The sequence below is a fragment of the Acanthochromis polyacanthus genome, chromosome 1, assembly GCF_021347895.1.
Source record: "Acanthochromis polyacanthus isolate Apoly-LR-REF ecotype Palm Island chromosome 1, KAUST_Apoly_ChrSc, whole genome shotgun sequence".
NCBI lineage: Eukaryota > Metazoa > Chordata > Actinopteri > Pomacentridae > Acanthochromis > Acanthochromis polyacanthus.
Genome location: NC_067113.1, coordinates 34949010 through 35230379, shown reverse-complemented (window position 1 = coordinate 35230379; position 281370 = coordinate 34949010). Strand labels below are relative to the sequence as shown.

General features: G+C 42.4%; 21 protein-coding genes, 3 long non-coding RNA genes and 2 other non-coding genes across 38 annotated transcripts in view; 14 read left to right on the top strand and 12 right to left on the bottom strand.

Moving 5' to 3' along the window:
- mgaa (MAX dimerization protein MGA a) overlaps window positions 1–21637 on the bottom strand; it is a 39760-nt gene extending 18123 nt beyond the window's left edge. For 2 of the 6 annotated variants that reach the window (XM_051947419.1, XM_051947435.1), the window contains exons 1-15: window positions 21039–21637; window positions 15415–16536; window positions 11331–13110; window positions 9270–9357; window positions 8997–9116; window positions 8787–8915; window positions 8419–8541; window positions 8114–8176; window positions 5566–6248; window positions 4581–4863; window positions 3017–3156; window positions 2872–2940; window positions 2416–2521; window positions 1330–2339; window positions 729–999 (exon numbers count right to left, since the gene is read on the bottom strand). In XM_051947419.1, coding sequence (XP_051803379.1) covers window positions 729–999; window positions 1330–2339; window positions 2416–2521; window positions 2872–2940; window positions 3017–3156; window positions 4581–4863; window positions 5566–6248; window positions 8114–8176; window positions 8419–8541; window positions 8787–8915; window positions 8997–9116; window positions 9270–9357; window positions 11331–13110; window positions 15415–16484 — 5935 coding nt within the window. In that variant the 5' untranslated portion in view covers window positions 16485–16536; window positions 21039–21637. Of the gene's footprint in view, window positions 1–728; window positions 1000–1329; window positions 2340–2415; window positions 2522–2871; window positions 2941–3016; window positions 3157–4580; window positions 4864–5565; window positions 6249–8113; window positions 8177–8418; window positions 8542–8786; window positions 8916–8996; window positions 9117–9269; window positions 9358–11330; window positions 13111–15414; window positions 16537–20920 lie in introns of all 6 variants that reach the window. The other 4 variants (XM_051947423.1, XM_051947422.1, XM_051947428.1 and 1 more) reach the window with 4 other exon arrangements.
- A 7109-nt stretch (window positions 21638–28746) lies between these two features.
- Window positions 28747–52448, bottom strand: tyro3 (TYRO3 protein tyrosine kinase). The gene is made up of 19 exons (XM_022220859.2): window positions 52079–52448; window positions 49067–49250; window positions 43476–43576; window positions 43182–43352; window positions 39664–39750; window positions 39469–39584; window positions 39002–39182; window positions 35089–35231; window positions 34852–34990; window positions 33870–33993; window positions 33141–33232; window positions 32940–33035; window positions 32255–32335; window positions 32034–32126; window positions 31760–31881; window positions 31567–31676; window positions 30939–31098; window positions 30604–30740; window positions 28747–30384 (listed from the first exon to the last, which is right to left on the bottom strand). Exons 1-19 carry the CDS (start codon window positions 52140–52142, stop codon window positions 29931–29933), a joined length of 2655 nt encoding a protein of 884 aa, XP_022076551.2. The 5' UTR covers window positions 52143–52448; the 3' UTR covers window positions 28747–29930.
- On the bottom strand, window positions 49648–50637 carry LOC127533699 (uncharacterized). Of its 2 annotated transcripts, none has more exons than XR_007941457.1 (3): window positions 50177–50637; window positions 50007–50074; window positions 49648–49972 (listed from the first exon to the last, which is right to left on the bottom strand). It is a non-coding gene; the product is annotated as an uncharacterized LOC127533699 (long non-coding RNA). The 2 variants fall into 2 exon arrangements; XR_007941456.1 differs by having other exon boundaries at window positions 50143–50636.
- A 1421-nt stretch (window positions 52449–53869) lies between the features above and the next one.
- lrrc57 (leucine rich repeat containing 57) lies at window positions 53870–60917 on the bottom strand. The gene is made up of 6 exons (XM_051952780.1): window positions 60743–60917; window positions 59634–59920; window positions 58405–58540; window positions 58066–58334; window positions 57330–57515; window positions 53870–56949 (listed from the first exon to the last, which is right to left on the bottom strand). The coding sequence occupies exons 2-6, from the start codon at window positions 59715–59717 to the stop codon at window positions 56908–56910; spliced, it is 717 nt and encodes a 238-aa protein (XP_051808740.1). The 5' UTR covers window positions 59718–59920; window positions 60743–60917; the 3' UTR covers window positions 53870–56907.
- Window positions 60918–61900: 983 nt separating this feature from the next.
- On the top strand, window positions 61901–65329 carry haus2 (HAUS augmin like complex subunit 2). 2 transcript variants are annotated; one of them, XM_051949197.1, is made up of 7 exons: window positions 61901–62026; window positions 62404–62490; window positions 63173–63271; window positions 63648–63717; window positions 64406–64533; window positions 64867–64975; window positions 65150–65329. In XM_051949197.1, the coding sequence occupies exons 2-7, from the start codon at window positions 62404–62406 to the stop codon at window positions 65176–65178; spliced, it is 522 nt and encodes a 173-aa protein (XP_051805157.1). In that variant the 5' UTR covers window positions 61901–62026; the 3' UTR covers window positions 65179–65329. The 2 variants fall into 2 exon arrangements, with proteins under 2 accessions (XP_051805157.1, XP_022076554.2); XM_022220862.2 differs by having other exon boundaries at window positions 64401–64533.
- A 1506-nt stretch (window positions 65330–66835) lies between these two features.
- srp54 (signal recognition particle 54) lies at window positions 66836–74170 on the top strand. Its single transcript, XM_022220861.2, has 17 exons — window positions 66836–66977; window positions 69089–69174; window positions 69752–69849; window positions 69933–70024; window positions 70117–70201; window positions 70288–70392; window positions 70475–70541; window positions 70717–70774; window positions 71144–71294; window positions 71698–71846; window positions 71926–72026; window positions 72253–72339; window positions 72419–72492; window positions 72581–72689; window positions 72824–72994; window positions 73447–73542; window positions 73634–74170. Exons 3-17 carry the CDS (start codon window positions 69772–69774, stop codon window positions 73723–73725), a joined length of 1515 nt encoding a protein of 504 aa, XP_022076553.1. The 5' UTR covers window positions 66836–66977; window positions 69089–69174; window positions 69752–69771; the 3' UTR covers window positions 73726–74170.
- Window positions 74171–75290: 1120 nt separating this feature from the next.
- sec23a (Sec23 homolog A, coat complex II component) lies at window positions 75291–92485 on the top strand. The gene is made up of 20 exons (XM_051945859.1): window positions 75291–75379; window positions 76445–76710; window positions 76843–76900; window positions 76977–77063; window positions 77153–77389; window positions 77493–77569; window positions 78458–78602; window positions 78683–78841; window positions 78977–79092; window positions 79626–79749; window positions 79835–79915; window positions 80654–80743; window positions 86423–86529; window positions 88498–88651; window positions 88731–88808; window positions 88899–89060; window positions 90108–90194; window positions 90775–90930; window positions 91703–91768; window positions 91851–92485. Exons 2-20 carry the CDS (start codon window positions 76490–76492, stop codon window positions 91938–91940), a joined length of 2295 nt encoding a protein of 764 aa, XP_051801819.1. The 5' UTR covers window positions 75291–75379; window positions 76445–76489; the 3' UTR covers window positions 91941–92485.
- LOC110970563 (histamine H2 receptor) lies at window positions 81988–84892 on the bottom strand. Its single transcript, XM_022220858.2, has 2 exons — window positions 84025–84892; window positions 81988–82392 (listed from the first exon to the last, which is right to left on the bottom strand). Exons 1-2 carry the CDS (start codon window positions 84719–84721, stop codon window positions 82235–82237), a joined length of 855 nt encoding a protein of 284 aa, XP_022076550.1. The 5' UTR covers window positions 84722–84892; the 3' UTR covers window positions 81988–82234.
- A 1043-nt stretch (window positions 92486–93528) lies between the features above and the next one.
- Window positions 93529–101256, bottom strand: LOC127533260 (uncharacterized). The gene is made up of 3 exons (XR_007941040.1): window positions 99984–101256; window positions 97928–98135; window positions 93529–94076 (listed from the first exon to the last, which is right to left on the bottom strand). It is a non-coding gene; the product is annotated as an uncharacterized LOC127533260 (long non-coding RNA).
- A 144-nt stretch (window positions 101257–101400) lies between these two features.
- clec14a (C-type lectin domain containing 14A) lies at window positions 101401–105016 on the top strand. The gene is made up of 2 exons (XM_022210180.2): window positions 101401–101613; window positions 102872–105016. The coding sequence occupies exon 2, from the start codon at window positions 102905–102907 to the stop codon at window positions 104213–104215; it is 1311 nt and encodes a 436-aa protein (XP_022065872.1). The 5' UTR covers window positions 101401–101613; window positions 102872–102904; the 3' UTR covers window positions 104216–105016.
- Window positions 105017–107948: 2932 nt separating this feature from the next.
- Window positions 107949–110055, top strand: sstr1a (somatostatin receptor 1a). Its single transcript, XM_022210162.2, has 2 exons — window positions 107949–109574; window positions 109877–110055. The coding sequence occupies exon 1, from the start codon at window positions 108063–108065 to the stop codon at window positions 109224–109226; it is 1164 nt and encodes a 387-aa protein (XP_022065854.1). The 5' UTR covers window positions 107949–108062; the 3' UTR covers window positions 109227–109574; window positions 109877–110055.
- A 3112-nt stretch (window positions 110056–113167) lies between these two features.
- Window positions 113168–126605, bottom strand: LOC110962248 (uncharacterized). Its single transcript, XR_007942049.1, has 3 exons — window positions 126503–126605; window positions 114842–114906; window positions 113168–113568 (listed from the first exon to the last, which is right to left on the bottom strand). It is a non-coding gene; the product is annotated as an uncharacterized LOC110962248 (long non-coding RNA).
- On the top strand, window positions 116189–129171 carry foxa1 (forkhead box A1). The gene is made up of 2 exons (XM_022210161.2): window positions 116189–119102; window positions 121640–129171. The coding sequence occupies exons 1-2, from the start codon at window positions 119037–119039 to the stop codon at window positions 122786–122788; spliced, it is 1215 nt and encodes a 404-aa protein (XP_022065853.1). The 5' UTR covers window positions 116189–119036; the 3' UTR covers window positions 122789–129171.
- Window positions 129172–142146: 12975 nt separating this feature from the next.
- Window positions 142147–196014, bottom strand: mipol1 (mirror-image polydactyly 1). Of its 2 annotated transcripts, XM_051948424.1 has the most exons (14): window positions 195816–196014; window positions 194615–194706; window positions 184441–184516; window positions 183211–183254; window positions 182718–183114; window positions 179265–179370; window positions 177134–177239; window positions 175675–175801; window positions 170916–170949; window positions 170651–170821; window positions 163370–163403; window positions 159035–159146; window positions 147101–147304; window positions 142147–142907 (listed from the first exon to the last, which is right to left on the bottom strand). In XM_051948424.1, the coding sequence occupies exons 1-14, from the start codon at window positions 195896–195898 to the stop codon at window positions 142841–142843; spliced, it is 1653 nt and encodes a 550-aa protein (XP_051804384.1). In that variant the 5' UTR covers window positions 195899–196014; the 3' UTR covers window positions 142147–142840. The 2 variants fall into 2 exon arrangements, 1 of the variants encoding a protein (XP_051804384.1); XR_007942047.1 differs by lacking the exon at window positions 142147–142907 and having other exon boundaries at window positions 147159–147304; window positions 159035–159129; window positions 163349–163403.
- LOC127534089 (uncharacterized) lies at window positions 150997–158080 on the top strand. The gene is made up of 4 exons (XM_051948432.1): window positions 150997–154002; window positions 154096–154115; window positions 154904–155010; window positions 156176–158080. The coding sequence occupies exons 3-4, from the start codon at window positions 154904–154906 to the stop codon at window positions 157152–157154; spliced, it is 1086 nt and encodes a 361-aa protein (XP_051804392.1). The 5' UTR covers window positions 150997–154002; window positions 154096–154115; the 3' UTR covers window positions 157155–158080.
- Window positions 196015–196148: 134 nt separating the features above from the next.
- c1h5orf63 (chromosome 1 C5orf63 homolog) lies at window positions 196149–199493 on the bottom strand. The gene is made up of 4 exons (XM_022210179.2): window positions 199406–199493; window positions 197317–197417; window positions 196610–196666; window positions 196149–196374 (listed from the first exon to the last, which is right to left on the bottom strand). Exons 1-4 carry the CDS (start codon window positions 199491–199493, stop codon window positions 196204–196206), a joined length of 417 nt encoding a protein of 138 aa, XP_022065871.2. The 3' UTR covers window positions 196149–196203.
- Window positions 199494–200516: 1023 nt separating this feature from the next.
- Window positions 200517–207833, top strand: dkc1 (dyskeratosis congenita 1, dyskerin). 2 transcript variants are annotated; one of them, XM_022210164.2, is made up of 15 exons: window positions 200517–200606; window positions 202332–202384; window positions 202462–202548; window positions 203280–203371; window positions 203451–203635; window positions 204174–204238; window positions 204494–204620; window positions 204841–204971; window positions 205865–206008; window positions 206108–206228; window positions 206414–206532; window positions 206620–206723; window positions 206966–207011; window positions 207146–207315; window positions 207578–207833. In XM_022210164.2, the coding sequence occupies exons 1-15, from the start codon at window positions 200591–200593 to the stop codon at window positions 207582–207584; spliced, it is 1467 nt and encodes a 488-aa protein (XP_022065856.2). In that variant the 5' UTR covers window positions 200517–200590; the 3' UTR covers window positions 207585–207833. The 2 variants fall into 2 exon arrangements, with proteins under 2 accessions (XP_022065856.2, XP_022065857.2); XM_022210165.2 differs by having other exon boundaries at window positions 200525–200606; window positions 202335–202384.
- LOC127537309 (small nucleolar RNA SNORD17) lies at window positions 202603–202798 on the top strand. The gene has a single exon (XR_007946906.1). It is a non-coding gene; the product is annotated as a small nucleolar RNA SNORD17 (small nucleolar RNA).
- LOC127537263 (small nucleolar RNA SNORD83) lies at window positions 206261–206337 on the top strand. The gene has a single exon (XR_007946871.1). It is a non-coding gene; the product is annotated as a small nucleolar RNA SNORD83 (small nucleolar RNA).
- Window positions 207834–208020: 187 nt separating the features above from the next.
- im:7136021 (uncharacterized) lies at window positions 208021–211527 on the bottom strand. 2 transcript variants are annotated; one of them, XM_022210167.2, is made up of 4 exons: window positions 210589–211527; window positions 210064–210255; window positions 208561–208771; window positions 208021–208484 (listed from the first exon to the last, which is right to left on the bottom strand). In XM_022210167.2, exons 1-4 carry the CDS (start codon window positions 211241–211243, stop codon window positions 208250–208252), a joined length of 1293 nt encoding a protein of 430 aa, XP_022065859.1. In that variant the 5' UTR covers window positions 211244–211527; the 3' UTR covers window positions 208021–208249. The 2 variants fall into 2 exon arrangements, with proteins under 2 accessions (XP_022065859.1, XP_022065858.1); XM_022210166.2 differs by having other exon boundaries at window positions 210064–210258; window positions 210589–211526.
- A 1515-nt stretch (window positions 211528–213042) lies between these two features.
- cinp (cyclin-dependent kinase 2 interacting protein) lies at window positions 213043–217676 on the top strand. 2 transcript variants are annotated; one of them, XM_051950833.1, is made up of 5 exons: window positions 213043–213181; window positions 213867–214038; window positions 214915–215044; window positions 215126–215255; window positions 215633–217676. In XM_051950833.1, exons 2-5 carry the CDS (start codon window positions 213971–213973, stop codon window positions 215833–215835), a joined length of 531 nt encoding a protein of 176 aa, XP_051806793.1. In that variant the 5' UTR covers window positions 213043–213181; window positions 213867–213970; the 3' UTR covers window positions 215836–217676. The 2 variants fall into 2 exon arrangements, with proteins under 2 accessions (XP_051806793.1, XP_022065860.1); XM_022210168.2 differs by having other exon boundaries at window positions 213100–213232.
- Window positions 217470–224996, bottom strand: znf839 (zinc finger protein 839). Its single transcript, XM_022210163.2, has 10 exons — window positions 223956–224996; window positions 221516–222589; window positions 221296–221427; window positions 221055–221168; window positions 220881–220973; window positions 220038–220184; window positions 219700–219804; window positions 219469–219556; window positions 219146–219359; window positions 217470–219003 (listed from the first exon to the last, which is right to left on the bottom strand). The coding sequence occupies exons 1-10, from the start codon at window positions 224751–224753 to the stop codon at window positions 218466–218468; spliced, it is 3303 nt and encodes a 1100-aa protein (XP_022065855.2). The 5' UTR covers window positions 224754–224996; the 3' UTR covers window positions 217470–218465.
- Window positions 224997–226328: 1332 nt separating this feature from the next.
- tecpr2 (tectonin beta-propeller repeat containing 2) lies at window positions 226329–241275 on the top strand. Its single transcript, XM_022210169.2, is given in 28 exon segments — window positions 226329–226489; window positions 227539–227638; window positions 228103–228243; window positions 228877–229005; window positions 229083–229214; window positions 229347–229504; window positions 229749–229902; window positions 230029–230181; window positions 230390–230522; window positions 230610–230750; window positions 230753–230841; window positions 230996–231215; window positions 231329–231566; window positions 231643–231895; window positions 232099–232338; window positions 232431–232498; window positions 232573–232688; window positions 232910–233083; window positions 234970–235150; window positions 235363–235504; window positions 235658–235883; window positions 235980–236069; window positions 236153–236250; window positions 236349–236484; window positions 238415–238563; window positions 238648–238789; window positions 238885–239034; window positions 239142–241275. Coding segments are annotated over 27 exon segments (4077 nt in total). The 5' UTR covers window positions 226329–226489; window positions 227539–227566; the 3' UTR covers window positions 239294–241275.
- A 1731-nt stretch (window positions 241276–243006) lies between these two features.
- ankrd9 (ankyrin repeat domain 9) lies at window positions 243007–244288 on the bottom strand. Its single transcript, XM_051950757.1, has one exon. The coding sequence runs from the start codon at window positions 244227–244229 to the stop codon at window positions 243399–243401; it is 831 nt and encodes a 276-aa protein (XP_051806717.1). The 5' UTR covers window positions 244230–244288; the 3' UTR covers window positions 243007–243398.
- A 3654-nt stretch (window positions 244289–247942) lies between these two features.
- On the top strand, window positions 247943–254412 carry rcor1 (REST corepressor 1). Of its 2 annotated transcripts, XM_022210171.2 has the most exons (13): window positions 247943–248550; window positions 248633–248692; window positions 249690–249770; window positions 249847–249899; window positions 250736–250897; window positions 250979–251097; window positions 251939–252017; window positions 252317–252367; window positions 252445–252591; window positions 252695–252772; window positions 252857–252914; window positions 253020–253276; window positions 253897–254412. In XM_022210171.2, exons 1-13 carry the CDS (start codon window positions 248361–248363, stop codon window positions 253939–253941), a joined length of 1380 nt encoding a protein of 459 aa, XP_022065863.1. In that variant the 5' UTR covers window positions 247943–248360; the 3' UTR covers window positions 253942–254412. The 2 variants fall into 2 exon arrangements, with proteins under 2 accessions (XP_022065863.1, XP_051806425.1); XM_051950465.1 differs by having other exon boundaries at window positions 248470–248550; window positions 248633–249770.
- Window positions 254413–256105: 1693 nt separating this feature from the next.
- traf3 (TNF receptor-associated factor 3) lies at window positions 256106–277074 on the top strand. Its single transcript, XM_022210172.2, has 14 exons — window positions 256106–256436; window positions 265224–265386; window positions 265464–265629; window positions 267334–267385; window positions 267488–267592; window positions 267689–267853; window positions 268789–268869; window positions 268962–269036; window positions 269151–269243; window positions 271985–272125; window positions 272700–272877; window positions 273701–274044; window positions 274268–274459; window positions 275068–277074. The coding sequence occupies exons 2-14, from the start codon at window positions 265227–265229 to the stop codon at window positions 275101–275103; spliced, it is 1788 nt and encodes a 595-aa protein (XP_022065864.1). The 5' UTR covers window positions 256106–256436; window positions 265224–265226; the 3' UTR covers window positions 275104–277074.
- The last annotated feature ends 4296 nt before the right edge of the window (window positions 277075–281370 follow it).

Below are 281370 nucleotides of genomic sequence, written 5' to 3'. Positions count from 1 at the left end.
TTTTGTCTCATCGTCGCACACCATGCACCTCGCTTTTCCAGCTACATCTAACTTTCGATAATGCTCTCCAATCGTTGTTTCCAACTCGTGCTTTTGCCAGCGCACTGTTGACAACTACGTGCGATCCAACCCTATACCCCTTACACCCTATATTTTTTTTCTCATCGAATTTGGGCGATTCACGCTGGGTCTCAAAAATGATACCTCGATAGGCGAATTTTCGCGGATCCGCGACCAAATAACATGCCTGTAACATAAATGTGATTTATTTATACATTTATTTATAGAAACATGCTATAATTAAATCTCTATTTACAGAAAACATGGTTTAATTACACAATTTCAGAAATATGGTGTATTTATACATTTATTCTAGAAACATGATGGAATTATGCGTAGAAACAGATTTTATTCATAAAATTACTAATAGAAACTATCTACAGCTTTATTTGCAGAAAATTGATTTATTTGTAGATGTAATTAATAGAATTAAAATATTTATGAAAACAATTTATGGGCACAAATAGATATTATCTATAAATTTAGTTACAGAAAAAAATTCATAAATACATTTATACGTAGAAAAATGGCTTATTTGTTGACTGATTTATCGAAATGTGGTTCATTGAAAAATTATGTTAGCGAAGATACTATTTTTTTATAGCTTAAATAACAGAAAACAAAAATAGAAAATAACTGAATAATAATTGAGGAAGTCGTATTCTCACCTGTGGAGGAGACTGGGATGATGAGCGGTGGCTTAAATGTGGACGGTGTGGAGCTGGAGAAGGAGGAGGTGGTGGAGGAGACAGTGGAGGAGCTGGAAGTTGCTGCTGCTGAGCTCTGAGGAGGTCTACTGGAGGACAAACATGGAGAAGCTGGCTGCTGTCTGCTGGACCTGACCCGACCCGTCAGGTAGGCGGCCAGACGATTTGCCGGGTGCAGCGCTCCCATCTTCCCCAGCTGGATCTTGGCCAGAGGATAGAGCTTCCCGTTGACCTGTGGAAGAGAAGAGGGCGGAGCTTAACAGGTGAGTTAACAGGAAACACCTGAAACTCTGAGTGTTGGAAGATATGAAAGGAAATGAAGCTGCAGTATTTCTCTGGTTCACTCTTCATCATCAGGAGTACCTGAGTCTGACTGAAAGCAGCTGAAGCGTCTGAATGAAATGCTTGAGTGAATTCTGTCTGAGTTCTGGATCAGCAGGTGTTGGTTCAGTTGTCATGGGAACCATTATTCTTTATAAAACTCCAGCCGTTGAATTTAAATTATTCAGTCATCCTGAATCTCTAGACAACCAGCTGTCAGCTCCATATACGGTGTTCTTACCTGAACCAGGTGGTCTGTTCCTCCCGGCTGCTTCTTATTGGCTGAGAGGAAGCCGGCGGGTGAGATTCCTGTCAGGAAAGGTAGAGCCATGCTAGCTGCCTTCCTCATCTTCATCTCCGAACTCCTCTTCTTCTCATCGTCCACCTGCTCAAAGGTCTCCACCTCCTCCTCTACGTCACCGTCCTCCACCTCCCGCTGCCAGTCCTCTAGAGGCTCCGCCTCCTCCGTTACTTCCTGCTGCCAGTCCTCCAGAGGCTCCGGCTCCTCCTTTACTTCCTGCTGCCAGTCCTCCAGAGGCTCCGCCTCCTCCTTTACTTCCTGCTGCCAGTCCTCCAGAGGCTCCGTCTCCTCCGTTACTTCCTGCTGCCAGTCCTCTAGAGGCTCCCTCTCCGTGCTCTGTTTGTTTTGTGCTGCTTTCATTTTCCTCTGGCTCTTTGGTCCTGCTGGTCGTCCTGGTCTTCCTGGTCCTGCTGGTCGTCCCGGTCTTCCTGGTCCTGCTGGTCGTCCCGGTCTTCCTGGTCCTGCTGGTCGTCCCGGTCTTCCTGGTCCTGCTGGTCGTCCCGGTCCTGCTGGTCCTGCTGGTCGTCCCGGTCCTGCTGGTCCTGCTGGTCGTCCCGGTCTTCCCGGTCCTGCTGGTCGTCCCGGTCCTGCTGGTCGTCCCGGTCCTGCCGGTCTTCCCAGTCCTGCCGGTCTTCCCAGTCCTGCTGGTCTTCCCAGTCCTGCTGATTTCTCCTGCTCTGGTTTGGTTCTGGAGATCTGGACCTTGTACTGGACGCAGCAGTCGGCCCCTTCACCCTCCACGGTCTGGCTGATGGGGCTGATGAGGTACTTCTGGATCTTGAACGGTCGGTCCAGCTGGTCCCGAGCCATTGCCTCGCAGAGCCGCTGCAGCACCTGGCTCTGATCCACGCTGCTCTCCCACTGACAGTCGGCCACGATGAACAGACGCTTCGACGGCTTGGGGGTTGAATCCTCTGGAGGACTCTGAGGAGGCATCTCCACGGCTTCACCTGACAAAGAGACACCAGCATCAGCAACAAGACAAGGAGGACATTTTGACGGAGGAGGAGCTGGACGTTAACCCACCTGGAGAAGGACAGAAGTTTCTGGTCTTCGTCTCCTTCAGGGTCAAGTTCCTCTGTTTCAGGGACATCAGCCGAGCAGGTTTAGAGTTCACTTTTTTGGGCGACTCCTGATGGACAAACAAGAGACTGCTGGTCAACTGTGGAGTTCCACAAGGACTGGGACTGGGACAACATCAGATCTTAGTCTAAGCAAGTTGGTTTTAACAATTCTGTGCTTCACGTCATGATGCTGCCTCCACTGTGCTTCACGTCATGATGCTGCCTCCACCATGCATCACATCATGATGCTGCCACCACCATGCTTCACGTCATGTGGTCACGTATACACTGTTCAGATGTCTGTTCTTTGTACATTTAGTTTCTGTAGAAATTCTTTCCTCTCTTTTTGCTTGACATATTCAGACAGACTAAACTGAACTAATGTATATCAGTTTTTTCTGTTTTTAGCGCCTCCCACCTTCTGTTTGTGAGTCTTTCTTCTGAAGGCTCGGACTCTGGCGCAGCTGCTTCGGTTCTCTCTGACCTCCTGAAAACACCAGAATCAACACTTCAACTGATATTCACACAGAGCAGCCATTTAAAGTCCTGCTATCTGTACTCACCCGAGTCTTTACGGTGGAGGAGGACTGAGGGGCGGCTTTAGGGACGTGGACCGGCTCTGGATCTGAGTCTTCATGGTCCTTCCTCCACAGAGTATGGACTCGCTGGGCAGGCTGGGAAACGCTGTCTGCCTCCTTCAGGACTACACGTTCAATACAGTGATAAGGAGAGAATTAGTGTTTTAATTCAGATCATTCTATTAACATATATAAGACAATTTATTTATATTTTCAACCATTTTACTGACACTTTTGAGACATTTTATTGAAATTTTATAAACTTTTTTTTTATTTTTCAGGCATTTCATTGATATTTTATTTAGATTTTTTTTAGATATTCTTTTTGGCACTTATATGTTTTTAGACATTTATACGACTTTATATCAATAACTTCCATATTTTTCTTCTATATTTTGTGGGGATATTTTGATGATTGTTTCAGGCACCTTCAACATTATTTATTGATATTTCCAGACTTTGTTTTACTTAAATTTTTCTGGCATTTCATTGATATTTTGTGGACATCTTATTTATATTATGTGTATTAATAATTTCTTGATTTTGCAAAAATTTTTTGGAGATATTTTTCTGGGATTTTACAGATATTTTTAAACATTAAAAAATATTTTTAAACATTTTATTGATCCCTTATTTATATTTTTAGAAACTTCTACAATATTACATTAATAATTTTCTTTTTTCAGATTTCTTTCAGATATTTTGCTGATATTTTCCAGGCATTTTATTTATATTTTCCAGACTTAAAAAAAACAAAAACAATTTTACTTCGGTTTTTCAGGGATTTTATTGATATTTTTCAGACATTTGAATAACATTTTATTTTATTTCATGGATACTTTTCAGAAAATTTACTTTTTAGACATTTTACTGATATTTTTTCAGGCATTTCATTCCTATTTCATTGATCCTTTATTCATATTTTTAGACATTTATACAATACTTTATTATTAATTCTCCATTTTTTATTCAGATTTCTTTTTAAAATTTTGCTGATATTCTTCAGGCAGTTTACTGATGTTTTCCAGATTAAAAAAAAAAAAAAAAATTACTTAGCTTGTTCAGGGATTTTATTGATTTTTTTAGGTAATTTAAAAATATTTGAGATGTTTTATAGATATTTTTCAGATATTTTTATATTATTGTGTTGATATTTGTATTTTTATTTTGTAAATACTTTTCAGAAGATTTACTATGACAATTTTTAGACCTGGTATAGATTTCTTGGGACATTTTATTAATGTATTTCTTATATTTTATTTATTCTGATATTATTACTTTTCAGACATTTTAATGATTTTCACATTTATTATTACCTACCAGATACTTCATTAATTGTTCAATATTTTATTATTTATTTATCTTCAGATATTCTATTATTATTTATCATTTTTAATTATTTGCATATTTTCCATCTTCACTGGTATTTTGTGGTCATTTTACTACTAATTGTATTGCTAGTTTGTTTAGTCTGTTAGTGACATAGCAGCTGATCTCAGATCTGTAATTTTTTGCCCTCGTTGACCCCTGCTGAGGCCCTCAGACTTACTGTAGGCCATCTTCATCCTCCTCCTCCTCTTCTTCCTCTTGCTGTGGAGCTGCTGGGAGGGGGAGCTGCAGTCGGACCCGTCCAGGTTCTTGAGGAGGACGACTTTCTGTTTGAGGCAGCTGCAGCCGAACATGCAGGAGAGGCGGCCGCAGTGGCTGATCCTGGAGCAGTGGGACAGACTGGAGCAGATGCAGCCCAACCTGCAGAACTCATTTAGGCAGACGGGGGGCGCTCTCCTCCGGAGCAGCTCGATGGGCGCCGTCGGGTTCTCGCTGACGAAGCCCTGAGGAGAGAAGGAGGACATCAGTTACATGTGCCGGTTCTGCTGCAGGTTGACTCGCTTTAAAATGTCAGAAAAAATGCGTAAAAAAAGATGGCGACACCTTTAACCATGGCGACTGTTGGCTGAAGCCTCAAAACGCACCAAGTTTTTTGTTTCTTTCTGGTGGCTTTGTGTCTTTTTGTGGTCGTGTTGTGTGTCTGTGGTGACTGTGTGTCATTTCTTTGGGAATTTTGAGTCTTTCTGGTGGTTTTGCGTCTTTTTGTTTCTTTGTGGTTGTTTTGTGTCTCTTTGTGGTGATTTTGCATCATTTTATGGTCATTTTGTGTATTTCTGGCTGTTTGTGTCTTTTTGTAATGGATTTGTGTCTCTTTGTGGTGGTTTTGTGTTATTTTCTGGTCATTTTGTGGCTTTTTGTGGTTGTCTGTGTCTCTTTGTGGTTGTTTTTGTCCCTTTCTGTCCATTTTTTTGGTGGTTTTGTGTCTGTGGAAATTTGTTATTTTATGGTAATTTTGCATCTTTTTCCCGTCATTTTGTGACTCTGTGGTAGTTTTGTGTCATTTTATGGTTATTTTGTGACTATTTATGGTGATTTTATGTCTCTTGGTGGTGGTTTTGTGTCTCTTTGTTGTGATTTTGTGTCTTTCCAGACAATAATTCACAGATTATTCGTGTGAAAACGCTCGTTAGTTCAGTTCTGCTCACCGTCAGCGTGAAGAGGGACGTCAGGGCGATGGTGGCCCTCTCCTCGGTGATGCCGGTTCTGGGTCGACCCTCCCACATCACGCTGTCCTCCAGGTCCTTCTGCCTCAGCAGGGACCGGGTCATCAGGGGCCGCCGGTCCTTCCTGGGGTCCTTGGTCGGACCGAGCTCAGAGTCTGACTCCAGCGGAGCAAAGTCCTCCAACAGGGTCCGAGAGGAAGTCTTCGGTTTGAGCTTCCTCCTCTTCCTCAGGGTTGGTTCGGACATGTTGTCCAATAGGTGGGCCGCGTGGATCTGAGAGTGTTCTGCTGAGGCCGGTTCAGAACCCGGACCAGCTGCAAGTTCCATTCTGGGTTTGTTTGGTTTGGGACTTCGCTGCTTCCTCTCCAACCTCCGGCCAACTTTAGCCTTGGTGAGTCGGGGTCTTTTTGAGGGGGGGATGAACGTCGATATGAGGTCCGAGGCGGGGGTGCTGGTGTCCTGCTTCTTCAGGATGTGGTCCAGGGTCCGGACGTAGCTGGTGCTCTTGGTGGGCAGCTCGTAGACCAGCGGCTCCACCGGCGGCTGGGAGAAGCTGGCGGCTCGCTCGTCGATCAGCTTCCCTTCGTTCTCCAGATACTCGTCCAGCATGTCGCTGCAGAACGCCGACAGGTTCTTCTTTGGCGGCTCTGAACTGGGACCAGCTGCTGGACAATGGGGGACCAGTTTAAACCTCAAAAACCCAGCAGGGAGTTAAAAAGGCAAGCTATCTTTAAAAATAATAAAAATAATCTTCAAAATCTAAAAACTAATGAGCTAGAAACTGTAAAGCTTGAAAATAATCTATACGTTTTCATTACATCCCGATGATACAGTTTAAGTCTAAACTGTGGTATTTACTCAAAACTACTTTATTCTACGTCTCACCATGAATTAAAATGTTTGCATCAGATTCTGTAAATAGCAATAAATAAGAGCTCCTCTGCACATCTGTAGAAAAATCTGAATTATGAGATAAAAATCAAAGTGAGAACTTTCTCGTTTGACTTTTGTCTCATAATTCAGATTTTTCTTCTCGTATTTTTAACTATCACTTTTATAAGTGTGACGTTTTTTCTCAGAAATGTAACAATTTATCAAAATTTTTGAAACCATATTTCATAACTTTACTTTTTCATCTCATATTTGAAAATCTTTATCTTATAATTCTTTATTTCACAATTCAGAGGCGCCAAGGAAGCGGAGCTTAATGTGACGATCGGCGTACGTTTGTCTGTTTGCAACATCACTCAAAAACAGACAAACGGATTTGGTTGAAATTTTCTGGGAAGGTCAGAAATGACACAAGGACCAAGTGATTTGTGTCATGCTGAACAAATTTTCGTCATTTTAGATCATTTCTGGAATATGCTCTGTAATTCCACATCATTTTGGGCACATTTTGAATCATTTTGGATCATTTTTGGAGTATCTTGGACAATAACGGTTCGGAAGCAGAGTGGTCTGACCCACTTTATGTAGTTTAGTGTTTTCCAGAATGGTCTAACGTTCCACTGTAATGCTATATGTACTCTGACACTAAAGTCTAGACCATAAAATATTACAGAAGGTTGATGCTAGAGGTACGGACCCGTACCCGTAGCATCTGTACTAGAGGTACGGACCCGTTAAGGTCAGTGAAGAGCTGGCGCCGGTTAACTACTATTTGCTGCACATTACAGGCAGTTTATATGAATGACTTTGACGGCGAACATTGTATAATTTAACCAAAAATACACCGTCTCCTCTCACACTTTACGTAGACATTGCAGTTTTTACGCTTTTAGACGCAGTGTCTAAATTGTTTGAAGTCCAGTTCCTATTAATTAGTTTACCGCGTTCAGTGGTGGAAGCGGCTGACGAACTCCATTGCAAATGTTCCCATTTAATTTCGGACGCTAATTTACAAGATAAAGTTAAGGATGTCGACTATGAAACAAACACTTGTGAATGGTGAGGAGCAGCTCTTTAATTCGGCATGAATTTTTAAAAAAAACACAAACTCGATTTACTGTGATATTGTGAGATTTGTTTGTCGTTATGTAACTTAGCCATTCGTAAGAGTCCGCTAACATTAAAGTGACTGACGTGCAGTGTCTGTGTTGACAGACGCAGAAAATACGTCAGGGTTTTGTTTAGGTTGTTAATATGTAATAGTCTGTCGCTACTTTTGAAGGTAAAAAAAATACTTATAGTTTGCTGGCTGTTAGTTCCGCCATTCATTCCGCAGATTCACCTCGAATCACGGAAGCGCCTTCATCAGCGTCGCCGGCTCATTAATATTTATGTCCGTCGGATTACCAGCCAATCACAAAGCGCGTTCGTCAGCCGGCTCATTAATATTTATGTCCGGCTCGTTAATATTTATGTTAAGGGAAAGTGCCGTATCCGTAGGCCACAGGCTACGGGTACGGGTCCGTATCTGTAGACACTACCATTACAGAAACTATATAAAACTCTATTGATTTTTGTCAGATGTCCTCAATTACATTAAACTGTCACAAAATTATAAAAACAACAAAAAAAAACCCACTTCTGGACTCCTCGACACAACTGGTTCTCCATGACTTACTCAGCTGTGGGTTTTCAGGTTGAACTGCAGGCAGTGTTTCCACAGAGAGACAGAGGAAAATCAAACCTACTGGATCAATAAGATGAACGTAGCACGGCAAAGAAATAATAAAAATGTAAACATGTAAATATCTTTAGTGGGTGGAGCCACCATTTTTTTAGGCACTTGGTGAATGTTGGATGCTCCATTTTTATGTGAGCTTCGCTGTGAGATGAAACATTAAACTAAACCAAAGCAGAGGGAAGAAGGAAAAAAGGAAACCTCACCTTCAGGTTTGGAGGAAGCAGGCATGGACGGAGTCTCTGATGGACTGAATTTATCCCTCCAGCCTTTAATCTGAGTCACGTCTGTAGTTTTTCCTGTTCTGGACACAAATGCAGCTGAAACGCCTGAAAATAAAAGAAAACATAAGAGTTGTGTTGTGGTGAATTTACTGTTAGGATCCATGTTTCTAACTGTTTAAGTGGACAGAGTCTGACTGGTTTTGGGAGCAGGTTTAAAACTCTAAATGTTTAGGAAGGTCATACTCAACACCTAAATTCTGCTTCATTTTTTTTTTACAGATTGATTCACTGAACCTGCAAGCTGCTCTTCAGATGTTTCTGACAGATCCATCAGAACATGAGGACCTCACCTTGACTGGACTGCAGCTCCTGGGTCAGCGGCTCCAGACTGACTCCTGCAGGCGGGATGGGCAGACGGACCCCCAGGTACTGCAGGTCGATGGCCAGAGTCGGGTCCAGCAGCGTCATCTTCAGGCCAACTGAACAAGAAATACAAGCAGGGAGGGTTAGCTCGGACTGAACGGCTACAGTCCAGCCAGCTTCTAGTGGGTGATACGTACCTTCCTGAAGCACCGGGTGGATCACCTGCCTGTGCCTCATCAGCTTCAGGTCATTCAACAGATTCTTCTCGAAGGCGTCGATCGTATTGTCCAGACCCTCTGAAGGTTCAAACGTCAGAGCTGAAAGCAGAGTTTGGCCAATAACGCATTAAAAACTGATAAACTGACGTCAGAAAAAAATAAACATTTACAACCACTCGAGACTAGCTTCTAGTCTGGCTCATGTACAGTAAATGGATGGGAGACTTTAACAACACGTAATAAAGTCATTACCTTTCTCGGGTTCGTCGGCGGCTTGTTGAACTTCAGGTGTCGTCTGAGACCCGTCAGATGAATCCGTGATGTGGAGTTTGAGAGCCTCCTGAAACACGAGTTTTGTTGTTTGTCAGATAAAATCACACCTGTACGCGTTACTGAGGCTACAACACCTGTGGTGCCCCAAATAGTGGCCCGTGGACTAAACGTGGCCCTCCAACACAAACCACACCTTCACTATAAATCTAATTTAGCACTAGGTCTGTCTGGTGTTACACTCTGCCTTCTTTATACTCACATTACAGCTTTCTGTGAGGACATGAAGTCAGTCTGTCAGCAGACTATAAACCCTCGTACCTCCCTTGTCTTTCTGTGTTTGTGAAGGGATGTTACACCTAAATAAAGCTGAAGTTTAGCCTTTTGCTTCTAGCTAGAGGTAGCAATAGGCAGCTTTACACTGCAGGAACTCAAAGTGGCCCAGAGGTGCCGTTTACGGGGATGTTATCAATTCTAACTGGACCTTTCAGCCTTTTTATTTCAATTAGTGTAAGACCCAATAGCTCGGACTGTGACAGTACTTTAGATTAAATTAGTAGTTATTAGCTGTAACTCCAATTCTATGAAGAAAATAAAGGTTTGTTATGCTAGAATATGTGGCTAATGTTAAACTGTTCATGGTGATGTAAGAAGGGAGAAGACTGCTGCTGGACAAGAACATTAAGAGGACTTAACAAAATAGTGCTATCCTCTCCTGCCCCAGTGTAGGTACTAGTTTTTTCTTCTGAAAATGGCCTTTAAAAAGGTTCTTCAGGGCAGTTCCTGCAGTCAGGACCTACCAAAGGTTAATGGTTGCCCCAAAACAACTTGCAAGTTCCTGAACTGGAGGGCAGCTTATTGAAAAATACAAACACCCGGCAAGTTTTAGCCATTTCCCATGTCAAGAACTTTGACCGGGGAACAGGAACCTTGTGAGGACCTCAGCTCTTCTAGCGCTGCATCTAAATATCGCCCACTTGGGCGCTGTGTTACTTGCGGGGCACTAGGTGGTCACATGACAGTGCTTTAGCTTCAGTCCAGTAGAAGCACCGGACCAACATGGCGGCTCGGTCGCAAACTTACTCTTTTATTACAAAAATAGTTCTGTGAAAAGTATTCTTAAAAGCATTTGAGGGGAGAAACAAGCTGTTCAGTTGCTGAATCTGTCCTCGTTTGAGTTCAGCGACTGCTAGTTTAGATTTTTAACAAAAGTGTCACAAGGTGTCGGACCTCGCAGAGGAACCAAAACTTGTTAAGAGGGAATCTAAGAAAGATTCAGGGCAGAGCCTCCAGCGCCAAATTTCTCTGACTGCTTCAGCGGTGCTTTCTGCAGGGTTGACATTTCTAAAAACCGACGATCGCAAACAGATTGAGGTGCTTGTGGTTTGTAGTAACAAGTCAACTTCACACTGCAGAAACTCGGGACAGACATGAGGTGGTTTTTATGGAGATGGCCTACTATTTAGCCTTTTCAGTCTTCCTATTTCTCTTGTGGTGTCGGATCCAACAGCTTTGACTGCGACATTCATGGTACGTGCCTACAGGGGCGTTTTTTTCTCGTGTGGAAATGTGTCGCATCTGAATATTGCCCACTTGGAGGACATGTTACTTGGGGGACAGTTGGTGGTCATGTGACAGGACTTTCGCTTCAGTCCGGTAGAAGCGTCTGACATAGCGGTTCGGTCGCAAACTTTCTCTTTTATTACGAAAACAGTTCAGCGAAAAATATTTTGGGGTAAGAAACAAGCTGCTGAATCGGTTCTCAATTTAGTTCAACGATGGCTAGTTAAGACGTTTAACGAAACTTTCGCAAGGCATCAGACCTACACTCCCTGCGCCTCATTGTGTAAAGTAGAAATCAAATTATTTCATGCAAATAAGTTGCTGAGGGAATCTAAGTGGGTTGATCTTCATAGTTTAATGCACCTAACACAAATACAGGGGGGTCACATGTTTGTATGAATTATGACATTATCATCAAGCTTTATTTAAAAACAAAGATAATGACGTGTATGAATCCTTGCAGAATAAACTTTGTTTTACCTTTGATGTGAATGAGACAAACAACTGTTCCTCCACCTCCTCCAGGTTAGGTCGCATACTCCTGTAGGCGGTGTCATCTGTCATCTGATTCAGATTGATTCTGGGCTGCTTTCGCCGCCGGTACTTCTTGCACTTGTAGGGTTTGTTGACCGGAACCGGCTGCACCTGTGGTGAAGGCTCCTGTGCTTCTACTGCAGGTGGAGGCAAGCAGGGAACAGCCACTGCATCTGTATTTGGAAACTCAACCCCCATCCCGAGGTCATCATCGGTGGAGAAAAAGTGCACAAGGTCAGTGATGGAAGGCGTGGGTGACAGTCCTCCTCCGTCTAATGAAGAGAAGGTCGGAGACAATGGCAACTGAAGGGCAAGCGGGGACAGCTCTGCAGGAAAAGGCAGCGATTGTTCATTCTCTTGAAATGATGGAGGGCGATCCGGCGGAGGTGTGGATGTGTTCAGACTCTGTGGTTCAGGGTGCGAGGGAGTTTCTGAAGGCAACAAAGGTGGCGTAACATGCTCTAAAGGAATAGTCTCTGATGTGGGCTGAAATGTTGTGAAGGGAGCATCTAAATATGGTTCAGGCATAGGTAACACTGTATGCCATTTAAACACAGATGAGCCTTTGCTTGGTGGTGAGTCTTCTGGATGTTCTGCTGTACAAGCTGCTTCAGAAGCTGTTGCATTGAGTTCTAAAGCTATCGAGTCCGGCAGGGGAGGTAAAGGTTCTGGAGAACTCGCAAGGGACAAAGGCTCAAAGCCAAAAGATGAACACTCTGGGTCAGGAAGAAAAGACTCCGACTTCAAGGTGGGGGAGTCTGAAGGTAGTGTTGAAGACTCAGGTGGTGTTTGTGGTGAGTTTGAGACAGATAACACTGTGTCCAGGGGCGGAGACAAAAAGGGAAGTGCAGATGAGGTAGCAAGTGTTGAGGGGAGGGTGAATGTCGATTCCCCGAGGGTAGAAAATGGCTGTCCTGAGCTGGGTAACACTGTACCATTGGGGACTGTCAGCTCTGGGCCTGGACTTTCAGAAAACGAAGTTGATTGATCATCAGTTCTTGGTCCCACTGGACCTGAAGCAGCAGCATCTGGAGATGACAGACTGGAAGGCTGATAAACATTCAAAACCACTTTATCTGGATGAAACTCTCCACTAGAGGCTTGGACACTGGGTTTAGTGATATCGCCGCCGAGATCCTTCAAGGGGTCGATTGCATTTGTGGTGTGTTTATCAGGCAGCCTTGAAGAGTCTGCAGCAGAACTCGGTGATTCTGACAAAGGTTCAGAGGGGGGTGCTGGGGGAGAAGAGTCCGGTTTACTCATAGTCTTTTTAGATTTTGTTGAATGCTGCTTCAAAAACAGAGCGAGTGCTGGCAGAGGCAACCGAGCTGGCCGTTTGTCCGGCTTTGCAGTCTGCTCTGATGGAGTGTCTGGAATACTTTGGCGGTCTTTGGAGGACCCTTCTGAAGCATCGGCAACAGAACAGTCTGTCCGGGCATTGTCCTTACAACTTACTGAATTCAAATGATGTGTTTTCTCAGTAACATTCCTCTTTCTTACAATGGTTTCACTTTTCCCTGTTGGTTCTTTGACTGAAATATCACCCCTTTGAGGAACCTTCTGTCCTTTGCCTTTCATGGTAATGTTCTTAGTGTCGGTTTGCCCTACTTTAAGAGAGCCGCTGTGATTGATGCCCAGCTGTTCCAGGTTGCACCTCTGCAGGGAAACGTGGGCCTCACGAATCAGTTCAGAGATTAGCTTCTGATTCGGACGCGAGCCACTGCTGCTGGGGGAAACCAAACAATAGGACACAACAGAGTGTTAATGATCGTGCCATTTATATACTGCGAGTCAAAACTGTGATATGTTAACTTCCTACCCACAGTAGTCAATCACAGCAAAGCAGAGATGCAAATTTTAAAACAGTTTTCAATAATCGATTGTTACAAAGTGCAGCACTCGTATGAAGAAATGCTGCTCTGGCTAAAGGCTATCAACCAACCAGAAGTATTGGTCATGGTGGCCTATGGTGACCGATACCCCCATATTGTTCTGTGCTGGCCAACATAAAATGACAGTAGCGGAAGCGACCACCGTTTTCCAGCATTTTACAACAGCCATTTGTCAAAACCTGCAGTGGCAAACAAGTTTATTTAGTTTTTGATCCTTGAGCTTTCGGACCATCAAGTCCAAAAAAACTGTCAGTCTCTAACACAGATAAGTCTTGATTTCCTTGATGGTGGATACTTGTAGACATCCATGGTTGCGTACTTGTTGCTATTTTACAACTTTTGCAGTCTTCTTGGAGGATTCTGTTGCAAACGTCTAGTGGGTTGAATCTATATATTCCATACATGCATTCTACTGATGAGCATGTGCACTCCTGAAGAGACATGTGCAGAGGAATCTTCATGAACTTACCTGGACTTCATGAGGTGACAATATTAAAATCATGCTTACTCTTGTGTCTCACATAAACTGACAATCTTTTCAGGACTTTACAGTAGTAGAAACCATACGACAAAGGGTAGAGGGAATCTTTTATTTCCTTGTAGATTCCCAGATATTCATTCCTGGAAGTGAAGGTTCTGGGGATTTTTGGTGGTAATTAGGGTTGGAATATTTTACCCAGTTCATTATAAGGGCCCATGGTCTGCTCTGATTGGTCTGATGGGGCAGAAAACCTGCAGAAGCAGCTTTAGGGGCCGTTTACACGAGGACGCTTGCAGGTAAAAACGTCAAAATATTTCAACAAAACACCCTATCATTTATACGAGGACGGCGTTTTGGGGGTATAAAAACGCAAAAATTTGAAACCGGCCTCCAGAGTGGAAAAGTTGAAAACTCTACACCGTTACGTTTCCGTCTAAACAGCAAAACGCAAAACTTTGCCGAGATCGGACCACGTCGCGTACGCGATTACGTCACATACGTGCTCCGGTGCTTTGGTTTGCTGGCCGGTACAAGGCAGTAAACAAAGATGTGCGATTATTTCCATCCTTCGTACCTTCAAGCAACTCTTGGCAGCTCTGTGTACACTACAGGAGTCGTACCAACAAACGTACAGAATCTGTACAGATTCCATTCATGAACATTTACCGTGGCGGAGATCCAAAAAGGGAGATAGTACGCATGCGCGTAGACATGGCGGAGTTTTATCACAGCGCCACCCAGCTGCCTGGCATGCACATCCAATCGAATTCCACACACTATAGAGTCACCGTATATACGCAGATTTCCTTCAAAACCGCTCGTCTAAACGTGAAATGACAAGACGCCACTTTTGCGTTTTCTGTTAAGATGGTCCTCGTATAAACGTAGCCTTAGAGAGGAAATGCTATCAGATTGCAAGGCAGCTCCTTCTTTGCTGAAGAGCCCAAGTAGCTGCTAGGCAGATGCCGAACATGTCTTCTAAATATGCTTGTGGACATTCTTCAGAAGATTGGTCTTTGTTCTTGAACAACCTTTCAACTGCAGGAACTTTTGCCAGGGAGTAAGAATAACTTTTGGATCTGTGGTTCCACCAGGAACCAGATTCTCAGTAAAAGCCCAAGAAAAGTCTATCCCCAGAAATTCCTTGCTCAGGGATACTGAACTTCCTGAAGGTTCAGGAACTTTCAGGGCAGGGCTTGTACTCTGAATGGGTACCTTTTCACTTCAAGAACTCAATGCAGGTGAAATGAGGCATTAACAGACACAGGACCCTAGTTGGTCTTCTCAGACTTTTTGTTTCCACTACTGTGTCGGATCAATAACTTTAACTGTGACACTAACTGTGAGCGCTCTAAAACAGGGACAAATACTAGATACTTGATGTAACAGTGACAAAGAGAAACACAATGACCAAAAAAAGACAACATACCCATTCACCACCCCAAAGCAACCAATCAAGAAGAAATTCTGTACTTATGTGGTGGAAACACAGATACCAAACTGAGGGACCCTTTAGTTCTTTACACTGTTCCCAACATCAGTCCTTAGAGTTGAACATTTTGGAGACACTGGAAGAAACGTGGCTGTGTACTCTTTTCAAACCTGACATTTAATACAAACTGACGACGCCTTTTTCACTGTAAAGTAGACTTCTTACCAAGAGGTTTCCCCAGGGGCTTTGGCAGCTGACAAATCTTTGCTTGTAGTAGAGTTTTTCTGAACATCTGAAGGTTTTGAGACTGCTGTATTTGAGCTTCTGGGTTTGTGGTTTGCCAGCAACGACTTCAAGCTCTTCTTCACAGGATGCTGCTGAATGGTTGGAGTGCCTTCCTCTTTTTCTTTGCCAGAGTTTGCTTTCAGCTTCAGGCTCTGTGAACTGCACCCATCCTCCTTCAGGCCTTTAGCAAACGGGTTGTAGTCGACTTTAAGCTGAGTAAAGCGAGTGTTCTGGTAGGCAGTGACTGCCATGAACTCAGTCTGGGAGAAAGTAAAGGTGAGAACACTAGGACCGTTCAGTTTTACGTCTTTAGCAGCTCTGTCCGTCTGCACCACGTGCAGCCGCGGTAAGTAGCGGTGCATCGGATGCAGGATAGTGTTCCCCTCCTGGTCCAAGCTATTGTTGGTGAGTTTCAGTCTGTAAAAGGACACCGGACTTTGCATCCAGTGTTCACCCACCGCCGGGGACTCTGGATGAGCAAACGGTTGGCTCTTTATATGACTCTCGGCTTTTCCAGCAACCTGCCAGCTGTTACCTGTCCACTTGTAACAGCTGTTGTCCAACGGCTGGATGTCCATTATCAGAGTGTACTTTTTACTCGGCTGCAGCCCGGATATACGAAAGCGGCAGTAGGGGAACATCCTGCTGCCTTGTTTAGTCAGAATCATCTCTGTCCTGCATCTGTAGAACTCGTTCCACATGCTGTTGTTGTCCAACGTCACTCGGACACCTCTACACATGCTGTCAGGCGCCAGGTTCTCTGACTGAGGAGGTTTCAGTCCGCCTGTCCTCCTGACAGCCTCCCTGGATGGCGACATGTTGCGTTTACCCCTGAAATCTGCCTCCTCGCTGGTCACGTGGCTGTTTTGATCCACTCGGCCTTCACTCGCCTTCCCCGGTCTCGGAGCAGCAGAGCGTGCAGGTGGACGTTCAGCTGCAGGGGCCAGAGCAGGTCTGGATGCCCCTTCCTGATGGGACACCATGACTTTATTCTGCTTCTTAGGAGCCATGAACAGGTTCCTGGAGGATCCTGCTGTTTGTACATCTGCTCAAGACAGCGTCCTGAAAAACAAGAACATCAAGTGTCACTAACCGCTACGAGGTGCACATGCTGTCCAAACAGATTCTGCTAGTGTCATGCAAGTTGTAAATCTGCATTAAATGGTTTCTGTCACTGTTGTCCAATATAGAACCACAGGAAGCTCCAGATAACAGAGCCATTCTACAGAGATGTGAAATGTGAGGAGCTGTCTTGTTCCTAAAAATAATCCAAAAGAACTACTCAGCAGACTCATGCTAATGACCACCATTAGCACGCGAGGGGTCAGTGACATCTATGCATTTCAACGACCCCCACCGATACTCAACAATGGTCGTTGAGTAGTCAGATGAGTTTTGGTATTGGTCGTTGGAATAATAGCCCTGGACACACCTCACAGAGGTTTAAAAGCTGAGGCAACACCAACCACCACCAGAACTGAAGAAGCCTCTTGGATGAGAGGTGAAACGTCTTCAAGGAACGTTCTTAAAGTCCAGTGGATTGATATAAACTACTATGGATAACCATAACCTGGATGAATGAGAACCTACACAGACAACTTCCTAAAAATAACTATGACATCCTTACACCACAGGAACTTGGCATGAGGTCAGGGTTCTCGCCAGGGCATTTCAGCGTAATGGGTCGTTACGCTGTCGTAACAGGCTGTTACGCTGTCAGTTTAAAAGATTACGCTGTGATTTGGGCCGCTACGCTGTTATTTTGACAGATAACGGCATGTGCGTTTGTTTTTATCGACTGGGTGCCTATCTAGGTTAATTTATGTCTCCCCCCCTCAGCCGTACTTTCCTGTCAATTGACCCGTTCCTGTCTAAAATTAAGAGTCGCTCCCAATCTCGGGGTTACAATTAGTATGTCTCGGTTGTTTCCGTGATGCCATGTATGGTGAATAGTGACCTAAATCACGAGTATTTGGAGCATCTGCGTGACGCTCATTGGCTGACATCTGGGCCGGCCGCTCGCAAGATTTAATGAAGGCTATTGCGTGTGCGCGTACGGGAGGACCTGCCGTTACACTGTAAAAAAATCCTGATGAGAACCCTGGAAGTGTCTTGAACATTGACTAGAACAGCCCCTGAGCGGTCCTCTTAGCCTTTCTGTTTCTATTTCAGTGTAAGATTTCACCGCGTTGACCACAACCCGAACTTTGAAGGTGCCCAAACTAGAGACGCAAATTTTAAACCATTTTCTTAGACGATAGTCAGCAGGATTACTAATTAATAGTCGGTTAATCTATAACACCACAGGCACATAACCTTGATACTGTTACACTCTCAGCTACTAGGACATTGTCAGAGCAGACAGAGCTCTCTTGACTGAAGTCTTTGTCATGGTGCCTGCTGCTAGCTAAACCCAGAGAATCCAGTCTCCTTGCCAAAAGAACCACCTGTAGTCTAAGTGTTGCTAGTCGTGCTTTCAGAGTTTAGCCAAGCAGCGTTGAGCCCACACTCCAGATCGCATCATGGTGGCTCAGTAGAGCTATCTTGGAGGCTTATTCCGTCCTGAAAGAGGACCTACAAGAACGGTTCCTGCAGTTGGAACACGAACTTGCCCATCTAAAAAAAGACCTGCAGGTTCCTAAATTGGAAAAAGTTGAAGTCATTAACAGTACATAACTTGGATCAAGCAAAACTCTCTGGTTCAAGTATTAGTCCAAACGTTTGACAGCAAGGTACCTGGTTTTATGATAGCAAGCTGATTGTGTACGTTAAATATTTAACGTAGACATTTACGACTCCTAACCCTGCGACAGACTGGTGACCTGTCCAGGGTGTCCCCTGCCTTCGCCCGAGTCAGCTGGGATAGGCTCCAGCACCCCCGCGACCCTACTGAGGATTAAGCGGTGTATAGAGAATGGATGAATGGATTTACAACTCCAAAAACATTTAGTCACTGAGCATAAAATTTCAGGGTATCTGATAAGGGTGATGAGAGTTGGAAACCCTAAAAACAACTGGCGGCTTAGATCAGTTTTTCAGTATAAACTGTAGCGTTTGGTTACAACTTCTCCACTGGAGCAAAGGTTCATGGGTAATGTAGTATTCTTGCAGGTGATTCGGAGGTAGAAATGCAACTACACCTTGCAGCAACATGGACCGCGACAGCTGTAACGGGTCCATTTGACCTGATTTGTGCAAACATAACGCTTCTGTGACAAAAATTGTGGTATGTAAAAGGCTGTAACTATATCTGACTTGTTCGTAATGCAAACCCCAGCGCCAGTTTGCATTGTAAAATTGGTTTCCTTGTTTTTGTAGCTCTACAAAGCCACATACAAACTGGTTCCAACAGCTTCTTTCTTTACGGCTCACACTCCATCATTACTGGTCCAATATGGAAAGCAGAAATACACTGACATGACCGATGTGTTGTTTTGTAACTCCGGTATTTCTGTGACGTACATATTAGTGCCTGCTTTGCTTCTGTGATCATTCATTTCATTGTTCTATGTCACAAATATTAACACAAAAACTTGATGAATGACTGGTTAATACGAAGTTGATGTTCACTCACTTAATAAAATAATATATTGTACAGATGTGCTGCCTCTTTCAAAGCTTTCACTCTTAAACTGAGCACAGGAAATCATATCTTTTGGGATGCATTATTGTAGTTTTTGTCTCGCTGTGCTCAGTTTGTGTCTATTTCTGGTCTAGGACACTTGGCATCTGCTAAATTTAGTAAAATCATGTGTCTTTGCTACTGTTTTGTGTCCATCTGCTCTTGTTTTCTATCGGTTTTAGATTTCATCTCTTTCTGTTCATTTTTTGCTCATTTTGCATCTAGGTGTTCTTTTGTGCGTCTAAGAAGTAGTTGTAATTCTGTTTGCATTAAATTAGCGTCACTTTCATTCGACTGTGTTCATTTTGCATCTCTGTGTATTTAGTTTTGTCTCTCTTTCTGGTTATTTTGTGTGTTTTAATAGTTGTCTGTCTCTTTCTGTTGCTGCTTTTTGTCTATTGGCATTAGTTTGAGTGATTTTGAGCCTCAGGTTTGGAGTAAACATTCATGAAACGTCAAATAAATCCATCTTCATGTTGGACCAGTTCAAACTTGTGAAAACGTGGAGGTGTTCACAGATCATCTGTTCCTGCTGCTGACAAAAATAGTGGATTAATCCTGCTGATGTTTCTTAGAGGCTGATGAGAGCAGATCGACCAAAGAATCCACCAGAACACAGAACTACTGAACTCTAAAAGCTGACCAGGTCTCTGCAGGTTCAGGACAGTTACGTTTAAGACTTTTTAAGACCAATCTGGTGATATTTAGGAGTTCACTTCAAAAAGATGTAAAACTGTGTTTTACTCAGCATCATCTGTGAATTCATCTAAACCTATTCCAAAGGCTTCATGTTATCACAAACATTGTTCTGTTAAAAAAAACAGGCTATTAACATTCTGGTGAGAAAAAAAAAAGAAAGTAAACAGACCAGAAGTGTTGAGACACAGTTGTGGGTTTTGAGTCTCAACATGAGATTAGCTTCTTAATAAAAACACTGAATAACATCACATTTACTGAACATTTACATCAGTTTCAGGGCAGAAAGCTGAACTTTAAGAAGCTAAAGTCACAACTTGCCTGCTGCTACTTTAACAGTTTAACATCTGCTAACTACCAACATCTTTTGTTAATCAACTGTTGGGGGTGAAGGACCAGTTAACAACCAGATCACCATAACTAACCAAACCATCCAGAGTTCGTCCATTCAGTCAGAATGGTACTCATTTAACGTTCCATAGTAATAATAATGGTAAGCCGCTAACCAGCAGCTACTGATCTGACCTGGTCAAACTGCAGCTAGTTAACTCAGTAAATGAACCTTAACTTGTCAGTAGTGTGTCTGCCCTTTGTTCTCTCACTGAGCTGAATCACATTTCAGTTGTTTTCAGTAGTAATGGTGCTAACCTGCTAATCAGCGGCTTTTAATCAGAAGTGGTGATACTGGGTTCTCAAACCCAGGTATTGAACCAGTAAATGAAGTTTTCCTGCTTGGTAGAATGTCTGCCCTTTGGTCTGTCATTGATCTGAATCCACAGTAACATAATTAAACTACATTACTGTTGTTTTCAGTAGTAATGATGCTAACCTGCTAACCAGCGGCTTTAAAACACGACCTTGTGAAACTCAGGTATTTAACTAGTGAACGAACCTTATCTAGTCAGTTTGTGTCTGCCCTTTGTTCTGTCGAGAGCTTAATCCAAGGTAACATAATTAAAGCACATTTCTGCTGTTTTCAGTAGCAGTGAAGCTAACATTCTAACTAGCGGCTGTTCACCCTGACCTGGTTAAATTACAGCTAGCTAACTATGTGCATTAACCTTCAATGGTCCTCAGTGTTTGTTCATTTTGCCCTCAAATAACCGGACTGTGGGTAAATAGTCTTACTGTGGTTCTGCCTGAGCAGCAGCTAGCTAGCAGCAGGCCTGACCCAGAGCCGGGATGGCTGCCATCAACACTTCGACCCTCCGAACCAAACCTCCGCCGCGCTGCAGTACCGGATTACCTTCTGGCCGCTCCGAATCATCGACTGTTCGGGCGGAGCGACGTGAATCCGTCGGTGTTTCCGTTGGTTTTTCCCCGTTCAAACGATGGCTGTGTAATAACGGTGGAAGCAGCAGCACGCGGAGCCTCCACAGTCACGTCACCGCCCTCCTCCTCGCGCCGCACTGCGCAGCCTCCGCCGCCATCTTACCACCGCCACCTGGTTCAAACCCGGAGACACCGGAGGACACACCAGGGGACACACCGGACGATCCTCTGCATCCCATCGGCTGCTGCTGCTCCGCATGTTCGCTTTCATGTGCTGGAAGTCAACCGGAGCCACCTGCATGAATCAGACGACCCGGTTCCGGACACCGAACAGGCTGCTGGATCGGTTCTACCTCCGAGGCTGAAATTCAACCGTCAAACCCGACAGAAATGCGGAAGCACTCAAAGCGGGGACTCGGGCTGATAATAGCGATTACGTTAAACGTCGGTACCGGGGAATTTAAACCAAACACGGTCCGTATTTATCGGCCGGTTTTAGGTGAAACGTTCGGCCGGCGCCATGTTGTTTCTGCCGGACCGAAGGGCGATGATGTCGGAGCCGCTACGGGGAAGGAAGGAGGGGAAACAGGCTCCGCCGCTGTTTGGTAGTGGGGTTACTTTATAGGGAATTCATTTATTGACCCAGCAGTCGGTCCGAACTGGAACCGGGCCGACAGGGCGGATAAACAGCCGTTAAATGTCACAGTAAACATCTGGACCCACTGAGGTCAACACGATGCTGCGGTTTATTAACGCTTTGTTTGAATCCAGCCGGCGCGCTCATGAGCGTTTCACGGGGGCGAGGATTGATGCGCATGCGTTGTAGACGATGCGGCACTTCAGTGTGTGTGAGTGTGTGTGTGTGTGTGTGAGGGTCGACCGATGTGTTTTTTCAAGGCCGATACCAATATCGATTATTAGTAATCAAAAAAATTAATAGTTGATGTTTAGAACTGATGTATATTTGCAGTAAAAATCTAAATATTAGTGTTGAAGTTCAGAAAAAGGCAAACGGCAACACGTCAGGACTTAAAATGATTAGTTTCACTGCTCAGGTGGAATTTTTTTAAACACTTTACATGTTTAACTTCAAGAGAACTGATCAATATTTATCCTTGGGTGTTGATTGGCTGTTAGTCCTGGCATGTTGCCAGTCCACCAATCGGATCGTGCTGTGTGCGGGACTTAACTCGTAGCCAAAGTAGTGCATTTTAAGCTTATTTTATAGGAAGTGTGTGTGTGATCATGTGCCACGCTGTCAGTCCGTCTTCTGCAGGTAAACACACCTGAAGTGTCTCCATCAGGTCAGATATAACACAAGCCTCCGTAGTGTGTGTGTTTACTGTCACACATCCACCAGTCGATCAATAGTTATTGATTAGATCCAGCAGATGGTGGCTGATGGACAATTTACTCCTGATTGAACCACCTGAGTGTCTGTTCACCTGTCAGTCATAGTTCAGGGTGAAAATAGGATCGATTTTAGAAAATTAAAGTGTTCAGCTCTGATGATCAATACATTTATTGATCGTGACAGTTCACTGACAATTTGCTTCGTTTCTTCCTTTTCAGAATCAGAATCACTTTATTTTCTACACATTGCATTAGATCTGATTATTAAATGTTAATAAAATGTAATTAATCTGAAGCCCATTTCTGACAATTAGAGATTAAAACATAAATTAAGTAAAAAATCTGTGTTAAATCATGCAGTTAAAATATTTTTAAAGCATTTTGACTATTTTATTTTTTTGTGTTTTTTGTATTTTTAAAACCAGTCTTAGTAAGATTCAATAATTATTGTGTTTAACTGATCTAATGTGGTTTTTAAAAGTAATATTCAGAAGCTTTTCTTCTTTTTTTGCTGTCACCATTTGAAATTAGCTTCTAAACTATCAATAAATCCTCTCGGGGGGATTTTCTTGCACACTTTGAGTTTTTTTTTAGTTTTTTTTTTTACAGATTTTTACATGTAGAACAAACTGATACTTGTTACAGAGCAGCACAGCAGAAAATTATCTTACAATTTAGACTTTTGAACAGTCATTTATGCTTTATTTTTATTATTTTTAGGATTCAGTGCCTCATTGAAATGATGAGTATTACAGTAATAAGTGTAAAATTCAGACCTGCAGTTTTGTGATTATAGTAAAATGTCTGATGATGCAGTTGGGGTTCTGGTGTACAGAAATTTGCAGCAAAAATGACAGAATTTTTTTCAGTTTTTCAAAAAAATAATGGGACAGAAAATTCTTGAAAACAAGTATAATCTTCCAATAAAATGTGACTCATCGGTCAAACTATTAACAATATGGTTTATTTTTGTTTGCCTTATTATTTTTATGCTTCTCAAAAAAATCTGCATTTTTTATGTAATTTCATAATAATGATTTCTATATTAACACACGACTTCATAATTTTAATCTGTTTATTTAAATCGTTTTAAATGTCTTAGTTTTATTTTGCTGTGGGATTCTGCGTAATAAATGTTTCAGCTGATCAATAAATCCACTTGTGGGGGGGGGGGGGGTTACTGCAGAGTACTTCTACTGTTTACAATTGAAGTACATTCAGTATTTTTTACTGCAGTACAGAGAACAAAGAGCAGAAGAGGTGACTGTTGTGGACCAGGAAGTAGCAAAGATTAGTAAGGATGAAGTGAGGAGGCATTGAAGAGGATGAAGAGTGGAAAGGCACTTGGTCCTGATGATATACCTGTGGAGGTATGGAAGTGTCTCGGAGAGGTAGCAGTAGAGTTTCTGACTGGGTTGTTCAACAGGATCTTAAGATAGTGAGAAGATGCCCGAGGAATGGAGGAGAAGTGTGCTGGTGCCCATCTTTAAGAACAAGGGAGATGTGCAGAGATGTGGCAACTACAGAGGAATAAAGCTGATGAGCCACACGATGAAGCTATGGGAAAGAGTAGTTGAAGCTAGACTAAGGGCAGAGGTGAACATCTGTGAGCAGCAGTATGGTTTCATGCCAAGAAAGAGTACAACAGATGCAATATTTGCTTTGAGGATGTTGATAGAGAAGTACAGAGAAGGTCAGAAGGAGCTGCATTGTGTCTTTGTAGATCTGGAGAAAGCTTCTGACAGGGTGCCCAGAGAGGAACTGTGGTTTTGTTTGAGGAAGTCTGGAGTGGCAGAGAAGTATGTTAGAGTGGTGCAGGACATGTATGAGGGCTGTAAGACAGTGGTGAGGTGTGCTGTAGGAGTAACAGAGGAGTTCAAGGTGGAGGTGGGAGTACATCAGGGATCAGCTCTGAGCCCCTTCTTGTTTGCTATGGTGATGGACAGGATGACAGACGAGGTTAGACAGGAGTCTCCATGGACTGTGATGTTTGCAGATGACATTGTGATCTGTAGTGAGAGCAGGGAACAGGTGGAGGAGAAGCTAGAGGAGTGGAGGTTTGCCCTGGAAAGGAGAGGAATGAAGGTTAGCCGCAGCAAGACGGAGTATCTGTGTGTGAATGAGAGGGACCCAAGTGGAAGAGTGAGGTTACAGGGAGAAGAGATCAAGAAGGTGGAGGATTTTAAGTACTTAGGGTCAACAGTCCAGAGCAATGGAGAGTGTGGAAAAGAGGTGAAGAAGCGTGTACAGGCAGGCTGGAACGGCTGGAGAAAAGTGTCAGGTGTGATGTGTGATAGAAGAGTTTCAGCTAAATGAAAGGAAAGGTTTACAAAACTGTGGTGAGACCAGCCATGTTGTTTGGTCTGGAGACAGTGTCCCTGAGGAAAAGACAGGAGGCAGAGCTGGAGGTAGCAGAACTGAAGATGCTGAGGTTCTCTTTGGGAGTGACCAGGATGGATAGGATCAGGAGTGAGTCCATCAGAGGGACAGCACATGTTAGAGGCTTTGGAGATAAAGTCAGAGAGGCCAGACTGAGATGGTTCAGACATGTCCAGAGGAGAGAGAGTGAATATATTGGTAGAAGGATGCTGAGTTTCCCACTGCCAGGCAGGAGGCCTAGAGGAAGACCAAAGAGGAGGTTTATGGATGTGGTTAAAGAGGACATGAAGGTAGTTGGTGTGAGAGAAGAGGATGCAGCAGACAGGGTTAGATGGAGGCAATTGATTCACTGTGGCGACCCCTGAAGGGAAAAGCTGAAAGGAAAAGAAGAAATTATCCAGTGTGGTTTTAATTCTGTTTAACTGATGCAGCAAACCAATAATTTAATTACTGATTATTGTCGACTACTCAGAGCTTTGTAGGTGTTCTACAGGTAAAAGAACAGAGCAGCAGCTTTAGAAGTAAAGTTTAAAGCTGCATAAGTAAAAAGATTGTAGGGTTCTAACTTAACATTTGAATTTGTTGGGTATATTTATGTATCTGACAGTATTGCAGGGTTGTAACATTAATATTTAAATGAAGTAATTCGTGACTGTTGGATCTGAACGTTAATATTTGAATTAGTCCAGTGATTTGGGTGACAATGTGGGGTCCTAACCTCAGTGTTTAAATTAGTCAAATAAATGGATAGAATTAAACAGATTGTAGGGTCCTCAACTCACTATTTAAATAATCAAGCACATTTATACAATATTGTAGGGTTTCTACCATATTATTTAAGTTACTCTGGTTAATTAGTGTTTTCTGTAGTATTGTAGGGCCCCAATATTTACATTATTCAAACAAAATGTATGTCGTGAATAAAATTGTCATATTTATTCATGTTTTATGTAATATTGTAGGGTCTTAACATGAATATTTAAATTGTGTAGCTAATTTGCATATCTTAAGATGTAGGAGCTACAGTTATTATTTAAATTAGTAATTTGTATGATATATATTCAAACATGTTAATTTACCTAATTAATAATTGTCTATTGTCTCAAATATTTAAATTAGTCAGATTGTATTGAGAGGTTCTAACATTAATATGTAAATTAATTTACATATTAATGTTTTAATTAGTCAGATAAATTTATATAACTAATGATTTAATTAGATACATTTATGTAATTAATACCGTTTGGTCTGAAACATTAATATAATGTTAGATTGTTTTAATATTTAAATGAAGTAAATTTGTATTTGTTTCAATAATACTTTGTGTTTTAATCTTAATATTCAAACTTATAACTTTAATTTGTAGCTTTTTTTATTTTATTAACGCTGTTTGGGGTTTTAATTATTGATGAATTGATCATTGATTAGTCGATAACAGCTGATCTTTAGGTGTGACGTCGTGGTGATCGATCGTGTTTCAGGATTGTGACCTCAGATCTTCAGACTCTTTACTTCCTGTCTCCAGGTGTGATGTCACTCAGACTCCACAGGTAAGACGACAGGTGTGACGTTGACCCGACGGGCGGATCAATACGATGTTCCACGGTCATCGAACGCATCATCGATCAATAAAAAGCTTTGATTAGTTCAGGATCTCAGCAGCGTCCAATCTGTAAACATGTATAAACACATGATCACGCTACATATTGATCCATCAGCTGATTTAATGATCAATAATCAGATGTCTGATCACCAGCCTAATCAATAACTCAGGAACCGATTAGCAGCTGATCGATGGAGTACAGAGGAACTATTCTGATATTGATCAGTCATTTTATATTCGACACATTTTTACTGCTGAGCAACAACGGGTTTCAAACACTGATCAATCGATTATTAAAGATAAATCACATATATTGATCAGGATCAATACAACGCCAGAGAAAGAAAAAACAACCAAAGAACCAACAGAACCAGCAGACGGTATAAAGAAGTTCTGGGTTCTAATGTGGAACCAGAACTAAGCGTTTCTATCGACTGATCTGCAGATTGAACAGCTGATCAATCACTTTGATCAGCAATCGATCAGCTGATTTAATTCTGATCAGTTGATGGTTGCTACTGCAAAACTCTTGAATCTCTCAATAAACTAAAACTATAAATGTGGAGTTTACAGTGAGAGCTCAGATGATTTATTGATCATCAGATTAATTGATCTGTTGATCGATTGAACGTTTCTTCATTAAAACGCCCTAAAATTAAACTATCCAGATGATTTTGTGTGTCTGAGTGAAGTCACTGTTCAGGTCACTGTGATGCAGCTGAAAGTGAAGCTGCTGTCAGTTTAAAAATCAATCAATCAATAAACTATTTCTGCTGTAAATCACATCAAACAAAAGTTCAGTGATCAGTTTCAACCAATCAGCTCCATGAAGCTGATGACATCACACTGCAGACAGTTCACTATCAATCAGTTTATTGATTAGTTTGTTGATCGATCAGTTTTACTGCCAATAATCTGTGAAACACGATGAGCTCAGATGTTTAGTGTTCGAACCCCAAAATGTGAAGTTTACTGTCAGAAAAACACTCAAATCCATCTAATGAAGCGGAAACCAGCTGGAATCAGTCATTGATTCTGAAGATCAATTTATCTATTGATCAGTGTAGCTGATTATTGGTTCTATCAGATCAGAAAGTTGAGTCTGATTCTGTTCTCAGCTGCCAATAAATGAATATTTCGATAAAAAATAAAAACACCACAACAAAGAGATCAATAACTGTGATCTCCGAGGAGCTTTTCTATATCAATCGATCAATAAATAATCAATTACTGTCAGAAACAGATCAGCTGAAGATTTCACAGTCTAAATTCAGCTCATAGAAAAACAGAAATTTATTAGAAAATATATGTAAAAAATGTCAGATGAGATGAATCGATTCTCAGGATTTTTTTTTCTGATCAGCTTATTGATTAACTGATTGATCACTGCAGCTCAAAAATCAGCTTCAGGTCAAACTGCAGTGACTAAAATCAATGAATCTAGAGGTAATTAGAGCTGCAACCAATAATCAGTTATTAATTTCCAACTGTTTTGATAAGAATTGATCACTTTTGTTGATTTTGTCATAAAACAGTTTAAATTCTGTGATTTCAGCTTCTTTAATGTGAATATTTTCTGGTTTCTTTCCTCCTCTGTGACACAAAACTGAAGATCTTTGGCCGAAACATTTGACATTTTTCACCGTTTTCTGACATTTTTTAAACCAAACAACTGAAGGATTATTCTTAAAGTGAATCTGAAGGCGTCTTTCTGGGATATCTGGACTGAAAATGGGAATTTTTACACTTTTTACTCACTGAAAGAAAGAAAACAGAGAAAATACGCAATATAAAACAAAAGCGAAAGTAAATGTTAGTCAAGTTTTGATTCACCGATGAACCATTTTCCCTATAAAGAACCAGAAAACATCAAATGTAAAACGACGTCCTCAGATGTCTTTAGTGCAGAGCTGCAACCGTTTATCAATTAATCAGCAAATATTACCAGTTTTGATAAGAAATTAATGTGCTTTTTAATATTAAAATAGTCTAAATTCAGATTTCATCTTCTTAAATGTGAATATTTTATGTTTTGTCAACAGTAAACTGAATATTTTTGGACAAAACAAGACATTTGAGGAAACTGATCCACATTTTTCACTATTTTTTGACATTTTAGAGACAAATCCAGAAAATATGAATTAGATCAGTTTCTGCTGCTACAGCGTTAATGAATAAATTCACTGTTAAATTGAAGCATCAGAGCTGCAGCTTCATGTTTTCATCCTGAAACGTTTCCACAGAGGTTCAGAGGTTACAGCAGAAAATAAGTTTTAAAATACGCTAAAGTTCAAATGTTCAGAATCCCAGCATCACCATGAAGCACAAACCGGCTATAAACATCCCAAACAGCGAAACAACAACTTTATTGGAAATATAAACAAACAACAGCCAGGATTTCACCTTCCACCCACTTTAAAACTCTCTCCCTGTTTCCACGGCAACCGACAGGTAAGTCAGGAAGAAGACACACCTAAAACCCCCCAAAACTCACCTTTATTATCTGTTTATTACAGCAGGAAAGACTCAGTTTAGTAACAGCTGCAGTTCACCTGTCGGCCAGGTGAGGCGCTGTTTCCTCACCTGCTCAGGCAGAGACACAGTGGGTCTGTTCATAGAGGGCGGAGCCTCTTCAAGCAGCCAACAGGTGTCGTCCATTTCAAACACATGACTGAAACCACATTGAGGATTTTTAAAGTAAATATTAATGAGGTGCAGCGATCAGTCGATTAATCGATTAACAGATAATTAACTGGAAACCATTAGAAGAATCACATTTCAGTGGTTTTAAAAATGAGAAGTGTAAAAATAAAAGTGTTTTGTTGCTTTTCTTGGCTAAAATGTCTCCAAAACGACAAACAGTGAAGTCCTAATAAAATAAAACAATAGTTTCCTGCAGTTTTAACGGCTTGTTGATGTAAAAACAGGAAAGTCTGAAGAGAAAAACAAAAACAAAACATTTAAACTTGAGGTGTTTTTGCGTCATCACGGCGCCCCCTACTGTTAGCTTCAATCTGCTGATCTGTTTCATCATTAATCATCTTTAGTGTAACAAAGACCCAAAGTTACGTCTTGAAGGGACGACCTGAACCCTAACCCTTAAAGATGTCACTTTGAGCTGACCCTAAAGCCCAAAGTGATGTCTTTCAGGGTTAGGGTTGACCTTTAAAGGAGTCACTTTGGGTCTCAGGGTTAGGGTTAACCCTGAGACCCAAAGTGACGTCTTTAAACCGCTCCGTTCTTCAGTCCAGAGGATTACTGATTAATCTGTGGTTATTTCCTGATTGTTTAAACGAGGTTAGAGGCGCCAGAAAGTTTATTTCATCCATTAAAAACTTTAAAACTCTGACGTCTAAAACCAGGAAATGCAGTTTCTGATCGGTCAGCTGATTGATCGATCGGCTGGTGGCGCTGAGGAGACAGCAGGTGGAAGTTCTGGTCCTGATTGGCTGGAGGTTCGTCTAGACCCGCCTTCTGCCTGAGCTCTGGTCCAATGAGGTTTGAGGGGAGCAGGAGGAGCGCCATGATTGGTCAGACGTTGATGACGGCGTCGTCCTCGTCGTCTCTGACCTCGTCCTCTAACGTGTCCATCGACTCCCTCCTCCTCCCCCTGCTGCCCTCCCCCTCCTCCCCCTCCTCAGAGGGTCCCGCTGGGCTGATGATGTAACGGTAATCTCCACCAATAGCGAGCGCCGCCCCCGACCCCACCATCAGCCAGTCCGTCTCCTCGTCCTCTGGCCGCCGCTGCCAGGGGACGCTCCAGCTGGACGGCGCCTCCTCCGGCCCCAAGGCCCGGGTTCCCATAGCCCCACCCCCTCTCCCAGACTCCCCCTCCTCCCCCTCCAGGTTGACGTACAGGAGAGGCTCCTTGGACGGCGGGGCAGGAGACAAACTGAGCCACAGCGCCTCCAACTGGTCGACCAGGTGCTGGAAACTGGGACGACATTTAGGGACCGGACTCCAGCAGCTGTGCATGATCTCATATCTGAAACCACAGAAGAAGAAGAATGAGGCGAGATTCTCCTCTGTGACCAGCAGGAGGCGTCAAACACATGATCTGAAATTTGAAAACGGCAAAAGAGAAAGGTGAGATTCTCCGTTTAGCCAGGACTGCCACAGTGGATGCATAGTCCTGACAGTGAAGAACAGAGGTGGGGGTGTGGTGTTGTTTATTGTTGTTGTTGTTTATGTGTTGTTGACTCACATGTCGTCTCTACAGTCTGCTGGTTTCTTCAGTCGTTCTCCTTTAATCAGGAACTCGTAGATCTCTGAGTTTTCCACTCCAGGATACGGAGTCTGACCTCGAGTCATGATCTCCCACATGGTCACGCCAAACGCCCACTAAACACACACACGATCACAAAACACACAAATACAATCTATATCTGAGTAACAATACTTAGGTTGGTGCTGACTGACCTGGAGCCACTTGTAGAACAATATCCTTGTATTTGGACAGTGACAGTAGAGGTGTTAAAGTGCTGATAGCAGGTGTGTGTCTGTGTGGATGTGTCTGTGTGATTGTGTACGTTTGTTTACCACGTCACTCTGAGTTGTGTAGACGTTGTCGGCCAGACTCTCCAAAGCGATCCATTTAACGGGCAGCTTGGAGACGGAGCCCTGACGGTAATAATCTCCGCTGTAGATCTTCTTGGACAAACCGAAGTCGGCAACACACACCGTCATGTTCTCATTCAGCCTGGAACACAAACACACAGCTCTTCACCACTAAAACACACACACATCTCATTACAACTATAAAGAATCACTGAAATCTAGAAAGTATTTTGTGTATTTCACAAAGAAAAATCAAAGACTTGGAACACATGAAAGCTGAGTGGACCAGGTGTAAACCACATGGGCACAAATGACCTGAGTCTGATGCTAAGCTAACACAATACTACTCTACTGCTTTGTTCCTGCTAGGGTAATGCTAGGTTAATATTAGCCAAATGCTACCCTGATGTTTGGTTAATGCTAGGCTGATGTTTGGCTAATACTCGGCTAATATTAGAGTAAGCCTACAGTGATGCTAGGCTAATGCTAGGCTGATATCAAGCTAAACAGAATAAAACAAAAAGCTGCTGGGAGTAATATATGTGATGTCATGTCAGTGTTGTGCGAGCTGATTGGACGACAGCTTGATATCTCTGATTGGTGGACTGACATGCAGTTTCTGGCGGCCAGGTCTCTGTGGATGATGTTCCTGCTGCTCAGGTACTCCATCCCCCTGGAGATGTCCAGCATGAACTGGACCAGAGTCTGCAGAGACAGGTCCTGGAGGAGACACGGCAACAGGTCAGGTATTGATCAGACGGCAGCGGCTGATCAGCTTTCGATCGGTTAGCACTCTGACTTACAAATGGCTGATCTCCCAGCCTGGACAGCAGCAGGAAGGTGTGGAGATCTCCATGCTTCATGAACGGCAGGACCACCATCGGGATCGGCAGCCGCTGGCTCGGACGACGGTGGAGACTCACTCCTATTGGATGTTACAGCTGTCAATCAAAACGTCTGGCCTTGGTGTGTGTGTGTGTGTGTGTGTGTGTGTGTGTGTGTGTGTGTGTGTGTGTGTGTGTGTGTGTGTGTGTGTGTGTGTGTGTGTGTGTGTGTGTGTGTGTGTGTGTGTGTTACCGATGAGCTGGATGACGTTGGGATGGTGGAAGTCCTTCATGTAGGCCGCCTCCTTCAGACACTGTTCAATGTCACCTGACGAGGTGATGTCAGCTGGAGGACCAATGAGATGTTAGTAGAAGAAGAAGGAGGAGGAGAAAAACACAAAAAAGAAGAAGAAGGAGAAGAAGAAGAGGAAGAAGGAGAAGAAAAAGAAGAAGAAGAAGAGGAGTTGGACTCACATTTCAGAACTTTTACCGCCACCTTCTGGACAGACGAGTCTTCACTCTTCAGAAAAGCTTCACGCACCGAACCAAACTCACCTGCAGTAAACAACCAATCAGATTTTAGTTATCGCTGTTTGGACATTTTAGCCATAAATTGAAATTTCTTTGGAATCATTTTCAAATATTTTATCAATACTTTTACATTTATCAAGATGTATTATTAACATATTATGGACAGTTTCAATTTGTCATATTTTTCCAGCAAATATTCACACTGGGATTCTTTAGAAATCACTCGTATTTTTCCACTTATTTTCTAGTCACATTTTGTTTTTCATAGTTTTCAAATATTTTAGCAATGGTTTATAATGTATATTTATGAATATTTCTAATCTTAATCTTTTAATTAACTTTTTTTTACTTTCAGCTCATATTTTTCTGAGAAATCTTACTTTTTCACATTCTGTAATATTTTTTGACATCCAATACATTACAGATATTTGATCAACTATGTCTATTAAGAATCTTCAGATAGTTTATGTGTAATTTAAATTTTATCAATTTTAATTTTATTAGTATTTTATTTCTTTTATGGACAATTTCTTAATTTTTAAATCTTAATATCAGTTGTTACCTTTTCCTAGCATATGTTGTATTGTATTGTAGTACTTGTTTAGTAGTTGTGTATCCGTTGTGTCACCTTTTCCCAGCATGTGTCCCAGCGTCAGCAGCCTCTCTGGAATCAGGACGTCCTGCAGTTTGTTCTTCAGCTCATCGTTGATTCCCAAACTGTCCACTGGGGGGAGACACACACACAATAAACACAGGCAGACACACACACTCAACACACAAACATCCAGGTGTAACAACAACACTCAGGTGTGTTGATCAGGTGACCTACAGGTGTTCTCCTGATCAGCGGCACTCCGGCTGAAGGATCGAGCTGCAGTGAAGGAAACCGAACTCTCAGGACCCGGAGTCTTAAAGACCGACCTGGAGACACACAACACGCATGTTACAATAAACACACCACATGTTACACACTGAACATTTTACACTAAACACGCAACATGTTAGACAGTGAACGTGCATCATCATCTGTTGCTAGGCTAATACTTGTATAATGTCAGACTAACGCTAGGCTAATACTACAATAATATTAGGCTAATACTAGCATAATTTTAGAATAATATTGGAATAACAGACTGACACTAGGCTGGTGCAAGGCTAATGCTAGAATATCAGGCTGACGAGGACAAATACAAGGCTAATATTGGTTGATGCTAGGCTAATATGACGCTAATGCTATACTAGTGTTAGGGTTATTCTAGGAAAATACTATGTTCTTTGGTTGATGCTAGGCTAATGCTTGACTAGGCTAACACTCCTCCACTGTTTGGCAGATGTCAGGCCAATACTAATCTATTGTTTGGGTACTGTTAGGATGATGCTCGGCTAATGCTAGACTGATACTTGAATAATATTAGACCTATGCTAGACTGAAGCTGGGCTAATGCTAAAATAACATTAGACTGATGCTAGGTAATGCACAGCTCAAGTTGAAGTTAGGCTAACAGAATGAATTAACACCCTGAGCTATGCGGGTCTGAACAAACATTCGTCTTCGTACCCGAACTGCGTTTCCTTCCCTCGACGCTGAGCGACAACAGTCAGCAGCAGACCGACGATGGTCGCCACCAGGAGGCCGAGCAGAAGACCGACCCACATGTGGCTCCTCTGGACCTGGAGCTGCACTGAGGGACCAGCAGGAGGCAGCGATCAGACCCATCAATCAATGTTGATCAGTAAATATCAGTATTCATGTGGTAAAAAGTCATTTAAAATGTTGTGATCTACGATTGCAGTTTCTTAAATGTAATTTCTGGAAATTTTAGTGACAAAACAACTAATCAATGAATCCAGAAAATCATTAACAGATAACGGTTGTAGTTGTCAGGTGTGTCTTTGTGCCCTTTTTAGGGTCCTTCTGCATCTCTTTGTGCTTGTTTTTTTTCATCTTGTAGGTTGTTTTGTATCTATGTTTTGTGTGTTTGTGTTGTTCTTTTTTTCATCGTTTTGCATTTCTTAGAGGTGGTTTGTGTCTTCTGTGGTTGTTTGATTCTCTTTGAGGTTGCTTTGCGTCTCTTTGTGATTGTTTTGTGTCTCTGAGGTTGTTTTGTGTCTCTTTGAGGTTGTTTTTTGTCTCTATTGTTCATTTGTGACATTTTTTCATCATTTTGTGTTTCTTTGAAGTGGTTTTGCCTGTTCCATCGGTTGTTTTGTGTCTCTTTGAAGTTGCTTTGTGTCTCTGAGGTTGTTTTGTGTCTCTACATTGTTCTTTTGTGACATTTTTTCATCATTTTGTGTTTCTTTGAAGTGGCTTTGCCTGTTCAATCAGTTGTTTTGTGTCTCTGAGGTTGTTTTGTGTGTTTTTGAGGTTGTTTTGTGTCTCTACATTGTTCTTTTGTGACATTTTTTCATCATTTTGTGTGTCTTTGAAGTGGCTTTGCCTGTCCAATCAGTTGTTTTGTGTCATGTCTGGCCTATTTGTGACGTTTTGTGGTTGTTTTAAGTCTATTTATAGCATATTTTTGCATTGACCGTGGCTCTACCTGAGGCGGGCAGCACCAGAACCGGGGCGCTCCATGGACCACAGCCCACCGCTGTGCAGGCCGACACCTGGAAGGAGGCGTTGAAGAACCGTCCTCCTCCTGAGAGCTGCGCCGAGTTCTCCTTAAACAGCAGCGGCTCCTGCAGACACGTCAGTTAAATAAACGTTTCAGCTCTAATTCGTTTACGCAGATATTTACTCTAATGTTTGTCACGTTGCTGTCAGGACTTCCTCTGACCTGAGCTTCTCCTCCCAGAGTCCACTGCACCTTGTAGGCCAGCAGCTTTCCCTGCAGCTCGTCGTCCTGCAGCTTGGCCCAGTTCAGAGCCAGCTGCTGCTCCGACAGGTCAAACGTCAGGTTCCTGGGGGCCGCCGAGGGAACTGCAGGACAAATCATACAGCCAGGGTTAGTTATAGTGGAGCAATGATCGGCAGCAGCGCCCCCTGCTGGGTGGAGGCCGGCACCTGCAGTTTGTTCCCATATAAAGCAGAGTATCGTCAACGAAAGCGTTAATTCAGAAAACATGTTGCTGCACCGGCTCTGACTCTGTTCAGAATTTACTTATTGTTCTCTGTAATCTAGAACTAGAATATTTTAGATGAATTTTGAGAATCTGTTGTCATATCTGGAAATTTTTGTGCTTCATCCTGAAAAAAATGTCATTTTCAAAGTTCAATCTGTCAAGAAATAAAAGTCATGAAATCTGATGACGACTCAGAATAGTTTTCGGCTGATTTACTGCTCAAATGGCTGAAGCAGGAGAGATATTTTAAAATTATAGGTCCTTAAAAATGGGGGAAAACGTGCAAAATTTCTAAACAATGGTGGTATTGTGTCTCCATAAAGTTCCTAACTAAAAATACAGTGTTTGGTCGACATCTTACCAACTTCTGAGGCTCTAAAATCAGTAGAATTTGATGTGTGGCAAGAATTTTAAGACAAAAATTGAGTTTTTTTTAAAATATTCTAACTTGAAATTTGTCCAACATTAGTGAGAATTTGTCTAAAAATCAAACAACAAAATTCATAATAAATGACAAAATATGTTTAAAGTGACAATAATGAATAATTTTTCGCCCTTGAAAATGCAAAAAAAAGTGCTACATTTCCAATTGTGGCTGGTATTGTGGCCCCAGAAGTTCCTCTAAGTGTATAAATATGGATGGATTCAGATTTCCTTCTATGCCTCAATGGCAACATTATACCACCCTTTACTGAAAATGTTGCACTTGTATCGATTTTTAAAGGCCAGTAAGTCAAAACTTCTACTCTGAAAGAGCTATTTTATGATTTGAATCTACTGCAAACTATTCTGTCTGAGTCTTCATCTACTTTCATGGCTGTAGGAGTTCTATTTCTGGAGATATTGGACCTTAAAAATGGCTTTACAGGTCAGATGTTTCTAGGGTGTAAATACAGAACTTCCACATCTAAAAACACATAAATTTGTCAAAATTCTGCTAAAATATTTCAGCTTTAGGTTAAAAACAACAAATAAGTTAACTCTGAACACAATTTTGAGATGGTACTACCTGAAATGACAAAAGCAGATCTCAGGATAATTCGCAGCTTATAAAAGGTACAAATCTGTGAAATTAGGAGTTTAGAAGAGCTGATGTTTTGTAATTAATGAAAGTGTCCTCTTCTGTTTTTATTACAGCTAAAAGCAGCGATATTTTCTTTGTTTTTGTCCGGAAGTGTTTAATTCTGCTTCAGTTGTGATAAATAATGTGGATTATTAGAGTTTAATCCATTTCTGATCTTTCTGATGTTTAACTACTTTCCATTTTTCTGCTTTTGCTTCAGAACCAAGACGCGTTTCTGTTTTCGCGTTTTCCCTCTAAAAGCTGCAGGTTCACTTCAGTTCTCTGTGAATGTTTGCGAGTGTGATCTGCATGTGAAGACGCCTCCAGCCGCTCACAGCTCACAGCTCCAGCAGGCGGCGCTGCAGAGGCGGCTGCCCAGTCCTTTCATGTGGATTTAGGCCACAAACAAAAGCTGATTGTACGGAGAGGACTGGAATCTACTGGAGCAGATCCAGCCGGACCGACACACATACACAAAACACACACACACACTTTAACACACACGCTGAACAAACACAAACAAACAGCCTCAGAGTTCAGCTGTGAAGCAGGAAACCAGCAGCTCTTCTGTTTACTGATGAAACAGTGAAAAACGTCCAGTAAAAACTCTGAAACCAGCAGAACCAGATGAGGGTCTGAACTGTTCTAAAATCCACGAAGACGGAGGAGAAATGAAAGCAACGGTCTGAATAGATGAGTGGAGGATGCAGGTGTTTCCTCTACACTGTAAAAAAAATCTGGCAGTAAAGATGCGAGAAGAAAAACTGAGTGAAATAGTAAAAAACTGCAATGTTCAAAATTAAAACTAGAGAGCAGTCCTCCTCCAAGGCTGCTCATTCCACCGTATGGCACTGTTAGAAATGCAGCATTTTTATTTTACTAGTTATTAATGATAATAAATGACAGCAACGTAAGATGTGGCCATTTAGTTTTCAGTCATTTTTTAAGTAATTTGGGTCAATTTTTGAGTCGTTTTAAGAAGATTTTTGTCATTTCTGACAACTTTTGTGTAATTCTGGACAAATTTACTGTAAATCTGGATTTTCAAGTCATTTTGGATGACTTTTACAGCATCTTGGACAAATTTTGTGTCCTTCCGCAAATTTTAAGTCACTCTGGATCATTTTTAATCATTTAAAAGAAATAACTGATTTTGGATTGATCATTTTAGATGATTTTCATGTCATTCTGAGCAAATTTTCATAATTTTAGATAATTTCTGGAAACTCGTCTAATTCTGGATTATTTTTAAAGTATCTTGGACAACGAGAAAAACAGTCAGAGAGCACAGCGCTCATCCTTTCTGTCAAAAACTGACAGAAAAAGTGACAAAAACAAATCAAATGTAAAAATTTTTATAAATCCATTAATCATCACAGACGTCTTTGTCATGGTGCCCATCGTTAGCTAAATTCCCACAATGCTCTCTGCTAACCAACAGCATTAAACAGAAATAAACTGCACTTTTCCAAAACAGAAGAGAGCTCCACCTGGTGGTAGAACCAGATACTACAGCTGGTCTACAACACATTTACTGAAATTTCTCTGAATATATTTGTAATCAGATCTAATATAAGCTGTGATTATCTGGTTCAAGTTCATCGTGAACATCCCTGCTGTGATATAAACTAAACAACAGCAGTAGTTCTTCCTCAGAGAGTCTCTGCAGGACGTGATCAGACTGAAAACCGTCTACAGTTACACTCAAAGACGCTAGAACTGCAGCGAATAAACTCATTACCAACATGGACCAACACTAAAGCTCAGCAGAAGAAAAATAACTCAAATCTGAACACTGGTGAGATCTGCAGAGGTGTTTTAAAAGCAAGGAAGAATCATTGCAGATCGGTGTAAACCATTTCCGTCCCGATGGGAGTCGTCTCTTTGTGTGGTTGTTTGATGGCCTTTGGAGTCGTTTTGCGTCTCTTTGTCATCATTTTATGTCTATTTCTGGTTGTTTGGCGTATCTCCATAGTTCTTTTACATCATTCGGGGTTGTTTTGTGCCTCTTTCCAGTGGTTTCGCATCTTTTTGTGGTAATTTTGCACCTCTTTGTGGTTGTTTTTGGTTGTTGTTTTGTGCCTGTGGTTGTTTTGCGTCTCTGTGGTTGTTTTGTGTCCATTTGTGGTTGTTTTGCGTCTCTTTGTGGTCGTTTTGTGTCTCTTTGTGGTTGTTTTGAGTCTATTCTAGGTTGTTTTTGCATCTATTTTAGGTTTTGTGCTTCCCTTTTAAGTTGTTTGCGTCCCTTTTAGGTGTTTTGCGTCTCTTTTAGGTCATTTTCTGTCTCTTTGTGGTTGTTTTGTGTCTCTTTGTGGTTGTTTTGTGTCTCTTTTGTCAGATCAGTAAAAATGTGTTCTCAGCGATCCCTTTTATCCTCTGCTAAAACCGTTCTTCCACCCATAATGCAGGATGTGAATTATCTCCACTCCACAATCGGCAGTTGGGATTCTCAGCCCAGATGAACACCTGAGACAGGTTCTGCAGACAGACAGGTTCTGCAGACAGACAGGTGTTCCAGTAAACCTACAGCTGCTCTACACGCCCCTCATCCTCAGCCGTCTCACCTGACTCAGGTGTGAGGAAGTGCATCCACGGAGAGAACGGAGACGCCCCGACTTCATTCACACAGGAAACTCTGACGCTGTAGTTGGAGTGACTCCTCAGACCTGACAGAACATGGAGGTGAGGAGGAACCTGGACCTCCTGCGGGGGGAGATCCCACCTCCGAGATGAACGCCTCGACACCTGAGGAGGAGGAGGAGGAGGTTAAATCACAGATGGACTCAGTTTGTTGCATTAAGCTTCTACCTTGAGGCTGAATTCTCAATAAAGTCTTTCTGAAGTTTTGTTTTTAATTGTTCATCAGACGAAATACTAAACTGGTCAACTCAGAAGTAATCTGATTACTGTCTGGGGATAAATTCTATAATAATTACCTATTTTTTTTAACATTTTGATATGTAAATTTGACATTTTAGTGATATTGGACATGGTTGTTCTCACGGCTGTTGCTTACAGGTGAGTTCGTTACCTGGACGACGCAGGTGGTCAGCTCAGAGTGACCCGTGAACCCCGGTTGCCATGACAGTGTGACATTGTTGTCCAGCATCCCGAGGACCTGCAGGCCGACTGGAGCCGCCGGCAGCACTGAGACGGACAGACAGACGGACAGTTTTAAACAAGCCCCGCCCACACAGAGCCCTCCTCCAATCACAGCTCAGCTCACCTTTGATGTGGACCGTCCCGGTTCTGGACACGGAGATTCCTCTGGCGTTCTTCGCTTCGCAGTAAAACTTCACGCTGCTGTTCACACCTGCACACAGTTTATTGATCAGCTATCGGTCTGTGGAGACACTTTGTTTTCCAGGTGTGTTTCTCTGTCATGTGTCTGTGCACGAGTCAGGAGGCCCAGGTGCATTGTGGGGGATGTAGGCTCTGGTGCAGGTGAACCAGAATGTGGATCAATAAGTGAGATCAGTTTAATTGATTTACAGCCGAAAGAAACAAAACAACATCCTGAAAGACGACACGACTCGCTGTGTGTGTTTCCAGTATCTGTCTGATGTGTACCAGGATCCTCCAATCAGCAGCAGCGGCTCCTCTGATGTCATCCCGTGGATCAATACTGCTGACTGTGCAGTAAATCTGTGTGCTGAGGACTGATCCTGGACCGGATTCAAGGACATTCATGAGTTCATTCAGGCTGCAGCTCGACTCTGAGGTTCAAGGTTCACACAGACCGAGTTTATCTGTCGATTCTTTGTAGTTCTGCAGCTTAATGATTGTTTTCTGGGATTATTCCATCCAACCGTCGCTCATCGGGAATCCAAAGACGACTCTGGATTGTTGGGTTCTCTGTTCCTCGTTTAAAATTCATGTCTACCTGACTCTGAAGTATTGCTGGATGATATATGCTGTGAATTGCGCTACGTAGATAAAAGTGAATTAAAATATAATTAGGAGTCACATGGAAGAAGCTGCAATCTGCCACCACAAGACGACACAAAATTACACCAAAATGGCACAAACCAACCACAAAGAGACAGAAAACAATCATAAAAAGATGCAAAATTACCACCAACAGACACAAAATGACAGCAAGGAAACAAAAATAACTATTCAAAGACAAAGCAGCCACAAAAATACATAACGCAACCAAAAAACAAACACGAAACACGAACAGATACAAAACAGAAAACAACACACAACTACATAACAATGCAAAACAACCAGAGACACAAAACAAACACAAAAAATGCAAAACAACCCTAAAGAGATGCAAAATAAACACCAAAATACGCTACACAATTACAAAAAGTCACAAAATGATGCAAAGAAACACAAAAGAAAACATAAAACCTACTAAAGAACTACAAAGGTGATCGGTTTGTTATTTTCCTGATAAACCGATCGACTGTTTGCCCTCTAAAATGACAGAAAATTAGACAAAACTGTCATAGAGGAGGAAAGAAACCTAAAACAATCCCACTGAAGAAGCTGCAATCACAGAATTTTTTAAAAAAAGATTCCAACTGATTAACCAATAATCAAAACAGTCGATCAATCGTTGCAGTACTGGTGTTCAGATAAGGAATAAAATGTGTTTAAATCACTGCATTAGTACGTAGATCTGAACTTTACTGCCTCTGTATCCCACCTTCTGACAGACATTGGGGTTTTATTTATTTATTTATTTGTGCTATAAGTGAAGCTGATTGTACACAAACATAAACATAACACTTCAGAGTTAGTTTATTTTAGGCTACTTTGGTGATGTGACCTGATTACCGTCGGCCAACGCTGACCTTTGTGTTAAATCCGTCGCTCACATGTGTGTGAGTCACGGCTGCAGAATGTGTGTTAAACGTGACGACAACACAAAGAGGTGATGAAGCAACAACACAGCCCGAGTCACTGTGACTCAGCTACTGATCAGAGGCCAACAAACAGCAGCCGTGATAATCAATAAACAGGTTACTCTGTTATAAATCAATCAGACCGGAATCAGAATCAGCCGATTATTGATCAGAGTTCTACCTTCATACTGTGAATATTTTTACAGTTACAGGTCCTTTAGGTACAGAGATGTGGGTCCAGATTTATCACTTTTTACAGAATAAAGCCATGACTTTTAATTGATACTGGTATAAAATGTTGGTAAAAATGATCCTTTCATTCTCTATAATTGCTCTGATCAACCACCTATCAACATGATGATATGAGCCTTGAAAATTTACCCAGAATGCTGTGGTGAATTATCAGGGGAAAAAAAAGATTCTTCGGTCTAATTAGACCAAATTTGAGCTTTTTGTGTGTTGGTCTAGACACAATGTTGGACAGACATTATCACAAACAAACCATCTCACTGTGAAGCACGGTGGTGGCAGCATCATGATGTGAAGCACGGTGGTGGCAGCATTATGATGTGAAACACGGTGGAGGCAGCATCATGATGTGAAGCACGGTGGTGGCAGCATCATGATGTGAAGCACGGTGGTGGCAGCATCATGATGTGAAGCACGGTGGAGGCAGCATCATGATGTGAAGCACGGTGGAGGCAGCATCATGATGTGAAACACGGTGGTGGCAGCATCATGATGTGAAGCACGGTGGAGGCAGCATCATGATGTGAAGCACGGTGGAGGCAGCATCATGATGTGAAGCACGGTGGTGGCAGCATCATGATGTGAAGCACGGTGGAGGCAGCATCATGATGTGAAGCACGGTGGTGGCAGCATCATGATGTGAAGCACGGTGGTGGCAGCATCATGATGTGAAACACGGTGGAGGCAGCATCATGATGTGAAGCACGGTGGTGGCAGCATCATGATGTGAAGCACGGTGGTGGCAGCATCATGATGTGAAGCACGGTGGTGGCAGCATCATGATGTGAAGCACGGTGGTGGCAGCATCATGATGTGAAGCACGGTGGTGGCAGCATCATGATGTGAAGCACGGTGGAGGCAGCATCATGATGTGAAGCACGGTGGTGGCAGCATCATGATGTGAAGCACGGTGGAGGCGGCATCATGATGTGAAGCACGGTGGAGGCGGCATCATGATGTGAAGCACGGTGGTGGCGGCATCATGATGTGAAGCACGGTGGTGGCGGCATCATGATGTGAAGCACGGTGGTGGCGGCATCATGATGTGAAACACGGTGGAGGCAGCATCATGATGTGAAGCACGGTGGTGGCAGCATCATGATGTGAAGCACGGTGGTGGCAGCATCATGATGTGAAGCACGGTGGTGGCAGCATCATGATGTGAAACACGGTGGTGGCAGCATCATGATGTGAAGCACGGTGGAGGCAGCATCATGATGTGAAGCACGGTGGTGGCAGCATCATGATGTGAAGCACGGTGGAGGCAGCATTATGATGTGAAACACGGTGGAGGCAGTATCATGATGTGAAGCACGGTGGTGGCAGCATCATGATGTGAAACACGGTGGAGGCAGTATCATGATGTGAAGCACGGTGGTGGCAGCATTATGATGTGAAACACGGTGGAGGCAGTATCATGATGTGAAGCACGGTGGTGGCAGCATCATGATGTGAAGCACGGTGGTGGCAGCATTATGATGTGAAACACGGTGGTGGCAGCATCATGATGTGAAGCATGGTGGTGGCAGCATCATTTAGATCTAGATTTAGCTGATTTTATGTAAACTGATTACCAATTAATCCTACATTTCCCATGATTCCCAGTTCTAGTGTTTGGTTCCAGGTGTGTTCTCTCTACCTGAGACGTGGAGGACGGAGGGTGACGGTCGTGGTTCTCCCTCCTGGACTCCTCCCAGCCACCACAGAACCTCCACCGGTTCTGGAGGTCCGACGGCTGCACAGGTGAGGTTGAAGGCGGCGTTGGGGAACGTCGCTACGTCCTGAGGTTCCTGGATGAAGTGAGGAACACCTGCAGGAGAGAGAGGTGCATGATGGGAGGAAGAGTTCTCTGGCAGAATGAACAGGAATCAGCGGCGATGCGTTCAGGGTCTCATCAGGAAAACACAAACTAGTGCTGCGTTCAGGGACTCACCTTCCACTGTGATCCAGGCTCGTTCAGAGGAGAACGTCAGGCCGTGGAACTCCACCTCACACCAGTACTGACCCGCATCATGCTGCTGGACCGACCTCACACTGGAACCACAACATAGAACATGAGAACGTAAACCAGAATTACAACACAAAAGATCCAAACAAGAACCAGAACCACAACACAGAACATCAGGAGGTCAGAACTGAAACAAAAACATCAGAACACAGAACATTAGAACAGTAGAGCAGGAACCAGAACACAGAATCTGGACTGAAACCAGAACACAGAACATCCGAACTTCAGAAATGGAAAACAGAACATGGAAAAACGAAGCCAGATCCACAACACAGAACATCAGAACTTGGGGTGGAAACAGAAACTCAGACCTTAACTAAAACAACAACATAGAAAATTAGACCTGGAGCCAAAACACAGAACCTCAACTGGACCCAGAGCACAGAACATTAGGACAGCAGATTTGGAATCAGAAAGAAGAACATCAGACCAGGATCAAGAACACAAAACATCTAACCCTAACCCTAACCAAAACAGAGAACCTCAATTGGAAACAGAACATCACAACATCTGAATAGAACACAGAACACAGAACAGCAGAACTGGAACCGGAACATGTGGGATTATAACCTGAGGTGGAACCAAAAACAACCACAGCTAGAACCTGAACTAGTACCAGAAACATGTTGGGTTACTACCTTAACCAAAACCAGAGCATGTTGAATTACTATCTTAACTTGAACCAGAATATGATGAATTACAACCTGAACTGGAACGAGAACATGTTCAATTACTACTTGAACCAGAACAAGACAAGTTGGATTTCTACCTAAAGTGGGACAAAAACACCCAGAGTTAGAACCTGAACTGGAACCAGAACCTGAGCAGAACCAGAACCCTTACAGATTAAAGTCTATCCTCTGAATGAGCGTGGACATGTCCTTGGAGGAGTGAGGAAGATGAAGTCGGTCAGGGACGAAGAGCAGTCGGTCGGTGTTCAAAGCAGACTTCAGCTTGGCCTGTATTTACACCTGATCTGCTGTTTAACCATCAAACAGCAGAAACAGCAACAGAAACAAACCTGCAGACGTTCTGACAGTAAGGAACTCCAGACTTCATGCTATTTAAAACCATTTTAACATCGTCAGAACTCAGACTCTGTTACAGGAAACATCTCAGTCACCTTTTAACACTGATCCTGTGGCTGACTTCAGTGTTTTATAAGGTCAGACGCTGAGAATAAGGGTTACTGCATTCACGAGCATAAAAGCAACGTAAATAACAGCATCATCTGCATACAGTTAATCCTGCAGATCAGGACCAACACAAATCAATCAATCAATCAATCAATCTTTATTTGTATAGCACTTTTCATCCGATGAAATCGCACCACAAAGTGGTTCACAACATTAAAACAAAGAATTATTCAAACGTAAATCAAATGGAAAAATAGTTGCCGGTTAATTAATTAGTCGAACAACTAATCGATTAAATGTTGCAGCTCTTGATGAAACAGGACTTCTGAAGACGTAAATTTAGTTTGCAGGAGATGGAACCAGTAAATATTTCATTTCAGGGTTTTAAAAAATGACTACAATGATTATTTAATCAATAAAATAGTTACAGACAGATGCTGTGTCATGGCAGCGTTTTTAAGCCAGGACTACAACTAAACACCATCGTAATTTTTGATTATTTTCAGGATTAATTGATCAGTTGTTTGTTCTCTAAAATGTCTATAAAAAAAGGTTGCTCAGCATTTTCCAAAATGACAAATGTTTTGTTTGTCCACAACTCCTCTGGGTCTTGGCCTTGATGTGGCGAGGGGGCTTGTGCGTCCCAGTGATCCTGGAGAGCGATACCGTCTGGAGCTCGCTCCTGGCAGGGTCACCCTTGGCGGGACGGTCTCCAGGTAGGTTCCAGACAAAGACCCCAGTGTGTCGGTACGCTATGAGGTGGCAGCCCCACCAACCGACTATCCTGCGGAGCGCTAACAACCCACCCAGGAGAAAGCCCCCTTTTGTTATGAAACTGATCAGAAAAAGCAGTCGGATTGCCCAACACGGTAACAGACCCCAGCCTGCCCCTGACCAACGAGTACAGATCAACCTTCGCCTCAGGACCCGTATCGCCACCTGGGACGTCCAGACCCTCCTTCACCCAGGAGCAGCCATCCTGCTATCCCGAGAGCTGTGCCATTATAGCATCACACTGGCAGGGCTCTGTGAAGTTAGATGGCAGGGAAGTGGTGAAATAACAGCTGGCAACCACAGTTACATCTACAGCGGCCCGGAGAAGCGGACGGGCCTCTACAGCGTGGCTCTTGCCATCTCAAATGCCCTCCGTAAATCCCTCATCAGCTGGACACCCGTGAGCGACAGATTGCTATCTGCTCGCTTCCTCCACCGACATGGCAAGATGACGGTCATTGTCGCCTATGCCCCCACGGATGTCGCTGATGAGGATGAGAAGGATGTGTTTTATGACCAATTGTACCAGGCTGCCAGCCTCACACCACTGCACGACATCACCATCGTACTGACGGATGCCAATGCCACTCTTTCCAGCAGCAACCGGTCGCCTGGCTCACCTGCTGGCACCATTTTTGCCGACAGAGCCACAAACGACAATGGAAACCACCTTCTCCTGTTCTGCCACCATAACAACCTCTGTGTTGCTGATACCTGGTTTCCCCGGAAACTAATCCACCAGTGGACATGGTACAGCCCAGACGGCAGAACCAGGAAAGCACTGGACCACATCCTAATCTCTCGACGCTGGAAGTCGTTTGTCACCAACTGCCGGGTGTACCGTGGAGCTGAGCTTGGCAACACAGACCACCGTCTCCTGGTGGCTCAGCTTAGGCTAAAGCTCTGAGCCAACCAGCACACCAAGACTCAGCCACGCCTCGATTCCTCACTCCTCAGAGACCCCAACATTGCCACAGACTTCAGCAATTCCATCCACTGTACCTTCGATGCCCTGGCTCTGGACCAAATGAGTGATTGGCAGACCTTCAAGGAAAGTGTTCTCCAGTCAGCTCAGAAGGTACTCAGGGGTTCACGACCATCACCCAAAAAGCCATGGATTTCGGAGAAGACACTCAACATCATTGAACAGCGGCGTGAGGCACGACTCCGAGGCGATCTGACCGAGTATCACCGACTGAACGGTGTGCGAAATTTGGCTATAGCTGAGGACAGGGAGCGGTTTTGGCAAGCCGAGGCCATACACCTAGAGTCCGCAGCCAACAATAACGACATGAGCTGTGCATACAATTTATTCCGCCAAGCTCGCAATGGCCCTTGCATCAAGTCAGCCCTGGTGAAAGACTCTGACGGCAATCTCATAACAACAGAGACAAACTGCCTACAATGCTGGAAAGAGCACTTCAGCCTCTTACTGCAGCACAACACCACCCTGGCTCCCTCCATCGTCCCAGCTACTGCAGATACAGCCCCCAACCACGCCTGTAACACGGACCCCATAACACCCGAGGAGGTCAGAGCCGCTCTGAAAAAACGGAACAACAGGAAAGCCCCCAGCATTTGCTCCATAAGCACCGAGATGTTAAAGTCCGGCGGGGATGCCACTGTCGAGTGGCTGACCCACGTCTTTAACAAGGCATGGGAAACGGAGCGGCTCCCTAGCGACTGGACCAGAGGGGTCATCTTGCCCTTCTGGAAGCGCAAAGGTGACAGGCTCGTCTGTGGGAACCACAGAGGCATCACACTATTTTCCATCCCCGGCAAGCTATTCACCAAGATCTTGCTGACCCATGCTCTCCCAGCCCTCAGAAGTAGCCACCGTCCTCAGCAGGCTGGCTTCATGCCCAACCGCTTCACATCAGATCACATCTCCGCCGTTCGTCTTCTCATAGAGAAGGTCTATGAATTCCGGAGAGACCACCATCTATACGTTGGATTCTTAGACCTCAAGGCTGCATTCGATACAGTCCACCACTCATCACTGTGGAGTATCCTACAAGGCCTCGGCGCACCTCCGAAGATCACCACCCTCTTCAAGCTTCTCTATAGCAACGCACAGAGTTGTGTACGTGTTAACAGCTGAGACTCCGACTGGTTTTCCATCTCCAGTGGTGTTCGCCAGGGCTGTGTAGTCGCTCCAGACCTGTTCAACTGCATCATCGACCATCTGATGCGCAAGGTCTGTGAGCGAGTACCCGGAGTGTCCTTTGGCAACTACCAACTGAATGATCTGGAGTACGCCGATGATACCATCCTGCTCAGCACCTCCTACAGTCGGCTGAGGGACTCCCTGAGTGTATACAGTGAAGAGGCAGAAAAGCTTGGTCTCCATGTGAGCTGGACTAAGACCAAGTTCATGCATGTTGGTGAGGGACTAGACCCACCTCCTATCCTGTTTGGTAACGACACCGTAGAGCCTGTGAAGAACTTTGTGTATCTGGGATCCACAGTGACAGATAACGGGGATCTTAAACCAGAGATTCTCCACCGGAGAGCTCTGGGAGCCTCTGCCCTGCAGTCTCTCTGGAAACCACTCTGGCGGCACCAAGTCATCTCACACAAGACGAAGCTCCAAATCTACAATGCCACCGTACTCTTCATTCTGCTATATGGCTCTGAAACATGGCCCTTAAATAAGACCCTGGCCGCAAGAATAGATGGCTTTGATAGCAGGGCTCTCAGAACCACCGAGAACATCAGGTGGCCACAGCAAATATCCAATGAAGCGCTCAGAGCCCGCACAAACCAGCCCAAAGCCTCCTGCCTGGCTGCACAACGTCGCATCCGCTGGTTTGGCCATGTTCTCTGTCTTCCCCCTGACCACCCGACAAGAGCCATTTTGAAGTTTGACCCAAAGGCCGCAGGCTGGAGATGGCCACGAGGCAAGCCCCGCACCCGATGGCTCGACATCATTGCGGATGACCTCCGACTACACGGAGTTACCATGAAGGATGCAGACCTGCTAGCACAAGATCACCTGTACTGGAAAAACCTGGTCCTTCTGGTCGGCTCTACGCAACGGGATGGGACACCAGCCCCAACGCAGGAGCAAGACTGACTGACAACCCAAAGATCTTCAGTTTACTGCCAAAGAAACCAGAATATGTTCCTATTTAAGAAGCTGAAATAAGCCAACACAAAGAGACACAAAACTACCACAAAAAGATGCCAAATGACCACAAACACATAAAAAACTACCAAAAAGTGATTCAAAATCAAACACAAACAAAATTATCACAAAGACACAGAAAACCACACCAATCAATCACAGATTCTTAAAATGTAAGTCGAGATCCAAAATAACTAAAAGACACAAAACAACTACAAAGAGACTAAAACTAACCCTAATCCTGAGGAAGAGAATAAATGGAAAGGATGTATTGCTTTATTATCATCAACCTTTACCTGCTGCATTCTGTCTTTAAATATGATTCTATTGGTTAAAGGAAGGCTGCTGGAATTATTCAATTAAAAGGAGAAGCAAGGAGTGGTCGCTGTGAGCTTTATTCAGATTGAATGGGAAGCCGTAGAGTTCTTCTCTGAGCTGTAATTGAATGATTGACTGATTGATTGTGGGCGGAGCTGCACCTGTGCGAGGTCTCCCAGTGCTGCTCTCCCAGCGTGAGGAACACCTGGTCAGTGCTGTAGAGCTTCTCCCCGTCCTTCATCCACATGATGTCGGGCTCCGTGACGCCCTCCACAGCACAGCCCAGCCTCACCTCGTTCCCCTGAGACACCGTCTGGTTGGACGGGTGCTTGGTGAACACCACACCTGTAGGAGGAGGGGGAGGAGTCAGCATTACCTGGGCGACCATAAAGAACTCTGTCGTCATTTATCTTCACTCAGACACTCAACACTGTAAGGCCTTGACCTGAACACAGGAAAATCCCTGATAGACCTCTGTGCAACATCACATCTTCTACATTGTATCACCTCAAAAAGTAATCAGATTATTTGCTCTGATGTCAAATAAAAATCTAACTCATCTGGTCAGACAGTATTCTGGTTTATCTTCAGACCTTCATGCTGCATCTAGAAATGTCTTCAACACCTTCTGACCTCATGTAGCTTCATATCATCTCACTCCCACCTCCGTTCTTCACTGTCAGGACCAGGCAGCCACTGTGGTAGTCCTGGTCAGGTTCTCACCAAACATCTGGACTCCATCTGAACTCATTTATCTCCATCTGACCAAAGAATGTTCTCCAACATCCATTGGGCTTCTTCTCATGTTCCTCAGCAAACTTTCATCTGGAAGTTTAGCTCTGAGCAGCAGCCAGCTTTAGTTCTGATCCTCCGTCCATAGAGGTTGATGTTCTGAAAGTTCCTTCACACTGTCTGAGCTTCACACTAACTCTGGTTTCCATGGAGAACCCCTGAGCCAAGTCTGAAGCAGCTGATGTCTGTTTTTACAGCTGGATGGAGGAAGTAGTTCACCGTCTGTGGAGTCATTTTAGGAGCTCTGATTAGTGGAACTATGACTCCTTCTAGACCTCCTGATTAGTGGAACTATGACTCCTTCTGTACCTCCTGATTAGTGGAACTATGACTCCTTCTAGACCTCCTGATTAGTGGAACTATGACTCCTTCTAGACCTCCTGATTAGTTGAACTATGACTCCTTCTAGACCTCCTGATTAGTGGTACTATGACTCCTTCGAGACCTCCTGATTAGTGGAACTATGACTCCTTCTAGACCTCCTGATTAGTGGTACTATGACTCCTTCTAGACCTCCTGATTAGTGGTACTATGACTCCTTCTAGACCTCCTGATTAGTGGAACTATGACTCCTTCTAGACCTCCTGATTAGTGGTACTATGACTCCTTCTAGACCTCCTGATTAGTGGTACTATGACTCCTTCTAGACCTCCTGATTAGTGGTACTATGACTCCTTCTAGACCTCCTGATTAGTGGAACTATGACTCCTTCTAGACCTCCTGATTACTGCTGACTGTGCTTTTTGGTTTTTCGTTGATATTCTTGGATTTTTTTTCCACCTTTGTCGAGTCTTTCTGTCAGATTCTTCTCTTCCTCTGTTCAGTTCTTTTCCATGTGGAGCCATGATGCAGACATAGATAGACTCACTCCATAGGTCCAGAACTGATAAACTTCTGCTGTTCTCAGCTCATTTTAGAACCATGTTTATACAGATAGACTGACGGGAAATCACAGGCTTTGTTGCTTTAAGTTTCTACTTGTGAAGCATTCAGTATTGATCGTTTATCACAGGAAACTCTTTGCTGTTGAACTGAGAAATAATGAGGTGATTGAGAGCTGATACTGTTTAGAATCACGTGATATTTAGGAGATATTGCACAGAGCTGTACTGTACTGCTTGTGTTTACTACATCTGCATATCAGCTGCACTTTAAACACGTCAATAAAACTAGAAACAGTTCAGAAATGGCCTGAGAATCTGCAGACGGAGGACTTTAATGACACTGAACATTATAAAACTGCAATAAAACAACCAATCAGTGGAGGAGCAGCTGACATCACTCTCCTCCACTGATGACATCACGATGCAGCGAGCTCTTTTGCAGGTCATCAGTTTGTATCCAGAAATGAAGTGAGGGAGGCGATGGATCACAAACTACATTACCCAGAATGCACCTACAGCTTCTACACAAACACATTGTTTACTCACTTTTTTTGTTGTTTACTCACTTTACAGAAAAGAGTCAATTTAATTTAAGAACAAACACGTTTAAATGGAGTCTCTGGTTAGCTGCTGACCACCTGATTGATCAGCTTCAATCTTAGAAAACAACTTTAATCAAAATTTATTGAATAGATTCTAATGTTGTAGAAGCTTGTTGACATTTTTAGGTTATTTTCTGTCCTGTTTTTGTTATAAATCTGCTACGAGCTCCTCTTCCAGTCAGGTGCAGTTCCTTGTGGTCCTTCAGAAACTGGTTTTGTTCCTGTATTTGTCCTGTAACACCCGAGGTTGGATTTCACTGCAGGTTTTCACAGCTTTTACTCGTCCTATATTGATTTTCTGCACAGTTTCTGCTCTGCTTACTGCATCTGCTTTGATTTTCCCTCTCCATGCTGATGTGCCCATACTCCTACGATGATAGTTTTTCAAAATAGAAGCTTTCAGCGGCTCACATTCCCTCAGTATCAGCCGGGAACCTGCACTTTGCCCACTGAGCCTTCGTTTATGAGCCAAACCCCATTTGAAAATGGCACAATTTGAGGTTTATTAGTTTACAAGCCATTATTTGGTGTCAAACTACATACTTAACTCGTATTTAGTTTGACACAATTCTTTTGGTTAATTCTGGGTAAATAAAACAAACCACGCAGCAACGATTAAATCCGACGTTGAAGTGATTCAGGTCGCTGACAAATAATTCACTTCAGTGTGTTTAAAGCGATATAAAAGTTAAAATCTGCTTTAAAAACTTGCTGATTTTGGTTCTGTTTTTATGCCGAATTAACGAGAATCTCTCTGGGGTTTATTTAATATCTACAGGGGGCTTCATTCAGGTGTGGATATTTAGCAGAAAATAGAATATTCTTAAAACGCCTATTTTCCAGGTGGAGTTCGGCGCGTAGCCGCATTAGCTGCTAGCGGCTCATCGTCACTCACCGGTCCCGCAGCTTCCCGCCGGACTCCGCAGCAGAAAGACCAGAATCCACAGCAGCGGCTTCATCTTCTCATCTTCCCCGTCGGCGGGGCTTCCAGACTGGTTCTCACGGGGACCGGGTCCGTTCGGCTCGATACGGCTCCGTTCCGGTGTCCCCCCTGCGCTACTGGGGCTTCATCTCCCGGCGGAGGGACCGGAGGCTGGAGGCGATAAATGAACCGGAGGAGGACTCACGGAGGGAGGCTCATCTCAGTAAACAAACAAACAACAACAACAACAACACGACGTGAGAAGAGGCGAAACACCGAGAGTTCTCTCGGTCTGAGAAAGTTCTGAGTTTGTATTTACACCGAAAAACCGCAAATTTACACATGGAACACCAGACACGCCTTCAAAATAAAAGTCCCGTTAGGCAAGATTTTTTTTCCCCCCCATAGTAATTTCTTTAACCAAATTTGTAAATAAACTATCTCTGTAAATGAAACACATTTCTATAAATCAGTCAACAAATAAACCATATTTTTACATATAAATCTTTTCCTGTAATTTAATCTATATACACTGTATGCATATATTGCACACATTATTGTTATTATTATTATTATTAGTAGTAGTAGTATTTCACTAAATTTCAGGTTTACTGATTTTATCCGTTTTATTGAATTAATTATTGTATTTTTATATTTCTTCTAATCTTTGTTATGAAAATCCGCTACTTACATAAATATACTTTTATAGTTTAAAAATAATAATATGTTGAATTATTACTTCTGACTTTTCCACCAGCTGCCATGAAAGCCTTGCATTTTTTATTGCCAGATATTTGCTTTTAATTCCTACAAAACTAAAGGAAAAGCTTGCTTTTATTAAATTTAATCTTGTGTTTAATAAAAAATAAATATTTTTATTGGGATTTTTCTCTTTTTCTCTTCAATTAAATCTAGCATATAATTAATTTTTATTTAATTTTTTTTCGTTAATATAATATTTTTTTATCATTTTCTACTTCTACTTATATTCATATCCCAATCTTCTTTTTATTTAAATGTATTTTACTTGGTTTTATTTTACTTACTCCGTTTTTTCTGTTTGTTTGTAGACATTATTGAAGACAAAAACATTTTTAATGTACTTTTTTAAAATCTATACTTAACATAATAATACTTAAAGTAAAACATAATAAAAATATTAGCTTTTCCTTTACTTATTATTATTATTGTTGTTATTATTATTTTGACTATTATTAAACATTTTATTAAATTGTAGTTTTTCTCTTATTTTGTGATGTATTTGTAAATATTAAAACTATTTATTTTGTTGTATTTTTAACTTTAATATTATTCTATTTTGCTTTTATCACAATGTATTATATATTGTTTTTCACTTAATTAGTTGTATTGAACATCAGTCACCACTTAATTACTATATTTTATTAATTTGCTGTTCTTATAACATTTTTGAATCAGTTTAGCTAATTTTATTGGGATTTTTTAAGATTTACTATATTTAATAAAAAAAATGTTTTTAATGTCTTTGGAGGTGGTTAAACTTCAGCCGTTAGATTAAAGCCTGAAACCGGAAGTGCAGCTCTCATTTTTTCGAGCTTCACAACAACAATCCTCTGAATCCCAGTGGAATGTGGAGAAAGTGTGAGCGGAGTCACTGCGCATGACAGCCACCTGCTGGTGACATCAGAGCTCAGGTGGAGCCTCCCCGCTATTCCAGAAGGACTCGAATACTTTACTGCAGTAGAAAGTATTAAAACTTCACGCAGCCACACAGAAATACACGAGTTTGGTGTTTATTTCATTTTATTATTTAATTTTTATTTATTTTAATAAAACGTGGATCTGACAGCGTCCGTTTCAGGTTACTGGGATGAAAAATGTGCAGTTTATTGTAAATATTTACATTTTTAGTCACAACTTCATAAAAAGCTCATCAGCAGAATATTAAAGTTCTTTTAAAGAGAATTAAATAAAGGCGAAGCTCCACATCTGAACATTTCAACATGCAGAGTTAGTGTTTAATAATAATAACGGGGAAAAAAATACTGAAGTTCTGATCCTTCGTCTGCAAACTGAACTCTGTGCAACATTTACAGCGATTAAAGTGACTGAAGAAGAAGAAAAGCAGAAAAACTGTTGTGAAACTTCAGTTCAAAACAGGAAAAATAAGCAGCAGGAAGGAAACTGTGTTAAAAAATTAATGTCAATAACTCATGAAGTCACCATTTAAGGACGAATACAGAAGATTTCAGATGAGTTTCCATCAATCTGACGTTCCTTCAGTCCACAGAAGATCCATTTTTACAGAACAGTCGCTCAGTTTGTCAAGAAAAGAAAGAAATACTGAGGAAATAACCTTCAAACAAACTGCAGGAAAATGTCTCAACATCAGTGAACAGTGCTATGTTAGCACTCAGGCTGCTGAGGCTAGCTGTTAGCTTAGCTACAGCTAATTTTGCCACTTTGTCCTGAAGAGTTTATTCACATAAATTAGAATCTGAAATCAGAGCAGAATAAAACACAGCAGCAGACAAATCTAGCTGCTAAATGCTAACTAGCCTAGCTTAGCAGAGCCGCCGTTGTATTTAACACTTAGATTGTATTTAGTTTGATTTCTGTCAGATTTTTGTGGTATTTTGAGAGTTTCATTAAATTTCTGTGGTATTTTGAATCATTCTGTAATATGTCTGAAGTATTTTTTTAAATATTTGATTACATTGTAGTTGAAGTCACCATTTTAAAAAGAATAAAGTAGATTTCAGATGAGTTTCCTTTAACCTGAGGTTCCTTCAGTCCACCAGACTTCATTAACAAAAGATCAGTTTTTACAGAACAGTCAGGAACAGGAAGAAAGAAAGAAATGCTGAGGAAAACTGAAAAAAACCCCTTCAAGTAAACAAACAAACTGCAGGAAAATGTCTCAACAGCAGTGAACAGTGCTACATAACACACAGGCTAGCTGAGGCTAGCTGTTAGCTTAGCACCGCTAATATGGCCACTTTGTCTTGAAGAGTTTATTTACATATATAAGAATATGAAATTGGAGCAGATTAAAACACAGCAGCAGACCAAGCTAGCTCCTCAATGCTAATTAGTTTAGCTTAGCAGAGCCACCGTCGTATTTAAACACTGTTACGTGAACATTTATGAATAAATTCATTTTTAATTATGTTACTTTCCTGCATCCAGCAGATTAAAATCGTTCAGGTTCAACAGATTACATTGTAATTTCTATTTTGTTTGATTTCTCTCTGATGTGTGTGGTATTTTAAAGCATTCTGTAATATTTTGAAGTAATTTTTAAAATTTGATGAGTTTCCATCAACCTGAGGTTCTCTTCAGTCCACCAGACTTCATTCACTAAAGATCCGTTTTTACAGAACAGTCGCTCAGTTAGTCAGGAACAGGAAGAAAGAAATACTGAGGAAAACAAAAAAAACCTTCAAGTAAACAAACAAACTGCAGCAAATCATCTCAACAGCAGTGAACAGTGCTACGTCGCACCCAGGCTAGCTGTGGCTAGCTGTTAGCTTAGCTACCGGTAATTTAGTCACTTTGTCCTGAAGAATGTATTCACATAAAATAGAAAGAATCTGAAATTGGAGCAGATTAAAAGACAGTAACAGACAAAGCTAGCTGCTAAATGCTAACTAGCCTAGCTTAGCAGAGCCGTCGTCGTATTTAAACAGATGAACGTTGTCTGACAGTTAATAACAATCAAAGATCAATAATTAGCCTGGAGAAGCAGAGGATGAATCTACAGCTCTCATGCAGCTTTAAAAACGATAAATAACATCAAAATATTTATTAAAAGACGCGTTAACGGAATATTCTACCGGAGAGTTCAATAAAAGCTCAGACAGGGGCTGGAAGACATAACCACAGAATCAAGAATCAACAGATTAATCTAAAGTCAATCAGAATCATCTTTAAAACAAGTCCTCTAATCAGATTTCTACCCTTGTGTTAAATATTTTAACAGATTTCTGAAGTATTTTGCAATATTTTACTTAACTTTTGTTGTATTTAGTTCGATTTTTGGGAGCATTTCATTTGATTTTCGGCACATTTTTGTGGAATTTTGAAGATTTTTATTATATTTCTGTGGCATTTTGAAGCATTCTTTGCAGCATTCTGTAAGTATTTGAAATGTTTGACATAATTTTTGTTGTATTTATTTGATTTTTGTAGTATTTTGCAGCATGCTGCTTGATTTCTGTGGATTTTGCATTATGGAAGTACATTCTTTAATTTCTACAGTATTTAGCAGTTTTCTATTTTATATCTGTGCATTTTTGTTTTATGTTTTAAGTATTTTTGCAGCATTATCTGTGAAAGGTCAGACCTGTTTAATTTGTGTGGTACTTGGCAAAATGGTGTTTTATTTCCGTTGTTGTATTTCATTACTATTTTTTGTAATATTTTGTGTATTTTCTGAAGTAGTTTTGCAGTATTTCTGTGACTTCTTAAGTATTTTGCCGTATTTCTGTGTATGAACAGTCCGGTCCGACGTCGTTTCTGCTGGATGGAAGCTGCTGTGAGAGCTGAATGTTTCCGTCCACCGTGGAGTGAACGATAAAGTTTTAGTGAAGCCTCCTTCTTCTTCTGTGGTGCTGAACTTGTCGGAGTCTCTGCCTGTCTCCATGTGGACCCACGTGGTCTCTGCAGGTCCAGGTCTTTGTGGAGGACTGTCCTGGCGGTCTGGAGTCTGGTTTTAGCAGCAGAAGAAGAAGCAGCTGTGAGTGGTGCGGGGAGGAGGCGGGGCTTGACGTGACTCCGCCTCCAACTGGACTTGTAGGTCTGGACTCATCATGGGGGGGTCTTCAAGCAAACTTCTTCTTGGTGGCTGTGAATCGCTCCATGTACTGAAGAGGGACAACAGAGACCATTAGGGACAACTAGAGAATAATAGAGACCTTACAGACTGACACAGACCATTAGAGACCATTAGAGACCAACACAGACCATTAGAGACAATTAGAGACCAACACAGACCATTAGATACCAACACAGACCATTAGAGACCATTAGATACCAACACAGACCATTAGAGACCATTAGAGACCAACACAGACCATTAGATACCAACACAGACCATTAGAGACCATTAGAGACCAACACAGACCATTAGATACCAACACAGACCATGAGAGAATGTTTGTTCAAAACCAGCAGTGACCAACAGAAACCATTAGGGACACCAGACTCCGGCTCAGAACATGGCGGTACAGAAGCTGGTTCTCACCTTGTCGTATCCGTCCAGGTCTCGGAGGTTCTTGACCTCGAACAGGTTTCCCTCCAGGGAGAACAGAGACACCTGGGACTCGGTCAGGATGGACTTGGGGATGGAGGACAGTTCCAGACAGTTCTCCTCCAGACGGAGAACCTTCAGACGGGGACACCGGGAGATCTCCGCCGACAGCACCGAGATCTGGACCAGAGGAGGAAACCGGGTCACTACAACATCTGGATCACTGCCTTCCTCTGACTGACCTGGTTCTGGTTCTATGGTGCCGGTTTTTCTTACTGAGGACTGAGATACCTGGTTTTGATTTTATAGTAGCCGTCTTTGGTAATTAGGACTATAATAAGTGGTTCTGTAGTTCCTGTCTTTGTTTGCAAGGATTCAAAGATCTAGTTCTGGTGTTCATGGTTCTGGTTCTACAGTCTACCTAGCTACCTGATTCTGGTGCTATAGTCCTTGTCTGTGAGAACTCATTTTAGAGTACCTGGCTGCCTGGTTTTGGTTCTGCCCGTCTTTGGTAATAAGGACGGTAAGGATTGGTTCTAGGGTACCTGGATACCTGGTTCTGGTTCTACCACACTTGTCTTCATGAGTTAAAACTGTAAGACCTGGTTCTGGTTCTACAGTACCTGACTCTATCAGTAAGAATTCAAAGACCTATTTTTGGTGTACATGGTTCTGGTTCTACAGTCCCTTTGTTTGTTCATTAGGACTGTGAGACCTGGTTCTGGGTTACCTGGTTCTGGTTGAGGTTGATCTCGATGGCCTGCAGCTCAGACACCTCTGCAGGGATGATGTGGATCTGGTTTCGGGACAGGTCCAACAGGTCCAGTTGCCTCAGGTTTCCCAGTCCGGAGGGGAACTCTGAGATCTGGTTCCCGGCCAGGCTGAGGGTCCGCAGGGCTTTGAGCTGGCCCAGAGTGGGGGGGAGCTGCTGGATCCGGTTCCCGTTCAGACTCAGGGTCTCCAGCTTCTTCAGCTTCCCGATCTCGGCGGGGATCGCAGCTGAGGACAGAACCGCAGCGTTACGGGTCTGAAGGTTCTGGACTGATTGAGAACATGGTCAAACACTCACTCAGCTTGTTGGAGTTCATCGTCAGACTCTTCAGCTGCAGGAAGTTCCCGACGGCGGCGGGAAGAACCTCGATCTTGTTCCCGGACAGATCGACCGTCCTCAGGTTGGCCGTGAGTCTCTGGAGCTCCTCTGGAAACTGAAACAGAAACGAACTCAGCTGCAGAATGTTCTGATATTAAAACAGAACCAGAGACATTAAACCGGGTGTTTGTCCATCCTGGTTCTGAAACTATGACTTCTGCTTCACATTTCTCTTTATTTCCAACTCGAGCATCAAGAATTAGTCGATTAATTCTTCAGATGATCAACAGAAAACAAGAACGTTACTGTTTGAGCAGTGATCAAATCCAGAAAGATGTTTCTAAAGATGGTCTGTTTTTCTTCCTGCATCAGTGAAATCTGATAGTTTAATGCTTTCATCCTGATGACTAATATGGATACTAATGGGGTGGACAAAATACTAGGGACACTTTACAGTATAACCCACTCACCACCACTTAAACAGCAGCATCATGTTTCTGAATAATGTACCGCAGAAACTTCTCAAATGAGTGTAGAGCTGCTCAGTGTGACTCTAAAGGTGTTCATAATAACCTTTAATGATCATTTAGCTACAGAACAGTAAAATGTGTTTTTATTGGGAGAAAAGTAAACAGAGCTGATTCATAAAAACAAACGCTGTGAGTAACTTTCAATCACTTTAAATGTTTTTACAGCGCCAATCAAAAATTTCACCCCTTTGAAGTTTTCCCTTTTTATTGCTTTACAACACTGTGTTCAGACCAATTTAATTTGGCTGTTTCACAGGAAATTACATAAATCATGATGCTGCCACCGCCGTGCTTCATGGTGGGGATGATGTGTTTGTGATGATGTTCAGAGTTTGGTTTGTATCAAACACAGCGTCTAGTCTGATGGACAAAAATCTCCAGTTTGGTTTCACCAGACCACAGAAGGTTGAATACTTTTTATTGACTCTGTATATCTGAACAAAAACCCTTCCATTAATCACCAACTATTTACTAAGTGATGAGTCAACATTTGAGGATCACACCTTATATCCATTTAACAGTTTTTATTCATCTCTGACCGTGTCACTAAGCGCAGACTGATTTTATCCTTTTGAAACTGAACCTACAATAAATATAACGTGCAGAGCTGCAGTTGTGAACAGACTGTGTGTCTGTTTGTGTCTCCTCAGTGTTGAACAGTAAACACAGTGATCTCACCTCCGGCAGGCCTTTTCCCATCAGCTGAAACACTCCCGTCTTCTGGGAGGTTTCCAGGTGAGACTTCAGTGCGCTGTTTCCCATCTGGAACTGATTCCTGTCTGTCCTCCTGTCTGTCCTCCTGTCTGTCCTCCTGTCTGTCCTCCTGTCTGTCCTCCTGTCTGTCCTCAGTCTACAGCAGTAGGGCAGAGTTCATGTCCAACTGACTGGTGATGGTGAATCAGCTTTACCAGCTCTTCCTCCTCCTCTTCTTCTGTGGTTGTTAATGAGATCAGACGGTGAAATCCCTGCAGGACAAAAAGACCCTCGTCTGAGTCCCTGAAGCAGAACACCATCATCCACTCACTGATATAAATACACCGGACACGTCTGAGGAGGCGACCCTAATGAGGATTAAATGGTGTGTAGATAATGAATGGATGTCACATCTACAAAGCAGCAATCTGGGAGATTTCACTTTTCAAAATTTAAATCTACTCAAACTGGTCAATGGATTCTAAAAAATAGCTGGTGATCAGTTTAATAGTTGACAGCTAATTGATCAATCACTGCAGCTGTTGTCACAACTTTGCACTGACATGCACCAACTACTTAATAGCAAACCTGACAAGTAAAATTACAGAGTAAACAGTGATGAAGAACACACAACGTGGATTGCTTAAAACACTTATTAAGTCAACAGAAACTGTAAACACAGGAGTTCAACAAACCAACCAGCTAACCTGGAACCACCTGGATAGAAAAATTAACTGCTGACAACTTGTAAAACTGGTTAAATAACTCATATTTAGTTGAGCAGATGAAATGATTTTCTGTTCTGATGGTGAGAAAGTCTTTGATGTTTGTGTGTTTGTTGTGTGTTTATGAAGCAAACAGTTCGGCTTCTGTGTGTTTAATAAAAACTAGATCAGCTGACTGAACGGGATCATCAGCGGATAATAACCTGAAGCCGTTAGTTCTCCTGAGATTAGCACCTGAGACATGTTGAGGCACAAACAGCAGCGTTAGCACCACCGTTAGCGTCCATGTAATCCCAACGGACAAACTAGCTGGGAGCCGTTAGCCTGCTAGCAACTGCTACAACCAGCTAACAGCTTGGTTTGACTTACCGATTCGGAGCGGAAACAACGTGCAGCTTCTCGTTCTGGTCGGTTAAATGTCGTCTGAAGAAACGTCTCCTGATAAAAAATTAGTGAATTTAAGTTAAAGTGAGGAAGAGCAGCAGAAAGTAGCCACCCTGCTTCCCTACAGACAGGCTCTGTGACGTCACCTCGATAGGCCAATGGGAACACAGCACTCCTCTGGGCATGCGCCACTGGAGAAGCAATAATAATCTTACACAAAATAATGCATTTTTTATGTATCTTGATTAAAATATATACAAGTATTTATCATATATTTAATTTATATGTGCATAAATACAACTGCAACATCTATAACATGAAAGTAACATAATATTTACACTTTTTTAATATTATGTTTTTTTATTTTCTAATACTGTTTTTATAAAACTGTTTGTTATACTGTTGTTTTATAAAAAATGCCAGCAATGTTTAGTTGTAGAAATGGAATGACAATAAAGAACCTTGATCCTTGATTAATTTTTTTTTATTCTATTTCTCTGGATTTTAGTTTATTTTTTCCAAATATTCTTAAAGAAAGCATTTGAACTTTTACAGATATATATGTAATCATTTGAGATACTTTTATGATTTTTTTGGAAGAATTTTTTTCATTTTTTGAAAATATTTACAATTTATATTTATTTTACTTTTATATTTTTATTTCTTGCCAGATTTGAGGATTTTTTTTTAAATAAAACTTTTAAGGGAAACTTTTAAGGAATTTTTGGAATTTTTTTCCTGAATTTTTAGATTTTTTCAGACAAGGAAACAATATTTTTTGGTGCCTGTATATGAAGAAAACAGGAGGGTTGAAAAATGCAACAAAACAGAAAAGCACATCCCCTACTTTTGCGTCATTCATACAGAATAAGAAAGTATTAAAAAGTTATAAACTGTACATTAAACCGATTATCTGATTTATTTGATAAAGGCATCTAAGTCTAAGTTACAGATGTTTCAGGGGTTTTCAACATAAAATATGTAAGACCGCGACCCTAGTGAGGATAAAACGGTGTATAGAGGATGGGTGGATGGATAGAGGATGGATGGATGGATGGACCATAGATATACATATCTATGGGATGGACGGTGCTGTTGGCTAAGGTTCAGTTCTCCTGGTGTCCTGAGAGGCGCTGCTGCAGCCGGCAGTGTTGGAGCTGCTGGATATTTCAGTAGAAGAAGAGCGGAGGCTAAACAAACCGAAGGGCGGGTTTAGCTGAAGTCTGGTCGGTCCGTTCGGTGTCCGGTGGAGATTTTACGGTTTAAACGGTAAGAAAAACACTGAATTAACTAAACGGACGGATTTTTAACTGACAGTAGGTTTAATGGAGGCGATGTTTGACTAGAAGTTGAGTAATTTTGAGAAAGATTTCACTGTTCTTTCTGTTAGCTTGTCGCTGAACCGCGTTTAAAAATGACCCAAATTCAAGTTCACTCGAGCTCTGTTTTAATAATTAGACTTACCAGAAGAAAATCCAACTAGATTCAGGTTCTTCCGGACCTCCTCTTCACTTCGGCATATGTTACAGAGCGACAAGTTGTAATTTTATGTACTCTTATTCTACTCCACTGACCTGTTGATTCTGCTGTTAAAGAAGTGAATGGAAATGAAACGTGATTTATTCCAGTTTGTTTGTGTGATTCAGATGCATCGGTGGGACATGTCTCCGTTCTCAGTGACTCCAGCTGCCAGCCTGCTGTCCAGGTGTGTCTCTGTAGGAGCTGTGTCTCAGGTGAGGACATCATGTTGGGTTAATGGAGGTCACACTTCTACCTGGTTTCCTCTCTCTTTATCATATTTTTGTATTTGATCTTTTGTAACCCCTGTAGAGCATTTTAGAAATGTATATTTCCTGTTTTGATTCAGTGTTTATACTCGACTCCAAGAATGACCTGCCCAAGAATTCCAGTGTGTCGAGACCAGAAGTGTCAAACTCAACTTAGTTCAGGACCACATTCAGCCCAGTTTGATCTGCAGTGGAGACCAGTTGAACTAATTTAATTGGCCTCTGGAGGCCGGTTTTGGCTTTTGTTTGACACCCCTGATCTAAACTGTCTGTTTGCACACAAATACAAAGTCTTAAATCTGTAGAACTTTATTTTGTTAAAAAAAAAAAGAAACATATGAATGTCAGACTAAAGGTTCCACAGATCTGAAGCTGTGATTTAGTCAGACTTTAAACTCTTCCTGTTCCTTCAGTCCACATCTGGGAGTCCAGATGTTTGGTTTCATCCACACCTGCTTGAAGCTTAAAGTTCTGGATAAAGACTTCATGAATACCTGCTTAAACATTCTAGTTAATTATAAAAACATAGTTGTGATATCATTAACGTCCTGTAATCGGTGCTGTTCTGCAACATTCTGGTTGAAGTGTCTCACCTGGACGTCTCTCTTCTGTCTCTACCTTTCCTCAGGAGGAAATAGACTCTGCCTCCTCCAACCGAAGCCCCGCCTTTTCCCCTCAGGTGCAGGAGGCTGAGCAGCGAATCATGAAGCAGAAACAGCTGGACGAGGTGAGTTTCAGTCTGATGTCACTTTATGTGTTTCTATGAACTTCAAATAATCAGTATTCAGTATTTCCTGAATGAAAATAAAAACAGATGTAATATTCTTCTATTGCATCAGAAGCAGAACTAACATCTCCGTTTAAATGTCCACTATCTCTGACATCAACTTGCTGAAGTTTCTGGATTCTTTTCCTGTAAAATTCTTCCATTTGTCGACGTCTGAGGTTTTTCTCTCATGTTTCAAACTGACCTGTAACATCTCAGTGTGACTCAGACGTTTGGTTTGATGAATCTGAGTCTGTTTTTACTTTTGCCTCAGACTGTACTTGTGTTGAAACGTCCTGTGAACATTTATTCTGGTTAAATCTGATGTTTGTTTCAGCTGCAGCTGCAGTTGGAGCTGCTGAGAGTCGACCATCAGAGTGCCGACGTCGCTCACAGCTTCCACCTCGGTCAGTTTCTGTCGCCTCCAGCTTTTGGACGTCTTTAATTTAGTTATTATCAGGAGGTTAGAGAGAGTCTAGTGCGTTTATTTTGACAAATAAAACTGAAGGAACACACAATTTATAGTTGATAGATGACTGTGGTGTTCCACAGGGCGCTGTCTTAGATCCTCTTCCGTTTTCAAACACTTCATGCAGTTTATGCTAAGCTGACACCTGAACAGTCCGATATGTCCTTCAGAATTCATAGAATCATAACCCCAGATTTATCATTTCTGCATTTAAAATATTCTTTTACAGATTTATAAATTGTATACTTATAATTTACTAATTATTTTACGTCTACAGATGTAAAATTTGCTTTAGAATTACAAATTTACAATGAAAATTTTAAAATCTACTGATATATAAATTACAGATTTAACATTTACAGAATTATCACTTACAGATTTATATTTGGAAATTTTTATTTCACACTTTTATAAATGTATTATAAAGATTCATAATTGTGCTTTTATGATTTACACATTTATAAATTACATATTTGTAATTACTAATTTACAGTAATACAGATTTCTAATTTACACATTTATAAAAATGTGTACATTAGAAATGTAGATTTATTTGGGTCTCAGTCTTCAGTCTACACCTTTTATTTTGAAAAGTCTGATGCAGGTGTGCTTGTCCTGCAGCCCAGAGGTTCCGGCTGCTCCAGATGTTGTCCTCTCACCTGCAGGACGTCCTGAAGGAGCAGAAGAGTCTCAGACAGAGACTGATGAAGCCGCTGGCTCAGACCAACCTGCCGCTTCCTGCTCACCTGCACAGGTAACAGCCGTCACCATGGCAACGCCGCCTCCAGCAGCAGAGACCAGGCTGAGACCAGATCTAAATGAGCCAAAATCCTGACCAGATCCACAATCAGCATAATCCCGTTTGAATGTCTGTAGTGGTCCTTACTGGTCTGTTTTGGTCCTTACTGGTGTGTAGTCTTCTTTACTGGTCTGTGCTGGTCTTTATTAGTCTGTACAGTTTTTTTTTCTAGTCTGTGTTGGTTTTTCTAGTCCTTACTGGTCTACACTGGTCCTTATTGATCTGTACTGGTCTGTTCTGGTCCTTTCTGGTCTGCTCTGGTCCTTACTGATCTGTTCTGTGTTCCAGGTCTGCGGTGGACTCGGTGAAGCTGATGATGGACTTCATAGAGACTCTGGAGGAGAAGTTAAGCTCCGCCCACAGCTGGACCTCCACCAGGGAACACCTCAGTCAGCTGGTCAGTCACATGACCTCACAGGAAACCAGTAATGTTTCATCTCTGGACCAGCTGGACCAGTGTCTGATCCAGTATGTGAACCAGTCTGTGCTGGTTTCTAGTCTCACCCGTTCATCTCTCTCTCTCTCTCTCTCTCTCTCTCTCTCTCTCTCTCTCTCTCTCTCTCTCTCTCAGGACTCCTCAATCACCCTGCTGCTGGCTGAAGCTGCTGAAATAGAAACTCTGTCCAATCAGATCCTCCGATGGAAGATGTTGGGCAGCAGCCAGCTCAGTGACCCTTCATCATCATCATCCTCATAGACTGTATTTTAATAGATGTTTGTAATAAATGTGAATAAATCTACTAAATATTAATCTCTGGCTGATTATTGATCGACTCCTAATTATTAAAATCCAGCCGTCATCATTAAATCAGTTCAGTTTCTGTCTGGAGTTTCAAAATAAGAGCTGAAATATTTCCTCCTTCAGAGCTGTGCTGTCCGAAGGGTTCAGTTTGAGACGAGGAAAGTTAGAGTGGAATAAAATAATCATTAAACTGATGGAATCGTTGTTTCTTCCCATCAGCTAAATAAATCAATTAACTATTTAAATACAACATTAAACATTACTGTGATTAGAGGGATTGACAATGTGTTTTTCATCAACTTAGTCTTCTGTCTCATTTAAATTTCTTAAAATTAATTAAAAATTGTGAAGGAAAAGCTAATTCCCTTTAATCATTGTAGTTTGTTGGTTACACATAATTTTGTAACATGGAAAGATTTATGTAAATTGGTGCTCAATTATTTATCTATTTATTTATTGTCCAGCCCAAAATTGTACCAAATGCAGATAGTCATTTTTTGTCTCGTTTTTGTCTTTCCTTCATTTTTTGGTCATTACCTCAGCCAAGGAGGTTATGTGACACCCAGCGTTTGTGTGTCCGTCTGTCTGTTAGCAAGATAACTCAAAAACGCCTGGGCAGATTCACATGAAATTTTGAGGGGATGTAGACTATGGTAAGAGGAAGAGCTGATTTAATTTTGGTGGCAATCCGAAAAGGATCCTGGATTCTGGATGACTTTGAATTTTTTAGTGTGTTTTAGTGTGTGGTCCAAAATATGACAAAAACATCATAGGTTAGTATGTCGTCCAACAAATTGGAACAAGGTGTCCAGATAGATCAACTGGTTAAGAAGGTGATTCGTAAACAGAACTGTGTCAGAGACACAGGTTTGATTCCAGCTCATGATCCTTTACTGCATGGATTTCCTGTTTTCCTCTCTATCCTTGGTGGAGGTCTGCACTCTCTGAGTGCTTTTTCTAGTTTTGTAACTTTTTTGTCTAGTTTTTTTCTCTTTTTTGTTTTGTTTTATGTCATTTGTCTATTTTGTTGTCATTTTGTTTCTCGTTTTTGTTGTTTTGCATTTCTTTTTGTCTCATTTCTGTTTTTGTCTTATTTTTGTCATTTTGTGTTTTTTGTCTCATTTGTCTATTTTTATGTTGTTATCTTTCTGCATGGAGTTTGCATGTTCTCCCTGTGCATGCGCGGGTTTTCTCCGGGTACTCCGGCTTCCTCCCACAGTCCAAAAACATGCTGAGGTTAATTGGTTACTCTAAATTGTCCGTAGGTGTGAATGTGAGTGTGATTGTGTGTCTGTATATGTAGCCCTGTGACAGACTGGTGACCTGTCCAGGGTGTCCCCTGCCTTCACCCGAGTCAGCTGGGATAGACTCCAGCCCCCCCACCTCCGACCCATGACCCTAGTGAGGATAAAGCGGTGTAGAGAGAATGGATGGATGTTTTGTTTCGTGCCGTTTGTCTCAACGAAACAGGGGGTGGCGGTCTGACTTCGTCCGGTGCTTTACTAACCGCCACTAAAGAAGAAAAAGCCATAGCAGCAGCAGTATAAGCAGTAGTAGAAGAAGAAGAAGAGCTTCCGGTTCAGTTTAGATTTGATGACGTCTCTCTCACGGGTTTGGGTTGTTGCTGCTCCGGTTTGATCAAACTCACCGACTCTCGGTAAGACTCTGACGTTTCTCTCCGATTCTGTGTAGCCGGCTCCGCTAGTGTCCCTTTCTGTCCTCTGAACCGGGAGTCAGTCTGTCGGTGTCCGCGGGGACACACCGAGACAACGGCCACAGCGCGGCTAGTGAGCTAACGGCTAATCCCCGTTCTTTGTCAACGGGAGTCGCTAGCTGCTAGCCGCTAACTGTTAGCACCGAGGAACGCTGTAAACAGCTGATATGTTTTTCGAAACATTTAGCCTCATAAACCGATGAAAACCGAATCAATCGATGTGATTGTCGATGATGTAATCAGATAGCGTCAGACTGAGGACGGAACTATGCTAATGTGGGCATTAATTTAGTTATTTCTGGGTTAAAATCTTCATAAATCCGTTTAACTGCGCCGAAACTAAACATATATTTATAATTAGTGCCATAAATCATTCTGTAAAATATCATTTAACTTCAATCTCTGTCCTTCACCTTAATATAAAACAACATGTTAATCCTTTAACACTGACTATATTATGTGTTTATTATCATGTGTTTCTATAATATATGATAATAAAGTGATGTTTTTATCAGGACAAAAGCATTTTATATTTAAAATTAGTCTAAATGATGGTGGCTGAAATGTGCCTTCTGTAAATATTAAGTTTAATGTGACTCTGATGTGTAAATTCCATCTGTGGCTAAACTTTGTTAGTTGAACAGCTTCTGTACACATCAACAGAAACAAACTGAAACCAGAAACGGAAGAAGAAACAAAACCACAGAAAAATGAGGTTTTAAAGTTGTACTTAACTAAAGGTGCAAAGTGTTCACGTCAAAATATACATGAAGTACCAGAAGATAAAGTACTCATAATGCAGAATAATGTATATTAGTGGAATCTAATTATTGATGAATTAATGTGTTCATTGTTTTAATTTTGTATCTGATCAATGTGGTTCAACTAGTTTTTATCTGTTGTTTTTGAATTTTCTGTTGGGAATCAATAAAGATTGATCTTAATCTAATAATATGTCATCATTTATCATCATTTGTTGGTTCTATTTTCTGCAGCGTACATAAAGCTGTTGGATAAATGTAGCTGAAAAGAAGTAAAAACAGAAATCCTCAAAATACAAGTTATTAGAAAATGAATTTAAGCACCATACTTGAGTAAATGTACTTAGTTACTTCCCACCACTGACAAACTGGCTTATTCCATCCCAAAACACCAAATATTCAGGAAGGTGGTTGCAGCACCATCTTCCATTTTACTGTGGGTGCTGGTGGTGGAAGATCGTGATTTAAAAAAAAAAGAGCTTTGTGTGCAGAATTACAGGCTTATACTCCCAATAATTTTTGAGTTATGACATTTTCAAATTTTTATAATTTAGGCCAAAATGCCCTCCCCCCCAATCCTTTTAGGTTTTAAAATGCTTATATCTCTTCTTCTGGACATCACAGAGACTTGAATTTTTTTCTCCAAACACACTCAGGAGAAGTCTCTACAGAGCAGGGGGGCTTGCCCAAAATGTATAAATTATTTGTAAAAACCACTCGCGAGTAGGGTTAAGGGTGTGAAAATACCAGAAATCTTACAGATTAATGTCTTAGCACCATTTAGTATTGCTCTAGACCAGACTGGCTTATAATTTATACAGGGGGAGCCCTCTAGGCACATTGTTTAGAGAGATATGGACTGCTGAACATTGGCCCCCATGAAAAATACCTAATTTTCAAGGACCCTGAAGTCAATGTAGCACAGGTGGTAGAGATCTGCAAATTTGCACAGAACTCATCTATCCTCTTACTGTAGCCATGCAGTCCCAACTTCTAGCCATCACTGCATCATGCTCAATTCTACCCTCAAACTAGACCATTTTTGGTAGTTACCAATCTGAACATTACCTGGTATGCATATATAGTGTGCACATTTATGCTGGTGTGTACAACTGGAGTTGGAAAAATAACTTCTCCATTTTTTAGATAACTTGCAAGGGCTGAATTGTGCCCACTGAACTTCTGAATTTAATAGAATAAACATACAGGTATGTTTATGCGTCTCTTCTCATCCAGGATCTGTGGTTCTGTGTAGTTCTGATTTCTCCCCCTGATCGTTCTTCTCTCCTGCAGGAGGTGTTCGGCTGCCACCTCCACCTGTCAGCTGACTCACTGAGCGCGCTCAGTAGGGGGGTCTCCCTCCACTACATTCACACACAGTAAGTGGAACGTTTTGTTTCCGTCTGATGAACAGATGATGAAATGTCATTCAGACTTTTCGATCAGAGCAGCAGCAGCAGGAGGAGGGACGTTATGGAGAAACTGAGATGTTAAATATGCACCATAGATGAGCAGAAAAACATCGTCAGAGTTTATATTTATGTGAATTTATTACAAACCTGTAGTCTAAATTTTCTGACTGCAGCGTCTTTAATTTCACTTTTTCTGGTTTCTTTCGTTCTTTATGACCATAAACTGAACATTTCTGGACAAAAAAACATTTGTCATTTTGGATTTTTCTGATCAATATTTTCCACCAAACAGCTGATCAATTAATTAATTAATCAGTTAATTCCGAAAAACTCAACAGTGAGTCATCAATAGTTAACGTGTGACCCAAGAGAAGGAAAACGTCAGAAAGGATCTGTGGTTCTTAAGGGGAGCATATGTTTTCCAGCCTTAAAACTACAGAACTAGTGAGAGTCAAACTCGATTTTAAGAGCTTATCTTCAATATGATTGATTAATAATGGATCATGTGTTTATCAGCTGTTGTCTCTCTGTTTCCGTCTTCCAGGACTAACTCGGACCGCCATCATGGTGTTGGCCGACCTGGGCAGGAAGATCACCTCGGCGCTGAGGTCCCTCAGCAACGCCACCATCATCAATGAAGAGGTGATTGATCCGGAGGAACCGACCGATCGGAGGCGATCAGTTTGATTGATGGATGAATACTGAGAGGTTGTTGTTGTTCTCAGGTGCTGAACGCGATGCTGAAGGAGGTTTGTGCCGCTCTGCTGGAGGCCGACGTCAACATCAAGCTGGTCAAACAGCTCAGGGAGAACGTCAAGTGAGTCTCAGCGGTCCTGGTTCTAGTACTGGTTCTGGTCCTGGTACTGGTTCTGGTCCTGGTCCATCATTCTGTGGTTTGTGTCCCTGCAGGTCGGCCATAGACCTGGAGGAGATGGCTTCAGGGCTGAACAAGAGGAGGATGATCCAACACGCCGTCTTTAAGGAGCTGGTCAAGGTCAGACTTCTTTCAGAACACGTATGTAGAAGGAAACGCACACATAAAAGCTGGTGTTCACGTGTGTCATGTATGAACTGTCACAGCTTGTGGACCCCGGCGTGAAGGCCTGGACCCCCACCAAAGGAAAGAACAACGTCATCATGTTTGTCGGTCTGCAGGGCAGCGGCAAAACCACCACCTGCTCCAAGGTGAGTCATAGCCACGCCCCCACTGTAGACAGACCCCACCCCTGTCCGTCTGTCCTCTCTCTGACTGCTGTGTCTTCTCCAGCTGGCGTACTACTACCAGAGGAAAGGCTGGAAGACCTGCCTGATCTGTGCCGACACCTTCAGAGCAGGTAAACGTCTCACCTGTGGCAAGGCATCACTTCCTCTAAATCACCTGTAGGAGCGCATCACTTCCTCTAAATCACCTGTAGGAGCGCATCACTTCCTCTAAATCACCTGTAGGAGCGCATTACTTCCTCTAAATGTCACAGGTGAGTCCTGATCACCGTCTCTTCTCTCTCCCAGGTGCCTTCGATCAGCTGAAGCAAAACGCCACCAAAGCCAGAATCCCATTTTACGGCAGGTGAGTCAGTCCTCACCTGGCAGACAATTGCGTCTGTGTTGTGTTCAGGGACTCCTCTGACTGTGTGTTGTGTTCAGGGACTCCTCTGACTGTGTGCTGTGTTCAGGGACTCCCCCTGACTGTGTGTTGTGTTCAGGGACTCCTCTGACTGTGTGCTGTGTTCAGGGACTCCCCCTGACTGTGTGCTGTGTTCAGGGACTCCCCCTGACTGTGTGCTGTGTTCAGGTGCCCCCCTGACTGTGTGCTGTGTTCAGGTGCCCCCCTGACTGTGTGCTGTGTTCAGGGACTCCCCCTGACTGTGTGCTGTGTTCAGGCGCCCCCCTGACTGTGCTGTGTTCAGGTGCCCCCCTGACTGTGTGCTGTTTTCAGTTACACAGAGATGGATCCGGTGGTGATCGCCGCTGAGGGTGTGGAGAAATTCAAAGGTGAGAACTTTGAGATCATCATCGTGGACACGAGTGGACGACACAAACAGGAGGACTCGCTGTTCGAGGAGATGCTGCAGGTCTCCAACGCTGTGGTGAGTACCTGAACACATCACCACAGGTCTGTGGTTTGTCCATGAAAGCATGAGCACCAGTCTCTAGGTAGTACCTGAATGCACCATCATCAAAGAGCTGTACTTTGTACCTGAATGCATCACCAAAGCTTCATGGTTGAAACCTGAACGCACCACCACATGTGTGTAGTTAGTACCTGAATGCACCACCATGTCTATAGTTGGTCACTGAAGGCACCACCACATGTCTGTAGTTGGTACCTGAACGCACCACCACTTGTCTTTTTTTTGGAACCTAACTGACTGAAGTTACACGATTTTTTGTTTTATTGCGTGAGATGAGTAATGTTGTGTTTGGAACCTGCAGCGGTGCGTTCAAATACACGTTTCTAGACTGAGATGTGTCTCTTTCCTGTTTCCATAGCAACCAGACAACATCGTGTACGTGATGGACGCCTCCATCGGTCAGGCCTGTGAGTCTCAGGCTAAAGCGTTCAAAGACAAAGTGGACGTAGCGTCGGTGATCGTCACCAAGCTGGACGGACACGCCAAAGGAGGCGGAGCTCTGAGCGCGTAAGACCATGATCCTCTGCTGCGTCATGATGATGTCACAGGGCGGTTGTTTACGTCCTTCTTCTGTGGTTTCCTGCAGCGTGGCGGCCACCAGGAGTCCCATCATCTTCATCGGAACGGGAGAACACATCGACGACTTCGAACCGTTCAAGACTCAACCGTTCATCAGCAAACTGCTCGGTAAAGAAATAAATTTAGAAACTGATCATTTGTAGCTAGATTGATTATCGATTAATTAGTTTTGTTATTTATCTGCATTTTTGTGGGTCAAAATGTTTAAAATGTCTCATGTTTTATCGTCCATCTAAAAATGATAGCACTTTTACCTGTTTTCTGAGAACTCACAAACAACATGTTGACCTCAGCGTGTCCATGGTAACCCACTAACTCCGCCTCTTCCCGTCAGGAATGGGCGACATCGAGGGTCTGATCGACAGAGTGAATGAGCTGAAGCTGGACGACAACGAGGAGCTGATCGACAAACTGAAACACGGTGAGAAAAAAACGACAACAAACAAACAGCTGCAGTGCATTGTGGGTAAGGTGGCTGACCTCTGACCTCTCACCTCCAGGACAGTTCACCCTCAGAGACATGTACGAACAGTTCCAGAACATCATGAAGATGGGACCCTTTGGACAGATTATGGTAAATTGAACGCTCACCTGCAGCATCGGAACACCTGAGACACCTGCAGGTCGCTGTACTGACTGTGTGTGTCTGTGTGTGTGTTCAGGGGATGATTCCAGGTTTCGGTACAGACTTCATGAGTAAAGGAAACGAACAGGAATCGATGGCCAGACTGAAGAAACTGATGACCATCATGGACAGCATGAACGACCAGGGTAACACACACACTCTGTAACACACACACACACACACACACACACACACACACACACACACACACACACATCAGGCTACATTTAGGTGATCACAGGTTTGTTTGTGTCTGACTGGTTTCTGGTTGGTTCTCCAGAGTTGGACAGTAAAGATGGAGCTAAGCTGTTCAGTAAGCAGCCCAACAGGATCCAGAGGGTGGCCCGCGGGTCGGGGGTCGCCACCAGAGACGTCCAGGAGCTGCTCACCCAGTACACCAAGTTCGCCCAGATGGTCAAGAAGATGGGCGGCATCAAGGGACTCTTCAAAGGTAACACCAGAAACACAGATGTGCTGGGAGACATAAGAGAGGAGTGATTGTGACGTGTTTATGGCGTGGTAAAAGCCCGTTTTTGGTCTGTTTCCGACCTGGGACACGCTTTTGCCGCGTTTTGGGTGTGTTCGTGACATGTTTAAGCCGTGTTTTTGGAATGTGTCTTCGGTGTGTTTGTGGCACGTTTATTGTGCATTTGCGACCTTGTTGCGTGTTTGTGACATGTTTTTGATATATTCTTGGCATGTTCATGGTGTGTTCTTGGCGTGTTTATGGTGTGTTTGTGACATGTTCTTGGCGTGTTTATGGTGTGTTCTTGGTGTGTTTGTGGCATATTTGTGAAGCGTTTGTGGCACCTTTTGTAAAGTGTTCATGACGTGTTTGGAGCATGTCTCTGATGTATTTGTGGTGCATGTATAGCGTGTTCATGGTGTGTTGTGTGTTTTCAGGAGGAGACATGTCCAAGAACGTGAACCCGTCTCAGATGGCCAAACTGAACCAGCAGATGGCCAAAATGATGGATCCCAGAGTCCTGCACCACATGGGTAAGACTCTCACCTGGACATCTCACCTGCTTCTTCACACACCTGCAGGAGTTCATGAGCTGGCGTGTTCATAACGTGTGTTTGTTTTCAGGCGGCATGGCGGGTCTTCAGTCGATGATGCGTCAGTTCCAGCAGGGAGCCGCCGGCAACATGAAAGGCATGATGGGATTCAACAACATGTGACCACTGACCAACCGGCTGCCTTAACAGAAACACTTAAAGCTCCGCCTCCCAACAGGTGGAGGGGCGGGGCTTAGAGCAACCTGTCCTCTGCTGCTTTTCACCGAGAAACGAAAACAGATTTCTGCTTTTAGAAAAACACCAGAAGAAGAAGATTTAAAGGAGCAGTCTGAGTATTTAGAGGCGCTGTTTTTGTCAGCGTGGAAATGTCGGACTGCTCCTTTAAACGAGGAGGAGGAAGATGAGGAAGACGAGCTGGTTGTTTTTGGGCCTCGTTAATTTAACTGTGTAAAAGATGTTTGTGTGTAAAATGTAAATGAAGCAGAGTCAGTCCTGATTGGACGAGCTGAAGCCACATCATGATGATGATGATGATGGTGATGATGATACATTAGTTAGTGACAGTATTTTTGTCATATAATAAACATTTGTATTGCACCATTTTAAACCCGCCGCGTGTTCTTTTCACTGCCTGAAGGCGGACATTTTACGAATAAAGGAAAATAAAATGGGAAATAAAGTATTTTGAGACAATAAAATTGTGATGTTTCATTTAGAGACGAAAAGCATCATGAGATGAGACGAATATGACATAATAGCATTTAGTTTTAATGAAATAAGGAATCATAATGTGACTATATGGTCATAAGATATAAAAGTAAAGTAAGAGTAGTTGTAATTGTTTTGACTAGTTGGGAGTCCGGTATTTATTTAGAACCAGGAGTCAACAAAGGGAACTCAGGACTGCATTCTAAGTACCTGTTAAGTGCTATTATGTTTGGGGGGAAAAAATAGGAAATTCTAGGTATTAACAACCCAAGATGCCACAAGGAAACTGCCTGGGGAGGGACCCTCAAGACCGTATTAAAAGTACCTGTCAAGTGGAGTTGTGTTTATGTAAATGTGTTTGTTTTGTTACGTAAATGTTTGTGCTCCAAACCAAAAATGGTCGTGAGCCTGAAATTAATAAATGAAATGAAACAAAAAATTGGATGTGCAGATATTTAGTTAGCTTAATTTTATCTAACCGCCACGAGCAAACTGCCCGGAGACCTCGAGGCTGCAATTTAGGACTGCATTATAAGTACCATAAAAATGGTGGTGTGTTTGAACAAAAATAGAGATTATCTGGTAATTAAAGACCTAACGTTTGACAAGGAAACTGCCTGGGGAGGGTTTTGACAAAAAATCAGGTATTTAACTTAAGATCCAACATGTCACAATGATCTGCCTGAGTCTTGTCTTGAAAAATTCCTGTGCTGTGCTTGTGGAGTGATACAGTAAATGGTCCCCATAACACCTTTTGACCTTGAGTAGGTTCTACAAAGCCTTTCTTCAGTTTAAATTAGTGTCTATTACCCAGTAACAGCTGATGTTGTTGCCTACAAAAATATAAAATTTATTCTATAAAGCAGATATTGTTCTTCAGACTTCTTTTAAACACAGAAAAGAAACTGTGATTCTTGATTTTCGCTTAGAGTGAGATCTTTCGTGTTGTTGTACTCTCTGTATGTCGGTCAGGAATGTGGTTCGTGATTTTCTGTCAGAGTGAGCCCTCTTCTCTTTTGGCCTCTCTGTGTCTTGACGTGGCGCCGGTCCGCCGCCATATTGTTTTGCTTCGTTGTCAGCGGAGAGGAGCGGCGGCTCGTGAGCGGCGGTGAGTCCCGATTTTCCTTTAAACACGGACTCACCTGAACCTGACGGACCCCCGGTATCACCGGGACTCCGTCAGCTCACCGGTGTGTGTGTCCCGCCCGTGTACCTGTGTGACGTCAGTGTATCTGTCCGGTTAGCCGCTGTTAGCTCGGAGGATATCTGAGCTCATCGGGCTGAAGTTTGACGGTAAAGAGGCGGTTTAATTCGGTTCGTGTTTGAGTCCAAACCTGCAATTTCAGGTGTTCTGAACCTGGAGGCGTCACACAGGTAGCTGCTGAGGTGGGTCGTTTATTTTCATCCTGTAGATTAAAACTAATGGACCTAAAATACCAAGAAATGAGCCCAGAGTTGTGCAGCAGGGAGCGGCTGGAGTTTAAACTCAGCGGGTCAACAAACAGAGATGATGTGTTTAGAGTTCAGATAATTAAAACAAACATGTAGAGACACGAGGAAGAACCCAATCAATAAGCAGTAGAACCCCGTAGAACCACAGAGAACCAGGCCTCCAACAGAACACTACAGTCGGTCTGTTTTACTGGTTTTCAGAAGCAGCTTCTGATTAATGGATCCAGTAAATGTTCTCTGAGGTTCTGCTGAAGAACCTTTAATCTTCTGGGTCCATTTTATTCACGTTAAAGTTGGTTCCGATTTCAGAAGAATTTCAGTTTGCTGAAGGAAATTCAAACAAGTTTTGTTAAAAATGTAAATTAAAGAAGAAATGCAGTATTTGGTCATTAGTACAGTCTATCCTTAGTATTACAGTGTCGTTTAGTACTACAGTACAGTCAGTAGTACTGCAGTGTATAGTCATTAATATAAAGTATAATCAGTACTACCGTACAGGTGGTAATACTACAGTTTTTAGATGGTACCAAAGTACTTTCTTCACTTGAAGAAAGTGTGCAATGGCCCCGACCAAGTCCACGTCTGATCAATACACCCAACTGTAACGCCATGCCAAGGTGCGCCTGAGGCACCAAAGCAGACCAGAGAACTCAGAACTGGACCTAAATGAGTAACAATATCTGCATCTGTGAGGATTGACTCCGCCCCCTTCCTCCTCCAGCTTTTACCTGACAGTGTAACCCCCCCCCTGCCTCCCTGCGTTGCCATGGCAACCTTCCCAGAGTACATCGCTCAGAACGAGGAGCGCGACGGCGTCAGGTTCAGCTGGAACGTCTGGCCGTCCAGCCGGCTGGAGGCGACCCGGATGGTGGTTCCGGTGGCGGCGCTGTTCAGCCCGCTGAGGGAGAGGACCGACCTGCCGCCCATCCAGTACGAACCGGTTCTCTGCAGCCGAGCCACCTGCAGGGCCGTCCTCAACCCGCTGTGGTACGCATCAGCACTCACCTGTCTCACCTGTCTGACTCACCTTTTACCTGTCTAACTGTCATCTGTCTGACTGATTTGTCTGTCTTTCACACACTCACCTGTCTCTCTCTCACCTGTCTGTCCGTCTTCCAGTCAGGTGGACTACAGAGCCAAGCTGTGGGCGTGTAACTTCTGCTACCAGAGGAACCAGGTGAGTTCATTGAGGGATACACCTGTCTTACAGGTGGACCAGGTGGACGATGCTGACTTTATGTCTTCTGTCTCAGTTTCCTCCATCCTATGCTGGAATCTCTGAGGTGAACCAACCGGCCGAGCTGCTGCCTCAGTTCTCCACCATCGAGTATGTTGTCCAGGTGAGAGCGACAGACAGGTGCAGCGGTGAGACAGGTAAGACACACCTCCAGTCGTCACCTATGTGATCCGGTCTGGTCTCTGTCCTCAGCGGGGCCCTCAGATGCCGCTGGTGTTCCTGTACGTGGTGGACACCTGCATGGAGGACGAGGACCTTCAGGCCCTGAAGGAGTCCCTCCAGATGTCTCTGTCCCTGCTGCCTCCGACGGCGCTGGTCGGACTCATCACCTTCGGACGGATGGTTCAGGTGCATGAGCTGGGCTGTGAGGGCATCTCCAAGAGCTACGTCTTCAGGGGGACCAAGGACCTGAACGCCAAGCAGCTGCAGGTATATCCTGTCAACTTCACTGCTCATACCTGAGAGTCTCTGTAAACCTCCAGGTGAGGGTTTGAGTCCTGCAGGTAGCTGACAGCACTCATGTTTGTTACAGGAGATGCTTGGTTTGACCAAACCAGCCGCCGCTCAGGGACGAGGACCTCAGACAGCTCCACAGCCGCTGTCCAACAGGTAAATCCATAATTGTTTTCTGAGCAGGTTTCTATTTTACACTACCATTACTTTCTTAAAAAAGTTTTATGTTTGTAAAACTTTCGATCATTGGAGACACAGAACCGAGTTGGAAACAACTGCAGCTGACCAATTACTGAAGCCAAAAAAGGATCAACGTCATGGCACAACAGTACAAAGTGATACCGAAGTTGACATTTAGTAGCGTTACTTGCGTTAAACATTCGTTGATGCCTTGACAGTGTTGTCGACACATTTTCAGTCTCACAAATGTAACCACGTAAAATTTCAACTTGCAAACATTCAAAAAATTATCAGAGAATCATTGGCGCCCCCTGTGGTTAGTCATGTGATGTCACAGGATCATTAGCGCCGCCTGTGGTTAGTCATGTGATGTCACAGTATCCTTAGCGCCGCCTGTGGTTAGTCATGTGATGTCACAGTATCCTTAGCGCCCCCTGTGGTTAGTCATGTGATGTCACAGTATCATTAGCGCCCCCTGTGGTTAGTCATGTGATGTCACAGTATCCTTAGCGCCCCCTGTGGTCGGTCATGTGATGTCACAGGATCATTTTTGCAACCACTGTAGTTGGTTTGTGTAATGACAGCAGGATCATTAGCTCACTTGTAATTGTAGCCAAAAACCACACAACATGATGCATCAGTTACATGGTGATAATTAAAATAAACAGTTGTTAAAATGAATAGAATTTTAAAAAAAAATGCTGTTATCGCATTTTCAGCATCACCGTCATCGATTTAGGCGCCAAGTCACAGCAGCTCAAGTAGCTTCCTGTGCTAATCTTACAGTAAGACACCTTTACAGCTTAAAAATCATCATTAAGTTTTTACTGATATGCATCTATTTTGCTCACTCTTTCCCTCCAGGTTCTTGCAGCCGGTGCAGAAGATCGACATGAACCTAACTGACCTGCTGGGGGAGCTGCAGCGCGACCCCTGGCCCGTCACCCAGGGCAAGAGGCCGCTGCGCTCGCTGGGCGTCGCCATGTCCATCGCCGTGGGTCTGTTGGAGGTGAGGGGGTGGGGCTTCAGACGCCTCGTTCAGCATGGTGTGGACATTATTCAGAGTCTGATCGATGTTTTTACCCACAGTGCACCTTCCCTAACACCGGCGCCCGCATCATGACGTTCATCGGCGGTCCGGCGACGCAGGGACCAGGCATGGTGGTGGGAGACGAGCTGAAGACGCCCATCAGGTCCTGGCACGACATCGAGAAGGACAACGCCAAGTTCATGAAGAAAGCCACCAAAGTGAGCGAGAGCTGACAGTGTTACTATGATTGTAGTTTTTTTATTACTCTTTGGAATAATGTTAATTTTAAGTGGTTGGAGGTCACATGATGAACCCATGTCAGGTGTTACCTCATCACTGTGTTTGTGTTGCAGCACTACGAGTCTCTGGCCACCAGAGCGTCCACCAACGGTCACATCATCGACATCTACGCCTGCGCTCTCGACCAGACCGGCCTGCTGGAGATGAAATGCTGCTCCAACCACACCGGGTGCGTTTGTAGTTCTGTGCTCCAGGATCATTAGCGCGCCCTGGAGTTGAGAATTCGATGTTACAGGATCATTAGTCCCCTGTGTTTAGTTATGTGATGTTTCAGGGTAATTAGCGCCCCCTATGGTGGGTGGGGTGATGTTACAGGATCATTAGCGCCCGTCTATAGTTGGTGGTTTGATGTTTCAGGGTAATTAGCGCCCCCTATAGTTGGTGGTTTGATGTTAAAGGATCATTAGTGCCCTCTGTAGTTGGTGGGAGGTGTTACAGGATCATTAGCGCCCCCTAGGGTTGGTTATGTGGTGTTTCAGGATAATTACGCCCCCTTTGTTAAGTGGTGTGATCTTACAGGATCATTAGCGCCCTCTGTAGTTGGTAGGGTAATGTTACAGGACAATTAGCTCCCGTTGTGGTTTGGTGGTGCTGTGTTCCAGTGTGATTAGCACCCCTTGCGGCCGATCATGTGATCTTACAGGATCATTAGCGCCCCCTGTGGTTGCAGATGTAACCTAACGGCGTCTCTTTATCCTGCAGCGGTTACATGGTGATGGCTGACTCCTTCAACACGTCTCTGTTCAAACAAACCTTCCAGAGAGTTTTCACCAAAGACGTCCAGGGATCCTTCAAGATGGCGTTCGCCGCCACTCTGGAGGTCAAGGTAAGAACCAATAACACAGAGAGGCCCCGCCCTCAACTCACCTGTGTCGCAGGTTAACGATCCCTGCTGTGTTTTTTACCTGCAGACGTCCAGGGAGATCAAAGTATCCGGAGCGATCGGTCCCTGTGTGTCTCTGAGCGCCAAAGGACCCTGCGTCTCCGAAAACGTATGTCCTACAGTTTGCTGCACTACACTGCCCCCTACAGGCAAATACACAAACTACACGAATACTACCCCCTGCAAACAGAGACACAAGCTGCACAAATATTACTTCCTACAGATTCACAGATTAGCAGGCCAAAGGGCAGCGACGTTAAATCATAATAAAATAGCAACAGAGTACAAAATTACAGTTTTCAGCAAAAACCTGAAAGAACTTCAAAGAATTAATAACTTTTAGTTTGTTAATCTGCTAATATGAGTCCAGTTCAATCATGACTATATAATGATGTGTGTAATAAGCACTGAAGAAAAGATAAGATAGCAAATAAATGCCGGTTTTATCAGCCCTGCTGGGGTTTCATAATACCTTCGTGTACAGTTGGACATTAGATAATTTCAGTATCAACACTTCAATATGTGTGATAATTACACTGCTGGAAGTGTGATGTGAAGTAGGACAGAATAAAACAAACCACTTTTCTGTATCAGTACAAAGTCTGAACTGACTCATCCAAAGCTAAAAATGATCTCCGATGTCTTTGCCAGAGTTACATCATAAGAGAAATGTTCCTAGCAGCTTTTTAATACTAGTTTAAAAGCCGGTTCCACTACTAGAATGTTTTCTGTGTAATCAAACGGGAGCCAGAAAATCAGATCCAGGTTACATGTCAGTTGGAACATATGTGTAGATCCTGTGTTTTACCTGTAGGGGGCAGAAAAACTTAATAAAACTGTGTTTTAGGAAATCGGGACCGGAGGAACCTGTCAGTGGAAGATCTGTGGTCTGGATCCGGCCACCACGCTGGCTCTTTACTTCGAGGTCGTCAACCAGGTAGGAACACCTGAAGGAACTCAGCTGAGATCAGAGTGGTTGATTGGTTGATGTCCACCAATCAGAACAAAGCTGAGTTTATATGTTTTACATTTACCAAAGATCCGGAACAGCTGGACTGATATCACATGATGTCACTACGAGTTTGGCTCAGGTCAACAAAATAAAGCTTTAAATGAAGCCAGGAAGTATAAGCTCTGCCAAAAGATGGGACTCGTGCTAACAAAATAAAAGCACCAGTAGAAATTCTAGCACATTGTAACAAAATAAAAGCTCCACAAAAAAGCTCTGGCTCAGGTCAACAAAATAAAAGCTCCAATCAAGAGTCTAGCTCAGGTCAACAAAATAAAAGCACCACCAAAGATTTTAGCAAATTGCAACAAAATAAAAGCTCCACTTAAAAAGTCCTGCTCAGGTCAACAAAACTCAGCTGACAGGCGAGTTTTAGAAATAAAGCAAAAAGTTTGACTGACTGAGGGGCAAAGAGATGATGGAAAGTCTTTCAAACTAAAATATAAACATAAGTTGAGTGTGCATTGATTGGTTTAATTTATTATCATCATACATTTACTTGTTATTTCTGCAATGAAACACTGCTGAGTTCAATCAAGATTTTTGAGAATGATCAGCAGGGAACAGAATCATGTAGCGCCTGATTCATCTCAGTCTTTACCGCTGCTTAGAGAATGATGTTTAGAATTCACTCTGTCAGGGAGTCCTTGTGATCCTTGTTGCAAAGCAGAAACTAACTGAAAGTTTGTCAACATTTGTCATTTCTCGTCCGTTTTTGAGTCTTCACCCAGTTTGTCCATTATTCCTCCACATGGGGTAGTCCAGGAGGAACAGCATGTCAGGTTAGATCAGTCCATCAGTAGACCAGTCTGAGGACAAGTTGGGAGTCCTGATGTTAGTTTTGAGGTGTCTTAAACCTGTGTAGATGTCTGAACAAAACTTAATGACAATCCATTCAGCCGTTTATGAGATATTTTAGGCAGACAGTTCAGTCCAAACGGTCCAAATATCCAACTAAAGGTCTGTCAGATCGGGTCAGAGACGTTTATGTCTGTCAGAACCAGTTCATAACATGTGGAAGGGCGAACTGCATTTCCCAGAGTGCACTGCTCCAGTCACAGATCAGATGACGAAGCTGCAGTTGACCGGATCATGGTGCTGTTGGTGTTTTTGGTGAAGATGGCGGCCGTGTTGTGAGTGTAGAGTTTGTTGTTGCTGTTGGTGGTGGTGGTGGTGGTGGTGGTGTTGTGCTGATGCGATTGGTCACATCCATGTGGAGGGCGGGGCTCTGGGGGCGGGACTCCAGAAACGTCTCTGAACATGGAAACCTCTGAATGAACCTGCGGAAGCTTCGCCGCATTGCTGCCCTGTACCTGCTGGACTCAGAGAGGCAGGAGGCGGAAGTGACGTCATTAAGGCGTCATAGTGATGTGATGCTGTTGCTCCACGAGCTCTACGGTTGTCTTTGTGTGGTCGTACTTACGTCTGCGTCATGCAGGTGATCCAGGGGTTGAGGGCAGCGCTGGTCAGAACCAGCCAGGCGGAGAAGGCCGAGGCCACCGGCGGACTCTGGTTACCGCTGAACGTCTCGTACAGACACACTGAGATGTAGGGCAGCCAGCAGACCAGCAGACACACTGCAGAAGGAAGGAAGACAGTCACATGACCACAGCAGGACCAATCAAAAGGAAGACAGTCACATGACCACAGCAGGACCAATCAAAAGGAAGACAGTCACATGACCACAGCAGAACTAGCTTGATAATGGTAGTAGTAGAGGTTGCAGAAGTTATAGACTACTTACAGAGATCTGGGGACTACTTACGGAGCTCTAGGATTAGTGACAGTGATCCTGATACTCGCTGCAAATCTTTAGGAGTGGTAGCAGAAGCCTGGAGACTGTTTCAGAAGTCTGATGACAAACTACAGAGCTGCAGGACTAGTTTCAGAGCTGTGGGACTAGTTAGAGGTCAGTCTTCTAGTCTTAGAGCAACAGATCTGCTGTTATCTGCTTTCGTGACTTTTGCACTCCTTTGTTTTTTGTTTCTAAGAGCCCTGTAACACTAAATTTCTCCTTTGTGAGATGAATAAAGTCCATCTTATCTTATCTTATTATGAGCTTCATAACAACAGCAGCAGAGGCTCATGGGTATTGTAGTTTTAAGAGCCGACAGAAATAGAGGAACAGTTGAGGTCATTCAGATCGGTGGTCAGAACTTAAACCTGCAGGACGGTTCACCTGTCTGCAGGTCGCCATGGTGACCTGTGACCTCCCTATTATGACATCACTGACAGTGAGTCATGCTGCTAAACGTGGACACTCAGACAGTCACTGTGACTCTCTGGTTTCTGCTGTCGTCATGGTGACACGGCCGCATGGTTCTGCTGTTTGTGTTGAGTTTTATGGGTTTATGTCGTGTTTAAGACGACGTTTTATTCTTTACAATCGTTCAGAAAGATAAACTCAAAAATCTCTTAAATTACACAGTCTGTCCTCTTTATAGTCTAAATAAGTGTCCTCAAGTCGTCTAGTCTTTACATGAGGGAAGTTCTTAAATAAATGATTAATTATGTTCTCAAACACATGAAGGAAGAAACACTGTGGGCTGTGAGGTGGATTTAAATGAACACAATAAACAGCCACAATTTAATTACTGCTGTGACTGAACATAAACAATTTATAAAAGTCATAAAAAATTAACTTAAAACAAGAGAAAAAGGATTATTCATTTTGCAAAAATGTCAATCCTTAAGTCAACATGTCAGATGTTTCAGATTATTTTTGTTTTTTTACAGGATCTTTTGCAAACACCTTATTTTTGTAGAATTATTTAAAGGAGAGGTGTAGAATAAAGTGATTTGGATGAATAATCACAATTTTAAGCAAAGTGACACGTTCAAGGACTGTCAGAAAGTTGAAACTCTGATTTTTTCAGTTTTTTGGCTGGTAAATGTTATTTAGATCTTGTTTTAAGACCACATGGCTTTCAAACATGCTGGTGGGTTTTGGGATTTAGCTTAATTTTCCCTGCTTCTGTTATTTTAAGGTCAAACTTAAACGAGGAAATTTGGTTTAAGAAACTCTTCAATTTCCTACATAGAGATCATGCCGGTGTTTCTGAGCAGCTTTCTGTTTCCTAAAATACCATTTTAGTGGAGAAACCTGGTTAGAAAATGTTTTATAAAATAAAAAAAAGGGACTGTTGACCAGCTGTGAGTTTGTGAGGACAGGCCAGGCAGGTGTCACTGACCAATCAGCATGAACTCACCTGAGGTGGACACCATGACGATGGAGCTCCTCAGGTAGTTGTTGGCGGGAACGTAGAAGCAATGCTGGTCGTTGCACATGAACGTCCCCCTCCTGGCCTGCTTCCTCGCCACGTAGACGATGTACCCGTACAGCGAGCACATGGTGAGGATCGGCGCCACGATGCCGGCCGCCATCCACAGCACCACGAAGTACCTGTGGTCCCGGTCGAAGCTCGGGCAGCACAGGAACCGAGACTCGCTGTAGGCGTAGCTGCCGAAGCCCAGCAGCGGCAGGGCGGCGCTCACCAGGCAGAAGAGCCAGACCAGAACCAGCACCGCCCGGCTCCGACCCGCCGTCCAGATGCTGCAGTAGCTCAGGGCGAAGCAGATCTCCGTGAACTTGTCGACGGTGGCCCAGCTCAGCGAGTGGATGGAGGAGGTCTGCAGCAGCAGGAACAGGAAGCCGCTGCCCTGGCACAGAGTTCCCTCGCTGGGGTATCCGTCCGACTGGAAGAGGCTGTTGTGAGCTCCAAAGGGGATGGTGGAGAGTCCGAGGGCCAGATCACTGAGGCTGAAGCTCAGGGTGAGACCCAGAGTGTCCGAGTGGAGATCTTTGTTCAGGAGGAGGACCAGCAGCAGGAGGAGGTTCCCACAGACCGACGCCACGCTGGACAGAACCATCAGGACGGCGTACAGCGTCCTCACAGCGTCCGCCATCTTTAGACCAGATGATGTCACTGATTACATCACTGATCAGCTGCAGGGTCACATGATCATCAGCCTCAGAGGATTTAGGTTCCTGAATAAACGCAGCAGATCGTCTCCTCTGAGGAGCTGCTTCAAATAATCAGAGTTCTGTTTGATAAACGGACCTCAGAACCCTGATCCAGACCTCCTGACAGCGTCCATGATGTCGTCCAGTCAGTGAGAGTCTCCGTTAGAACGAGGCTCTGATCCTCCGGCTCCTCTCAGGTGTGTCAGCAGGTTACCTGATGAGTCACAGCCTGACCTGATGTCCAAAGAAACCCGCTCAGTCACCTCCAGGAACCAGAACAGAACCTCCCTCTGACCCGGGAACCCTCAGATCAATAACTCTGCACCAGCTGTCATTATTGATGAATCGATCGGTTTCAGCTCCTCCTGGATCTGTTTGGTCCCCGACGGTCCAATCAGAGGTCAGACTGATCGATCGCTGGGATCCGCTGACGGAGCGATCGATCGTCTGATCGGAGTCGCTGTGAGCGGCTGACTGCAGGAGGCGTGGCCTGTCAGCAGGTGTCTCCCCAGGCAGCGTTACCATGGCGCAGCTGTCCGTCACCTGCTGAGACGATGATGAGGCCGACACACACACACACACACAGTGACAGGATATTGGCTGTTCAGTGTGTTGACTCTGTGCTGTCACATGTCCTGACTCAGGTAATTACAGGTGTGCAGGTGTGTAATCATCCTCAGCCTGCAGAACCTCAGACCACCGAGGAGCTCAGGTCAGGTTCAGGTGTGAAGCAGCCAATCAGAGCGCGGCGTCGGCTGGCTGCTGTGTTATTGGTGTTATTGTTCTCCACGTGATCAGACGACTTCAGAACATGTGTGGCTCTGAAAACACGGATTTAAATACAGATAAAAGCCAGAAACGTACATTTAACTGTGAGGAAAAGGTTTCATGAGGCATCTCAGAGGCATTTATTGTTGTAGAAACTAAAACTACATCCACTGTAAAACTGAGACTTTTGGGAAACGCTGCTGACCACATTTTAGTTAACTCTCCTCTTGTCTTCATTTACAGGCACCAAAAAATATTGTTCCCTTGTCTGAAAAAAAATCCAAAAACAACAAAAAATTCCCAAAATTTATAAAAATTAGCAAAATCTTCCAGAAGAAAAGTTTGTTTATTTTAAATAAAATCCCAAAACTTTGCAAGAAATAAAATTTCAAAAACTTACATTTTAAAAACGTAAATATTTTCAAAAAATCGAATTTCACTGGATTTTGGTTGATTTTTTTGTGAATGTTCTTAAAGAAAATATTAGAAGTTTTTCTGATATATATGGAATCACTTTAGATATTTTTAGGATTTTTTTTGAAAGATTTTTGCAAATTTTAAAAAATATTTACAAGAATTTTCTTGTCAAAGAAAAAAAATTAGGGGATTTTTTTGTACAATAAAACTTTTAGGGAACTACTGGAATTTTCTCCCTGAAAGTTTTGCAAATTTTCAGAAATTTGGGTAATTTTTTTCTGAAATGTTTTTTCAGACAAGGAAACAATATTTTTTGGTGCCAGTAAATGAGAACAACATGAGGGTTAAATAAATGACAGATGTGATTGATGTGATGCTCTGAATGAAAAGACTTGTGTGTCTGATCAGATCAATAACAGCTGCTCATTGATCTCCCTGGTTTCTGTTTCCTCCTGCAGCACAACGCTCCGATCCCTCAGGGCGGCCGAGGGGCGATCCAGTTCGTCACCCAGTACCAGCATTCGTCAGGACAGAGACGCATCCGAGTCACCACCACCGCCAGGAAGTAGGAAGCGTCAGAACACAGGGTCAACAGGGCTGCTTCTGCACAGCTTCAGATAGATTTAATGAGAATGTTTTAGTAACCCGACACAGTCTGTGTGGATGAGCGGTTAGTTAATGTTGTAGTAAACGATGATGATACGCACCGTTTCACAGGATAGAATAAGTATATTAGTGCAGAAATAGTGCATAATGTTGTTGTAGTATGTTGTTAAACACTAGTGTAGAATGTTGTAAAAAATATCAATTTATATATTTCAAACACACCTTAGTATATTATAATAGTTATTTTTATAATATATAATAATATATATATAGAAAAAAACGTAGGATGTCAAAAAAGTGTCGTAGAATGTCAAACAAAACATGATTGTATGGGTTAGTATGTTGATTAAAACGTCATAATGTAGTATGTCCAAAAAATGCTAGTCGAAAAAAATAGTAGTATGACAGAAAAACACATCATAGCATGTGGAAAAAGTCTCATAGATTAGTGTCGGAAAAAAACACCTTAGTAGTATGTTCAGAAAACGTCAGTATAATTTGTCGATAAAAGTCATAATTTCTAGGGCTGGACCCGAATATCCGAATATTCGTTCACTACAGCGGTATCCGGATATTAATTTTGGTATCCAAATGTTCGCCCCCCCGTCGGACATTACCGGGTGGAACGAATATGCGGTGTTACTGTCTTCCCTCCGCCTTCGCCCACATCGGCTCATCCCATCCTGTGATCACATAAACATGTACACACATGTCTATGTGATCACCCCCTCCTCCCCCAGACGAAAATATTCGGAGCTCGTCTCTTCCCTCCGCCTTCGCCCACATCGGCTCATATCGGCTCATCCCGCCGTGTTCGGCTCATCTCGGCTCCTCCATTCCTGTTTCTTACCTCCACCCAAATGGCCGGGTTGCTGCCGACTCTGACGTCACGCTTCACTTCGTTGCATAAACACAAGACAAGATGCTGAAGACCTCCGCTGTTTGGGAGGCTTGCCAAAATTTGGACCTGGGAGACCAGACAAACGGATCCGAATATTCGGGCCGTCTCCGCCACAAGCCCCCCACCCCCCCACCCCCCGTTGGACGTTACGGGGCAGAACGAATATTCGGATATTCGTCTTTAATAGGGCCCGACTATCCGGAGGCCAGAAACCACTATTTGGACCAGCCCTAATAATTTAGTATGTCGGAAAAAAATGTTATGGTGTATTATGTTGACAAAAATATAGTATGTAGAAAAAAAGTCAAAGTATAGTGTCATAAAAAATGTCAGTATGTTTAAAAAAACAAACAGCATAATTTGTCCAAAAAACAGGTCATAGTATGTCGCAAAAAAGCATCATGTGTGGGGAAAAAAGACAGGAGTATGCTGAAAAAAGTCATAGTTTAATGTCATAATAAATGTCATAGTATGTTAAAAAAAAAACTCATATTTTACTATATTTCAAAACACCACAGTAGTGCATCAAAAAACTTTGCGGCATTGTATGTTAAAAAAAATGTCTCGTAAGTCATAAAATCCAAATAATGTCACAAAAAACCTAAAAAAGGTGTTAAAACCATCTGAGTGTAGTATGTGGTATAAAATGTCCTCGTGTTAAATGATATAGAAAAACATCAAAGTATAGTAAAAACATGCTGCACATAATGTAGTATTTTACCGTCTATTGTTAAAAATGTCAGTATATTAGTGAGTATAGTATGATGCAAAATACATCATCATTTATGTCATAAGTATAGTATGTTGCAATGAACGTCATCTAGTGTGATGCAAACATTACCATAGAGTAGCTTAGCATGACATAACAGGACAGGTATGTTGTAAAAACACTTCAGTATGTTGTATGAAGCAGCAGTATTTTGTCGGTCCGCATTAATCGGCTGCAGGTTTTGCTTTTGTTGAAATACTATGAGTATCCACTCGGGGGCGCTGTCTCAGGCCTGTTGTTTATATTTTCCCCTCCAGCTGGGCTGACGCTCAGACTCAGATTCAGAGCATCGCGGCGTCCTTCGATCAGGAGGCGGCGGCCATCTTGATGGCCCGGTTGGCGGTGTACCGGGCCGAGTCGGAGGAGGGTCCAGACGTCCTCAGATGGCTGGACAGACAGCTGATCAGACTGGTATGAAGGATAAAACCATGCACTGCTGTGGATTATTGATTACTGATGGGGACGCTAACATTTGTGTGTTTGTGTTTAGTGTCAGAAGTTTGGAGATTACCACAAAGACGACCCCAACTCCTTCAGGTTCTCAGAGACCTTCTCCCTCTATCCTCAGGTGACCATCCACACACCTGAGTAGCTCTGTCACCTGACCCTCTGTAGCACCTGGAAGCTCTGCTAAAACCTGTGATCGTTCTGTTTGCAGTTCATGTTCCACCTGCGGCGCTCTCCATTCCTGCAGGTGTTCAACAACAGTCCAGATGAGAGTTCCTATTACAGACATCAGTTCAACAGACAGGACCTGACACAGGCGCTCATCATGATCCAACCGGTGCTGTACGCCTACTCCTTTAACGGACCGCCTGAGGTACGTACACACCCGGATGGAAGCACCTCTATGTGTGCACCCATAGAAACAGACACCTGTACTATGTCAAAAAATGTAGTAGTATGTTATGTTGTTAGAAACATCAAACTGGTATGTCCCAAAAACGTCTTGTTAAAGGGGAACTTCGTTTTTTTTTTCAACCTGGGGTCTGTTTTCATGTAATTTCATACATGTGAGTGATGGAGAAATGAATTTTCGACATAGCTCCAGTATTTAGCCAGGCAGGCAGCTTAGCAGCTCAGCTAGCAAAAAGTATGGGGCAACTTGCCCCCCTGCGTCAAAGTCCGCCCTAACATGCTTTTTCCCCACACTGACCGGCTCAGATAGTCTCAATGAGTGTCCCACAACATACTAGAGATGAGAAGTGAACGAAAACCTCCACATTACTTGGCGATCGCTCTTTGTTTTGGCGCGAGCTATCGCACGATTGCGGAACAAGATTTGCTTTCTTGTGTCCTGAGCTTTGGATACAGACCACAACAAAGAGCGATCGCCAGGTAATGTGGAGGTTTTTGTTCACTTCTCATCTCTAGTATGTTGTGGGACACTCATTCAGACTATCTGAGCCGGTCAGTGTGGGGGAAAAACACGTTAGGGCGGACTTTGACGCGGGGGGGCAAGTTGACTCATACTTTTCGCTAGCCGAGCTGCTAGCCGAGCTGCTAGCCGAGCTGCTCATTTCTGCATCACTCATATGTATGAAATGACATGAAAACAGACCCCAGGTTGAAAAAAACCGAAGTTCCCCTTTAAGTATGTTGTAAAAAATATCATAAACGCGTTTGTCGAAAAAAAAACGTCAAAAAAATTCATGGTACTTTGTAAAAAACTTCTTGTCGTCTCGGTATAGTTTGTTGGAACAAAAACTAACTTTCTGTCAAAAAAACCTTTTCTGGTGTAGTTTGTTTTCAAACGTGTAGAGTAAAGAGCATCAGGATGCTCATCATCAGGCAGCACGTGAACGAATGCTGACAGGCAGACGATCAAAGTGATTGATCGGTGCATTGATCAGAGTGTGTGTTTCAGCCGGTCCTGTTGGACAGCAGCAGCATCCTGCCCGATCGAATCCTGCTGATGGACACCTTCTTCCAGATCCTCATCTACCACGGAGAGGTGAGGAACCAAACAGAGCTTCATCTGTTCATGAAGCAGTTTCATCTAAAAGAAAACGCGTCTGACCTGATTTATTGTTTACGGTGTTTTTAATAGCACATTTTTGGTTATTTTTAATTAAAACCAGCAGCTGTGTCTTCATGTTTCCACCTGATTTCACCTCCAGCACACAAATAAAAGCTGTAATCAGCTGTTTGCACATCAATATTTCATCAGCCTGGCTGCTGTATATTTATAGCAGCCGCTAATCCATCAGCTGCACTGACATCTCTTCATTATTAACCATCATAAAAAGTCATCAATGATCAACCTTTATCACCGCCACGTATACAGACAGCCTTAATGAGTTCACGGTTACATAAAAACAGTCACATGCTGTGTGCTCAGTAAATTCATAAAGTTTAGTTTATTGTGCACTTTAATCTGCATTTTACAGGAAAGAATCCAGTAAATCAGCCTCAGATGATGTAAAAACACCAATTTTTTTCACACTGTTTAAAGACACACAGAAAAAGAGGACGACACGGTTCTAAATGGTAACACGTATGTATCTGTGTGTGAACCCGTCGTTTCCTGTCAGACCGTGGCTCAGTGGAGGAAGGCCGGCTACCAGGACATGGCCGAGTACGAGAACTTCAGACATCTCCTTCAGGCTCCGGTGGACGACGCCCAGGAGCTGCTGCACACTCGCTTCCCGATGCCGAGATACATCGACACGGAGCACGGAGGCAGCCAGGTGGGGGCGCTAACACTCACATGTGCTCTGATGTCATACATGTACCGTATGTCAGGGTTCACGCAGAAACAGAAACACTCATGGAATAAACAAACACAAAAGCGTCATAGTTTTATGTTAAAAAGTCATGTCGACTAAAACGTGATAAATAAATGATACAACATCGTATGTCGGTAGAAAGGCAGAGTTTAGTATGTCGTCCAAAATGTCACAGAAACCTCATTTAGTATGTCGTCTGAAAATGTTAAAAAAAATCATAGTTTAGTATGTCAGAAGAAAAGCTATATACGCCCCCTGTCAGAAGTTTTAGGACGCTTTCTCATTCATTTGAATGAGAAAGCGTCCTAAAACTTTTGACAGGGGGTGTATGTATCAAAATGTAATACACACACACAAATGTAAATCTATATGTCTCTATCATATCAATATGTTTACATATGGTTCATATTTATGTACAGTGCATATGTTGTTTTTAGCAGGTAACATGTATAGACTGTATAGTATATCTGTTGATGTATAGCTACTATAATAATACACCAATAGAAATATAGAAATATACACCCCCTGTCTAAAGTTTTAGGACACTTTCTCATTCAAATAAATTAGAATCTGTCCTAAAACTTTTGACAGGGGGTGTACGTACAATACAAGTCTGCACCACACAAACACTTACTGTATACAAATATATGTACAACACATTAATACTATAGTAGTACAAGTACACACATTAAATATTTGTCTCCTGCTAAACTCTTGACTCTGGTGTTTCCAGGCTCGCTTCCTTCTGTCCAAAGTGAACCCGTCTCAGACCCACAACAACATGTACGCCTGGGGACAGGTAAGACCTCACCTGTGACCTCACACACACCTTCACGCACCGACCAATCAGACGCTGTACTGACTGAGTCTCACCTGTGCAGGAGTCTGGAGCTCCGATCCTGACCGATGACGTCAGTCTGCAGGTGTTCATGGACCACCTGAAGAAACTGGCTGTTTCCAGCGCCGCCTAGAACCCGCCTCAAACCCGCCTCTCTTGTCCTGCCTCTCCGTATTATATGCGTCTAATTTGCATTTGCTGCCTGAGTTACCATGACAACAAGCAAACCAACAAACCAATGCAGTCTGCCTCGTAGTCTCGGCCAATCAGCAGCAGCTTTAGAACAGTAACAACCAACAGTCTGTTGTCTTTTATCTATGAAGCGTTTGGCCTGTTTGTGATTCTACAGCAGCACTGACTGTTATCACCGTAGAAGTCTCAACTTACACATGGAAACAAAAAAAGAATCTGAGTCATGTGAACATTTCAAGCTGACTGCAGTCAGAAAACCAACAGCAGAGATCAACTGATGGAGAAGCGTTGAGACCATGAATCCTCCTGTTGATTTTCTGACCAGTCTCTGCTTCTTTAGCAGACGTTTGTAGATTTACATCTTCTGCTGTTTCTTCTGCTTGTTGTTGAGTTTTTCCATGAAGCCATCGAACACTAAAAGTCCTGCAACAAGCTCCTGTTTCCATTCAGCTCTTTGTTTTCTAATAAAACTGTGCTGTGAACAACTTCACCGTGTTTGTTTGTGCAACATCAAGCTGTGATAGAAAAGTCCAGACAAATAACATGTAAAAACCAGGTGAGTGTTACATCCATCAGCATATGTACTAATGTAGTATAGTATGTTTAAAAAAGCAACAATATAGTATCATAAAAACGTCATAGAATAGTATAAGAAACGTGGTAGTTTAGTATGTCATCCAAAATTTCATGTTTTGATCATTATCCAGTGAGAAACCTCAATCCAGACTCCTCATAAAGACGTTTGAGATTCATGCTGCTGTTATTTGTTTAGTCCAGACTAAATGACAGAAATCCACAACTGTAATTTTATTTCAGGACTCTGTTATTAAATGTCAAAACAATCCCTGTGACTCTGAAAACAGCTTGACAAACTCTAAGATTAAACTCCACAAGGATCCAACAGAAGTTGGACTTCTACATGAGAGCTTTAATTATTCTTCATCTACTTCCTGAAGTTTGGTCAATAAATAAGACAAAAACTATCTTCAGCTGAACTAAAGACAGACTTTGTGATTTTTCTGCTCACATGTTGTGTTGTTGTAAACTTACTCTTTCAACCACCTGGAAACCAGCGTTTGTCCTGTTTTTGTGTCGCTCCTAAACAGCCGGCTGTAATGTTTTTTGAGTAACACACCATAATATGACGTTTTTACAGTGAAGGTTCTACTGTGGAACCAGTTTGACATGTTCAGGTGTTCTTTGTGTCAAAACTCAGAGATTTCAGGGATCAGAAGGTGGTTTTCAACTTTCTTTAACTTTCTGCTTCAACTTTAAACTAAATTTCCTTCACTAAGCCAGCCCTCTGGACTTCCAGTAAGCTGTGTTCCTATTGGCTGTCCAGGTGGCTGATTGGTGTAATCAGGAACACCTGAGCAGCTCAGTGTCTTCCTGCTTTATGTCTGCAGTCAAACATTTCCTCTGCTTCTCTTTGCTGAACCTGGTTTTCCTCCATTGCTTTAGTTTGTTCTTTAGGCGTTGGCTTGCAGCTTCCAGCAGTAAAATCCTCTTTAATATGTTTCTTGGTGTGTTTTAGGGCTTTGTACTGGATAGTTGTCTTGGTAAATGTGGTTCTTTAGCCACAGTTAGCACATGGTGCTAATGTGTGCAGTGATTAGTGGATTTGGTGCAGCTGAGTTGTGTCTTTATCTTGGCTGTAGTGAGTCTTTGGTTTTTGGTTGTTTGTGGACCAACGTTGGTTGTCCAGAAGGTAAGAGTTCCTGTCCTGATTCTCTGTTTAAAGAGCTTCTCTGGTAGGCTGCAGGAGACTTTAGCGTTTGGGTTGTGCTAGTTTGGTTTTTGTACGGTTTCATTTGGACGACTGTCTTGAGGCCCCTCCATGTGGTTTAGTGAGGTTTTCTGGAACAGTTCTACAAAGCAACCTGCAGCAGAAGAGACTTTGAGAGTTTTTAGGAAGTTCTGGAGACCAGACTTTAGAGCAGCACAAACATTTGTCAGCAGTTTGAGCAGGAGAAGGTGAGCTTCAGAGTAGAAATGAGAAGGAAACCTTGTTGACCCGTGTGGTGAGGTCCTGTACCAAGAGTTTGAGCAGGTTGTGAAGAGTCTGTAGTTCTTTGGTCTGAAAGCAGCAGAAGAGTCGACTCATTAAAGGAGAAAACAGGAGATATTGTTGGTTCTTCTGTCGCTCTGCAGTTTCCTTAGACTGAATATCAAGTTTCTGTTTTAAATGATTTACCGTGTGAGCCCAAGAAGACTTCAATAAACTCCCTCCATCCCCTGAACACAACACACTTTATTACCATGTTTAATGTTTTTTTTAAATGTTTTTGAGTTTTAATCAGAGTTTTAGCAGTTTTTTCTCTTTGCTTGTGTAGTTTTGTCATCTGTGTGAAAGGTTCTAAACAAATAAAGTTGAATTGATAAACTGAATAAGTGACTAACTCATGATTGTGACAACAGAAGTATTTTTGTGATTTAAGGGTTTGTTTCATTTTAAGGTTGGGGTTAAAATCTTGACAGAAAAAAAGATTAAATAAACTACATTAAAAAGCAGTTAAATCAAAGGATAAAACACTTAAAACAATAAAACCTCTATAAAGAAAATTAAACATTAAATAGAATTAAATTGTTAAACAGACACAATATTTAATTAGATAATTAAGCAGAAGATAAAAAACATGTAATTGTGAAATCAAACATTTTTTAAACAAAAACATTAAACATGAAATATTTTAGATTTTTAAACATTTTAAAAAGATACAAAACATTTAATAAAATTAAATGTTTAATTAGAAAATTAAATCTAAAAGACAAAACTTTAAATAGGAATTAAACAGAAAATACAATGAAGCATTTAAAAGGAAAATTAAACATTAAAAGGTGATAAAACATTTAAAAAGAAAAACCTTAAAGATTTCATTTAAAAATTAAACATTGGGAAAGAAAAGGAAACGACGATAAAACATTTGAAAAACCAACAATTAAACATTAAAAAGACAAAACATTTAGAAATCAAATCAGACAGAAAAGAATAAAATGTGAGAAAAGAGCAAAACTAAAGATTTAATAAGAATCAAACTAAAGACAAAACATTGTAAAAGACACCAGTTAGACTTTAGAAGATCAAATTAAACAGAAGAGACGATAAAACGATCAAAAAGAGCAAAAACAGATAAAGGTCTTAAAGTGTTTTCTAGTCTGAAATGAAAACATCAAGTTGTTTCTTCAAACATTTCCACTTTCTGTGTTCTTGGTTTGACTGTGGACAGATTTACTAAGAACTCATTTCAGAAAACTGCTTTCCAGATAAAGTCTACTAGTAGTTGAAGGCATCGATCAAACTAATGTTACCTTCTGATCTCCACAAACTTTACTGTTCAGTGAAGACAATCAAAGTTTGTTCAGGATTTCTGAAGAACCCACAGAAGGTCTGAGAAGAACTCAGATGGATGGTCTAAATGTGAAATCAAGACTCATGGTCACAAGTTTTAAGGCTTCTGTTAACCACAAAGTTCAAACTAACACAGAAGTACTGAGGAACTTTTAGAACTTCAGTCCTCAGACTGTCGGAAGGTTCAAATTAACAGAGATCTACTGTGGGACTTAGAAAATTTCATCCCTCAGACTGTGTGAAAGCTCAGGTCCTGAGGACTCGGGAGGTGTGGAGGCTTTGGAAAGTCTTGGAACTGAGGGTTCAACCCTCCAGCACAAAGGCTGAAGTCCAACCTCCTTCGAGACGAGACAAAAGTTAAAAAAAAAACAAACTCAAAAATGGCAAAAAAAATCTATGATAAATGCACAAAGAAAAGATGAACTAGTATCTGAGCAAGTAGCTCAGGGGAATAAGAGGAGAGACTACCAAGTGGAAGGTAACAGGATCAAGACCCACCACTGGTAGTTTTCTTTCTTTGTCTCAGTTTTTCAGAAAATTTAAGAAGGGTCCAGTCTTGAACCAGCAACCCACAGCTCCACAGGCAAACCTTTATCTCACTGAGCTACAGATCAGACAAAAAACACATAAATTCGTCGTCCCTTTGACATCGTAGTTTCCAAGTGACCACATGGGTGGAGCGAAGGTGGAGTCAGGGCGGAGAGTGGGAGGAGTAGAGGGGGGTTGCCACCCACCTCCCCGCCTACTCTCCGCCTACTTAGACATGATGAAAGAATGTCTAAGTATAATATGTCAAAAAAAATCCAAGTATTTTATGTTAAAAAAAAAACAGTTTTGTACCTCAACAAAAATGTCATAGTACGGTATGTTGAAGAAACGTCATAAAAAAATCTTAGTTTTGTATGTCAAAAAGACACCATAGTACAGTATGTCAAAAAATGTTATAGTATAGCATCATAAAAAAACGTCATCATTTAGTACGTGGAAAAAACGTCATAATATAGTATGTAGAAAAACATCATACTGTGGTATGCTGAAAAAAATGTCACAGTATAGGATCATAGAAAATGCATCGACTGTATATAAAGATGGACGTAGCATCTGGCTCCAAAAATGAAGCCCACCCGGAAGTGTCAAAAACTTGCAATATCACGCCGTCCACTGGGGTTGGCTCCAAAAATCTTTTGCTCCATAGACCCCAATTCATTTTTGGAAAAAATAAAATTTGATAGACTGATGTTCTACAGCTCAGGATTTTTTCCGTTAGTTTTCATGGTCAAAATGAGAGATCAGGTGGCCGATCTCAAAATAAATCAATACTGAATTTTAAATAAATTGTTAAAGTTGGTGGAGCCAGGGGGCGTGGCTATACTTAATTGACAGTCCCATAGACTGGTCCTGCCCCTAGTTGCTCTCCGGTCCAGTCTGTTTGATGACGCTTTTTACGTCACTGGCTCCAAAAAATCCAAAATGGCGACCATGAAGTAGCAAAATCTGGGCTTCATTTTCTCGGCGTTGAAACCAATGGGTGACGTCACGGTTAGTTCACGCCTGAGAAAATGTCATAGTATAGTACATCAAAACGACAGTATAGTTTCTAGGGCTGGACCCGAATATCCATTCGTGACGGTGGTATCCGGATATTAATTTTGACATCCGAATATTCGCCCCCGCCTCCTCCCCCTCGGACGATGTCGCGTGAACAGTATTCCTCACACCGACGTGTCCTCCCTTCGGCCGTTACTATAGAAACCATTCCTAATATCCCCTCACCCACCCCCCCACCCGGACGTTAAGAACTGAGCCGAATGTTCAGGTCTGTCCTCTGTTTACTTACGGCTGACGTTACGAATTGTAGCGAATGTTCTTTCCCCCGTCCGTCACCACCCGCCGCCCCCCCGTCGGACGTTATGGAGCGGACCGGACCGAATATTCGTCATTAATAGGGGCCGAATATCTGGAGCCCAGAAACTGCTATTCAGGCCAGCCCTAATAGTTTCATTAAAAAAGTTATGGCATAGTACGTCGATAAAATATCTTTGTATCGTATGTTGAACAAACGTTGTAGTATAGTATCATTAATTTAAAAAAAACGTCATAATATGGTATTTTGAAAAAATGCCGTACTATAGTGTCATAAAAAAGTCATAGTATAGCATGTTGATAAAAATGTTGTGGTGTAGTATCCTGTCAACATGTTCTAGACTTCAGTATGTTCTAGATGTCAAAATGTGTGCTGGACTTGATCATAAATTCTACACATCAACATATGTTCTGGACGTCAGCGTGTTCTAAACATCAACATGTTCTAAATGTCAACATGTGTGCTAGACAACATATGTTCTAGAAGTCAACATATGTTCTAAGAGTCAACATATGTTCTAAGAGTCGACATGTTCCAGCTGGATTAAACATCAACATTCAAACAGCTTCAGTTTGACTCTTTAACGCAATGACAACTAATCGTGAATCTAACTCAATAATTTACATCAAGTTTCACTGTAAAACTACATTAACAAGAACTTTGCTGCTTCTTTTCTTTAAAACAATTTTTATATGACAACTTCAGCACATTTTACCTCATCAGGCGGTTCTTTCTTCTCTGGCTGTTACCGTGGCAACAGCCCTTCTCCCTGACTCTGTTGCTGCGGCGACTCTCCCATCCCTCCATCAGCTAAACAAACAGAAATAATAGCAGAGGGAGCAGCTTCCAGGTCTGTTGCCACGGAGACGACCGCCGAAACGTGAGCGGAGGAGAGGAACCCCATGTGACCGTCAGCCGGCCTCCTGATTGGACGAGACAGAAACACAGTTTTTATTCAAGGTCTTTAGGATCAGTGTTGTTCAGAGTGAAGCTTTTATTTGTGTTCAATCAGCTGAAATGATGATATAAATACCTTCAGACTGAGTTTATATCATGATCAGGAAGTTCTTGTGATTCTAAGGAAGCCCAGAACCGACAAACTAAAGTCTACAGAAGGACTTCATGTTTTAGAGAACACTTTAGGTTCTCTTTTACACCAGGAACAGCTGAGAGAGACTAAGTTCTATTCAGCTGGTTGTAATCTGCAGCTTCACCACCAGATGTCACTAAAGTCGCTGAGCAGCATCATCAATAATCAATAATCTATGACAGCCACTTCAGTCCTTATTACCCGTAGTTAAATACATCAAAAAGAACATTTCAGATCGCCACATCGTCATTAATACTTTTACCGTTCATGTGATGTAGAAATCTGCAGATGATTCAGTCCAGGTTCAGATTTCTACAGCTTCATTCTCACAAGTGATGATTATAGAACGATGTGTTTAGTTCCCGTCAGTTCAACGTGTTTATATTGTCCTGGATAGATATTTAACTAACGTTGACAAGATCAGGACACAGTTCTAGCCAAGTTCAGTCACACAAGGAGATGGCAGAAATACACAATAACCACAAAGAGACGCAAAACCACTGCAGAGAGACATAACACAAACACAAAGACACACAAAAACGCTACAAAGAATCACAGACAACCACAGAGACAAAATCAACCAAAAACAGACACAAAATCACCACAAAGAGATGGAAAATTACCACAAACATGCAAAACAACCAAATGCAGACACACAACTACCACAAAAAGACACAAAACAACCAGAAGCAGACACAAAACAACCGCAAAAAGACACACAAAGAGACAAAAATCAACCACAAAGGGACACAAAACAACTGCAAAGAGATAAAAATCACCACAAACTGACACAAACAACCACAAAGACACACAAAAGGCTATAAACTCCTGTCAGTGAGCTTCTTCTGTTTCATTTTCTAAGCATCTTCTCTACAATAACCACCATTACTTCTACTAGCAAGTCCACTGGACCAACAGCCAATCAGAAGCCTTGATGACCAGCATGTGGTTTAACTAGTCACGGTGTAAGTACGACTGTTTATCTGTACTTTAAATTAAGATAACTCATAATCAGATTTTACCTGAAGCCTCCGATCAGCTGTTCTGCGGTCAGATGTGATGACATCATCCTAAAAGCTTTTTAGGATGATGACATCACAACTGACACCACAGAGTAATTAAACACATTCATCATCGGCATAGTATCATACTTGTACTGTGACATTACTGTGTTAAAGCTACCAGTAGGGCCAGTCTCCATCTTATTGGTAAAGAAGGCATGCCAAAAGTATGTGGACACTTTTACAATTACGAGAATCATGCAACTGTCCACATATTTTTGACAAGTTATCAGTATTATGAGTCTCTTCAGTACCAAAAGTATGTGGACACTATTTGTCCAGTTCTGTGTAAATCAGACAGAACAAGAACATTCAGACGTCCACATATTTTTGCTCCAGTACTTCCTGGTCCCACATGCACATTCTGCAGCATCACCATGACAACAGCACGGCCATTGGTCATGGCTCCGGCTTTGTGACCTCCGGCTTCCTGTCATTCTTCGCGCACTTCCTCCAGGAAACAGGAAGCATCTGAGTCATTGTGACAACAATCAGCTCTCCAGAGTGTGTGTGTGTGTGTGTGTGTGTGTGTGTGTGTGTGTGTGTGTGTGTGTGTGTGTGTGTGTGTGTGTGTGTGTGCATGTGTGTGTGTGTTTCCACTGTTTAAACACAATACATACATGAACACAGAGAATCCTGCTCTCTGATTGGCTGTTGAGCAGGTCGTAGTCATCCTTGAGGATGTTCCTGGGGTCCTTGAGGAGGTTTGGGGCTCCTCCAGGTGCTTACACTGGACCTTCAAATGCATTCAAACGTTGTTGAGAAAATTCCTTGTCTCCTTACAGAGACTAGGAGATCCTGGAAGAGATCCCAAGGGTCCTGGAGAGGGGTCAGATGGTCATTGAGGTGTTCCAGATGTCCTTGAAGAGTTGTCTGAAGGCTGTCAGTGGTCCTTGAGAACAACTTGTTGCTTCAGAAAACTGGCTGATCTCCTCAGAGACTTGTATGTTCTCAAGGACCTAGAAGTCCCTCAAAGACTTCTGCTACATTCTCAAGGATTCTCCAGGAATCATGAAGAACTCCTGAAACTTTCCAAGTACTATCAAAAGCAACTCTATTGATCATGTTAGAGATTTAAATATTTATTAATAAAGGATTTTGTTTTTTAAATAAAGTTTTACAGGTTTTAATGTGGGCTCACAAGAAACAACACTAATTTGCCAAAAGTATGTGGACAGCTAACTATGACAATCACATATGATTGTCATAGTTAGCTGTCCACATACTTTTGTAAGAATCAAAGAAAGAAATATGCGACTCTTTCCAGTTCAAAAAGCATGTGGACACTTTGGGATCAATTTTCTATATAGATGTTCACATACTTTGGCCATGTTGTGCATTTATCGCAGTCAGATATCTTTCAAAAAAATCTGCACATTTTCATACATGACCAAAATATTTGGACGTCCTTTGAATGAGCATCATAATAATCACAAGCTGTCCACATACTTTTGAACACATTAACTGGTTTATACAAGAAGAACTGTGGACACCTTGAGGTCAGTTCCACATTAAACATTAATATCCAGGTGTCCACATATTTTTTATTGTTAGTGACACAGCATGTGGCCATAAGTATTTAGACACACTTTGCCGTGAGTGTCCTATCAACTGTCCACATACTTTCAACACTGAAACAGTCACTGTGAATTTACAGCCTGCTTATAAATTCAATCAGAGGGTTTAGGAAAGTAGAAGTTCCAAAAGTATGTGGACACGTTGGGGCCAATCTTATGTTAATCATTAAAAAACAAACATTCAGCTGTCCACATACTTTTGGTCAGGTATTGTTGCAGAGAAATCAGCACTTTTCTGGATAAAATCTGTTTGGACGTCCTTTTTTATTTTTATTTACTTTGTGTAAAATGCTTCTGATAACAAATGTGTGTCTGTGATGTGAAAACCTGCTGAGTGACGGACCGAGGTTTGGTCCACACACCTCCAAGGTCTCAGAATCTGGAGGAAATGGAGTAACCGTATCAAGATGCTGCACACTTCCTGTTCTGGAGGAGGAGAGGGGAGGAGGGTGAGGAGAGGGGAGGAGGGTGAGGCCGGCGGTCAGTCGGTCCGACAGCAGAGAGAAATCTGTAGAGAACAAGTGGAGAGAAAGAAGAAAGAAAAGGAGGAAACTGTGGAGACGAAGAGACAGACAGAAGCAGAAAACCGCAGGACAAAACAGGAGAGGATCCAAAAGGATAAAAGAGAAAGAGGAGGAAGAAGAGTGGATAAAACAGGACGAGTTAAAAAGTGGTAAGAACATGAACACCTGAGGTTTAACCGATTACTGATGGAAAAGTAGTTAAAAGTATGTTTTTTGTATGAAACTTCCTCTGCTTGGCTTAATAACTGTCATCAGCTTCATTTCACATATTTGCACCCTGAACAGAAGAAGTGTTTTATGCTAGTTTACCAACTCCATACAAAATATAATCCAAAATGTAAAACAATTTTTTTTAAATCAATGTCATGTAAAACTACTGTTTTATATGTGGGTCTTTACAATGTACATTTAAAAGGGTTTTAATGAAAATTTGTGAATTATCCTCATTTAACATGATCTGTGTTTGGGGTTCCTCCAGATGTTTATGCTGAGCGCTGACATGCCTTGAAAGGTTGTTGAGAAAATTCTATGCCTCCTTAGAGACTAGGAGGTCCTGGAAGAGATCCTAGACGTCCTTGAGATTGGTCAGATGGTCATTGAGGTGTTACAGGTTTCCGTGAGGAAGACCCAGGGGTGCTTTAGAGGGGTTCAGTGGTCACTAAGGTCCTTGAGGAGGTCCCAGAGATTGTCACTGAAGTGCTCCAGATGTCCTTGAAGAAGTGTCTGGGGGCTTTCAATGGTCCTTGAGAACAATTTGTTGCTTCAGAAAACTAGCTGACCTCTTCAGATTATGATTGAGGTGCTCAAGGGGTCCTTGAAGAGAACCTAGGGTTCCTTGAGATTGGTCAGATGGTCATTGAGGTGTTACAGATTTTCTTGGGTACTTGAGAGAGGTTCAATGTTGATTAAGGTCCTTGAGGAGATACCAGGAGTCTATTAAAATTATCAGAATGGCGGCTGGTATTTATGGACAAATTACTGAAGAACAACCGGCTTCAGAGTCCAGAACCACAAAATGAAGATGCAAAGACAAGCTTAGTGTTTCTTTCATTGCAGAGTTGAGGGTCTTCCATGTCTGTACAGGTATCTGGGGTCATCTGGGGCGGCATGGCTCAGTGGGTAGAGTGGCCGTCTTGCAACCGAAGGGTTGCCTGTTCGATCCTCGCCCCGTTGTGTTTGAGGTGTCCCTGAGCAAGACACCTAACCCCGAATTGCTCCTGATGGGGTCGTGGTTAGCGCCTTGCATGGCAGCTTCCGCCATCAGTGTGTGAATGTGTGTGTGTGAATGTGATGTATCATGTAAAGCGCTTTGGGTACCTTGCAGGTATAGTAAAAAAGCACTATATAAATACAGACCATTTACCATTGACGGCTTCAGGATCAAACTGTTTGTGTTTGTTTTGATAGACGTCATCATCTGAGGGGGCGGAGCTTCAGGAAATGGCAGGTTGGTTGTTCTGCTGCTGGACTCCTCTTTGGATCGTCCTTTTCCTGCTCAGTAACGTCTCTGCTGACCCGTCCTCATCGTCAAAATACACCCTTCACCAAACCAGAGCCAATTTTGAGGACGCCATGCAGCGCTGTTCGCCCGGCGTCCTCACCACCATCGCCACACAGCAGGAAGTCGACGACATCCTCAAGCTCATCATCGACTCGGTGCCGCTTCAGGAGAATTTCACCTTCTGGGTCGGGCTGAAGAAGGCCAAGAACCAGTGTGTGGTTCTGTCGCAGCCGCTCAAAGGATTCAGATGGACGGAGAACAGCAGCGAAGAGTCGCAGGTGAGCCGCTGGGCCCAGCAGCCGGCTGAGACCTGCACCGGGGTCTTATGTGCAGCGCTGATGGGGAAGTTTGACGGGTCGACGGTGAGTTGGGGTCTGATCCCGGTCACGTGTAAGAGCTCGTACCACTTCATCTGCAAGCTGAAGAACAGACCGACAGGTGGGTCTCCTCAGGGTGAACAGGCCACTGTAAATCCACAACCAGAACCCGACCCTGAACCAGCAACACCTGAACGTAAACCAGCTACAACAGCACCACCCAAACCAACTACACCCAAACCCAGACCTGCAACAGCAGAACCTGAGCCGGCTACACTAAAACCTGAACTCACTACGGAGGGACCAGAACCTGAATTGGGTCCTGATTCTGTTCCAGATGTGATGTCAGATGTATGTCAGCATCCCAGCATCCCTGAGACCCGCTTCCTTACTCTGGACTCTGACAACAGCAGCTTGGTCCAGGTGGAGTGCTGGTCTACCGTCAGGCTGAACCTGCTCTGTTCGGGTCGACCTGCCATGTGGCGAACGCTGGACGGGTTACCGGTCAACTTCAGCACCGCCTGCCTGAAGTGTTCAAATGGCTTCCAGAAAGATGCCTTCGGAAGCTGTGTGGACGTGGACGAGTGCGCCAACCCAGACGGCTCCCCCTGCAGGCGTTCCTGCGTGAACACCGAGGGCTCCTACAGGTGCGTCTGCTCTGACGCCGACGGGGAACAGCACGACGAAGATTCTCCGCCTTGCCAGGACCAGGTGACGGTCGAGGACAGCGGCGCATTGTCGGGCATCCTGATCCCGGTTCTGATCGCTGTGGCGGCGCTGGTGGTTCTGGTGGTGGTCGTCGCGGTGACGGTAAAATGCTGCTTGATGAGAAGGTCTAAGAAACGCGCCATAAAGGCGGCAGAGAAGATGGCGATGAAAAGCAAACAGGAAAAGGACTCCTTCCAAACGGCCAACGAGAAGACAGCAACATGAGGCAGCAGCGCCGTGATTGGCCGTGTTCAATGACATCATCAGTGTGCGTTTACTGTTGTATGAGAATATAAAAGTGCATTAGAGATTTTAAACTTAAACCTCATCAAACGTCTGACTCGTTAAAGCAGATTTTCCAAAAACTATTGAAAATGTTTGTTTTCTGTATTTTTTCCTAAAGTAAATTAATTCTGCAGTTCAAATACAACAACCAGACTCACCTGGTTTTTACCTGTTTACTTAAAGGCACCCACTTGGTAAAATAATCCCTGAACATTGTCTGACAGGCAGACTGCTCCTTCAGTATTTGTGTTGATATTCTGGAGCTTCTTTGGTTCACTGTAATTGAATACTAATTGGATTCATTAAGAATCTACCACTATATAAATAATAATTAGTTGTAATTAACCCAATCAGCTGACTGGTTCCTGACTGGAAATAACAGATTAAACATTAAATGCATTTAAATTCATTTTTTAAACTAAAAGTTATATATTTTAAATATTTTAAATATTGTTCGTTATTTAAAGACAAATTACTCATTAGGACATATGATAAAAAAGTGGCATTCATATTTTTTAAAATCTTAATTTTTATATAAATGTACTTAATATGTTTTCAGTGGCACATTAATAATCTTCTTGAACTTGAATGTTTTTTTCAGCTGTTTCTGTTTTCGTATTTTCCCAGTTGAAAAAAAAAACTGCTGGAAACTAATTAAAATGTTCCATTAGTCCAGTTTTATCAGCCGATGGATCTGATGTGTTTCTGTTTGAGTTTTAAATTAAACTTTTTTAAATATAATGATGCTGGAGTTTAAACTGTTTATTTAGATTTTTGCTGTTTTCAGCATCAGAAACCTGTGAACCTTTAAAAATGTTGATGTGTCTCAGTGTTAACTTTAACATGGCCAAAAGTATGTGGACACCCTTCTCCGTGTCGCCAAAAGTAGTTTTGTATTAATGAAAAGTTTAGCTGTCCATATACTTTTGGTAACAGAGTTTATTCAGTTATTGTAGATGGTTTCGACTAGAATAACGGTCTCTGTGTAAATACTATGTGGACACACAGCCGCATATTGTTTCACATTTAGCTGTCCACATACTTTTGGCCAGGTTGTCTCTTCATTCCAGACAAATCAGCACTTTTCCGTTTGTATTTCGGTATCTGCTTACACAATGCGTTGCCATAATTACTCGCACATCCTTTGAAGCCACCGTAATAACAATCAGATGAAGCTGCAGCGTTCTGTGTCCACATACTTTTGGTCACTTCCTTAAAGTGCTTCTACCGGACAGGAAGCGGTCACTGTGTGTTTACAAACTCCGCTTGGCAGTTTGTTTCCTGAAGAGCAGCAATGTTCAGACAGGAAATAACTCCTCACAGCACCCCTCTGCCGCTGACTGGGGAGATGAGATGGTGCCCCCCCCCCACCAAACCCCCCAGAGGTTCACTTCCAACCGCCTCCGTCCACCTAAAGATGATTTACTGTTGGAATTTATCACCAGCATCCAAACTGTTCGGTCCATTTTAAACTGATTTTAGTTTGTTTTAACTCTTTAACAGACGGAAAACCGGGAAAAAAAGTTGATTTATTCCATCAGAATTAACATTTCTGTCATTTTAACGGTTTATCAGTCAGTTCATATAATTCTGGCACTGATTAACACAAACTAAATAATTAGGCTGACTGCAGTGGTGGAGGGTTAACTCTAACCCTACTGACTCAAATACTGTGTTTGAGTATAATTCTGAGCTATTTTACTTCAGTATTTCCATGTTGTGCTACTTTCTCCTTCCACTACATTTATCTGACAGCTTTTCTTACAATGAAGATTTGACATAATGGAAAATCTACAAAAAACGTTTTAGAGAAAAAGTCAATGACATTTGGTGATTGTCCGACTGTTTCTTGCTCAACACTGATGTTGAAATCTGAAAGAAATCTCTTTACACAACTCCAACTACGTCGTTCTGTCGCAGCTTCTGCAGAAATCTGAGCAGGACTTTATTCTGACGGGACGTTTTTACAGTTCCTGTCAGAGAACGTCAGATCTTCATCTGATGATCCGGTCTGAGCTCATTTCTGCTGCTTTTTAACTGACCTTTAATTAAAACAAGAACACAAACACACTCAGTGAAATAAAGGTTCTCTAAGGGTTCCTCTGGTTCCTCAGACTTTTGAAGGTTCCTCATTTTTTCTACAGTTATATGGTGACGTGACATTACGGTAGGACTATTCATTTAAACATTAATTAATCTAATTTAGGCTGTTTTCATGACACTTTTTTTGTAATTTTATATCTTTTGGTGGTCGTTCTGCAGCACACTGTGTGTTTTTGGTGGACAATAAAGTTTAGTTTTGATCAGCTTTAGTCACAGTAAGGTTTAGTTGGTCGTTTCACGGTCGCTACACACATTGTTTTTCAGTTTGCGTTACATTTTGGTCATTTTCCATCTTTTTGTGATCATTTTGCATCAAAGTTTGGTTGTTTTACACCTTTTGTGGGTTTTTTGCATCTTTTTCTGGTTGTTTTGCAGAAAATTGTAGTCGTTTTGTCTTTTTGTTTTCATTTACATTTAATTTTGGTTGTTTTTTTGACCAATTTTTATTATATTATGTCTTTTTGTGGTCATTTTGTATCAAAGTTTGGTCGTTTTATGCCCGTTTGTCGTCATTTGCATTTCATCTACAGTGTTTCGGGTCAAATTTTGAGCATTTTGCAACAAATTTTTGTTGTTTTATGCGTTTTTGTGGTCGTTTGGCAGCAAACCGTGTCTTTTTGGTAGTCAGTTACATTTAATTTTGATTAGTTTTCATCAAAGTGAGTATCTAGTATCTAGTTTTATGGTCGCCTACATCAATGTTTTTTTTTCAGTTTGTGTTACAATGTGGTCATTTTCCATCTTTCTGTGGTTGTTTTGCATCAAAGTTTGTGGGTTTTTTTTGCATCTTTTGTGGCTATTTGCATTTCATTTAGATTATTTTTGGTCAAATTTTGGGAATGTTACTTCCCTCTGGTCCTTTTAAGTCTTTTGTATTTGTTTACATTAAATTTAGGTTGTTTATTTCCACATTTTGTAGTTTTATGTCTTTTTGTGGTTGTTTTGCATGTTTTTTGTTCCTTTTGCATCTTTTTGTGTTTATTTTACATAATTTTGTCATTAATTTAATGTAATTTTGCATGAATTTTTAAAATAATTTTTTGTGTTTTCTTTGCATCACACTGTGTCTTTCTGTTGGTCAGTTTATGTCACAATAAGGTTTTATTAGACGTTGAATGGTTCTCCTGTGTCACCGCTGTGCAGAACCTCCTCCTGGTTCCATCAGAACCTTCATTGTTCTCTGAGGCTCCCGCTGCTCTTATTGATCCACTTCCTGCATTTTAATCATTTATCTTTTCTGTTGTTCTGACTGCAGATTCATGATGTCATTTAATATTTAAACACAATAAATCCTCAGAGTGGCTTTTTTCTGGAATACCTTCAAAAATAGAAAAACTTAAAGACAAAAATTAAAATAAATAACTGATAATCAATTAAACAGAGCAGAAGAACAAGTGGTGATCCATTGGCTCCTGGATTCCTGCCTGTTCTCTTACACTGTTTAACTTCAGAGGTTTGTCTGTTTTATGGGGTGATCGTGTTTATTGATTAACTGATTGACTTATTGATCAGCTGATCCTGTTGTCAGCAGCAGAAGGAGGAGGTTTGTTTCCATAACGTGATGAGATGATGATGACCCCCCTCCTCTCCTCCTCCCCCCTCCTCTCTGTACCGGAGCTTCTCTCCGGTTGAACCGGATCATTCGGAGGCTCAGTTTTTGGATGAATCTTCATCCTCCGCCGTGATGCAGCTCGACACCTTCAACACCTCCTCTACTCCTCTCCCGGTGTCCCTGGACGACGGCTCCTTCTCGTTCCCGGTGAACGGCTCCGGTAACGGCTCGGAGGCGGGCGGCGGGGCTCCGTCCGCGGGCAGCGCGGCTCTGATCTCGTCCATCTACTCGGTGGTGTGCCTGGTGGGTCTGGGCGGGAACTCCATGGTGATCTACGTGATCTTCCGGTACGCCAAGATGAAGACGGCCACCAACCTGTACCTGCTCAACCTGGCGGTGGCGGACGAGCTGCTGATGCTCAGCGTCCCGTTCGTCGTCACCGCCGCGCTGCTCCGCCGGTGGCCGTTCGGCGCCGCGCTGTGCCGCGTCGTGCTCAGCGTGGACGCCATCAACATGTTCACGAGCATCTACTGCCTCACGGTGCTCAGCGTGGACCGCTACATCGCCGTGGTGCACCCGCTGCGCGCCTCCCGGTACCGGCGGCCCACCGTGGCCAAGCTGGTGAACGCGTGCGTGTGGCTGTTCTCGCTGCTCGTCATCCTCCCCATCATCCTCTTCTCCTCCACCGCCCCCAACTCCGACGGCTCGGTGGCCTGCAACATGCAGATGCCGGAACCGGAGCGGCGCTGGATGGCGGCGTTCGCGGTCTACGCCTTCCTGATGGGCTTCCTGCTGCCCGTGCTCGCCATCTGTCTGTGTTACGCGCTCATCCTCAGCCAGCTGCGCGCCGTGGCGCTGCGGGCCGGATGGCAGCAGCGGCGGCGCTCGGAGCGGAAGATCACGGTGATGGTGACGGTGGTGGTGTCCGTGTTCGTGCTCTGCTGGATGCCCTTCCACGTGGTGCAGCTCGTGGGCGTGTTCCTGCAGAGACACGACCCCACGCTGAGCCAGCTGGCCGTGGTGCTCGGGTACGCCAACAGCTGCGCGAACCCGCTGCTCTACGGCTTCCTGTCCGACAACTTCCGGCGCTCCTTCCAGAGGATCCTGTGTCTGCGCTGGATGGACGGACCCGAGGAGCCGCTGGACTACCTGGACTACTACAGCACGGCCCTGAAGAGCCGCAGACTCAGCGTGGACCTGGACCTGGAGCCGGAGCCGGACCAGGACCCGGATCAGGACCGGGTCCAGCAGGAGGACCGGACCAGGACCATCCAGCAGCTCCAGGACGTAGACTGATCCCAGCAGAGGTTCTAAAGCAGGGACCTTCAGACTCTCAGGCTACTTTAAAAACAGCTCAGTGCTGATTATTGATCATCCATCAATACTGAAGTGTTGTGACCTCACCTGTGACCTCACCTGAGCAGCTGATAGAGACACGTGACAGCACCGAGGGCTCCTATTGGCTGAAGGTGACTCAGCCATCCAAAGACCAACAGTGAACCTCAGAACTTCCGGTGTCCTTAAACGCACTGCAGACTGATTTTCCCTGATTTTAGTGAAACACCGGAAGTGAACCTGTGACGTTTTCCCGCCATCAGCAGGTGAATGTGATGATGTCACACTGAGGCTCCGGAGCTTCTTCAGGTACAACAACAGACACACAAACCAGCTGGAACAACAATATATACAGATTCTAAAGAGTTGCTGTTGAAGTTTCTGCTTCATGTTGTTCAATCAGTCAATCAATCAATCAATCAATAATCCAGCAGCATGAAGTGTGAATGTCGAAGTCTTCAGTTTGTTTCTGTGTGGATCCTCAACCGTCTAAAGTCTGTAAAAACAGAAGCAGCTTCTAAACTATAAATATGTGAAATAAAGCGTGTCTCTGAGCTGCTGTTTTCTAGTTTAATAAATTCTATCTTAAAGTATCTTCTATTTTATTACAGCATCATGTGGACGTTAGAATACTGGAGTCTGGTTCGCTGATGGAAAACAAGAGAATCTGTAAATAAAGAGTTTTATGATTCACTGTAAAGCTAAAGGAAACGTTTATTTTTTTCAGAGGAAACTGTGTTTGATGTTCTACGTTTTCTGCAGATCAATAAAGAAGTGATTCTAACTTTAATGAGTGTCTTCTGTCGTGTTGAGTAGAAAAAATAGAAAAATGAGCTGCTGCAGAGATTTGATTTTGGTTGTCTGGCATCACATTTTGTTTGTTTCACACCTTTTTGTGGTTGTTTTTCATCACTTTTTGTTTATTGTGCTGCTTATTGTAGTCATTTGCATTCAGTTTAGTTTATTTTCGGTCAAATTTTGCAACTTTTTTGCCATTCTATGTCATTCTGTTGTGGTTTTGCAGCATGCGGTGTCTTTTTAGTGCTCAATAACATTTAATTTATGTCGCATTGTGGTCGCATGCATACATTTTTTTCAGTTTTTGCTACATTTTACATTTTTTGTGGTTGTTTTGCATCACCTTTTGTTCATTTTGCACCTTTCTGTGGACATTTACATTTAATTTAGTTTATTTTGCATTACATTTTGGTAATTTATTCTCTCTCTGGGGTCATTTTGCAGCAAATTTTAGTCGTTTTATGTCTTTTTGTGGTCAATTTGCATCAAAGTTTGGTCGTTTTCCATCTTTTTGTTGTTGTTTTGCATCACTTTTTGTTCATTTTGCATCTTTTTGTATTTAATTTAGGTTATTTTGCATAACACTTCTGTATTTTTTACTTCTCCCTGAGTTTGTTTTGCAACAGATTTTTTGCCGTTTTTATGTCTTTATGTGGTTGTTTTGCTGCACGCTGTCTTTTTGGTGGTCAGTTGCATTTAATTTTGGTCATTTTCCATCTTTTTGTGGTTGTTTTGGTTCACTCTGTCATCTTTTGTAGTGCTAAAGAGTTAAATTGAGGAATTTAAAATCTGTTGCAGCAATCCTTATATCACAAACCTTCAGTGTAGTTTAAGATGTGTGTCTGACAGAGTTTAGACTCTTAGTGGTTTCATAAATGCTCGTCGTTCTTGTTGTCTGACAGTAACAAGCTGAAATAATCCAAATGCTTTATAGAAAACAAGACTTCAGGCCTGAAATTACAGCCAGAGAGGAAGACAGAGGCTGTCTGTTCCCAGAATGCACTGCACCTTCATTTCTTTATATAAATACAGACGGCATCCTTCTGAGTTTCCATGGTTACAGAGCTGATCCAATCAGACTGAGCGATGGACTCACGGGGAACTGTTGTAAATCTGATGATGAAGATGGAAAAGATGAAGTGCTCCGTAATCTGCAGCGACCTGAATCAGTCACTGGGATCAATAAAGTTGATGAGAAAAGCTTTTCTCTGGATTAAGGCTCCATCTCATCATCTGCTGTCGGCTCGCTGAAGGTCACAACTCATGATGTCAGTGGCGTTTCACAACTCGCAGTGTCATAAACACTTCAGCTATAATCAATAGTGCCCTCACAACGCACATGTAGACACAGACAACACTAATCAATGAATAAGTAATTGATAAGGTTCTCACAATGAACATGACGTAGGAGAGGTAACAATAATCAATATATCAGTAATCAATAATGTCCTTACAATTAAGGACAGAATATTAACATAGATAATCAAGAATGTGCTCAAAATGCACACATGTGAGACACTTCCAATAATATTCACAATATCAATAATCAATACTGTCGTCTCCCTGTGAAAACGTCACGCATGACCCAAACAACAACCAATAATGTCCTCACGATGCACATCACGTCAGACACAGACAATATGAATCAATATATAGGTAATCAATAAGGTTCTACAGTACAAGTCATGTAAGACACCGTCAATAAAAATGTATGAATCAATAATCAATAATGTCCTCAATGCACAAATGCCTTGTCAAACAGACAATAATCAATATGTCAGTAATCAATAATGTCCTCACAATGCAAAACGTTACGTGAGACACAACAGTAATCAATATATCAATAATAATGTCCTCTCAATGCACAAGATGTGTGAGGGAGACAAAAATAATCAATGTATCAATAATTAACGATGTCCTCACAATGCACGGATCATGTGAGACAATCACGATCAATATATCGGTAATCAATGTCCTCAAAATGCAAAAATGTCATGTTAGACAGACAACATTAATCAATAATCAATAACTTCCTCAGTGTGTGACACACACAGACCTGTTTTGACCCCCTACAGGGGACCGGCTTTTAACCCAGGACTGAACCCTGACTCTGGTTTAGGTGACAATGTGGGGACACCGACACCCACAGACCGGCTCAGTGGGAGGACTGCTTTAAGTGTGACACCACAGGAAGCAGCATGCCCGGTTACCACGGAGACGTACCCACACAGTCACGTCTCCATCGGTTCAGATGAGCCACGGCATTAAACCCAGCCGTCTCTCCTTCTCTGATTGGTCGAGGCCTCCACAAACCTGTGAAGGTGTTTTGTGGTTTCAGGCGCCGACACATTGGCAACAGATCGCTAAAGTGTTGGAAGTTATAAAGCGGATCAGATTTGTTTCTCCATATTTCCTAAAGACACTCAGTCGGACTAAGATCTGGAGAAACTGGAGGCCGAGTAGACACCTTTACCTCTTGGTCATACTCCTCAAATGTTTACTTAACAACCATAAAAGAGAACATCGAACTGTGAAGCTCAATTGGAAGCAAATTTCTGAAACATTGAGAAGAAAACTAAACACTAAAACGTAGATTAGTCTTGTTTCCGTCAGCTGATTCAGAGGAAATAAATTGTGTAGAGTCGTCAGAAGGTGGCGCCATGTTTGAAAACCAGAAAAAAATTTAAAAAGTGGTCGCTTTGTGAAATTTTGTTCATTTAACATCCTTTTTTTAGTTGTTTTGTTACACAATTTATGTCTTTTTGTACTTGTTTTGTATCATATTTTTGTTGTTTTACAGGTTTTTGTGGTTTTGTGTTAAATCTTGTGGTCATTTTGAGTCATATTTTAGTCATTTCACATCTTTTTGTGATCGTTGTGAATGACATTTAGGACATTATATAAGTTCTTGTGGTCGTTTTGTGTCAGGTTTTGGTCGATTTACACATTGTTTTGTCAGATTGCATTTATTTTAGGTTGTCTTGCATCACATTGTGGTCATTTAACATCCATTTTGTGCTTGTTTTGTTTCATATTTTAGAATTTTAGATAATTTTCATATTAATGTAGCTGTTTTGCATCACATATTGGTCGCTTTCGGAATATTTGTGGCTGTTTGTGCGTTTAATTTTGGTCGTTTTGCATTTGACATTTGGTGTCACATTTGTGTCAATTTTGATATCTTTGTACTTGTTTATTGTCACATTTTTGGTCATTTTACACTTTTTGCAGTTGTTTTACATCATATCTTGAATCGTTTTACATTCTTTTGTGGTCGTTACATTTAAATTGAGTAGTTTTTTTCATCACACATCTGATCTGGAATCTGTCCTGGACTCGTTTCCGGACCAGTTTCTGTCCCTCTGAATGAATCTCCAAGCCTTCATCCTCACAGGTTCCCTCCTCCTCTGGTTCTGTTGGATCTGACGCCATCTGGTGGTGAGAACAGAGCCTCACACCTGAGCTGCCTGCTGGATTGTGGGTAAAGCAGTTCTCTGATGACCTGCTGAACACAGACAGACTGGGATTTGAGAAAGCTTCATCTGAGCTGCTGCCAGGAGAGGAAACAGCTTCTAATCAATCACACATTTAATGTATTAATCAATGTATTGATTGATCTGACAGGACAAACACTCAGAAACCAACACAGCAAAGAAAGTGAGGCAGAGTTTGACGGGTTTATCTTCGTCTGGGGCCACTATGAACAGATGCTACACTGAATACTGAAACAGATTTTAAACAGTTCTTCATTAATCAAGCCTGGAGACTACTTAGAGATTAAAAAAACGCATTCATCTGTTGTTTTTGTTCATCGTTTTTATAGAAATCACAGAGGATTTGTCTGAAATTTTCAACAAGTGTTATAAAAACTATAGATACATCATTACTAACGGTATAACACTGACAACAATGTCCTTTATATATAAAAAATAGATTCATATATTAACAGAAAATCTTTGCTTTTTATTCACTGGACACATTTGTCAGGACATTTTCTGTGTTTTTAAAGGATTTATTTAATATTCACAGTTTTTAAACTGCAGATTTGCCATCAGATAACAGAAAATGTTCTATTTTCACTATAGATACACCATTTTATTATAGCTAAGGTCATTTTTTATTTAAAGATTTACAACAGAACAGAAATATTACTGTATTTATTCATGTAAAGAAAATATTACAGAATATTATGGAAGATTTATAATGTATACATGGCTCTAGTTTTGTTTTCCGCTCTGGGTTCTGGTTCTTTGAGTTTATTTTTCATATTTTAAGGGAAAAAATGTAGTTTGGTGAACAGAGCTGCTGGTGTCAGAGGTCACATGATGCTCCGGCTGCCTCAACATCGGCTGTTTGACCTGCAGGTGACCTCACTCACCTGTCGTCTGCAGCTCCATGACTGACAGCAGAGGATGCTGGGAGATATTTACAGCGGTGTGTGTGCTATTGTGTGTGTGTGTGTGTGCTATTGTGTGTGCTGCAGCCTGTTATTAAAGTCATGTTTGATAGCTTTGTTTCTCCACTGAACTCTTCAACTCAGGTTTGTCGGTTCAACACACACACACACACACACACACACACACACACACACACACACACACACACACACACACACACACACACACACACACACACACACACACACACACACACACACACACACACACACACACACACACACACACACACACACACACACAGTCCAGTTTCATCATTTCAGGAAACATTAAATTGATTTACAGTCATCTCCTAAAGGCCTAAACTAAACATAACCTTACCTGAACGTTACCTGAAGAGAGGAGCACAAAGTCCAGGTCCAGGTCCAGGTCCTTTCACTAACAATCTGTCAATAAATAAAGTCAGTGTTCAGGTGATCTGTCAGTCTAAGAGGATGTGATGAAGAGGTGAGGGGGTTGAGGACAGGTGAGGAGAACATGGACAGGTAAGGTCATGGACAGGTAAGGTCATGGACAGGTAAGGTCATGGACAGGTAAGGTCATGGACAGGTAAGGTCATGGACAGGTGAGGAGGTTGTGGACCAGTTCCAGGTGAGTCAGTCTGAGCAGGAACAGGATAATTACCACTGAGGAGCTTTTAGTGTGACGGCTTCAGGATTTACAGCTGAGTGAGTCACAGTGAAACCCTGAAACTTCCTCGATAAGATCTGATCCTGAAACCGCCTCAGTGACGCTAAAAACAGTTCAGATCTTTAAACTGTCCTTTTGTTCCAGGTCCAAACAGTCCAAACGGTCCAGGACTTTGGAGAAGTTCTCCAGGTCGAAGACTTTCCCAGAATCCTGTGGTTTTAGTTCAGGTCTTTCTGGTCCAGGTGGTCTTCTGGTGGCTTCCTACTGACCTGATAACGTGCACTTTTGTGGCCTTTTGGGGCTCGTTTTTTGCATTTTATTGTGTGGACAGTTTGAACTTGTACATTGTAAAAGAAAAAAGTATTTTTAGGATTTGATTTTTAGTTAGTTTTTTAAGTTGGACTAATTTTCAAACACAATCACTGCAGTTTAGTTTTGAAATTAGTTGAGTTTAGTTTCATTTTGGTTCGTGTTTGAAAAGGGGAAGTTTTGTGCAGCTTTCAAACAGCTTTGGTTAAATGTAGTTTTCAAACTGGCTCAGTTTAGTTGAATTCGTTAACATGTTAATTTTGGTTTCAGGTTTATTCTGGTTCATTTTGTTTCGAGGCTCTTCGGTGTTTTTATCATTTCTCTGTTTATAAAATGATCAAACATCTTGTTTTCCTTCTTTCTTCTCATGATGATCAGATCATTAACTGTTCTTCTGGGAACCTCTGAACAGATGAAGCCGTTTGAAGTCGCTCCTCCTCCTCCTCCTCTTTTGTCTCGTCTCGGTGTTTTGGTGTAAGTGTCCTTTAATCCGGCAGCTCATCCAGTTAATCCAGTCTGATAATCGGTTGTTCTGCTCTTTAACAGCTTTAAACCGCCGGACTGGAAGCAGTCGGCTGGAAGGAACCAGAGAAAGCAGTAAACTGCTGTCTGTGTGGGGACACTGGTTCTGACTGGACCTGGCACTGGTTTAACTGGTTTATGCAGAGCTGGGTCCAGTTAGAACCAGGATCACTGCAGACATCAGTTAGAGTCCAGAATAATAATAATAGAAACAACAACTTTCATTATTATTAGAATCAATTATGAATAAATCAAAGAATTCTGGTGTTTAGGCGCCACAAAATGTGAAAAACATCCAAAGAAAATCCAACTGAACACGACTCAAGCACCAAAAAATGCAGAGAAGTTGAGAAAACGTGTTTAAATTAAAGAGCCGTCATTAACGGACAGAAAAGTCAGCATCATTAGGATCACTTATGAATGTGTTTTAGGCACCAAAAAATGTGAAAAATGTCCAATAACATTAAAAAAAACATGCAGAGAAGTTGAGGAAACATGTTCAAAATAAAGAATTTTAGGTCTCGGGTGTGAAAAACTGTGAAAAATGTGTAATAAAAGTAAGAAAACAACAGAAAAGTTGAGGAAACATGTTGGAATGAAAGAATTTTGATGCTTAGGTGTGAAAAATGTGTCAAACAAAAATCCAACAAAAATCCAAAAAATGCAGAAAAGTTGGGGAATCGTTTTCAAATTACAGTATTTGGGGTTTTTAGGCATCAAACAATGTGAAAAACATCCAACCAAATTAAGAAAAAAACGCATAAATGTTGAGGAAACGTGTTCAAATTTAGGAGAATAATGTAGAAATATTTATTTAATGCACCTTTTAAAGACCGATGATCACAATATTGACGATATTTCACAGTTAGATCAGAAATTATCTGTAAAATTGTGTCTTTTCTGACACTCTGATGATTCATTTCTACATTTATTCTGAAATCTATCCAGGGTTTATGGGATTATTTCACAGCTTAAAATGGTTTCAGTGGTGAAAACCTTTAAATACACTAAAAATATTCCTTATTTTTAACGGAAATTCTGCTTTTGGATCCTTCCTGTTCTTTGTATTTCCAGCTTCTCTGATCAATTTAATTCCAAATAAATGTGATTAAAAGTCATAAATACCTTCAGAATTTCATTTATTTTGTGTCTTTAGGTGGTTTTCTGCAACTGTGAGCTGAAAAAGTCCTTAAAATTCTGTCTTTTTTAATGTATTAAAGGCTTACAGGTGGAATCTGATGTGGTTTTAAATGGTGTTGAATGTTAATGGTAGCTCAATTATTGTGTTTTTTTAATTGAATTTGGTTTAAGTGGTGAAGCAGACCAAACACAATAAAAGATGAATTCATTTTTCCTGTTCATGGATGCTTTCTTTCATTTGGATGTTCAGCTCTTTTGTTCACTTTGTTTTCAAATAAATGTGATAAAATGTCACAAATCTCCCCAAAACGTCCTTTAAGTCGCATTTAACAACCAAAATCTGATCAATTTCTGAGATTATTGTTCTTATTCTGTGCATTTTCATCTCCTCTGATGATTTTAATTTCATAATAATTATAGAAGATTAATGCCTGAATGTGATTAAATGTCATAAATATCCTCTGAATGGAGTTTCGTCTGTTTCTAGGTGGATTTTTTGAGCTGAAACATGAAGGAATTCTAAAATTCTGCCTTTTTTAATGAGAGTTTTGTTTGAAGAGCTGAGAGGTGGAGTCAAGAATGTTCAAAAATCTGGTCATTTCAGCTCACTTTAATTTTACATAAATCCAATTTAAAGCCAGATATATTCTCAGAATGTGCTTTAATTTGTGTTTTCTGGAACTATGAGCTGAAAAACTGAAGAAAAACATGTTTTTTACGGGAGTCACACACAAAAAAAAAACACAAAAATGTGCTCGTTTCAGCTCCTTTAATAACAAATAAATGATTTAAAGCCAGAAACACACTCAGAATGTGTCTTAATTCATGATTCTGGAGCTGTAAGCAGAAGAAAATTCACTAAAACTGAATATTTTGTCATTAGAGTTTGGTATAAAGAGCAGCAGGTGAACTCACATTTAACAGGAATAAAAACACCTGCTCACTCTGGCTTCTAATTATGGTTTTTAATGCACTAAATTAGCAAATAAATGTTAAATTTAGAATTAATTGTAGATATGAAACTGCTTTCATTTATTCCAATAAACCTTTCACCACTTTAATTTCAAATAAATGTGATTTAAAGTCAGAAATATGCTGAAAATGTTCTTTAATTTTCTGCAGCCGTGAGATGAAAAAATGACTAAAATTAAGATTAAAATCTGCTCATTTCAGCTTCTTTGACCATTTTAATTAGAAACAAATGAGATTTAAAGCCAAAATAAGCTCAGGATGCAGTTCAATTTATGTTTCTACACCTGTGAGATGAAAAATGGACAAAAAATGAGTATTTTAATGGGAATAACATCCAACAAGCCATAAAAATGTGTTCATTTCAGCTCCTCTGACGTTTTAATTTCAAATAAATGTAATTTAAAGCCAAAAATAAGCTCAAAATGTGTTTTAATTTGTTTTTCTAGAACGGTGAGACAAAAAAATGGATGAAAAATCGTATTTTAAAGAGCTGCAGGTTCAAGATTTGTCTTTTAATTCTGTTTTTAATGCAGTAAATTAACCAAATAGAGTGAAAACTGATCGAATTTTCTGCTTTAAATGTTAAATTCTGAGTGATTTATGGAGATGAAACTCCTCCTAATCGATCAGTTATCAGCTCTGATCGGCTGGGATCGATCAGGTGGAGGATCTGACTCCACCTGGGTGGAGGTGCGGCCTGCCGGAGTGACGGAGGTCCGGAGGGTTGGACCTGCCGGGGGGAGGAGGACCAGCAGCCGCAGGTCACCGCCGCCTCCTCCTCCTCTCCGGCACTCTCCGCTCGGCTCGGCTCGGCTCGGCGCCTCCACCCGACCAGGACGCACAGGACCGGGACAGGACCGGGACAGGACCGGGACAGGACCGGGAGACCAGGAGACCCGGAGTGGGACCTGCAGGATCCGCGTTCCGGCCGCGGACTCCCGCCATGCTGGGGACGGTGAAGATGGAAGGACACGAAGCTCCGGACTGGAGCGGATACTACAGCGAGGAGGTCGGTGTCTGTGTCCGCCTCACGGGGGCCGGAGCCCGTGTAGGGGCCGGGGATGGGACCCGGTCCGGAACACACTAAAAACTATTTTTCTAATGAAGTTCAGACCGGGATGAGATTTTAATAAAAGTTTAAGAGTTTAAAGTTTCTCTTGGAATAAATTAATTTCTAGAATAAAATCTTAAGATTATTCTAATAAATCAGAGTTTAAGGAGCTGAAAAACCCACAAAAAAGACAAATTAAATCTCTATGTTTATTCTAACCATTAAGCTTAATAATACAAATTGTTTTTAGTTCGTTGTTTAATTAGACTCTGTGTGAAAATGCTCTAAAAATGAAAGTAAAACGTCGCTTTAACGGGATTCATCAGGTTTAATGTCAAACTGCGGGGTTTTTTAAAGCCGGATTTTCTGTCAAACTGAAAGAAACCAGAGAAAATAAACCAGTTTTGTATAATAAAGTACTAACACTCTTTAGTTTTCATCATTCTGGTGCCGTTTTTAATTAGAATCGCGTATTTCTTTCCTGTGAAACCCGCTCAGATCAGGTGTTAAAATGTCGATATAAAATAAAACGAACGGATTCATTCTGACACTAAAATGATGTTTTATTAATATTATTTGTATTATTATAATAGAATAAAAATTAGGCGGATTTAAACGGTCTTTTATTAACTTCTTAAAAACAGAAATAACGGAGGAAATCACATTAATTCCTCATAATATCCGTTAATTCAAACGTTTTCTTCATTAAATCTGACTCTGCTGCTGCTAAAAATCGGATTATTTTAACGATTATTTGTTTAAATTATTGTTTGAGGAGAAAAACGGGCGACGAGCTGCGGGTCTGATGGGAGTTCAGTTCATTCAAATGAATAATTCTGTCAAATATAAACGAAAATATGAAAATACTTCAGAGATTAAAGCTGATTTTCGACATTTAGATTCAGAAGAAAACGAAAGAAAAAAGCAGAATAAAGTTAAGAAGCAAAAATTAGATTTTTCTCCTTAAAAATCAGGATTCTACTTAAATTAATCGTGTTTATTTATTTAGATAAATTGAGTTTTAAGAGGCGAATTTAAGCTTAAATGTTGAATTATTCTAAATATTTATAATAATCCAGAAGCTGTTGTTACATTTAAGCTTTAACAGGCTGCTTTTATTATTATTATTATTGTTAGTAATAGTAATAATAATAAACCCTCTGACTTTACGTCGTATTACTCTCTTCAAAGTTCTGTTTAATTTGATATTTTTCCACTTTCAGAACACAAACTGAAGCTAAATTTAAATTACTGACGTTTTTAAATGATCTATTGCTGCGTTAGGTTGACTTAAAAAAGATTATTCACTTTTCTTAACCTTAAATTCATAAAATATAATTATTGTATGAATTAAATTAAAATAAAAGCCTCGTTTTGCTTTAATTCTGCTGGTTTTGTTGCTTATTTGCTCAGCAGCAGCGTATTTAATGCAGCAGCTTCACCTGCAGGACCGCTGTCATTTAGGAATATTCACTGTTTTATTATTACTACATGAAATAAATAATGTGCTGAAAATGTGGCTTATAAGGGTCAAATTAAATCATTAAAACGGGTTTTTGTCACATATTCAGATTAAAAACAGTTTTTCTTGCTGCTCTGATATTAAATCAGTTCGTTGGTGAAAGAAAAATGTTTGAAATGTTTTTAAACGTTTTAATTTTAACGTTTTAAAATTCTCACAGCTGAAATAAAAACACCAGATGTTTATATTAATAACAAAACAGCAGCAGCTCCGATTAATTCCAGTGATTTGTTTCTCAGAAGCTGCATTTATGTGACGCAGGGAATCAGTTTTAACATTAAGATGCTGGTTTACATGTAAACCACCAGCAGGGGGCAATAAAACAAATATCTGATCAATAACTCACTGATCAGGTGTTGGGGGGAACTGATGAGGAGTTTGTGGTTTTTCTCTGCTCTGATCCGGTTCTACTGGTTCTGACTGTTTTTAATCTGGATTTAATGGTTCCAGATGTTCCAGAACCTCTTAGATCAGATCAGACAAATTGAATCTGTAGCTGGTTCTAAACCGGTTCTAACTGGTTCTGTGGTCTGATCAAACCACTTCCTGTCTGTTTAAACCGGTTCTGTCGGGTCTACTGAGCACTGATCTCCAACCATGTCGGAGCTGTAAACCTGGTTCTGATCTAATCTAAAAAGGTCTGCTTCCTCTCTGACTGATTCTGCTCCTGAAGCTAACTGGTTCTAACTGGTTCTAACTGGTTCTGTTCTCTCTGCAGATGTGCTCTCCAATGGACTGCATCTGGGATGGGTTGTGGTCTAGCTGGTTCTGACTGGTTCTGGTTCTAATAGGTTCTTGTCTAACTGTTTCTGATCTCTTGCTAGGCGTCCTTTCCAGTGGGACGGTGGTGTGACAGGTTCAGGTTGAGGTTCTAACTGGTTCTGGTCTCGTTGCAGGTGCACTCCTTAACGGTTGGCAGCAGAGTGGGTTCTGGTTCTGGTTCCAGTCCTAACCGGTTTTGGTCTCTCCTCAGGTGTACTCTCCAATGACGGGCAGTGGAATGGGTTCTGGTCTTGGGATGGGATCCATGTCTGGTTACATGTCGAGCAGCGGGACCACGTCCGGTTCTTTCAACATGTCGTACAGCGGTACCGGTCTAAGTCCGGCTCCAGTCGGAGGGATGGGTGGCTCGGCACCGTCGGCCATGTCGGGCCTGGGCGGGGGTGTGGCCTCCATGGGTGGGGCCCTGAGCCCGTCCAGCATGAGCTCAGTATCGGCCCAGCAGGCCTCCATGGGCCTGAACCCGTATGGGGGCATGAGTCCCACCATGAGCCCCGGCATGGCGTACGGCGGCAGCGGGTTGAACCGAGCCCGAGACAACAAGGCATTCAGACGGAGCTACCCGCACGCCAAGCCGCCCTACTCCTACATCTCGCTCATCACCATGGCGATCCAGCAGGCGCCCAGTAAGATGCTGACGCTGAGCGAGATCTACCAGTGGATCATGGACCTGTTCCCGTACTACCGGCAGAACCAGCAGCGCTGGCAGAACTCCATCCGGCACTCGCTGTCCTTCAACGACTGCTTTGTGAAGGTGTCGCGCTCGCCGGACAAACCGGGGAAGGGCTCGTACTGGACCCTGCACCCGGACTCTGGGAACATGTTTGAGAACGGCTGCTACCTGCGTCGTCAGAAGAGGTTCAAGTGCGAGAAGAAGATGACGACCAAGTCTGACGGCAGGAAGGAGCAGGGGGGTGGCGGAGCGTCTCCTGCAGCGGACGCCATCAAAGCTCCGGGACTCCTGGACTCTTCCCTGCCGTCCTCCAGCCAGGCGTCCTCGCCCCCGGGCCTGGACCTGCGGGGCGGTGTGGGGTCGGACCTGAAGGTGTCCGGCTCCCAGCTGCTGTCCTCGCTGTCGCTGCCCCCCCACTCCATGGCCCACGAGTCCCAGCTACACATCAAAGGCGACCCGCACTATTCCTTCAACCACCCGTTCTCCATCAACAACCTCATGTCGTCCTCAGAGCAGCAGCACAAACTGGACCTGAAGGCCTACGAGGCGCTGCAGTACTCCTCCTACAACGCCGGCGGGGCGTCCGGCCTCGGAGGCAGGACCATGGAGCCGCTGGAGGCCTCCTACTACCAGGGCATGTATCCCAGACCGCTGCTCAACACCTCGTAGCTGCCGCTGCACCTCCTGCCTGGACTCTCTGCATGCAGCTGTCCTGGACTTCCTGAGTGACTGTGATGAACCGGAGACTCTGGACTGAACTCCTGCACTGTGACCGAACCGGGACGCTAACAGACACCTGAACTCTCAGCCGGTTTACGTGCTCCCAGGTCTGTGGTCTCCTTTTACACACCGAGTCACAAACAGTCTGAAGGTATGAAAACATCGACGCAGGATCCCACAGGTCACCAGGTCAGACCAGAACCGGCGGCTCAGGATCGGTAGGAACCTGCTGATTCATGTCCTGAACCCAAGTATTGATGTCCCCGTTCTGTCTTCAGCTTCCTGGATAGTTACATTCAATCACTTTAAAGAACCCCAGAACGATTGACCTGCTGGTTCCTGGACACCTGAGAGTCCTGGTTCTGGTTCTGATCCTGGGTTTGAGGTTTACATGAAAGCTTGTAGCCTGTTTACTCAACGTTACATCTCTCCAAACTCCATTCAAAGTCCTGCTAATTTAAGAGACGCTGCATGTAGGTGAATATTTGCTTCAATCAGAGCAGCGACACCAAACTCCAATCATAAATCAGACGATTTCACACACGTTTCTCAGAAAATCAGCGTAAATCAGAGAGCACTGCTGGTTAAACCGCATGGTTTCAATGATTCACCGTGAAGAACATGAGAACAAACGACCTCCTGGTCCTGATTCCACCAAACTCCATCTAGATTCCTGCTGATCTAATATCTGCTGAATGTAGGTGAAAACTGATGAGGAGTTTTTACAAACATGAAACCAAAGTCCAATCAAACATCGGTCGGTTTTGACGCTAATCTCAATATAAACCAGTTAGACGACATTTTACTGGATAGTTTCAACGATTCGTGTTGAAAAAGACCAAATGGTTCCTGAACACCTGAGAGTCCTGGTTCTGGTTCTGATCCAGGGTTTGAGTTTATCCTGAAAACTGCCGTCCTGTAACCTTTTTTTGTGCCTCTCTTTTAATATTCACTACTGTTTAAAAGTTTGGGGTCATCCAGACAACTCCATGTTTTCCATTAAACTCACACTTTTATCCATGTGCTAACATAACTGCAGAAGGGTTTTCTAATCATCAATGAGCCTTTCTACACCATTAGCTAACACAATGTAGCATTAGAACACAGGAGTGATGGTTGCTGGAAATGTTCCTCTGTACCCCTATGGAGATATTCTATTAAAAATCAGCCGTTTACAGCTAGAATAGTCATTTACCACATTAACTATGTCTACACTGGATTTATCATTCATTTAATGTCATCTTCATTGGAAGAAAATTGCCTTTCTTTTAACAATGAGGACATTTCTAAGAGACCCCAAACTTTTGAACAGTCGTGTTCGTTTCATTCAAATGAAAGTTTGTTAATTTGCTTAAATCCGAGCGGCTAATATGAAACGACCCCAAACTCATTTAAATATCCTTCGATTTTAGTCACATTTCTCAGATAATCAGTGATTGTTGCTGGTTGAAGCTGCATTAAAACACCAAACAGTTAATCACCATTGAAACCATTAAAGCGGCAGACTGAGCGTATCACGTGAACAGAGATCTGACGCTTACATGCAGGTTCAGGTTTCTGGAAACAAGATAAGACCTGATCCTGGTCTCTGGAATCCACATGTGACGTTTATCTACACGACCAGTCTAAAGTTTGGACACATCTGCATTCAGTGGCTTTTATTTCATTATTTTACACATTAAAAACTGTAAAAGAACACAGATGGAATTATGCTGTAAACAACAAAGTCTTCATCTTCAGTATTAATGCAGGAAATAAACCAAATAAATTAAAAGCATTGAATGAGAAGGTGTGTAGAATCTTTAGACTGGTCGTGTTTGAGCAAACTGGATGTTTTAAAAAGCGGATCAGACTCTAGAGACGAAATCTGCTGATCTGAAGCCGTCGGTGTTCATTTAAACCCTGAACCTGTTCCATCTGATCTGACTTTAGGTTTCAGTTTAATTTAAATTATCTGCAGTTTCACCACAAATGATCTTCTTTTGTTTTTAAAGACGCTTTAATGTTTCATTAAAAAATAGCACTTTAAAGTTCCTGTGGACCCTGGGAGGGCCGCGGGTTGAACAGTTTGTTTAGCTAAAGGTCAGAGGTCACCCGGCGGCCTGTCGTCATGGCGACGCCAGAGATGTTTACAGATTAATGACGGGAATTAATTTTTCCGTCGAGAGTTTATTTCTCCCACGACCTCGCCTGCTGCCGCCCTGACCCCTGGAGGGGTCGCGACCCGCGGCCCGAGAACCCGACGCATTAGAGGCTTTTAATTTGAAGGGTCAGTTCACCAGAAAACAGCCTGATTCCTGATCAGCCTCCGTCTGAAGTTCAATCAGTTCAGATCTCTGATGGATCAATAATTATTGATAAACAGGAAGTTTTTAATCCATTTCTCTATGAAGTAAAAATATTTAATCGTGAAAAAAGTTCTTTATCCAATTTAAAATCCTCAAACTATGAATTATTATTGCAGATTTATTCTGATCAATCAGATGATCGATTGATTTGGTTACAGGAAAAGATTCCTAATAAATTAAAGTTTAATTTAATCGAAAAGAAAAAAAATCTTCTTTTTAAAAACAATAAAACAATCAGCAGTTGATTCATGAGTTCAGCCGCCTGGTTTTCCTACAAAATAACATCTTGAAGTTCAATTCTAATAAATGATGTTCAGCAAAAAACATTCAGTTCCATGAACGAGATTTTAATCTTTCATCAAAAGTAGTTTTAATTACTCGGTATTTTTAAGCTGATTATTTTAAAAATGACATCATTCTAACTAGTAAGAGACTTTTTACTGTTTTATGAACATTTTTACGAACACGAGTTTTTAATCTGGAAAAAATGTAAAAATTAAGTTTTCCAAATAGATTTTCTTTTCTTCAGTTTGTTCATTCTAATAAAAATACAGATTAAAATAAACCTTTAAAATTGTTTTTGACATAATTTTAATGATAATTACACCAACTTAACACTGTGCAGAATTTAAAGCTTTAAAACTAAATTCAAGTTGTAGTAAATGAATTAAACTGAGCAGTTTTTTCTCTACTTTGAGTTCAGGATTTCAAATCCATAAAAACATAAAAACTAATGTTTATACCAACGATAAGTAATTTATGATTTAAAGCATATTTAATTATAGAGGAAGGAACTCAGTCTGGTTTGTTGGTTGAGCATCATTTCCTTAGAAGATGTTTAAATTAAAAATATTTCATTTTAACTGCTGTTGTGGATTTTAACACAATATTTAAACCCTAAACTCAAAAAAGACAAACTTAATCAGCCCAAAATTATAAAAACAAAATTATTAATTGAAGAATAAATCCTTTATTATTATAATTTTCCCCAAAGTGGAGGGAATTTCATTTCATAGTTTCTGATATTTAAATGTGGAACCAAAACCAGATCTGCACCTAAACGTATTGTTTCTTCCTTTCACTGTGTTCCATGTCTTCACTTAGTTTCATAAAAATCCGTGCTCTAGTGTTCATGTAATCCTGCAGACGGACAAATAAATGCAATAAAAACATCCTTTCCTCTGCAGAGGCCTCAGATTTAACAGCTTTCTTTAGTTTTCTTTGCAGAAATCCTCATTTTTAACGTCATCAGATGAACACAGAGCTGAAGAAACGAGTAGGATAAAAATCAGAAAGAGAAATAAAATGAAAATACCTGAAATCTAAAAGTGGAGAGTCTAATCGGATGGTTTAGCTCTAGACGCCTGACGAGATGAAGTTCACGGAGAAAAAAGGTTCTGACACGGAACAGCTAAAGACAGAAAAAACATTCATCAGTTCAGGTGAAAAAGTTAAAATAAATACAGTTTAAAATTTAATTTAAAGATCTGAAAATCAAATCTGACAAATCCCAAATCTATGTCCCATTAATTTAAACATCTGGAGTTTGAACAAAAGAGAAAAAAAGAGAAAAGAGAAAAAAAATCTGACTTAAGGAACATTAAAGCTGCTGAGAACAAACCGGACATAAATTATTCAATAAACCTCAGATTTACTGGTGAGAAACTCCCAAAGGTCCAACTGCTGTGGAGAAAAATTGAACATCTGGATCGTTTTTTTTTTTTTTTCACTTGAAATACAAACAAACCAGAAGGAAGCAGAAGCGGATGTTTCTGAAGGTTCTGACCCAACAGAACCTCTGTAATCTGGTCAACATGGAGGCAGGTTCTGGTTTACTGACAGTCAAACTGTACAGAGTCAGTTTAAAGGACCCTGAAGGGGCCACGATGCATTTACAGACCAGTAAAAGTAATTCAGCTCCAAAGAATGTTCTTGGACTTTGGTTTCCAGACTTTAGTTCTTGGACTTCAGCTAAAAGGACCGTTCCTGGGTTTTGGTTCTTTGATTTTAGTTCCTAGACCTTGGTTCTTGTAATTCTTCTCTAGAGAACGTTAATAAACTTTAGTTATTGAACTTTTGCTCCAAAGATCAGTAAAAGTCGTAATCTGAGTTTATTTTTCATCAGCGGCGGTTTGACCTTCAGAAAAAACATCTAACAGTCAATTATCTGACAGATTTTTCTCTTTAAATTGAGACGAACAAATTCAAGTCAAGCTCAGATCAATGTTCTCTGTAATATGCTCAAAAACTAAAGGTTCTAGCTGGAACCAAACATGGTTCTTCACATTAATCTCATACAGACAAAAACAATGTTTCCTCATTAGAGTTTCATCAGTAACAACCACAGGAATCTTTACTGAGGAACCGTTCTTCACCTGCTTTATGTGGTTCTTTTAAGGGTTCTATTTATTGGAGCTCTTTGGTTTAGTCAGAGAAAAGAACATAGAACTGCAATTAATGAATACTGTCATGATTAATAAATCATTTAGTCAATGAAACATCAGAAAACAGAGAGAAACGTCCATCTTGTTGTTCTGTAGGACCAAGAACCCAAAATATTAAATATGTTCTATTGGAAGGAACCCAGACATGCTGTAAATGCTTTTTTTAAACTTAGAAGTGACTTAAAGAATCATCAAGTCCTCTTTAAGAACCTATTTTTAGGTTCTTTGGAGTGCCACTGATGGTGCCTAATGGAACCTTCTGCTGATGGTTCTATGAGGGTTCTTCAAAGAACTGAAGTAATGTGGCCATAAAGGTGATGTGTGGGACTGAAAATGGTTCTTCTGTGGCATCACTTAGAGGAACTATTTTGGATTCCAGGTGGAATCTTTATTTATTTTAGTTATATGAAAACGTCCTGGTAAGATGTTCTTGAAAGAAACATTTCGGTTGATCAGCTGAGTCTTTGGCGCCATGGAAACACAAATCAGACTGTTCTGCAGAAACTTCGGTTCTTGGGAACGTTCCCAGTGATTAAAGTTTCTGCACTTTAGTTTGTCGAATTCAGTTCTTGAACTTTGATCCCAGACTTTGGCTCTTGGAATCCAGTTATTAGACTTTGGTCTTTCAGACTTTAGTTCTTGGACTTAAGTTGCTGGACTTCAGTTCCAAACTATGTTCTTGGACTTTGCTTTTCCAGACTTCAGTTCTTGGACTTTAGCTAAAAGAAACATTCCTGGACTTGAGTTCCTGGACTTTAGCTTTAAAGCTATCTTTCATGGAGTTTGGTTCTTGGAATCTTGTTCTTAACCTTTAGTTCTTGGACTTTGGTTTTTCAGACTTTAGTTCTTGAACTTTAGCTAATAGCAGCATTCTTGGACTTTGGTTTCTTAATCTACTTCTTGAACTTTAGTTGTTGGACTTTTTCTTTTCGAGACTTCGGTTCTTGGATGTTAAAGTTCTTCGGTTCCTCGCTGTCGTCTTGTTTTGATCGCTGCCTGCAGACGGAACTCGGGGCTAAAATAAAGTCAGTTTGGTTGCTATAAATTCCCGTTCCAGTCACCGATCAATAAATCATCCAGGTTCAGGTTTACAGTCTGATCGATTGATTATTGACTGATCGATTGATTACTGACTGATCGGTTCTTCGTCGACGTTTCTGAGGATCTTTGTTTGGTGACTCTCACTCTGTGTGTAAAAGCAGAACCACTTCCTGTCTGTTGAAGCGTCTGTATTTAAACTCAGCTCTCCTGTCCATCACTGATTATTGATTATTGATTATTACCATGTGCATGAATGAAGTGGGAGGTCTTCTTCTTCTTCTTCTCCTTGTTTTCTGGAAGTAATGGGCCGTTTAACGGAATGCTCAGAGCCTCCTCTTCCTCCTCATCCTCGTCTTCCTCCTGAAGGAGGTGAAGGAGGATCGATGTCCAGAAGCTCCTCGTCCTCGTCGTGTTTGTTCTTCGTTGGTTTTCGACTCTGATGCATGTTCTTAACTTATTCTGTCATTTTCAAATAAAACAAAGAAACACTGGAAACCTACTGATTGATTGATTGATTGTTTGATTATTGATTGATCAGCAGCTTTTAGTTCTTTTTGTGAATTTCTTCACTTTATTTAGTTTGATTCAAACTTTTCTCAAACATTTATTGATCAATAATTTATCAGAAAACGACAAAGAGAGAATTCATTCTGATTGATTTCACTCAGATTAAAATTGATCAGTTTATTGATCGGTTTGGTGTTTTCATTTGAACATTATGAGAATTTTTTTTTTATCAAACGGTTGATCGATTATTTATTTATGTGAAAAATCTCTTTGGTGTAAAAACCAGAAGGTTAAATATGAATAAATATCTGCTGCTGTTCTGTAAAAAACACGTATGTTGCTCAGATAACAGTTTAATTAATGAAGAGGGAAAACTTGTATCTCAATCGATCACTAAAGCTGATCAATAAAGAATCATTTCTAAACAATATTGATCATTTTGTGAGAAGAGTTTGAATCCGTTGTGCTAATTACGTAATTAGTTGATGAAGTTTTTCACATTTTTAGAAAAATGAATGAAACAAACAAAAAAAGACTGATTGAATTATTTTTCTTTCAGCTGCAACATTTTTATTCATTTTTTTTTTAAAATTTGACTTAACAATTCAGATTCTGTCAAAAATAAAATTAACACGGAGCTACAGAAAAACCTCTTTCACTTTGTTAAATACAGAATAATAATAATAATAATGAATACCTGCTGATTATTTATTCTTAATAACATTCTAATCAAACCTCCATCTCTGCTGTCTGGTGTTTTTCATTTTTAAGGTGGATCTCCGTCGCTGCTGCTCCGTCTGTCGGCTTCACGTTTATGTTTGTTTATTTTGTTTGTTTTGAATAATTTACGGACGAAATCAAACATGAGCATCATAAAATAAATATTAAAAAACAGCGCAGAGACACGAGGTTTATTTATTCAGACAGAGAAAAAGAAAATGAATTGATTTTGTCCTTTTAAAGCTTGTTCATATTTCAGCTGCTCCTTATTTTTAATTGTTTTATTTTCTTGCTGTTTCCAGTTGCGTTTTTTTTTTTTTAATTTTCACTGTTTATTTATTGTTTTTAATTTGGTTGTATTTCTAAATGCTATTTGACATATTTGTTATTTTCACCTCCTCGTCTCCGTTTTCTTTTCTACTTTATTCAGTTTTACTTTCTCTCTGTTCCCCCCTCTCTCCTCCCTCCTCTCCTCCCTCCGGCGGCCCCGGCTCTCCCCGCCGCTGAAGCCGAACACGGAGCACCTCCTGCGGCCTCAAAGCGCCTCAAAGCGCCGCCGTGTCGCCGGATTTCGCGGCCTTTGTGCGGTGTAACCTCCGCCGCGGCTCCGTGAACCTGAACACATCCCGACAGATTTCACTTTGATCTGAAGCTTTTTCACGCGTTTTGGCCGCAGAGCCGCGAAATGTCTCTAATGATCCCGTAATTATCCGCTAATTATCCGCGGACATGATCCCCCGAAGCAGCGACGCTCGGAGCGGCCCGGAGCCGAGCCGAGCGGAGCCGAGAGGAGCCGAGCGGAGCCGCGGCGCGAATCTGGATTACTAACGTTAAAAATCACCTGAAACACTAATAAAATACAGATTTAAACCTGCAGCTTTAAACACTAATCATTCTACATAAAAAATAAATTAGTTCTATATTTTTATTTACAACCTGTTTGCTGGTTTGTAAACAAAATAATTGCTTTCAGTGTTTGTTTGCTTTCAAGGTAAAAACAAACAATAATCTCACTTATTAATTACTGAAAAACAAAAGAAACACATTTAAATCTGCAATTTTAAACACTAGTCATTCTACATAAAAATAAATTAGTTCTATATTTTTATTTACAACCTGTTTGCGGGTTTGTAAACAAAACAGTTGCTTTCAGTGTTTGTTTTTTACACATAGGCCTAAACAAACAACAGTCTCACTTATTAACAAATGAGAACCAAAATAAAACACTTGTAAATCTACAGCTTTAAACACAAATTATTCTCTATAATAAAGGAAATGTTTTTATTCAAATAAGGGTTTATTGCCACCCTGTTTGCTTGTTTGTAAACAAATCAGTTGCTTTTGTTTGCTTCAAACGTCACAAATAAATAACAATCTGAATTATTAACGTTTTAAATAATCTTAAACACAAATAAAAATATTGTAAATCTGCAGTTTTAAACACAAATCATAAGCAAATCTTTTTTTGTTGTTAAATTAAGGTTTTATTTTTCATCCTAAATAGTTGCTTTTGTTTACTTCATTGTGTTTGTTTGCTTTTACACATAAACAAACAACAATCTGAATTATTAACAACACAAAAAACTAAAGAAAACATTTAAATCTGTAGCTTTAAACACAAATTATTCTCTATAATAAAGGAAACGTTTTTATTCAAATAAAGGTTTTATTTCCAACCTGTTTGGTTGTTTGTAAACAAAACAGTTGCTTTTATTTACTTGGCAATGTTTGTTTGCTTTTAACATAATAAAAACACTGAAATGGAACCACCTGGAAAACAGAAGAAAACATTTAAATCTGTGGCTTTATTTTGTAAAATAAGGAAAATTTTATTATCTCTTAAATATAGGTTTCATTTCCAACCTGTTAGTTTGTTTGTAAACAAAATAGATGCTTTTATTTACTTAACAGTGTTTGATTTTTAACCTCACAAACAAACTGCTGAATAAAAATCTGAATATATTTGAGTATTTTTGCAGTGACTTTATACATTTTTTACTGTTTGTTTTCTTTCACAAACCCAAACTAATGTAGACATAAAATAAGATATCATCATTTTATTATTATTGTTTAAAATAATGTTCATAAATTCACTGTGAATGTTCAGATTTTATTCTGCTGGATCGATTATTGGCTGGTTATTGAATCGATCAGAATAAAACTGGCAGCTTTACTTGATTCGCTGGTTTCTCCGGTAATAAATAGTCGTGAGCTGCAGCAGCAGACGGGAAACGTTCTCCGCAGTGGGATGACATTTGATTTGTCTGATGCTTATTGTCGTTTTACCGACTCTGACCTTCACGCTTTAACAGAGAGGCTTTTATTGTGGAGGGTCACAGCTGTAAGGCCTCCATCATCACATTCCACATGTTCAATAAAAAGGATCGATGTGTTGAACACGGCGGTCCGATAGTCAGTAAATAATCATGTATGTTTATGCAAAAACACACCTTATGAAGTGTTTACCGCCGCAGGGAAACCTCATATCTGCACCCGACAGGATGCTGCCGTCACATCTGGACCTGCTGCAACACACAAGGAAATACTGGAGTTTATTTAAGAAAATAACAACATAGAAATATTATGTGAAATTACAAATACTGCATAAATATGAGAATGACTCGCGTGACCACAATAATATTCTGCACAAACACAAAACTGTTAGAAGTCAGTTTTACTCAAATAAGAGCTGGAAATAGAGAAAAAGAAAATAATTTATGTCTCACAAACAACATAATGTTATGCAACAACTTATAAATATACTATAAATAATGTAATATAGAAGACAAACAAGCTAACATATATGAACAAGAAGAAATTAGATATGATGTGTAAAGAAAATATTATGTAAGAAAAAGATTATAATGTATGCTAACAAGATAACGTGTATGAAAAAGATAACGTACACAAAGAAGCTAACATTTACAAACAAGATAGTAACACTTACGAATAAGATAATAACGTCTATAAAGAAAATATCAGCATGTACAAAAAGATAATGTATAGAAACAAGCTAACATATATGAACAAGAACAAATAAGATATAACGTGCAAAGAAAAATAAAATGTAAGGAAAAGATAGCATGTATGAAGAAGATAATTATGCTAACAAGAACATGTACAAATAAGCTAATAACGTCTACGAACAAAATAATGTGTACGAAAAAGATAACGTACGCCAACAAGCCAACACGTACGAACAAGATAACACATATGAATAAGATGATGTCTACAAATAGGATAATAACGTCTATGAAAATATAATAATGTACACAAAGAAGCTAACATTTATAGACAAGAAAATATGTATGAATATGATAAAGATGTCTATAAACAAAATAATAACGTGTACGAAAAAGATAAAGTAAGTGACAAGAATATAACATGTGCGAACAAGCTAATAATGTAAGCGAACAAGAACATAACCTGTATGAACAAGCTAATAATGTAGCGAACAAGAATATTACAGGTATGAACAAACTTGTAATGTATGTCAGCAAAACTACGTGTAAGAACTAGCTAATAAAGTAAGCGAACAAGAATATAACCTGTACAAACAAGAATGTAATGGGTACAAAGATAATAACATGTACGAACAAGCTAATAACGTAAATGAACAAGATAAAAACATATGCTAACAAGAGTTAGCTAATAGTGTGTGCTAATGTGTACAAACAGAATCTAATGTGTGTGAATGGGATAACTTATGCTAACAACACAACACACATTAGCAAGACAACAACACAGGCTAGCAAGATACTGCATGCTAGTAAGATAATGCATGCTAGCAAGACAATAATGTGCACTAACAAGATAAAGCGTACTAAGAAGGTAACACATGCTATCAAGATAATAACACATGCTAACAAGATATTATACACTGAAACTGATGTTTGAAAACTGAACCGTTGAAAACTGATTTTAAAAAAGTTTAACACAAACCAGTTTGAACCTGAAGCTCAGTGAGAAAATAATAAAAGCCATCAAGAAACACATCAAAGATTTTCACGATATTAATATTAATGATTGTGTTTCTCTTGATTCATCGTCTTAATAATGTCTTTAATGTCAGATATGTGTGAATTATTATTAAAATGGACTTTATTTAATGAGAGAAACTGATCACTGCTGTAATGATGGTAAAATCTATAATAATGAAAATACCTTTTTAAAGGAGGAGACTGTAAAAACACGTGTAGGAGCATTTAGACAATAATACAACTTTAGAGTGAAAACTGAATGCAACATGTTTTTTAAATCTACAAAACAAACATTTATTTAATAGTTCAGTTGATAGAAATGATTCTGACCGTGTGGTTTTCAGCTCTGGTTTTTTATACCTGAAAAAACTGTTGTCTGATTTCTTTTAGTTTCGGTTCATTTCAGTCGTGATGAATCAGAGGAGAAGTAAAGATCATTTCAGTTCAGTCGCTGCTGCAGATGAACTGAGGCTCCGTCACATTTTATGAACACATTAATCTCAGTCTGACAGAATAATAATAATAATTTTATTAATCAGTTATCAGGTGATTCTGCTCACGTGGGTCAGGATTTAGTCTTTTCTAGCAGTCAAGAGGCCCTGTTCGGTATTCAATGGGTTTAATTCAAGTCTTTTGTTGATTTGTTCTGCAGAAATGATTTAAATGTATTTTCAGTTTCACTAATTAATTCATCAATTTATCAAGCAAACTGAAACTTAACACTGAATATATGTGATTTTATAGATACTAAATTAACACATAATTAAAACATGTGCAGCTAAATTCACCCTACAGTTTTTTACTGATGATGAAAATAAATGTGACGATTCTATTTCATATCTATTATTGAGCTGCATTATATTTAGAAGTGTTCCTAACATTACGTCCACTCCAGAGTATCAGGAACATGAAGCCGTTTAATTCACCACCAGAATATAAAAACTCCGTAGTTCATGTCGGAGCTTTTATTTTGGATTCTGTCAGATCTCACAGGTGTTCCTAATAAAGCGGTCTGTTGGTGTGTTATTTTCTCTCAACTAAAATAGTATTAAATATGTATTTTAATTGTTAATATTATTCTCAAACAGGTTGTAGAATAACTAAATTTTACTGATTGATTTTGCTTGTGAATAAATGAGAATATTTTCCTACATAAACCAGAATAGATGCTGATTAATTTCCTAGATATCTATACAATAAGGTTATTTCTAGAACCAGGACTTCTGCAATAATGTTATTTCTAGAACTAGCACTTGTGTATATTTTGGTTTAATAATATTTTCTATACTATATTCCTTAATAAGGGCTTATCCACTATTATTAAGATTCTACACGAAAAACCTTTGAGAAACTATATATATAACTAAATTCACAACTAAAACTGTGAAATACTACATGAGTATAAACAACTGCGTATTATGACAGCATTTGCACTTTTACTGTTAATATTTTTAGCACATTTTGATGATTATATTGATGGTTTTACTGCAATAAAATAGCCAGAAATCAAATTCACAAAGAGGCTTTTTTTCATTCTTAAAGCTTAAATTATAATAATGAAACCAGCTGTTAAAGGTTTGGATTGAAACGTTTCAAAAGTCCAGCTTGTTTCTGATGATTGCAAGAATAAAATAATTAAATCAAAGATGATCAATAAATCCAGATTGAATGGCTGCAAAATTCACACAGATTCAAAATATACTGAATGTGACTAATTTTCACACGACTTTCGTGGTTGTGACAAAATGCATCACATACTGTTATATAAAAGTAGTAAATCATTCATTACTTTGAGATAAAGGACAAAATATGAGACACATTTAAGAATATTATCCTTCGAAAGCATCAATTTCAACAGAGGAGTTTTCTTTTTATAATCTTGTGTCTTCCATTGGGCCTGAAGTGGGATCAGTTTAACATTTGCATCTTCAGATTCTTTCGAAAACGTCCACTATCCTTAAGACTGAACCTAGAATAATGATAATTTGCAGTAAATACTGGTGGCTTTACTGCAGTAAAAGTTCTGAATTGTCCTCCTAAAGTCAACCAGCTGCACTGATGTGAAGAAGAATCTGCAGAGTTTGTGTCTCTGGTTGGACGGCGGATGAGAACGTGTCGTGTTAAAGGTAGGACTCTAACGGATCCTCTGCCACCCAGTCTGCTGCTGTAATACGAGCCATATGTTCCCGGCGGGGAGGATCGGGCCGGTCGGGGCCCTCCGGCGGCGGCGGTGGCGGCGGCCTCGGGGCCCCCGGCATCATTTCACTAAAGCCCTCGGCCCCTTTTCTCTCCACTCGCGCCTTATGGAGGAAAATGTCGGCCACAATGCGACGGCCCTCGGCCCCTTTCTTCGCCTCGCCTTTCATTCCCCCACTAGAAAGCCACGAACAGGGGCCCCGGGGCCACTAATGCCTTTTGATGGGGATTGGAATTAATTATCTCCAATAACACAATTGTGCTCGGCCAACGAAAAGAGCAAAGAAATCCCCTCCAGAATCAGAGAGAGGCGAGGAAGAAAAGAGGAGAGGGCGATCAAAGCGGGGCGAGAGACACCCGGACTGACTGGGGGAGAGAGAGAGCAGCTGCTTTTCCATTAAAAATGATACGGAGGAAGTTTATTAGAGCTTTGTGAGGCGCTAATATGGCTGAGCCCGGAGGTTGGTGGTCCTCGTGGAGGGAGGGGGCTTCATTACTGAGCCGGAGGGGGGAGGGGGGTAATTGGCAGAGATTTAATGGTTGTTCTGGTCAGACTGGTGCAGCTCAGAGAAGTTTATTTCACCAAACTATCAGTTATTGATCCATCAGCTCACTCTTCATCCAGACTGGAGGATTTATTACACATTAAACTGATCACACAGAAGAAGACCCGACCTCCGGATGGAGATAGTCCGTTATTATTAGATCACAGTTATAATCTGGATCTTAATACAAAATAAAGCCAATAACTATGATTAAAGGGTCCATTAATTATCTGCACTTAACAGCAGCCAGTTGAATATCACTGAAATGTCAGATTATTAGGAAATACATCAACCTCCATAAACAGAAGTTGAACAGGCGAGTGTTTCTTCTGATTGAAATTTCAAAACAAATCTTTTATAAAGAATTTACTGAAATTTCAAAGTAGAAACTCAAAGCGACAAAAGTGAAGCTAAACTGAGTCCAGCTGTGATTTCCAGTCAGTCTACCTGCATCAACGAGGTTCTAAAATGAGCTGAGAACAGCAGAACCTTCTCAGTCATGGACCTATGGAGTGGGTCTATCTATGTCTGCATCATGGCTCCACATGGAGAAGAATTAAGCTGAAATATCTGACTGAGAGGTTTGACAAAGATGGAAAAAGATCCAAGATCAACTAAAAACCAGGGAAGCAGAGTCAGCACTAATCAGGAGGTCTAGAAGGAATCATAGTTGCACTAATCAGAGCTCCTAAAATGACTCCACAGACAGTGAACTACTTCCTCCATCCAGCTGTAAAAACAGACATCAGCTGCTTCAGACTTGGTTCAGGGGTTCTCCAAGGAAACCAGAGTTAGTGTGAAGCTCAGACAGTGTGAAGGAACCTTCAGAACATCAACCTCTATGGACGGAGGACCAGAACTAAAGCTGGCTGCTGCTCAGAACTAAACTTCCAGATGAAAGCTTGCTGGAGAACATGAGAAGAAGCCTGATGGATGTTGGAGAACATTCTTTGGTCAGATGGAGATAAATGAGTTCTGATGGAGTCCAGATGTTTGGTGAGAACCTGACCAGGACTACCACAGTGGATGTATGGTCCTGACAGTGAAGAACGGAGGTGGGAGTGAAATGATATGAAGCGACATGAGGTCAGAAGGTGTTGAAGACATTTCTAGATGCAGCATGAAGGTGTCTGAGAATGAACCAGAATACTGTCTGACCAGATGAAGATGAATATTCCAACAGAGAATATCCAGAGAAAAACATCACACAAGAGGTTTGAGACTAGAACAAGCATAAATTTAAAATTTGTTCAAAATGACTCGAAATGTGTCCAAAGCAAGCTTAATAAAATGTCCACAATTTGTCTTAAATGAGTTAAAATTAGGCTAAAACAACCCAAAACAAGTAAAGACATTTTCCAGAATGACTTGCAATTTGTCAATAATGACAATAATGAAAAACTGGACCAAAAGTAGGCAGAAATGGTCCAAATCAATTCAGAATGAGTCAAAACCCGCCTTAAAATGACTGAGAATTGGTCCAAAACAGCTTAGAAAAGGTTCAAATTGACCTGAAAATGGGTGAAAACTTGTTGCAAAATTACTGAAAATTGGTCCAAAATGGGTCAAAATGGTCCAAATTGACACAAAATTAGTGAAGAATGAGTTGAAACTTGTTCTGCATGACTCATAATTGTCCAGATGAGATCCTACAGAAGAACTTTGTTTCCAGATGAAGGTTGAGCAGTGACAACCCAACAGTTAACAGGAAGTTAACGTTTTAAAAACACGGATGTTAAGTTTCTACTGTAGAGTCCGAAGTTTTATTACAGTAAACGTCAGATGTTTGTTATTAATTTGACATCAGAGAAAATACTCCCAGAACCCAGAAGTAATCTGATTACTCTACAGGGATAGAGTTTGGAATCTTACTATGAGCCACAAACAGGAAGAGCTCAGGGGACCGACAGCCAATCAGAGTGCAGGATTCCCCACGGCGGTAGAGTTCAGTTTCTCATGTAGAGAGAGAAAGTGAAGCTGGAGTTAAGAAGAGATCACACACACACACACACACACACACACACACAGACACACACACACACACACACACACACACACACACACACACACACACACACACACACACACACACACACACACACACACACACACACACACACACACACACACACACACACACACACACACACACACACACACACACACACACACACTCCCAGGTGGCGTCAGAAGTTGGAGCTCCAACAAACTGAGTCTTTCTTCAGAACAAGCAGATTAACGGCTGCAGGATTAAAACCAGGACACCCAAGACGACCACGAGTGGTCTGCCGTCGCCATGGAGACCAGCCGTGTCTGTCTGTGTGTGTGTGTGTGTGTGTGTGTGTGTGTGTGTGTGTGTGTGTGTGTGTGTGTGTGTGTGTGTGTGTGTGTGTTGTGAAGGGAACCACACACACATCATCCTACATGTCAGGAGGAAACCAGCATCTCCACAAACATCTAAATTAAACTCAGTTCCTCTGATTTATTGAAGGTATTTAGTTTTAGATGAACTCTTTGTGACGGATTTTTATTATTTTATTTTTACTGATTTGAAGCCAGAAAACTAGTTAAACCAAAACCTGCTTGTTTTTCTCTTTTTCTTAAAGCGCTTCAAGCCAAAAACAGGTCAAACTATCTAAATATTTTATTGTTTTACTGCAAAAAAAGAAGCAAAAAATCTATATTTTAAAATAAGACAAAAAAAATCACAATTTCAACAGAACACGCTCACAGTGAACATTTAGTTTAGTAATTTTAGTGTAAATTTATTGTAATTTATCAATTAATGTCATGTTTTCTTCACGCGTGTTATCTTTTATGTGTTTATATTTGAATAAATAATTTAAAATCAGCCAAATTAATTCTACATTTTACTTAAAAAATAAAACAAAACAATAAATTCCACTTGTGTAATATAAAATACGACCACGGCTTCTTTTTCTTCTTTTCCTTCACTTCAGCTCCGATTTATTTCTTCACCACATTAAACTCACTGATTAAAAATTTCCCTTTTATCTGTTTTTTGTTGGTTTATTTAAAATTCTAAGGATTTTTAATTGATTCTTTTCAGAGACTTTTTAAAATGAAGAAAAACACAGAGAGCTGGTTTCAGGTTTTATGCCCTCAGGTTCGTCTGACAGGTTCATCCTCGGATAATTAAAGCCTTAATTTATTAATTTATCTTTCATATAAAGCTAATATTTGTATTTCTGTTGTGTATTTTCTTTGTTTTTTTGACCATTTCTACGTCTGACATCAGTTTTTCTGTATTTCTGATCATTAATCTGCTCGTCGTCCGGCCAAAGTTCATGAGGAAAACTGAAAGTGATCTTAAAATAATGAGAACAAAAAGCAGGAAAGTAAACGGATTCATTAATTACTAATAAACATTTTTTTTTCCTGAAGTGAAACGCTGATAAATTAAACCTGTGGGTGTTAAATTTATGGATATTTGTGAGGACCGGTGGGAGTTTTTAGGTACTAGTGAGGACAGAATGTGTGCAGGGTTCATATCAGAGTGTGTGTGTGTGTGTGTGTGTGTGTGTTCTTGTACTTGCTACATGGTGAGTACCATTTTCTGCATTTAACTATCAAAGTGAGGACATTTTTACAAAGTGAGGACATTTTGGCTGGTCCTCACTTTGAAACAGCCATGTTTGAGGGTGAAGACTTGTTTTTAGAGAACAGGTATGAATTGAGGTTTGGTTAGGGTTAGGGTAAGGATTAGGGTTAGGCAATCAGTTGTGATGGTTAAGGTTAGGGTAAGGCTCTAGGAAATGCATTACGCCTATGGATGTCCTCACTAAGATAGAAGTACAAACGTGTGTGTGTGTGTGTGTGTGTGTGTGTGTGTGTGTGTGTGTGTGTGTGTGTGTGTGTGTGTGTGTGTGTGTGTGTGTGTGTGTGTGTGTGTGTGTGTGTGTGTGTACTGCAGCAGAGGTCGACCAATCAGGTTGGTCGTGGTCCTGTTTGGACAGCGTTAGTATGCAGAGCAGAGAGTGTGTGTTTTACTTTCTGTTTGAGTGTGTGTTTGTTGTGTGTGTTTAGTATTTGTGTGTGTGTCTAGTGTGTGTGCGTTTGAATATAAAGTGGCGTTTTGTGTAAAAAAAAAAAAACAGTAAAAAGCTTCTTCAGCAGTTTTTTCAGTCAAACTAACAGCAGGATGTTTACTGTAGTACATTCTGAAGTATTTCTGCTTCACTGCAGTACTTCTACTGCAGTTACTGGTTGTTCTGAACAGAGAGCATGCAAAACACGTTTTTCATCTTGTTTTGGTGATTCTACATGAATTTGTGGTTGGTTTACATTATATATAGGTAATTGTTTACTTAGTTGTGGTTGTTTTGCATCACATTTCGGTAATTTTATCTGAATTTGCAGTTGTTTTACATTCTATTACATCATATTTTAGTCATTTTACGTGTTTTTGTTTCCGTTTTCATCACATTTTGGTAATTTCAATGTTTTAGAAGTTGCTTTGCATCATATTTTAGGCCAGTTTACATGCTTTTGTGGTTCTTCTGAACCATTTTTAGGCCAGTGTACATGTTGTGGTTGCTTTGCATTGCGTTTTGGTCTTTATACATGAATTTGTGTCTCTTTGTGGCATTTTGCATGTTTTTTTGCAGTTGATTTGAATCACACTTTAGTAATTTTATGTGACTTTGTAAATGTTTGCATTATATTTTGGTCATTTTATGTGTTTTTGTATCACATTTTGGTCATTTTACATCATTTTGTCATTGTTTGCATTTAATCCGAGTTGTTCTGTGTCACATTTTGATCATTTTTATGAACGTAAAAACGTCTAACTTCTATTCTCAGTCCAGTCTCAGTACTTCTACAGCATTTTCCGTCCTAAACTCCACATGTTGAGGCTCCTGCTTCCGTAGATTTAGTTTCTGAACTTCGTTTAGTTTCAGTGTCGAGTTAAAGTTTCGGTGAAAACTCTTTCTAATGTGTGACTGAGAGCAGATTAAAGACGGAGCTCAGTTTCTTTATCATCGGCGGTCTGACCGACATGTTCAAAGTTGTCAAAGTTAAATTTTAATTTCAAGTTTTTGGGGAGCATAAAGTCAGAGCGGCTTCCTCGCATTTGTCACAGCGATCCTCAGAAATTAAAGCGAGCAGCGACTGCGTTTGAAACAGGAGAGTTTAAGAGACGTACCTTAAATCAACAGAAGAACTAAAGGGAAGGCTGATCTTCAATTAGAGCCGCCGACGAGAAGGAGGAGGAGGAGGAGGAGGAGGAAGGGTCCCTCAGAAACCAGACGAACACTGGACCCAGAAAAAAATCAGAAAGTTCAACAGACAGCAGAATCTGCTCATTAAACTGAATGATGAGCTTACCACAGATCAAACCACATTTTACTGCTTCAGGATCGATTTTCTAACCTTAACGTCTCCTAGAAACAATAAAAAACAGTCATTAAACCAAATCAAACACCAGCTTCAGCCACAAAACTCTGAATCGCACTGACAAAATAAAACACAGTAACAATGGAAGTACATAGAGGAATGAAAAAGAACATTATCATCAATTTATTTCATGTTTACACCAAAAATAAGTAAAAAGAAATACAGCCGGTCGTATTTAGTGCAGACAAAATCAGATAAAAGTGTCAAAAAGTAAAAGCAACAGCGCAAACAAAATCAGCTGATTGTCTCGTTCAGACATCGATTCATGTTCAGAACACAGTCATGACTGAAAACACCGGAAAATAAAACAGAAAACTTTCAAACTTCTGAGGCGTTTCAGGGGTTTAAGGTTCAAGATCCTAAAAATATTCAAAGAAGAGGAAATAAAAACAAAAATACTTGTAGGTTCAAAATACCAGAATAAAATATAATAATAACCATGACAGAAGAAAACAAAAACAAACAAACAAACAAATATCAGAATAAAATAAAATAACAATGACAGAAGAAAACAAAAACAAACAAACAAATATCAGAATAAAATAAAAATAATAACAATGCCAGAAAAAACAAAAACAAACAAATATCAGAATAAAATAATAACAATGACAGAAGAAAACAAAAACAAACAAATATCAGAATAAAATAATAACAATGACAGAAGAAAACAAAAACAAACAAACAAATACCAAAATAAAATAATAACCATGACAGAAGAAAACAAAACAAAACCAAAAAGATAAAACCTTCATTGATCAGTTCAGTGACGTACAATCAATACGTCTGATTATCGATGAGGCGATCAGATGACCGATCGAAGGCTTCCGGCTCCGACTTTCTTCCTCAACACTTCGACCAAACGCTCCAACCTGAGGATGGAGAAAACAGGAAGTTAGAAGAAGAACCGCATGAATCCTGAAGACCAGAGAAGGAGAAGAAGAAGAAGAAGAAGAAGAAGAAGGAGGAGAAGGTTCCAGATGACCCTCCTGTCAGGACAATCATCAATGGACCTGGACTGGTCTCACCTGGTCTCTGTTAGTCTGAGCTGTCCTTATTTAGTCTGAGCTGGTCTTGTTTAGTCTCAGCTGGTCCTGTTTAGTCTCAGCTGGTCTTGTTTAGTCTCAGCTGGTCTTGTTCAGTCTCAGCTGGTCTTGTTCAGTCTCAGCTGGTACTGTTTAGTCTCAGCTGGTCTTATTTAGTCTCAGCTGGTCCTGTTCAGTCTCAGCTGGTCCTGTTCAGTCTCAGCTGGTCATGTTTAGTCTCAGCTGGTCTTGTTTAGTCTCAGCTGGTCTTGTTTAGTCTCAGCTGGTCCTGTTCAGTCTCAACTGGTCTTCTTTAGTCTCAGCTGGTCTTGTTTAGTCTCAGCTGGTCCTGTTCAGTCTCAGTTAGTCTTGTTTAGTCTCAGCTGGTCCTGTTCAGTCTCAACTGGTCTTCTTTAGTCTCAGCTGGTCTTCTTTAGTCTCAGCTGGTCCTGTTCAGTCTCAGTTAGTCTTGTTTAGTCTCAGCTGGTCTTGTTTAGTCTCAGCTGGTCCTGTTCAGTCTCAGTTAGTCTTGTTCAGTCTCAGCTGGTCTTGTTCAGTCTCAGCTGGTCCTGTTTAGTCTCAGTTAGTCTTGTTTAGTCTCAGCTGGTCCTGTTCAGTCTCAGCTGGTCTTGTTCAGTCTCTGCTGGTCCTGTTTAGTCTCAGTTAGTCTTGTTTAGTCTCAGCTGGTCCTGTTTAGTCTCAGCTGGTCTTGTTCAGTCTCAGCTGGTCTTGTTCAGTCTCAGCTGGTCCTGTTCAGTCTCAGCTGGTCTTGTTCAGTCTCAGCTGGTCCTGTTTGGTCTCAGCTGGTCCTGTTCAGTCTCAGCTGGTCTTGTTTAGTCTCAGTTAGTCTTGTTTAGTCTCAGCTGGTCCTGTTCAGTCTCAGCTGGTCTTGTTCAGACTCTGCTGGTCCTGTTTAGTCTCAGTTAGTCTTGTTTAGTCTCAGCTGGTCCTGTTTAGTCTCAGCTGGTCTTGTTCAGTCTCAGCTGGTCTTGTTTAGTCTCAGCTGGTCCTGTTTAGTCTCAGCTGGTCCTGTTCAGTCTCAGCTGGTCTTGTTCAGTCTCAGCTGGTCCTGTTTGGTCTCAGCTGGTCCTGTTCAGTCTCAGCTGGTCTTGTTCAGTCTCAGCTGGTCTTGTTCAGTCTCAGCTGGTCTCATTTAGTCTCAGCTGGTCTTGTTCAGTCTCAGCTGGTCCTGTTTAGTCTCAGCTGGTCTTGTTTAGTCTCAGCTGGTCCTGTTCAGTCTCAGCTGGTCCTGTTCAGTCTCAGCTGGTCTTGTTCAGTCTCAGCTGGTCTCGTTTAGTCTCAGCTGGTCCTGTTTAGTCTCAGCTGGTCTCATTTAGTCTCAGCTGGTCCTGTTTAGTCTCAGCTGGTCTTGTTTAGTCTCAGCTGGTCCTGTTCAGTCTCAGCTGGTCCTGTTCAGTCTCAGCTGGTCTTGTTCAGTCTCAGCTGGTCCTGTTTGGTCTCAGCTTGTCCTGTTCAGTCTCAGCTGGTCTTGTTCAGTCTCAGCTGGTCTTGTTCAGTCTCAGCTGGTCTTGTTCAGTCTCAGCTGGTCTCATTTAGTCTCAGCTGGTCTTGTTCAGTCTCAGCTGGTCCTGTTTAGTCTCAGCTGGTCCTGTTTAGTCTCAGCTGGTCTTGTTTAGTCTCAGCTGGTCCTGTTCAGTCTCAGCTGGTCTTGTTCAGTCTCTGCTGGTCCTGTTTAGTCTCAGTTAGTCTTGTTTAGTCTCAGCTGGTCCTGTTTAGTCTCAGCTGGTCTTGTTCAGTCTCAGCTGGTCTTGTTTAGTCTCAGCTGGTCCTGTTTAGTCTCAGCTGGTCCTGTTCAGTCTCAGCTGGTCTTGTTCAGTCTCAGCTGGTCCTGTTTGGTCTCAGCTGGTCCTGTTCAGACTCAGCTGGTCTTGTTCAGTCTCAGCTGGTCTTGTTCAGTCTCAGCTGGTCTCATTTAGTCTCAGCTGGTCTTGTTCAGTCTCAGCTGGTCCTGTTTAGTCTCAGCTGGTCTTGTTTAGTCTCAGCTGGTCCTGTTCAGTCTCAGCTGGTCCTGTTCAGTCTCAGCTGGTCTTGTTCAGTCTCAGCTGGTCTCGTTTAGTCTCAGCTGGTCCTGTTTAGTCTCAGCTGGTCTCATTTAGTCTCAGCTGGTCCTGTTTAGTCTCAGCTGGTCTTGTTTAGTCTCAGCTGGTCCTGTTCAGTCTCAGCTGGTCTCATTTAGTCTCAGCTGGTCCTGTTTAGTCTCAGCTGGTCTCATTTAGTCTCAGCTGGTCTTGTTTAGTCTCAGCTGGTCTCAGTTAGTCTCCTTTTACAACACCCAGGTTTTCTATGATGACTTCTTGTTGCCATTTTACCTGTTTTGACTTTACTTACAAGCTTTAGACCAGACTTAAGGTTCTGAATCACGTGTTTTCTAGCTGCAGAGTGAACTTTGCAGACGTAGAGTCGTGTTTCCAGCTGCAGTGACGTGTTTTCGTTGCAGTATTTTCCTGCGGTCTCCAGCTTTTGACAGACGTTTCTTCATCACTGTGAGCCGGTTGGAAATGGTTTTCTGACTCTCGGGAGAAAATGATCAGGCCAAGTGCCGACGGAGAAAAAGTAAAGTGAGAGGAAGCTGAAATGAGCGAGGAGTTGGAAAACTGACCCTGGATGACTTTCTGACGCTCGGTGAGGCTCTCTCTGCCTCTTCGCCTCTCTCTCCAAATCAAATTAAACTTCCCGTCTCTAATAACCAGCAGATTTTTATCACCGCCTCCCCTCGGAGAGCAAATATTCCTCTCTCCACTGTTCAGAAACTTGGGAGGCTCTTCAGAGTCGGCCGCCCCCCCACTGGCAGCCAAATTAGAGCAGAAAGCCGCGGGTTTGAGCCCAGGAGGACGGCGCGGGACGCAGACGGACGACTTAAGCTGTTTTCATCATGAATCTCATCCCTTCATCTTCAGGCTGATGAGACGAGGAGCAGCAGAAGAAGAAGTCACGTTATTCAGCATCAGACCATCATCCTGCGTGAGGCGAGATCTGAAGGATTAATTCTTCCTGATCAACTCGCCGGCGGAGACACTCACTCCGATGCCCGCTGAATATGAATCATCGCCACCAAATCTTCTTAGTCCCACGCGCTTAACCGGCCTTTGAACGCCTCGCCGAGAGTCTGACGGCTGCCGTTCCACTCGGCAACATGTTTCCTATGGCGGGAAAACGCTTGTTGAACCGCACAGTGACGTTTCCCTCTGGAAGCATTTAACTCAGGGGTGTCCAATATGCGGCCTGGGGGTCTAAAGCGGTCCTCCAGAGGGTCCAATCAGGCCCTCAGAGTGTAAAAGTTAAAGAGAAGACATTAACTGCAGATTGTAAATTAGTAAAAGCATAAATTTAAAATTATTTCTAGTTGCTTTGATCATGAAGTAAAATACTAGACTGTTCATTGTTTGTTTGTCATTTTGCATCTCGTTTTTGTTATTTTTTGTCTTTTTTTGTCTGACTGACGTTTGTCTCATATTTTTGTCGTTCTGTTTCTCGATTTTGTCATTTTTTTGGTCACTTTGTAGCTTTTTTGTAAAATTCTTTGCCTCTTTTTATTTTCTTTTGTGTAATTTATCTCATTTCTTGTCATTTTGTTTCTCGCTTTTGTCCTTTTGTGTTTTGTGTTTTGTTTTTGTGATATTTTGTGCTGTTTTTTTGGCGTTTTACTTTCAAAGTAATTTTGAGACTTTCAGCAAGTGAATTGAAGATTTAATGCAAGTGATCTTTTAGAAACTGAATTTGAGACTCATTGAAACTGAGTTTAGGTCTAAAAAAAAACCTCAATTTCAAGATTTTAGAAACTGAACTTACAACTCTCTGAAACTGAACTGAAAGTCTGGGAAGGTCCCGGACTACTTCTATGTTGGGAGAACATCTCTGAGTCTCTCTGAGGAACCTCAAACAAACGTTCTCTGATGTAGAAACACGTTTATGCACTAAGCTCAGTAGAAGCTGCAGCCAATCAGCTGATCTGGCGACGCTCTGATTGGCCGTCAGGTGCATGATGACGTCATAGAGTAAAAATGTGACATCACACTCACCTGCGGACTCTCTCGCTGGCCTCTCGCTCTGCCTCCTGGCAGCGCTGAAGCTCCGCCTCCACGCTCTGCTTCTCTTGAGACATTCGCTGCAGCTGGACCAGCAGGGCCTGAGGGGGCGGGGCCTGCTGCGGCTCCACCTGTGGAGGGGGCGGGGCTCCGTCACCTGGCGATGAGGGCTGGGAGGGCAGGGCGAGGTCCTGAGAGCTGAGAGAAGAAGAGGGAGAAGTTAGTTTATCTTTTCATTGAGGAGTTTGAATTTAAAGTCTTTTTACTTTAAACTAGAATCAGAAGAGCCTGGCGTGTCCCAATGCATGATGGGAAGTCTGACGGAGCATCTATGGCAGACAGATGACTCACTCTGACATAAAACAAGAAGTATTTCCATTTTTCTGCTTTCAAGCATGAAAAAAAGTGTTTCTTCCTGGTGGTTGTGGAAAATAAATAAATGAATGAATGAAAACTGAAACAAATTCATTAAAAAGTGAGAAACAAAAAGCCAATAAACAAGCAAAATAAACTTTAAATACTGATTTTAAGAGTTTTTAAGATGTTGAGACTTTCACAACGTAATTAAAAACTTTCCAAAGTTTTACAAGACTTCTAGAAACTGAATTTTAAGACTATTTGAAACTGAATTCTGTCCAGACTTTTAGAAACTGAATTTAAAAGTGTTAAAAGCTGAAGTAAAGACTTTTAAAAACTGAATTGTATCCAGGAGAAGCAGAAACCCTGTGTGGATGGAAACAGATCAGAAAGCTGAGATCTGATCCTGTCTTAGAAGCAGCTGATAGATAATCGATCAGCTGTGCTATTGATAGGCGCTGAGGGGGATTCAGGCTAATTAAAGGCAAACAGAGCAGACGGATGTTAACGTTTCTTTCCATGCAACCTCAGAAATCTTCCTCTTTAGTAAGCTACTGCCCTGTTTTAATTTGTGTTTTAAAAATCACAGAAAACTGTCATAAGAGTGAAAATGAAAACAGAAGCAGCGAGAACTGGAGTGTGGAGAGAAGAAGAACCTGCCGTGGTCGTCGTTCTACCTGATTCTGGTCAGATTTAACCAGAATCACCGATAAGAAACCGATCAGTGACAAACACAAACAGACGAGTGTTTATCCTGAACAGAGGTCAGAGGTCAGAGGTCGGCCCGATCTGACCTCCTTCACTCTAAAACACATGTTGGACAGAAGAACCACCTGATCCACATCTGTCAACCTGCTGAGGCCAACTGATCCTCCAGCAAACACAAAGACTTCTGGGAGCAGAGACCAAACCAGATGAAGGAGACCTGGACCAGAACTACAAACCCGGACCAGAACTACAAACCCAGACCAAGAAAAGACCCACAAAAACAGACCAGGACGGGAGAAGTAGACCAGGACCAGGAAGCAGGATCAGAACTACAAACCCAGACCAAGAAAAGACCCACAAAAACAGACCAGGACGGGAGAAGTAGACCAGGACCAGGAAGCAGGATCAGAACTACAAACCCAGACCAGACCCAGAGAAACAAACCAGAACTACAAACCCAGACAAGACCCAGACCCAGACCCAGAGAAACAAACCAGAACTACAAACCCAGACCAGACCCAGACCCAGAGAAACAGACCAGAACTACAAACCCAGACCAGACCCAGACCCAGAGAAACAGACCAGAACTACAAACTCAGAACGAGAAAAGACCCACAAAAACAGACCAGGAAGCAGGATCAGAACAAGAAACCCAGACCAGAACCAGAGACCCAGACAAGACCCATGAACCAAGAAAAGAACCTTAGACGCCAACCAGAACAAGAGAAAAGAGAAAGCTCTGTAGTTTTTAACTGTCTGATCCTGATCTCATTGAAATATTTGCCTCTGACAGATTCTATCAGCTGATTAGTGATGCGTTCACTGACCCAATTCTCCTTCTAACCCTGACCGTGACCCGGTTCTAACCTGAAGACAAAACGACTTTGGTCCTCACACAGACATAAATAAAGCTGTGAACACACAGAGAAAAGCGTGTGACGGAGCGAAATCGAACAAATCTCTGAGCAACAAGCAGAAAAACAGCAGACGGGAGTTTTTGTTTCCTCCAAAAAACACTGAAATCAAACCAAAATCCGGCCTCCCCCCCTCGCCATCCCCCGTCTCCCCCGGCATCTCCGCAGGCGTCCGGCATCAATCCTGATGATTTATGGAGACTCACAGTTTGGTCAGCGTGGACTCTGTTCATCTTTATTCTGCTGCAGCTGCTGAACGCTGAGCTGGACTCAGAACACCAGAACCTGCTCAGAACCTCTCTGATGCTTTAATCTGCCTCTTTATCTTCCCTTTATTTACATGTTGTTTGCTGTGCTGCAGGTTATTAACATTCCTCTCTGGTCACATGGACGTTAAAGACCTCGATGGATCGGACTGATTCCTCCTGATCGCTTCACGGGCTTTCTCTGTTTTTGTTTTCCCGTTCTTTCGTCGCCTCCTGGATTTTTATCTTGATGAGAAGCTCCCTGAACAAAATAAAGATTATTTCAGTTATTTCTCAAAGAAAAGCTTCATAAAGAACCCAGAAAAGAGCCTTAATAGAAGTTAGAGGAGGACATGAGCAGGTCCGCTGTTTATCCACCACATTCTTCACAGTAACAGCAGGTGGCGCCGATTCTCCTCGCAGTGCCGTTAAATTGGTGTAGAAGAAGAGACGACGACATTTAAAGTTTGTTTGTTTTAATATAGCTATTTTCCTTCAAATTCCTAAAGATTTTGGGGGGTTTGTTTTTAAAAAATGTGAATTTTAAAAAGTTTTCAACTCGTTTAGCGCAACAGCTTTATGAGTCATTTCATATATAATCAATCAAATCTGAAAAGAAAAAGTTTTCATCTGACCATCCCAGAATCAGCAGATTTTTTGTGTCCAATAACTTTAGTTTATCTAATGGAAAAAAGTTATATCTTCGCACTATGAATATTTCCAGAGTTCAAGTCCTTGAAGTACAACTGTCCATTGTTGTGTTTGTGTTTAAGTACAGGCTTAAAAAACAGATATCGGTACAGTTGTTGGTAGGTCTACTGCTTTACTTTATAGGCGGAAAGTTCTCCTTTCTTGCTTCCCATCTTTCAGTTTAGTCTCATTTAGAACATCTGGCACTGGAGAGTTACAGGAAGTCCACAGAGGTAGTTTAAGATTTATCACCTTTTAATGGACTTCATGATGCTGTCACCTCATTAGCATTCTGCTATAGAAGTCATTTCATATAAGATCAACCAAATCTGAGAAAAGTTCCTTCTGACCTCCTCAGAAACAGCTGATTCTTGATATCCTTTAACTTTAAAGAGTCCATGCAAAGCTTAACTTTCACACTATGACTATTTCCAGAGTTTCATGTCCTTCAGGTCCATAGAGGTGGGTTCAGATTTGTCACTTTTTAATGGACTTCTTCCATCATTTCTGAGCCTCAGAACTTCACCAGTACATCAGATAGACACTTTACATTGTCTAAGTGTTGATGGAAACCACTATTTAACTCTGTTAACATCCACAAAATGCATCAAAAAATCCCAGAATTGAAGCTCCACGAATGAATCCCTGATTTTAACTGTTTTGGAAAGAAGTCTCAGCTGTTTTCTAACAGAATTTTGACTTCATTTAGGCTTCTTTAAAGGTTATTTAAGGTCTGAATTGCCACAAACCCAATCGAGTTCTGATAAAAACTGCAAACAGATCAGTTCTACACACGTGGACAAAATTGTTGGTACCCCTCAGTTAAAGAACGAAAAACCCACAATTCTCACTGAAATCACTTGAAACTCACAAAAGTAACAATAAATAAAAATGTATTGAAAATTAAATAATCAAAATCAGCCATCACTTTTGAATTGTTGATTAACATAATTATTTAAAAAAACAAACTAATGAAATAGGGCTGGACAAAAATGATGGTACCCATAACTTAATATTTTGTTGCACAACCTTTTGAGGCAATCACTGCAATTAAACGATTTCTGTATTTGTCAATGAGCGTTCTGCAGCTGTCAACAGGTATTTTGGCCCACTCCTCATGAGCAAACAGCTCCAGTTGTCTCAGGTTTGATGGGTGTCTTCTCCAAATGGCATGTTTCAGCTCCTTCCACATATGTTCAATGGGATTCAGATCTGGGCTCATAGAAGGCCACTTTAGAATAGTCCAACGCTTTTCTCTCAGCCATTCTTGGGTGTTTTTGGCTGTGTGTTTTGGATCGTTGTCCTGTTGGAAGACCCATGACCTGCGACTGAGACCAAGCTTTCTGACACTAGGCAGCACATTTCTCTCCAGAATGCCTTGATAGTCTTCGGATTTCATCGTACCTTGCACACTTTCAAGACACCCTGTGCCAGATGCAGCAAAGCAGCCCCAAAACATTACTGAGCCTCCTCCATGTTTCACCGTAGGGACAGTGTTCTTTTCTTCGTATGCTTGGTTTTTGAGTCTATGAACATAGAGTTGATGTGCCTTACCAAAAAGCTCCAGTTTGGTCTCATCTGTCCAAAGGACATTCTCCCAGAAGCTTTGTGGCTTGTCAACATGCATTTTTGCAAATTCCAGTCTGGCTTTTTTATGAGTTTTTTCAGCAGTGGTGTCCTCCTTGGTCGTCTCCCATGAAGTCCACTTTGGCTCAAACAACGACGAATGGTGCGATCTGACACTGATGTACCTTGGCCTTGGAGTTCACCTTTAATTTCTTTGGAGGTTGCTCTGGGCTCTTTGGATACAATTCCAACGATCCGTCTCTTCAATTTGTCATCAATTTTCCTCTTGCGGCCACGTCCAGGGAGGTTGGCTACTGTCCCGTGGGTCTTGAACTTCTGAATAATATGAGCCACTGTTGTCACAGGAACTTCAAGCTGTTTAGAGATGGTCTTATAGCCTTTACCTTTAAGATGTTTGTCTATAATTTTTTTTCGGATGTCCTGGGACAATTCTCTCCTTCGCTTTCTGTTGTCCATGTTCAGTGTGGTACACACCTTTTCACCAAACAGCAGGGTGACTACTTGTCTCCCTTTAAATAGGCAGACTGACTGATTATGAGTTTGGAAACACCTGTGATGTCAATTAAATGACACACCTGAGTTAATCATGTCACTCTGGTCAAATAGTTTTCAATCTTTTATAGAGGTACCATCATTTTTGTCCAGGCCTGTTTCATTAGTTTGTTTTTTTAAATAATTATGTTAATCAACAATTCAAAAGTAATGGCTGTTTTTGATTATTTAATTTTCAATAAATTTTTATTTATTGTTACTTTTGTGAGTTTCAAGTGATTTCAGTGAGAATTGTGGGTTTTTCCTTCTTTAACTGAGGGGTACCAACAATTTTGTCCACGTGTGTACATCCATCCAGGTGTCACAGTCGGAACACTGAAACTGGTTTCCAACAGTTCATAGAAACAATCGATGGTACCCTGAACGTGTTTCTGTTTTCTGATAATTCACCAGAGAAAACTTCAAAAAGGGCATTCTGGGTAAACTTTCAAGGCTCATATCAACATGTGTGATAAGTTGTTGGTCAGAACAAGCTCTGGATAATGAAAGCAGCATTTTACTTACATTTGATACCAGAATCATTGTATAAACAACTATTAAAGCTTCACCCAAAGGATCTCTGAGTGATGGTGGTTCAGACATCATTTTTTAATGTGTCATCGATGCAGTAGAAGTCTGAATCTTATCTCAGTACCACAGTGAGGAAGTCCAACATTTCAATACAGTTTGTTGTTGGCATCATCGCTGACCGGCAAGATCTTAAATAACCTTTAAAGAAACCTTTATTAACCCTTATTTTCTCCAATGAATCCAGTCAGAAACAGTGGAATTCAAGGATTCATTCATGGAATTCATTTAAAAGGTGTTCTTGATGCATTTTGTGAAAGTTTACAGAGTTAATAATGGCTTCCATCCACACTGAGACATTTAGAGGCACCAGATTATTTCTAAATCAAGGTCTGACTTCAGTTTTTGGAGATTCTAACCTATGTTTGCAGAACCTAATGATGAATCTAGTTTTAAGTGTTCAGATTTGAGTTTTCTACCCAGTTTTCAGGATTAAACCAGCTCCAGGGTACAAAGTCAAGCTTTCAAACCAGTTTGCAAGTTTAAGACTTGAGTTTTCAAACCAGTTAATTGGATTAAACCATTTCCCGATTACACAACCAAGTTTTTAAAACAGTTTCCATTATTCAGACTCAAGTTTTCAAACCAGTTTACAGGAACTGGAGTCAAGTTCTTAAATCAGTTTACAGGGTTACACCAGTTCCAAGGTACACAATCAATCTTTTAAACCAGTTTAAAAGATTCAAAATTGAGTTTTTAAACCGGTTTAAGAGATTTAGAGTCCAGTTTTCGATCCGTTTCTTCTCACAGCTTTTTTCGGATTGACAATCCAGGTTCTGGAACAAGTTTACCTGATTCAGAAGTGAGTTTTTAACCAAATAACAGCATGAAAAATCTCATGTTGAGCAATTTCATAGCAATCAGAGTTGAGTTTTAAAACCAGCTTACAGGTTTACTGTTGGGATTTAGTCTTCAGATTAGTTTAAATCCGCTCTACTCGATATTTAACTAGTTTTACATGATTCTGGACCAAGTTGTTCAACATTATCTCCATACTGTGTTATTTCCATCTGTAAAGAAACAGTTCAAGTAAAAAGAGTTGCTGAAGGTGATGCAACATGGAGATGAGCTGAAGCTCCAGATGTACGATGACTCTGCAGCGGTGATAAGGTCTTTGCTGTTCTTCTCTTTTCTTTCTTCCTGATTTTTAAAGTTCTGAGTAATGATGTGTCACTCTGCCTCCCTCGACTCTTTTAATAACCTCCTGGTTTACAGACAGAAGTGAAGACGACTCCACTTCTACCTGAAGAGGAGAAACCTTCCTCCACCATAGCAGGTAAATAACCCACCAGCAGCACTTTGTTCAGAGCTGAATCTGTTTCTGCTTTGCTTTTTAAAAATGTTGATTTTCTGCTTCTTTCTGTTGCAGGTTTGGAAACAACTGCAAAGGTAAGAAACCCTAAGAGATATTTTCAGTTGAGCTGTCGCAGATGTATCTTTACAATATCGCTCTTCACGGAAAGGTTCACAAAATGGGTTCATAAACACGGATCATTCCAAGAAAAACCAACCATATCTGAAAAGAATTCATATCTGACCCTACATTAATACTTTTAAGGAAGCCATGTAAAGTTTTACCTTCATACTGTAAATATTTCCAGAGTTCAAAGCCCTTGAAGCCCAAAGAGGTGGGCACAGCTTTATCAGTTTTTAATGGACTTTTCCATCATTTCTGAGCCTCAGAACTTCATCAGTCCAGCAGATAGAACCATGACATTTAGGAGGAGAAACATCTGAGTTCTGGTTAAAAAAAATGACACCAGATCACTTTTACATCCATCCAGATGTCACAGTCTAAATGCTGTATCTGGTTCTTGTTTATTTTTCTAAAACCAACTTTAAGTTCGGAGGCTCAGAAATTAAGGAAAAAGTCCATTAAAAAGTGATAAATCTGGACCCACCTCCAAGGACTTCCTCTAAATCGCCAGTTCTGAATGTTCTAAGTGAGACTAAACTTAAAGAATGCAAGAAAGAAAGAAGGATGCTCCCTGTACAAAGTAAAGGAGTATACCTACCAACAACTGTACAGATGTGTTAATATCTTGTCAAACATCCATAGTATGAAGGTAAAACTTTGCATTGCTTTGTTAAATACACAAGAGTTATCATAAATCAAAGTGTAAATGAAGGCTGATTTTTTCATGGAATAACCAACATATTGAACTGTTTCGATGCAGATGTACCTGCTGCCCCGCATGATGCTGCTGCTGCTGCTGTCAGCTGGAACCAGTCTGGCTGTGGATGCTAACTGGTTAGCTCGTATTGTAAATGCCCTCCGGAGAGAGTGAGTGGACTTTTTAAACTAGACGAGCCCTCAGTAGAGGGCAGAACCACACCCATGCATGATACTCTGTATCAATTTTGATCATCCTACGTATCTCCCTTCCTACTTGATCTGCTGACTTCTAACTCCACAACTGAGCAGGGGACCTTAGACTGATCTTCAGTGCCAAGTTTGATTATCCTGACTTCAGCACTTACAGAGATATCTGACCGGACATACCCACACACATACATGCATACTTACCCAGCCAGTCACATACCGAAGCGAATGCAGTAACCCCGCTGACGTACACGTCAGGCGTGGTTAATTACCAGGGCTGCAGTTAACAACAATTTCCTGATTGATTAATTTAATTGGTTTATCTAAATAATGCATTTTTTCTCCCCCAAAAAAAACAAAATCACTATTTTATTTGCACTACTGTTCAAAGGTTTGGGGTCACCCAGACAATTTCCTGCTTTCCACGAAAACTCACATTTTCATTCATTTGCTAACATAACTGTACAAGTTTTTTCTAATCATCAATGAGCCTTTCTACACCATTAATCCTCATTACATGTAAAAACTACAGTTTGCTACCGGTCAAACTGATGGACTTTTGTGTTAATAATGGATATATGTTTTAATATTTATGACAGCTTTAACTGCAATTTTTGCTAAACATACATTGATTTAATGTGAAACACACAAACTGTTGTGCTTATAATGGATTAAATGCTGTAATATTTATAAGTCGTCACACAAACTTTATTTTGTACGGTATTTTCATTTACATTTTTAAAAGTTAAAGCTTCTTTTACAGTAAAATATGGAATGAAGCACGTTTTTTAACCCTAAAATTGATAATATCAATATGTTTCTTCACTGTAAATGTAAAAAAAAAGTTAGATCATAATTTCACAGCAGTGTTCTGGCGACCACAGCTGCCGGAATTTTACCGTAAAAACACCTTCTTCGTTTTTTTTTTTTACAGTGTAGCGTAGGTGCATTTTAGAGTGACGAGAATGTTGGTCTCTCTATAACGCATAACAGTATGACTTCTGTTTGACATTAGCCATCGAAAATGGAAAATGTGCGAGTTTTTGTTTTGAATCAAGCAGCTGTAGAATGACGTGTTTTTCCATTTGTCACGTTGCAGCTTCGTGCTTCTGTTTGTTGTTGACAGGTACCGAGTGTCGGGTCAGTTCTGTTTGGCTGCAAACATCCCAAGAGGTCAGGACCCAAACACCCTGAACCAAGTCCTTCAGAACGACGGCTACAGGGCAAAGGTTGAGCCAACGCTTAACGATGGTGAAGTGTACGTGGGAAACGCGGTGGTTCTAGCCAAACCCGCAGGTCCGGTACACGCAGAACCTCAAGTTCTGGAAAACTTGGATCCACTGATGGAGAACAGCCAAGGACACGTCCTGGTCATCTACTCCTACCTCTCCCCATGCAGCAAGTGTACAAGCCATAAAAAGTTCAGGATCACTGACATGATCAGAAGCAATGTCGTGAACCAGTGGACTGACTATGCCTTCGTGTTTACAACTCTCTTCACCAAGCCGAGGTTTTCAGTGGCAGGTCAGTCTGGTTCACGAGGTTCAAATGACTTAACACAATCCCTCACCGATCTGGCCGACTCTGGGCTCCGCCTCAGAAACATCTTCCGCTGTTACAAACCACAGATGGAGTTTGAGTGCTACAGCTGCTCGTCACACGGACAGGTCGCGGATGTTTGCGTTGATGACAATGCTCAGCCTCAACAGGGAGGAAGTAGAAGCAGCGATAGAAGTGGAAGCAGCGAAAGAAGTGGAAGCAGAAGTAGTAGCAGCAGTAGTGAAGTCAGCAGAAAGAGACCCAGATACGGCACTCAGGGTGAAAGCAGCAGCAGCAATCGAGGTAGGAGATGGGACAGGAGCAACAGGAGGAGTAGCAGCAGTGAAAGAAGCGGTAGAAAGCAAAAGAAGCAGCAGCAGAAGAAGAAGCAGCAGGGAGAAGAAAGCACCAGCAGGAGAAGAAGCACCAGCAGGAGAAGAAGCACCAGCAGGAGAAGAAGCACCAGCAGGAGAAGAAGCACCAGAGAGAAGAAGCACCAGCAGGAGAAGAAGCACCAGCAGGAGAAAAAGCACCAGCAGGAGAAGAGCAGAAGAAGAAGGGGTTAAAGCAGAGGTTAAAAGACTTCAGGGTCTGATGCGATTCAGGTCGATCAAACTTGCATCGTCCCTGAACTCAACCTAAATGAGAGAAAAACCTCCTTTACGCTTAAAAAAAAACCCGCAGTGTTTTTCCCTTGCTGAGCAGAGCTAGAAGCGTTTGGTTGACGCCACGAAAGTGTAGAATATTTAGTATGAAGGTCAAACTTCCTAGTAGGTTATCTTGGAGCTCAACCACCAAAATGACACCGTTTGTCTGTCAGAATCTGTAGAAACAGAAGGAAATGTCGGGTTTTCTGCAGTCATTGAAAGCATCATGCGTGCTGCTGTAGTGCAAAGTCTAGAAACGTGATGTTTCCATCAGAGTCACCTTATTTCTACACATCTTTTTCCAATTCCCCCCCCCCCCAAAAAAAAATAAACCTTTTGAACCAGATTCTGTGAGAAACAATAAAGTTCCGAGCTCCTCCAGTGAACTGCAGGCAGTGTTTCCACAGAGCGGAGAAGAGATGGCAAGGAACTCAAAATGATCCGAAATGGCTCAAAAATGATCATTTTGATCAAGTTTAAAGTGACTTTGAACAGTTTGCGTTATTTTAGACAATTCTTGAGTTGATTTAACTAAGTTCTGAGTATTTTTTGTTACTTTGGACACATCTTGAGACATTTTGGACAATTTTACGATTCAAATCTTTCTAAACGCTTTCATGGCTCAGACAGAGCAGAGAAGTTGTTGGAGATATATTCAGCATGGTCGGCAGCAGCAGGACTCAACTAATGTCATTTTGAGCCAATTAAGAAATAATTTTAAACACAATTTCAGTAATTTTCAACAGTTTTTAGTCATTTTTGACATTTCTTTGTTGCTTTGGACCAATTTTGAGTCAATTTGGTCAATTTTATGCTACTTTCAGCAGGTTTCAAGTTAATTTAGATGAAAAAACAGTGACAGAATAAATGAAGGTCTCAGAAACAGTGCAGAGAGGAGCAAGTTTTTGCACATCCATTAAGCATGGTGAAACATCTTTCTACTGAGATGAAAAGGTTGTAATAAACTGTGGCATTCTCAGACTGAAGAATTTTCTCTGCTTCTTTATTGTTGTTCTGTTTCCATAGAGGTGCAAGATTTTATAAAAATGTGACAAGAATGAAATCCTAAACAACCAGAACTTGCTGTTTGGAGTTCAGAGAATTAAAGTGATTTTGTAAAGACAAGAAGTCATGCTGTGTTTGTCTGGATGAACCTTTAACTGCTTTGTTTTTCTGAATAAACTCAGCTTCCGCATCAGACCTGCTGTCGTTTTCTTTGGTTCCCGATGGACCAAATGCAACAGCCGGCGCATTTGGTTCTACATTTGAGTCACAGCAGCGTTCAGTGCAGATAAGATCACATGTAGACGCCTGCATTGATGGACTTGGTTGCAGTGATGCACAAACACATTTATATTAGCCATAATTATGACCAACCAAAGGAGTTGTCTGTACAAATCTACCAAATCTACAGAAACTTCCACTCTGACCTCCTCAGAAACAGCTGATTCTTGATCTACACTAACTGCAGCATTTTTTACAAAGTTCTACCGTCATGCTGTGAATATTTCCAGAGTTCCAGGTCCTTCAAATCCATAGAAATCTGGAATATTTATTATTGTTTATATAATATTATGTAATGTTATAATATTATCTAATATTATAACAGTATATTATGTTTATTATTATTATGTTATGAGTTAATGCAGCAGCAAAAATGTAAAGAATCTACGAGGATGAGGACAAGCATGTCTCACAGGAAGACCTCAGGCCACAGGTTTCACCCAATCCTTTTGTGAACTTAACTACCATGTAAAGGATGCTTAAAGCTGCAGAGACCTGCTGCTCAGTAACCTGACCTGTGATTGGCTCGTAGTGCCTGAATCTCCGCCTCAAGCCGGCGTCTGTCCTCCACAGCTCGGTCACGCTCCCTCTCCAGCCTCAGCAGCTCGTCCTGATTGGATGAAGCATATGTCAGTCAAAGTTATCTTCAAGCAGAAGTCTGTTACAGAAGAACAAATGATGGTTTAAAGTTTCAACTGCACCATCCTGTTCAGAGTCTGAAAACTCCCCTACTATTGGCTGTCAACTCTGTCCACCATGCTTCATGATGCTGCCACCACCATGCTTCACATCATGACGCTGTCACCACCGTGCTTCACATCATGATGCTGCCACCACCGTGCTTCAACATCATGATGCTGCCTCCACCGTGCTTCACATCATGATGCTGCCACCACCGTGCTTCACATCATGATGCTGCCACCACCGTGCTTCACATCATGATGCTGCCACCACCGTGCTTCACATCATGATGCTGCCACCACCCGTGCTTCACATCATGATGCTGCCTCCACCATGCACAGTGGGAATGGTGTGTTTGTGATACTGTTTTGTGTCTGTCAACAAAAGCATCAAGTCTAATGGACAAGAAGTTCCATTTTGGTGTCATCAGACCAAAGAACCAGATCAGTTTTACATCCACTCCAAGTGGCACGATGTAAATGCTAAATCTTTTGTTCCTTTTCTCCAAAACCAACTTTGAGCATCCCTATTATGGGATGTACCATAGTTTTCAACAGCAAAACTGCAGCATTTTTACATCTACACCTGGAATTTTAGCACGAAAAAATTATGTGCCTCGTCCCTGAAAGAAAGTAACTTTTCTGACAGTAAAACTTGTGTCATTGTTGGCTGTTTGGACAGGAAATGAACTTTAGCTGAGGTTTAGGTCAATAAAAGCAACATGACGTGGCACATTTGTGGTTGCCTCTGATCGCTGAAGCTTGTTTGGGTGTGAAGCTACAGGAGGAGTCAGTGTTTGACCTGGTGGTTACAGCCAGAGCTAACCTGCATAGCAGATGTGGCACCCAGGCTGCCAAGCGAAACAGTAGATCAAGCATCTGGATCTCCCTGTTTAAATAAAGGATAAATAACTAATTGACTAATTAACTAACACGCAGTGTCAACACGACTTTCATAATGGGATTTGCATTTTTTTATTAGCTTGTGTTTAGCTGCTTGCTTTATTAAGGCGCACATCATTACAGTAAAACTCCAGGTGCATTATGGGAATAAGAGAGTTTATGAGGAGGGATTTCTGTGTTTGTCAAGGTTGTAAATTAATGATAATGATATAGATTATCAAGTTTCTGAAAGAAGCAGCAGGTGGAGAGACTACAGGAGCGATGCTGACCGTCTCAGATTTTGTTTCAGAGTTCACTGTCTATATTGGGATCCAACACTAAGTTCTGTAAAATATTTTGGCCTCATTTGAAGAGTTTATGCTGTCAGGCCTGAAAAACAGCTATTTTATTTGGTGAGGAACAGACAGAAATGTAAATTTTGCAGATGTTGAGGCTTCAAAAGTTGGTAACAGTCAGACCAAAAACTGAATTTTTTGTAGGAATTATGGATATATCCATATGATATATACAACATAGCCTTAAAAAGAACTTTCTGGGCCACAACATCATGTATGTTTAAAAAAATAATCCACTTTTTTTCATTTTCAAAGGCCAATAGTTTAAAAAAGGGCTGCACAATCGATGGCCAAATCAAATCAAGTGGTTTTTGAACTTTACATTGGCACCATGTCTTTTTATATGTTCTGCGGGGTACCTCAGGGTCGATGTTCGGCCCAGTTCTATTTTCTGTCTACATGCTAACTCTGAGATGTCTTTCAGAGTTGTAAATCCAACTTTTATGCAGACGGACAGCTGGATCTATATTAAACTATCCTAATGAGATCCCTGCAGACATCCAAAATGGGTGAACCCAATTAAACCCACAAAAAAAAAAAACAGATCCTTTTAATTTCTGCTATGTTACTAAATAGAAATCCGAGAGAAACTCAGTTCCTGGTGCAGAATTATTTTCTGTTGAATAAACTGCTAATAATGCAGTGCCCAATCCTGACCCTCCTCCTCCTCTATGCTAATTAAAGCCTTCAAGGTCTGAGAGATTTAAAGTGAGACATCAAAAGAGAAACCAAAACCCAGAGAGTCATATGTGTCTTCTCCAGCCGGGCCGGAGGGGAACTGCTTCAAAAAGCCGCACCGACTTATTAATCAGAATATTTCCAAATGATGGTGATCAGCAGGCAGGCGACGCCGGACGCCGTGACTTTAACATTGAGGAGTTAAGGTCAACGAAAGAGGGGGAGGACGAAGGGGGAGGTATAAACTACCCTGCCTGTTACCTTTAACATGATAGGAGTCAGTCAATGACACGGGGAGGACAAATCAGATGGGGGCTCTTTAATTACCATAGAGGAGGTGGACATGGGGGTGAGACAGGCAGACGGGGAGGAAGATGAGGGAGTAAATGAAAGAAAGGTACTTTGAACTTTAACATGAGGAGGTAAGGTCAACCGAAAAAAGGAGATGAGGAGAGGAGGTGCTTCAGGATGTGGAGGTGAGGAGAGAACCAGAGGAACCTTTAATTATAGAGGGAGGACAGGATGGTGGGGGAGAAAAAGGGGGAGGACAGGGGAGGAGGAAATGAAGAAACCTTGTCGTGAAGAGTGAAGGTCAACGAAGGAGGAGTCAAAAGGGGAGTGGAGGTGAGGGAGGCAGAGGGTGAGGATGAGAGGTGAGGGTGGGGGAGGCAGGAGTTCAAGATTCAGCCCCTCATTACAGTGTGGTGCTTCAGGAGTAACAGTACTAAATGTAACTAAGTAACTAGGTTATGTAGTTACCATTTAAAGGTTCTTTTACTTATTTTCTGCTTTAAAGTTTTGGTTTAAAGTTTTAGTTTGAAATTTTTATTTAAAGGTCTGGCTTTAAAGGTTTGGCTTAAAGGTATGGTTAAAGTTCCGGTTTCTGGTTTGGTTTAGAGTTCTGGTTTCATTTCTGATTTAAAGTTCAAGTCGAAAGGTTTGGTTTAAAGTTCTAGCTCCTGGGTAAGGTTGGTGGTGCTATTAAAGGTCTCATTTATAGTTCTAGTCCAAAGTTCTTGTCAAAAGGTCCGGTTTAAGTTTTGTTTTTTTTAATTCTGGTCTAAAGGTCTGATTCTAGGACTGGTTTCTCGCTAAAGTTGTGATTTGTGGTCACCTTTGAGGTAATTTTTTAAGGTTTAGTTTATAGTTCTGGTCTAAAGTTACGGTCAAAATATCTTGCCTAAAGTTCTGGGTTTAACGGTTTGCTTAAGGTTTGGCTTAAAGGTGAGTTCCTGTATGGTTAAAGTTCTGGGGTCTGGTTTGGTTCCTGATGTTGAATCTGGCTTAAAGATTTTGTTTAAAGTTCTGGTCAAAGTTGTGGTTTGAAGGTCTGATTTAACGGTCTGATTTAACGGTCTGGTTTGAAGTTCGGGTCTCACGGCCTAGTTTACTGTTTCTGATCTATAGTTCTTTTTTTAAAGGTCTGGTACAAAGTTCTGGTTTGGGTTTCAGTTCTGGGTTTCCCGTCGCCTCTTTGCCTTGTCTGGCGTTGATTTCCAGCAGCTGCTGGTGTTTTCTGTGTGAAATTAAAAAGCTCTCCAGGCTCTAATCCCCCGGAGCCCTCCAACCTAATAACAGGATGTCAGAAAGGAAAAACGCAGCAGCGCTACATTAATAACAAAATTTAATTATTTCAGCAGCAGAAAACAGACGGAGCTGCAGATTCTACTGCAGTTTTACTGATTCAACTGGCAGTCTGACGCCAGGCTGAAACTGTGTTCATTAGTGACACAGAGCAACAAAAAAACTGAAGAACTTTGTCACTGATGCAACGAGAAAAGAAAAAAACTAATCCCTCAGTAAATAAATCAGTAACGGACAGATGAAACAAAATAAGCTAAAAAAAAACACACAACCGAACCAAATGTAATTGTGCAATGTAAAAAGTAAAAACCGAAAGTTATTAAGTTCAGTGTTTGTCTTTGCGCTGTCACTTATCATCAGTTAATGAGTATTGAGCATTGTTTCGATTGATTGCTTCTTGGTCAGTACTTATCAAAAAATGCTGCTTGTCCGCCACAGTTAGAAAAGTCATGACAGTGTACAAACGTTCCTATCTATGACTACTATCTTAAACACGTCCTTGCAAAACATGCAAACACACACGCTGTCAGAACAACACCTTGTCAACAAACGCCGCCGCCACGTTCCACGATGACGTCCAACATCCCATCACCGCCACTCATCACAGACATGGCAGTTAACATGTCATAAGGACAGAGAGTGCGTTTACCTCGCTTGGTCGGCTGCTCTCTCTCCTGAAGCAGGTCCTGTTCCAGACGTTTACACTGCAGACAGAGACGATCGGCTGTTATTGACCCGATTGTTTGATCAGCAGAGACTCACAGCGCAATATATTTGTGTTAATGGTGTGTGTGTGTGTGTGTGTGGGCCACTATTTCAGGATTTATTAACATGTCAGTTTTAAACTCCAGCAACTAGACCGATCCTCTGTTTCAACCACTAATAATGTGTCACACCTTCAGACTCCAGAGATTAGATTAATCCACTGTTTCAGTTGTCACAACACACTCCAGCTTCAAACTTCAGCATTTAGACCGATGCACCATTACAGCCCAGAGTAACATGTCATACCATACACGTCCAGCAGTGAAACCAGTTCACTGCTTCCACCATCACTGCCTCAAACTGGAGCAATTAACCAATGCATAACTGTGTCACAGCTTCAGATTCCAGAGATTAGACCGAGCCACTGTATCAGCTGGTAGAAATATGTCACGGCCTCAAACTCCAGCAATTAGATGATGACACAACATTCCACCTGACTTTCACTGCAGATTTATTCATTTATTTACAGCTCAGATGTGTCTGTCATGATGAATGTGGCGTTAAAATTGACAGAATGTGGAAAATAACAACTTTAAGTCATCAGTTTGTGTTTTTGTTGCTGTTTGAGTATCATTGGCGACAGATGACTCTCCCTAAATGAGCTCAGGTGACTAAAACAGTGAGATGCTCCTTTAAAGAGCCTCCCGGCTGCAGGAATCAAACTGACAACCTTCCATCGGAGCGTGCGGTGGCTGCAGGGAGCTTTAATAACGTGTAATAACCTGTAATTACCTGATATTAACTCAATAAGAAGCAGCAGCTGCCGGCCGGAGAGAGAGAATGGTTGAGACAGGGAGGCAGGGACTGAGCGCGCTCAGGGACGGCCCTCCCCCTCTTTTCTAATATTTCCCCAGAAGCCCCGCTGCAGGGTGAGATAATCCCTGAGAGATGAGGAGAGGGAGCGAGGGAATCGGTGAGCGGCGGGGGGAGGAGAGGAATCCTCCAGCGTGGAGTGCTCGCTCTCTTCTTCGTTCCCTCCGAGGATTACGGCGGCATTTGAACATATTTCAGCGCGGCGCAGCGGAGGAGCTGGGCGGGATTAAGTGTTACCGTGGAGGGTGGTGTTAACGCAGAGGGGCGGGGTGTTAAAAGACGGGGAAGCGGCGATATTGGCGGGGTTAGCGGCGGAGGGCCGGGTGACGCTGCAGGGACGGAGGTACGACGGTAAGTTTTACGAGGTAATGGAGCCTGAGGGGGCGACGACGACGGGAGTCGGAGGGGGAGGTAAGGTGTGAGGCCAGTGGGGGCGGAGCTACGAGAAAGGTGAAGGTGTGAACAGTGTAAAGATTTCTACAATTACAGCTGCATCCCTATGCCTGGAGTGTTCGACTGTATAAGAAGGTGTTTGAACGTCCGTGATGTCATCGCAGGGTGGCTTTGAAGCTCCGCCCCCCTCACCATCTCCACAGTGTCCGATTTCCTGGATGATCCAAAAATGAACAAGACAGTCCCAAACCAAGGCCAAAACTAGTCTAAAACGAAGTCAAAAATCAAATTGTAACTATAACACAAGCCTAAATTAGCCCAAAACCCTGTACACATTAATGTCCAAACTCAGTGCCCTCAACTAGTCCAAATCCAGCCTAAAACACAACAAAACCAAGTTCAAACTGAATGCAAAGCCAAGTACAAAATCAGGCCAAACCCAAGTCTAAAGCCAGTTAAAACAAAGTAAAACCAGTCTTAATCGAACCTCCCACTAAGTTTAAAATAAGTCCAAAACCAGTCTAAAAACCAGAATAAAGCTAGGTCGAAACTAAAAGTACAAAGTAAACTAAAAGTACAAAACCAGTCTCAATTTAGCATAAAGCAAAGTTTAAAATCACTCCACAACTATACCTGTGCTCACTACAAACTCAAATAAAAAAAATCAGTCTTAATCTAGCCAAAAACTAAGTCCAAACCAAGTCCAAAACAAGCTGCACACTAGACCAAGACCAAATCCAAAACTAGTCTAAAATCAAGTCAAAAATCAATCTGTACGTATAGAACAAGTATAAATCCAGCCTAAAATTAAGTCCAAAGCCATGTCCAAACTCAGCACAAGGCCAAGTACAAAACAAGTCGAAAACTCAGTCCTCAACTGGACCAAAACGAGAACCAAACCATGTCCAAAGTCCGTCAAAAATTAAGTTCTAAACCAGTCATAATTTTGCATAAAATTAAGTTTGAAACCAGGCCAAACCATATCTAAGCTCAAGACTACCCCAAATACAAAATCAATCTTAATCTTGCCCAAAATTAAGTCCAAACCAAGTCCAACTAGTCCAAAATCAAGGTCAAAACTAGACTAAAACTAAGTCAAAACCAATCCGTAAGTATAACATGAACATAAATCAAGCCTAAAATGAAGTCCCAAACCAGAACAAACCCAAGTCCAAAACCAGTTTCAGACTAGACCAAAACCAAGAAGAAAACTAGACTAAAATCCACCTAAAACCAGGCATAAAGCCAGTCTCAAGCCAGGTCCAAAAACAGATGAAAGACTGTTCAAAACCTGTCCAAAGAAAGCACGAAACAAGAGCCATGCAGATTTATTCTGTTGATATAGTTGGTTTGATTTTCCTCTCAGTCTGTCTGTGGAAACACTGCCTGCAGTTCAACCTGATTAAACGCTGGTCACACCTGAACCTGTTGTACTGAGGAGTGAAGAACTGTTAGTGCTTTACAAAATCTGGCTAAAAGGAACGTTTCTTTTGGCGAATTTTTAAAATGAGACGTAGAAAAAAGTTATTTTGATGAAATATCAGGAAGTGGAGTTTCAGTTTCGCTATTTTCTCCAGGTTCTGGTTGATGGAGACGTCATGTTGGATCACGTGACTTTGAACCTGCCGGCGGGTTTTGGGGTCCGCCTGTTTCAGCTTTGTTCCCATTGGCTGCTGAGTGTCCAGTACAAAAGTAGTACATGAAATACACAAATACACAAAGTTCAAAGTAGACTACTACAGAGTACAGGTGTCTGCGGTCGCTGCTTCATCCAACAAAGTTTCAGCTGTTGTACTTTTGAAGAACCACCTCATCACTCCCTCCTCCGCTCCCCTGACGACTGTTGCCGTGGATACCGGTGTTCAGCCGTGCTGCTGCAGGTCCGTCACCATGGCGACAGCGGTCCGTCAGTCACAGCGAGGGAACAGATGAAGGTTTCTGATCTGCGAGACGTGTGAGGGGGGGAGGCGGAGCTTCTGAGCCCGCCACCCGCCGCACGGCATGCTGGGAGCTCCACCCCCCATCTCACCCCTCGATCGCCCCGCTCCCTCTCTCTCTGTCATCCCCCCATCAGTCAGACTTCTCATCTTTTCTCATTTCTGCTCGTCTCCCTCTCTCCCCCCCGATCCTCCCACAGAGAGTGGTATATGAATCCAGATGAATTGTGGGTAATAAATCCCGCACTCTGCAGGTTTTGGTAATAAACTCTGTGAACTGCACTTCGATAATAATCAGCCTCCAGAGGGGAGACGGGGAAAGACGGAAATCTGGATTTTCTTCTTCAAACTTTAAACTTTTTAATCAGCCGGTGAATCAGCCACACTTATTGATTATTTACTGACATTTATACTGATTCTGAGCAAAGATTAAAGCCTGAAGAAAACACTTTGAGCAGCTCCATACATCAGGTCTGACTGTAAACTATCAGAGAAGAAAAGCTATAAATATTTAAAGGTCAGGAGTGAAGCTTAAACTTGGAAACATATATTACAGTTTAGTAGCGCCCAAATTAAAGCAGCTGCTACAGAAATGTTGACACAGTTAATAAACTACATAAAACTGTGGAAATTATCAGTATAAATAAACTTATTTCATGTTTATTTAGTTTGGTAATGTCATCATTTGGGTAGTTTTTAGGTAGTTGCTGGTTCTTAGATAATTTCCAGTATTGTCCTGTCTAATATTTGGATTGTTTGTTTCATAACATTTGATATTCAATCAAAACATTTTCATTGATCATTATCTGTAGCACAACACCCACCCAGTCTTAAACCAAGTCTTAACCAGTCCTGAACAATCCTAAATGGATCCTTTACCACTCCATAACCAGTAATTAACCTTCCATAAACCAATCCTAAACCAGTCTTTAACCAGTCCTAAATAAATCCATAACTAGTCAGAAATTAATCCCTAGAAGTCCCATGTTTAACAAGCATGTAACCTATCCCAAAATGATCCTAAACCAGTCCAAAACCACCCCTTAAACAGTCAGAAATCAGTCCTTGAACAGTCCAGTGTATGACTAGTCCTTAACCAGTCACAAAGCAATTCCTAGCCTCTCCCTGCCTAACCAGTCCTTAACCTCTAATAAAGTATTCCTTAAAACCTGAAACCTGTCCATAACCAGTCATAAATCAGATCTTCACTTGGCCTAAACCAATCTATAATCACAGCTTAAACTGTTCCTAAATGAGTCCTGAACCACCCCTGAACCAGTTATTAACCTCTCTGAAACCAACACTTACCCAGTCCTACAACATTCCTGATTCAGTCTTCAGCCAGTCTTTAACCAGGCCTTAACGAGCTGTTAAACAGGCAGAACTAGTACTATATAAAGCTGTGTTCTTCACCAGTTCATAACCTGTCCTAAACCAGTCATTAACCGCTCCTTACCTACTCCTGAACCAATCCTAAACCAGTTTCTATCCCCTCCTAAATGAATCTTTAACCAGTCTCTATCCATTTCTTAAATCTATATCCTGTCATAAACTAAACCTGAATATGCCGTAAACTGGTCCTAGTTCCAGGCCTTCACCACTCAATAACCAGTCCTAAACAAATCCTACACAAGCCCTTAGTTAACTAGATTTAAATAAATCCTTAACCAGTCCTTAATGACTCCTTAACTAGTCTTAAGCCAGTTCATAACTTGTCCAAAACGAGTCCTTAACAAGCCTCAAACCAGTTCTTTAGTTCTATCCCTATCCGGTTTTAACTAAATCCTTGACAATTCCTTAACTAGTCCTTAAATAATCATAAACCAATTAACCAGTCATACGCAATCTCTAACCATCCTAAACCAATCCTTGAACTTAACCAGGAATAAACAAGTTCTAAACTAGTCCTTAACCTGTCTTTAACCAGGTCTCAACATCACCCAGTACGAAATCAGTCTCTGACCAGCCAGGAGCCCAGTTTGAGTCCAGCTCTGTTCCTGACGTCTCGCTTCTTTACAGCTGTTAAAACCATCAACTCATTCACCAACAGAACAAATCTAATCGATCATAAGGCGATGCTTCTGTCACACCTCCGTGATGATGTCATCCAGGTGAACTGAGGAAGCTGCTCTGCAGACAGGAAACACCTGCAGCAGCTTCACCTGAGAGAGAGTCCATCAGCACAGCGTCTCCATAAGCAGAGAGATTACATTCAAATACCACGCAGACACACACACACACACACACACACACACACATGCATACGCACACACACACACACACACACACACGCACACGCGCGCGCACACACGCGGCGCAGACAAACAGGTGAGTAAACAGCAGGTGTTCTGCAAACATCATGTCAGCTCGTCAGGTCGACTCAATCTGGGCGTCAATATTTGTCTCCGCACCGCTTTGTTTTCACACCATTCAAAATATTCATGTTCAGATTCAAACCGCAAATATTTGAGGTTGGGGCTGCCGGAGCCGCCGTAACCCGGCCGACGCTCCACGCCACGCCAACGCCGCGCTGCGCCGCACCAGCCGGGTTAAACAGACCACTTAGAGACGACGGCGACGTGGAGAAAAAACATTCAAACATCACATCTGAATTCAGCCTCAGCAGCTCAGACTGAGGAGAGTCAATGACGAGAAACATGTCTGCAGTCACCACCACTGGCTTTATAATAAAATGTATACTCACTCTCTGCATCTTACACTAAAATAATTCTTATTTTTGCCTGTAAATTGATAAGTACATGAACTGATCTGTGATAATAATAAATAATATAGAAATTCACACCACAGTCACAGGTTGGACAACACGCAAAAAAACATGAGTCACAACTTTAGCAGAAATGGTAACTTTCACAAATTTTTGATTAATAATATAATGGAATAATGATGTGATTTTGATTTCATGTTCCCTTATATGATTAGTAGGCCAGGATTCTAAATTTTTTTTAACAACAGCTTCTGTGATCTGTATACCCGGCTGCAACAACACGGTCTCACGGGGATTCGTGAAACTGTCACGTCAGTTTTTGTTTCGGTTTCGTGCGCACCAACACGATGTCGTCATGTTTTTCGTGCCGCTCACCACGAGCGAAACCCGCTGTGGTAATCACATCTGAAAGTGGTTTATACCGGCGGATTCATGACGATTTAAGCTGTCCATCGGCGTTTGTGGCCGCCGCCGCAGCCGCTGCTGCGGCCGGATGTCTGGCGGCCGCGACGGCGGCCGCAAACGCCGATGGACAGCTTAAATCGTCATGAATCCGCCGAATTTGCATAGGAATTTAAATAATGTCCGGCGGCTGCAGTGGCGGCCGCAAACGCCGATGGACAACTTAGATCGTCATGAATCCGCCGGTATAAACCACTTTCAGATGTGATTACCACAGCGGGTTTCGCTTGTGGTGAGCGGCACGAAAAACATGACGACATCGTGTTGGTGCGCACGAAACCGAAACAAAAACTGACGTGACAGTTTCACGAATCCCCGTGAGACCGGGCTGGTATACCGCACTTGGACACGTTTGATTTAGATTTAGTCGTTTAAAGGTTTGTAACCAACAGTCTACAAGAATAAAACTCCAGGTTCTGACTGCAGCAGCATAAGAAATAAAAAGCATCAGAATGTGGCTCTAATCAGAACAGATGAAATGGTCAGCTGATCAATGAAACTTGTTTAAAAGTGCAATGGAATAAAGAAAACTGTGACACGGTCATAAGAATAAAAACAATAAAAACCTTCCAGGATCAGTGCGTTATGTTTGGTGGAACATCTGTGTTTTCGACTCCGCAGCAACTAATCTGAAAGAAGTCTTTGGTGTTTCTGCATTTTGTTCAAAAAGTGGAGTTCAAACTTCACAAACAGCAGCTTGAGTATAACAGGTCAACAACCAGCAGCTAACTGGTGTGCGTTTTATTCCTTGATAGTTCTTGTGCTCCATCACCAGCTGATCGTATGAATGAGAAGCTGCTCCTGGTCTGTTCTCATCAGTAGCGTAGGAAATAACCACTGACTACACCAGACTCACCTTGATGACAGATCTGTCTCTCTCCTCCATCACTGCCTTCATCTCCTGGGCTGTGATGTCGTTCCGTCGTTGCCGTGCCAGCCGCAGGCGCTCAACCAGAACTGAACCGAACTGGTGGACGTCCTGGCCGGAGTCGGCGTCATGGACCTGCTGAATGAGCTCATCAATGTCCTGATGATCAGAAACACACAGAGCTGATCAGATCATTGATCAGATCATTGATCAGAGATTAATCCATCAACATTAACATGGTGAGTGTTTTTACCAGGTCAGTGTCCTCCAGGTTAAAGCTGTCTGACCTGAAAACAACACAAGGACACACAGTCAGCATCTCTGCATGTGTCCCTGTATTAGACTGAGTCTCTGTGAATAAACAGTTCATAAACATCAGTAGATCTGATCTCTGATTACTAAAACTACCAACAACCTGACCACTAATGACCTACAACCTGACTGCTAACCACCTGTAAAGTCACTGTCGATGACCTAAAGCCTCACAGGTAACTATCTATGAACAGACCTCTAACTAACTACAACCTGACTGATAACTCATTACAACCTGACCAGTGACTACCTACACCCAGTTTACTACCAACAAACTGACCAATAATCCACTTCAAATTGAATTATAACTACGTTCAACCTACCTGGTAACTACTTCTAACCCAACTACTAACAACCTGACCTGTACCTACCTAAAACCTGATCACTAACAGCCTAACCCATAATTGCCAACTATCTATGACTTGACATCTAACCACCTCCAACTAGACTGATTACTACCTCTAACATGATGGCTAACTACCTACAGTCTGACCAACATTTACCAACCGCATGATCACAAACAACCTACAACTTGACTACAAACTATCTCAGATCTGACTGCTAACTACCTCCATCTGATCTGTCCCTACCTCCCCTCTGACTGGTAACTACCAGCAGCCTGACTGAAGACTGCTTAAAACCTGATAACTACCTACTCCTTTACAGGAAACTATATACAGCCTGATCAGTAACTACCTACAACATGACAGGTAACTATCTCTAACCCAACTGCTAAGCACTAACAACCTGGACTGATAACTAGCTACAACCCACTAGTAACCTAACCCTTAACTGACTTGACCTGTAACTATCTACAACTAGAGTTCTTGCTACCTATAATTCGACCTCTAACCACCTACAACTTGACCAATAATTACCAACTGCATAATCACAAACAGCCTGTAACCTGACTGCTAACTACCTCCATCTGGACTTATTACCACCTACAATCTGAAGACTAACCACCTACAATCTGACCAATAATTACCTATTACCTGATCATAAACAAGCTGCAATTTGACTGTTAACTATCTCTGACTTGACTCCTAACTACCTACAACCTGGCTGGTAACTACGAGCAACCTGGTAACTACCTACACCTTGCCAGAAAACTTCATACCACCCGACCAGTAACTACCTACAATGTCATCTGTACCTGACTGCAGCTTTACAGGTAACTACTTACAGGCCTTCAGATTTCTGCTGTGTTTAACCAGTAGGGTTTAACCGGCAGCGTTTAACACTCACAGATTAACATTCATTCATCATCAGAGTCTAAATGTAGTTTTATCTGCGGTCAGCTCTAAGGAGCAGCTCAGTGTTCAACCACAACAAACTCCATGTTTGTGTTTCTGTAGGTTGATTAGTTTCCTGCTGCTCTGTACTTTACTCTATTAAAGCTGCCTCTGCTCTCAGTTTCAGTTGCTGCTGTGTTTATTTCTATATTCTTAAATAAAGTGTAAGTTGAGGAACGGGTGAGGCGATGAATCGGGGCCCTGCAGCAGCTTCGGGCCCCCCGTGTTCCTGCCTCCGACCAAATTAAAGCTGGACCTCTGCAGCAGCCGTTAGATGACCTGAGCGCCGCGGCTGCAGCAGCTGTGCAGTAATTTCGTCCTGCGCTCCCCGAAGTCCACCCGAAACTCTCCGACATTTTAATTCATGGCAGAGCTGCGAGGGCGTCTGCCGTTCAGGAGCTCCGTCCTCCCAGTGACAGCCGTCAGGAAGGTGGACGTGCAGCTGGTAACGGGCTGATCTGCTGCCTCTCCTCCTGGGAGGCTCTTTTCATTTAGCCTGCTGCTGTTTTGCTGTAATAAACTGTAATAAGGTGGCCGAGGCGGCTGCGCTCTGCAGGGAACAGCAGGTAATGAAAGACCGGCCGCCTCCAATAAAGCTCCTCTAACACCCTGCTTACAGCCCATCCAGCCCGGCTCAGCCCGGCTCGGCTCGGCTCGCAGCGCCGCCGTCATTAACACTCCCACACACCTCCACAGAAACACGCCGCCGCCCGCCATTAGGAGGATCAGATGATCCGAGCCAGAATAACAGCATTCATCACTTCACAAGTTTCACATGTCAGACGGAACACTTCAGACCGGCAGCGTGGAAAACAACCAACATTCAGAGACACGAGGGATGTTCTCAGGTCCTCAGAATCAAGATCCTTCTGGTTCAAACTACGGTTTCACTTCATCCATGTCAAAACTAAAAGGAACAAAATGAGAACATCACAATCTACAACGACACTGAACTGCAGCAGAACAAAAACCTGACCAATAAATAAACAACAGGAGAACGGCAAAGTATGTAAAGAGAAAGATTCAGTTCACATTTCCATCATGCTAAAGGTTCTACTGGATCTTTTATCTGTGTTAGGATCATGTTAGCGGTTCTGCAAGTTGTTCTGTTTGTATTTCAGTCATGTTAAAAGTTCTACAAGATCTCATTTCAGTATTTTCATCATGTCAAAGGTCAGACGTGATCTCCTGTCGGTCTTCCTTGACTCGACATGTTCCACAGGATCTCTTGTTTGGCTTTCCATCAAATTAAAGGTTCTGCATGATCTTCTGTTTCCACCATGTTGAAGGTTCTATGGTGTCTTCTGTTTGAGCTTCCGTAAAGTCAAAGGTTCTACAGGTTTTTTTGTCTGTGTTTCCATTACGCCAAAAGCTCTATGTGATCTATTGTTTGCGTTTCTATCATTGTTAAGGTTCTACTGGATCTTTTATTGGACTTCCATGATTCTAAAGGTTCTTCTGGATCTCCCGTTTGCATCTCCGTCGACTTAAAGGTTCTGAATGATTCTAAGTCTGTTTCCATCACGTTAAAGGTTCCATATAATTTCCTGTTTGCGTTCCCATCATGCTGAAGGTTCTACTGGATCTCCTGTTCGTGTTTCTATCTTTGTTTAGGTACTACAGGTTCTTCTGTCTGTTTCCATCACATTAAAGGTTCTATATGATCTGTTGTTTGTGTTTCTATCACTGCAAAGGTTCTACAGGATCTTTTTATCCATGTTAGGATCATGTTTACGGTTCTACACAATCTGCTGTTTGTGTTTCAGTCATGTTAAAGGTTCTACAAGATCTCATTTCATCATGACCTCCTGTCCTTTTTCCAAGATTCTAAAGGTTCCACTGGATCTCCATCAAATTATAGGTTCTGCATGATCTCTAGTCTGTTTCAAACATGTTAAAGGTTCTACTGGATCTCCTGTTTGTGTTTAAATCATTTTAAAGGTTCTATTGGATCTCCTGTTTGTGTTTCTATAATGCTAAAGGTTCCACATAATCTTCTGTCCTGTTCTCATCATATTTACGGTTCTAAAGGATCTCTTGTTTGTGTTTCCATCCTGTTTAAGGTTATACTGGATCTTCTGTTTGTGTCACAGAAAGAGTTGTAAACTTTAACTCTAGAACCGCATCACTTATTGATCATTCTGCAGATATTCTGATAATCCATCACGCAGTTCCTCACAGGAAACTGAGGATCTCGGAACACTTTAATAAGTCAAACAATCAGCTGATTAATCCAGAACTAATCAGAAGTGATTGATTAGGAAGATCAGTGCAGCTGATTGTGTGTTTGACGAATAAAACGTGAATAAAGAGAAAAACAAACATATTATTCATACACACACACACTTCAGAGATGGAGGAGGCTCCATCAGGAAAACACACACATTAACACATAGCAGCGACACACACTCTGAGTCCTGACAGATGGAACATGTTCCTCCATATTCCGTCCCTCATAAAAAGGATTGTGGCCTCCAATATCAATTACCCTCTCATCCTGGGGGGAGGCCGGGGGGCGGCAGGGAGGGGGTATTATCTCTAATTAGATTTTCTGCTCTATTTGGCTCCTCCAAGAGAACGAGAGCTCATTTCACAGCCCTTAACAAGGCCGAGAAGGAAGAGGAGGAGAACAGGGGAGCTGGAGAACAGGAGGATGTTGGGTTCCTCTCTCGGTGGACAGTAGAACGCAGAACAACAGTACGGTGTTTCCTCACTACATGCTCAGCAAAACAGACGAGCAACAAACCAGAGGAACGCAGTACGCTACGTTCCTCTCTCAGTGGATGGAGGAACAGTAGAACAGCAAAATGTGGTGCCCCTGCCTCCACAGACAGTAGAACAGCAAAAGAGTAGAACCACAACTTGCTGTGTTCCAAGTAGAACTGTAGAATGTTATGTTCCTTTCCTAGTAGAACGGCACAGTGGTCGGGTGTTTTGTTCCTCCGCCGCAGACAGCAGAACAGTAGAACGTTGTGTTCCTTCCTCAGCAGACAGTAAACATGTTTCACATGTAAATAAATGAATAAACAGATTCCCCTCAGAGGAAACAACACTGGGTCTGTTTACAAACAAACAAACAAACAAACAAACATAGTGTCTCGGCTGCTCCACACCAACCTGCTGCTCTCAGTAACAGCTGTCTGATGGCGGTTATTGATCAGTCGTTGCTGTTATTGATGGAGAACAGAGACTGACAACTCATCATGTTGGGTTCTATCAGTCGGTTCCTATAGTTAAAACAGGTTCCGTAGGAATAACAACTGAAATGTCACCAGCTGATACACCGTCAGGGTTCTGCAGGGTTCTACCTGTGGTTCTTGACCGTTTCAGTTACCTGTTACCTGTTAATCTGTTAACTTGTTACCCGTTAACGAGTCTCAACAACAGAAAATGATGAATTCGTACTCAGCCGCCTGCTGCAGTCGTCGAGCTCGAAGCAAAGCCTCGTCTCTCTCCTCATTGGCCAGCAGGAGTCGTGACATCAGAGCCTGATCTCTGTCCTTCTGAGCCGCCAGCACCTCCTCCAACACCGCTGAGGAGACGAGAAGAGGAGAGGGAGGAGACAAGGAGACGAGGAGTCAGAGTGAGGATGAAACCAGTAGAAACTCAACATCAGTGAATTCTGGGTTCCACTCAGACTGATGGACCAATCAGAGCACAGATCATTATGACCGCTGTGTGTGTGTGTTTCAGGTGTGATGACAGAAATGACCACAGCTCAGGTGCAGAAGAAACAAAACTAGTTATTAAATCACTGCGGTTCTCTGTGAGGTTCTGACAGGTTCTACACCACGAACCGACAAAAACACAGAAACTCCAGAAATCCAGATTCAAAATGGAGATAATACTGACTCAATGGAAACACAAATAAAACCATCTCGTAGACACACTAGGTAACCAAAAAAAGACTAAAACTGTCTAAAAAATATACAAAAACAAGCAAATACATGCAAGATGAAGCTGCCACCATGAATGACACACAAACATTTTCTCTTTTTCACTTTGACATAGACACACAAAGTGACTAGAAAAAGGTAAAGAGTGACGAAAAAGATCTAAAATTCATGCAAAATGACTCAAAACGAACACCACGACCCACAAAAAAGCAACAAAGACACTCAAAGTGACTAGAAAAAGATAGAAAACTAACGCAAACAAAGACAAAACAACCACGGAAAGTCATGTAAATCTAGAAACTTCTAATAAAACTACTGAAGACAAGCTTCCAAAGCACCAAAACATGAATCTGTCGCCGTTTCGCTGTTTGAATCCAGAGCTTGAACCGTTCCAACATGTTATTTCACTGTATCTGAACAGCGTCTGTGTGTTTTTATGCCTCCAACATTGACAAACTTCAGATTTTCTAACTTTTCCGCCTCAGACGGGGAAAGAATATGATTCATTTTGAGACTTCTGTCGGTTATTTCTCTTCAGGATTTTTTATAGAAACACAACTGAAGCGAAGATAAAGTAAATGTGTTGCGAGGAGACTTTCTGTTTCCGTGATAATCCTGCTGGATTAAACTCACAGAAACAAACACACACATTAACACACACTCGCAGTAACGCACACACACACACACACACACACACACACACACACACACACAGCTCAGTTAAATCAACATCACATCCAAGTGTGATTGCTGGTTAAACACACACAAACACACACTGTTCTGTTAAACTAACAGCTGCCTCGTTAACTGTCACCTCGTTACCACTGCTGTTGTTTTAATTACTGTGTGTGTGTGTGTGTGTTGGTATTAAACAGTGTGCATGGAAAATATTCAAATATTTAAGAAGTCGAGGTCGGATCAGATCTGATTAAGAGGAGAGTAAACCGTCGCCTCCCCCCCCTCCTCACCTGCAGGCCTCCCCCAGTGCTGCGCCTCCCTCTGCTCCTCCCTCAGCTCTTCCTCCACCTCCCTCCTCTGCAGCTCCTTCTCCTTCTGGACCAGCTGATCCTGCAGCTGAAGCACAACAGCGCGTCAAACATCTCAACATCTGCTTCATATAAAGTTGGGTCTGAAACCTGCAGAAAGAAGTTAACTGAAGATCATCAACCGAATCTAAGAGAAAGTTCCACCGAGATTGTTTATCCACAGTAACTTTATTTAAAGATCAAAGTTCTACCTTCATACTAAGAATATTTCCACAGTTCCAGGTCCTTGAAGTCCACAGAGGTGGGTCCAGATTTATCACTTTTAAATGGATTTTTAAAATAATGTCTGGAATCATTCTGGACCAGCTTCCAGTATTTTAGAAATTTTTTCTTAATTGTGGACAAATTTCATTGATTAAAGCAGTTTGCAGCATTCAGAGCTTGTTTGTTTGCACGTCTTTCAGATTCTCCTCCAAGTTCCTTCAAAGACATGAAGCACGGTGGAGGCAGCATCATGATGTGAAGCATGATGGAGGGAGCATCATGATGTGAAGCATGGTGGAGGGAGCATCATGATGTTAAGCATGGTCGAGGGAGCATCATGATGTGAAGCATGGTGGAGGGAGCATCATGATGTGAAGCATGGTGGAGGGAGCATCATGATGTTAAGCATGGTCGAGGGAGCATCATGATGTTAAGCATGGTCGAGGGAGCATCATGATGTGAAGCATGGTGGAGGGAGCATCATGATGTGAAGCATGGTGGAGGCAGCATCATGATGTGAAGCATGGTGGAGGCAGCATCATGATGTGAAGCACGGTGGAGGGAGCATCATGATGTGAAGCATGGTGGAGGGAGCATCATGATGTTAAGCATGGTCGAGGGAGCATCATGATGTGAAGCATGGTGGAGGGAGCATCATGATGTGAAGCATGGTGGAGGCAGCATCATGATGTGAAGCATGGTGGAGGCAGCATCATGATGTGAAGCACGGTGGAGGGAGCATCATGATGTGAAGCATGGTGGAGGGAGCATCATGATGTGAAGCATGGTGGAGGCAGCATCATGATGTGAAGCATGGTGGAGGGAGCATCATGATGTGAAGCACGGTGGAGGGAGCATCATGATGTGAAGCACGGTGGAGGGAGCATCATGATGTGAAGCATGGTGGAGGGAGCATCATGATGTGAAGCACGGTGGAGGGAGCATCATGATGTGAAGCACGGTGGAGGGAGCATCATGATGTGAAGCACGGTGGAGGGAGCATCATGATGTGAAGCATGGTGGAGGCAGCATCATGATGTGAAGCACGGTGGAGGGAGCATCATGATGTGAAGCACGGTGGAGGGAGCATCATGATGTGAAGCATGGTGGAGGGAGCATCATGATGTGAAGCATGGTGGAGGGAGCATCATGATGTGAAGCACGGTGGAGGGAGCATCATGATGTGAAGCACGGTGGAGGGAGCATCATGATGTGAAGCACGGTGGAGGGAGCATCATGATGTGAAGCATGGTGGAGGCAGCATCATGATGTTAAGCACGGTGGAGGGAGCATCATGATGTGAAGCACGGTGGAGGGAGCATCATGATGTGAAGCACGGTGGAGGGAGCATCATGATGTGAAGCACGGTGGAGGGAGCATCATGATGTTAAGCACGGTGGAGGGAGCATCATGATGTGAAGCACGGTGGAGGGAGCATCATGATGTGAAGCACGGTGGAGGGAGCATCATGATGTTAAGCATGGTGGAGGCAGCATCATGATAGGAAACATGGTGGAGGCAGCATCATCTAACAGACAATACTCTCTGTGGTAAAACTATGTTCTAATTTTGGCATATTTTAACACTTGTAAAATGCAAAAATTGAGATTTTATTTTCTGAGGGAACTAAACCCCGGATCGTTTCTGCAGCATCATTTTCAGCTCCGTAGAAAAGACAAGTGGTGATTTTAGATTACACATCATCACTGTTCTACACAGTGTGAGGATGGACACAGAACAAACTGACAGAACCAGAACTGAAAGGACCAGACTAGAACCTGAATGACTCTGAAACAAGCTCTGAATTTGTGACAACATAGAAAGAATCACTGTGTTTGTGTTCATTCACCTTGTTGTTGATCTCTCTCATGGCGTCGAGCTCCTTCAGGAGAAACGAGACGTTTTTGTCTCGATCAAAACTCTGAAGTCGACTGGCTGCAGAGAGCTGATGAGGACTGGAGAAGACAAACGGGTTTAGAGTTTAGTCCAGACACAATCACACAATTTATCAGCCAGAAACGATAAAAACAGAAGATTTTTAAAGTTCTAATAGTCACTGAAACGCATCATCTGTCAAGAAACATCACCAAATTTAAGTTTAAAGATGGGAAAATTTATTAGAATCATTTTAAATTTTCTTTTACGTCTTATTTAAAGATTCACCAAAAATGAACCATTTCCTCCAGATTCTGTAAAAATAAAATAAATGCAGCATGGCTCAGAATCTGAACAGAGCAGCGGGTTGTTGGAGATCCATTCAGCATGGTGAAGCATCTTTCTACACATGATGAGCAGAGTAGAGATAAAATCTGTCGAGGCTGGAAACACTGAGATAGTTTAATATCTATAATATGTGAAGACAGCATTTTTCCAGTTTTGGTGACTGTGGGCACCTACACTTAAAATTGGACTCAAAATTATTCAAAGTAACTCAAATTCTGCTCAACCTAAGTCAAAATTAGTCCAAAATGACAACATTTTAGCAAGAAAAAAACTCAAAAATGCAACCACGACTCCCCAAATTTGTCATTTTGAAAACATTTTGAGTAACGCTGGAGTCATTTCTAGTTAGTTTGGACAATTTTATGTTATTTTAGAGAGATTTCAAATTGTATTTGGAAGCATTTTGAGTATTTTTTTTTAAATTTAATGTTACTTTGGACAAGTTTCTAAACATTTTTGGACTATTTTAGAGGAGAGACAACAATTCAGGCCTACTGGAAAAATAAAATAAATCTGATAAAATGCATGGCTCAAAAACAGTTAAATATCTATAGCATATGGAGCCACTATTTTTCCAGTGAAAAACGCGTTTCTTTCAAAAATAAGGACATTTCTAAGTGAACCCAAACTTTGAACAGTAGTATATATGAATTAAAGTTGCTTTATTCTAGTTAAAGTTGCTCTAAAATGAGTTAAAGTTGCTCTATATTAATTAAAGTTGCTCTAAAATTCGCTAAAGTTGCTCCTTATCAGTTTAAGTTGCTCTATAAAACTGCTTTTCTTTCAAATTCATTTCTGAGTCCAAACTTCCTAATGGTCATGAACATTCCTTTGGATGAGTTATAAATAACTCTGGACTATTTTTTTCTTCATTCATGATTCTCTCTCCTCCTTCGTTCTGTTTCCACGGAGCTGCAGGACTTCAGATTGCAGTGAAAAATGAGCCACAATGTAGAAAACTGAGTTAAAATCAGCACATGTTTAATGCCTGGTGACCTAAAAATCAAACTGGGGATTATTAAGGAGTCTAAATCCTCCAAATTCACAGTTAAATCTGCAGTTTGCTGTAAAGCTAACCTGCTTTCGATCATAATAAGAGCAGACGTCTGTGATCCTTCAGACTGCCGGCTGGTCAGCAGCGCTCTGATTGGTCAGTGCTCCCGTGACATCACCTCAGAGTGTGTTTCATTAGTGTGTCACCTGTGTGTGATCAGGTCAGGTGTTTTAACGCGAGGCCGCGGCCTCACATTATCCGACGAGAGGCTGGGAGCTGCAGCAGCAGGTTTAATAAGCAGCGACTGATGTTCGCCTGTAATTCTCTCATATTACCTTAAAGGTCAGGCGGCTTCGTGGCGTAATAAAGCGGGTAAATAAGACACTGAAATGTGGCTGACACTGTCTTCTGTAATTGACTGTTTCTGACTTTATAATATCAGCTGCTTCTAATCAACTTTCTCTTACTATCCTTCTATTCCCGTCTCCCCTCCAACACCTCGGCTAATCACATCTAAATTTAATCGCTCACATTTCACACAGTGATGCAACTCAAACGGCTCCTCAAATTTAGCTGAAAATGCATCAAAAGAGACAAAAAAAACCATGAATGAGAGAATCTAAAGAAAGCTGGAAGTTTAATGAAAAGCAATAAACTTTTTAATAAAGCTCAGCGTGTCGAGGCTCCAAACATATCACACTAATCCTGTCAAAAAGCACCACAATATCACATCACAGCATCCAATATCCACAACACCATGCTTTAAATGTCTGATCATCTATAGCTCCCATGCATGGTAAAGTCAGCAACACTTCAGAGAACTTCACAGCTGAGACGCCGAGTTCTTTCTGCAGATCTGAGACTTTTTAGTTCAGTTTAGAAAAGCGTTGCTGAATCTGCTGGTCAGCGTGAAAACCACAATCTGAAAGGTTTTCATCCAACAGCAGCCTTTACCTGCAGCCATTATTTCACCTGCATTTTGCCAGTATTTCGCTTGGAATTCACCTGTACTTTGTTCCACGTTTCACCTTTTTTCTAACCTGTATTTTGCATTTATTTCACCAACATTTCACAATTATTTCGTCTGTATTTCACCTGCAATTCACCTGCATTTAATTTGCTTTTCACGTCTCTTTTCACTTGCATTTCACATTTATTTTGTCTGTATTTCACCTTGATTTCATCTGCACGCTTCCAGTATTTCTCTTGCAATTTACCTGCAATTCCATTACATTTTGCCAGTATTCAACTGCATTTCTCCTGCAATTAACATGCATTTAATTTCCTGCATGTCACATTTATTTTGTCTGTATTTCACCTCTGTTTCATCTCCATGTTTCCAGTATGTCACCTGCATTTCTCCCATATTTTACCTGCATTTTGCCAGCATTTCTCATGCAGTTCACCAGCAGTTTATCTGCGTTTCACCTCTTCTTTAACCTGCATTTCACCTGCATTTCAGAATTATTTCGTCTGTATTTCACCTCTATTTCTTCTGCATGTTTCCAGTATTTCACTTGGAATCTGCCTGAAGTTTACATGCAGTTTACATGCAGTTTGTGCATTTCTCCTGCAATTTTCATCCTTTATTCATAGCTTTCATTTCACCTGCATTTTTCATTTATTTCACCTCTATTTTAACTACGTTTCCAGTATCTGACTTGCAATTCACCTGTAGTATGCCTGCATATTACCTATTTTCTGATCTGCATTTTGCCAGTATTTCACCTGCACCTTTAGTCGTCCTTTTCGTCTGTATTTAACCTGCATTTCACCTCTTCTTTCCCTGCTTTTCACATTTACATCACCTTTAATTCACCTCTATATGGCCTGTATTTCACCAGTATTTCGTCTGTAATTGTTCCTCAGGCGGCTCATCAACTACTTTAATCTGAACTGACACTTCCGCTGATTTCAATACTTTTATTCAGAAATTAAACTTCCATTTCAACTCCTCACAGCATTTATACTTTAGCCGTCGTTCCACCATCTTCTACTGCTCACAGATTATTCCAATTCCTTCAACTTCTTCCACTTTGTTTGCTTTCACTTCTGATTACTCATTAATAACAGACATCATCTCACCTGTCGGCAGGAGGGACCAGGTGTCTTCTGAGGGCCGGACTTCCAGGACCTCTGGACGTTGCTCCATCATCTGGGGCGTCTCCGCTGCTCTCTACCCGAGGAGAGGGGCCTCTGCTGTGGGAAAGGTCCACCTCCATGTCCCCTGGAACTGTTGGAAGCCTGGAGGACAACGGAGATACAGATCTCCTGTAGGATGGAGGTGAGACGGGGGAGACGGAGCTCCTCTGGAAGACGGGGGAGACGGGGGAGACGGAGCTCCTCTGGAAGACGGGGGAGACGGACCTCCTCTGGAAGACGGGGGAGACGGACCTCCTCTGGAAGACGGGGGAGACGGACCTCCTGTGGGACAGAGGGGAGATGGAGCAGGAGGTTGGAAGCTCCTGGAGATACTGAGGAGCTGAGAGACAGACAAAGAGACAGATGATGGATGGATGGATGATGGATGTATGGTTGGATGAGGACGGATGATGAATGGGTGATGCTTGAATGTTACCCTGAGGCCAGTCGGTGATCTCTGGGTTCAGGCTGCTCCCTGGTCTGTAAATAAGAATCAGCATGAAGTTAGTCCTGAAGCTGGAACTGTGCATCATGTTTACTCTACAACGGATTTATACAAATTTCAAAATATAAAATTTAAAGTAAATGATTGCATAAATATTCACCTCCTTTATAGAGACGCAACTAATTGAACACAGGTGCATCCAAATGGTGCTAGAAGTCACAAAGTTCGTAAAACAAAGATCATCTGAGGTCAGTGACTTTAGATTAAAGACTCCTGTATCTAGAAGATCCAGTCATTGGGGGATCATAATTCTAGGATATAAATACGCCATGAAGACTGAAGAACACTCCAAGAAACTCGAAGAAAAGGTAATTGAAAAGCATCAATCAGGACGATACAAGAACATTTAAAGTTCCTGAATATCTCGAGGAGTCCAGTTAAATTCATCAATAAGAAATGGAAGGAAGATGGAACATGAATAAATGTGATTAGAGCAGGACGTCCTTAAGACCTGAGAGAACAAGTAAGAAAGAGACTAGAGGGAGGCCACCAAGACTCCTATGACTCCTCTGAAGGAGTTCCAGCTTCAGCAGCTGAGATGTTAGAGACTGTTTATCTAACAACTGTTGACTGTTCTTCACCAGTCAAAGCTTTATGGAGACAAAGAGAAAGACTCTGTTGGGAAAAGCTCAAATTAAATCTGGACAAGAGTTCACCAGAAGACATGTGGAGACTCTGAAGACACCTGAAGAAGGTTCTTTGTTCTTCTGAGCAGACCAGGATGGGAGCCTTTGGGCCATGAGACCAGATGTTATGCTTGACAAATACCAAACACTGCACATCATCACAAACACATCATCCCCACTATGAAGCACGGTGGTGGCAGCATCATAATAAGTAGAGGATAAATTAAAGCAGCAAAGTCCAGAGAAATCCTGGAGGATGACGTGATGCAGTCTGAAGAGAACGACTTGGAGAAGATCAGTTTTCCATTCAAATTTCTACATTTGAATCCAGAATCTACGTTTTATATTTTGAATGAACTGACAAAGCATTGTGGAAGTCTGTTTTAACATGAAAAGTCGATTGTTAGTCATTTCCTGTCCCAAAATCCAATTTAAACTGACCATGATTCAATGTTTAAAAGCAATAAAAGGGGAACACTATGAAGGAGGTGAATACTTTGTGTAGATGTGTCAGAGCTGCAGGTGATGAACTCACCTGTCGGGGCTGCTGAGGTGGTGTCTTTCAGGTGAGGGCAGACGCTGTCGCAGCTCCACGTTCACTTTAGGATTAGCTGGAAGAAAAAAAAACAACACCACAAACCAACAGGTGAGTCAGAGCGTTACACAACACCTGTCTGTCTGCAAACTGTAACTCCTCGAGGTTCGTCAGCAGAACAAACATCTTTAAGGCCTCGTTAATGGCGGCTAACGACTCACATTAGGGGAGCACCAATCAGAACGCAGCTCCGCAGGTGTAATTAAAATGGTGGCAGAGCTCTAGTTAAACACTCGTTAATGCATAAGTAAGCAACTAAACACACACACACTGTCGTATCTAAACGAGTGTGTTAGCAGGAAATAAAGAGACCGACTGCACTGACGGTCTACACCTGAGCTGATGGTGTTGACATGACGACGTCAGTATATTGATGAACCCGAGGAGATGATTGATTGTTGATCAGGTCTTATTGTTTTTAACTCCACTTTCTCTAAAAGGTGAACGTGATCCGAGCCACTGTGACGTCTGAAACAAGAAGAAAAAATGATTCTGAGCAGAGAACAGCAGATTTTAAAACCAGCTGGGAGCGTAGAAAAGAGGCCGACACATAGAGCCCGGTTCAGTTCTGCTCTGCCATGGTCCTGCTCTGGTTCTGGTTCCATTTCTGTTTTGTCCTGCTCTATTTCTGTCCTGTTCTTTCCTGGTTCTGGTTCTGTCCTGTCCCGTGTGTCCTTTTTGCATATGTATTGTTCTGTCTTTTTATTTCCCGGTCCCGTTCTGTCTTGGTCTAGTTCTGTCCCATCCTTTTCTGTCCTGCTACTTACTGTATCTGGGTTATTCTGGTTCTGCTCTGTCATGGTTCTGATTTTGTTTTGGTTCTGTCCCGTTCTGCCCAATTCTGTCCTGTTCATTTTCTGTTGTGGTCCTTGTGTTCTTTCCAGTCCTGTTGTTAGTATTTTCTATTCTGTTCTGGTCCTGGTTCTGTTCTGTCCCCATTTGGTTTATGTTCTGTCCAGAACCTTGTTCTGGTTCTTTTACAATCCTGGTCCTCAATCTATCATCAATATCCATTTTTTCCTGGTCGTGTTCTGTTCTTTCCCTTTTCCATTCTGTTCTGGTCCTGGTTCTGTCCTGTTTTTTTGTTCCGTCTTGTTCTGGTTCTGTTTTTCTATATCCTGGTTCTTTCTCTGTCCTTTAATATCCAGGCTTTTTTCCTGGTTCTGTCCTGGTTTGATTTTTGGTCCTGGTCCTTGATCTATCTTTTAAAATCCATTTTTCCATTCCATTCTGTTCTGTCTTGTACTGATTCTTTTTTTCTTTTTCATCCTGATCCACAATCTATTATGAATATCCATTTCCCCCCCTTGGTTCTGTCCTGTTCTTTCCTTTTTCTGTTCTGCTCTGTTCTGGTCCTGTTCCGTCTTGTTCTGGTTCTGGTTTTCCATGTCCTGGTTCTTGATCCCTCCTTTAACATCCATTTTTGTCCTTTTCTATTCTGTCCTGTTCTGCCCTGTTTTTTTTTTTACTGGTTCTGGTTCTGGTTATCCATCCTGGCCCTCAATCTTTCCCTTAATAGCCTTTTTTCCCCTGGTTCTATCCCGTTCTTTCCTGGTTCTGTTCTGGTCGTGAAGCAGCTAAGTTACAGTTGGAATAATTTCCTCTGTGAGCGTCTTCACTTTGAAACTTTTCTCATTTCTCGCCGTCCTCTGCGTCCCCCCTGCGTCCCCCCGTCTCTGATCTTCTTGTGGACTCAGAGCTAATTGAGCGCGGCGGCTCTCCTTATTATTCATGTACAATTACAGATGTGATAATGTGCTTAAATCCTTCTAAATGACCGTTCATGCCTCGCGCTCGCTTTGAAGTCTCGTCAAAGATGGAAAAATGAGCAGAAAAAAGGGAAAACACAAAGGCCAATCAGAGGACCAATCTACATTAACCAATGGGGAGAGGAGGGGGGAGGCGGCGGGAGGAGCGTCCCCCCTTCTTCTTCATGTAATATAAACTGAAGTCCATTAATTTTTTAAGCTGTATTTAATACATTTTGTGCAGAAAGTTTGGAGCGGTGAGTGCCGGGTGTTCCAGCTGACTGCATGAATATTAATGACGGTGTTATGATGATTAAAGAGGCTTCAGCTCAAATCCAACACAATCCGCCTGTGATCCGCCCCGCCGACACCACGCCGCCGCCACGCCGCACATGAATTTAGATACGGACATTAAGCCGGGGAGAGGCACGACATACAGAGGACGCTCAACACGCGTGTCCGTACGGGCACGGAGAACATACAGTAAACATGATGCAGAACATACATGTTCACACAAACATCCCGCTCAGCCGACCGGCAGGAAGCAGCCGGCTGCTCCGTCAATCAAACATCAATCAGAGTCATTTAAAAAAGACTAAAAGAAAAGAGAAAATGCGATTCTGCTGCTTTTCTTCGTCATCTCTGATCAATAAAAACGTTACAGCGGATTCAAACAAACATTAATTAGCATCACTGTTCTGACAATCACAAAGTGACCCGAACAGGCTCCAGATCTGCAGTTTTTCTCCACTAAACCGAATATTTAGGGCTTTGAAACGTGACTAGAACACCTGATTTGATAAACAGGTGGCATCTTACATTATTTGATGAAGAAAACATTTCTGCTACAGACATTTCAATTGTTTTGTTCTTGTTTTCTTGAGTCATTTTATGCTTAGTATCTGCACACACCGAGGCCCAATCTGATGCAGATTTCCCAGATAAGACACGCCTCAAGTACACTGAAGTTATTAAAATCAGAATACAGGAGGTCCTCGGTTAATGACTTCCTCAACCTAACGGCGTTTTGTTACGTCAGAACGGGTTATGTGGAACTAGTTGGTGAGCGGAGTGGATGAATACGTTGTCGCGCTATAAGACGGCTTTGTTCACATACTCCAGTTGTACGCCACCTTGGATTGTGCTACATTTGCTAACTTTTTGCCCTTCATCACGGTCCCAAGTAGCTGTAAAGTCTAGAAAATGTGTTGTGGTACTCTTACTTTTCATACAGTAGCGACCTCTTCATGTTAAAGCAGAGAGCATTGTGGGAGTTCAACCAGCAAAGGGCACCATGACAAAGACTAATGTGGAGGTTAATGACCTCAAGTCATATCTATGTTTTAAGTGAAGCTATATTAGTGCATGGAATAAAGTCCACTGTACTAAATCATGTTATTGATTAGTTGATCATCGAAATAAAAGACCTAACAATGAATATTAAACAGTTTATCACACACCTGTTTTCAGGTAGATTTACTTCATAAACAGGGAATGTAAACATGGAGGCCTTTGAGGAAACCAACAGCTCATTGTTGACAGCTGCTCCCTCCAAGAAGCATTTTTAACACAGATCAGACAGATAAATTATCTACCAATAAAGAAAAGTACAATAAGTAAAATTAAGTTATATATCAGGGCTGCAAAGTTTAATCGCATAATCAACTAACTGAGCAAGTTTACATCCCCACAAAGAAGACATGTTGTCACAATGTAGGCGTGTCCTCATAAAATGGACATGTCCTTATAAAGCAAGCATGTCCTCATCGTTCAAATGTGTCCTCAAAAGTAAGTCATGTCCTCACAATGCAGATGTGTCCTCACAGTGTAGACATGTCCTCACAGTTCAAACGTGTCCTCAAGAGTCAGATATGTCCCCATAAATAAGTCATGTCCTCACAGTGTGTATCTGTCCCAACAACGAAATTTTGTTTGGACACATTCACTTTGTGGGGACATGTGTGCATTGTAAGGACACATCTGTCTTATGAGGACATGTCAGCTTTTGAGGACATGACTGCCTTCACATTTATTTTTATAAGGGCATCTCCTATTTGTCAGGACATGTCTACATGGTGAGGACATTGTTTGTTTTATGAGGACATTACCTATTGATGAGGACATCACAGCTTTGTTTACGACATGTTTGCTTTATGGGAACATCTATTTACGAGGACACTTCTGGATTGTGCGTACATGTCTACAGCGCGAGGACATGTCCTCTCTGGTTAGAGACTAAAACGTGTCCCCACACACACACACACACACACACACACACACACACACACACACACACACATTCCTGCACAGATAACAGCAGCTACTTCAGTCTGTTCAAACAAACCAGAGTCTGCAGCCCACCCTCATCCAACAATACACTGTGTGCGTGTGTGTGTGTGTGTGTGTGTGTGTGTGTGTGTGTGTGTGTGTGTGTGTGTGTGTGTGTGTGTGTGTGTGGACCACCCACTCTGCAGATTAAACACTGTTCACACGACTGCCTCCTCCCTCTCTCCTTATTCACTTTCAGCCTTTTGTCTTCTTCTTCTGTCATTAAATTAATCTACTCACAGCAGTGTGTGTGTGTGTGTGTGTGTGTGTGTGTGTGTGTGTGTGTGTGTGTGATCTGATCTGATCTTTGACATTTGATCAATTGAGATTATTCCTGTTTAAAGGAGTGTTTTATTCCGGTTCTGTTTACCGTGGTGGTCCGGTGTGTGGAGTAACACTTTGTACCTGCAGGTGGCGCCACACGCTACAAACTCCCAGACACACTCAGGTCAGCCCAGAATGAAGCAGGAAAAACGGCATTTCAGAGCTCAGACCTCCGTCACACTAAACAACAACAGCGCCGTTTTCCCGGGAAAATCCCACCAATCAGAGCAGCTTCCGACACAAACGAAGGTCAACGAGCTGCAGACACAAACTGAACTCTGACTGCTGCAAACACACCGAAACGGGGTGATATGAAACGAGTGACGCAGCTGCAGAAACGCCAAAAAGATGAACAAGATAACAGCACAGGAAACACACAAGAAAACAGAGAGAAATATGACACATAAATATCATAAAATATCCTTAATATGGAGTAAAACTGGACTAAAAAAGGTTTAAAGTGGTAAAATGTGAATAAAAGTCACATTTCAGTCAATGTTCTTTCTAAATTCTAGAGCTGCCTCAAATAATTAATCAAATCTCAACTATTAACTCAATCAGCAACTACTTTGACAATGAATTAATTAATCTAAGTATTTTTTTATATATATAAGAGTCGAAATTCTGCAATTGTGGCTTCTTAAATGTGAATATTTTCTGGTTTCTTTCCTCCTTCATGACAGTAAATTGAACAATTTTGTTTTCTTGGGAACATTTTTCACCTTTTCCTGACCGAATTACTAAAAAAACTAATCCAGATAATGAAATTCAGAAAGCTTGCATCAACAGGAAATGCATTTTGATCATGAGATAGTCATCTTAGTCGCTTTTAAAAGCACAGATATCAGATATTTACTGGTTTCAGCTTCTTGAAAGTAAATCACATGTGATAATAATTTGAATCTGAAGACGTCACCTTGGGATAAATGGAATTACAAACAGCGTTACTCACAATATTTACTAGTTGGAGAGGAGAAAATGGACAAAATGCTCACTGTATGAAACAATAATGAAAGTAATTTAGCCCCATTCTAGTCAGGCTTCAATTAGGTGATGAAATGTTTTGAGAATTACAAAAAAAAATCCATAAAAACCCCCCCCAAAAAGTCGAGTTTTGTTGTCAACTATTAAATATAATCAGCGACACTTTGGTAATCTGTTAATATCTTTGGAAAAAAAGTCCAAATTCTCTGATTTCAGCTTCTTAAATGTGAATATTGTCTGTTTTCTTTCCTCTTCTATGATGGAAATAATAATAAATACTTTTATCCAAAGCGCTTTACATGATACGTCACATTCACACACTGATGGTGGAAACTGCCATGCAAGGCGCTAACCACGACCCACCAGGAGCAATTAGGGGTTCAGTGTCTTGCTCAGGGACACCTCAACATGAGCCTCACGGGCCGAGGATTGAACCGGCAACCTTCCAGTTACAAGACGGCCACTCTACCCACTGAGCCATGCCGCCCCATAATATCTTTGGCTTGTGGACAAAACAAGACATTTTAGGGCTTTTGGAAATTTTAAACTTTCACCCTAAACTGCAGCTTTTGTGATTCACTCTTTGTGTTATTTGTAATAAATTAAACAGACGTGTTTCATGTCTGAGCTCATGTGTAACAGGAACCAAACTGCGTTTAAAAACCTCATGCATTTTCATTTTATTTCAGACGTTTTCCTTCTATTATTTGTGAATTTCTCCACTCTGCTTCCTGCATAAATCGATCACAATCAGTCCACGTGTTGTGTTTCTGCAGAAAAATCAGAGGTTCAGGTGTAAAACGTCCACCTGCCTTCATCTGATCAGTTCACTGCTGCCACCTGCTGGTCCTTCACGGTACTACAGGTGAATTATTTCTACATTCTGGCACCCTGTCAGTGTTCTATTTTAATCGTTTATTACCTTTATAATACCTTGGATTTGCTACTCTTTTCTTCTTCTTCTTTTTAATCTTTCATCCGTCTTAAAAATGTTTTTATCTCATCTGTGTTTAACGTTAAGCACCAAAACATCAAGTCACATTCGTCATCACTTAGCCTCCTGTACTAAATCAGAGAAATTAATGTTGTCTTTAAGGGGAAATAGAGGCTCATTCTAATAATTTAATTACATCTGCTGGTCTCCATTTAGTTGTCAGGTTTCATTTCTGTTCTGTTGTGTTTTTTTTTCTTTTCTTTAAAGTGTCTTCATTCATTTTTTTCTGCTTTGAATTTTAAAACAACTACAATAAAACCATGATTTTTAGTGTTTAATGATCCCCAACTGGAAGCCTTCAAATGAGCGCTGATGGAACATTTGGTTCAACACTGACGGATTTAAAACGTGACGAACAATTACCACATGAAGCACCATCTAAATAATCTAATGATGAGCTATAAACTGCCTCCGACGTACATTTATCACATTTCTGACATGATACGGGATTTAGAACAAGTATCACAAAAGCAGCAACTGTGATGAGTTAAATAAATAAAAATAAAGCAATTCAATAATAAAATCATTTGTGTAAACAGTTAATTTGATTCAAAGGTTATTTCATGGTCAGGTGTGGGCAGTTCCTTCGTTATACCATTACCAGATAAACACATAAAAGGTCCGACATGTCCTCACAAGACAGATGTGTCCTCACAATGCAGACATGTCCAAAGCAAACCACATCATCTGTAAGGCATGGCGGAGGCGGTATGATGGATCACTGGTGTTTACTGATGATGTGACACAGGACAGAACCAGCCGGATAAAGAATTCTGACGTGTTCAGAGACAAACTGATCGGTTTCATGGACAACGACCCAAAACATTCAGCCAAAGCAACCCAGGACTTTATTAACCCTTTGATGCACAACATGGGTCAATAGATGCTCATTTTTCATTGAATATCACTTCTGACCCATGTTGTGCATCAAAAGGTCAAAGAGAAGAAATAGAACGTTCTAGAATGGCTCAGTCAGTCACCTGACCTCAACCCAACTGAGCGTTTCACCTGTTAAAGACTAAACTTCAGAATAAAAGAGCCAAAAACAAACAGCAACTGAAAACCACCTGGCAGAGCATTAAAAGAGGAGGAAACGGGCATCTGGTGACATCCATGAGTTAAAGACTTCAGGCAGTCAAAGGGTTTTTACCAAGTATTAGGAATAAATGTTTGATTTTCAGTTATTTAACAACTGACACAAAATGGCAAAAACAAAACGACAAAAATGACACAAAACAACAAAAACAAGAGACAAAACAACAAAAACAAGACAAAAATGGCAAAAACAAGACACAAAGCAACACAAACAAGACACAAAGCAACACAAACAAGACACAAAGCAACAAAAACAAGACACAAAACAACAAAAACAAGAGACAAAACAACAAAAACAAGACAAAAATGGCAAAAACAAGACACAAAGCAACAAAAACAAGACACAAAATGAAAACAAGACACAAAACAACAAAAACAAGACAAAAATGGCAAAAACAAGACACAAAGCAACACAAACAAGATACAAAACAACAAAAACAAGACACAAAACAACTAAAACAAGACACACAACAACAAAAACAAGACACAAAGCAACAAAAACAAAACACAAAACAACAAAAATGAGAAAATAAAAACAAGACACAAAACGTCAAAAACGTCATCAACGGGGTTATGCTAACATGTTGTGGGACACACACTCCTTGCATCACACTTATTATTTAAAATGTATTGATAAAAAAATAGACACAAAAACATAAATGATACACAAAATGACAAAAAAGAGAAACAAAACTACAAAAGTCACACAAAAAAGACAAAAAACAATAAACACAAGATAAAATACGACAAAAATGAGACACAAAACCACAATGAACAATCTAGTATTTTACGTTATGATCAGAACAACTTGTCATGGTCTAGAAATTACTTTAAATTTATACTTTCACCAACTCCTAAACTTTCACATATCCTAAACTGCAGCTTTTGTGATTAAATCTGAAATATTTTCATTAATTTAAACAGACGTGTTTCATGTTTGAGCTCAGATCCAAACTGTGTTCAAAAACCTCATTCAATCTTTTTTATTTTATTTCAGACTAACATTATATTTCAGTTAATCAATTTGTCCGATTACTTTAAAGCAACCGAAATGAAGGGACTGTGTTTAAAAAAGGCTTCCGTTCCTCATATTTTTATGCAATCTTTCTGTTCAACCCACTGAATTAAAGCTGAAAGTCTGAACTTCTGAATGGTTTCGTTTAAAATTCATTGTGATGCAGAACCAAAATTAGAAAAACTTTGTGCAAATACTCATGGATCTAACTGTATCTGTTGCTCTATTTTGAGTGAGAAGTGAATTCTGAGTGGTGATAATCCACAGAGCTGCACTAAAAAGCAACCGGAGTTAGAGAAATGCTTCAACAGCTGCTCCCACTGCAGTACCAGTGTCGCAGTACTGCAGTATCTCGTAGTACCGGCAGTATCTGAGGTACGGCGGGCCGAACGGCGGCACCACAGAAGAAGAACTGAGCAAACAAAGACACATATGGGAGCGATGTGAGTCTGGCTGCCGTCTGCACAACTGAATACTGTGTTTCCTCCACAACTGTTTCATATGGTGTGTTTGATCTGGGCGAGAGACACCGACAGACGACGGATTATCGCCCCGGCTCGGCCCGGGGGGAGGAGGACGGGGGAGGAGGGGAGGATAAATTCATTAAATAAACTGTTGCTGCAGTTTCTGCCTCGTCTTCTGTCAGTTTCTGCAGAATCTCAGGTGGAGAAAAAAAAAGAAACTATCTGTACATTTATAGATTTTTTTAAAGAAAATATTGTGACATGAAAGACACAAAATGATAAAAATGAGACACAGAATGACAAAAACATGAGACAAACAACAAAGGTCAGAAAAAAAGAGACAACAAACAACAAAAGACAAAATATGTCAAAAACAAGAAATAAAATGACAAAAAATGAGGCAAACAGCATGAAATGAAACAAAAAAGAGACAAAATACTAGACAAAGAAGTTACAAAACGACAAATTAGACAAAAAAAATTACACAAATGAGACAAAAAATGACTAAAAAGAAACAAAACGCCAAAAGCATGAGACAAACGGACTGATCTCATGTTAGATGTAGTTCGTCAACCTCTAAAAAAAGGAAATAAATTAAAACTCTCAACTAAAATAAGATTAAACACAGCAGCATTTAGACTGAGAGGTTCCTTCAAAATAAAAGCTCCAACACGCTCCTGACCAGATAAACACGAGCTCCTCGGTTTCCCATCAGTGGTGGAGAGAAACCTCCCGTTTCCATGGTAACCGAGGTCGTCCCTGATCTCCAGCAGGTTTCATCCTCCAAGTTAACATCGAGACTCTCAGAAGCACAAAGTCAAAATCCAAATATGCCGTCGTCCTCGAGGCGCATTTACTCAGAAGATTACCGTGGGAGGAGGACAGGAACACGGTTTAAGACGAAGAACCAACGGCCGCACCGTCAGAAGCTTTAATCTGGATTCTTCTAGCCTGGCATCACGCTTAAATTTCAAACTTTGTTCTGAAGGTTCTGCTGACGAAAACCAACCTTCAGCTTTTAGTTTCAGTTTGTTTAAACCTCTGAACCCCAAAACCTGCTGTTGGGTCTGAAAAGTCTTTCATTAAAAATCTCCAAATGACACCATCCATCAAGAAGAAGTGTCAGATTTTAAACTTTTAACCTACAACATGAGTGCTTTACCTCTGTACATGTCCACCAGAGAGTCCCTTAGTTCCTTGCTGGGAGTCCATATGGACAGACTGGTCTCCTCTGGACCCTCTGAACTGGTTTCTCTGGAAAATAAAAGAAACATTCACATCAGGATTAAATCAAACAAAAACATGTGACTTTAAATCGAAATATGAAGCAAATCCCAAAGGTTCAGGACACACATTATGCTTTGTGTGAATTCAAACTGTTTCAGTTTTATAAATTCATATCATCCTCTACTGAGACGGTTTGATGGAAAAAAAATAACGGCAAATTAAAGTTGTAGTATCTGTCAGAACAATCAGTCATTATAGATCAATCTTTCAGCACTGATCAGGATCTCTGTGATATTTACCTGCTAGTAAACACACCTGTCAGAATGTCTTTACCAAAAACAACACAAACAGATCTTATGACACACTTTTATCATATGGAAAAAATACAGATGTTTGGTCAGTTTCTGTCTCTTTGTGGTTGTTTCATTTGTGCGTCTCTGTGATGGTTTTGTGGTTATTTTGAGTTTCTTCAAACCCAGTCAGATCCAGAAAGGTCCAGTTATAACCTACAGTTGTTCATTCAGTCTCTGCTGCACATTAAAAACATCTTTCTAACCAACAAACTCACCTGCAGTCTGTCTGTGGCCTCAAAGAAACTCACTCATACTGGTTAAACTGGTTCATCTTCTAGGCATCCAGGTAAACTGAGACTCACCCACTGCAGACCAGAACATCCAGAACATCCAGAACGTTCAGAGGAAACAGCCCAACTGAGCTGCTCTCCAGTCTATACATGTGGTCACATGACCTGAGGTCACATGGTTCCTGCAGCTTAACGAGTCTTTAATCTGTTCCACACTGTGACCCCAACTCAGACCAGAATGTTACTCCGGTCTCTACCAGAACCAGCTAGAACCGACCAGAACCTGCACCTGAATAACCAGAACCTGTACCTGACCAACAAGAACCAGTTCCTGCATCAGTGGAACCAACCAAAACCAACAAGAGTTTGTACCTGACCAACTAGAACCAGTAAGGATCTCAAACTGGCCAAAAAGAGCCAACAAGAACATCTACCTGACCGACCAGAACCTGTACCTGACCAACCAGAACCTCTAACCGACCAACCAGAACCTGTACCTGACAGTGACGTAAACCTTCAGAACAGATCATTGATTAATGATCGTTTCTCTTACTTGAGCTGTTGCTGCAGATCACAGATCTTCTTCTTGGCTCTCTGCAGAGCAAACTGAACGTCCAGGGCTCTGCTGGACGCCATGAACACACCTCCACCTCCCTGAAAGCACACCTGACGTCTCCATGGCGACCGGCACACTCTACACCGCCTCACGCTACATCCAGATCACACAGGTGGAGCTGAGTCGTGATTGGCCGACAGCCAGACGACCATCAGCATGTGAAATATTGATGAGCTCACAGGTGTCAGTTTCTGCTGCTGTGACATCACACTGAGGGGCTGCTCTGATTGGTTGGTGTGAGGCTTAAAGCAGACACAGTGACGACAGATGTATTGATCAGATGTTTATTGATTATTGGATAAATTAGATGACACACAGCCAGTAATCACGTCTTCTGCGTCTCGATGTCCTGCAGCAGCTTGTCCAGCAGCGTCATGTCCACGCGGTGCTTCATCGCAAACCGTCCGTCCAGGTGGAACACGGGAATGTCCCACTTGTACTTGTCCCACCACAGCTTGTTCTGTGGGAGGCTGATGTCCACCTGCTGCAGGACGAACTGAGGACACAGAGACACCAGGTACTGGGTCACATGACTGCTAAAATCTGAGTCATGATGGAAACAAAGCACACATCAACACGAAAAGTGCAGGTAGACATGATGATGTGAAGCTCCATAATTAGTATCTCCACCATGGTTTACAGTAGAAGTATTTTCTTATTGTCACAGAGGTAATAAAGGTACTAATACACGAGTATTTGTTAACTTTATACTGCAGTTCTCAGAGTCTCACCCGGTGTTTGAACGGCTGCAGCACTTCTTTAGCTTCATCACACAGAGGACACGGATCCTGCAGATAGATACACCAGCTGTTACTCTGATTACATACAGACATGTAATCTGATTACTCAAGGAGCTAAGATCTGAATACACAGAGTTATAATCTGACTAAATGGAGACAATAATCTGAATATAGACAAGATGTAATTCCGATTATACACAGTAATCTGATTCTACACTGGCTGTAATCTGATTACTCATGGAGTTGTAATCTCATTATAGACAGAGCTGTAATCTGATTACACGCAGGGCTGTAATCAAATTAGATACAAAGCTGTAACCTACTTACTCATGGAGCTGTAATCTGATGACATATGTAGCTGTAATCTGATTACAAGCAGCCTGTATTCTGAAAACATACAGGAGGTAACTGATTACACGCAGGCTGTGAGCCAATCATTCGCAAAGTAATCTGATTACACGCAGGGTGCAATCCAATTACATGGGGCTGTAATCAGATTACAACGTAAAGATAAAAAGCCGTTCAGACGATCAGTTCTCTCCAGAATTAAAACTTTCTGGACACCAAACTTCTGACTGGTCGTGTATCAACTGCAGTGTGAATAAAACCTCGTCTGTCTGTCAGTCGGTAAGAGGAAACAGAAACTTGAAGTGGCTCTAAAGTGTTTTAGCGATATGATTCTGTGAGGAAGACGGTACCTTAGTGAACAGAGTGAGAGTAGGAAGAGTTTTGGTAGAAAACGGTCGCAGAAGCTGCAGAGCTGCAGGTCGACACAAAGTCTTCAGAGCAAACATTTCATCTGAGAACACAAAGATGAAAAAAAATGTTACTGACCTGCAGCAGCCGGCCAATCACAGAGCAGGACACGACAGACAGCCGGCCAATCACAGAGCAGGACACGACAGTTGGCAGGCCAATCACAGAGCAGGACACGACAGTTGGCAGGCCAATCACAGAGCAGGACACGTCAGACAGCCGGCCAATCACAGAGCAGGACATGTCAGACGGCCGGCCAATCACAGAGCAGGACACGTCAGACAGCCGGCCAATCACAGAGCAGGACACGTCAGACGGCCGGCCAATCACAGAGCAGGAAACGTCAGACAGCCGGCCAATCACAGCGCAGGACACGACGTTCTCACAGACAACCAACCAATCAGAAACGAGAGACGGAAATGTTTCCTCAGTCGTCTTCTTGATTCTTTAACTTTCCGATGTTGCGACAGGACGCAAAAAAACAATCCGACTTTACGGAGATGAAGTGACAACGATTAAACAATAACGACTGATTATCTATTGATTATGCCATTTACTGATTGGCTGATTATTCCAAATAATTAATTTCCCTCCAAAAAGCAGAATCATTCATTTGAGTTCATTTTTTGAGACAAAACTGCAAAAACTACACAGTTACCAAGAAAATCCAACATGAAAACAATACATTTATAAGAACAGGCCTAATTATTATTTAAACAAGAAATCCAAGCTTCTCTTAAAGCCCAAACCACAATGAAAAAGTTCAATCTGTATATTAAAGTACAGACTGAACACTATGGAAATTTTACAGCAGTTAAAGCAACTTCAATTCTCTGTAAATACAACTGAAAGAATTCACGGCTGTTGATTTCAAAAATGACCATAAATAAAAATCTGAATCTTGAAGCCGGTTAACGTGTTGTCTCAATAAGTTTTAGTCCGTTTCATCCTCGTTCTGCCATCTGACGCTAAAAACTGCAAAACAGAGCAGCTTTATTGTGAATTCCTTTTATTAAAATACAGTTTGTGAGCACAGAGAGCAGGAGAGAAGCCAACAGATGGAAAGTTTTGTTTTGTGATCGTCTGAAAAATGCCAAATTTTAGAAGACACTTTATACTGAACTAAGTCGGACTCCCATTTTCTAAATCTGTAGCAGCGCTGATGTAGAAGAAAATAATTTGTTATGTTTATGATTAATCAAACTGAACAAATTAAAAATAAAGCACCCAGTGCAGCAGAGAACAACCATCTGACTTCATCTCTTATCGTCCTGCAACCTTTAATTTTAATAAGTTTATTGACTTTTACTCAGATTTGTCTTTTAATCACTGAGTTTATTTGTGTTTTATTTCACTAGTGCAGCACTTTGTCTGTTTTAAAATGTGCTTTATCAATAAATCTGACTTTGAATCAATTGGGAGGTTATTTTTGCTATTTGTTAATTAATAATTGCCAAATTGTTTAAGCTGTAATTGAATTTACTGTGAATAATGAGAAACAAAAACATTACATTTTCATGCATTTGAGAGCTAAAACAATAAATATTTGATTTTGTGCTTCAAAAATGATTAAAATAAATAATCACTTGTTATCAGAACAGCTGCTGATCAGTTTTCTATCAATTAAATAATCAATAAATCAGCTATATTTTCTGTCATACATGAAAACTGATGTGATTTTAAAGTTTTAATATATTTGAATTAGCTGAAATATTTAAAAAAATCAGAAAAAAGCTTCAGACAATAAACTATGCACCAATAAATTATTTATTATTGTTGTTGTTATTATTATTATTATTATATTTAATGTTGTTGTTGTTGTTCCACAGCACTCACTGACTATTAGCTGTTAGCCTGTTAGCTCAGCCTCAGCACCACAGAACCGACCCCGGTTCCACAGACCAGAACCCGCCGTTATAACTCACCGGTTCTGTTCCGGTTCTTTCCCGCCTCGGTGTTCTGTGTCTGACTCTGTGAGTTTGAAGAAGTTTGAAGAAGTTTAGAGCCGAAAGAGAAGCTACATAAACTTACAGATTCCTTCTTCTTCTCCTCCTCCTTCTGCGGCTGCGCCAGCTCTTCTTCTTCTACGGTTCAAATGACCGCTGCTGCCGGTGACCATCTTCCGGACCAGAAATGACGTCAGTGAAAGACAAAAACAAATTATTATTATTTTATATTTTTACAGATTCTAATTATTAATTGGTTGCAGTTAATTTAATATTGAAATAAAACACATTAATGATATATATTGGCATTATATAATATATTATTATTAAACTATTCAGAAAGGCTTTTATTCAAATACATTTTTAAACAGCAACATAAACAGGTGGAAGCATTTTTTTAAAAAGATCTGACATTGTAGCTGAAAATATTAGGACAGTTAAATTAAGGAATTCCAGAAATGTATTTCTGAGTCAGTTTGGGGATTTCTTTGCCTACAAATTAACAGATAAACAAAAAAAGTTATCATAGTTCAAATTAATAAGAAGCTGAATGTGTTGCACTTTATTTGAAAAAACAGAAGATGATCCTGGTACCAAGTGTTGATAAAAATGCTCCTTTCATTGTCTAGAACTTGTTCTGACCAACCACCTATCAAAATGCTGATGTGTCTTGAAAGTTTACCCAGAATGCACTTTTTAAAGTTTTCTCTGGTGAATTATCACAAACCAGAAATAAGGTTCTTTGAGCTGATGAGACCAAAATGGAGCTTTTTGTCCATCAGACTAGATGTTTGACATAAAATACCGTCATTAATACAACATCCCCACTATGAAGCATTATGCATTGCATCATGAAATTGCACTTGACTTTCACAATTTATAGAACTAACAGACAGACATAAACATATCTATACAAACAAGGACAGTATATCCAAAATATAGGTAATACTCTCTATATAGATAAACACATATTTATACACAAATGGATACACATAACTACAACTTAGCAAAGCAAAACAGCCCCAGAATGTAAGCAGAATAATATAATACAACGTGGTTAAAATTAAATTAAATCTGATTTCTGTGGGGTTTTTATTAAAATATTTAATTAAAGATCAATTTAAAATATATTTGATGTTTTCTGACGTTCCCTCATGTGGGAGCCGTTGTGCGCATGTCAGAGTTTTTTCCTCCGGAAGCAGCCGAAGAAGAAGAAGCAAGAGGAGGAAGAAGAAGAAGGTCGCGGTGTGCGCGCTTAGTCTCAGATAAGATGGCGGACGGTGAGGGTGAGTCTGCTGCACGTTTCCATCAGACTTTAATCAGCTGCGACTTTTAGCTTAGATTCAACTGAGTTTTACCAGATTAACATTTAATGAACCTGTTTGATGAAGCTACTTCAGTCTGTGACGAAACAAACCTGGAGATCAGCTGAACTCTGTGGGTTTCTGCCTCTGACTCCAAATTGCATTGAGAAAAACGTGAATTTAAGGAGTTTCAGATCACAGATCCGGTGTGTGGCGTTTAGTTTGACTTGTGGTTGTTGTTTTATTGTGCTGACAGCCCGGTTGTCGGTCCGGCGTGGGTTTCATGCTTCAGCCTACGGCAGAGTTGGAGGGGTCTGGGGTTTGTGCAGCTGCAGGGCCCCAATCAGCAGCCACGTGTGGAAGCTCTGAATGACTCCGAGTTCCGTGGAGGTTCTGAATGAAGCAACGTGCCGTGTAGTTGTTTTCGTGTTTTAGCAGTCAGGTTGTTGGTTCGGCGTGTGCTCCATGGTCCATTCTGCTGCAGAGTTGGAGGGATCTGGGGTTTGTGCAGCTGCAGGGCCCAGATCTGGAGCTTCAGAATGAGGGAAAGTTTCAGGCAGATTCTGAACGAAGCTGATCGACACAGGCTCGGCTTCTTCTGCCGAGCCACGTGGTTTAAACCCGGCAGTCTGAGCTCATTTGTTGTTATTATTGTTGAATACCTGATCAGTTCCATGCATTGATCTCAACACGTGTTAAATACTGCGTTTTGATCAGTTCCGGAGGCCTGTTAGCTCCGGGGTTAGCCGCCTCATGGTAACAACCACGTGTTGCAGTGGAGACCACGTGGGCGGTGGCTTTTTCCCTGAACACGTGGACAATCAAGTTTTAAATCATTTTGTGGTGGAACTGAAGCTTCTGATCAACATTCATCACTGTTATTTTTGTATTATTTATTTAATATGTAGCCTTTGAGCTGAAGGAGAGACTGTAGATAAACAGCTATGGGAAATTTGAGCTTACAAATTCATGAAAGCCTTATGCATTTCATTAAATCAAATTTTCCTGCACTTTCTCAATATGGACCACATCACTCCAGCTTCAGATTAAAACCGCTTTATTTGGATCAGGACTAGAGGCTGAAGATTCCCTAAACATTCTCTATATTGTATTTGTGAAATTGTAGATTATGTATGAAATGACGTGGATCTAGCCACATGTCATCCAGTTGTGGAAAAGAACAAAAAAGTTAATATTCTCATGATTGCTTTGGTAAACATCCGACTCCACCCTCGTGTTTACTAAAACTTTTAGTCTGTTTATGAAGATGTGAAGTGTTTTGGTCGACGTCTTGAGGTCAAACCAGAGCTTCTGTTTTGAGAAAGTTTCATTTTAATGATGCAAATGTAAACTTTATTTCTAGTGGGTTTTGCTCATGTGTTTCTTAAAGAGCCAAGCTCGTTTTGTTGTTCATCTACTGTCTTAATGAGCTGAAAGGTAGATTTTGCAGCAGTTTTTCTAAACATCATGGTGTGTCCAAAATAAGTGACAATATCAAAATTTTTGTTGTTTTATCAGTAGATTAAAGGTTTGAGGAATGTTGAAATTGGTTTTAGACTTTAACTATAATGTCTAACAAGATTTATGAAAAACATAATCCAGTTTCCTTTAACTTTCCTCTGAACACATCTGGACCAAATTTTACTGAAGTCAGGTTTTGTCACTGAGCAGTTTTGTGAATAAAGTTTTATTGTGTGTGTGTTTCAGCAGCGTCGGCTAAGAAGAAGAAGAAGGCGAAGAGAGTCAGTGAAGATGTCGGGGTAAGTCCAGCTATGGGTCGATGGATTGGTCACAGATGTTTGATTGGTTGAGTCTGATCGGTGTGTTTGTGTTTCAGGATGTCCAGCAGAGCGAAGATTTCTTCATCAAGCCAGAATCTAAAGTTCCGTCTTTGGACACGTCTCAGTGGCCGCTGCTGCTGAAGGTCAGACACCTGAGCTCACCTTTGGGGTCACGTGATCCGCCCGGTCGAGGTCATGTGACATGATGAATCGGTTTATCCATTCTCTGAGTGCTGCTGTCTGGTCGCCGTCTCCGCCTCCGCTCCCGTTCTGGGGGCGGGGCCTCTCCGCCGTGGCGCCGGCGTCGTCTCGGCGTTCTGCCCAGCGACCCGAAACCTGGCAGAGAGAAGACTCGACCGGACCGCGGCCAAGACGATCTTATGTTCTGATCACATGACCGACACCAAAGGGATTTAGTGATAAAGGAGGGACATGATGTTTCTTTGAAGTTTGTAATTAAACTTTACTAATAAAACAGGGATGTGGGCGATGATTCAACTCTCATGGTAAAGTTCTAGTAATCCAGCTTTATCAATATAGATGGTAATATTCAAACTTTATTGATAAAAATTGTGATGATCAAAGGGGTAATGATAAACTTTATTTTCAGAACTCCTCAGTAACGGTGAAATATGAAACCGAAAGTAAACCAATGTTGGAATATCAACCAAATTAATTCAATTTCCTGAAATTAAAGTAAAGCAACTAAAATAGACCCAAAGCATATAAACTTTGTACCTGCATACAACTGAATTACTCACAGTCACCCTGTAAGTTCTAAGTCTTAGAATTTACGTCTGTTTGGTAAAACTGAAATGTTAGCGTTCTGTCTGAATAATCTTAAAACCAACTCTGGTGTTTTGTTTTGATGCAGAACTTTGATAAACTGAACATCCGGACGGCTCACTACACCCCCCTACCGAACGGCAGCAACCCTCTGAAGAGGAACATCCACGACTATGTCAGGTAAAGCCCGTTCATGCTAAGCTAACGTGATAAAGTCCCTCCGAACATGCCGATGACGGTACTTCCTGCTTCCTGACAGGTCGGGTTTCATCAACCTGGACAAGCCGGCGAACCCGTCGTCCCACGAGGTCGTGGCGTGGATTCGGAGGATCCTTCGGGTCGAGAAGACGGGTCACAGCGGGACGCTCGATCCCAAAGTCACTGGTTGTCTGATCGTGTGCGTCGATCGAGCCACGCGATTGGTCAAATCCCAGCAGAGCGCGGGTACGTGGTGACCAGTTAGTGGTTTACAGTTAAATGGGATCGTTGGAGATGATCAGGTGGGACAGATTCAGGGTCGCCAATAATTTTTGCAGATAAAGAGACTGAATTTCTGCAGTGCATGATGGGAAACGCCATGCCATCAGCTGAGATGTTAGTGGTTTTCATTGACGGATCTTAATTTTCTGTCGGAAGGTTTTTTGAGTCATTAGAAGATTCTGACTCGCGACAGTGATTACGGCTTTGATTTCTGACTTTGAAGAAATGCTGTTGGAAAATCAAGACTTAAAAAACATGATCTAAAACTAAACCGACTAAATTCAAAAGTTTCAACTAAACTTGATGCCGTAGAGTCGACATGTTTCCCATCATGTCGTCCTCTAAGTCGGAGCGAGTTGAACAGAAATGTGGTTATCGGTTCTGATCAGGTCTGATTGATCTCCATCGATCCTCTTCCATTCTGTTATCTCCACCCGGCTGACAGGCGCGTCAGCTCAGTAAAGCCCAGCGGCCTCCTCACTACTCTCTGTGTGTGTTGCAGGTAAAGAGTATGTGGGAATCGTTCGGCTGCACAATGCATTAGAGAGTGAACACACTCTGGCCCGGGTAAGTCTGCCGCAGCTAATCGATCCTCAATGCTAAGTTATTGATTGGACACAGTTCCGTTGGAATTTAAAGCATGAACCAGGAAAAGTTCTGAGGGTTGTGTTTGGTTTGACACGCCTGCAGGTTGATTAGAAGAGTTAAACTTGGTGCTGGATGTTTTCCTGTGACGGTTTCAGCCTGTGTTGGCTGTGATTGGCCGGCTGTGTGTCATGTGATCAGTCATGTGACCCTCGCTCACCCTGTTCATCTCTGCAGGCGTTGGAGACGTTGACCGGAGCTTTGTTCCAGCGGCCGCCGCTCATTGCCGCCGTGAAGCGTCAGCTGAGAGTCCGAACGATCTACGAGAGCAAACTGATCGAGTACGACCCTGAGAGGAGGCTAGGTACGGAACCAATAAATCAATCAATACACCTATTGATCAACCTGATTACCTCAAGTCTACCAGTCCAGTCAAATTCACATGTGAATTCTAATATATTTGAATCATCCACGCTGACTTTTAAGTTGAATTTAGGCTTATTTTGGAGGTTTTAATGTAGTATGAATTATGACGCGGTTGTGATGATGTCATGCTGATGTCAGAGGTCACCTGCCACCCGCAGGTATCTTCTGGGTGAGCTGTGAGGCAGGAACCTACATCCGGACCCTGTGCGTCCACTTGGGGCTGCTGCTGGGGGTCGGAGGCCAGATGCAGGAGCTGAGGAGGGTCCGGTCCGGCGTCCTGGGAGAGAAGGTCAGTGTCACTTCCTGTCTGTCTGCTGTGAGGTCAGAGGTCAAAGTGTTGAGTCCGGTCCTGCTGCTCAGTGCAGGTTCGGTAATTAGACTTTGAAACAAAAGAAAGCGGCAGAGATGCAGCCGGCGCCGTCCGTCGATGTTGCAGAACCTCAACGTCGCTGACATCTGAGTTAACGACTGATTATGAGTTTATAGCAGATTACCAACATGCTGATGAGAGCCTTGAAAGTTTACCCAGAATGCACTTTTGAATTATCAGATAACAGTATCAGGTTCTTTGGGCTGATGAGTCCAACATAGAGCTTCTGTTCATTAGACGAGACGTGATGTTACCACAAACACACCATCCCCACTGTGAAGCATGGTGGTGGCAGCATCATATTATCCAGGGATGGATTAGCGCATTAGCTAGGTCTGCTCACTGAAGTTGTAACAAACACCACAATCTTACACCATCACGTCACATGAAAAATACCAGAATAATTCACTGGTTGCAGCCAGAACTTTGAGGTTAGCCTGCAGCTAACGCTATCTGTAGCATCATAGCATCTTTATCGAGTCAGATTATTTTAACACTCTGTTCTGATTCGTCTCTGTGCCGGGAGACAAGAAGCTAATGTATAGATTTGATCAGTGCAGAGAGACACAACAAGCACAATCACTGCATAAATCTGGACATTAGCCAAGTGGCTAATGGTATGCTAACGGCTGTCAGCTAAGCTAGCAGGCAGCCACAGATTAAATTTACGCACTAAAGCTTAAGATCTGGACTTTAAGTGGGTAATAAAAGTGATAAAATAAGGAATAGAGACAAGCCGACTATCAGTTGATTTCTAGCTATGACATCATGTTTGCTCTCGCTGACATCATCACCCATGACTCTGGTTTCAGGACAACATGGTGACGATGCACGACGTCCTGGACGCCCAGTGGCAGTTTGATCACAACAAAGACGAGACGTACCTGCGGAGAGTCATTTTCCCGCTGGAGAAGCTGCTGGTGTCGCACAAACGGCTGGTGATGAAGGACAGCGCGGTGAGTCTTCCTCAGGCACACCTGGGCACACCTGGACCTATAGCGTCTGTTTCTGTTATTCAGTTCAACACCAACTAAAATTCTCCCGTGTGTCTGTAGGTCAACGCCATCTGTTATGGGGCCAAGATCATGCTGCCGGGTGTGCTCAGGTACGAGGACGGCATCGAGATGAACCAGGACATTGTTGTCATGACGACGAAGGGCGAGGCCATCTGCACAGGTGAGTCAGAGCGCCCCACAGGTGCGTTTGAAGCCACATGATGAGTTGAATAGATGCAGCAGCTCTCGGGCCGTGATGACTTGCTATCTATCACCCTTCTCTGATGGCTTAAAACATCAATAAATGTATTGATCGACTGATCGGGTTGAGGTCGGATTATTGACGAGTGTTTGGTTGTCGTGCAGCCGTCGCTCTGATGACCACTGCCGTCATCTCCACCTGTGATCACGGCGTCGTGGCGAAGATCAAGAGGGTGATCATGGAGAGAGACACGTATCCTCGGAAGTGGGGTCTGGGTCCAAAGGTACGCCTGAACTTATGTATCGCTGTGGCTCTGCAGGTAACTCGCACCCGATCGGTTTTAATAATTATTGATTTGTTGGTCTTTCAGGCGAGTCAGAAGAAGATGATGATCCAGAAAGGACTTCTCGACAAACACGGCAAGCCAAACGGCAGCACGCCGCAAGACTGGAAGGAACAATACGTCGACTACAGGTATGCTGGAGTGGGCGGGGCTAATGCACAGGTGCCTTCAGGTGCAGACAGTTATCCCTCTCTGAGCTGATGTGCTCTCTGAGGGAGTCAGTCTGCTACAGAAACCTTCAGACTGAGCTTCTCTACTCTGCTGAAAGCTAAAGTGCAGCTCACCTGAGAACAGTTTCGTCAAACTCACCTGAGAGCTGTGATGTCATAGTTTCAGCAGCGACATCACATTAAAATTTTTATTTGTTTGACAGCGTCTCTAAAAAGACGACGGAGGAGCCAACGGAGACTCCAGCCAAGGTAAATTCACCTTTTACTAAACAGCCAATCAGCTGTAAGAACGGTCTCACTGTTCAGAGTGGATCTGATCAGCTGTCAGTTTCTGATCGATGTGATTGATCACAGAGGCGACGTTGTTGATCTTTACCTTGCAGAGGAAACGGGAGGCAGCGGAGAGCGACAGCGAGGTGACACAGCCCGACACGCCATCTGCAGAGGAGGCGAAGAAAGAAAAGAAGAAGAAAAGAAAGAGAAGAGAGCCAAGATGGAGGAGGCAGAGGTGGGGGCGGAGCCAGACGAGACGGGGGCGGAGCCAGACACAGAGGTCAGTTTGAGTTTAATTTACTGATGCAGCTTTTGGAGCTACGAGGTTTTAAGTCGACATGAATCAACAACCAATCATCTGAGGTCAATTTTAGTCTAGGTCATGTGACCTGACTGCAGCAGAACATGATGCTGATTGGATTCACTGTTCTGAAAAATAACTTTAAACCTTCAGATTTAGTTTGATCGATTGGGCAGCTGATGAAGAACAGCAAAAAGTTTTACTTTCAGTTCAGAATTAATGTTTCCTTGTTGCCCTTCAGGTGGTAGAAAGTGCCAAGAAGAAGAAAAAGAAGAAGAAACAGAAGGAAAGCGACGCATCGGAGTGACAACAGATCTACAGGTCAACAGGAGACTCCGCCCACATCACACCTGTGTGAGCGCAAAGCATTCTGGGAGTTTAATAATGGACTGCATGAGAGCAGAAAGAAGAGCGGTTTTGTATAAATCTTTAGGTTTTTTTTAATCTGTAAATACCTGTTTTGTTTTTTAAATTTGAAAATAAAAGTATTTCCTTCATTTGTGTCGTCTGTAAAAACATGAACTCAGCAGCTCGTTATGTCGACCAATCAGAACTTTAAAATGGCTTATTTTAGTGAATCTCGCCAGGAAAACTGAAAAACACTGAACATCACAAACGCACCATCTCGACTGAAGCACGGTGGTGGCAGCATCATGATAAAATTAAAACATAACTTCTCATGAGAATTTTAGTTCACAAAAACAGTTTTTTGTTTTACATTTTATTTGATTTCAAAGCGACAAAGTCCACATTCAGAATGTCATTAATAAGATAATTTACTGTGATATCTTAGTTATTCCCAGTGTTTAAGGACACTTCTGCTATAAATTACTCATCTTGCAGCTGTGATGGTAGCTGGCAAAACAAAAACAAACTGCTGGAAACGTGTTCAAGTGATCAGGCTGCTGACTGGTCAGACACAGTCGCAGGTGAGCGGGTCTCTGTGTGAGCTGGTGACGACTCGGACTCTGTGATTGGTGCGTCGCTGAAGGTCGGCGCTCAGCTGCAGCAGACGAGGAGGCGGCTGGTAGACGACCCAGCTGGGGTCCGTGGGGTCGGGTCTGTAGTACGAGTCCAGAACCTCCAGAGTGTGAAGCTGCTGCAGCTGCTGCAGACACAGGAAGTCCTCGTCCGACACGTGTTGGTGTCTGAAACACAAACAGGAAGAGGATCTCAGCTGTGGAAACATTCAGGTGATGAACAGCCCAGGTGTGAGCAGCTCACCTGATCCGCAGCGTCCTCAGGTGAGGGAACAGCTGTGGGAGGAGTCTGACTAGGTTGGAGGAGGAGCTCCAGGGCTCCAGGTGCAGGTGTTCCAGCTGAGGTGCTCTGATGGAGACCAGCTGCAGGTCTTCAGGCTGCAGGTCCACACAGAGGGTCAGACTGAGGAGGGAGGACGGCAGGCAGTCTGCGTACATGGCCAGGGGGTGGCCTCCTATTGGACAGAGGGTCACATGACATCACTGAACCTCATGGGTCTGAGCAGCAGAGCAGGAAGCACTAAGTAAACATTAAAGCCAGTAAAAACAGGAGAGTCACAGTAGAAACAGTACATCATGTCCCAAATGTTTGTTCTCCCCAGAAAAAACAAACTCAAAGTATTCCAGGCAGGGAATGTAGGAGGTTCTGGAGTGTGGATGGTTTTGTGTTCCAACACCAGAGCTGAGCCGTTTCATGGTGGTCGGTCCTGGACTGGTGAAGATGTTCAGGATTCCCTAACAGTTCTCAGTTGGGTTGAGGTTTGGGTTCTATTCCCCCTTAAAGCCAGGTAGATGCTCAGAACACCATGACTGAGTCATGCAGGTTCCATTTAATTCCAGTTCCAAACGTCTGTTAAACATTTTCCTGCTTTTATTTCCTCCTGACCTAAACAGGAAGTAGAACCTTCTCTAGAATGCTGTTGGTCTGATATTGTGCATCTACAGTGGTACTTTGAGGTACAATGTGCAGCTCTGATAGTCCCCCAAACCTTACTATGGACACTGAACTTCACCATCAGAAGATGCTACTTTATCACCATCATCGTATGGATACAGTCGCTTTGGATGTTAGGTGTCGGAAATAAACGACCGTTCAACAGTTTGGGGTCACCCAGACAGTTTCATGTTTTCCATGAAAATTCCAACTTTTAATCACAGGGGTTGTCTTTTTTTTTTTTTTGCTTTATTTGATAGGTACAGTTGGAAAGGCAGACAGAAAAGTAGGGAGAAGAGTGTGTGTGTGTGTGTGGGGGGGGGGCATAGAGCAAAGGTCTGGGAGCAGGAATTGAACCCAGGCCACTGCATCAGGGAAGCCCCTGTACCTGATGGTGTCAGTGGACGTTTCTTCTTCACCTGCACATCACTGATATCTGAGAAACTACTAAAGGGCTGTCATGTGACCACCTAGTGGTGGTCAAGTGACCGGCACCAAGTGGGCGACTTTTAGATGCGATGCATTTACATGTAGGAAAAACAAATCCTGTCGACACATAGCATTACTCCTGGCCATGGTAACAACACTTCCAAAATCTGGTTGTGAGTTTAATTATATTTTGGTCAAGCATGAAATGCATCTACAGGGAACTGACAGTGTGACCTGAAAAACAACCAAACAGTACCTGGCTGACCAGGTGGAACCCATTTTAGTGACCAACAATCAAACATGTTGTCAAGTGGGGAGAACTGGCTTTTGGGACCCGCTGTAGAATCACAGTAGAACCAGAACAGAACGGGTTCTGTAACTGACCGTGGACACTGAGGCTGCACAGCTGCTGCAGTGACGTCAGCCACGTTCTCAGGTGACAGGTGGGTCCAGGTACGGAATACAGGTGGAAGATTGACAGGCTGCGGAGGCGGGACAAAGGCTGCAGTGTTTCCTCCGTTACCATGGCGTCGTAATTCAACAGCTGTAGGTCTGAGAGCTGCAGGACAGCGCCACCTGCTGGAGGACAGACGCAGCACACCTGAGCTTCACCTCACACCTGCTACATTTGGGTCGATATAAAAGTATGTTCAGCACTCAGATGGAACATCTGCTGGTTCTGTTGGATAGGAACCTTTACTCAAGGATGTATCAATCGATCACAAATATCAACATGATCAATAATGTAACAGAAAAGCCCCCACAGGGTGTATTCATCGATCACAGATAACTTTATGATCAATAAGCGATCGATGTTCAGTAACTTTAGCGCTGAGGTTGTCCAGTACCTGATGCTATCTCTGAATCATCCAGGTGAGTTTACCTGTGTGTGAGTTGACATGTGTTTACCTCGGTGGTGGGCGAGGCTAAAGAAATCATGTGACAGTGTTTTGTAGGTGATCATGGTCCAGGACAGGTGTCTGAGCTCGGTCAGGTGACTCAGGACGCCGCTGAGCGTCGGGAACCTCAGGCTGCCGTCGTGATGCAGCTGCAGGGAGGTGAGGCGGGTCAGCTGACTGACGGCGACCAACAGGTGAGGGGCGGGACAGGTGAGCTGGACGTTACAGAGGCTGAGCTGGGTCAGCTGGTGGCGCAAAGACAACAGGAAGTCTGGATTCTTCAGCGGCGTCGAACAGGAAGTGACGGAGAGATGCTGCAGCTGATGGAACTGCTTCAGCTCGTCAACGCCCTCTTCCCTCCAGTTGTCCAATCGCAGCGCCTCCAGAGCAGGCAGCCAGGTGGACAGCTGCTTCAGGTCCTTCTTCTTACCTGAGCGCAGAGACACGCTGCCCACGTGCCGCTGAGCCAGGCTGCGCCAAAACAGACGGTTGTAGCGGGAAAAGTGTTGCAGCACCACGCTGAAGCCGCGCCACAGGGGGCGGGACTTATCCACCAGGTGTCTGAAGTGCGAACAGGTGCAGCGCATGCTCAGTTTGTCTCTCCAGGACAGGAAGCTGAACACCTGCAGCCACAGCTCAGCGGGCAGCTGCAGCGCCGCCGCCATCCCAACTCACAACCTATCGATTATTGATTATCTGTGAGCTCTGATCACCTTTGTTGAGCAGGCTGTCCTCACTAAAGTCCCACAGCATCAAGTATAGATTATCAATGAAATCCAATCACCTACTGCAGTGAAGTCATCACAGTAACAAACTGATCAGCTGTTTGCATCGATTATTGATGAGCTCTCTCGTGTTGTTGACGATCTCTGGACTTGTGAGTTTCGTCTTCTTCTTCTGCTGCTGCTGCTGCTGCTTCTTCTGCGTCAGTAATCAGAGAGTGTGTAAAGAGAAAAGGTCTCACTCTGACGGTTTCTGCTGTGCTCAGGGCTCATGTTGAACACATAAATGTTTGATTATCATTATCGATTAGTAAGTTCAGATTGAAAGCATAACACAATCAAACACAAACATATGAATGTTGTGGAAACTCCAGTCAAACATCTGTTATTATTACACAGAATATAAAGGATTTAAGTGTTTTTATGGTTCAAAATTTATAGTTATTTACTTTTTTAGTTAAAATCTGCCAAAGATTTGAACTCAGATGTTTTCATTGGTGGTTTAAATAAGGAAATGTAAATTTGTAATTATGTAAATAATCATATGTGGAGAGGGACAAGATTTTAGCGCCACGAGCTTCCTGGTTTCAGTTTGTAGTCTGATGTTGTTGACAGTTTCTCTCTTTATTGTCTTTTTTAAACTGATCTGCTTCATTTGTGTGTCTCAGCTGGAACATGTTTGGACCTGGAACAGGAAGTATTGGTCTGAATATCATTTATATAGATATTTGTCGAGTGCATGTGTGTATATATATAATGTGTGTATTTGTACTGCATTATGTCCTGATATTAATCAGATCAGAGCTGACAGTGGAGTGACGTCTCACTCTGATCTGTTTCTGCTCTCTAACGTCACACAGAGTGAGACCTCTTCGTCATAGAACATCCTGGCAGTGCGCTGACGTCACTGCCAGCAAATTACGTAACGCCTCTCTCCTGTCAAACAATTAAAAGGGCGGTAACCACTGAATAATACTACAAGGTGAAAGGTCCACAGTAAGAGTGTACGTGTCACCGTTTAGTAGAAGTAAAACTAATGCAGTTACTGCATTTAGTGCAGCCCGAGTACACAAGTAAAAGCACTACAGCTGCACAGTAACAGCCACAACTCCAGCAGTTACTACCGTTACAACACACACTTACTGTTGTTACCATAGTTACTGCAGTGCAGGTACACCACTCATCATATGCTTCAAGTAAAAGTACTGCAGTTTTTACAGTTACTATGGATACTGCACTTAATGACAGTTATGAGGGTTACTATGGTTACCACAGTTACAACTGATACAGTTACTTTAGTTACTATTGTTACTGTATTATTACAGGAACTGCAGCTATTCTGTTATTATTACTATTAGTTGTTATAGTTACTTCAGTTACTCTGTTCCCACAGTAACTATTACTATCGCAGTTACTATAGTATAGTTGTTACATTGACTATAGTTACTGTATTATTAGAGGTAAACAGGTGTTATATTACTACGGTTACTTCTTAATTACAGTTGCTATCGTTACAACAGTGGCACCCTGTCATCTATTTGTTTGTTGTTGACTGTAAACAAACCTGACTGATGGTTGTTTACACTTTGTGAAATAAACAACATCAAAGCAGCAAAAACAAACAAACAACAAAGAGAATCTGAAAATCTGTTTACATTTCAGGATCAACAAAGTTTGAATGAAATCAGCAACAAACAGATCAATAAGAATCACTTTAATCTGATGGAGATATCGATCAGTGATCATCAATCAACAGGTGAAGCAGGTTTTCTGTAAACAGATGCAGATATCGATCAGCAGGAGGCGCCGCCGAGCAGGAGGACACCATCGAAGAAGAAGAACCGGAAGAGAGGGAAGGAGAAGAAAAAGAAGAAAAAGAAGGTGCGTGAAGCTGATATGCAGCGCGAGCGGTGATTATTGATCAGATGGAAGGTGGGTTAACACTGATCAAATGATCGATAATCGTCCCTGTCACCAATCAGCTGACTTTACTGATACGGAGATAAAAACCTGCACGAGGCTCCGCGTGGTAAACAGCCGATCAGCTGCATATCAATCCGAGCTCTGACTGGCTAAAGTCTGTCCGTTATTGATTATAGCAACATCGATTCTGATCAGCTATCAGCGATCACTTACAGTTTTATTGATCATTTCGATATCAAAAGATCAAACAGTTTGACAGACAGGTGGAACAGCTGCACTAACTAGTAACCATGGTAACCATGAAAGCTGTGTTAATTAATACCTGCAGTACTTTGTAACTGCAGTTTCCATGGTAACTACAGTAACTGTTGTTTCAGACACACGAGTACTTGTGTACTTGTACTGCAATAACTAAAGTAACTATAGTCACTCTCGTACTTTCACCTCAGTCACAGAGCTCGTGTGTTTGTACTGTAATAAATGTAATACTTTTACTTCAGTCACATTATGACCTGTGTACTGGTCCTGCATCCGATGCAGTAAATGTACTTTTACTGCAGTGTCTGTAATAACTCTTGTACCTGTAGTACTTTTACCTTGTACTTTATTCCAGTAAACATAAATCAGGTGACTCTGTTCTCAGGTGAGTCTGGTGACATCACGGTGACATCATCAAACAGGAAGTGCTCTGCAGTGACAGGAAGTGGCAGAAAGACCAAAGACAACGCGGCCGACTGGCACAACCTGATGCTGCGATGGGAGCGGCTGAACGACGACGGATTCAAGGCCGCAACCAACATCGTAAACCTGAGACGGTGAGTTCAGGGTCCTCAGGCACCGTCTGTACCTTCCACTATCCTGTCCTGAAGTACTACAGTTAGTACTAGTACTGCAGTACAAGTACACAAGTCATCATGGGACTGAGATCAAAGTAGAACTGTTACTAAAGTACAAATACAAAAGTTATCTGAAGTAAAAGTACTACAGTTACTGCTTACAAGTACACAAGTTATCATGTTTCTGAGGTAGAAGTATTACAGTTACGAGAATTATTACAGACACTGCAGTAAAAGTACATTTGCAACAGTTACTGTAGTACAAGTACACATGTCATTATGTGTCTAAGGTAATAGTACTACAGTTACTGCATACAAGCACACAAGTCATGATGTGACTGAAATAAAAGTACTATAGTTAGTACAGGTACTGCAGTACAAATACACAAGTCATCACATTACTAAGGTAAAAGTACTACATTTGCTATCGTTAATGTAGTACAAGTATATGAAATGCCATGTGTCTGAGGTGAAAATACTACAGTTATTACAGACACTGCAGTACCATTAGACAAGTCATAAGTGATTGGAGTAAAAGTACTACAGCTGTTTCAGCTGCTGCAGTATCAGTAGGCAAGTCTTAATGTGGCTGAAGTAGTACTGCAGTACTAGTACATGTTTGTGGAGTCAGACTGACAGCTGGATTATTTTGTGGTTTTGAGTTCTGAATTTTCAGCATAATGTTTCTAAAATCTTTGTTATTGATCGTCTATGGGAGGAAATACTTTACTGTTGACCGTAGAAGTACTCTGATTACTGTGAAGTATTACAGTACTGTACTCGCTGTGTACTGTGTATCTGTCTGATGTAGCATTATTAAATATTTGCACTGAAACAGATGTTTTTCTCCTTCAGCTCTCAGAGTGATCGACTGCTGGTGGACGAGTCTTCATCATCATCATCATCCTCAGCGTCGCAGCAGACGGCTGCAGCTGCAGAGCTGCAGGACGAATGCATCAAACTGCAGGAGGTCGTCGACAAAATGGTGACGCTTCATTTAATGTCATTCATGTGTCAAAGAGGGGTGAGGAGACAGGTGGTCACGATGTCGTCTTCTTCCTGTCAGGTTGCAGTGGTGACGAAGATGGAGCGTCTGGTGACATCACAACGAGGCATTCGGGACCTGGAGGAGTTTCAGTTTGGACCCGAAGGCAGGAAGATTCCTCTGTTCCACAGCTGGAGCTCCAAACAGCTGGGTGAGTCCACCTGCAGCACACCTGGCTGATGTCAGCAGCAGCACTGAATCCTGTTATCTGAACTCGATCAAAGCCCTGATCAGTGGAGCTCCGATAACAGGATTCAGTGGAGTTAGAATGAATGTAGAAGAAAACAACAACAGAGAGACACAAAACAACCAAAAGATGACACAAAACTACCAGAAAGACACAGCATACCAGACCTCAGATGTGTTTCTCCTCGTAAATCTATCTGCTGGACTGATGAAGTTCTGAGGCTCAGAAATGATGCAAAAAGTCCATAAAAAGTGATAAATCTGGTCCTAACTCTATGGACTTCAAGGCCTGGAAGTATTCCCAGTATGAAGGTACAACTTTGCTTCTCCGTGTCGTTTCAGAGGAGTCGTGTCACTTCCTGTTTGCTGCCTACAGTCAGGAGCTGCAGCTCAAACGGACCATCCTACAGGAAGTAGCCCACACCGCGACCTCTGACCTCTGCCTCGTCTACCTGTCCTGCTGGCTCCACCAGCCCTTCATCCCCCCCCACAGCCGGCTGACACTGGAGGCTCTGCTGCTGGAGACCGGACACCGGCCGCTTTGACGTCTGCTCACCTGTGTGACATCAGCCCATCTGGTTCACTGATTGGCTGCAGGAAACTCACCATGCGTTTACAGACGACTGTTTCATTGTGTGTTCCGGACTTTGTTGTTGTTGTTGTAATATTCACCTTAAATACAAATACTGCAGTAAAAGTATGTTTCCACGTCTGTCACAAACTACAGACTGAGGTTTGAACCAAAGTTTATCAAAGGAGAATGAATTATTTTATTAAGACCTGTTTACTGAAGAAGCTGCAGGTCAAAATGAAACCAGCTGAGTTCCAGATCAGAGCCGGAAAACCGAAAGACATCAGAGGACAGTTGGAGTGTGGACGGACTGAAGTGAAAGATAGACATCTTGTTGTGGACAGTTTTAATGTGAATCTGGAGGCATTTAAAGGACATCTTAGTGTGGAAACCATGAGCTAGAGGACAGAAAGACATCAGTAAACAAACTAAATGCGGGCAAAAAGACCTTAAAGGACGGTTTCAGTGTGGATGGACTGAGCTGGAAGACAAAAAGACCTCAGAGGACAGAATAAATGTGGACAGAAGGACGTTAAAGGACAGTATTAGTGTGGACAGAGATGTGAGAAAATAACTTGGTTGAGATGGAAAACATGTCAGAGGACAATCTTGGTATGGACCGAAAGACATCAGAAGACAGTTTGAATTTAGACACACTGAGCTGGAAGACACAATGACGTCTAAGGACAGAACGAGGACAAAAAAGATGTTGCAGGACAGTGTGAATGCATGGAGCTGGAGGACAGAAAGACCTTGGAGGATAGTCAGAGGACAGTTTGGCTTGATAAAATGAGCTGGAGGACAGAAAGACATCGCAACAGTTTGAGTTTGGACAAAATGACGAAATAGGACAGTGTTGGTGTAGAAGAAAGACGTCAAAGGACAGTCTTAGTGTGACAGGAGTGAGCTGGAGGACAGAAAATGTTAGTTCCAGTTTGGACAGACCGAGCTAGAAGATAGGAAGATGTCTAAGGACAGAAAAAATGTAGAAGAAAAGACAGACAGTTTCAGTTTGGACAGACGTTAAAGGACAGTTTAAGTTTAGACAGACTGAATTGGAAGACAGAAAGACATCCTAGGACAGGTTTGGTGTGGACAAAGCAAACTGAAACACTAAACGACAGGATGAATGTGGACAAGTAGACATCAGAAGACAGTTTCAGTGTTGAGAGAAAGACATCAGAATGGGCTGATAAAGTGAGCTGGAGGACAGAAAGATGCCAGAGGACAGTTTTAATTTGGACAAGAGCTGGAGGACAGAAAATGTTAGTTTCGGTTTGGACAGACCGAGCTGGAAGACAGGAAGATGTCTAAGGACAGAACAAATGTGAACAAAAACATGTTATGGGACAGTTTCAGTTTGGACGGGAAGACTTTAGAGGACAGTTTGAGTGTGACTGAAAAGACAAAGACAAGAGGACAGAACAAATGTGGACGAAAAGACCAAACAAGAAAATTGAGACAGACTGAGTTGGAAGACAGAAAGACATCTTAGGACCAAAGCAAAGCTGAAAGACCAAAAGACAGAAGGAATGTGGACAAGTAGACATCAGAAGACAGTTTTAGTTTGGACAGAAAGAAGTTTGAGGACAGAACGAGCAGCCGGACTCAGTTTATCACATCAGTTTATTGGAGGAACAATGAAACGTGTTTAATTCCTTCTGCACTCGAACATCAACACGACAAATCAATGAGTCTGGTTCCCTCCAAAGTGTCCTCAGTCCGTCCTCACGCCGGTCCTCCAAACGTTCCGTCCACGTCTGGAAAACGTGTCGAGTTTTATAAAAAGTAATAAAATAGTGCAACTTTTTTAAACTTTGTTTTTCGTACTTATCTACATATAAACATTCAACTAATCAGCTTCTGGTTTCCAAATGAACAAACACTGAAAAAAAAACAAAAAACAAGTTTACACATTTACAACCAGATTCCTTAAAACCAGCAGGAAGATCAGCCGCCAGTGACGTCATCACAGGTGAGAGCCGAACGGACCAATCAGACGAGCCGACAAGGACCGACAAGATGGCGGCTGTCCAGCCCAGAGAGGACAAGTCACACAATGATTGCCAGCTTGTCTCAAGAACAAATCAGTTTCCACCTCCACATATTGATCAGGTTATCGATGGTGTCGCTGCTGATCGGGAGTGGGTCTCAGGTAACAGTCTGTTAAATGTGAGCAGTAGAAATCAAAGGAGCTGAGAACTGAAGAGATGAACGGCCTCTCTGGCTTCTGAACGCAGCTCTGATGAAAAAACTAGCTTCAAACAAGAACTTCAGTCCGAACAAACAGCGACTCGCTTCTGGTTCAGATTTAGAGGAACAATCTGCCCTGAACATCTTCAACCATTTCAGCGCCCCCTGCAGGCTGCGGGGCTAACTACAGCCAGGGGTGTAACACCGGCGCTGACCTGAGGGGGGCGCTGCAGCAAAAACCACCAAACACAACCTCCTGATTCTGACTGGACAGCCTGGCAGGTGCTTCCTCCAGGTGTCTCTAAGATAGGTTCAAGTGTTGGTGGTCTGGTGACACCTTAAAAATACCACCTTAAAAGTGCCAGGTACTGGTTCTGCTTAGTCCAGATCTGTCTGGATGGCGCTGAAGGTTTACTGGGGAGCCTTGGCCCCGTCCGAAGCCTCGATGCCCAGCAGGGCCTGGACCGCCTCCAGGGGGACGCCCTCCGGGGTCTGGATGTGCATGGTGGTGCCGTCCGGTCCGTTCACGATGACGATCCCGTCCGACCCGGGTTCTGCCAGCTGCACCGTCAGCCCCTCGGTCTGGATGTAGATCTCCTGACCCTCCTGTAGCTCTTTGGACTCGCAGGGATCTGTGGTGCCAAACTCGGGCTGGGAGGAGTCCTGCTGTTGGGGCTGAGAGGGGGGCAGGGTTTGGACCGAGCCAGACTCGGGTGTTTGGACGGGTCCGGACTCGAGTGTCTTAGTGTCGGCGGTTCTTTCAGGGCTGGAACCCAGAGCTTTCTCCAGCTCGGACACCTGAGCTGCGATGTCGTTGGAGCTCAACACCTGGTCCTGCTGCAGCGGCAGAAGCCCCTCCTCCTGGTCCTCACCTGGGCTCACCTCCATGGGCGTGGCAGCAGCTGGAACGTGGGCGGAGTTTATTGTCGCAGGGGCAGAGCCAGAGGAGCTGAGGACATCACAAACACAGATCAGATCTGAACATCTGCTCCAGGTGTGACACCAACACACTACAGAGGAACAGCAGCTTCACAGCTGTGTGGTCACCTGTTCTACCTGAGCTCAGAGGACAGGGGGTGGGGTCAGCTCACCTGGAGGCGGAGTCAGCAGAGGTGGGCGGCGGCTTGGATTCACCTGGAACCACCAGAGGAGATACAGAGACCGAGCAGGAGTTCAGAGAGGAGTTCACCGGGATAACAGAGGTCACAGGGGTCACAGAGGTCACCGGGGTCACAGAAGTCACAGGGGTCACAGTGGTCACAGGGGTCACAGGGGTAATAGAGGGAATAGCGTTCACTGTACCACCTTAAAAGGAGAAGTTGGAAAACAGGAAAAAAGCGGTTCAGTTCAACATGCAGGAACGATAACCAATCATTGTAGTACAGATGCAGTACAGTGTAGTACAGTGTAGTACCTGTTGTGGGCGTCTCGATGCCGTTGTGGTGAACCGGAATACTGTTCTCCATCTTGAACCTCTTTGACGGCGGCAGCATCTTGGAGTTCTGAGAAAAAGTTTCAGAGTATATTTGACTGAACCTGGATCAGAACCGGTCCCTTATACCATAGGACACCAGATCCAGGTTCTGATATCAGGTCTGATATGTCTCTATGCACCTAAAACCAGCCTGGCTGACAGTGAGTTTACCTCCATGTATCGGACGTTCTTATTGGTCAGACTGGAGCTGAGTGATGCTCCAGGAAGCACCTTCATCCTGTTGACCTCGTCCAGGATCCCCAGACACCTGGCGACCTGAGACACAGAATAAAGACCTGGATACCTGGGTCTACCTTGGTCTACCTGTCTGACCTGCAGCAGAATGTTTCTGAGAAAACCTGGGCTATAAAATGAAGTTTTGATAGTTTTACCTGAACACATCAAATGCAAACTGCAGCAATTTCACACATTAAAAATGGAACATATCGGAATATTACAATTAAAGATGACATTTTTTGGTTCCACCTCTGTTGTCTCTTCTGACCCACCTCGATGTTCCGGACCTCCAGAGGTGAGGCTCCACCCAGCGGGCTGCTGATGTACTCCTGGGCAGCTTGTCTCACCTGAGTCTGCAGCGACTCAAACTCACGGTAAATGTCTGGAAAACGAGTCCGAACCGGACCACCGCGCTCCACCTGCAACAGGAAGAGGACAGAGAACAAATTCTCAGAAACACCTGTGAAAGTTCTGCAGAACTTTAAGACTCTACATAGAAGGAGGTGTTTGGTGAAGCAGCACCAGTATAATAAGTAGTGATGTCCTGATCTAAACCCAAACATCAGGATCAGGGTTGATAAAGGCATTTCTTAACTGGTATCAGCCTGAACCTTTGTTTACATCCATGAGAAAGTCTTGTGGAGCCTCAGTACATCCTACTCTCTAACATACATTTCAAACAGTGGAGTTTTCAAAAAGGTTTCTGACCACCTATAGAGCATTTAGGAACTATTTGTATTCAGAAATGCAATGATTTTCCTAACTGCAGAACTGTTCAGTTATCTAGCTCACAGATAAATGATTTTAGTAATGTACTTTAAGTGTTCATTATCGAGGACAATAGTATCAGATTCTGACTTGATTTGGGAGATATTAAAAATTAATTATTAGCATCAGACCGGAGGAAAAAAACTTGACCTCTCTTATGACAACGCTGTGAAAAATTAAATGTCCTCCCTGGTCACCTGTTTGCTGAAGACATTTCCGGATGAACTATTTCATTAAACAGGGGAAATAATGAAGACATTTTATTTCTTTGTGACACCTTACAACACACCAGGGTACCAAAACAATATTTAGAAAACAGTGTTCTGATGTAAGACTCCGTGTTTTACCTTCGCCTGCAGCATCTCCCACAGACTCAACGCTTTGGTCAAACGAGGAAGAACGACCTCCATCAGCTCCTCATCCTCACACTGCTCCACCAGCTGTCGCCATGGAAACACCAATCAGAAATGTGCATCATCGGTTCATCTTTTATTTTGACGTCTGCACTTCCTCCATCTTACCTCCTGCAGTCGGTCTCGTCTCCGCTCCGCCTGCTGCTCTGTAGTTACCGTGGTGACGCCGAGCTTTGGAGGTCGACCGCGACGGCCCCGCCTACTCACAAGCCCCATCGTCACCTGAAAGAACCGACCAATCAGATTCAGCGATTAGGCACCTGAGCGATTGGTCTTGAAGGACACAGCAAACATAAACCTGATCAGCTGTACAGGTGTGATCTGTTCCAGGTAATGTTCTCTGACTCACCTTGGGGGGCGGTCCCAGTGATCGGCCCCGCCCTCGACCGCGGCCCCGCCCTCTACCTCTACCTCTGGGACGGCCGGGACCCCGATGATGGAGGCCCCTGAGCCCTACGGCCGCTGCTGGACCAACCTCCACCTGAAAACAAGCCGACACAATGTAAACTGGTTGGTTAAAGACCGAGACAAACCGTTAATGGTGGATGATTGGTGGATGGTTGCCTCACTCTGTTTGTCACCATGGCAGCAGGTTTGTCCTCCTTCTTCTCCTCCTCCTCCTCCTCCTTGTCGTCTCTGGTGGCTCCTGCTGTGGTCTCCTCTGATTGGCTAGGGAGGGGTGGCGTGCTGTCGGGCGGTTCAGGTTCTCCGTGGGTCGGGTTCAGTTTGTAGTGCCGGTTCAGGCCTCCGGGACCAATGTAAGCTTTGTCGCAGGTCTGGCAGCGGTGGGAACGAGATTTGTGGCTGTAGGTGAGGGAGGCGGAGCTGCCGGGGGCGGGGCCGTCCTTCTTCCCGCCCTCGCCATCCTCCTCCTCCACGCTCATGTCGGAGTAGTCGTCGGAGTCGGACTGGTGGCTGTCGGCGAGGTCCTCCGTCTTTATGAACTTGTAGTCTTTGGCTTTGTACTTTGGCGGTCTGGACACCCGCCCGGATCGGGTTTGGACTTTCACCGCCTTCTTCTCCCTCTTCTTCAATTTCTTCTCTTTTTCTCGCTCTCTGTCCCTCGCTGGGGGTGGGGCTACAAGGGGCGTGGTCACTGTGACGGCTCGAGCAGCAGGTGTGGTCTGAACTGGGACTGTTGTGATGACTGTAGGTGGTTTAATGGGACTTTTACCAGCAGCTGCCGCCGTGCCGTTAGCGGGGGTTTTAATTAACGGAATGCTAACGGTTTTAACGGCGGTGGGTGGGTTCTTAATTATCGTTGGGGAGGTCTTAAAGGTGGAGGTGATCGGGACTCTGATGGGCGACGACGCCGGTTTCTGGCCCAGACTGGAGGCAGAACTCGTTGTTGTCGTCTGACCCGTCAACTTGTGGACCAATGGGAGCAGAGAACCTACAACAGGGGCGGGGCTCTGCAGCAGCAGCTGGATTGGCGGATCACCTGGATTCTGCTGCAGGAAGAACTGCTGACCCTGCTGACCAACCACAGGCTGGAGGTGGATGATCTGAGTGCTGCTCACGCTGCCATTGGCTGGCAGCTTCACCTGCGGATGACTGACAGCGACAGTCTTCTGCTGGGCGGCAGCGACGGGCTTCATTTCCTGTTTGGGAGGAACCTGAATCTGGATCCTGACGGGATCCGGCTGAAAGACAGAAACCGGAAAACTCAGAATCAGGACTACTTTATGCAGACATTAAAAAGCTCCAGAACAGCAGCTGAACGGCGCTAACGCTAAATGTCAGAAAGACCTGCTGAGGAACAGGAGACGGATCTGTCAGAAGTGGATTTATACAGCACAGAATTAAACTTCAGCTTTGTTCAAATAAATAATAACCAGCAGTCAATGTTAAAGGTAAACATTTGGCAGTTAACAGGAAAGGCGACAGATACGTTCCTGGGGTTTAACGGTGCATGCAGAAATATTCAGGACAGGCTTTTCACTCCAGCATGCACGATTACCAAACTAACTTTCCCTCTTAGTTATGGTGAGCACAGACCAACCAGAGCTCAAAGACTTTCTACCATTACTTAAATCTGCTGTTCAGGAACACTAGAGTTTCTGAGTTTATTACAGTAAATATGGACCAAGTGATAGCTGAACGTCAACACTGATCAGGTCTGTATCTGGTTGTAAGCTGAACTCAGCTTCACCCAAACCTGAACACCAGTGGTACAAGAAACAAACTGAGTGCATCACAAACCCAGCTCCTCGTGGCATTCAGGCAAACTCTTGCTAATAATTCAGACCTCCAGCTCAAAGTGACAACAACCTCCATAGGTGGCTTATAGCTGCTACAGATGTCCACAACAGAGCCAACATCTCTGATACACCTGTGGACATCAAAGACTCCTGGGAGCTGACAGTAATAGTTCAAGTAGTTAGTTTTCAAAATAATGCGAGTTAATGGACTTTAGTGATTCTATTTAGAAACCAAGATGAAGAGAAAAGCAGCTTAATGTTCTGTACTTTCTGCTTTCACCATAAATGCAACAAACTGCAACTGCAAAACCCAAGTATGATTTTTTTTCTAGTAATTTATCAGTGATTTCAGAAAAGCGGTGAGACAGATGAAAAGATTTGAGGTTTTCATCTGGATATTTTGAAGACTTCAGCCACACTGGGAGAGGATTCAGTGAAGAAGTTTTCATCACCGAGCTCTGAATGACTGTTAGAACTGAAACAGAATCGATCGACTGCTGGCATTCATCCTGACCTCTCACAGGTATCCTGCGACCCTCAGTGGGGCCACAACCCTCAGTTTAACAACCAGCAGGTGAGCAGACAGGTGAGTGAAACCTAGAGAACAAACATGTCTTACATGAGGTCGATACATAGGAGAGACCAGCAGATCTAACAGCAACAAACAGACTCTGGCTGACAATATAAAATATTACTAGTGTGTGGAAAACAAACAGAACCAGAGAGGTGTGTCAGTCTGGACCAGGTGGTTGTGTTCCTGTCCAGGTCACCCACACTACAGCTTAAGGAGCCTCCATGTTGGACCCACCTTCTTCTGGACCACCTGCACCGAGCTGCCGGTCTGCATGGCCACCTGCTGCGCTACGCTCTTCAGCTGCTGGGAGGCGTTGTTCTGGGTGCTGCTCTTCAGGTTCTGCTGAGGAACCTGTACCTGCTTCTGTGGCTTCAGGTTCTGCTGCTGGACCTGGACCTGCTGGACCTGGACCTGCTGCTTCGGGATCTGCTGGGTCGGAACTTGGACCTGCTGCTGGGACTTGGTGACCTGGTTGATGACCTGCTGCAGCTGGTTCGGGTCCAGAGCCGCGTTGTGGACCGGTATGGTTCTGAGCAGCTGGTTCTGCTGGAGCAGCTGGGCGGCCTCGGTGTCGGACACCTGGACCACCTGCTGCCGGGTGAGCTGGTCCAGCAGAGCCTGCTGCTCCTCGGCCGTCAGCCCGGAGCCCTCCAGGCTGCCGTCCGACTGCACGTAGATGATGGTGGTGTTGGCCAGGTCGGTGAACTCGGTGCCCACCAGGATGCTCTGCTCCTCCGGGCAGCTCTGTAACAGGTCCGCCAGCTGAGCTCCGGACCCCGCTGGTGCACTCTCACCGGGCTGGTCGCCCTCAGCACCAGACAGGCGCTGTGGATTCTCTCGGGGCTGACTGCTCTGGTCGGCGGCCGCTGTCGGTACCGTCTCTGCGAGCTGGTTGATCTGAGCGGCGGGCTGTGGCGGTAAACTGTCCCCTGGCTGGGTGCTGAGGGCGACGGGGGGCTGGTCCGCGGCCACCGGCGGCTCCGTGGCTGTTATTGTTCTGGTCGCTCTGCTGTCATCGTCGCTGTCCGCCATTTTGGCTGTGGGGTTAACGGGTAGCTGGGATAGGTTGACCACACTAACCGGATCGACCGAGCGCTGGAACAGGCGGAATTCTGATTTATGAAACCTGTGAGTGCCGGTGGACGAGACGCTCTGCGGGGAGAAAGGACGACATTAACGGGATCGGATACACCGGGAGCAGGTAACGGTTAGCGGGGGGAGTTTTGAACTAGCCTAGCTTACCCTTAGCAGGAGCGGGAGGGCGGAACGTCCGGAGCGGATCTAGACCGGACCGGAGTCAGAAATTAAGCTTTTAATTATTTTATAAATTAGCTTTTTATGTTGGGAACATGTAAATAACGAAAGCAAATATTTTCAACTAAAATTTATTTAAAGTTCTATTCGTTAAAAAAAAAATCAAACGACAGTTTTAATCGTATTTCTTCAAAATAAAGCTTCAAACTTTAGCTGATTAAATTTTGTAGCTAAATTTAATTTAGAAAAAAACATATGGTTGGTAATTAACGTTTGTTTGCTTAGCTTGTTTATAGAAATCACATTTACTTTAAGTTGATTAATATTCTTGTCGCATTTAAGCACAAACTATATGTTTTGGAGTATTTTAAAAATTTTATTTAAGTTTTTTGCATCTACAGTATATTGAATTATTTCTTTCAAATTTGAAGGAATATTATTTTGCTGAGTTTGTTTTAATATATGACCGTCTTTTTTCCCGACAATTTAAGGTAGTTTTTGTTTGTTTTAATTTCAAGATTATATTTTGTTTAAAAATATTTTGTCTGTGTGGTTTTTTTTAATTTAAAGTATATTTTATGTCTGATTGATTTTAAATTATTTGTTGTAATTTTGAAGACGTTTTTTGCTTTCTTCTGATTTTAGATGATTTGAATTATATTTTTATTTCAGATTATAAAGCATTGTTAAAATATATTTTCTCATTTAGTTTTTTTTGCTTTCTTCTGATTTTAAATTATTTTTATTTATATATTTTCATTTGAGATTATAAAGCATTAAGAATATTTTTCAGATTTTTTTGCTTTCTTCTGATTTTAAATTATTTGGTTTTTATTTTTATTTCAGATTATACAGCATTGTTAAAATATTTTTTTCTGATTTAGTTTGTTATTTCCTGACGTTTAGATTTAGTTTCCCCTGATATTAATTTGTTTTTTAGTTTTTGCTTCTGATTTTGCCTGACATGTCTGCGTTTGTTTTTGTCCGTTTTTAGGGGATTCTCTCGTTTGTTTTTCTGAGTTTAGGATATTTTGTTGTTGCTGTTGTTTTTTATTCTGATTAATATTTAGTTTCGTTAGTTTTTTATTTTGCAGTATGTTTGAAGGTTTAGAAGGACTTTAATTAAATGGAACAGTGATCCGGGTTCCGGGTCTTCCAAGCAGCAGCCACTGAATTTCCGCTTCCTGTCATTCATTTATAATCTTATTTTCTTTTAAAAATTTTATTTGTGTAAAAAAAGTAATATTAATGATTTTTACGTTAAAATAGGCACGAATTAGGTTTAGCGTTTGATTTGGAGAGAGATTTATTTTGAATTATCCCTAAACAGTAACGATGCCGTTCGTCCTGCGGGGCGGAGCTGGGTGCGGCCGACAGGAGGCGCTGTTAGTGGACAGCTTCAGTTTGAAGGCATCAGACCCGCAGGGCGATGTCACCTGTCCGCGCTGTCACCTCCTGCCGCAGCAGAAACACCTGGACGAACATCTGAGCTCCATCCTCGCCGTCAGCTTTCAGTAAGGGCCACACGGGCTTCCTCCTGATGCTAGTGTTAGCATTAGCCGTCGCCAGCTGGTGGTAGCAGCTGGGACTCGGTGTTTGGGGATGAGCTAACTGTGTAAACAACGCGGTGTGTTTGTGTTTTTGTTTGCGGCTGGTCGTTTTTGTGTTATTTACTGTCAGCTGTCACCTCCTGTAACAGCCCGCCGAGCGTTTAACGTTCACTCCAATGACAGCGTCACACCGGACTCCGTTAAAAAAATGGACAATTTAACGTTTCTCTCTGTCCGGGCTGGAAAAAACGAGCTGCCGGGAAGAAAGAGGTTCATCTGACACTTGGGTGAACCGTTATGTTTTGTTCGGCGTGTGTCTGATCCACCAAACGGCGTTAAAATGAGGTTAAATCTGCTAGTTTTTATAGTCACGTTTGTCCGTTACCGCCACCCTGTCAGCAGGACACAACAGGACGAACTGAACAGGAGCTTATATTGTTTTTGTTTTTTTGTTTTTTTTAAAAGAAGCAGAAATCGAATCTTCTGTTGTGCTGTCAGATAAGAACCACAGAAACAGAAACCTGCTGCTTTTGAAGAACCAAGAATGGTGCATTCAGCTGATCAGGAAGCAGAATGGTTATTTCTTGAGCCAAACCAAACCTCGTTCAAAAAACCTGTCGGTTTAATGTAACTCTATGTTTAAGCTGAAATACTTTCAGGACAAAAAAAGACACGTGATCTGCTAGGGTTTTGGTACCGTGTTTTAAAATTCTGCGTATGTCTGGTCAATCTATCTACCGTTAAATCCCGTTAAACCCCTGCTGTTTACGGTTGGTCGGTGCCGCCCTCCATGACTCTAGAAAACGGCGAATAATGCAGCAGAAAGTACCAATTCAACATTGAACTGTTACTGTAGAAAGTAGTGTCGCTTCAGATAAACCCCAGCAGCTCGTTATCTTTGGTTGTTAAAGAGATTAAGCTTCTGTGAATGAGTTTAGTTCGTTATTCAGAGATTTGAGTGTTTTCGGGTTAAATTGGGTGTTTTTTAAATGGAGTTCTGAACTGATTTTCAGGAGCAGCTGAGTTCTCTTCAGGAGCAGCATGGCGACACAACAGTCCATCCTGAGGGAGTTCTGCCCACTCTACTACCTGCTGAACGCCATCCCAGCAAAGGTACTGACCTGTTCCAAACCAGGCCAAACCAGGTCAAGGTTCTGACATGTGCAAAACTAGACCAACCTTCTAACCAGGCCAAAACAAACCTAACTACTGACCTGCTTTAAATGCTACCAAGCTGATAATGTTTTATTACTAAAGGTCCCATATGGGAAACAGTCATTCTTATTGTTTTTCACTTGGAGGTGTTAAATAAACTCTATTAGGCTACAAAAACATTTACTTTTACCTCCCACTTTTACAAACAGTGGGAACTTTACTACCATACTACCCAACCAACTAATATTTATCCAGCTCAAACATTGCAGGCCTCACACCCCACCAATTCAGAAACAGAACTACAGCTAGGAGTTAGCTTTAATAGTGATGAAGATGATGCTACTGTGTGTTTAGAATAGTGATGAACATGATGCTACTGTGTGTCATTGCTGATGAAGGTGAGTGTCCTTGTCTCTCTACAGGTGCAGCGAGGGTTCAGATCCGTCCTCGTCTACCTGACAGCTCTGGACAGCAGCTCTGACTTCCTGGCGGTGGGCAGCAGCATCGGGATGCTCTACCTGTACTGTCGTCGCCTCGCACACATGAACAAGTACAGCCTGGAGGTCAGAGCTCTTCTTCTGTGGTGTTTGTTGTCATTCTGCCTGTAGCAGTCGAGAGGTTTAAACTACCAGGAGCTGAAGTGTAGTTTGTTGCTTCCAGCTGTTTAGGATTATTTCCTCTGAGTGTATTAAATACGTGTGTTCACCAAGTTGTAGTGTGATAGTAGGGTGTGGTGTCTACAGGCAGTGCAGACATAGAAGGTTATATATTTTGATTTTTTTTGTATAGGTAATATACAGATCACCTCACACAGGTAACAAACAGGTAACATGTTGGTAACATACAAGTAACATACAGCACGCCTCATACACGTAACATGCAGGTAACATTCAGGTAACAGTTTATTGAACACCTGCAGCATCACACAGCAGCAGAATCCATAACAGGAGTGAGCTGCACAAATTTAAACTCTATAGCAGTGACTTTATTCATTTGTTTTTGTTTATTATTATTTATTCTGTTCAGTCTCTATGATAAATACGGTTCCACGGTTCTGTCGGTCTCTTTGGTGAATCTCTGAACGACAGAAAACTCCACTGATGGAGTGCTCTGAGGTCTGACAAGAGCTGCAGATAATCAGTAGATTAGAGGACGTCTGCAGGGATCAGATAATCGGAGTGGTTTTGGTTTCACAGGGGAAGTGTGACGCCATCACGGCGGTGAAGCTGCTCAGCTGCTTTGATGATCTGGTTGCCGTGGGAACAGCTTCAGGTCGGGTCGCGGTCTTCCAGCTGGTGTCTCCGCTTCCTGGTCGTAACAAACAGGTGAGAAAGTTGACAGGTGTTGCTGCGGCAACGTGCCTTTCTGTCCGTAGCTCACCTGTCCATGTGTGTGTCTGCAGCTAAGGCGTTTCGACGTGGTCGGCCTCCATAAAGGCTCCGTCACCTCGCTGGCCTGGAGCACCAACGGGATGAAGCTTTTCTCCGGAGATGATAAAGGACGGGTGGTGTTCTCTGCTCTGGACCTGGACCAAGTGAGATCACAGCGACACAGCACAGGTAACACACTTTTATGAGACACCACCTGACTGCGTGTGTGTGTGTGTGTGTGTGTGTGTGTGTGTGTGTGTGTGTGTGTGTGTGTGTGTGTGTGTGTGTGTGTGCAGGGAGTGTGTAAACCTGTGCTGCTGCTGGAGGAGTCCTCAGGTGTGGTCCAGATAGAGTACAGTCACCAGGTGCTGCTGGTCTCAACACAACAGAGGTCTCTGCTTTACTGCACTCAGACACAGGAGGTTCTGCAGCTGGGAACCAAGCCCCGCAAGAGGTACAGCACACCTGACACAGGTAGCACACAGGTAATATACAGGTAACATTCAGGGAACTTACAGGTAACACTAAGGTAACATTCAGGTAACATACAACACACCTATAGCGATACCCGTACCCTCTGACAGTACTTGTACTTTCTTACAGTACTTGTACTTTCTGACATTACTTGTACTTTTTGACAGTACTTGTACTTTCTTACAGTACTTGTACTTTCTTACAGTACTCTCTTATTGTTGCAGCAGCGGCAGGTTTGGCGCCTGCTTCCTTCCTGCTCTCTGTAAACAGAGCGACCTTCAGGTGTTTGCTGCTCGACCTGGACTCAGACTGTGGAGGTCTGACATCAGAGGACAGGTGGAGGACACCCGGCTGCTCAAGCCACTCTTCAACACACAGGTACACTGGGAACACTGGGAGCACTGGGGACACTGGCTACGAGGTACAATCTTCAGCATAAAAAAAAAGAAAATAATCGGTGCAGTCATTTCTACCCTAATGCTCGTTTCTCCTCCTGTCCATCAGATACCTCAGTTTGAGTTGTTTCCTCGTCCGGCTCCGATCGGAGCGTATCGTCCAGCAGAACGACAGCTCGGCCTGCTCAGCTGTTTCCTCAGAGAGGGCTGGATCCTCAGCTGGAACGAGTACAGCATCTACGTCCTGGACTGCCTCAACGAGGTACTGCAGCTGCTGCAGAGCTCCGTTAGAAAGCTCTCTGATGTTAACGAGGAATAATCTGTCTCTGCTAATGAGCTACAGCTTAACGAGGCTCTCAGTCAGCTACAGTGTCTGAGGCATCAGGTTTAGTTCTGGAGGTCCAGCATCTGTTCTGATGGACAGTCTGTGTTTTTCTCTGGTTCTCTGATTGTTGACTTTGTGTCTGAAGGTGATCATTGGAGCGTTGGAGAGCAGTGGAGACATCGTGTCGGTGTCGTGTTGTGAAAATGAGATCTTCGTCCTGAAAGGAGACAGAGACATCATCCGTCTGTCCAACAGCCCAGAAGGACTGGCGTCCAACTGTGAGTACTACAAGTAATGCTACTAGTAGAACTACTAATACAGTACTGCAGTACATGGTTTCTCACCTGCCTGGTTCTCTCCCTCAGTGTCAGAGCTCTCAGTCCGTCTGACCTCACCTCTGACCACGCCCACCATCCTCCAGCCAACCGGATCGGTGGAAACGGCTCAGCCAATCAGAACCATGGCCATCATCGTAGAGGGAGGGGGGAGGGAGGAAGGGGGAGGAGGGGGAGATTCTGTCAGGAAGGACAAGACGAGGAAGAGGAGGGAGGAGTGGAGGAGGTGGAGGAGGCCGAGGAGCAGGAGGAGCAGCTGGAGGTAATTCAGAAGAGTTGGAGAGTCAGTTACCATGGACTAGTTAACCTTCTTACTCACAGACTGGTTTACTGGTTAGGTTTACAGACTGGTTAGCTAACCGCACTGAGTTTTACTAGTTAATGTAACCGGTGTGTTTTGGTAAATGTTTGTCCAGGCGATGGAAGTCTGTCAGAGATCCGGTTTGGTCACCAGCAGCTCCCGTAGCCGCAGCAGCTCCGTCACTTCCTGGGACAGTCTCCACGGAAACGCCGGGGTGAGCACGTCCTCCGAGCTGAGCTCCAGACGCTACAGCGCCCCCTTGGGTCAGGAGGAGATGCAGCAGGAGCTGGTGGTGAAGGCCATCAGGGTGAAGAAGAAGAGGAGGAGACGACAAGGCAAGTAGATAGACGGACAGTAAGACGGACAGACGGACAGTAAGACGGACAGACGGACAGTAAGACGGACAGACAGGTATTATTGATTGTCTCGTGTCCTTCCGTCTCCTCAGACAGCAGCAGTGGAAACCGTCTCTCGGAGAGCAGCTGTTCGGAATCCATGTTTGTCGTCCAGGACGGCAGCTGTAGTGATGGAGGAAGTGGAACTCCTCTGAGCGATCGAGCGTCCCTCATCGGTCTGGACCTCCAGAACCAAGACTCCCCAGACCAGAACCAGGACTCACAGGAAGCAGATGGTGGAGGCCCAGACAAAGCCATGAAAGACAGAGAGTTCTCCTCCAACCAGGCCGGGTGAGTAGCTGAGAACTTTGTGGTTCCGTCTCCTCCTTGTCTCCTGCTGACGCGTCTGTCTCCTCCTCGTCTTCAGCTCCGTCCTCCCTCCAGGCTCTCTGCTCCTCCAGGGTCTGGAGAACCAGCTGAACCCCAGAAAGGCCTCCGGTACTGGTTCAGATGCAGACATCGTCCCCCCGACTCCAGATGTGGACCTGCTGCTGGAGTGCACTTTCTCCTACATGCACAACTCCGAGGAGGACGATGGACTGGAGCAGCAGCCAATGGAGGAGCAGGAGGACGAGTTTCTGAGCCCTCTGATTGGACCAGAGGAGGATGAGGAGGAGGAAGTATGTTGATGCTGAAGTCCCCAGACCTCTACAACTAGTCCCCAGATTTATGCAGCTCCTCTGTAGACTTCCTTCATATTTGAGAGATCCTCTCTTAGATTTTCTGTCTTTTACTTGGCGTTCCACTTTCCTTGTGAGTCATGTTGGACAGATGCTCTGTTAAAATGTAATGTCTATGTGATGTTTCCTCTATTTGTGTGCAGGATGATGACCTGGCTCCCCCTGCTGGTCTGGCAGACCAGATGTTTTACTCCACCATGTCCACTCTGGACAGGAAGCCCAGTGTGTCCAGTGATGAAGAGGGAGATATCTACCGTCACTCTCTGCCCCCTGGTGGCAAGGCAGGGGACGTCCACACCTGTCCGTCCAATCAGACGGAGAAGACAACCGACAGACAGACAAACCAGGACAGTCAGGACAGAGAGAGACACAAACCAGACCAGGTGAGACATAAAAAAAACCAGACCAGGTGAGACGGAGGCAGTCCTGACCAGGTGTCAGCAGGATCTAATAAAAGTTTATTTTTCTTTTCCAGTTGGCTGAAAGTTGGATGGGATACTCAGGACCTGGATGTGGAATACTGAGCCTGCAGGTGACAGACAGGTGAGTTGGTTGGTGACTCTCAGGTGACTCTCAGGGGTCTTACAGGTGTCTGACATGTGACCTGTGTGTTTCAGGTATGTGTGGTGTCTGGATTTTAAAGGAGGACTGTTCTGCAGTGTTCTGCCTGAAACTGGACTCAACTGGCAGCGCTTTGAAGATAATGTCCACCAGGTGGCATTATCACCTTCAGGTGAGCTCTGACATCATCCACCTGTTGTTAAAGATGTCACATGTTCTCTGCAGACATTTTACAGTCTGTCTTTGTGGGAGTATTTCACCAGCATCAAAGTCTCCAGTTCTGCCTCTGCTTTGTGTCTTTTCTTGCTTTCTTCCCTGCCCGTCTTTGCTGTAACACACCTGTACAGGTGTATGTAGCATTAGCGGGTTGCTAACTGTTGCTGACTCCATCAGGTAACCTGCTGTGGAAGGTGGAACAGAAGACCATGACGGCATTCGCTTGTGCTAAAGTTTCGGTTAAAGGTAAACGACACTGGTACAAAGCGGTGGAGCAAACAGCCTTCGTGGCTCTGAGTGACGACTCGGCCTGGATCATCCGGACCAACGGAGACCTCTACCTGCAGACAGGTAGCCACTCACCTGTCTAACCAGTGCACAAATTCACCATGAAGCCACCAGTTTAAGTAGCTTTTATGGAAAAACATCAAAATCCTTTGATGGAAGCTTCTGAAAATGTGAACACTTTCCGGTTTCTTTCCTCCTCTGTGACGATGAACAGAATCTCTTTGGGTTGTGGATAAAACGAGACACTCGGTGCGAAAAACGTGAAGAAAAAAACGGACAGATTAGTCTATAACAAAGGCAATAGTAGCAGCATCTTTACTGAACGCTTCAATTTATGATCATCTTCCTGCAACACTAATAGCACTTCTTACTTCATAGAAGCTGTTAACCCTTCAGCATCGACGTTAAAAACTGCAGAAATGAAAGTAGAAACTGCAAAAGCAATGGATGAATGTCAGATTTTCAACTCGTTCTGTTGAAAATACTCAGCCAAAGCTACACTTAAAATCCTGATCTGTTTTTAAAATGTCTTCATTCTAAACGTCTAGAGATGCCTGAAGGTCTCCAAATAGTGTTCACAGCAGATCCTTTAATAGACTCAAAATTCTTGGTTCCTCTGCAAAACTGACAAGTCATGACTCACTCAGCTGTAGGCTACATTAAAAAAACAAAAAGTTGTCAGGTTGAAGTGCAGGCAATGTTTCCACAGACAGACTGAGAGGAAAATCAAATCTCTAAAGAGACTAGAGTAAAATATGGAGGAGAAATTGTCCAAAAAGACTCAAATTGTCCATTACACCTCAAATATTGTCATTTCGAACCAATTTTGGGACATTTCGAACACGTTTCAGCGATTTCCAAACAGTTTACTTGTCATTTTGGAGTTTTTTTTGTTTACTCTGGACCAACTGTGAGTGAATTTGGGCAATTTTCTGTTACTTTCAACTGTATATAGGAAAATTAAACCTACTGGATGGGTAAAATAAATGCAGCACGACTCAGAAACGCTGATCAGAGGAGCAAGTTGTTGGAGATACATTCAGCATGGAGAAACATCTTTTTGCAGCTGATGTGCAGAGACTCAAAACTGTTCATAATGACTTGAATTTCGCCATTTTGAAAACATTTTGGGCCATTTTGAACACGTTTCAGGAAATTTCGAGCAATTTACTTGTCATTTTGGACTTTGTTTTTTCATTTGAACCAACTCTGTGTCAATTTGGTAAATTTTCTGTTACTTTGGGCAGGTTTCAAGTTATTTTAGATGAAAATGAAAGCTGCTGGATGAGTAAAATAAAGTCAGCATGGCTCAGAAACAGTGAACAGAGGAGCAAGTAGTTGGAGATCCATCCAGCATGGTGAAACATCTTTCTACTGATGATGAGCAGAGTAGAGAGAACAGTCTGGAGACACTGAAAATGTGTAAATAGTTCAATATATATAATACGTAAAACATTTTATCTCATGTTGGTGACATCTGTGGACACTTGGGAGCATGTTGGACATGTTAGCTCCGTGGTTTTTCTGTTTTTCTAGAATAGATAATCAGATAAACTATTTTTGTTGTGATTTGCACAGAAGACATTTTAAATTCTGTCTCCTTCTTCATGGTGGTGCTGTTTCCATAGAGATTCAGGACTTCAGATTGCAGAAAAGTAAGGAATAAAAGGTGCCTGGTTCTCCTGCAGCTGTAACGTTTCGGACTGACCAGCAGGCGGCGTCTTGTGAGCAGCTAAAGTTCACTCCGCCTCTTATTAGAAGTGTTTCAAGGTGTTGGTGTGTTAAAAATAACCCGTAGGATGATTGAAACGATCTGTTTACCAAAGTTGTCTTTAATATTTCGTACAGGTTTCAACATTTTCACAGAATTTGAAACTAAACGTCCCGACAACTCTCACCTCATGTTGTTGTACCGTTGCCATAGTGACGGCGGTCCACCTGTGTTTCAGGTCTGAGCATGGAGCGTCCCTGCGCTCGCTCGGTGAAGGTGGAGTCTCCCTGCGTGTTCAGCCAGGTGTGTGTCCGGGCAGGTGTGGTCTGGGCTCTGAGCGAACACAAGGCTCTGTTCTACAGGGAAGGACTGGACAGTTACTGCAGCGAGGGAGAGGGCTGGAAGTACGACACCGTCAGGTACTACTACTGTAATACTACTGTAATACTACTGTAATACTGCTGTAATACTGCAGCGAGGGAGAGGGCTGGAAGTACGACACCGTCAGGTACTACTACTACTGCAGTACCTCTGCAGTACTGCACACAGCAGGGTCGTCATTGGTGGTTTGGTGACAGTAAAGACACCTGAGTGCAGGAAGGGTACCTGACTGATCACCTGTGGTTCTCAGTGAGGCTCAGGGCCTGGAGCTGATGTGCGTTGCCCTGGGAGACGGTGGGACGGCCTGGGCGCTGGACGCCAGCGGCAGCCTCTGGTTCCGGACCGGCATCTGTTCCTCCAAACCGCAGGGCGACGACGACCACTGGTGGCAGGTAGGCGGTTCAGGTGTGAACACATGAATCTGAGGACAGGTGGAGGTTTAGAGGACGTCTATCAAATGTTTGATGTGGAGAGGTCAGGTCACATGACGGGGCTGTCAGGCGTGTGTGATGTCAGGTGTGTTCTCAGCTGCTGTCTCTCCATAGATCAGTATTTCGGACTACGTGGTCTTCGATCAGGGCAGTCTGTTCCAGACGCTGCTGCAGGCCACGCACAGCGTTGCCACGGTAACCAGGGCGCCGGTGGAGCGGGTGGTGGCCTTCCTGTCGCAGTACTCTCAGTGCCAGCCGAGCCTGGTCAGTGCCAATGCCAGCGGAGTCTGGGTCGCCTCAGGACGGAACCAGCTGCACCTGGCCCGTGGCAGCCTGGTGGGTCAGTACCACGTTACATCACTTCCTGTTTCAGTCAGAACACAGTTCATACCTGAGCTCAGGTGTTTCAGCTGCTGTTTGTCTTGGGTTCCTTCAGGAACTTTCTGGCAGAATGTTGTTCCAAGAGGAACCGTCTCAGCCACCAGGTGGACCTTCATCACGTCTTCAGCTGTGCCGCACAAAGAAGGTAACACACCTGGGACAGTACACACACCTGGACTCTAGACACACCTGGACTTCAGGGTTGTTTCTGTGTTACCTGTGTCTCAGGTACGTTCCTGTGGTTGGCTCAGAGCAGGAAGGATCTGTTCTGTGTCTGGGATCAGGATGGAGAGCTCCGCCCCTCTTCTGTCCTTCTACCACCTGAGGTAAAAACACCTGTCCCAGATGCTACTGGTCTGTCTTAACGCTGATGTTCCACCTGTACGTTCGCTGATGTTCCGTCGTGTTCTACCTGTGAGCTCAGGTGGAGCTGACTCACCTGTCTGCCTGTCGTGACGCTCTGTGGGGTTTGGACACTCACGGCCGAGTCAGCATTCGAACGCTGTCCCCGTCCTGTCCCACCGGGCTGCACTGGACCCTCCTGGACCTCAGCCAGCTCGGTATGTACCTGAGGCACACCTGGAAGGAAAACTGAGCTGATGTTTTAACCCTGGTGTCGTCCTGCGGGACAAAATCGACCTGTTTTAAAGATTGAAAATGTGGGTAAAAATATATTTTCACAGTGAAACTTCTGATGTCCACATTTTTGACATTTTGGGGAAATCTTTGAACAGTTTTTGGTGGAAAAAAAGAAATGTTAAAATTGTTTCTTGAGAACATTCACAGAAAAATCTAACCAGAATCCAGCTAAATTTTGGATTTTGGTTGATTAAAGAAAATATTTTATATATATATATATATATATATATATATATATATATGTAGTCACTTCAGATATTTTTAAGATTTTTACTCACTTTTTGAAATTATTTACAAGAATTTTCTTGCCACATTTGGGGATTTTTTAAAATAAAACTTTAAGGATTTTTTAAAAGAAATTATTGAAATTTTCTCCCTAAAGGTTTTGCAAATTTTCAGAAATTTGGGGAAATTTTTTTGCTAAATTTTTGGATTTTTTTCAGATAAGGAAACAACATTTTTTGGTGCCAACAGGAGGGTTAAAGAACACCTGAACTGCACCTTTACAGTGTTTTATTTGATAACAGAGAGGTTGCGTCTGATTGGTAGAATAGTGTGTTTGTGGTGGGTGTGTATCTGGAGGGTGGGGGGACTCCAGTTGTGGTCAGGTTACATTATGTTGCACAACACACACACACTTATGTTGACCTCTGAATTACAGACTGTTACACAACCTCCACCTGTCAGTGTGAAGGAGACACAGCTATGCATCTCTGTGTGTGTTGTGCGTCATGCTGTAACCTGACTGATAGGTCAGGTCTGTTTTTAGTTCCTCTGCCCTTCTCACTATCAGCGACCACATGACTGTCTGCAGACACACAGCAGCACTGAGCGCGCTCAGTAGCAGGACCTGAACAACATCATCCTCTGAGTTAAACCCTCTAAGAAACTTTATTACTGCAACACAGTTACTGTTCACACAACAGTAAACAGATACAGGTACTGCTACTGCTGTAATAGTACTCTAATAGTACTCTAGTACTGTAGAAAGGGAGAGGACTGGAAATTACTAAGTACTATTGTAATCCTACTGTAATACTGCAGTAATACTGTGTGAAGGGCTGGAAGTATGACATTGTCAGATACTACTGTTTCAGTATTACTACTCTAATATGATGTAAGGGGAATGGCTGACAATACGACACAGACAGGTACTACTACTGTAGTTCTACTATAATACTGCAGTGAAGGAGGGACCTTAAAAACTGACTCACCGTTGGATCCTGATGGATCCTGATTGATCCCGATCCATCTGTCTCCATGTCAGGGATCATTTATAACTAAGTAGTTAATTAAGTTCCTGCTTTTCCAGGTGTGTGGATGCATGCAGCTCTGATTCAGGCTCTTTGCTTTACATCAGTTTAGTTTCTGTTTGTTTACTGTTTGAATTAAAGCACAGAAGCAGCAGCAGCACATTTTCTAGGCTTCAGAGGTCAGAGGTCATCATGATGTTTTCAGTCTGCAGTGAAATATGAGGCTGTTCCCCTAAAACGCACTGACCTGGAATCTGTTCAGAAACCGACTCTGCTCACGTTACTCCGACACCAGTATGAGCTCACAACTCGCTCACATGAAGGGGCTCTAGACTCCAATTAGTTCCAGATGTTTCGAGGAGGTTCCAGATGTTTCAGGTGGTTCAAGGAGCCAGCAGATTGGTTTTATTCATCTTCAGCTTCAGACTGCATGAGGTTGTTTGAAGAATCATTCAAGGGTTCCAGTGAAGGAAGTGGGTCAACTGGACCTTGAGGAGGTCTGAGGGTTCTTGTTGTTCTGGTGTTTCATAGGCTCTTGTATGAAGATGTAATTGTGCATTCAGGTGTGTTGAAGAACGACGTTACCTGTGCATTACAGGAGGTGTTCGTCTGGTCAGTGTGAGCTGCGGCAGTCAGAACGTCTGGGCCGTGGACAGTCGAGGAGTCGTTTACTTCAGAGTTGGAACCCAACCACTGAACCCGAGCATGATGCTGCCAGCCTGGATCCACATAGAACCACCTGTACAGGTAACATATTGCATCCATATAGAACTCCCTCTACGCTGTGCGAGTGTCACCTCTCCAGGTAACTGTGATGTCATGTCTTTGCAGCCAATAGGAGTGCAGCTGGTCAGCATTCAGACGAGTCCTAACGATCGCCTCCTCTGGGCGTTGGACAACAGAGGAAGTGTCTTCGTCAGGACTGGACTCAGCGACGAGATGCCCGTTGGGACGGACTGGGAGCTGGTACCAGGTACTCACCTGTCGACACCTGTGTGGTGAACATGTCAGTCCAGCATTCAGCGCTCACACTGGTTAAACTGGTCTTACTGGTGCGTGTATCTGCAGGTCTGGCAGTCAGTCAGCTGGTCCTCAGCTGTCGGACTGTGTGGGTTCGCTGCGTGAACGGGGACTTGGCTCGACGTTATGGCGTCTCTGAAAGAAACCCGGCAGGCGATTACTGGAAGAAGATCCCTGGAAGCGCCAACTGGTTCACTGGTAAGACTTGTTTTATGTGGAGTTTATACTGGTGACACTGTGTTTTATAGCAGGTTTATGCTTGTGTATCTCAGGTGTGTCTCAGATGTCTCTTTCTGTCTTTGCAGTTACTCCTGAGGACGAGTTGTGGGCAGTTACTCCTATTGGTGGATTGTCCCGCCGACTGACAAAGCTCCTCCCACAGACCCCCAGTAGACCCGCCCCCTCAGGCCCCACCCTCGGAGGAGATGACGTTGACGACGAATGGGAGCTCATCTGACCTGCTTGGTGTTGGTCAGAGTGATCTCACCTGGCAGAATGCTGTGATGTCACGGTGACAACACTTCCTGTTTACAAACTTCTCTCTGGGCAGACAGGAAGTGGGCAGGTGACATCACTTCCTGTGATGACTGCCACACAGGGAGGTCAGGTGGCTGCTAGGAAACGAAGTGAACTTGTTTTATTTTTGTTTTAACGGGAAGCACTTTAAACTCTAAAGGGAGACGGACCACACCCTCGCTTAGACTGGTTCTACTGGACCAGAACCAGAGAGGAACTCATCAGATACCACTGGAACCAGTCAGTGGGTACTACTTTCTCACTAAGACTTCTTCTGCTGTTACTGCTCAACCAGAACCAATAACGAACTAATCAGAAAACATTGGAACCAGTCAGGGGTATTACGTCCTCACTTAGACTGGCTGTGCTGGTGCTATTGGTCCAGAACCAGTTAGAAACCTGTCAGTAGGTATTACATCCTCACGATGCTAGTTCTGCTGACAAATCCAGCAGAACCAGCGGGTTTGTAGTAGCTTCTCACTCAAGTCTGGTTCCACTGACCCAGAGTCAGTCAGGAACCAGTAGAACCAGTCAGGAACTATTCAGAAACCAGTTAGAACTTGCCTGTATGTACGACATCCCCACTGAGATTAGTTTTACTAGTTCTCACTGGGTCTGAAAGGTGGTAGTGGGTTTCTGACAGGTTCTGTTTTTCTTTGCTGGTTCTAACTGGTTTTTGATTTGTTCTGTTGCCTGTTTGAAATCAGATCTTTTATTTCAGTACAGTGTGGTCTTACTGGTCCTTACTGCATCTAACTGACTCTAACTCACCAGGTGTGACTGGTTGTAACTGGTTTCTGTGGGTTCTAAATCTGCTAACACTTAATCCAGGTAATTTCAGACTGGTTTAAAATCAGATCATTTATTCAGTTTAATGGGGTCTTACTGGTTCTAACTGGTTCTAAAAGCTCAGTTTTTCATTCTACTTTAGTTCAGTCTGGTTCTGTATACGAATTTTAAAGGGACATTTCATAGCTCAGTTCAGTCCAGTTAAGTCTGTTTGTACCTGGTTCTAACTGGGTTAGGAACTTGTTAGGGACTAATCGATATGTAAGCACCTGAACTGGTTCCACTTTTACTTCACTCTGGTTCTGTATGAGGACTTTAAAGGGACATTACAGGGGAGCATTAACACTAAAGGTCAGTGTGGTTCTAAGTATATATAACAGGTTCTCCGTCAGCACGGTTCCATTTTCTGATTATGTATCACAGTTAGCTTCAAGCTAACGGGGGCATTAATCTGAATCAGTCTGTCGGTTCAGTTTCCTCTTCTGAGAAACTGAAACCTGAAAACTTTCTGGGTTCTTAGTACCAACCCGGATCCTCTGACTGGGTGTTAGTGGGACCATGCTGGACCGGATCAAACTGAACCATCACACTAAGACCGATAACCAGCTGACTAACAGGTGTCGTGGAAAACGCTACCTGTCTGTTGCCTCGTTACCACGGTAACAGACAGAAGCCCCGCCTACTGGGACTGAGGCATGGAAAAATGTAAAAAAAAAAACCATTAAATATACGTTTGCTTGTTGAAGAAACGGGAAAAACACAAAGATAGTGCAGAAACAGGATGTAGAACAAAACCTGAAACCTTATGGACCCTGATGGACGCTGATGGATGCTGATGATCCCTGATGGACCCTGATGGGTTCTGATGAACAGTGGTGGACTATGGGCCTGCATTAAGGTCCAGGTCTGAACTGAGTTTATCCCTAACAGGCTAAAATAGTGACGAAAACACAGACTGGTCCTTAGCGCCTACTCCATCTCTGGCTGTTTCGCCATGGAGAACTGGGCAGGTGTGACTCTGTGGTGATGTCATCCTGCTGTTAGCTGATTGGTTGGATATTCAGCCAATTAGATTCAGTGTAAACTCACCTCTTGTGTTTCAGTCATTAACTTAATAAACATGTTTAAACACTGCAGCGGCTTCGGGTCACTGATCAGGTTATTGATCAGCACTGGGGGTCATGTGGTTCTGTTCAGGTCCACAGTCAGGACTGGATCCACCTCAGGGGCCCCTTTCTGCCTCCACGCATTCGGGTCCTGGATCTGTTCACAGCCAAGTTCTGGTTTTGTTCACAATTCCAGTAACTAGTTTGTGTCCACTTGTTCAAACTAAACTATCATTAAGAGATCAGCTGCTGGATAATTCCTCATCAAATTAAGCAAATATGGGAATAATTCTCCCTTCACTTTCTCAGCATCAGCTGATCCTTTATCTCCAGTACCTTTATTTAACAAATCAAAGTTCTGTCTTCAGACTGAATATTTTCAGAGTTCCAGGTCCTTGAAGTTCATAGAGGTGGTTCAGATTTAGCACTTTTTAATGGACTTTTCCATCATTTCTGAGTGTCAGAACTTCATCAGTCCAGCAGATAGAACCATGGCATTTAGGAGGAGAAACATCTGAGTTCTAGGGAAAAAAAACTGACACCAGATCAGTTTTACATCCATCCAGGTGTCACAATCTAAAAACTAAATCAGTTTTTTGATCATTTTTCTACAATCAATGTCCCACCATGATGCTGCCACCACCGTGCTTCACAGTGAGGATGGAGTGTTTGTGATCAAACACAGCATTTAGTGCCAACTTATGACCAACTATGAGTATCAGTATTGTGGGATGTATCATAGTTTGATGCCGAAGAGACGTAATACAATCAAGACGTCACAATAAAGGACAAAAACGAGACACAAAACAAGAAAAGAGAGATGGTCCAAAAACCCACAGAACAACACAAACTTATGCAAAATGTCAGAAGGGAGACAAAAAAACAACAAAGATGAGCACAAAACAACAAAAAAACAGACGTAACAAGAGAAACTAAGTCAGTTTTACATCCATCCAGGTGTCACACTCTGAAGACTAAATCTGTTTTTTGTTTATTTTCTCTATAACCAATTGTGAGCATCAGTATTATGGGATGTATCATAGTTTGAGCAGTTTAATGACGATGGCATAAAGTCAGAAACAATCATTGGTTCCCCGTATGTGTTACTGTTTTCTGATAATTCACCAGAGAAAACTTTGAGTAACTCTGGGTAAACTCTGAAGGTTCATATCAGCATGTTGGTAGGTGGTTGGTCAGAACTATTATAGACAAAGAAAAGATTGATTTACGGACAGAAGATACCAGAATCATCAAATAGACACCATTCACTCTGAGAAAACTAATTTCTACTAGTCATATTTTAACACTTTCAAAGTTTAAAATGTGACATTTTGTTTCCTTAAGGAATTAAAAACATCATCATTCCTGTACTAACTGTTGACTATATTAGAAAATGCCCCATGATACTGATGCTCAAAGTTAATTCTAATAAATATTTTGCTGAACAAACAACAAATTTTGTCTTTAGGTTGCAAAACTTCAAATGGACATACAATTCATTTAGCTGTGGATTTTAACATAAATGGGTTTTCCATGCATATCTGCACTACTAATGAAGTTCTGATGATGGGAAAAGTAAATTAAAAAGCACAAAATTTCAATCCACCTCTACTTAAAGGGTCTGTAAAACTTTGTTTCATTAAGTGAAGTTACTGTAGAAAAAGAATCGTCTGATTCTGAGGAGGTAGTTGGAGGACTGATGGACTTTTCATGGAATCACTGCTTTACAAACATATGCAGGAATAGAACAACCACAGAATCACGTTTTCTACACTTTTAATCAGAAAATTTTATTTACATCCCAACATGTTTAAAGACACTGAGGTAGAAACATGTCAGATTGAACACGTGTTAAAGGTCACGTTGTGGTTTTATCTGCTGCAGACTCGCAGCTTCACACATTTCTGACATTCAGATCAGAAACTCGTCAAACTTCAGGTGATCAATGAACCTGATGAAGACGTCAAACTTTCAGTCGTCCATTTTTTACACAGCGACCTCGAGAGTCGCTAAGTGTGTCTAACACCAGCTGCTCCACAGGCTCCTGAAGCCCAAAAAGTTTCAGTTCAGGTCTGTTAAAGTCTATTTACATTTTATTTACACCATCAGCAATCTGTCCAATCACAGAGTTGTCCATGGCAACAGGGGATGTCACTGCCAGCTGTGCGGCTGCAAGAAGTTGGACAGCGTGCTGATCTGGTCTGGTCCGGACCGGGCCAAGCATCGCAGCGCCTGCAGCAGGAGAGGGGGTGGGGCCAGACCGCACAGCCAGCAAAACACTTCGTTTCCCAGCAAGCTTTGCCAGCGCTGCGACTCGTCCTGCAGGCAGCGCAGCAGCGGCGGTTCGGGCAGGAAGAGCAGCAGGAAGTCGAGGCAGCGCTGCGCGTGGCGTCGCTCCGACACGTCGCAGGAGATGAGTCTCTGCAGCGCAGTGTCAAGGCCGTCGGGTCGCGCTCCCTGAACCAGCAGCAGCAACAGGCAGTCAGGATGCGACAGCTCCACCGCCAGCTGCACCGCAGTCTTTCCTGCATCTGCAACATGTGAACAGTTGCCATAGCTGTCTAGATATTCTCTATGCTGGCTCTTCATGCCGCAGTCCTTCAGAGCCTCCAGCATCATCCCCAGAATCGTCACACGGTCGTAGCGAACTGCCACGTTCAGGTGTGGAGCACCAGTGCTGCGGCAGCAGCAGAAACTGCAGCGTGGCGCTTTGAGCGCGCTCACTGAGTACCTGTTGAGCAGGTAGCGAGCATAGTCCTGATGGTCATGTACGAGGGCGTACAGCAGCGCCTCAGATGGCAGGAAGGCTCTTGGTTGTCCGTCCTCCCAGCAGAATACCTCCATGATGCGCATGTCCTCCAGCAGCCAGACCGGCAGCCGCTCACGTACAGCGCAGTAGAAGGAGAACGCTGTCCGCTCGCATTCCCGCTGCGACGGAGATGAAGACAAGCAGTCCAGCTGAGAGGACGCCACCCACGGCATCACTGCACACAGCTGAGGACCCTGGAGGACCCCTGAAGAAACACCTGGAGGATCCTGGATCTACCTGGGACTTGACCTGGACCCTGACCTGCAGGAGACGTGTTGATCGATGGGTCAGGCTGAGGGAGCTGGTCAGCAGACGGTGTCTCCGTCAAACCTCCGTCCTCAGCTCCTCCAGACCTTTATAGCTCCTAACCCCTCCTCCCCCGCTGTTCCATGTGTGGCTGTTTATCTGCTGGAGGGTCGGGGCTCAGGGGGGTCGAGTGTCTCGCATAGCGAACATAGCGGCCTTCAGACTGCAGCAGCTTCTAAAGAGGACAGTAAACCGCAGTCAGCTCTGAATATCCGATTCTCCTGATTATTGAGATGTGATCAGACTCAGCCAGATTTTTGTGTTTGTTTATACTCAGCTGTAAACAAACATGCTTTTAAATCTGCTGTTTAAATGAACATGAACGAAAAAACAAACTTTTCCATCAAAAAGAACAAATAAGAAAAACATGAAGTTTCAGTTCAAAGCTGATGACAGAAAGAACAGTTTTTATATAATACAATAAGTTTTTTGAGAGAAATGTGCAGAAACAACACCAGCCGGAAGCAAAACCGGCTGCAGGGATGTGAATGTAAGCAGTTATAGATACTAGAAGGAGTTGTACTTTGAGTCCTTCATTCTCCTGTTACTGTGTACTTCTGCTGCCGTACAGCACAAAAAGGAGAGATGAACAGTCTGAATTAAAGCCTATGGAGCATGGCGCATCCTGCTGGTGACTCCAGGTAACTACACACAGCTGGAGTCCTCCAATCGGCAACAAACAGGTTTTCTTAACTACTCAGACTTTAAACATTTAAAACTCATCTCATTTCTCTGTCCTGAGTCTCCTCTGTCCTCTTGTCTGTGAACCAGAAATCCATCTCAGAACCCTATCATGAAGAAAGTCTTAAAGCCTGAACAGCATCTGGAGGAGCTCTGAGTGAAGATGCTCAGGTCTTTCTTTAATAAGTTTATTAGAGGTCCTCTGGAAAGATCATACGATCGGCTTGGTCAAAAATATACATACAACAACTTAAATGATCGGTTTTGATGATGTAGAAAATGTTGTTCATCTAATTTTGTTAGTTTCATGACTTATTAAGTTCTCATTAGTTATTACAATTGACTACAGCTGCTGACTCCTCTGATTCTATTTGAATAGAACCCATCAGATCCACTCATTAGACTTAAACACTACAGTGGGAAAGTCTGAGGAGCTCAGCAAAGACTTGAAAAAGCAAATTGCTGACTTGAACAAATCAGAAAGTAACCTGTAGCCTGTTTCCTTAACCCCAAGAACACTAAACCTACTGTCAAGCATGGTAGTGGCAGTTTTATGCTCTGTGGAAATTTCTTTGACCAAAAATATACACACAGCACTTTGAATTATCAGTTATGGAGATGTACGAAGTTGTGTTAATCAAATTTTCTTAGTTTCATGGTCCCTTAACTTTTCCTGAATGATTCCAGTTGACTACAGCTGCTGACTCCTCTGATCCAGTTTAAATAGAACCATTAGATCCACTCATTAGACTCAAACTCTACAGAGAGAAAATCCGAGGAGCTCAGCAAACATCTGAAAAGCAAATCATTGACGTGAACAAGTCAGAAAGTCACTTGGAGCCATTTCAAAGCAGCTTCAGATCCAAAATGATCTGTTTGTCAGAAAAAAGTTCATGGTCCAGCTGTGTTACTGCCACCATCAGGAAGAAAACTCAAACTACCACCTACTGCTGAGAGACCATTGGTCAGAATGGTCAAGAGTCAACCAAGAATCATCAGAAAGCAGGTCTGAATGAATGAGAAGCTGCTGGAACACAGCTGTCAGTGTTCACAGGGTTTTACATCAACATGAGCTGAGAGGATCCATGAAGAAGGAAGTACTTCCTCTAGAAGCAGAATCTTACAGCTCCACTGATCACGCGGACAAAGAAAAGACCTTCTGGTGGAAAGTTCTGTGGTCAGATGGAAGAAGAACTGAAGGTCTTTTTTAACTCCAAGAACATCAAACCTATCATCAAGCATGGAGGTGGCAGTATCATGCTCTGGGGCTTTCTAGAAGAGCATCTGAACTGGTTTCAGACTGCATGTTGGACTCGTCTGGACTTTCTTGGGACTGATTTATGTTTGGTTTCCATCTTGGTTCTCCTGGTTTTGGATGTGATTTAAAGTTGGGTCAGGATTTATTTCACTCTGGATCTGGTCCTGGATGAGGACTATCTTGGGCGAGTCTTGGACTTCTTTTAGGAGGACTTTAGATTTGGTTTTTGTCCAGATATTGTACTGCTTTTTGACTTTTTTTAAAGGATTTTTCAGACTGATCTCCCAGAGTCCTGACTTAAACCCATCAAGAACCCAAAGAACCAAGTCTGAGTCAGAAAGGCGGTAAATTTAGTTGAACTAAACCAATTCTGTCCAGATGAGTCAAAGATAAACCAGAAGATTAAAAACCAGAAGAACCAAATTGAGGAAGACATGGACAAATTTAACCACATATTAACATTTCTGTATTTATATTTTTGATGGTGCAGATTTTGTGATAGTTCCAGAAGACCTCAGTAAGTCTATAGAAGAACCAACATGCAGATTCATGTGTTTTAATGATCCTATAATAGAAAATTCAGGGTTCTAGGAGTCACTGGAAACTCCAGACTGTCATGATAAACGTGGTCTTTAAAAGTGGTCCTAAACTTTGGTTCACAACTCTAAATACTTAATTTTAAAGTTTAACTCAAGAAGATCAAACATGCCATCAAGCATGGCGGTGGTAGTATCATTAGAAGAACCAAAATGCACGACTGGTTATTTTTGGTGATGACTCGTGTGTTTCAGTGATTCCATCAGAGAAAATTAATAGTTATAGGAGTCATTGGAAACTCAAGACTGAAATAATAAATATGATCTTCACAAGTGGACGGAAATGATAAAATCTCAGGAGATGGAGTCAGACTGGTGACTGTTGACGTTTCTCTTCATGTTTCCTTTAGAGTCGCAGTCCACAGCAAAATCAATAAAGGAACATTCTCCTTCTGATAAATATCGTGAACATGTTTACAGATGTTTGATTACAGTTTTTTTAGTCATTCATAATCATATGTGCAGGTTTTTGGAATTGGGACTACGAATGTTTATTATTTACAGATGTTTATTTACTGATATGCATACAGAGGTTCATGTTTATGTTTACAGATGCTTCTTGTTTACTTTTCTTTACTATCATGTTTGCAGACGTTTGATATTTACAGACGTGTGTTCGTGTTTAAACATGTTTATTGTTTACAGTTTTGCAGATGTTTACAATCATGTTTACAGACATTTGTTGTTTACAGGTTTTCATAATCATCTTTAAAAATGTTTGTTTACAAATTTTTATAGCCATTTTTGCAGCTGTTTATTGTTTATAGATGTTTAGAATTATTGATTATTGACAGCTTATTGGTAGTGTTTGTGGTGTGATTGATTATTGACAGGTTATTGGTAGTGTTTCTGATGTGATTTATTATTGACAGGTTATTGGTAGTGTTTCTGATGTGATTGATTATTGACAGGTTATTGGTAGTGTTTCTGATGTGATTGATTATTGACAGGTTATTGGTAGTGTTTGTGGTGTGACTGATTATTGACAGGTTATTGGTAGTGTTCCTGATGACCTGTGATGGCAGCAGAGATCACACACACTCCTCTCCTCCTCTGGGATCGATCAGCTGCACACTCTTCGCTCTCTCATCACTTGTATTGACTGTATATCGATAACTGGAGCCGTGTTCGGGTCTGGGTCGGTGTCGGTCCGGTTCTATCTGGTTTGTTCTAGTTCCGGCTGTTTGTTCCGGAACTTTTCTGACTCCGCGAAGCTCCAGTTAGCAGTTAGCTGTTAGCATCTGTAGTTGCAGCGGATCGATCTTCTTCAGTCGCAACTTTTGTCTCCGAAGTTTCTGCTTCAGTCCCGAACCTCCTGCTGCTGTCCGGCCCGAACTGTCCGTTCAGCACCGGGACGAGTCGGCCTGTTCGGTTCAGTCAGGAAAGCAGTTAAGCTAACAGGCTAAGTGTTAGCCTGAGTTAGCATCAGTTAGCAGCTAGCCACAGCTTCCTCCGTCCTCCTGATGCCGGCGATGCTGGACAGAAACCCGGAGGCTCCCGGGAAGAGGAGAGGCCGAGCCCCGGCGGGCGGCGGCAGCAGCGGGCCCGGAGCAGCAGCCAACCCGGGAGGCAAGAACCTGTCCGGTAACGGAACCAGCGCTAACAGCTGCTGGGAAGAAGGAAGTTCAGGATCCAGCAGCGACGAGGAGCATGGTGGGTAGCCTCGGTCAGCCCGACTGCTCTCTGCCAGTAATCTGATTACTCTGAGTACTGACCCGGTACTGTGTGTGTGCAGGTGGAGGAGGGATGCGGGTCGGACCGCAGTACCAGGCCGTGGTTCCTGACTTTGACCCGGGTAAGTCTTCAGAGCAGCTCGGTAGCCTCGAGACGGAGTGGTAGCCTCGAACAACGGCCACCAAAGTTCCTGCGACTGATTCCAGCTGCACGTGCCTCACCGGTCCGGTTCTCCTGTACTGGTCCCAGTCTACTGGACTGGTTCTACTCTACTGTACTGGCTACAGTCCTCTGCTCTGGTCCCAGTTTATCATAGAGGTTACAGGCCCAGTCCTTTGTACTGGTCCAGGTCTACTGTACTAGTCTCAGTTTATTGTAGAGGTTACAATCCCACTTCTCTGTACTGGTCCCACTATACTGTTCTGATCCGAATTCTCTGTACTGGTTTCCCACCTCTTCCATGGTTCCAGGTCTGTCTACTGGTCCCAGATTGCTGTACTGGTTTCAATCCTCTGTACTGGTTCCAGATTGTTGTTCTGGTCCCAGCTGTATATATGTAACTGGTTCTGGTTCTGTAGCTGAGTCCTGCTGGTTCTCAGTTTACAGACTCCTTCCTGTAGTCTGATCGTGTTTCAGCCTGATCAGGATCCATTGATCCTGATCAGGCTGATCAGAAATCTGATGCTAACACTTAGCCCGTTAGCTAAACTAAAGATCAAAGAACCAGGTTCTCTTTGTTGTGGTTCTTTTCAGTTTGGGTTCTAGTTTGTCTCACTGAGGATCATTGTAATGCATTAACATGTGTGTGTATGTTTGTGTGCGTGTGTGTGTTTTCCTACATGTATGCGTGTTATTGTGTTTTTCTACATGCGTGTTTCTCTACATGTGTGTGTTATTATATTGTTCTACATGCGTGTGTTTCTCTACATGTGTGTGTTATTGTGTTGTTCTACATGCGTGTGTTTCTCTACATGTGTGTGTTATTGTGTTGTTCTACATGCGTGTGTTTTTCTACTTGCGTGTGTTATTATGTTGTTCTACATGCGTGTGTTTCTCTACATGCGTATGTTATTGTGTTTCTCTACATGCATGTGTTTTTCTACATGCGTGTGTTGCAGACGTGGCCCAGGCCGCTCAGCTCAGAGAGAATCTGGGGATGTTGGTTTGGATTCCCAGCAGCTGCCTGAATCAGACTCAGCGTAAGAAGAACTTCTGTTTCCATTTTAAACTTGGGACTGTGTTTGACGTGAACTCACCTTGAACTTTGTGTTTCAGTGGATGAATACATCGCCATCGCCAAAGAGAAACACGGATACAACATGGAGCAGGTCAGAATCTGAAGTTTACACATACATGTGATGTTCCCAGCATGCATTTCAGCCACAAGTCATGGTCTTCCTCCTTCCTGTCCTCAGCAGCTACTCTCAGCTGATATTCAGGTGTTCATGAGCTTCATCTCACTTGTTGGTCACATGACCTCCATCACTGCTGGGATACTGTCTCACCTGTCTGCTGGTTGACCAGTCTCACCTGTTTTCCTGCCTCATCTGTCTCACCTGTCTGTTTTTGCTCCCATCTAACCTTTCTACCTGTCTTTCCTGTCTCCCTAATTTGACTCACCTGTCTACTTGCATCAGCTGTTTACCTGTCTCACATGTCCGTCTTTCACCTGCATACCTGCCTCTCTTTCTCACCTGCCTCAACTGTCTTTCTGTCTCACCTGTGTCTTCCTGTGCACCTTTCTGACCTCCCTACCTGTCTCACCCTTCTGTTTGTTTCACTATTCTCACCTGTCTACATGCAACTGTCCTATCTTTACTTGTGTCACCCGTCTCACCTGTCTTCCTGCCTCCCGTCTCACCTGCCTTTTTTCCCCGTGTACCTGTCTCACCTGTTTTTCACGTGTCTATCTGCCTCAGTTGTATACCCGTCTTACCTGTGTCCCTGTCTTTACCTGTCTACCTCTGCTACCTTTCTCTCCTGCCTGTCTCCCTTCTCTGCCTGTCTCACCCTTCTATTTTTTTACTATTCTCATCTGTCTACCAGTCTTTTTCTTATCTACCTGCAACTGTCTTATCTCTCACCTGTCTACCTGCCTTACCTGTCTTACCTTTTTCCAGTCTACTTGCAAATGTCTTATCTTTCACCTGTCTACCTGTCTCAGGCTCTCGGGATGCTCTTCTGGCACAAACACAACATTGAGAAATCTCTGGCCGACCTGCCGAACTTCACTCCGTTTCCTGACGAGTGGACGGTGGAGGACCGAGTTCTGTTCGAACAGGCCTTCAGCTTCCACGGGAAGAGCTTCCACCGCATCCAGCAGATGGTACCAGTTTAGCCAGCACATCACCCTAACCAGTACAACCAGTTTACCCAGTAGCTCACCAGAGACTGTGTCTGTCTGCAGCTGCCTGATAAGTCCATGGCCAGTCTGGTTCGGTTTTATTACTCCTGGAAAAAAAGTCGCAGTAAAACCAGTCTGATGGACCGACAAACCCGAAAACACAAGAGAGAGCGAGACGACAGGTGAGCTACTACCTGCACAGGTAACACAGAGGCTGAATCCCAAACCGCCCCCTACACACTATCCCTACACACTACCCCTCCGTTTGCGCGTTCCCGCGGAGGGTCCTCCATATTAAGGGCCGTCCCAAACCGCGTAGTGCGGAGGGAGAGTGGACTGTTCAGCCCTTAAATAGCGAGTCTGCATCGATGCACACTCTGGACAACTTTTTCAGGAAGTGCAACGTCGAAATGGAGGAGGAAACAACATATCGATGTAAGTTCCACATGCGTCCTTTATTTCTCCCACGCCTTTTTCACACTGACAGAACATCACAAAGAGTGGTGTAAAAAGATAAAACAAAAGAAACAAATCTTCTTCTCCGCTGACGTTTGATTTAATTGTGCACCCCCTGACACCTTAAAATTTGAACACAGCTGACAGAATTCATTTATTCGTTTGTTGGATTTGAAATGCCAGATAATGGGATTGGAAAACATGTGAGTGAAAAAAAAGTGGGATGCTTTCGTCTTCTGGAAGCAGCAGCGATCCTTGTTAGTTGCAACCTGTGCCACAGCGCTACAGCCATGACAGTAGGCGTCTTTGTGTTACCATGGCGATGACGTTTTCCGGTGAGGCGACAGGGCGTCCCATTCCTGACGATCGTATTTATACCCTCACCCTTCAATTAAAGTGCCCTCCACGGCTGCGAGTGTGACTTCTTTTGGAGTGACACTCGGTAGTGGAGGGGGAGTGTGTAGGGGGCGGTTTGGGATTCAGCCAGTATCACAGGTGTGACCCTCCCTGTTGAACTCTGCAATGTGATTGGTTGATTAGATAAACAATCAGCTGTTTCTGTTTCAGTGACGATGAAGTTGAAGAAGGTAACGGGAATCCTCCGAGCGACTCCGAGTTTGACGCCAATAAAGACTACAAGAAGGAGGTAAACAGTTCACTGACGGTTTGTTTACTGACGGTTTGTTTAGGGTTTACTGTTTGAGTATTGTTTGTTGGTTGATTGCTGTTTGTTTACTGCTTATTGACTATTTACTGTCTCTACAGGTTGCTTATTGTTTTAGTTTTTCTGCCTGCTTGTTTAAAGTTTGTTGTCTTTTGTTTTTCTGATGTGCTGTGTACTATTTACTAATTGTGTGTTTACTGTTCACTGATGGCTTGTTTACTTTTTACTGACTGTTTATTATTTTGTTTTACTGACTCATTTACCTGTCTGACTGGTTGCAGGTGAGTTCGACATCAGAGAGGTCGGAGGTGAAACCAGCTACAGGTCTGAAGGTAAGAACACCTGAACCTCACCTGACCTGTTAGTACCTGTAGACAGGTGACAGTAAGCTGTGTCTCTCTACCTGTAGACAGGTGGGAAGGCGTCTCAGCGAATGAAGAAACGTCCTCCCAGAGGAATGTTTCTGAACCAGCAGGACGTCGTCTCTTTATCAGCTTCGTCTCCTCAGGGACTCATCAGACACCTGGACTGTCAGCTGGTGTCCATCAAGAGACAGGTCTGTCTGTCTGTCTGTGTCTCTCTCTCTCTCTCTCTCTCTATCACAGGTCAGGTGTGTCTCCCTGTCTGCTCACCTCTCTCTCTCTCTCTCTGTGTTTCAGATTCAGACCATCAAACAGACAAACAGCACTCTGAAGGAGAAGCTCAGCTCAGGAGTTGAAGAGTTCAGGCAACCCGAGGTAACCATGGCAACACAGCAACAACACACAACAACATACACAAACACAGTGAGGATGTTGATGAGTTTTGTGTTTTTGTTTCAGATGAATCAGAAATTCAACAACCGTTGGACCACAGAGGAGCAGCTGCTCGCTGTACAAGGTAACACCTGAACTACCTGTAACCAGGTGACCTGACGGCCTTGAATGAGTCAAACCCTTGATCAGGTCCTGAATCAGTAACTGATTGGTGTCTGTCTCTACACAGCCATCAGGAAGTATGGGCGGGACTTCCAGGCGATCTCAGATGTGATTGGCAATAAGTCGGTGGTCCAGGTGAAGAACTTCCTGGTGAACTACAGACGGAGGTTTAACCTGGACGAGGTTCTTCAGGAGTGGGAGGCCGAGCATGGGATGGAGGGGGGAGGCGGGGGAGACGTGGGAGGAGAGGACGACAAGATGGAGGAGAAAATGGAGGTGTGTCCGGCTGAGGAAGACGAGGTCACTGCAAAGCAGACAAAAGAGGTGAGATTCTTATTCAATACAACCGTATGTGTGTGTATGTGGTATGACATCATAGAGAGATGTGGGTCATGTGACCATCATTTATGTGTTTCAGTTGTATTTGAAATAAATAAGCACAGCCATAATCAATACATTTGCAAAAGTAGCTAAATTAAGTAAACTAAAGCTAAACTAACCAAATTAACTATAGTGCCTTTACACTCCAAACTAACCTAATTTAGAAAACTAAGCAAACTTAATTTGCTAAATTTACTTGTGTAATGAACCAACCCAGTTGAACTATTTTAACTCACCAAAGTGACCGAACTGAACCAAATGAGCTGCCAAACTAATCTAACTTGCTTAACTAATCCAACTAAATTAACACAACTAACCAAACTAAGGTACCTTTGCTCTCCAAACTAACCTAATTAAAATAACTAAGCTAACTTAACCTACCAAACTTAATAATTTATCAAACTAACCTGCCTTAACTTTTGTAATGAATCAACCTAACTGAACTATCTTAACTTGCCAAACTGACCTAACTTGTCTAACTAACTAGTCTAATTAACTTATTAAACTAACTTAAACTGGTGAACTAGTTGGACCTGACCTGGTTTGTTGCTGTTTTCTTTCAGGACTCGTCCTCACCCGTGGATGCTGAGAAGCCGCTGCCCTCCTGAGACTTCAGACTCCGCCCCCTGTTATATGCCCCGCCCCTTCATCAAGCACCGCCCCTCTGGGTTATATGATGTAATTTGTTTTATTATTAAGTGATTTTATTTTATTTCAGTCTGTCAGCCGGGCCTCTGTCGATCATTGATCAGGTTTGTGTCATGAACTATCACCTATCGTTGCTGCTCTTCTGGACCAATCAGGAGTCAGACCTGACCTGTCAATCGAAGGGGAAGGAGCTTGTTTTTGCTTTTATTCTTTATTTGTTATTGATTCCTTTTCTTTTGCATCCTGTCTGTCTGTCTGTTTATGTGTGTGTGTGTGAGGGTGAAGGTGTAGAACTGAAGCAGCCATGTTGGATGATGTCGCTCAGGTAGGGGGCGTGTCCTGTCCTGATGACATCATCCAGTTTTTTTTTTCTGAATTTTACGAACTTTTTAGAGGAAAGACAATAAAACCAAAGTTCATCAGCAAAAACACATGTCGCTCCTGTTTCATAAGCTCCCCTGTGAGGTCACAGGTCAGGTTGCTGTGGTTACAAAAGGGTCAGGTGACCAGCGGACATTTTCAAGTCTAACAAACTGAATATTTTGTAGTTTTTTTACTCAATATATTTGATGATTTTTTTTACGTATATTGTTATGTAAAGTGTTTTATTTCTGCTCAATATTGACTTCTGGTTCTTCATGTATCAATATAAGGTTTTAAGAAGTCACACAGCAGTGACAGAAAACTGGTTATGATAATTCTTATAATTATTAATCATGTTAATAATTAGAAAAATATGTGTTTGATTCTACATTTCATCAGTCGTCTTGCATAGCCAGATCATTCTCTAGTGCTGTCTAGAATGGTCTGCTGCACCTCATTATGAGAAATCTTTGAGTTTCTTTAAACCAATCAGAATCATCCTGGGCGGAGCCAAGCCCAGGATGTAGTGATGGTGTCCCTTCAGAACAAAGTTGGAGGAACTGTTTTTGTGGTGCACACAAGGAAGTGAGCGCCGTTGTTAAAATGTGTAATCCATCGAAAATAACTTCCTGTTTCATTATTAGTCATGATGTGAGTTAGGTTTCTGGTGAATTGCTAAATTTAAAGTAAGCAACTGCAACAGGAAAAGGCCCAGGAATCTCTGGTGACTTAAGATCAATTATTGGTCACAGAAGAAACAAGAAAAGCAATAATTTCCAACGGATGAAAACTTTAACAAAACCGATTATGCACTGTGCTCAGGCGTGTGTTATGCATGTGTATGTTATGTATGGATACCGAATCACGTGACCTAAATATGTAGTGGGCAGCGGGAATTGATGGGAGTCAGAAACACCCCCACAATTTAATCAGTTGTTCCTTGGATCATTTCTGACAGATAAGTCTCAATAAGTCCTCAGTGGTGGATTTGTAGTAGGATCACAATCATGTGATCATCAGGCTTGTTGTCATGGTTACAGTGACGCTGTGACACTATCTCAAAATGATACAGAAATCTTTAACAAATCTCCACATTTGTCCAAAATGTTTAGAAGTTTATTCAGAACTTGTTCAGAAAATCCTCTTTTTCTGTTCACTATCTGTCCAAAATGAATTAAACATCTAGAATGGCTTAGAAGGGTTACAAAAATGATTAAAAACAACAAATTTGCAATATTTTAACAGCAAAAATATTCTAAACTACAAAAAAATGAAAATAAACAAAAATATGAATAATTGTTTAATTTAACAATACAAAATATATCTAAGATTTTTTTAAACATATACAGTAGTGAAATTTGCAATATTTTATCAGCAAAAATATTTGGAACTACAGTAAAAACTGAAAATAAACAACAATATGAGTAAATATTTATCATAATAATACAATATCTAACTAAGATGTTTTGTGTGTGGTAAATACTGATTTTGCAGAGTTTTTTTAAATACCACAGTGGGGAAATTTGTAATATTTTAACAGCAAAAACATCAGTAACTACACTAAAAATTGGAAATAAAACAAAAATATGAGTATATATTGATTTTAGCGAAACAAAATATAACTAAGATGTTTTATGTGTGCGTTAAATATTGATTTTGCAGCGTTTTCTAGTGTAAAATACTCCTAATTTCACCGTACTGATGTAAACACAGCAGTCAGACCAACAGCGCCCCCTGCCGGTCCTCTCCCATCCTCGCGGCCTCCGGTCAGCAGCGCCCCCCGGTGGTGCGCTTCTCTCTCCGGGCAGCTGGGGGATTTCCTGGGCGGAAGCAGCGGAGGGGGTTTCCAGTGTGATCAGCCCAGTCCTCCCCGCTGGATCTCGGAGTCTGGATCCCACTAAACTTCTCTCTCCGCGGACTGACAGAACCGACGGAACCCGGAGAACCCTGAGCCCGAACCGGACCATGAGGAGTCCGCCTGAGGCCCGGATGCTCCACGGCAGCGGCAGGTCGACGGTTTGAATCCCGGAGAGAGTCCGCCGAGCTGAGGAGCCGCTGAGCCGCCGAGCTGTGGCCTGCGGAGGAGATTCATGTGAGTCCCGCAGCAGAACATGAGCAGAACCTGAGCAGAACCTCAGTAACAGCATGTTATCCGTCTGTTAGCGGTTTGTAGCAGCGAAATACAGGGGATGCTACAGCTAGCAGTGTGTGTTCATGTGTGTGCCTGTCTGTCTCTGTGTGTATGTGTGTTCGTTCGCGTGTGTGTGTGAATTAAATCGATCTTTATTGAACAAACAGTAGACAAAACGCGAAGCTAACGCAGCTAGCTAGCGCCAGCCGTTAGCTTTAGCCGTGTTTACATCCGCTCACGGATTCGAATCTGCCGATGGGATCGATAAATGCGATCGATAACTTGATTGGTAACGTGAGACGCGGGCGCCGTGAAAACAGACACACAAATGTGTCTTAAAAAAAGAAAAGACTACAATCAGACCTGAAGAGTCGAACCCAGAGACAAAAATGAGCGAGAAAAACTGAACCTGATTCAAATCTAAGGCAAAATAAGTCAATCTGATCCTCCAAACATAAATATTTAAATCACTTTGACGCTTTGTTTGTTTGTTCACATCATTTACTGTTTTACTGCCAACACTGCTACTATTATTATGATCTGTGATCGATTTAGTTCCAAAATCAAAGATTAAATCAGTGTTTCAGAGTAAAATCCTTGATTCAGGTTCATTCTTGTCTCACAGTCGGAGCAGGAGGATGGACTCACATCATTCACGTCATTAAAAGTACAAATATGTCACTGTACTGGAAGACTAGTGTAGTAAAAATACTTGATTCAGTGTTACTGCAGTAAAAGTATTCTCTTAAGAAGGAAAACTCAAAGTCCTGGACAATTTGATGAAAGTGAAAGTGTTGCTAATTTGACAGCGAGTCATGCTGAGTTTGATTTATTGACTTTCTGGTGAAACACAGATCCACTAAAGCTGATTTCTGGATTTTTGCGTCTTTACAGGTGAAATCCCAAATGAGCTCCATCTGGCAATTTACAGGAAACGGCCAAAGATTTTAGGAAGTGATGAGGCAGGTTTCCAGGAAAATACAGAACAAAGTAACCAGAGAAGCTTCGGTTAGAGTTGATTATATTTAACGGGAGACTAACGTCGATGTGGAAATGTGAGGAAAAATCCACAGTAGACGCTTAGTCGACTAATGGAAAATGATCAACATTCTGGATAAATCTTTAGTTAAATGTTCTTCTGGTAGAACTACGTTACCCAGAATCTCCCAGCCGAGACCAGCAGCAGGAATGAAATGGAGCCTTTAGGTTGTTTTGGAGAAGATAACAGCAGCATTTGAATCCACAGTCTCACATTCAATCCAGAATCTTTTTGTCTTTCGAGCTTCAGTTTCGGATCAAACAGTGTTTTAAAGTCAAACCTGCTCCATGTTGTTCTTTCTGACCACTTTCTTCTGATTCCAGGAGGTGGTTCACTCTGGTAAACCCATCTGAAGTATTTCTTTGTGGTCTTTGAACTACTGTGGTTCTGAACTTCCTGTCTGACCAGTTTTCCTACCAGAAGCTGTTACGGAAGAACCTCCACCATCGTAGGAGCTTCAGTAGGAATCAACTGGGCGTCTCTAGTAAGAGAAATCCAGTTGATTCCTCTTACAGGAGAAGTCCAGTTGATCGTAGGAAATTCCTGCAATCAGCTGGAAGCTCCTACAATTCCTAACGAAGATTCTTCGATTACCCTGAACTGGATGACTGAGAGTCTAGACTGAGCCTGGAGGTTGTTTTGTAGTTGAGTTTTTTTTTTTGTCCATGTCATTCTTCCTGACCTGGTTCTTCTAGTTCCAAGAGGTGGTTCAGTTTGATAAACCTGTCTGAGGTGTTTCTTTGTGGTCTTTGGACTGCTCTGGTTCTGAACTTCCTGACTTACCAGTTTTCCTACTGGAAGCTGTTACTGAAGAACCTCCACCATCCTAGGAGCCTCAACTGGACTTCTCTTACTAGAAGAAGATCGTATGAGCTTCAGTAGAAATCGACTTCAGTAGGAATCAACTGGACTTCTCTTGTAAGAAATGGCCAATTGATTCCTGAAGCTCCTATGATTCCTACTGAAGCTGATGTGCTTACCCTGACCTGGATGACCGAGCGTCTACACAGCCTCCACCATGTTTGGTTCAGTTTTAGACCCAGGTTGACTCAGAAATCTACAGAGGTTTTAAAACCTATCTGGTCCTGAGATTAATCTTAAACACCGATGTAGGAGGGACGACCAGAACCAACCTGCTGCCACTGAGTCCAGATGAGATGACAAACAGATGATGGAACAAAATAGGGAAAAACACAACTTCATACTTTCACTTTTTTTGGTCAGTTGCAGCTCTGAACCTTCTCAGCTCTAAATGAAAGCAGACTGTCTTCGTCGCCTCTTATCTGTGGATCACTCGAATCTTCTGCACATGCCCAGTAGGAGCTGGGTTACCTGTTAATGACGTTGAATGGATTCTTGCCGGTTCTTCGTCCGTTTGTGGCAGAAGACTGAACAGAGTGGGGTTTTCTTTCTGTTTTCGCTATGACTACAGAAACTCTTCTGTTTCCGGTCTTATCGTACAACTGGGACGGAGTACTTCATCTTAATGCAAAATAAGCAACCATCTGTCTGATCTCGGTGGTTCAAACTTGAAAATTGTTCAAAATGCTGTCATGATATTGGGTTAGGATGGCTGGAAAAACATGAGAAATCCAACTGGATGTAGATGGACATGCTGGTATCTTTAGTATTAGACTATTACATTAAATCAGTTTGTGGCATACTGTACAGTATGGTAGTATAAATACAAGAACAAATATAGTATTTTTATTTGTTTTACCCACACCGAACAGGTGATCAGGTGTGTCGCTGGTCCCTGAAGGTTCAGGTTCATTGAGTTTGTGTTTATTCTGATCAGCTCTGTTGGACAAGCAGAAAGACGTTTTTCAGACTCCAGTCAAACTGTATCGTTTCCTCTTCATTCAAACACATTGAAGGCGGTTTATCTGCGCACTTTAAATTCCTCTGAGACCGTAAGAAAACGTCCTTCTCTTTCGTCTTCAGTCACATCTGTGAAACCTGAATGTATCTTCACATGTTGGATGTCATTTGACCTGGCGAGGCCGAAGTGAAACGGCTTCAGGTTAGCTTTCACTCTGACTTAAAGAGAAGAGTCAAAGCAGAAGTTCAGAAAATCTGTGGGGTTTTTTTTCTGACAGATGGTGGAACAATTCTATGTCATCCTCAGGGTCAGACGCTCCAAACATTCTTCAAAATGTTCTCAGTAAGCATTTAAAACCTGATATCTGACTTTAATGTGTGTTTCATAGTTTTTTTAGAGCTTGAAAGTGAAACTGTGACACAGCTTCATCCTCACAGTCTCACTAATATAAAGCTAGCGTAGCATAGATTAGCTGAGCTTACTGATTATTTGTTACTTGGGACCCAAAAGAAAGTTCTGTACAAAATTTTGGCTGAATTTTGAATCTTTTATATGTTTTCATATGTGTAGTATATTTATAGTTTCGCCCTCAAAACAGCAGTTTCTGTAGGAAGTAATTTTCCGGTTTCAGTATCTCCATGAATAAAACGTAAAACAGCCTTGTAATGTGATCAGGATGCAGATATAATAGATTTCAACAGAATAAAATAATTTAATGATTCCAGCAGAGTTCAGATGTTTCATTATTGGCTCTGGAAAATGAAAACAAAGTGCAGAATTATAAAATGAGGATGGTATTGAGGACCCAGTGAAGCTTATTTGAGTGAACAGACTCAAAGAATCACTACATTTCTCTGAGTCGGTAAAAACTGGTACCATGTTTAATCCCATTTGTTGATAATTAGATTTAATGTTCTGTTCTGCATAAATCTGGACCTACCTGATGGGAACAAGTCGCTGTAAGTTCAGCAGTAGTCTTTTTATCACAGCTGACTTCTTTACTTCAGGCATGTAAACTCACATGTGGGTACCACTGACAAAGATGAAACTGATCTGGGTTGTCAGGATTAGGAATGTTAATGATGAACACTTCATCGATTATTTGCAGGTAGTAATTTCACAGATTTTAAATATATTAACCAACGAGAGAAAAGAAGTAGTTCAGGTTAGAAAATGTATACGGGGGTAGGAACAGAATTCTGTTCCTACAGTCGATTTTCGCCGTAAGTCAGAACTCACACTCTCTTACACGTTAGCAAATGTAACACAGTCCAATGTGGCGTACAAACAGAGAATGAAAACACAGCTGTCTTCCTCTTATAGCGCCGCATGACGACGTATTCGTCCACTCCACTCACCATCTAGCTCCACATAACCAGCTCTGACACAACGACGAAACGGTGTAGGTCGAGGATGTCATAAACCGAGGACTTCCTTTATTGACTGTAGTACCTGGTGGAGGATCTTAACCGTCCTTTTGTCCTGGGCTCATTCTGACTCCAAATAAAATCTTTTGCCGTCATATTCCTTTATGCAAACAAGAGCCATTTGCACCTAAATTCCAAAATGAAGGGAGAAATTTATGGTAATGGGTTGGACTGAAGTGAGACTAAAGGTGTAACACATTTGATTTACAGTTTCTACTAAATGCTTCAACCTCTTGATGTCTATTGTTGAAAATTTGCAACATACTACTTTTATTCAGACTGTAGCCGAGATATTGATTCCCCTAATGCTGGTTTGTTCATGTTCAGTACAAACCTTGAACCTTTTGCAAGCACTGGTTTCTAGTAGGACTGGTCGGAGTGGGACCAGGTGTGAACTAACCGTGACGTCACCCGTTGGTTTCAACGCCGAGAAAATGAAGCCCGGATTTTGCTACTTCCTAGTCGCCATTTTGGATTTTTTGGAGCCAGTGACGTAAAAAGCGTCATCAAACAGGCTGGACCAGAGAGCAACTAGGGGCAGGGCCAGTCTATGGGACTGTCAATCAAGTATAGCCACGCCCCCTGGCTCCGCCAACTTTAACGATTTATTTAAAATTCAGTATTGATTCATTTCAAGATCGGCCACCTGATCTCTCATTTTGACCATGAAAACTAACGGGAAAAAAATCCTGAGCTGTAGAAAATCAGTCTATCAAATTTTATTTTTTCCAAAAATGAATTGGGGTCTATGGAGAAAAAGCTTTTTGGAGCCAACCCTAGTGGACGGCGTGATATTGCAAGTTTTTTACACTTCCGGGTTGGCTTCAATTTTGGAGCCAGATGCTACGTCCATCTTTATATACAGTCTATGAGTGGGACCTGATTATTATACATCTGTTATTATTATTCTGTATCTGTTCTATGTGTAATAGACAAATTAGCAATCTCCATTTATTTTATCATCAGCTGGAAAGCAAAAAGTTTTTTTTTTTTTTTTTAAATTGTAAATAAATTCAGGCATCAAGGGGTTAAATAACAGTCAAACCAGGCGGGGTCATTTTTCATTCACCAGTCGAGGATCTCCTGTGTTACGTTTGATATTAGGACAAGCTGTTTCAGTGTAAGTAATACAAGCTGGACACAGTTAGTGTTATGGATTAATCAATCAATTAATCAATGCTAGGGAATGCCGCTTAAGTTAACCAAAAAGAGAAAAGTAGGTGATGCATGTTAGAAAATGTATATTAGCTCTAATACTTGGTGGAGGATCTTAACCCTCCTGTTGTCCTCATTTACCAAAAAAAATATTGTTTCCTTGTCTGAAAAAAATGCAGAAAAAATTCCCCCAAATTTCTGAAAATTTGCAAAACCTTCACGAAGAAAATTCCAATAATTCCTTAAAAGTTTCCCTTAAAAGTTTTATTTCAAAAAATCCCCCAAATGTGGCAAGAAAATTCTTAAAAATGTTTTCAAAAAATTACGTAGTAAAAATCTTTTAAAAAATCCTAAAAATATCTGAAGTGATTCCATATATGTCAGTAAAACTTCTTATTTTTCCTTTAAGAACATCCACAAAAAAATCAACCAAAATCCAGCGAATTTCGCTGGATTTTGGTTGATTTTTTTGTGGATGTTCTTAAAGAAACATTTTTAACATTTCTTTTTTTCCACCAAAAAAATGTTCAAAGATTTCCTCAAAATGCTGCAAATGTGGACATCAGAAGTTTCACTGTGAAAATATATATTTTTCCACATTTTCAAACAGGACGACACGAAAGTTAAATAGTGTAGTGACCAGAGGAGGTGGTCACGTAGGCAGAGAGCATTGTGGGAGTTTAGCTAGTAAAGGAGCACCATGACAACAAAGACTTCCACCAACCAGAGCTCACCAGTTCAACCTGTTATAGCAGCTTATATCACGTGTGTGTTATGATAAAAACCTGCATCAGAATAAGGAATAACACATGCCGTACAGAGCTGATCCTACTGATTAGTGATGGGGATAGCTGAATGAGAAAACCTCATCTCAGCTGCTCTACCATCAGACTGTGATGATAACTCATGCTGGCAGTCTGTCTGTCGTCTGCTGATCATGAGATTTTTTTTCCCCGTTTAATGCTGCTGCTAAACTGAAAGATCTTTGACCTCACGAGATCTCGCACGCAGTGTGAGCGGCGAGGCCTTCAGGGTCTGAGCTGTGGCGCCCCCTGCTGGCTGCACCGTTTGGCCTCCTTCAGCAGCTTGTGAGTTGAGGAAAATCCCCTCTTGCTGCTGCGAACCGACTCGTTCCAGTTTCTCTTTCTGAAAACTGCCGGTCATGATTTCAGTCGTGTCTGAATCAGCTCCTCTGACCGCACCGGAGGCCGGAACGTCTCGTCATGCGTCGCATTTCCTCCGTGAGTTCGCGTTCGGCAGGTCACTTTATCGGTGAGTCCTGATTAATGGGAAGCTTCTGCTCTTTCTTTACTGGAAATTGTTTATTGTTTCTTTTTTTTTTTATAGAGGTTTAAATGTTTTATATCTGATGTTCAGTGAGGGATTTGTTGCTTTAAAGTTTGTCAGTTTTAATCTTCACACCTGGCCGGTATAATCAGGGTCAGAAAAGATAGAAGTACAGATGTGTGTGTGTGTGTGTGTGTGTGTGTGTGTGTGTGTGTGTGTGTGTGTGTGTGTGTGTGTGTGTGTGTGTGTATGTATGTGTGCGCGCGCAATGATGCATTGAATGGAAAAGCCCCGAGCATCCCCACAGCTGAGCGCTGACGGGAAGTGATACGTTTCAGTGTTTCTGTGTCTGTGTCGGTGTAGAGGTCACATCTGTTTGTGTTTTAAAGGTCGCTTGGGTCAGTTTGTGTCGTTTCACAGAGCGCTGTTGCTACACACTTCACTTATTTGAAGTCTGGGATGCAAAATTAGTTCTGTAGCACGTTTTAGCTGAATTTTGAGAATCTGATGACCTTTGTCTTCAGTATCTCCATTAATAAAACTCCCACAGTAGTGGTATTTACAGAGGACACGGTCAGAAAAGTCTCCAGCAGATCCAAATGATCAGTGGGATCCAGCAGAGGCTACATTTTTATTTACTGGTCCTGGAAAATTGTGCGTGTTTTTCAAACAGGAATGGTTTTGTGTCCCCAATAAGTTCCTGTAAGTGTATATATATATATATATATATATATATATATATATATATATATATGAAAGGATCCATATTTCCTGCTAAAAATACAGACTTTAGTCGACATTTCACCAACTTTTAAGGCTCTAACATCCGTAGAATCTGATGTGTGGAAAGCTTGATAAGACAAGGTTCCAGTTTTTAGATGTTTTGATGTGAAACTTGTTCAAAATTCCAAAAAAATTCTCCACAAATTGCAAAAATGTATCTGAAATCACTCAAAATGACAATACTTAATACAATCAGCCCCTGAGAATTGGTGGGGATGGCGGCGGCGCAGAATTTCAAATCAAAGGAGGTACTGTGTTGTCACAAAATTCCTGTCAGTGTATTTACAGATCCATAAAAAAAATGCAGACTTTGGTCATATTTCAGCAGCTTTTGAGGCTCTATCATCAGTAGAATCTGATGTATGGAAAGCATGAGAACACAAGGTTCCATTTTTATTATGTTTTTGCTTAAAACTTATCCAAAATGTGTCCATCATGACACAAATTAGTTCAAAATGACATAAATAAATAGGTATCGGCCTTTCAGAATACAACATTTTCAGTCAAAGGGGGTATTGTGTCTCCATAAAGTTCCTGTAAGTGTATATATATGAATGGATCCATATTTCCTACTACAAGTACAATCTTTGGTTGACATTTCACCAACTTTTGAGGCTCTAACAGTGATTTCAGACACTTTTTTTGTAATTTTTGGACAAATTTTAAGTCAGAATATCGAAAAACTGGAACTTTGTCTTTTAGCTTTTCCCAGACATCAGATTCTGCTGATGTTAAAGTCTCAAAAGTTGGAAAAATGTCGACCAAAGACTTTATTTTTAGTTGAAATATAGATCTATCCATATAGATATACACTGACAGGAACTTGCCGGGGGCTCAAAACCACTCACTTTTTTGCACATCTTGCCAATTTGAAGAGCCAATAATAAAAAAAATTGGTCTCTCCTGTATCGATTGACTCATTTGGATCTGATATAAACTATTCTGTCTGTGTCTTCATTAAACCTCATGGCTGTGGGAGTTTTATTTCTGGACTAACAGAACCCTGAAAATAGCTTGAAGGTGATTTTTTTTTTTTTTTTTGTGGCCCGATCCCAGATAGGTGGAAGGAATTGGGTGGATAGATTGAGGAACAAAACGGTCTGAAAACAAAGGACATTCTTGTAATTCACTCTGTCAGTTATAAGCCACGCCCCTCTGCTGGACGCCACTGAGCATGTGCAGATGGAGGTCAGACGTCTGAAGAGTCTCTGGTTTGTCTCGTTGCCTGTCCTCAGGTCATGTCAGCGGGGAGGAGTGCTGACGGGAGGGAGGTGCAGATTCCCCTCCAGCAGGTGGCGCCCTCCCTTATCCCGCCCCTCTCGGCAGCCCCTCCCATCACCCCTCCCTCTCACCGCCCAGCCAATCCCTGGCCTCCGATCGAGTCCGCAGCCCAACAAGGTAAACGCCGCAAACACGTGTCAGTAGAGGTTGTGATTGTTCAGCTGGCTGACCACAGGTGTCCTCTGTCTGCTCAGGTGTGCCTGCAGGCTTCCTGCCTCTTCATGGAGGATTCAGAGATCATTTCATAGAAACTCCAGAAGCCAAATACTGCTGCGAGGCCTGCAGGCTGGTCCTGTGTCAGCCCCGGCAGACCGAGTGTGGCCACCGCTTCTGTCAGAGCTGCATCAACGACATCCTCAGGTAAGTCGCAGGTAGACAGACGACTCGGTGAGCAGCTCTTCTGCTGCACGTAAAACGTTTCATCTCTTACTGTCGCTGCTACCTGGTGATGGGTGATATTACAGGGTTTCTGCAGGGCATTAAAAAGCATTACATTTCATTCTCAGTGGTATTAAAAATTCTGTAGTTTTTAAGAAAGCATTTGATAATAATAATATAAAAATATCTAATTATAGACTGTGATCCATCAGATATGTGCATTATTATTATTATCAGTTTATTTAAAAAGGGACCATGTACAATATTAAACATAAATGTTTCCATTTGATGCATTGTACCAGAGTTAACTTTAAGCTCATTTTACTCTGCAGTCCCTTAGCAGGTCACAATAAAAAAATCACAACATTACAATGTTATATATGCCTAAACATGCTGAAGCACTGCGGTAATTGTGACCAGGTGGAGGAGAGCTGGGAATTTGGGAAATGCAAATTCCAGCAAAAACGGCTTGAAAACGTGGATTTCAGAGAATGACTGCAGCCTGGTGGTCAGGGGTTGTTTCTGGATTCAGAAATAGTGAAATGTAGGGACAGTTTTCATATATAAGTCATATTTACAAAAACAAACCTGTGTAATTTGTTGAGTTCACAGTCATGGCATTAAAGTTTTTACAGGATAGCATTAAATTTGAGTGACTGATCTCTGCAGAAACCCTGTATGAAGCTCAGTCTGAATGAACCTACTGTGTGTCTGTCTCTGTACAGTTTACCTTTAATAATGGCCATCAGTAATACAGTGTTTGATTTGTTTTTTCATTATAAATCAGGAGATTTTTATTTACCCTCATCCAGAGCAAGAGACAGAGAGAGAAATGAAATAAACTCTGCTTCACCTTCTGCTAACTTATTAAATTTGATTGACATCGCTCCAGTTCACGTCAGTCACCTCAGAGCTCTTTACAGAGCGAGGACACGACCTAACAGTGTTATACCCAAAGATTCCCTCAGTGAAGTGATGTTGGCAGGGTATTATTATAGCCGGCGTGCTTTCTCTGCTGTGAGCGTATAGCATCTATGTAGCCTCAGTCTTCCCCTTTAAATGACACGCACATGCTAAAATGCTGAAGAGTGATGCTATGTTTCATGTCTCTGGAGTGTCCTACAAATACTGGCCCTGAAACTGCAGTGAAATGTCGCTTATGTGATGTTGCTTTTATGATCAGATGTTTTTACTGTCGGTTTTTGCTAAAAAAAAAACAACAACAACTGCAAACAAAAGGCTCTCCAGCTGCTGCAGTGACTTTTAGGTTGCCACTGTGATTTTTATCAAAACATATTTATCTTGTTAAAAACAGCCTTAGTTGACCAAAGTGCTGTACTTGTTATTAAACATGCAGCAACAAAATAATGTGCAAAACATCAAGGCAGGATAAAAGTAGTACAATCTAACTTTTAACAGAACACTAAAACAGGATAGCAGCTGGTGAGATCAGTTTCTGAAAGCCAATGAAAACATGTTCATCTTGAGTTTTTTTTTTTTTTTAAATATGAGTGGAAGAGGAACATCTGATTGAAAGAGGAAGGCTGTTTGTAGACTGCTGTAAGCGTCTAGTACTCCCAGTATGTAAATCAGCAGATGGAGGATGCAGTTCTTCTTCCGACCAGCAGGCGTCACTGTGATTATGACCAGCAAAAATCTCTAACTTTATGTTTTCTCCTCCTGCAGCCATCAAAACCCGATGTGTCCAGCTGACAGGGAGCCTCTGTTTAAAGACAAGGTGGGCAGGAAGTGACATCACAGAGGACATCAGTATTGGTCATTATGGGTTGTTGATCTGTTATCAACGATCTGTCTGTGTTTTCTTTATTCTTGGTTTCAGATCTTCAGAGACGTTTGCTGCCATCGGGAGATCATGGCGCTGAAGGTTTACTGTCGCAGCGAAGCAAACGGCTGTCAGGAGCAGATGAGTCTGCAACAGATACCTGTGAGTGCTGATACGCCGTTACCACGGCAACAGAGAGTCCTGCTGTGTGAGCGGCATCACTGGAAAACTCCGCCTGTCTCACCTGTGTCTCTGCAGGACCACCTGAACGTGTGTCCATTCTTCGAGGTTCCCTGTCCGCTCGGTAAGTGTAAGGAGCGAATGATGAGGAAGGAGATTCCCGACCACCTGAGCTGGAAGTGTAAACACAGAGAGACCACCTGCGAGTTCTGCGCAACCAAGATGCCCTTGACTGACCTGCAGGTAATCTTTGACATCACTGACGACATCACTGATGCCTCACCAACAGGTAGAACAGCATCCGAGTTTACTAGTAGCAGAGGACTGGCATCAAAGTTAACAGGACTAGCCTTTGTGTGAGCGGTAATAGGACTCCCATCCGGTAAGGACTATCAGAGCTAAAAAGACTTGCATCGGGTAAGACCACTGGACTTGAGGGTATGGGGACTAGTGTCAGGGATAATAGGACCTGTCTAAGTGGTAACAGGACTAGCATTAGAGGTAAGACAACTAGATTCAAACGTTTGAGGACTATGGACAGAGGTTAAAGGACGAGAATCAGGGGTAAAAGGACTAGCTTCAGAGTTTGGACTATTAGCGTCAGAGGTAATAGGACAAGCATCATGGGTAATGGGACGATCATCAGACGTAAGAGGACTAATATCAGAGGTAAGAAGACTAGTTTCAGAGTTTAGAATGTTAACGTCAGAGGTAATAGGACTTACTTCAGGGGTTAGAGGATAAATGTCGTAATTAAGACGAGTAGTGTCAGAGTTTGGAAGACAAGCATTGTTTGTAAGAGGACTAGCGCCAGAGGTAATAAGAGTAACACTAGACGTTATACAGTTATCATGAGGGCCAAGAGGACTAGTGTCAGAGCTCGTAGGACTAGCACTAGAAGAAGAGGACTAGTGTCAAAAATAATAGGACTATTGTCATGGGAAAGAGGACAAGAATCAGAGGTCTGAGGACTAGATTTAAAGGTATAAAGACAAGACTAGTTTCAGAGGGGATTGGAGAATGTTTACGTCTCAGAGGTCTTTTCTGTTCAGAGGACTGACCTGGGAACAGGAAACAAACTTCGACTGAGGTTGACGCTGAATTGAAGCTGCTGAGTTTGTGTGTGTCAGTAAAGTTTCATTACTGAGTTACGAAGTTATTCCACAAACCTTTTTCAGAAACACAAAGAGACGGTTTGTCCAGCGTTTCCAGTGTCGTGTCCCAACCACTGTTCGTTCTCCTCCCTGCCCCGGAGCGAGGTACTGTACCGAATACCGCTCATGATTCAATAACATCACACTGCCAGTACTGACTTTATCACCTGATCAAACCGATTGATTTACCGTTTCAGCTGTCCAGCCACCAACACGACTGTCCCAAAGCTCAGGTCAGCTGTCAGTTCCACCGCTATGGATGCACATTCAAGGTGACTCCTCATCATCCTCAGTGCACAAATACTACTGTGTATTTTACGTACTACGTGTACTGCTTATGAACTGCTGTGTTTACGTCATGCTGTATTTTCTGTGCTGCGTTTTAGGGTTTGAACCAGGACATGAGGCAACATGAGTCCACCTTCGCAGCTGAACACCTGAGAATGATGGCCAATAGGAACTGCTCTTTAGAGAACAAGGTAACCACAGGATCGTTCCTCACAGCAGCACATATTTACACACGTGGACAAAATTGTTGGTACCCCTCAGTTAAAGAAGGAAAAACCCACAATTCTCACTGAAATCACTTGAAACTCACAAAAGTAACAATAAATAAAAATTTATTGAAAATTAAATAATCAAAAACAGCCATTACTTTTGAATTGTTGATTAACATAATTATTTAAAAAAAACAAACTAATGAAACAGGCCTGGACAAAAATGATGGTACCTCTATAAAAGATTGAAAACTATTTGACCAGAGTGACATGATTAACTCAGGTGTGTCATTTAATTGACATCACAGGTGTTTCCAAACTCATAATCAGTCAGTCTGCCTATTTAAAGGGAGACAAGTAGTCACCCTGCTGTTTGGTGAAAAGGTGTGTACCACACTGAACATGGACAACAGAAAGCGAAGGAGAGAATTGTCCCAGGACATCCGAAAAAAAAAAATTATAGACAAACATCTTAAAGGTAAAGGCTATAAGACCATCTCTAAACAGCTTGAAGTTCCTGTGACAACAGTGGCTCATATTATTCAGAAGTTCAAGACCCACGGGACAGTAGCCAACCTCCCTGGACGTGGCCGCAAGAGGAAAATTGATGACAAATTGAAGAGACGGATCGTTGGAATTGTATCCAAAGAGCCCAGAGCAACCTCCAAAGAAATTAAAGGTGAACTCCAAGGCCAAGGTACATCAGTGTCAGATCGCACCATTCGTCGTTGTTTGAGCCAAAGTGGACTTCATGGGAGACGACCAAGGAGGACACCACTGCTGAAAAAAAGTCATAAAAAAGCCAGACTGGAATTTGCAAAAATGCATGTTGACAAGCCACAAAGCTTCTGGGAGAATGTCCTTTGGACAGATGAGACCAAACTGGAGCTTTTTGGTAAGGCACATCAACTCTATGTTCATAGACTCAAAAACCAAGCATACGAAGAAAAGAACACTGTCCCTACGGTGAAACATGGAGGAGGCTCAGTAATGTTTTGGGGCTGCTTTGCTGCATCTGGCACAGGGTGTCTTGAAAGTGTGCAAGGTACGATGAAATCTGAAGACTATCAAGGCATTCTGGAGAGAAATGTGCTGCCTAGTGTCAGAAAGCTTGGTCTCAGTCGCAGGTCATGGGTCTTCCAACAGGACAACGATCCAAAACACACAGCCAAAAACACCCAAGAATGGCTGAGAGAAAAGCGTTGGACTGTTCTAAAGTGGCCTTCTATGAGCCCAGATCTGAATCCCATTGAACATATGTGGAAGGAGCTGAAACATGCCATTTGGAGAAGACACCCATCAAACCTGAGACAACTGGAGCTGTTTGCTCATGAGGAGTGGGCCAAAATACCTGTTGACAGCTGCAGAACGCTCATTGACAAATACAGAAATCGTTTAATTGCAGTGATTGCCTCAAAAGGTTGTGCAACAAAATATTAAGTTATGGGTACCATCATTTTTGTCCAGCCCTATTTCATTAGTTTGTTTTTTTATATAATTATGTTAATCAACAATTCAAAAGTGATGGCTGATTTTTATTATTTAATTTTCAATAAATTTTTATTTATTGTTACTTTTGTGAGTTTCAAGTGATTTCAGTGAGAATTGTGGGTTTTTCGTTCTTTAACTGAGGGGTACCAACAATTTTGTCCACGTGTGTAGAAGAATTTCTGCTTAAGCATCTCTGATTTGCCTGACATTACTCTAGCACACGATATGGATATTAATAAAGATATTTATGAAATTTTAGCTTGGTATATGAAATACTTTTTTAAAAAACTGCCTGTCAACCCCACACATTTTTCCTCACATTTAAATTTGACTCTATTTGAACAACAGAATCTCAGGAACTATTGAAGACACAAACTTGAAAATTTCCCTTTTATTTCTTAATAAGTCATTGATTCAGAGTATGTAATGTATGACAAGCAATCTCTGATTATAGGTGAGCTGAAATGTGAAGAAAATGTTACATTATATTTATGTAAACTGTTGAAAAGTTCACCTTTATGCACCTTTTCCAATAAGTATATGAATTCATGAAGTATTCTGTTGCTTTAGCCTACAAAATGTGGTCAGAAAATATAAAGTGTGCCCATATTATCTCTGAATATTTTTGTTTTAATGGTAGAAATTTACCTCTTAAATCAGTTATGAAAATTAACTGAAAATGACTTTTTTGTTTCATTTTATGACCAGGCATTTGATATTTAAAGAAATTCTGTGTTTGTTTTTGTATAATTGTGACCTGCAGCTACATGTGGTTCAGAAAATATCACTGGTTGACATGAGCAATAGTTTTGTTAATGAGGTCAAAGACGGAACTTTTCTTGACATATTTTTCCATTTTTATCATATTTCGACTCACCCGTGGTCGGAGATTCTTGGATCTACTTGTTCGATATTGTAGATTGTGAATGAAGGACATGCTGAGAAATAACAGTGAAGTTTTCAGGTTTTTATCTTGAACAGTTCCTCAGATATTGTTGTTTAAACAGCCTCAAATTTCAATGTGTGAAAAAAACCTGCTGAAGTTCCACAGATTACATTTTAAATTTCAGTAGATTATGATAAAAGCGTTTCAAGTTAATCAGAGACGGTCGAGCAGAAGGAACCTGGTGGAATAAACCCAGACGGACTCAACCACAGCACCGTACTGAAGTGATGCCGTTAACGTCTGAAGGTCTGGTGCGAGTTTTCCTGAGCGAAGTTTGTGTTTCCAGGTGGAGGATGTGAAAGGTGAGCTGATGGAGAGGTACAAGGTGCTTCCTGCTCTCAGCAGCCGACTCTCCGAACTGGAGAACCAGAACGAGGAGCTGCGAGAAAAGAACCGGCAGATGGAGCAGAAACTGGCCACCATGCAGGTACAGTGGATTCAAGTTAGATGTGGAAAAGAGCTGAACATATGAACATACACAGTTTAAACAATCCATAAAAAAGGTGAAAAAGTATCCTCCCCCCAGAACACAACACAAGATATTTAAGGTCATAAATGGGGAAAGTAACAAAAACTCAAAATATATTAAACTTGGTCCTCATTTTCTAAAAGGTGTGATTTGTCCAAACTGCCGTCCACTGAATCTATCAAAAGAGTGGAACAACTGAAATTATGACCCGAAACACAGCTAATGTTGGAGTCACTAGTTTTGTTAGGGGTTGTTTGAAAAAAAGAAAAGGAAAGAATCTTTTGTTTCAGACCAGAGAAAGTCAGCTGACGGTGTTGAACCTTCCCCAACTGAGATGAGAGTCAGACCCTTTCTATCGTCTAGTTGACCTACTCTGCCTGATGAGCTGACCAGGTCCTTGTTCAAGTAGAAAACAAACAACGTATCAGTCCTTGATTACTGACTGATCTGATTGTATGAAGGCGCTTCTAAACCTTCAGACCCGTCGCTTCCTCCTTCCGTCCCAAACGGTCCTTCTCGTCTCTTCCCACAGAAACTAATGAGCTCTCACTCGGAGAAGCTGCTGGAGGTGGAGCTGGAGCTTCGTTCCCTCCGTCTGCTCAGAGACGAGGTGGAGAATCTGCGAGGAACCCTGGAGAACGTCCGGACGAGGCTCAGCGCCCTGGAACAAGGAGGACGCAGCGGAAGTGGATCTACAACACACACTCTGGGTCAGAACTCACAGCTCTAAAATGATAAAACCAACACAGCAAACTCTAAACTGTTTTCCTATCAGCGCGTTCTAAATAACAAGTCTTTCTTCACATGTTTTAGTTCAGTGACTGCTGGTTTAGGTGTTTCATTAAAGTTTTGCGAGGCGTTGGGCCTCCACTCCCTGTGCCTTGTTTGCATAAAATAGAAATCAAGACTACTTCATCCAACTGAGCTGTAGTGACATGCCGCAGCATTGCTCCAAATGCACCAGTACCAGCATGAAACACAGTGCTTTTCAAAAAGACAATGAAGGGGATGCAAGAAGCTGACGGATCCTGTGGACATGTACCTTAATGCCGTCCAAAAACTGCTTCCTGGTGATGTACAGGCATCTTGTTAGAAGGATGTGGAGCCTCATCTTTGTTCCATAAGTTGACAAAGCAGCACATGAGGTTCAAACTCCAAACCCGAGTCACTATTTCTGATCCAAGCTGTGAAACACCAGTGGAGGCAGAACCTGAAACTCTGAACACATCAGAATTATTTCATCTCGGATCGTCGGTGACCTTCTGTGTGACCTTAAATGTGCATCCAAAATGTGCTGAAAATGAACCAACGGGTGATATATTTTTAAAAAAATGTATGTTTATCTTCATAAAAATCCACATTTTCTGCGATAAAAATTCAGGCAAATCAGAGCTGGTGGAGCAGAAATCTTTTCATAATACGTGACAATACGTAATAAATGAACACGAAGAGAACTGATCACTGTCAGATCATCGACATAAGAGGTCTAGAGATACTGATCGATAATAAATGATAAATTCTGCCTCTCTACAGCCTCCCTGGAGACTCAGCTCAGTCGCCACGACGACATGCTGAGCGTCCACGAGATCCGATTGGCCGACATGGACCTGCGCTTCCAGGTGCTGGAGACGGCGAGCTACAACGGGACTCTAATCTGGAAGATCCGCGACTACAAGAGGCGGAAACAGGACGCCGTGGCGGCCAAGACGCTGTCGTTGTACTCGCAGCCGTTTTACACCGGATACTTTGGCTACAAGATGTGCGCTCGGGTTTACCTGAACGGAGATGGGATGGGAAAGGGCACACACCTGTCGCTGTTCTTTGTGGTGATGAGGGGCGAGTACGACGCCCTGCTGCCCTGGCCCTTCAAACAGAAGGTACTGCTTTACCTTTAACTGCCTGTTGTACCGAAGGCTGCAGCTATGGATTATTTTAGTCTTCGAATGTACATACATAGTATAGTATGGGGGTACTACAGGGGTGTTCATTCGGTCTCCAGGAGTTTTAGTAATCCAATTACTGGAGGAATGGTTTCAGCCCTAGTTGTAGGTGAGCTTTGTGATTTTGAGGAGCTGATCCGTCCGGCCGTCTGTCTGTCAGGTGACTCTGATGCTGATGGACCAGGGTTCCTCCAGGAAACACCTGGGCGACGCGTTCAAGCCCGATCCCAACAGCAGCAGCTTCAGACGCCCCAGTGCAGAGATGAACATCGCCTCCGGCTGTCCTCTGTTTGTGTCTCAGAGCGTCCTGGAGGCCGGCAGCTACATCAAAGACGACACCATCTTCATCAAGGTGAGGCTGCTTGAGTCAGAAACACCAAAGCTCCTCACGATCAGCCGATTCATGATACACAATACCTTTACTATAGTTAGTGAAGGAAAGTTCTACCTTCAGACTATGAATATTTCCAGAGTTTCAGGTCCTTGAAGTCCATAGAGCAGAACCTTCCCTGTAGAAAGCTCTGTACAGTTGTCTTTAGGTCTACTCTAGAACTTTCTCCAGGGGATGTTCTCCTTTCTTTCTTCCGGTCTTTAAGTTTAGTTTCATTTAGAACATTCCAGGTCCTTGAAGTCCATAGAGGTGGGTCCAGATTTATCACTTTTTAATGGACTTTTTCCATCATTTCTGAGCTTCAGAACTTCATCAGTCCAGCAGATAGAACCATGAAACTTAGGAGGAGAAACACATCTGATGTCTGGGAAAAACTGATCATTAATAAAGTTGCTGCAGATGAAGGATCAGCTGATTGTGAGGAGGTTCTGGGGAACTTTTCTCAGCAGTATTTCTTTAAAAAGGCTGATTCTCAGTCAGTCATTTTTTTTTTAAATTCATTCTGAACACGTGTTAAATCATTCTAAAGGCATTTAACCGTTCTTTGTGGTGACTGGTCTGTTTGTCAGGTTACCGTGGATACCTCTGACCTTCCTGACCCGTGATGTCATGATCACGCTGACCTCTGACCTCAGCTGGTCTGAGATTAGCTCGCCAGTCCACGTCCAGCGGCGCAAAGGATGATGGGAAGGATCAGTGATGGTGGAGGCTCGTCCGGCTGTAGCGACGGTGACACGACAGAAGAAGAAGAGCAGACTGACAGGAAGCAGCCAATCAGAGTGAACTTTACTGAGACCGGAGGGTGCATCCTCATCTGATTGGCTGGTGGACTACAGAACTCTGTGTGTGTGTGTGTGTGTGTGTGTGTGTGTGCGCGCGTGTGTGTGTGTGTGTGTGAATGGATCAGTGTTGCTATGATGTCACCATAGTGACATCACTCAGAGCCAACATGGCCGCCACAGTGAGGACGTTGTTGCTGCTCATTACTGATGCTGTGCATCGAGCTTTACTTACTGTTTATTACCCGTTTACCGAGGCATGCTGGGAATTCCACCACAGCCACAGAGGAGCTCAGAAGACCAGTAGAGACCATTATAGACCAGTAAAGACCAGCAGGACCCAGTAAAAACCAGTGAAGTCCAGTTGAAATCATTTCTAGAGACAACAAAGTGAACCTGTTAAAGAACCCAGTAGACACCACACAAGACCAGCCTGTCCCAGTATAAACCAGTAAAGACCGGTAAGACGCAGAACAAACCACACAAAACCAGCTCGATTCCGTACAAGCTCCAGGTTACCAGCTGAACCAGTTTACACCAGTAAAGGCTAGATGGACACAAGATAAACCAGTAAGGAGCAATTATACCTACTGTAAACCATTAGAAACCATACAAGAGTGGTACAGATCAGTAACATTCAGCAAAAACCGTTTTCAGAAGAACCTGTTGGACCAAGCACTGACTAAGAAAGACCAGTTATACCCGATTTAAACCAGTTAGACTCAATATAAACCAGTTAGACCAAATATAAGCCAGTTAGACTCAATATAAACCAGTTAAAGCCAATATTAACCATTTAGACCAGGTATAAACCAGTTAGACCTAATATAAGCCAGCTACATCCAGTATAAACCAGTTAGAACCAATATAAACCAGTTATACCCAGTGTAAGCCGGTAAATATCTGGTAGAGTCGGTGCAATAACTACAGATAATTAGAAACTGTCTACAGTGAAAATGAGTTCCAGTAAAACCAGTAAAGTGACAGTTGATGGTTTATCAGGGCATCGGTTTCCACAGATTATTATTAATCGTGTTTGTGGAATTAACGTGACTCAGTTTGTGTCATTTGTCAGGAGAATCTGCTGTTCCAAAGTCAGCCTTCACTGTTTCTGTGTAAACTCATTTAAGTAGTTCCTGTCACACTGACTAGCTTCGGCCACGTTAACTAGTTTCTCTCCGAGTTGCTTGTTTATGTGAGACTAACTAGTTTCTGTCATACCAGTCAGACTAACTAGCTTTGTCTGACTAGTTTCTGTCAGGCTAGCTAGTACATATGAGAGTAACTATTTCAAACTGGTTAGTGGTTGTAGACTATAGCCAATAATTTACTAGCAGCTGTAAGTCCTCAGGCTGAAGGGTTGGGTTAGGTAAGATTAAGTTGGTTGGTTGACTTTTAAACAGGTCAGAAAGGACCAGTGTAGCTTAGAAGCAGTTTGTAGTGTTAACTTGTTGAACAGCTAGTTAACATTGACTATTTGAAGTGACAGTTGAACAGTTCATCCTCAGACTGGATCACAGTTGAGCCTGATAAGAGTTCTATGTGTTTAAGTGAAGGACTAGTTAAGGCTTGAAAGGTGACAGGAAGTCTGTAAGTCTCCCAGTTAATGGACCTGATGTCCTGACGTGGACAAATCCAGATGAAACAGACGTAGAGAGACAGAACCAGCAGCACAGTCCAGTCCAGCTCCTCTGTGGCCTCAGTGAGTTTTTCAGTGTCGACAGAATTCGTCCGACTCGTTCGATTCATTTGCACAGTTTGAATGTTTCAATGTACAAATAAAAAACTGACAGGAAACATTGTTTTAATTTATTTCCTAATAACAGAAAAGTTCCCTTTAATTTACACATGGAAAGTTTTACTGTCAATATCTCCAGAGTTCCAGGTCTTTGAAGTCCATGGAGGTGGGCCCAGATTTATCACTTTTTAATGGACGTTTCCATCATTTCTGAGCCTCAGGACTTCATCAGTTCAGCAGATGGGCACATGACATTTAGGAGGATAAACACATCTGAGTTTTGATAAAAACTGACACCAGATCAGGACGGATGCAGTGATTTATTCAGTCTTCTGGCCAACTAGCCTGCAGAAACTCCAAGAACTTAATGCTCACAGCTTCTGTTCAACAGGCAATAGTTTAAATTCTTGCAGAAAACTACCCATGAAACTGCCTATTGTTGTATTTCTGTTTCTGTTTAAGTACAGGCTTAAAAAACAAGATATTAAGATATTTGCACAGTTGCTGGTAGGTATACTCCTTATCTTTCGACAGGGGACATTCTCCTTTCTTGCTTCCAGTCTTTAAGTTTAGTCTCACTTAAAACATTCAGCACTGGAGACTTCCAGGTCCTTGAAGCCCATAGAGGTGGGTTCAGATTTATCACTTTTTAATGGACTTTTTCCATCATTTCTGAGCCTCAGAATTTCATCAGTACAGCAGACAGAACCATGACACTTGCGATAAAACAAGAAAAAAAATGACTCCAGATCAGTTTTGCATCTATACAGTTGTCACAGTCTGAACACTGAATCCGTTTTTTGCTTGCTTTTTTAAAACTAACTGTGAGCATCAGTATTATTGTATGTATCATAGATTGAACAGTTTAATTTATAGAACACACAGAGTCATGGAAACAATCGATGGTACCCTGGATGTGTTTCTGTGTTCTGACAACCCACATCCATTTGGTGCTCAGACCCTAACGATGACGTTTTGGTGACATTTTGGACGATATCTAAACTGACTTTTTTTTTTCAAATTTCAGACGACAAACTAAACTATGACATTTTTACGAGATTTCATATGACATACAAAAATATGATGTTTTTGCAAGATTTCAGATTACATACTAAAATATGTCATCCGACATGTTGGTGATGTTTGGGATGACATACTAAACTATGACGTTTTTTGCAAGATTTTGGATGATATACTAAACTATGATGTTTTTGGTGACATTTTAGACAACATACTAAACTATGAGGTTTTTCTAAAATTTCGGACGACATACTAAATCCTGATGTTTTTGTGATGTTGACAACATACTAAACTATGATGTTTTTCACCATTTTTGGACAACATACCAAACTATAACGTTTTTGTCACGTTTCAGACATCATACTAATCTATGACGTTTTTGGTGACTTTTCAGATGTCATATTAAACTATGAAGTTTTTGACACGTTTCGAAATCATACTAACCTATGACGATTTTGACACGTTTCGGATTACATACTAAAGTATGATGTTTTTGGTGACTTGTTGGACGTCATACCAAACTATGATGTTTTTGACATGTTTTGGACAGCACACTAACCTATGATGTTTATGGTGTCTTTTAGGACGTCATATTAAACAAAGTTTTTGACACATTTCCGACGACATACTAACCTCAGACATTTATGGTGACCTTTTTAAATCAAATCCAATAAAATAAAGTAAGTAGAACTCTGTACATTTAACAGTAAACCTGAGAACAATAATAAACAGTAACAGTATTCTATATTCTTAAGTCATTTAATAGTGCACAGCTCAGCAAACATCATAGTGTTCTGCATAGAAATCACTAAAAGCTGCTCTCAATAATCTTTCACAGTGAGCAGATGTTCTTGTGTTGCAGGTCCATGGTCCAGAAGTGGACATCGAACAGGACAAGGGGGTCTGGCACCATGGACTTCCTAGAGCACCTCCTCTTTTTGCATTCTTCATATGGGATGGAAATAAAGTAACGTTGGTTTAGCACGTCCATCAAAGGCCTGTGGGTGTGAAGCAGGAAGCCCTCCACAGTGAGGATGTGAGTCTCCTCCTCCTCCTTGTGGTCGGACTTCGGGATCATCTCTGTGTCCAGGGTGTTATTAACGCCACAAGACTTCTCAAACTTCATCGGGTTCTCCAGCCACGCGTAGATCCTCCTCATCATGGCGTCCATGTCCAGAGCAGTGATGACATCGTACTGCTTAAAGCCATCTTCACCAACTTCAGTCTGATCTTGGGGCTTGAAGAAGTCATCCTGATGGACCAGCAGCAGTTGGGCAGGTTCTTGATCAGGTGGTTGGTGAAGGTGGTTTTCCCTCCATCGGTTATGCCGCCGATGCCGATGATGTACTTCATGTTTTCGGATTGGTCAAAGCTCGGAAAAAGGGTCAAAAACCGGGTCAGGTGCGATCAGATGTAGAAGAAAGCTGAAAAAGAGAAGGTTGCAGCAGGAAACATCAACTACCGGAGTCCTCCATGGCACTTGAGTTTAGTGAGTAAGGTAAGAGCAGAAAGGGAGCTGCTACTCGGACGCCGTTCTTCCACCCAGAGAGGACCTCTTTCTGCTGTCACTGCTACACATACTGCCCTAGTGGAGGTTTGAGGTGGAATATTCCTTTTAACCGGCCCCTCAGGTCTCTGTGAGGATTTTGGATGGAATACTCGGTTAAACCAACATTTTAGGTGCATGTCCAGGGATTTAAGGTGGAATGTTCCTTTAAGGTGGATGTGTGAGGACCTTGTAGGTGGAATACTTCCTGAAACCAACCTTTTAGGTCAACATTCAAAGATTTAAGGTGGAATATTCCTTTAAACCAACCTAAATTTCATGTTTTGATCATTATCAACTGAGAAACCTCAATCCAGACTCCTCATAAAGACGTTTGAGATTCATGCTGCTGTTATTTGTTTAGTCCAGACTAAATGACAGAAATCCACAACTGTAATTTTATTTCAGGACTCTGTTATTAAATGTCAAAACAATCCATGTGACTCTGAAAACTGAACAGTTTTACAAACTCTAAGATTAAACTCCACAAGGATCCAACAGAAGTTGGACTTCTACATGAGAGCTTTAGTTATTCTTCATCTACTTCCTGAAAAGTTTGGTCAATAAATAAGACAAAAACTATCTTCAGCTGAACTAAAGACAGACTTTGTGATTTTTCTGCTCACATGTTGTGTTGTTGTAAACTTACTCTTTCAACCACCTGGAAACCGGCATTTGTCCTGTTTTTGTGTCGCTCCTAGACAGCCACTTATGTTTTTTGATCAACTCACCATACTATGACATTTTTTACAGTGAAGGTTCTACTATGGAACCAGTTTGACATGTTCAGGTGTTCTTTGTGGGAAAACTCAGAGATTTCAGGGATCAGAAGGTGGTTTTCAACTTTCTTTGTTAACTTTCTGCTTCAACTTTAAACTAAATGTCCTTCACTAAGCCAGCCCTCTGGACTTCCAGTAAGCTGTGTTCCTATTGGCTGTCCAGGTGACTGATTGGTGTAATCAGGAACACCTGAGCAGCTCAGTGTCTTCCTGCTTTATGTCTGCAGTCAAACATTTCCTCTGCTTCTCTTCACTGAACCGGGTTTTCCTCCGTTGCTTTAGTTTGTTCTTTAAGTGTTGGCTTGCAGCTTCCAGCAGTAAAATCCTCTTTAATGTGTTTCTTGGTGTGTTTTAGGGCTTTGTACTGGATAGTTGTCTTGGTAAATGTGCTTCTTTAGCCACAGTTAGCACATGGTGCTAATGTGTGCAGTGATTAGTGGGTTTGGTGCAGCTGAGTTGTGTCTTTATCTTGGCTGTAGTGAGTCTTTGGTTTTTGGTTGTTTGTGGACCAACGTTGGTTGTCCAGAAGGTAAGAGTTCCTGTCCTGATTCTCTGTTTAAAGAGCTTCTCTGGTAGGCTACAGGAGACTTTAGCGTTTGGGTTGTGCTAGTTTGGTTTTTGTACGGTTTCATTTGGACGACTATCTTGAGGCCCCTCCATGTGGTTTAGTGAGGTTTTCTGGAACAGTTCTACAAAGCAACCTGCAGCAGAAGAGACTTTGAGAGTTTTTAGGAAGTTCTGGAGACCAGACTTTAGAGCAGCACAAACATTTGTCAGCAGTTTGAGCAGGAGAAGGTGAGCTTCAGAGTAGAAATGAGAAGGAAACCTTGTTGACCCGTGTGGTGAGGTCCTGTACCAAGAGTTTGAGCAGGTTGTGAAGAGTCTGTAGTTCTTTGGTCTGAAAGCAGCAGAAGAGTCGACTCATTAAAGGAGAAAACAGGAGATATTGTTGGTTCTTCTGTCGCTCTGCAGTTTCCTTAGACTGAATATCAAGTTTCTGTTTTAAATGA

Excerpts from the sequence above, each read along its gene's own strand:
- tyro3 (XM_022220859.2), bottom strand. The coding sequence starts at position 52,142 with ATGAAGCCGCTGCTGTGGATTCTGGTCTTTCTGCTGCGGAGTCCGGCG. Across the intron at positions 49,251-52,078 it reads GGCGGGAAGCTGCGGGACCG|GTGTGGTGTTCACCAAGCAC; the intron begins GTGAGTGACGAT and ends CTCCTCCTACAG. Across the intron at positions 39,751-43,181 it reads CTCCGTCCTCCACGTCTCAG|GTGTGAACAGCAGCGTGAAG; the intron begins GTAGAGAGAACA and ends AACTGTGTGCAG.
- lrrc57 (XM_051952780.1), bottom strand. The coding sequence starts at position 59,717 with ATGGGAAACAGCGCACTGAAGTCTCACCTGGAAACCTCCCAGAAGACG. Across the intron at positions 58,541-59,633 it reads TGGGAAAAGGCCTGCCGGAG|TTTCCAGAGGAGCTCCAGAG; the intron begins GTGAGATCACTG and ends TTTCTGTTTCAG. Across the intron at positions 58,335-58,404 it reads GATGAACTCCAACAAGCTGA|CTGCGATCCCCGCCGAGATC; the intron begins GTGAGTGTTTGA and ends TTCTGTCCTCAG.
- haus2 (XM_022220862.2), top strand. The coding sequence starts at position 62,404 with ATGCATCGGTGGGACATGTCTCCGTTCTCAGTGACTCCAGCTGCCAGC. Across the intron at positions 62,491-63,172 it reads CTGTAGGAGCTGTGTCTCAG|GAGGAAATAGACTCTGCCTC; the intron begins GTGAGGACATCA and ends ACCTTTCCTCAG. Across the intron at positions 64,534-64,866 it reads CTTCCTGCTCACCTGCACAG|GTCTGCGGTGGACTCGGTGA; the intron begins GTAACAGCCGTC and ends TCTGTGTTCCAG.
- srp54 (XM_022220861.2), top strand. The coding sequence starts at position 69,772 with ATGGTGTTGGCCGACCTGGGCAGGAAGATCACCTCGGCGCTGAGGTCC. Across the intron at positions 70,393-70,474 it reads AAACCACCACCTGCTCCAAG|CTGGCGTACTACTACCAGAG; the intron begins GTGAGTCATAGC and ends TGTCTTCTCCAG. Across the intron at positions 71,295-71,697 it reads TGCAGGTCTCCAACGCTGTG|CAACCAGACAACATCGTGTA; the intron begins GTGAGTACCTGA and ends CTGTTTCCATAG.
- sec23a (XM_051945859.1), top strand. The coding sequence starts at position 76,490 with ATGGCAACCTTCCCAGAGTACATCGCTCAGAACGAGGAGCGCGACGGC. Across the intron at positions 76,901-76,976 it reads TCTGCTACCAGAGGAACCAG|TTTCCTCCATCCTATGCTGG; the intron begins GTGAGTTCATTG and ends CTTCTGTCTCAG. Across the intron at positions 79,750-79,834 it reads CCGCCACTCTGGAGGTCAAG|ACGTCCAGGGAGATCAAAGT; the intron begins GTAAGAACCAAT and ends TTTTACCTGCAG.
- LOC110970563 (XM_022220858.2), bottom strand. The coding sequence starts at position 84,721 with ATGGCGGACGCTGTGAGGACGCTGTACGCCGTCCTGATGGTTCTGTCC. Across the intron at positions 82,393-84,024 it reads CGTCATGGTGTCCACCTCAG|TGTGTCTGCTGGTCTGCTGG; the intron begins GTGAGTTCATGC and ends TTCCTTCTGCAG.
- clec14a (XM_022210180.2), top strand. The coding sequence starts at position 102,905 with ATGGCAGGTTGGTTGTTCTGCTGCTGGACTCCTCTTTGGATCGTCCTT.
- sstr1a (XM_022210162.2), top strand. The coding sequence starts at position 108,063 with ATGCAGCTCGACACCTTCAACACCTCCTCTACTCCTCTCCCGGTGTCC.
- foxa1 (XM_022210161.2), top strand. The coding sequence starts at position 119,037 with ATGCTGGGGACGGTGAAGATGGAAGGACACGAAGCTCCGGACTGGAGC. Across the intron at positions 119,103-121,639 it reads GCGGATACTACAGCGAGGAG|GTGTACTCTCCAATGACGGG; the intron begins GTCGGTGTCTGT and ends GTCTCTCCTCAG.
- LOC127534089 (XM_051948432.1), top strand. The coding sequence starts at position 154,904 with ATGTACCTGCTGCCCCGCATGATGCTGCTGCTGCTGCTGTCAGCTGGA. Across the intron at positions 155,011-156,175 it reads GTAAATGCCCTCCGGAGAGA|GTACCGAGTGTCGGGTCAGT; the intron begins GTGAGTGGACTT and ends TGTTGTTGACAG.
- mipol1 (XM_051948424.1), bottom strand. The coding sequence starts at position 195,898 with ATGGCGTCCAGCAGAGCCCTGGACGTTCAGTTTGCTCTGCAGAGAGCC. Across the intron at positions 175,802-177,133 it reads GCACTGGGGGAGGCCTGCAG|CGGTGTTGGAGGAGGTGCTG; the intron begins GTGAGGAGGGGG and ends TCGTCTCCTCAG. Across the intron at positions 163,404-170,650 it reads GAGACAGATCTGTCATCAAG|TGTAAACGTCTGGAACAGGA; the intron begins GTGAGTCTGGTG and ends CTCTGTCTGCAG.
- c1h5orf63 (XM_022210179.2), bottom strand. The coding sequence starts at position 199,493 with ATGGTCACCGGCAGCAGCGGTCATTTGAACCGTAGAAGAAGAAGAGCT. Across the intron at positions 196,667-197,316 it reads CTCTCACTCTGTTCACTAAG|GATCCGTGTCCTCTGTGTGA; the intron begins GTACCGTCTTCC and ends ATCTATCTGCAG. Across the intron at positions 196,375-196,609 it reads TGCAGCCGTTCAAACACCGG|TTCGTCCTGCAGCAGGTGGA; the intron begins GTGAGACTCTGA and ends CTGTGTCCTCAG.
- dkc1 (XM_022210164.2), top strand. Across the intron at positions 202,549-203,279 it reads AGTGGCCGCTGCTGCTGAAG|AACTTTGATAAACTGAACAT; the intron begins GTCAGACACCTG and ends GTTTTGATGCAG. Across the intron at positions 204,972-205,864 it reads CCGGCGTCCTGGGAGAGAAG|GACAACATGGTGACGATGCA; the intron begins GTCAGTGTCACT and ends CTCTGGTTTCAG.
- im:7136021 (XM_022210166.2), bottom strand. The coding sequence starts at position 211,243 with ATGGCGGCGGCGCTGCAGCTGCCCGCTGAGCTGTGGCTGCAGGTGTTC. Across the intron at positions 210,259-210,588 it reads TAGCCTCGCCCACCACCGAG|CAGGTGGCGCTGTCCTGCAG; the intron begins GTAAACACATGT and ends TCTGTCCTCCAG. Across the intron at positions 208,772-210,063 it reads GTGCAGCCTCAGTGTCCACG|GAGGCCACCCCCTGGCCATG; the intron begins GTCAGTTACAGA and ends TCTGTCCAATAG.
- cinp (XM_022210168.2), top strand. Across the intron at positions 215,045-215,125 it reads AGGAGGTCGTCGACAAAATG|GTTGCAGTGGTGACGAAGAT; the intron begins GTGACGCTTCAT and ends TCTTCCTGTCAG. Across the intron at positions 215,256-215,632 it reads CTGGAGCTCCAAACAGCTGG|AGGAGTCGTGTCACTTCCTG; the intron begins GTGAGTCCACCT and ends GTGTCGTTTCAG.
- znf839 (XM_022210163.2), bottom strand. The coding sequence starts at position 224,753 with ATGGCGGACAGCGACGATGACAGCAGAGCGACCAGAACAATAACAGCC. Across the intron at positions 221,169-221,295 it reads CACTGGGACCGCCCCCCAAG|GTGACGATGGGGCTTGTGAG; the intron begins GTGAGTCAGAGA and ends CGGTTCTTTCAG. Across the intron at positions 219,557-219,699 it reads AGAACGTCCGATACATGGAG|AACTCCAAGATGCTGCCGCC; the intron begins GTAAACTCACTG and ends ACTTTTTCTCAG.
- ankrd9 (XM_051950757.1), bottom strand. The coding sequence starts at position 244,229 with ATGCCGTGGGTGGCGTCCTCTCAGCTGGACTGCTTGTCTTCATCTCCG.
- rcor1 (XM_051950465.1), top strand. The coding sequence starts at position 249,371 with ATGTGTGTGTATGTTTGTGTGCGTGTGTGTGTTTTCCTACATGTATGC. Across the intron at positions 251,098-251,938 it reads AAGAGAGAGCGAGACGACAG|TGACGATGAAGTTGAAGAAG; the intron begins GTGAGCTACTAC and ends TTTCTGTTTCAG. Across the intron at positions 252,915-253,019 it reads GCAGCTGCTCGCTGTACAAG|CCATCAGGAAGTATGGGCGG; the intron begins GTAACACCTGAA and ends GTCTCTACACAG.
- traf3 (XM_022210172.2), top strand. The coding sequence starts at position 265,227 with ATGTCAGCGGGGAGGAGTGCTGACGGGAGGGAGGTGCAGATTCCCCTC. Across the intron at positions 267,386-267,487 it reads AGCCTCTGTTTAAAGACAAG|ATCTTCAGAGACGTTTGCTG; the intron begins GTGGGCAGGAAG and ends TCTTGGTTTCAG. Across the intron at positions 269,037-269,150 it reads GCTATGGATGCACATTCAAG|GGTTTGAACCAGGACATGAG; the intron begins GTGACTCCTCAT and ends GCTGCGTTTTAG.